A 288,358-nucleotide genomic window follows, 5' to 3' on the forward strand; every position below is an offset into this window, starting at 1 on the left:
CCGAGTTTGTCGCTGTAATACTTGCAGGTTTGGTGTTTTGACACGTTCGTTATTTTTAGTAATCCGTCTTTGCTGTTATAATGCTTACTCATTGGTCATTTTCGGCACTTTTGAAACACGAACATGTAACAGTTAATGATCTGAAGTCAACACATTCATTTAAAATAATGTATCATAAGACTAATACTAAAATAATAAATAATAAAATCACTTGCACCACTATCATTATCTTTGTGACGCAATTTAATGACATTTTGTATGTGGGAAAATAAGCAATAAACTGAATTATGCAAACAATGATAAATGATTTTTGACTCCCATGTGCGAAGCACAAAATGGGAGTCTTTGCAGTTAGTGTGTGTATGTGTGTATGTGTGTCCGACTGTTCCACTGATATCTCAAGAACAATACATCGGTTTTTGATGAAACTTGGTGCATAGATGCTCTGGGCCAATGCGCAGATTTGATTAGGTTTTGGTAAAAATCCATGCTCGTTAATTACCTAATTTGCATGATAATTAGCTAATTTTTAGCTGTTCTATGACTATTCCACTGATATCTAAAGAACCACTTATTGGATTTTGATGAAACTTGGTACATAGATGCTCTGAACATATGCGCAGATGTGTTTAGTTTTTGGTAAAAATCCGTGCATATTAATTACCTAATTTGCATGATAATTAGCTGATTTTTAGCTGTTCCATGATTGTTCCACTGATATCTAAACAACCACTCATTGGATTTTGATGAAACTTGGTACATAGATGCTCTGAACATATGCGCAGATTTGATTAGTTTTTGGTAAAAATCCGTGCATATTAATTACCTAATTTGCATGATAATTAGCTGATTTTTAGCTATTCCATGATTGTTCCACTGATATCTAAACAACCACTCATTGGATTTTGATGAAACTTTGTACATACATGCTCTGAACTAATGCTAGGTTTTGATTAGTTTTTGGTAATAATCCGTGGATACTAATTACCTAATTTGCATAATGATTAGTCAATTTTCGTTTTTTCCACTGATATCTCAAGTACTAATTATCACATTTCAATGAAACTTGGTACATAGATGTCATATGACACTGCACAGACCTGACAGTTTTTATGGTAATATCAGTTCATATTAATTACCTAATTTGCATAATTAATTTTCAGCATTTGATATAAGTACTTATCATCACATTTCAATGAAACTTGGTACATAGATGCCATATGACACTGCACAGACCTGTCAGTTTTTATGGTAATATCAGTTCATATTAATTACCTAATTTGCATAATTAATTAATTTTCAGCATTTGATACAAGTACTAATCATCACATTTCAATGAAACTTGGTACATAGATGTCATATGATACTGCACAGACCTGACAGTTTTTATGGTAATATCAGTTCATATTAATTACCTAATTTGCATAATTAATTTTCAGCATTTGATATAAGTACTAATCATCACATTTCAATGAAACTTGGTACATAGATGCCATATGACACTGCACAGACCTGTCAGTTTTTATGGTAATATCAGTTCATATTAATTACCTAATTTGCATAATTAATTAATTTTCAGCATTTGATACAAGTACTAATCATCACATTTCAATGAAACTTGGTACATAGATGTCATATGACACTGCACAGACCTGATAGTTTTTATGGTAATATCAGTACATATTAATTACCTAATTTGCATAATTAATTAATTTTCAGCATTTGATATAAGTACTGATCATGACATTTCAATGAAACTTGGTACATAGATGTCATATGACACTGCACAGACCTGATAGTTTTTATGGTAATATTAGTACATATTAATTACCTAATTTGCATAATTAATTTCAGCATTTGATATAAGTAGTTAGCATTACATTTCAATGAAACTTGGTACTTACATACTCAAGGACTATGCAGAGATTGATTGTTTTTGATAAATATTTGTGCATATTAATCACCTAATTTGCATAATTAGTTGATTTTCAGCTTTTCCACGGGTATCTCAAGTACTAATCATCGCATTTCAATGAAACTTGGTACATAGATCCTTTAGGACTATGCAGAGACCTGATTAGTTTTAGGGTAAATAATATTTGTGCATATTAATTACCTAATTTGCATAATTAATTTTCAGCTTTTCTACTGATATCTAAAGTACTAATCATCACATTTCAATGAATCTAGAATTATGCAGACCCAATTAGTTTCCGGTAAATATTTGTGCATATTAATCACCTAATTTGCATAATTAACCAACTTTCACACTGATATCTTTGGTACTATACATCACATATCAATGAATGTACATGGATGCTGTAGGACAATAGACAGACCTGAATAATTGTGGGTTAAAATCTGTACATATTAATTACCTAATTTGCATAATTAACCAATTTTAAGCTTTCACATTGATATCTAAAGTACCGTAAAAACTCCAAAATTTCGACCGGTTTTAAATAATTGGTGTTAGAAATGTGACGTGTTTTTAGAGTCGAAATTAAGGTGCATTTTCGGATGGTCGAATTTTTCAGAATAGAAATCAGCAAATGAAAAAATGGGGATGATAGACAGTGTGCTTCATTAGTTTTTAAAAAATGCAATGTCCGTCAATTGACGTAAACTTCCCCATGTTTCACGGTAAAAGCAAAGGTCGTGGCCGAGTTGTAACTCAAAATCTAAACAAAGTCATCAATCAGTGAGTATTATGACAAGCAAAACAAAACATCAAGACCTGGAGAAGAGGTCAGCACAAAACTAATAGGTCAAAAGACAAAGCTGTCTCGCACTACCTAGGAAAACTTGCGAATGTTCGAAGTACAGGTACCCATTGGACAAAAGATACATGGAAGTTTAGCAAACGATCTCCCCGACCCAGTGCAATGTATCCGGTTAGAATCAAAGCTCACGTGTCCCTTATTTGAGGAACCAGATTCTGCCGTAAATTCGCCCTTGGATTAAAAAATAAAATGGGATTTAAGAAAATAAAATGGGACTTTTAAGGTGTATTTTGGCGTCATTTTTCGGACATTTCAATCAATCCTGCCGGCTAAAATAGAGTCTAAGTTTTACCGTAGTCATTGACGTCTGTCTATTCAAGAGTACACGTGTATGATTTTTATCGTGACTAGCGTGAGCGGGTAAGCTTCCTTTCGAGAATGAGCTGTTATCACTGTGAACAATGTTAAATTATTCTTCAGATGACCAGTTTATTTTTTAAAAACAACTAATTTTTTTTATTTAAAAAAAATCATGCCGTTTTCGCATCAAAATCCAAGCCAAAATATCGTACTACAACATCAATCTCTTCCGCATTGCGTTCAATAACATTAACATATTTAAATAAGCTATGGTAATTTGAACACGTTGGCATCATCCAGCTTTTTGATTGGTTAATTAGCGATTTGACCTATTTGACCTAAGAGAACATGGCGGATATCCTACAGCATCAAACGTTTATACGAGACCGGAATCATTCGCTTACGATGAAACTAAGTTGACTTTTATTTGTATTTCATAACCATTCAACAAATTTATTTTGTTTACATTATTATAATCACTACTGAGTACGGTAATAATCAACAATTCAGAAACGCAGCATGCCGAGATTTTTGTGTTCGTTTTTATTTGAAACTTCGTTTATTTAGAATATATTTTCGTTACCAATAAAATAAAAATCTCTCAGTCAATCAGAAACCCGGATTCATGCCTTCGAGGAAGGTCCCGTTTGAACGCTCACATCGGTTTTTTTTTTTTCGTTTTAGGGAAAACTAAAACTGGTCACAATTTTCGAATAAGAATGAGTCGGCAATTTTTAGTGGAGTCGAAAATTTGGAGGAAAATAAAACACCAAAACCCGGCAAATAATTAGGTGGTCGAATTTTTAGAGGGGTCGAAATTTTGGATTTTTTCGGTACTAATTATTCCATTTCAATGAAACTTAGTACAAAGATGCTCTAGGACAATGTACAAACCTAATTAGTTTGGGGTAAAAATCTGTTCATATTAATTCCCTAATAAGCATAATAATTCATAATTTTTTGATTCTAATCACATTTCAATCACATTTCAATTAAACTTGGAGACATAGATTTTCTGTTACATTGCGCAGACTTCATTAGTTAAATCTGGTCATATTAATTTTCTGATTTGCATAATTAGTTTTCAGCTAAGTAATTTCGAATTATATTTAATGTGTCTCCAATACTCTCAGCACATGGGAGTTCTTTCTAAGCTTTCTTTGATTGTAAATAAGCTGACAAGCACATTGCAACTCGTGGTCCTACCGAATCCATCAGATACTCTCATTGCAGTAAATTTATAATTAACATACTAGTAATTTCGCGATGATTGGCTTTCGCGATGATTGGCAGAAACTTGTCTTTTCATCGGAGTTGAGAATCTAATGTTGTATGTGTCATTAACAACCAGTGATGATACAAAGTATATGAGATATGTAATTATATGCATAAATGATACACACTAATGAGAATTATAAATTGCGTGTAAATTCCCACCACCAGTACAAATTCACATAATTCTGTTTACTTTGCATGTGTACTACAATTGCATATTTTAAATATTTATCATATAACCTGGAGAAAAGAAAGCATTATTAGTCCCCGTTTGGACGAAGTCCAAAAACGGGGACTTATAATTCGGTCTCCGTCCGTCCGTGTGTCCGTGCGTCTGTGTGTCCGTGCGTCCGTCCGGAGTCATATCTCAGAATCGCTTGGATCGATTCTGTTCATTCTTTGCATGTCCCTAGTACTTTATGTGGGACATATGCACATGCAGTGGTTTAGCGATTCGATTCAAAATGGCCGACTGGCAGCCATCTTGTTTTTTGAAAATGTTGTATTTTGGACATGCTTTGTCAGTTTTCATTCAAACTTGGTACATAGATTATACATGTCCATGATGATTTATTTCACAATTGGATCAATGATGGCCGACTGGCAGCCATATTGTTTTTTGAAAATGTCGTATTTTGGACATGCTTTGTTAGTTTTCATTCAAATTTAGTACATAGATTATACATGTTAGGATACATGTCCATGATGATTTATTTCACAATTGGATCAAAGATGGCTGACTGGCAGCCATCTTGTTTTTTGAAAATGTCGTTTTTTGGACATGCTTTGTCAGTTTTCATTCAAATTTACTACATAGATCATACATGTTAGAATACATGTCCCCGACCGTCCATGAGTTCCTGGGTCTGTCCGCCGACCGTCCGTCCGTGTGTCTGTCTGTCCCTGCGTCAGTCTATCCAACGTCATATTTCAGAATCCTGTGGACCGATTCCGTTCATTCTTTGCATGTGCCTAGTACCTTATGTGGGACATATGCGCATGCAGTGGTTTAGCGATTCGATTCAAAATGGCCGACTGGCAGCCATCTTGTTTTTTAGAAATGTTGTATTTTGGACATGCTTTGTCAGTTGTCATTCAAACTTGGTACATAGATTATACATGTTAGGATACATGTCCATGATGGATCAAAGATGGTCGACTGGCAGGCATCTTGTTTTTGTTTTTTTTATGCGGTATCTTGGACGTGCTCTGTCAGTTTTCATTCAAATTTGGCACATACATGTACTTTATACATGTTAGGATGCATATCCATGACAATTTGTTTCAAAATCTGGTCAAGGAGGGCGATTGACAGCCATCTGACTTTTTGGCCTTACTACTATATTTCCACAATTTATGTACCATTTTCATTCGTATTTGGCACATGCATCATACATAATCAGTGTGTTTCATAATCAGATCAAAGATGGCTGAATAACGGCTGTTTTTATTTTGGCCATATTACTATGACACGAAACACGTGTTTTGATGTAAATAAACAATCTGTTGTATACGCCACTTGGAACTCAAGTTTCAAGGACACGCTCGCGACAACCCCTCCGCTTTAATATGACGAGCACAAAGAGAACTTAACGGGGACTGTGTCATTTTCAATGACTTGTTTTTCCATGCCATGGGACATCTGTGTAACTTCATATTTTTATGGTAGTTAAATGTATATACGTTAACTTGGATGTAATATGTCCTAGCTAGTTTCTAGTGCACCCTCTCATCTCTGTTATTCAATAAAGAAAACTTACTACAAACACATGTGCTATAAGATAAGATAATTCTTTATTACAACCTTATAGAATGAATTACATATCTATTTTGGTTTATGAAATGTAATAAAGGTGTTAAAATAAACATAAGTTAGATATCTAAAATCTACTACAATACAGTTACATGAAATAATGTAAAAAAAAAATATTAATGACCCATTAGGTGGTTTTCTCTAATGGTATTTGCTGTTTTTATAAATTTGATAAGCTCTGTTAGTAAATATTTGTTGTTTGTATTCAATATATGAATGAATTTTTCTTTGTTTGTACAGTGTTGAAAATTGTTAATTTTCTTTGAAAAATGTGAATATAACGACTCTCTTTCATCTGTGTAAAGTTCACATTTTGTGATGTAATGAATTTCATTCTCAAGTAGGTTGCATTTAGTACATTTTCTGTCTTCTGTTTTTATTTTTGGTCTTTTGTGCCTTCCCAACTCGATGTTTAGTTTATGGGCACTTAGTCTCAATTTTGCTAATAGACCAATGTTTTCTTTATTATCAAGGATTTTAATGTATGGTTCAGTATTTATATTTTTCGTCAGTAATGTATAAGTTCTTAGTTTTGAATCTGGTCTTTGATTATCTTGGTTCCATTTATAATTGTAATATTCATTCACTTTTTGTTTAAACTGGTCTTTTTTAATTGTTTCTAAATTCTTAATATCATACAGCTGTTTTATTTTATGCAGATTCATTAACCATGTGTCATTATATTTGTTTTGTTGTTGATCTTTTATTGCATCATATACTAGACTGATTGGGCCATTCTTAATAATATTTTGGTAGTATATGATTGCAATTCAGTTGTATTTTTGCTAGTAATGGTAGTCGTCCAATTTCTATTCTACTACCAATGTTACTTGTTCTGTTATTAACATTTAATAATCGTCTACAGAACATTAAATGGTGTTTTTCTGTACACGTTTTGTCCCAGTACTCTGGTCTGCTATTGATTCCCCAAATTTCTGCAGCATAAGTTAAAATTGGTGTCTGGATGCCCTCAAATAATTTCAATTGTAAAAGCATGTTTAACTTGTTTGATGTTAATACTGGTTTGATTGCTGCATCAGCTTTTTTTGCTTTATCTACCAATCTTTCCATGGTCATGTTCATTGCCCCATTTGTATTAAATGTTACCCCTAGATATGTAAATTGGTTTGTTTTGTCAATCGTGTTTAGCCCATATGAGAATTCTGTATTTTTTGATTTATGACCATTTTTTGTGAAAATCATAATTTTTGTTTTTCTCATATTCAACTGTAAACCCCATTGTTTTGTATATTCATAAAGTGTGTCTAATGAACTTTGTAAGTCTTATTTGTTAATAGCTGTTAGAACAATATCATCAGCGAATAGAAGTGAAGAGATGTTTTGACTATTTAGGTTTGGACTATTCATTGTACAGTTATCAATGTATATATGTGCTATTTATCAGTTTTCAAGGCATGACCCCCCCCCCTCACGAACTATGTAGCGTTTTTTGTTTGGACCCCGACACCCGCAATTTCGCGAGGAGTCATTGTATCACTAATGAGTTGCAATACAACAAAATAAAATTAACAAAATTGCAATATAAAATATTTCTTCAGCGACAATGATTGGTATATTTTGCAGTTAGTGTTTGTTATGAAAATATTTGTTCACGAGAATTGTTGGCGAGAATCGCGAAGCAAAAATTACAGGCGGAAATCTCTCAGCTAGAAATGGAATTCAAAAGTTGTTCCTTGAACGCACATCCACCAACCACAGGCCTGTCATCCACGCGCCAACAGGGCACATCGCCTTCTGATCACCAAATCTCTGACATTTCACTAGCGGAACCTTGCCAAGTGACGAATCTCCGATCGCAGGTTGATCACGATTTGTCACCATACTTCGACGCCATTGGAGCGAACAAAGGACCAGCCGGTGAGTAGATTATTCGCGACAGTCTCGTTAATTCCCCCGGGCGTCACACCGGGAAAAAGTTGCCTGGTTTGAAATCTCCAGAACAGTTTGTTCCATCATTCTTTTCTTCACATGAACTGAAATACGACGACTTATCACTCGAACAATTTCTACAGGGCTACACACTTTTACTGCAGGACCCATCCATGCCCAAAGCAGAACAAAAGGGCCAGTTACGTCTCCTGCACGATTTGTTTGTAAAACTACCATTGTACAAATGGCCCATCGTCCGGAGCTATCAAGCGGCAGTGGCTCGTTTAATCGATGATAACAGATGTACATGGGACAGCGATTACTCAGACGTGAAAGAACTGTTTTTGACTCCCATGTGCGAAGCACAAAATGGGAGTCTTTGCAGTTAGTGTGTCTGTATGTATGTATGTGTGTATGTGTGTCAGACTTTTCCACTGCTATCTCAAGAACCATACATCGGTTTTTTATGAAACTTGGTGCATAGATGCTCTGGGCCAATGCGAGATTTGATTAGGTTTTGGTAAAAATCCATGCTCGTTAATTACCTAATTTGCATGATAATTAGCTAATTTTTAGCTGTTCTATGACTGTTCCACTGATATCTAAAGAACCACTCATTGGATTTTGATGAAACTTGGTACATAGATGCTCTGAACTAATGCTAGATTTTGATTAGGTTTTGGTAAAAATCCATGCTCGTTAATTACCTAATTTGCATGATAATTAGCTAATTTTTAGCTGTTCTATGACTTTTCCACTGATATCTAAAGAACCACTCATTGGATTTTGATGAAACTTGGTACATAGATGCTCTGAACATATGTGCAGATTTGATTAGTTTTTGGTAAAAATCCGTGCATATTAATTACCTAATTTGCATGATAATTAGCTATTTTTTAGTGGTTCCATGACTGTTCCACTGATATCTAAACAACCACTCATTGGATTTTGATGAAACTTGGTACATAGATGCTCTGAACTAATGCTAGGTTTTGATTAGGTTTTGGTAATAATCCGTGGATACTAATTACCTAATTTGCATAATGATAAGTCAATTTTCGGTTTTTCCACTGATATCTCAAGTACTAATCACATTTCAATGAAACTTGGTACATAGATGTCATATGACACTGCACAGACCTGATAGTTTATATGTATAGTACACATAATTACCTAATTTGCATAATTAATTAATTTTCAGCTTTTGATATAAGTAGTGAGCAGTACATTTCAATGAAACTTGGTACTTACATACTCGAGGACTATGCAGAGATTGATTGTTTCGGACAAATATTTGTGCATATTAATCACCTAATTTGCATAATTAGTTAATTTTCAGCTTTTCCACGGGTATCTCAATTACTAATCATCGCATTTCAATGAAACTTGGTACATAGATCCTTTAGGACTATGCAGAGACCTGATTAGTTTCAGGGTAAATAATTGTGCATATTAATTACCTAATTTGCATAATTAATTTTCAGCTTTCCTACTGATATCTAAAGTACTAATCATCACATTTCAATGAATCTAGAATTATGCAGAGACCCAATTAGTTTTTGGTAAATATTTGTGCATATTAATCACCTAATTTGCATAATTAACCAATTTCCAACTTTCACACTGATATCTCAGGTACTAATCATCACATATCTATGAATGTTTATACATGGATGCTGTAGGACAATAGACAGACCTGGATAATTGTGGGTTAAAATCTGTACACATTAATTACCCGATTTGCATAATTAACCAATTTTAAGCTTTCACACTGATATCTAAAGTACTAATTTCCATTTTAATGAAACTTAGTACAAAGATGCTCTAGGACAATGTACAAACCTAATTAGTTTGGGGTAAAACTCTGTTCATATTATTTTCCTAATTAGCATAATAATTCATAATTTTTTGATTCTAATCACATTTCAATTAAACTTGGTACATAGAGTTTTTGTTACATTGCGCAGACCTCATTAGTTTTACAATCAAATCTGTTCATGTTAATTTTCTGATTTGCATAATTAGTTTTCAGCTAAGAAATTTCAAATTATATTTAATGTGTCTCCAATACTCTCAGCACATGGGAGTTCTTTCTAAACTTTCTTTGATTCGATTTCTCAGCCGACAAGTTGAAATCAGTCACCCAGAGACGACAAACAACGGCAACAGAAATACCTCCAACCCGGACGGTTCGCCTGTATTAGTGTGCACAACTTTCAATGAGAAAGGTTCTTGCTTATTTGATCCATGCAAATTTAAACACATTTGCAATCATTGCTATGTCACCCGCAATCGTTTTAATAATCACATCGAAAAGGACTGCAAACAGAAGTCAGACACGTCCGTGTCACTTCTGCACCGTGAAAAACCAATCTCCTCGTGACTCCATGCGCAGCTCTCAGACATCACGTCAACGACCTGTGACCTCCCCGTTAGATCAACGCCTATACACGTATCTCTGGACGATAGTGTTATCTCGCTTGATTCGGTTAGTAACAACATCACGGGGTCTGACCCAACACTTTCAGTCATCACAAGTGTGTCAGGGGGCTCCACACCTACGCCACCAGCAGCTACATCACCGTTGTCACTTACGCACACGGCATTCCCCAAGCTCAGCACCACAGTCTTCATCGATAATAACAAGTTCGAATCCCTCGCCGGTCAGTCAACAACCACACTGACATCAAGCATGATCAAAGTGCCAACATCGCAGGCGGTCCTCAGCGACATCAACTTCGACCCCACACTTCATCACAACACAAGCAGGTTGAGGGCTACACACTCATCATTGACATCATCATCATCAACTACAACAACAACTTCTCCATCATCGGCTGATCATTCGTCACCGTCGCCCAGAAACTCTGTGCCACCAGATCACATTATTTCTAACATTGACGGCAGTATTGCACAACATTACATTGATTTACATCGCAGAATCTCCGCTTCAGTCCTTTATAACTTTCAAGGTTGTCGCATCCCGGTTACTTCCGGTCTGAACATTCAGTCTTGGCGCCATCTTCTAAGCAATTACGACGACGACATCTGCGACTTCTTAGAATTTGGTTGGCCCATCAACTACTTGCGCGTCTTTCTTCCTACTTCGCACGCAACGAATCACACCTCGGCTTTACATTTTGCTGAGCACGTGAACAGTTTTCTGGAATCAGAGCTATCTCTCGGCGCATACGTTGGACCGTTCGACACTCCGCCATTGTCTCACCCGCTCATTACCTCACCATTAATGACCGTGGCTAAGAAGGGCTTATCTTCCCGTCGCATGGTCGTTTTCCAGAAGGCTACTCGGTCAAGGACGGCATCCCAGGGGACAATTACATCGGGGATGATTACAAGCTCAGATATCCTACAGTTGACTCCATGTTAGATTGCATCCGTACACTTGGTTCCGGTTGCCTCCTTTACAAACGGGACCTCAGCAGGGCATACCAACAACTTCCCGTGGATCCAAGAGACTACCACCTTCTCGGCTATTCTTGGAAAGGGAAATACTACTTTGACGTTTCACCACCTTTTGGGTTACGCACAACGGCCTTAATGTGTCAATGGTCAACCAATGTAGTGTGTCACATCCTACGCAACCAAGGGCACGAGGTGATCAATTATATCGACGATTTCGGCGGAGCCGAGTTACCAATCAACGCTACTGCGGCTTTTGAGAATCTAGGGAATCTGCTAAACGAGCTGGGCCTTTAAAAATCCGTGGCTAAAGCATGTGCTCCTGCTACTAGTATGACTTTTCTCGGTTCAGAATTTGACACAGTCAACATGACCACTGCCGTACCCACTGCGAAACTCACTCAAATTCATGAAGAGCTATCCAACTGGGACAATCGCTCCTCTTGTTCCCGCACAGAATTACAAAGTCTCATCGGTCTCTTGTCCCATGTCTCGAATTGCGTTCGCCCGGGTAGCTTATTTCCCGCATGCTGTCCACGCTTCGCACATTCACTGCTAAACATTCCCGCACCCGTATCGATGCAGAGTTTCGCAAAGACCTCCTATGGTGGAAGACGTTTTTACAGGACTATAACGGTGTTTCTATCATACACAGACGCATGCCTTTCAGGCTGCAGTGGCGTCTCAGTTACCCAGTTCTTCCGCTCTCCTTTCCCACAACACATCATCAACATGGGTTTGTCTATCAATGCATTGGAATTGCTTGCAGTCGTGGTCGCACTCAAGCTCTGGTCCCATACTTGGCGAGGGCCCCGTTTGCAAATAACCTCTGACAACACTACAAAGGTTACATTGATCAACTCTCATCGTACCCATTCAGATTTCGAACTCAGCTGTTTGCGGGAGATTGCATACTTCCAAGCATGTTTTGACGCACCAAGCCGTTCACATTTATCTGGCATTTACGAGTCTCGTGTGGAAGAGTTACAGTCAAACTTTGGCATCTCAGAAGTTGTTGTACCTCAGGAAACGTTCCAGTTTATTCATCCTTGGTAACTTGTAGCATTTTCTTTTTTGCTTCTGCAGGTAGTCAAGCTCCGCTCGCCGCTCTGGACCACCAGGCGTCCTCACTCCACTCAGCTTTTGCTTCTGGTTCATTGCGCAACATTACAACTCAATGGCGTGCATTCTTTCTCTTCTGCCGTTTCTTTTGCATCCAGCAAGTTCCGGCCACAACACAAACGATTATTCGCTACACACAGTTTCTCGCCCACTCGTTTTCAAGCACGGCATCTATCTGCAACTACCTCAACGGTGTCCAGCTGCTGCATCTTTTCGTCACCAAAACCCCACCTTCAATCGACTCATTTGAACTGCGTCTTGTCCTATGGGGAATACAGTGTATAACAGCGCACCAGCCTCACCGCAAGTTGCCTATCACACTGGATATCCTTCTTCGAATTCATCGTCTCTTGGACTTTACACGCCCGCTGCACGTTACGCTGTGGTCCGCTTTCCTCATCGCATTTTTTTCGTTCCTGCATAAGTCCAACCTGGGGCCCCCTTCAGATACAGCTTATGACGCCCGCATTCATCTCTCGCGGGGCAGCGTCGGATACAACACCACAGGTTTGATCATTCGTATCACATGGTTCAAACCCATACAGTTCGGCGAACGGGTACTGCACATTCCCATCCTGGCTATCCCTGGCTCCGCCCTCTGCTCAGTATCAGCCTACAAGCAGATGGTGGACATGTTGTCAACACCTTCAGAAGCTCCCCTGTTCCTTGCGCCGTCATCTACCGACAGACTGCATCCTTTGACCTACCAGTCTTTTGTTCGACATCTGCGATCATTGCTCAGCTCCACAGGGCTGGACCCAAACAGCTACTCCGGTCACAGCTTTCGTCGCGGAGGTGCCTCCTTCGCATTTCAGTCGGGTGCAGACCCTGAAGCAATTAAAGCGCAAGGCGACTGGCGCTCACAAGCTTACCTGCTCTACATGGAATCCTCATTCGGTCGTCGCCTCAGGGCGGCATCATGCATTCGCGCTGCTATCAAGTCTGGCCAAGTCGATCTGACACTTTGAACATTTGCTTTTGGTGGCTTTCATTTTTGGCCTTTTAATGCTGTATTTCGCTGTATGCCAGAAATGTAATTTTAGATTCAACGGAATAAAACTAACTTTTTATTTTCTTTTGCCGCCAATTCGCTTGAGTCGGGTTCGTTCTTTGCCATTGAATAATTATATATAATGTCACATTATGTTGGCACAATTTTAACTACCAGTAATCCAAAATCACTCTTGATAATTTTGTTTACACTTTCATTTGACGTTTTTATCATTTTAATGGTGTGCATATTTTACAGGTAATACATAAAGGTACACTTTTACAAAAATACCCATGATATATTAATTATAGAGTCCATTATACAACTTGGACAAAAATTCTTATTTTTTTCCTTGCTATAAAGATAACATGTTACTTTATGCGGAAATTCTAATGAGATTTAAAAAAAAGGTTGTCACTCAATGACACTTGCCTACACTTGACGCTACCTTCAGGTTCTACCTACCAAAGTCTCATGTTGACTATGCGCAGGACCGTTTACTTATCAGTGTAAAATTCGACCAAGAAAAAGTCAGAATAGTAAAAAATAGATAAAAGTCAGTTGCCCGTGTCAAGAAAGCTAACAACCAAAATAGTCTGTCAGCCGTTGATGTCCATACCAGCGATATTTTACACATAGAAATTGAGAATCACAATTGCATAGAAATGAACAATACAGCTATTCCGGCCATCAGGCCATCAATCTAATCATCAGTCTTCATGATTGATTGAACTGGTATTTCCATCCATTTGCTTAGTTGTCCGAGACTGAATGTTGTCAAGTGTTGTTTTTACATACGGCGACCTCAACATTATCGATTTTATCACGGTCCCATAGCACTGCATTGAGGAAGTCCATTTTGGACAAGAGCCATTGTCAAATATCGGAGAGTAGAGGACTTTTTATACTGGAGACATTTCAGTACAGAGTTGTTCGATTGGCATATCAAAATCCTTTATTTGAATAGGACATGTTCTATATATTCACCAAAATAACAATGTTGCAATGTTTCTAAGCATACAACGAACTTGAAATTGTTCCAAACGACCTACGTCCTTGAAATCAAGTCTATGCAATCTGCATAAGGAATTAAGAATAAGTTCCTTGTAGCATATTGTTTACACCGCACACAACTACAGGAATGTCTTCAGCCGAATCAATATTCAAAAGAAGTTAAGAACAAAGAATGTCTCCAGAAACAGGATGAACCAGGTTGAGAGAAGGTGACAAGAGATAGAGACTTTGATGTACATAGAAATGTCAGAGAAAGTAGCATCCGTACAGGAGACATAGTATTACTACACCAGAGGCAAAAGTAACAAAACAAATTATCTACAATGTAGGTGGATATATCATTCAAAGTGATAGACGAAGTCAAGTGACTATCAAATCCCTTCAGATGTTAAATACAACCATAACATGTTTGAAAAAGTATGTTGAGCCGACTGATGATAAAGTTGAAAAACAGAATGATATAATGAAAGTTGACCATCTCTATTGGCCATTTTTATCTAATATATGAAAAAACATGTAATATACTAACATAATATTAATTATGCAAGAATTTTATTTTTCTATTTCATTCTTAAAATAAAAAACAAGCAATCAAGTGATGGTTGCTGTTGCCAATTATCTTTCATAAGAAAGTGTATGTGGACATCCTGGAAATTTCAATACAACATTTCAATAAAACATAGAACCCTAAATACAGCCTACACTTGTCAAACAAGTGCTGAAATTAAAATGTTATTGGCCACAAATATTTTGAAAACATCATATAAAGACCAGAGCATGATACAGCAGTGAGCAAAAGATTGCATGTTGGTTATAAATTAAACGTAAATCAGCCAAATTACACGAAATCATTATATATTCTTTTGTAATGACCTTTTTAACTGAGGTTTGTCTGTTACAGCAACGATATAAAACGCATTAAACTTGCATTAATTGCATTAATACAGTAATGTCAGAGCTTTTAAAAGAACGGGACACATTGATTATATGCAGATTATTAGTAGTAATTAGTAGATTATAATCGTATTCTGTTTTGGACATTCATTGATTTTAAAAGGCATGGCCCGGTTAACAACATAATGCTCCTAAATATAGAGCTCCACAAATGTAGGAGAAAGTAATTTACTTTTCTTTAAATGTAACTTTTAACTAGTACTACTATTATGTAGTCTTGATTCTCTGGCGAAGGATTATGGGTAAATTATGACATCATAGACACTTTTGTGAAAAAACAGTCATTTTATCACCTGTATATTAGTGAGTTATTTGTTTCATGTGAAAATTACTAACAGCCAGTATTTCATATACATATTAGTAAGTCATTATTTGCATACGATTAGTAATGCTAGGTTAACCAATGATAAAGCACCAATTAAAACCATGTGTTTATAAGGTTGCTGCTTACACTACTGCAATCAAATTATATCTTGAATGCAACATTGTTAATCTGTACATGTACTGTACTGGATCCCTGCTGATGTATTACATCGGATAAATCTAGCAGTAACACCAGAAGACCGAATGACCACTCAGCATTCACCAATGGTTACAGTAAGTGTATTAATATTATGGACCCCCCCAATAAGCAGCCTCGCGACATACAAATGCTGAACATTAAGTGGGAGTATGATTAATTATACAATTATACAAATGGGCATTTTCGTTCCACTTCTTTCCTAAAACATAATCTAATCCTTCTCGCACATAAATCGTTTCCAGCCTTTCAGTATGTTTTATTCAGTTTTTCATTACTCTGTGCTACAATTATAAACATCACTAATATAGGTACAATCTTGGGAACAGCACTTACCCATCAGCTTTGTGACAGTTTACAAGACTCTACCCACAGAGAGGTTATTAATTGCAACCACATAATAAGACATACAATTACCTACTTAATATAAGTTGGACATCTGCTGACTTTAGTTATAGTTAATTCTGAGGATGTTAAGTAAATGTAATTGGTACAAAATATAAAAGTGTTTCTGTTGTGTTTTATATATCATGGTTCTTTTATTGTTACTGATTTTGTCGCACTACTCATACCAACCCACATTGAATCCCCCTCCAATGCCATAATTCAGAAATGAATTGTGAATGTGTTATGTCACCACAACTGATAGATAGGCAAGTAGATAAGTCTCATGCAAATGAGTACATCAATATACGGTAATAATTACATTTCATTGTAATTTATTCACAAATTCGTAAATGTAAATTTTTACAATAACACATATATTCTAGGATTGTTTTTGTTTAATGTACAAGATACAGACAGAATAATAAGTCGATGATCTACAGTAAGTCTACTAATAGGCACCAAATATTCAAGTTCAATTTACAATTATAATCAACATGTGTAATTAAAACCTAAATCACTGACACTATATGAACAAAAGCAAATGAATTAATATACATGTATACAGCATTCACAATTGTATGTTGAACCATAAACCTTACAGTAGAGGGTATATAGTTACATGCACCAAGGCATTGTTTATTACATATACAACATTTGGTTAATGAACACCCAGTAGCAAAATAGACCTGTGTTTATTTTAAGAATGTTTCCTTGATGAGAAGTATCTAAATATGAAACACTTGTATGTATTTGGTGTAACTTTCCAATCATTTAACGACCATGTGGAGCATCAAAGTCAAGATCAGGACCAATAGCAACTATACCACTAGGATTAATGCTCTTGTGGCTTTGCTGGAAGACAGGAAGAATTAGTTTTGTTTATAAGTTGCATGTATCATTATTGAAATAGTACATATTGAACACTGATTTATGCCATGGTCTGTCAACGTAGGGCTTACTGTCATATTTGACTTTGAATCTTCATCAATTATCAACTATTACAAATTTGACCAATCATGGCATATGCATTTACTAATGCACATTCAAATTTGACAAATCACAACTTGCATATCATCACATACAAATTTGATCAATTACAACATACATACAATCACACACTCACATTTGACCAATCACAACTTGCATACAATCACCTTAGCATTTGACCAATCACAACTTGCATACAATCACACAATAGTATTTGACCAATCACAACTTGCATACAATCACATGTTTACATTTGACCAATCACAACTTGCATAAAATCACACATTAGTATTTTGACGAATCACAACGTGCATACCATAAAACATTCACATTTGACCAATCACAACGTGAATACAATAACACAATAGTATTTTGACAAACCACAACATTACCAATACATATATTTTCATTTAACCAATCACAACATTCATGCTGACATTTTCTATGATCACATTATTACTTGATCAAAACTGAATAATCATAATACAATCATTCAATCATACCATACATCCCATCATACCATATGTTTACATTCCATCAATCACAACATGCATACCATCATATGTTTACATTTGACCAATCACAACAAAGATACCATACACTGCATACAATCTTAGTTTCCTACCTGATAGTGGTTTTGTATATGTTCTTTAAATAAAAACATACAACAGCAGAAGCAAAACTTCCTGGAGGAAGGATCGTCTTCATTACCCACCGCAATAAAAATATGGAACTTCCATAGGCAACCCCGTGGCAACTCAATCGCGCTGGATGTCACGTGATTAAACTGCGCTTTCAGTGAATAACACTCTCAACATTGAAAATTACTTTAAAATGGCAAAGGCGTGGAGATGTGGACATCGAGTTACGAACAACGATTTACAAAAACATAAAGTTACAAAAATGACCACGCTTATAATTTAGAAACCACGCCCTAATTATAAATTGATGTTTTATTAACATTTAACCAAACTTCGAGTTACGGGCTAAATAAACTTGTTATTTTGTTCAAAGTTTTATGTTTCCCATAATCTGCTGTTCATTAACAGTTAATTAAAATTTAAAATTATTAAATATGCACATTGAACAAAACTAAAAATATATATTGCCAGTAACTTAGAGTTCTGTTACAATTTAGGCGTGGTTTCGTAAAAGTGGGCGTGGTTTCTTAAATATGGTCATTTTTGGAACTCGATGTCCGTAACTCGAACAATTCAACATCTCAAACGCGTGTAGTTGTTTCATTGGAACTGCTTTGATTTTTTTTTTCGAGTCATTTCATTGTATTGAACCACAATCAGGATTAGTTTTAATACGTCGTATACCAGTGTTTAGTGTTCCTATATATTTCATTTTATTACTCGATGTATATCGTACATACACGCGGGGTTCATTAAATTGTTCATTTAACTGAAAATGTGTTGTATGTATAGGTCTGAGTGGCTCCAAGTGCAGTATACTGTTTTTTTGTGTGTGCGCGCGCCTCATTTGTAAAGATCACGATTTGAAATGTCTGACTGTCGCCCGTAACTAGTTGATACGTACATTAACCTTAAATATAACATTAATTCGGGAAGGGATAATGAAACATAAATACATAATACAAGCTATTGGAAATGTGATGAAACAGCAACTTGTGAATGAAGAACATTATGGATGTTGTCTTTGAAAACTTCGGGAGGAAGAGATCTTCACAAAATATATCGATAATGTTTTCTTCAGGTCGACACATTTGTATATCGACCTTGGCTTGGGTCAATATTTCTATATTTAATATACCATTAGGTTTTGACAATTCTCAAATACTATGCTGAAACTACAAGAAAAACGAAGTATCGAAGAAAAACAGAATTTAATGTTCAGATTGTTTCCACTTTATTATTATAGTCCAAACCTGTGTCACACTTACATTCATTAAAACACACAGTCAGCGAATACAATAAAAGGCAGAATACGAATCAATGTTTTGTGTTTCCAAATATGTTATAACTTGTTTTCTTCAACTAATTATTTTTTATAAAAGTATATCATACTATTTATTTATCGATATATCAAAAATCATGGGATATTATTTAAAATGCATAGCTGTGAGCGTTAAATTGTGCATACATATGCAAATTTATGAATCAAAATGGATGTTAGAATTCAAATTGACCAATCGAGAAACAGTATTGTGACATGAACGTTAGGTCTGAGTAATTACCAAAGAAATTATAGAAAACAAAAATTATAATCCCTAAATGTGAAAACACTTGGCGGGTGCATATATTTTTGGTGAGAACTTGGATATATATTAACTAAGCCTCTCATTCTTTAAGAAATTGGATCTCTGTAAATATTTTGATTTGTTAAAAAAATATGAATGAACACAATATTAAAACCAAACACGTCCATGCCGGATACACAATTTTTTTTACAAAATCACTTATTTCTATATAGCTCTTGAAATCTCATGATTCAAACAATATAACACCTTATTCACATATGTATTGTGAGTCAGAACAAAGAATTTCTGGGTCAAATCTCGCGTGACCGATACCCAAATGGTATCAACTAAATAAACACTGAATATGAATCGTTTATAATTATAACATATGAGAACAAATTACAAATTATTAAAAACATTTCTAAGACAAATGAAAAACTACAAAATCTATTAGTAATCACCAACCAATTATTTGTTGCATAAATCACATATAATAGTATTGAAACGGAACTTATGGCAATTATTTATTTGTATAGTACAGACCACAACATGATGACCAATCAGTGGTGGTGTTCTTCTATGGTAATATCAGATTGGGAAGAGGCCGGCAGTTATAATTTGATTGATTCAATCGGAATCAATTCTAAATAAAGGAGAGCGACCAGTTGTGTAGCCACACACTAACCGACAGGTAATATGTACCCAACGATAGGACTACGTGTACTAGACTTGATACCACAAGTGACCATGGAAGATCCTTGATCCCTGGACTGCACAGGTAACTTGTTGTACACGCAAAATGGTTGGGAAATTTTCACCTCCTAACCATTCTAATTCAATCTATTTTGATTTTACTTGTATGAAATAACATATTGTGGATAAGTTTGGCTGTTGTCAAATATGATATATATACTAGGATCTGATGTGGAATTTACACATGAATCATAAGAATCACCGAAGGGATTACTGGGATTTTTTGGTGGTGGTTTAACAAGAGCCCTATTTCCAGCAGTGTATGACCCCACCAACACCCGAGCCAAAAACATCTGATATATACCATTAGTGTCAGGGCGTGTATAATTGTGAGAATATGTGGCATCTCTGGCGAAGTAACTGCCCTTGCCATAGGCTGTTCCACTGCTTGTACCACTAACACGCCAATCAAAGTTTTGCTGACATATAGCGTCAACAAACTCATGTCTGGTGCCATGAAACAAGTGCCGTTCTTCTACTTTCCGATCCATGTTTTTCTTCATCATCCACCTTTCTTTTCTGTAAGGATACAATTCAATAAAATTACATAATGGTGTACCAACTCAGATGAGAATATGTCACATGAATTAGACCTGTCGGGCCGAATATGCGGCTCCTATAGGTAGGTATAGTGTATAGTGGTGGGTAGGTTGTAGGAACAGTGGCAAATACTTAGACGACACGAGGTTTACATATTGACTGCTCACTAAGAACTCCACTTTATTCACAATTAAAATTCGTTTATATAACTTATATTGGTACAATTACACAACAAAAAAGTACAGGGTAAATATTAATTAGTGAGTGGATAGCTGCAACGATTAAGGTGTCTGATTAATTTAAATTCTGACATAAACATCGATAGGTTTAGGGTAAGGATAAACTAAGCATGTTGCATAAACAATGTAACAATGAAAGAATGAAATCCTGACACCGAATTCGAATGTTGGTATCGACTGCACATATAGAACGTGGCAGATATGCGCAATTATTTTCATTTCATATGATGGAAAAACATTTAAAACATAGAATGTATTAATTCAACATTTGCAACAACGATATACACCATGTCAACAACAAAATATGTTAAGGTTTGATGAAAAACATTGCATAGAAACAGATGCAAAAACCTGACAGATCAGACCACTAATAAACAGACCCGTAACGCTATTGTCAATCGGCCTAATACCCGGCGATGTGGGTCTCTGCTACACTGGTGGTTCATGAATTGCCGAATTTTAACACATGCAACGTTTCATCCAGTAATAATTAGCATTCTTACCTTGTGTGATGGTCCCATAACTCTTCATTCTGAACTCTGACAATTCTAGTGATTCTAGTGGTTCGTGGAATCGTTTTATAAAACTTGGTCGTTACATCATTGTATTCTCTCGCAGTTTTACCAGTGGGGTGGATATCCACCAATCTGTAATCACCATAGTCATCTCCAGTGAGGTCCCAATGGTCAGGTACGTAATACGTTGAAGACCCTTTTGCCGCCGCAACCGCCACAGTGGTACTACCAGTACATGTTGGTCTACTTGGGCCCTGTCTAATGTCATCAAGTATAATCAACAAGGCAATAAAGTAGTATATTAGATAACATTGTATAGTGTAAGCAAATGTCACTTTTGATTGTTAGCAATATGCCATTATATTCAAAACAAAAAGGGGGCAGAAAGCGTGTCTAATGAAACATTGAATTTGACACTTGATAGTAAAAACAAAAATGAGTCATTTCCGATTAAACCTGATTAAAGCGCACGGTGACATACACGTTATTATTATTATGCAAAAGATTATTTATGCAAGATTCTGTTATATTGATTATGTAACAAAGTTTGTTCCCACAACAAGTCAATTGCTGTTGCTCTCTAGACGCTGACTAAATTATAAGTCAAGTTTAGAGCGAAAACTGCACACAATGTAGCTACCATGCGTGTGATGCAGTACAAGCATGTTTGTAAAACATATATATAAATTATCTTATAATAGGGTTTAGAAATGTTGTCAGCCACCCAATTGTATAATGTTGATTTTGTACCGCATTTGGAGAGTGGGTAATGAACAATGTTCATCCAAATATTTAAAAATCAAAACCCACGGATCTGACCACGAAGTGACCCTGAACGTCAACTAATTAAAACCAACTTATTTTTTACCTTATTATATCTTGCACATCATCGCGAGACATGAATTTTGGTCTTCTGCGGACGGCCCTTTTTGTCTTGTATTTCGTATTCTGTTGTTGCATTGTTTTAAACTGAAGAATGTATTCATGGTGTCCTGATGTAAAGGAGACTATACCTTCCGCCGTTTTATCCAGATAATTCTGATACTCTTTCTCCAGTTGATCGCTATCAATTGATGACGATCATGACTGTAATTGGATATCGACATTTGGTTACTTTCACAACTGTTGAATTGACTAGTAACGAGTTGTACAAAAACGCCTGTACCCAAATTTCTACTTTCCCAAAACCATTCTCTCCCTTGTTGTTGGAACCACTCAGGGATAATATTATTTCTTCTTTTCCGAATAGGTTAGCAAAAATCACAAAAGACTAATAATTCTCAAAAACTTCCATGAAAATAATTTTCATGGGATTGTCTCCTTCGTAATACATGATCAACGAATACCCTTTTTAATTGGTGATGGGATAATGGTGATTAGTGCGAATATGTAATGAATTAAGCATCACCTTTTCACCATACTTAATCCATTGGTTGTATTCATCTTGCCATGACCACGTCCAATGCGTTGCGAATAGGTGTCCAGTGGGCGCTCTTCCAGTGGACCACGTGGATAGACGTCTTAAACCCAGTGTTACAGAAGTGTCTATGTCATTTGTTGCAGCCATATTATCAAAGTTGATTACCCACTGGACGTCACCACTGTAAAACAGAATGAAAGGGAGGATTTCCAATGTTTGACCATGTACTATAGGACTTATAAAAAGAGTTGGGTGTATTTCTCGTCATCTCGCGAGTCAGTCAGCACAGATCGACCCATGCTCAAGAAGGAGGCTCCGTGCCGGGAACGTTTAAGGATCGGACGCATGGAATCGACAGCTGTGTCTGCGTCAAAAACACAATGTAACTGAAGTGATAGTCTACATAAATAGTTTGACCAAATGTGGTTTTTGTTCTTTTGTTCAGTACTAGACCACATACCGAACATAGTACTGGCAAGTAAGAATTATGGAAAAGCCACCAAAAATTGCATCCGTGATTCACAGTCACTACTAGACCACATACCGAACATAGTACTGGCAAATAAGAATTATGGAAAAGCCACCAAAAATTGCATCGGTGATTCACAATCACTCTACTAGGAGTGTGACTGTGGGTGATGCTTTGCAATCGGCAACACAGCGCTACATTATATGTTACGCCAACCTTGATTGGGCGCATGCTTTAGAGGCGCATCCAATCAGATCTATGGATTTTACCGGGGTAAAATACGCGACTTAGCAGTGGAATCCCGCAAAATTTTGTGAGAGAAACCTTTAATAAAAAATACGCACAAATACGCGTAGTTATAGTCTTGTTTAGTCACAAAATGGCGGTGGTGTGGTGTTCTCTGGGAAGGAGAATATATATACATGTGTCATCGATCTCCTTCCCTCAGATCTTTGCGCTTTATGCAATAATAAGTAACGTGTAATGATCGAGTTACGAGTTACGAGTTTGATTTGTTATATGACGCCTTACGAGCCGATTTTGCCTAAAATAGCGCTCGGCCACCTTTTCAAACTGTGTTTACAGACGGAACTTAATATACTTTTTACAACTTAAGTTTCTTTCTAACCACATATTTTAGTGAACAGCAAAAACTAACATGTAATGAAGCTAAATGCCCACCAGCTTTACGGTTGTGCTCATGCCACAGTCCTGGCGCGTTTCAACCCTTGGGATATTTTACTATAATAGGCTGTGTCTACATCGCGCATTAAAATTTGCATATAACATTAGCGCGTAACAAAGATTGTGATAAATGAAAGAGTTGTATAAACAAAGATCAGTGATTACTTGAAATCGATACCAGGAAGGAAAAGTTATATAACATTTATTATTTAATAATTTATTAAAATACATAAGTTTGTCCAACTCCCTGTGGTGTGTGCTGAGACAGCGCTTTCTGACGACACAACGGGCAGAGATACTTTCGGTGTTCTGACCGCAAGGATCTCTGGGAAAGAGAATACAGGCACACATCACGACAGAGCGGCATTACAATAAGGCTTTTATAAATCAGGGTGACAATGGTTTGTTCTTTCTTCTCAGACATAAGTCAGTGTTGTATTGTGACGGTACAACCTACCTGTCAAGTATGAACCAAATCGACCCAGCCACAAAAATTACAAAAGAGTTGAAAAGCCATTCCTGGTGAACAGTTTTGGGTCAATTTTCTCGGTAATGGAAAAGATATAACAAATTCTAATAGTAAGTTTGTGCCCAAACTCAAGCGGAGTAGAATGAGCTATGTCTGAGTTGTTTATCATAAATTCGTAGGAGGAGACAGATTTGGTGCGAAGCTATCAAAAAATCAGTTTTTTTGGCTGTTGTTATGGCAATGGTGGGCCAACTTTTTTTTATCAGATTTTACCTAATAACTAGGGTGAAGGTGTGGCCTGCCTCCCTGCTAAGTTTGGGCGAAATCAGCATGCCAAAAAAATCACAGAAGAATTAATACATGAGAACACTAGAAAATAAACTCACAAAAGGGCAATCCTAGTGGAGCAGATCGCCAATAATTATTGACAAGTTGACAATCCCTAATATTGCTAAACCGCCAGTTGGGAACTTTATTAGGATTCGTACATGGAGTTACACAGATAGAAAACAAGAAAAAATATTGATTTCTTTTGTCCAGGCTATATAATAAAATATGAATTAATTTTAATTAGTTGTATTGCAATGCATTAGTAATAATTTAAATATATATACAATTCTTTATTTCAGTGTATTTGTTTCCTACTATTATTTATTTATATTGGGGAAAATTGTTATGGGGATTATTAATTTTAATAAACAATATTCAACTATCCTTTGTAATTCCAATAAGATCATTAGTTACAGTATGTCAATAAAAAGTATAAAAATACATGATGAAAAGCATATTATAAATGGTCAAATGTTTAATGGTATTTGAAACTAGAGGCATTACCAGATCATGGGTCTTATTTTGGAACTTCTGTTAGAGCAACTGCACAAATCATAAAGGTAAACTATAGCTTCTAAGGATGGTATTTCCAGACTGGCGCCAGTTGTTTAGGAAACAGATAAAACTGTAATTCTCAACAAGGATGAAAGGACCAATTACTGAGACGCATACCTACTCCCCACAAAACCCACCCGATACAAAACCCACTTTACCACGAAAGCTACTAGTAATCGTGGCAAAAAACGACATTACTTACCCGTCAAAAACACTGACATTGGTATTGGCCGCTTCACAGAAGGCTTTTTCAATATTCTCGTTCAGTTCCGGTTCGAAGTTTACCCATTCAGTATCAATTGTACGTGATCGTTGCCATATATACGGCAAGTCACAATGATGGCGTTTGCATGCATTCCGGAAGTTGCACTTTCCACGCACAAAATAAGTACAGATATATGCATCTTTATCCAGAATGTGGTTGCTAGCTAACTGTGTTGTTGGAGACTTTGGAGAAGTGGGTGGAAGTTCTGCCTTTTCAATAGCCATCTCTCGAAGCATCTTTAAAACTTCTTTAGGGCTTTGGCATGTTTCAATTCCAAATTTATTTAGCAAGGCTTTCGGCTGTGAGTCGTAAAAATTATGAGAACGTTTGCAATCTCTTCTGTTGGCGTTGGTAAACGCACAATCACCGAGAATATAATGCTTACATACGTGGAGAAAAGCGCAATTGCTTCCTCTACCATAGCCAACTTCCACGTTGTAGAAGCTACATACTTTAGGTACAGATTTGTTCATGCAACTCTGTGTTATAACCATTTGAATCTGCTTTTCTGCTAGCTTATCGAGTAAGGCTGATTCCAGAATGCGATGATTGTGACTATCATGGTAGTTGTGAGAATATAGACACATTTTCGCTTTCGGGCCAGCCAGACTCCCAGCACCTACAAACCGACATTTACCCTCCGAGTAGAATTTGCAGACGTGTAGATTTTGACATTCATGTCCAAAATTACACCCTCCCTTTGTTCCGTACGTTGGACATATACGCACGTTAGTTGTCAAGGTTACATTCGTTGCATGTTGCTGCCCTTCTAACTTGAACAGTTGAGGGTACTTAGACAGTAGTATCTCCGGACTCGATCCGGCAAAGTATCGCTGACATCGTTGCGGTCCAAGAGCTGCCGTTATTGAATTCACTGTCATGCGTCCCCGGTACGTACACAATACACGGACTAATTCCCTAGCGATATCGTCTTCCGACTCATCGGTTGTCGGTGGAAACTTAATAGCAAGGTACGAGTTGTCCTTCTTTCTTGCCATTTTCCCTGCTTATGCGGTGATAGTATTGGGAATTTTTAAAATGCAGAGATGATGATCAAATTCGAAGAAAAAATGATGTCAGTGTATTACGCGGAATTTCCTGCACTATGACCTTCTGAGGTCGCTCGAGCTGAATGTCAGACGTAGATGGCGCCCTGTTTTTGGTAAATGAAATTGAATAAAGAGTATAATTGCATCTAAACAAAACACGTATAATAATAATAATACTACTACTACTACTAATAATAATAATAATAATAATAATAATAATATACTAAAATGATATTACCAACTATATGTATTAAAATGTTTAACGAACTTATATCGCCAAAGGTGATGTACAGTTCAGAAATACGGGCCTGTGATTTATTAAATGACAACAATATCTTGGAACAGGTCTGTAGCCTTTTTATCGTTTTATTTTTGGCGCAAATAAAATAACACCTACACTAGGTGTAAGGGGGTGAACTTAGCAGGTTCCCTGTCAAAATTAAAGCAGACAGTGCCACAAATAAATACTTGCAGATTGAAATCTCCACTAGAATGTCACATCCTTCAGGATGCATTAAAAGAATCAGAAAAAATAAATAAAACAAACTGGATTAAATATACATGTAAACTTGGCGAAGATGAAGAAACAATAGAAAAGAGAGGAATTACACTCACAGCTGGCAGATACATAAAAATACATAAAGAAAACAAAATAGACATAGCAGAGGCACAACTGGAACGATAACAAATTAAAACCTATAGTATTTTTTAAAAAAATGAAATGGAAAAAAATACTTGACAGTAACTACTAATTTTACTCGGAGGCGATGTCTGTCAAAATTTCGTTCACAATTGAGGAATTGATTTAGGCAGAAGAACAACATCAAAATACAAATGGAGAAGATAATATGTACAAGGGCTAATGAAAATGAGATAGATCACGAAAAACATCTTATTTTCAAATAAAGGAAGACAGGTACTATTCTAAAAGTGCAATGAAGATATTAAAAATACAAATAATAACACATACATCTTCTCTAGAATCAATACAATACCACTGTAAAATTTAAAAAAAAAATATTTAGGCAAAATAACAATTGTTATTCACGTCATGGGAGGGTGATTGGTTGGAGGGGGTACTAATTTAGATCGTTTTTTATTTTAATTGTATTCATCCTAGTATTTTTTTAACATTTCTTTTTTTAACCCAGCCTTTATTTTATCCTTATTTTTATTATAGTATTGTATTGTATTGTATTGTATTGTATTGTATTGTATTGTATTGTATTGTATTGTATTTAGAATCGTCTTAGTCTTGTAATATTTTTTTTTATTTACCATGATACTGAACCTGCTGATGGTTTGGTAGTGTAATAGTTATTATTAATATTATTATTATTATTATTATTATTATTATTATTATTATTATTATTATTATTATTATTATCATTATCATTATTATTATTATTATTAAAACTACCATTTGATTTAATTCCTGGATAATTATAACTATTTGATGTTTTGATTGTTTCTTCAATCTGTATTAATGGAAAATGACAAGCTGTGTTCACGGCATAGCTGTGTTATAGATTTAGATATTTTTTTTTTCTTGATATATTTCTGAATCATAGATATCAATACAAATATTTGATCTGTTGTTCTATGTTTCTGATCAATTTTGAGTATTAAATAATTTAAGTAGGGGATTAATTAAATAATTTGAACTATTTTTTTACAAGTCATAAACAAATAACTTCTACACCTGGTGCCTTTTTGAACTTTGATTGTCTTATTGCCTCCCTGACCCATGGTTATGATTTTATCTAAATGACTATTTTCACTATATTACTAACCGTGAATACCCAACTGTAAGAAATAGATACAATCTTTGCTTTATTTGATGATACTATCTGCATCCATGAATGATCTACTGACATTTCACTCTGCTTACTGTTGCCTCACTGGTGATTTGAAGGTTTTACCCCAATGAACAGTAATCTTTTTGTTAAATTATTTTTCAACACAAACAAAATATCCTGTTAAATTGTAAATATTTATAAACAGTTATTACATAGAAAAGGGCGTTCAGTATTGACCAAACACAAAGATTAATTGAGTATTAATTGCTTCGCTAGTGTGAGTAATAGTAGAGGGTGCACACGCGCATACATTCACTCCGCGTAAGTTAATAAATACGCAGCGTCTTTGCATACTACCAGAGTTTATTACATAAAAGAGGTAAAAATGATGAAATAGTTCATCATGGAGTTTATACATTTATAGCGTGCCGTGGTTAAGCATTTCTTTTATTAACGCTACGAAATACAATATGAATAAATAAAAAAATCTATTAAAGAACTGAATAACAGAGAAAAGTCAAGAATAATTATATTTGCATACAAATATTTTGTTATTTTTTTGTATATTTCTTTCTTTCTTTCTTCCTTCCAGTGAGTATAGTAGTCGGTACGTACACTTTTTTGTATTCTGTCACCCTTTGTTAGTCAGAATCAAAATTAGATCTGTCGTAAAAGAGAAAAATATAAAATTGATGGTTATATGAATAGAGTATAAGTTATATGTTAGAAATTTCGAAGTATAATCACAGAGCAAAACTGTGTGATATCTCCGGTGAACATAAACACAAGTCTAATTTGCTATTGGGTGTACATTAATTAATTGGTATAAATATATTGAAAGGCTGGAAACGATGTTTTGATTTTTGTACAAGTAGAAGTAGACTATGTTTTAGGAAAGAAATGTAACGAAAATGCCCATATGTATAATTCTATAATTAATCATACTCATACTTAATATGGGTAGCATCTTAGTGATTGTTGAGTGGTCATTCGGTCTTCTCAGGTGTTACTCCTAGTATATACACTTGCTTTATCCGATGTGATTCACCAGCAGGGATCTAGTATAGCACATTTACAGATTAACAATGTTGCATTCAAGATATAATTTGATTGCAGTAGTGTAAGCAGCAATCTGATAAATACATGGTTCTAATTGGTGTTTTATCATTGGTTAACCAAGCATTACTAATTGTATGTAAATAATGACTTACTAATATGTGTATGAAATACTGGCTGTTAGTAATTTCCATGAGGAAAAAAGACTTGCTAATAATAAATATGCATAGAAAAAAAGATGGCTGCTGCTAACATGGATATGAAAAAAAAAATGATTGGCATCAGTATTTCTCAAGTATATATGACAAACCTCAGTTGAAAAGGTCATAGCACATTACAAAAGAATATATAATGAGTTCGTGGAATTTGGCTGATTTACGTTTAATTTATAACTCAGTGCTACCACGCCATATTTTGCTCACTGCTTTATCGTGCCTGGTTTACCCACAGGGAGCCCAGGAACTATAATCAACTGTAATACGCAATCTCTATGAGCGGGGGGGGGGGTATCGGCTGGTATCTTGTGTAAGAAATTTCTTACACAAGATACCAGCCGATACCCCCCCCCCCCCCGCTCATAGAGATTGCGTATTACAGTTGATTATAGTTCCTGGGCTCCCTGTGGTTTACCACACACCTCCGCTGTACTTCAAAGCACCTTCAGTACATGTAAAACAGGATTTACGACGTGAGTTACCATTTTGATGTGTAATATGCATGACCCTTAAAGGTCACACTTCTGGTCTGGTATTTGTGGGAATGGGGTTGTCCTTGCCAACTGTATCTAATACAGTTAAATTCATAACTCGGCGCTACCACGCCATCTTTTGTTGTATCGTGCCTGGTTTATCACACACCCTCCGCCATACCTTGGTGCCTAAGCACCTTCAGTGCATGTAAAAGAGGATTTACGAGAAAGACGAGTTTTTGTTTTGATGTGTAATATGCATATGGAGAAATATTCACATCAATATCCTGCCTTTGTACCAATTTAAAACAAAATCAAATAAAGCCTATCTGCTAAACGAGTATGACGCAATATGCAGTATGACATTTTCAATCAATTTGCGAAAATAAAAAGACGTGCATCAGTGAACAAACCACGAGTAAAGTCCCAATAAAACCACACATGGCATACTTTTGCTTTGTTGCACACAAACAAAATAGTCTGTTAAATTGTAAATATTTATAAACAGTTAGTACATAGGAAAGGGCGTTCACTATCGACCAAGCACAGAGATTAATTGAGTTATCGCTTCGCCGTCTTTATAATGTTGATTTCAAAATATTTGTGGCCAATAAAATTTAAATTTCATCACTTTTTCGACAAGTGTAGGCTGTATTTAGGGTTCTATGTTTTATTGAAAATGTTGTATTGAAATTTCCATAATGTCCACATACACTTTCTTACGAACGATAATTTGCAACAGCAACCATCACTTGATTTCTTGCTTTGTTCTATTTTAGGAATAAATTCTTGCATAATTAAATATTATGTCAGTATATTACATGTTTTTTCTTTCATATATTAGTTAAAAATGGCCAATAGAGAGAGTCAACTTTCACCTTCCACTATCAATGCTGATGATATTGAGACACAAACAACGGCGGAAGTAAATAAAGAAAGTGAGGCAATTACAGTATTCAACGATTGCCAAGTACTTCAAGTTCAAATGAGTTCACTTTTCAACGACAAGGATTTAAGTGACGTGGTTATTAATGTCGGGGACAAGACGTATAATGTTGTGAAATCGATACTTGCTATGTCCAGTGAATATTTCCGTAAAATGTTCAGTTCTGAATGGAAAGAATCCAAAACCAATGAAATCAACCTTGTGGGAGATTCAAAAGAATGTGTAAAGTGCTTTGAAGCTTTTCTGCGGTATATCTACACATATACTGTTGACGTCACTCTCGGGAATGTCTTGTATTTCCTCATGCTGGCAGATAAGTATCTAGTCCCACAGTTGACCCAGTCTTGTCTGAAACACATGTGCAGTAATTACAACTGTAACGCTAATGATGCGGGACTGACTCGAGTCTATTCTTGGTTATGTTATTCGCAAAAAGCTGGACACAACAACTTAGAGCAGTTGTGTGTCAACCTTTTATCATGGAATTTGAAGCTGGTTGTAGAGTCCGCCATCTGGCTGAACATGGACTTGGCAATGATTAAGATGTTTCTGGGAAAAAGCGACTTGATTGTTCCAAACGAGTTGGCACTACATCAGTGGGTTGTCACGTGGATTGAGGACGATTCAAGAACGGACACGGTAAAGGAACATCTCCAGCAGTTGTTGCCGCTCATACGATTTCAAATGATGAGTCTTCTAGATTTAGATCGTTTGGCTGATACTGAGTTTGTAAGAAAGCACATTGATCAATACAACGACCAGTACATCATCCCAGCATTGCGATCACATGCACATACACGTATAACAACACAGGAACCTGATACAATGAAAGAGCCACGACTGTATCATGATTTATATTTCAGTCAGTTTGACAGTGGTTGTCATGACATATACTGATAAAGGTTAATGACAAGACCAGATGGCGAGCTGGTCGAAATCAACCAAAAACATCTTATGACTCTGCAGTTTTTAAGATACAAGACAGTAGCTGTAATTCTAAACCAATGTTGTTTGCGAGTTTAAAAAAGGTAGTATCTTGGTGGAATGTTAGTGCGAGATTATTACCCCATCAATATTAGTTAGTGTTGACAATGTATAGAAATGTTTTCTCTAGACAGCTTGACGAGTAATTAATTGATTATGATGTGTAAAACTTTCATGTGATTGGTTGTTTGTTGGAAGGAAAGGCCTTGGAGTCTCTTATACTGATTGTAATTGGTTAAGGGGTGACAAGAAATAAAGATGGATTTAATGCTGTCTCGGGTGAAAACCAGGGACTTGGCAGAGAATCGTTTTGGGAACATGAACGAAGCTTGTGTGTGTCTTTTGTTAGCCTAGCGTGGAAACGACCGAACCCCGGTTACCTAAGTGAAAGGTTTTTAACCATCAAAAATACCTATCACACGTGGTGGATAACCCTTGGGCATTGTGTTCAACACAAAAATCATCCTGTGAAGAAAAGTGAAATGACGAAGAGGTGTCTTTCTTGTGAACCGAACTAACAGCTCCATGGCAGAGACGACTCAGAAACCGCGCTCGACGACTAACACCGTTACCAGTATGGCACCGATGTACAACGCTGAAGAGATGAAGATTTCAGAACCCCTTCGGAAGGACCAGTACCGGATAGGACTGTATAATTAAGAATTGAGCGACATTAAAGACAAGAAGATGACAAAGAACGACCCCGGACTAACGCGACGAAAGAAGAAGACGCTATATAGACTTTGAATTAGAACTTTAGCTATCTGTGTATTGCTTAGAGAACTGCTCGCTGGACGCTGTAACTGACACTGTGTAACTCAATAAGGACGTTGAACTCTTTTCCAGAACCCTAACCCTATTGCTCAGTAATGTAATGTATTGCTTGCTTTTCTATCTTTTTTTTACCGTTTTTTTTGTGGTATTGAATTGTATGTATGCCCAGAGACACAGAGATGAATAGTAAGAATGGCGGATATTTTGGTATCGAAAAGATTATTAAGGGTAGGCTAAGGAACGGTAGAAAAGAGTATCTTATTAAATGGGTGGGGTACCCAAAAGATCAAAATTCTTGGGAATGTTATGAGAATTTAAACGAACAGGCGAGATTATTTTTAGAAGACCATCCGATACCCCTTATGGGATCGATAAGAGCGAATAAAAGAAGGCGGGAAAAGTTGATTAATGGTTTAGAAGTATATTAAAAAGAGATTAGTGTGTGACAAGACGAGTGTTATTTAGACCCTGGGACGCACATCATCCATTACTAACGATAATACTTAACGAATTCATTCATACGAGATCATTTCTCAAGGAGCGTGGAAAGAATCCATGATAAAGCCTAAGTTTAAAATTACATGGAGGTGTTATGTCCGCACTATAGCTACGTACGGGTTTGGTGTTGGGGGTCACACTTTCATGAAGACGCCGGGCGGTGACGCCATGGACAATTTGATGAGAACATAGGAAACGCTTTAGGTGGGTACTTAATTCTACCATTCGACCACGCAAATTGAGAATTGGCCACGAATTTTTCATTTATCATGTGTCATACCCCCTTCTTTTCATTTCATTACTAATTTATAGTGCGTCTCCCGAGAAATTGATGTCAAGATGAGAATAGCGTTGATATTTATTAGTGTATTACTGGTCGTACGATGGAAACCGTCTGTGCAGATGAGAGATTATGTTCTGCGCCCCAATTATGGAGTATTGTTTGAACGGGTAGCAAACATCGATAACAGCCTAACGTATTGGCATCATACGTTCGCAATACCTTATTTAGATATTCCTATGATGAGTGTGAATGAGTCATTATGTTCGAACGAAACAGTTCACCTCATTCCGAAGTTTTGTGAGGAATACGGGGAAACTTTGAAGTTAGTCGAACAACAGAATACGTTCTATATGTATCATATTTTGAGAGATGAACGAGCGATTCGTGTGTTATTTCCAAAGATAGAGAAAAAGAATTTGGGAAATGAACGGCAGAAAAGGGGATTATTAGACTTTGTAGGGAAGGTATCGAAATCTTTATTCGGAACGGCCACGTCGAACGACGTAAATATTTTGAGACGGCATGTAGCGGCATTGGAAAGTTCCACCGAGGTTATGACAGATCAAATTGTTGCGTACGAAGATGATTTAAACTCATATGTTTTCACAACGAATAAAAGAATAGGGAATGCTCTGAATGGGATTAAGGAAAATCATGAGGCCATTTATTCGATCGTATCTGATTTATCGCAATGGAGAAAGCGCTTGAACAGAATGGAACTAAATCAAGAGGCGTTAGAAAAAGAATTAAATTATGAACGGCGATCCACACATTTAATGTTTCGATATGCTATTCAACGCCTACAAGCGTTACAGTTACTTGAAAGGGAGACACAACGTAGGATGAGTTCGATTGACGTGTTATTACAAGAAAGGTTACCTTTGCAGTTGGTAGGACCGAGAGTGTTAGGGGATGCTTTAAGGGCAGTGCGAAAGAAACTACGAAAGAAATATCCTAATTTTGATATAGCATACACGAATTTGAATTATTATTACCATAATGCGAGAGTGACATTTCGGCGTACAGACAATAATGTGTACGTAAAGGTTGGAATCCCCATTACTATAAAAAACGACATATTCGAAGTGTATAAAGTGATAGTCATGCCTATGCCCCTCCCTTATGATTTAGGTGATAAACCTCAGCATTTCGACAATAATACAGCAAAGAACGGGCGCACGAAGGTAACGTCAGTTGCAGAGTATTTTGGGGTTAATGAAGATGAAACTTACTACATTGAAATGAGTGCAGACCAAATTTCGTCTTGTACTGGTCTGACAGTAAAAGATTGTCCCTCTGTGATTACCATGATAAATATGCGTAAGTCGTCGTGTACGAAGGCCTTGTTCTATGATAATAAAGAGGAAATTCATAACACATGTAAAATAGATTTAATACTCAACCCAGTATATAACCCTAAGATTCTCGAAATCGGACAGGGGAATATTTTGGTGAATAGCAATGATACTAAATGGTTAATAGCATGCGGGGATAAAAGCCCTGAGCCTATTGAAGGTTGTACAATGTGTATAATTAAATTGCCCTGTGGATGCGCTATAAATTCCGACAATCTCTATATATCGCCATTGTTAACCAGTTGCACAGAAGACGAGGCCCCCACGTTTCTGCATCCGGTAAATTTGCCATTCTTAATACCCTTTTATGACCCAGATGATTTGACAGAAATTACGGGGGAATCGATGTATGAAAACCCGTGGCGAGTACAACTCCCTAACATCACCATTAACAGAGGGAATTTCGAGGAAATTGTACGTTCTGATGCACGTTTGGTGGTAGATTTAAACAGAACGGCAGATTTATTAAGGAAAAATAAACCAATTTATTATTCTAAAGTAGACAAATTATTTAGCGACATTACGGATGAAACCCCTGCCTTACCGTTTTTGGAAGTCAAAACTATTACTATAATTGAAACCATTCTGGCTATTATAAGCACAGGGTCACTGATTTTGTCAGTATATACAGTTTGTAAGGTGAGAACTTTGAGCATATTGATTGCATCCCTTCCCAGGGTCCGGGCTAAAACATTATATTTGCCAGTAGACGAGTTAATTACGGATCATCCCTTGCGAGATTTGAAGAGTTCCATGATCCAACTTCGAAATGAAACGTTAATTCTGATTTTAATGTGTTCAGGATTCTTATTAATATTGGCGGTTATTCGATTGTGCAAGTGTTATCGTAATCGCTCTATAATGTATCGTGCACCTAAATTGCCCCGTACTAAGTTAATTTTAGAGATATCCAATGACAAGCTGTATGTCTTGGTAAATGTTATGACCCTGTACGTGTCTCCGAGCCATTTGGCCTTTGCAAAGCGACCCGTGATCGAGAATTTAACAGTTGAACGTGGTATAATTTCGTCCGTGTTGAATATCGAATGGGGTGATTTAAAATACAAATTTCATGGTGTAGAACGTGTAATTCCTTTGCCCAAAGCCGTTAAGATACCAAAGTGGAAAGATAGTAAGTGCATGGCTGTGGAAGAGGTAGGGAATCATTATAGATTATTGGTGGGTCTATCTGAAGTATATACCGAGATTCCCAGGGATATTATTAGTATGCAGTAGATAGGGAACCCAATACTGAATAATTGGGATAGCAAGTGAAGTGCTGGCACCTCTCCTTGATAGAGTAGGATATTCGAAAATATAACCAATGTATTGAACCTCATAATCTTTTTATTTAAATATATATAACTATTGTATTTTAGAATCATAACAGTATAGTGTTTAAATTTATAGCTTTTTATTTGAAATTATAATTACCATATGTAATCATTGTATTTACTCATTTGAAACTATGTATTTTGTTATATTAGAGTGTATTTTACTTGCTTAACAATTGTTGATGTATTTGACGTGTGAAATATAAAGGTGATGACATCCTTGGTATTGGAACGGTATGTTCGGAGAACATGCAGAATGTAAAACAGGGGGTTGTATCATGATTTATATTTCAGTCAGTTTGACAGTGGTTGTCATGACATATACTGATAAAGGTTAATGACAAGACCAGATGGCGAGCTGGTCGAAATCAACCAAAAACATCTTATGACTCTGCAGTTTTTAAGATACAAGACAGTAGCTGTAATTCTAAACCAATGTTGTTTGCGAGTTTAAAAAAGGTAGTATCTTGGTGGAATGTTAGTGCGAGATTATTACCCCATCAATATTAGTTAGTGTTGACAATGTATAGAAATGTTCTCTCTAGACAGCTTGACGAGTAATTAATTGATTATGATGTGTAAAACTTTCATGTGATTGGTTGTTTGTTGGAAGGAAAGGCCTTGGAGTCTCTTATACTGATTGTAATTGGTTAAGGGGTGACAAGAAATAAAGATGGATTTAATGCTGTCTCGGGTGAAAACCAGGGACTTGGCAGACAATCGTTTTGGGAACATGAACGAAGCTTGTGTGTGTCTTTTGTTAGCCTAGCGTGGAAACGACCGAACCCCGGTTACCTAAGTGAAAGGTTTTTAACCATCAAAAATACCTATCACAACTGTATAATGGGAATACAGTTGACTTTCCCTTGCATGCCACATCTGGTTTTTCACACAAACTTATCATCGATGATTATCATAGCATAGGTGGAGGACCATACCATTTCTCCTCGTTCTCAACACCTGCATCAATATCATGTGCTGACTTGAATGAACGGTTTATGTGGGACATAGAAATAATACCCAATTGCAAGACCGAACCAGCAACGTCACTGAAATCTGTCCTGCCTTGTGCCCAAATGAAAGGCTTCAGCTTCGGCCGCGCAGTACCTTTCTCTGCGGTGAGTGTTCCCTCATATACACACACTATTGGAACATCAGCACGTAAAGATACACTAACCTCTCACCATGCTTTAAAAGGACCGAACCAGTCAATAAATCAGTCTGCACAATTTGGTAACAGTGTTGGTCTTCAAGCTCTTGTGAACCATTTTCCAGCTTTCACCAGCGGTCACTGGTCGATGATGGTATTTCTACTTGTCCAGTGCCAACAGGATGAAGTACAATACATTAAACGTGTTGTCTCACAGCCTGTTGAATCAAACAACAATGAAGATATTTTGAAAATCACCGACATAATCAAATTCGCCGATTTGGAGTGTGAAGATACAGAATATCTGACTAATGGCAACTTAGAACTAACATTTATTTGCAAGTGTAGCTATGTCAAATCTTCTGTGTGATTTAGTGTTGTATCCAATTAGAGAACCCTTATTGTTTCGATTGTTATTGAAACTGAAATTTCAGGCGTATTATTAGGATACTCATTGGTACGGGAACTTTGGCTTGGTTATATAGGGGGAAAATGAGAAAACTTCGGATCGCAGATTGACGCTTTGAAATCGGGTGAACTAAATGCCGTTAACATGAACTAACGCAGTGTTAATACTTACGAATAGTAGAATTATTTAGACAAACTTAGAATTACAAAGATTTTTTTAATTAGAAAATTTTCATTTTCATGTGTCCGGCCATTCTGTATTTTTAAATGATTCACGGGAAGAATTTAAATCACATCTGAATGAAATGAAATGTCTAGATACCCCTTTTAGAATTTGTCAATTATCATCTCCTAAGAACTACATTGTATAAAACACCGCAATAAAGTCTTTCTGTTTTCGACATTGTGATTTTTTTTTTATTCAGAAAAATACAATATTTTTACCAAGTAAAATCATATTTATATTAAAGTTATTGTTCATACATGAGTTGTTTATTCAGCTTCTTGCAGTCATAATTCAAGACAAATAAAAGGCGAAAATATAGAGAATATTGCAAATTATCTTTTTCTCTCTAATATTCATGTGTAATCGGGCCATGGGTGCATAGGCAACACATTTCGTTATAAATTATTCTTCATATATTTCTGAATTATCTTGTCAAAATCAGTTTTTTCGGGGCTTTTTTTTCTTGATATTAATATTTTTTTCTTTATATTGCACAGTTCACTCCATGTATGCACTCACCTGCCTTCGGCGTGGGGGGGGGGGGGAGGTAATGCTTAATTAGAACCACCGATTACATAAAAGAATAAGACAGTGGCAAGTCAATCTGGCAAATCGATCTGGAATTCTGAATTGTGCTATATATATATATATATATATATATACTTTCAGGATTCAAAGTGATATTAGAAGTTGCTTAGATCTTTGTTAACTATACATACTAATCCATACTGAATAGTATTTATGGTTTCCGAATTGTATGTATTTTGTGTGAATGGCCATAATGATTCACTATGTTGTTGTTTTAATGTGCATGCATTAATTAACCATATTAATAATTATTGATATGATATACTTGTTTATACTTGTTTATGTGTTATGTTTGAGTTAATGAAATATACAGTGCTGCCACTCCCGTGTCAAATTCTCTGCATCAAGTACATCAAAGGTCGATCGATTCCTGCTGTTCGGCTAGCCATTTAAGTTTGGTGAACCTGTAATGCAGACTTTTGTAGCTAAATTTGGTATATGATAAGCATAAAAATCACCAATTCCAAAAAACTCATACGAGGTATACGAACATTTAAACACCTACTGTTTCTGCAGTACATTAGTCACATATGTGTGTCGATTTCTCTGCTGCCCTAATAATCACATTACAGAATTGATGAACATGTCATAAATAATTACATCACACACTGTGACACCAATGTTATTTGAAATATATTCTGCATGCACAGTAATCATGTAAATATGTCTATACACAGATATTACAATTTCTTTATCCACCATATCTCTACAAAATGTATTTTTATATGACATTTGTAACAGGTAGTATATCCCTAGCTCTAGCAAAATGGTCTTCTGTACCACAGTGATCATAATGGCACAACAGGCCGGTCTCATAATCTGAGAGTAACATTTACGACCAAAATTTAATTATCGTATGATCAGCAATATTGGTGCTAGCCTTCTTTGATATATGCAAATTATGGATCTTGCCAACACTTTAGCAAAATGTACTCCAACTCATTTTCTTCTCTACCCTCATATTAACTAAAACAAAATGGGCAAAATAAACGTGGCCAGAGAACTCACTACATGCATCCTACTAAGGGAGGTGATCGAAATCAAACCAGCGGTATCCAGCCCAGTATCCGCGGAGCTACTATATCCTCCGAGGAGCTCCGACGATTTCACCAATTAGCATTTAATTAGGTCACCGGAAACGGCATTTTTTCTGTCCGAATACGAGCAGGTTCAACTAGAAAATGCAACTGCCAGACGTCTGTGTTTGACAAATTAATAGAAATTGATTCAAAATTCAAGGAGGAGCCTGTCTGCTTAGAGAATTTCAATTTTTTTTCAGTTCCAGCCCGTCCAAGCAGTTAGACCTCGATGGTTTGACGGGTATCTCCAGAAAAATGAATCGTTGCGTAGTTACCATGTTATGAATTACGGCGTTATATAATCATTGTTACTATAATTATAGCTGTAAATATTTGTAGAATACGGACGTAACGGTATTTTACTTTGGAAACTACGTACCGCCGATCCAGCGTTTTATCTAAGTTACGTAGTTGCGATGTTATGAATAATAAATCTACATTTTATTATTCCGGTTAATGTTTGATAGTCTGCTGAAATATGTATGTAAAAAGTGAGTTTAATTTGAACGAAATCTTGAGAATTATTGATCTTGCTTTCAGTGAAACATTACTGATATCAATCGCTACATCGCATTCATTTTGGACACATAAACAGACTTATCTATACAAACAGTTTCTAGTTGTCTGCAAATATAGTTGTCTGTTCTTTCATATGTGTATGTGTAACGAACTTGTACATTCGGTAATATTTTGAAATCGACAAATGTGGCCATGGAAACAGTATTATTACGTGACTTAGAGAAAGTCGCTGACAGGTATTTGAACATCTGACCTAGATTTAGCAGGGGCGCATAGTTCTGTTTTGTCGTCAAAGTTTTATTGCAGTGCGATTCACTAAGGTTTGTTTGTTTTTTGGAAATAATTGATTTTATTCAGAGCAAGTTATTATAATAAAAGTCTTCCGATGTTTTACGTCAACAATGCAATGTGACACAGCAACTATTTACGGCCCGTAATTTCGAGAACTTGAAGTCTACGTAAACGCGTTCATGGAGACAGTATTATTACGTGAATTGATTAGAGAAAATCGCTGACACGTATTTTGACTTTTGACGCAGTTCATGACGCGTTCCGTTTTGTCGGCAAAGCACGCGTTTTTATTTGAGTGCGATCCACTATAATTCTTTTTATATTATTGTGAAATAATTGTTTACATTAGAACAGTGCTAGCTATAACGCAAGTCGTCCGGTGTTTACGGCGGCAAAGTAACGTGACACACCAAATATTTACGGCCAACAATTTTGTGAAATTGACACTTTGATAAATAAGCAAACACACTATTTACGCGACGCAGAAACCTTTATACTACGATGTCCTTATACTACGATGCACTGAATTGTCTGTCAGCTCATGAATATTCTTGCATAAATTTGCATATTTCACGGAGCTCCGCGGTTACCGGGCCGGAAACCTCCCTAATAACAATTATAGATTTTTATAAATGCAATCATTTGTATGAAGTTGGGTGGCCATAACAACTTATGCAAAAGAGTCAATCATCCACCATAACAGGAGCTGTGCAGAATTGTCCAGTGGTAGTAGGAATTGGTACAAAAAAACTGGAAGAAATATTCATATTTGCAGTAATTTAGATTTAGGCAAATTATGGATTTTCCGACACTTTTTTGAAATCTACGCTGGATTATTATATTCAATATTCTCCTACTAACTCAAACAATCATGACACTTCGGTCTACTCAGAAAAAAAAGTTTACGAGACCCATTACAATTATCCTAGCCTATTGCTTTGAGTATTTACAAGATCCTGACCACAACTGTGACGTTTATAATCATCACACATTTCATCAGCTCGAGCGACTACCTATATAAATCACGTGATTTAAGCCCCCATAGGCTTCCGAAAATTAACAATCAATGAATACTGATTGCAAGATAGCGTGGTGGTGACCAGTGATCTTGTTGGATTCATCGGTGAGTGTAACGTGTTTTATTAATCGACCTATTGAGATAACCAGATGTGTTGTCATACATTACGCGGCGTAGAAGGAACGGCGTATATATGTGTCGCTCGATCAAGGTCAAATACAAGTCACTCAAACTTAGGTACAGCATGGAGGTACATGGGTACACCGTCCCTCAACACCAGGGACGGTGATGGGTACAGTAAAGTGGGTCTTAATTCCATTGTAGTAGTTGTACTTCGTTTCATGTCATCGAATCTTGTCACGGCGTATCACACGCGAAACTATGAGGCTATCCTTGTTTTGCGTTAACGTTGAGAATTGTCTACACATTAAATGACAAAACATTACAGCGATAGAGTATGTATTTCACCTAAAGTTCAATTGTTCGTAAGACTGGAAATACGCATTGAACAACAACATTGCGAACAATAGAGCTGTGCAGTATAGTACACAATTGTCTACCTGTGTACCACGTCACTAAGCACCCCCTTTACAGTGTGATCACGTTTCAATAAAATATTGTTCACAGTGTTTACGGTGAATTTCACTGCAACCTCAGAATGTTAATTATTGGTAATCGGTATTTCTAGTTGTCTTGTTATTATATCTGAGCACTCTGTATTATCTCGAACTATTTGATATTCCTGGAGTAATACGACATTGCCTGTATATTATTCACCGTGACAGAGAATAAGCAGCATGAATACATTATATCACGAGTACTAGGTCATGGGGTCATGTATCACTAATATTTCATCTAATTGTCGCTGTTGCATTATACAACACAAAACCCTCTCGAACTACAAACACCTAAACACAGTAGAAAAATACAACGCCGCACATCTTGCATTAAAAGGCGGTTGTCGTCGCACTGCGCATGTGTGACATTTTTGTTGATAAATATTGATTTTCTCACAATCCAATGCGCTCTAATAGAAAGTATGAGGTTTGATCTGGGCGCGACTTACAATAATTACCGCCGGTGACTCCTTCCTTCTTCGATACCTTCCAATCACCTAAAAAATACCTAATTAAAGCTGGTAACGTCTTGGTTTGTACTCTGTGATCTGTGCAACAGTCAAAGTCGCCATCTTTGTTTATACGAGATCCATACATCTCGCACATGCGGCGACCACCGCCCTTTGAAGAAAATGGTAAGCAATTTGAAGAAAGCTGCCTCTATAAATTGAAAGATATTGAAGTCATATATGAACTTCTGATATACACTATAAATAGTCGAGTAGTCGAAAACATACTCACCGAATACATGGACACTGAACATGAAGGAAGAAGACTCCAAAGTGAGAGCATGTCAACACTCTGAAGGTGAAATAAATGTATTTAACTCTTTGAGCGCTAAGATTTTTTCCCGCTTAAATTTGGCTAATTTTGTTCAGTTTCTGAAGTTTTCACCGAATTAAATCTTAATTTTTAACAAAAAAGAAAAAAAAGGAATATTTTGTTCAAAAAATGTTCACATTTTATGTGGGACAGAGCAGACTATAAATAACATGCGTTTTAAGCAAAATTCAGAATAAATTGTCAAAAAATAAAAACAAGAAGACAACGAAGATCAAATTCTTCACGAAATTAAGAGAATGTCAGTTATACAATGAGAGTTCAGAATTACTATACAGAGCTACACTGGGAATCGTTCACGGTTCAAACGGGATAGATTCGTAAAGTTCGATGACGTCCCACAATTCATTGAAAACAAGTACAATAAATCTGCAAAGCTCCCCTGTGGATAAAGAGTATATGCAATCTTTGATGTTTTATAAAAAGAAATTCTTCTTCAGTGAAGGAGCAATGACATTAAGAAGATTTTGCGTACACAAGCTGAAATGAGATAATCCAAATTAGCTACTGAATATGCATGAACATGAATCTAAAAATAATAATTTTTGCACATTACCTATGTACTACATTTGATAAAAATTCAATTGGAAGTTTTTTTGGAGATTTTGCATATACACGATGAAATGAGATAATTAATATGCAAATTAACTACTTAATATTTACAGACATGGCTCCAAAACTAATCATGTCTACGCACTATCCCAAAGTATATATGTACTAAACCTTTCACTAACAGTGAACTCAACAAGGTCATGTACTTAATAAATTAAGCATATATGAAGGGAGGAGCCTATCAAATCCAATTGTAACGGTTGAATTTACAGAAGAGTTGGGGTTATGACTATTTATATTTATGGGTATAATCGCATGAGTTGAAGTGCATTTAATTTACAGTTGTAAATGCACGACAACGAGATGCGATTGAAGACTTGTACCACAAAGTAAATTGAAAAGATTCAGCAATCAGTTGCATTACCTTTACACAGCACTGAATGTATGCTAATTAACATAAATACAAATGATGTCTTGCATGCATGTCATTTGCTCACGACTGATTCAAAATATAACATTTGACATAGGCATGATCTTTGTAAACCTCAATTCGGGATCCAATAGCTCAGTCGTTAGAGGCTCTACCACCTGTGTTTGTCTTTTTGTTAACTCAATACGTTGTACTTCGACTAAAATTACGTAGCTATGTCAATACAAGTTTACAAAATATGCCATAGTTATCTGTAGCAATTACATTGAGCTTATTAATGCAACAGTGGAAATTACAGTCTACATATGAACGTAAGTGTGGCCAGTTTATATTAGCATAAGATACATATGTGGATTTACTCAGAATTATGAGGTATTGTGATTAGTTCTGGCATATTTTATGTGAAAAAAATGACATTTTACATGCACAGACATTGATTTCACACGAGTTATTTTTAGTTGACTCTGTTGTGATTTAAGATCCACGCACACAATCAGTAGTTTTTTTTAATATTAATATGTAATTTGGGCATCAACCAATATACTACGTATTGTATAGAACTAAATGAACGCAGTGATAAAAAAAGGGGTCTGATAAATAAGCTGATACTGTTGCAACCCTATATTATGAATATTATATCAATCACAAATAGAATGTGCCATGGTAACTACGATTAACTTCAAATTAAGATTTTATGTTACAGGTTTAGCTTCATCACAATGCCTAGACATAAAAGATGCCAGCAATCACATTTCGCCTCTGCGCCAATAACTCGTTATAACTTGCGAAACCGCAGTAAACAAGATAAGGCGAAAATAGTGAAGAAGAAATCAAACCGGGCGAAAATAGTGAAGAAGACATCAAACAATAGACAACAACACAAATCACATCACAACAAATCGAAGAGAACACGACAAGTGAAAAAAAGAAATCTTCAATCAAGTCACAGACAACAGACCAATGTCGACACCTCTTCGTCGAATGAGGCGTCTACTTTATTTATAAGAAAATTTGGTAGATTTGGTAAAGATGAGGGGGAATTCACACATCCAACCGGTATCACAAAAGATAACAATGATGATTACGTCATTGCTGATATAGGGAATTTCAGAGTACAGGTTATTGATAAATATGGATGTTGCAAGAAAATTATTAGTTGTGAACGTGGGCGTAAATTTTGGTTTTTACCAGAAGATGTGGCTGTATCAGATGATAATCATTATTTTATTGCTGACAAATGGAATCATGAAATCATAGTAACTGATGATGATGGTAAAGTAATTAGGTGTTTCGGTGAAAGAGATTTGGTGTCTCCAACGGGCATTGCCATCAATCCTATCAATTCCAATGTGTATGTTGTTGATACATATAACAATAATATTCAAGTTTATAACAAACATGATGGTAGAAATATAAAAACAATCGGATGTCGTGGCGATGGTGAAGGACAGCTTCACGATCCCCTTCAAATAGCTATTGACGAAGAGGGGAAATTGTTTGTTGCTGATTGCGGTAACCATCGTATCCAGGTTTTTGACTCGTTGTTAAATGATAAATATATATATTCAATTGGCCGTAATGGGGATGGTGATGGGGATGGCTTGATATACCGGCCATTGATGGTAGCTCTTGGTAATGATACAGATCTTTATGTCACGGATGTAAAGGATGAAGAGAAGCTGAATTTTCGATTGCTTAAATTTGATTCCAAAAGTGGAAGGTTTATTCGTCGTATAGATTGTGACGATGATAAACTTTTGTGGCCACGTGGAATAGCATTCACCAATTCAAAGCCGCGTACATTGATTGTAAGTGACTGGGGGCATCATTGTTTTAAAGAATATTTGATCTAATAGTTTAATGTAAATTGTAGATTTAAATAAGTTTTTTTTTTCATTTTCTTGTAAAAAAGAAAAGTAACATGGAAAACTTATGTTCTATAGCCGAATACTAAACATCGCCAGGGTTATAAAACGTTCGTTTACGATCTGCGGTGTTGCAGATCCGTGATACAATTGAAACCCCATGCAACATAATGCATACGTTGAAATGTCACTGGTCGAACGGTAAGCAGCCAATTAAAAGTGATTTTACGCGTTTATAGAGCCTGTTTTAAGTGTACATGCTGAATCATCTTGAGTAGTCTGTTTTGTGAATGACAATATTGAGTCAATCTGTGAATGCATTGTTATAATAATAGTTATATATTTTATATAAGATACCATTGTTGTCACTATGCATTATGTAATGCGATTAATTGTTCTTTGAAAAGTTCGATTTGTACAAACAAAAACGTGAAAACAACGCTTAAAAGTCACAGTCGTACTTATAACTGTTATAGGATTGTCAATAAACTTCTTTTTGATTCACGCCATATCCTCGAAAAGTCATCAACAAACCATATTTGAGGATTGAATATTGTCAGCGAATGTAGTCTTTATTTTATTTTTATTCCATGGTTACATCAGTTCTGTTTTAGTAAGATCTCTTGATACTGTGGGATAACAATGTGGATGCAAACCACACCAGGTGAATGGATAAAAGAGCTTAATGTTAGGTGATTTGGTGCCGTTGAGGAGCGTCGGTTCGACATATAATTTAACATTCCATGTTATATTTTCTAGCTTTACTTCTTGTGTTATTAGTTACTATGAGTTTACATATTAATCATGATTGTTATTAATGCTGTCTCATTATTATATGATAAGATAAGATAATTCTTTATTACAACCATATTGAAAGGAATTCAATTTAGGTGAATAAAAATGTAATAAAGGTATAACAAACTATTCTAAAAAAACTAAAACTATACTTATCATAAATATACAGTAAAGAAATATTACTGGTACTTGAAGATAAAAATTAAAATATTACAATTCTGTGACTTTGTTTAACATTGATAATATTGTTTTCTTGTCGTATATGATGTTTTTATGTATTTAATAATTCTTTTATCAATGGTCTGTTCTCAGCATTTAAAATGTAAACAAGTTTTTCTGGATTATTTGCTTGAACAAAATATTCAATGGATTCTGAAAATTTTGTGTATAATCTTACTCTGGCCTCAGTATAAAGACTACATGATGTGAAAAAGTGTAGCTCATTTTCAGTAATATTACATTTTGCACATTTTCTATCTTCAAAATTTATTTTCGGTTATTGGTGTCTTTCAGATTCAATGATTAGTTTATGTTCACTTAGTCTTAGTCTAGAAATAAGGCCAGTATCCTCTCTGTTTTGTACTGTTTCTAAGTATTTGGCAATTTCAATCTTTCATTTATATGTCCGTAGTTTCTTCAAAATTTATTTTTGGTTATTGGTGTCTTTCAGATTCAATGATTAGTTTATGTTCACTTAGTCTTAGTCTAGAAATAAGGCCAGTATCCTCTCTGTTTTGTACTGTTTCTAAGTATTTGGCAATTTCAATCTTTCATTTATATGTCCGTAGTTTTGAGTTTGTATCATTATTGCTCAAGTTCCATTTTGTTTCATAGTATTCTTCAGTTTTCTGTTTAAATTCATCTTTTTGATGTTTTATGTTGTAATTTCTGAAGATTTGTAAACCAAGAATCTTTGTATTGGTTCTGTTGCTGGTCTAACAATGCATCGTATGCCAAGCTTATTGGGCCATTCCTCAAAATATTGAGATAATATGTTATGGCTTGGTATTGCATTTTAGCAATTAAAGGGAGCCTTCTTCTTCTAGTGCCAATGTTACTGGTCTTGTTATGGACATTTAGTAGGTGTCTACATAACCTGAGGTAGTGTTTTTCTGTTGTTGTTTTGTCCCAGTGTTTCTGATGTATAATGATACGCCACATTTCCGATGCATATGTTAGGATAGACATTAGAATACCCTCAAATAATTGTAGTTGTAGATTAATGTTTGTTGATCCCGATAATAATGTTGTTGGCATTGCTTCTGATTTCCTAGCTTTATCATGTAGTCTGTCTGTCAATTGTACAGTTCAATGACCCATGTTTATTAAATGTAACATCTAAATGAGTAAATGTATCACTTATCTCAATTGAATTATTGCCAAATTTAAATTCTGTGTGTTTCCAGGTTTTTGCCCAATTCTGGTGAAAATCATTATTTTTGTCTTTTTGGTATTTAATTGCACACCCTATTTATTTGTATATTATTGCAATGTGACAAGTGCTTTTTGTAAAATCGTTTGATGGGGAGTAAATGTAGTGTGTAGCAGTTAACTCCCCGGGGTAGGATTCGGGAAGACTATACCGGAACAGAACCAGACAGATCAGTTGTATACAAAAAACACAGTGGTGGTTTATTGCCAGATAGACTGATATAGTAAGTAGTAACAACAGATGAACACTGGTGAAATCCACAAATTCTGAGTATATATACTCTCTGAACGAACGTGATAGAAAACACAACTCTATAAAGTAGTAATCGTAACGCAAATATAAATTGGCGGGAATGTGTACGATAGGTCAATAACATCTCGCCTGTGATAGGCTAAAATTAAAACAATCTGATTGGCTGAGAGATTTATCTCAGAATCCGAGACGTAACGTTACATGACTGCTTCTCTAAATCGTTTTCTGTTAATGCTGTCAATACAATGTCATCAGCAAATAACAGTGAGGTAATAGCCTGACCATTTAATTCAGGAGCACTGTTTGTGCATTTATTTATCTCCCCCACTAAGTCATTCATAAATAAATTAAATAGTGTTGGACTTGGAGGGCATCCCTGTTTCACACCATCTTGTATTGTGAAATTTGGTGTTACTTTGTTACCAAGCTTCACTTGAAAATCCATATTCCTATACATATGTCTTATGACATTATAAATGTTACCACATACATTGTTTTGTAACTTAAGGAGCAGTCCATGACTCCAAACTGTGTCAAAACATTTGCTTAACTCAATGAAGCAAGAGTATAGTTTTTTTGTTTTTTGACTGATATTTTTTTATCAATGTGTGAAGTGTTATTACATGGTCTGTTGATCTGTGCTTTTCTCTAAAGTTGTTATCTTTTAATAAATATAGCTAGATTTGATGGCCATTGACCACTGTCTGGCTACGTTGCGTCGCCAGGCGTGAACAAGTTTAACGCTCTTTTTACGGACAAAATCGATTATTAAGCATCGTTTTCAGGGATGCCCGGTGGCTGTGCTGAAGACGTGTTGTGACGTGAGGCTGGGCGATTTGGTGACGTGCGCACGTGTATGGCCGATTTAAGTATGTAGTACAAATGTACATGTTTACTTTACTTTACTTTGCTTCCTTTGTTGGCAGCCGCTACGAGTTTACAATTCCTAGTAATGTCCAGTACTGTTCCATTGCATAACAATGTTTAATGAATAAAAAGTGTCAAATTTGTCTTTTCCATACATTCAAATATATTACCCAATGTTCTATCCCTATCTAGCGCTACTTGACATATATATCAATTAGATAAATCATTTCTTTAATATAATATTCCGAAAACGGCACAACTCTTGTGCATTTGATATGATAGTGATTTTAAGCAATCCAATATCGGCTTGAATTCAGTGCATGGCAGTGTCTGTATAGGGCAAGAATTTACTTCTCCACTTACCACTTTTTGAAGATGGACTTACTCACTTCATATTTGGACTTATTACACATGTATATCTAAGTTAAATAAAAATCGAATAATGGCTGAACAGTTTTTCACTGTCAGTCTGACAACTAGCAACCAAGAAACAACAACACAAATCACGTCACAGCAAGTCGAAAAGATTTCAATAAAATTGGTAACTTAGCTGAAACTCTAGGGATTCAAATAGAATATTTTCTGCATCATGATTAGAGTAATAAATGACATTATTCAACCATGACCACATACATAAAGCTCACATGAGTTCATGATGAGGATTTGAGTGACGTGGGTTGTTGTGAACTCGATACTCGATCAGCCAAGTGAATATTTCCTGAAAACCAATGAAGTCAAACTTGTTGACGAACAAGAGGCACATATATGGATGAACTTTATAGCATGGAATTTGAGCTGGCTTGACAACGATCAAAATGTTCCTGTGAAAGGATTTGGTTGTCCGACATAATCACTTAATGAATGAGTAGTCATTTCAACGAATCAAGAGCGCACATGGATTTTAGTAAATATTATCTCTCATTCTCTTGATTCAGGTGGTTTATTGTAAGTACATTCCATGAGAATTTTGAAACAATGAATTCTCCCACTTATTCATTATTTATCGACATCAAATAAAGCAATATAAACTGTCCAGCAAAAAATACACCGATATAAATTATAGGATTAACAAACCTTCAAAAATTTCCTGTTTTTCTTCGTTTTTTGTCGTACCTGTAACCTTTCTAGACAGTTTAAATCAATCTAAGTTTTTCGTACAAATTACAGTAGAAACTTTCCCTTTCCTTTTCTCCTTTAGTCAGCTGTTTTATGCTTGACTTCTATTTTATTAAACTTTTCCATACCAAGGAAGTATCTATTGTTTTTTTTAATTGTTTATATGCTATTTTGCACGCGATTCGATGTGATGTGATGGAACCCTCTATAATTTCCTGTAATTCATCTACAAGTTCTTCTAAATCAGAGTAATTAGTTTCTTTCTTCCCACATATTTGTTGTGCTACTTACACTCGCCCCTCCAGGTGCTCAATATTGTTTTATTTTATATTTTCCTCTCTTTTTCTTTATCATACTTGATTGGCATACGAAGTCCCACAGAATTCCATTTGTTTTCCATACCCCCACCCCCCTCAATTCTGCAACCCATTTTTCCAGATTTTCCTTCAACAAATTATAATGTTCTGCGTCTTTTGCAAAAGTAGAGTTAAATATTCAGTATGATGGGTACCGTATCTTGTGGATGCCTTTGAATTTCAACACAACTGCTGAACTTAGGAATGCTTTCAATTATATTGGTATTACGTTTTAACTCATATGATAACATCAAATACTAGTAGTCTAACATACTTTGTTGGATAAAAAGAATGGCATCTACGCCAAGTGTGTCTAACACGCCAAATAGCTATCATGTTGAACTGTTCGTGATTATCTTACATTATGCACATCGAATATTGCATTTGCGCCATATGAAAATCAACATTTACCCCTAAATTGGAAAGACCAACATGGTTCATCCACCTATGTGTTATGACGCAAAATGACCCAAAAATCCCACATATAGAATGTGTTCTTCGTGCGTGGTAGGGTAAACGTGTGTAGGAAAAACACACGGTACATTTGTTTTGATATGCCACATTTATTGTAAATTATTTTCTTAACGTGGGACGTGACGTAATGAAACTAACGCTGGAACAGTTGACATTCTAAAGCGTTTGGACACTCGATACCATGTAAAGACAAAATATAACAAGATTTTAAACTAAGAGGGCGCTATTTGAGCGTGCGAGCGAAAAGGCTTATCAGCTCTTCCAACGAGCGGCCAGAATGCCGCCAACTGTTTAAAGCCTGAAATGAAAATGAAACAAATCCAAAATTGTGTAACTATTAACAACTTACTCAGCCCACGGTCGGGCAAAATCAAAATGCATTGTGTCATTGGACAATCATGTGACGTATTGAACTTCGACCTTATTTGCGAAATCACGTGACATAAATAAAAACAGAAACTCGTGATCTTGGCACCGGCGGCCGGCGAGCAGCTCAACAGCGAAGTAAATAGACGTACAGGTATATTCCAAACAGATCAACTATTGGTAAGTTGTGGGATTTTTATTTGTACAGATTCGCACACAGGGGCATGTCGATCTAAGCACGGTTACTTGTTTAGTAACCGTGATCCACAGTGATGGAGGGACTGTGCGTGATCTAAGCACAGGCAATCGATGATTGGCGTACCATCTAAATAATGTTCGTAAGTTCCAATGAAAGTTGAATCCACAGTCCCTCTATCACTGTGTTGAACCCAACAACTTGTGAAGCTATTTAATTTACAATTAATGATATTTTACAAAGGAGTTGTTTTGGTCAGTTTATGCGAGTGTTGTGACCGATTCAGTATATTCAGTATATGTGTTTGCATTGGGTGTACGATTATGCAGATTATGCAATCTCTCAACTTTCGTTTTGTAGCTGGTCAGAAAAGTTGTTTAACTACAAAAGAATGTCTGGGATTGTTGATAACATATTTTGTTAACTTGTAGCTTTACATAAAATAGGGTGTAGCCACATAATTACTACTCAAGTATTTAAAGGGGAACCGCTCAATCCCATGGATTGCACCAAAGAATCATGGGACACTAATGTTTATGTTGTTTACAATGTTAATCTATCTTTTGTTATCCATTGTTATTTTAATCCAGAAAGTAAATTTGTTGTGAAATTAATCTTAACTGGAAGGTGCCCCTTTGACATTTCTGGCATCAATAGCTACGTTTTCACTATCGAACTTGATTCAGACTTCAATCTTGTGACATAACGAAACCTTTTGTGGGAGCGGTCAGAGCTGAGTCGACACATACCCATTGTGTATGGGGGTAAGAGGGGGGAATCCACAAACACTGTATAAATAAGACTAGTTACTGCTTAACCAACATTGTAATTATATGGATAACCTTTCATAGGGTGGCAAATGCCTTCATTGTTCTGAGCATATATATATACTTTTTTTCATTTTATAGAGACACTCAATGGGTTGACAGCTATTTCATTATGGTTACATATGGTGATGTAACACCTGAACTTGACACTCCAGAGCCGAGTCCAATACATGAAAAAACTCCTCTTATTGTGCAAGGCCAGGATGCAGATGATGAAACCGAGAAGATTTTCTTCAAAAGCAAAGCCGCCAGATTTCGAGTTATTTTCTGTATACTAGTGATTGAACTTTGTGAAAGACTGACGTACTACAGTATCTCGGCTAACTTGGTGTTGTTTTGTACCAGCGAGTTGAATTTAACGAGTGCGCAAGCCGTGACTGTTAGTCTGGTTTTTACAGGCACATCGTATTTATTCCCAATCTTTGGCGGATTTGTCGCTGATTCAATTTCTGGGAAGTTCAATGCCATATATGGATCTGCTCTTGCATATTTTATAGGTGAGTTAATACAGCCTTACAGTAAACACAGACTTAATTGTCCTAAACCTGTGTACCATATTTGCTTTGTTAGAAGTGCATGTGCTTAGGTAAATGACAGAGAGAGAGAGAGAGAGGTGTGTCATATTTCAATGATCCTGGACCAGTATACTATCGGTATATGCAACTGTTTATAAGCACTTCTATTGGAGATGTACTTCTAATAGAACAATTATGGTATAGTGACCACCATAAATTCCTGAATTACTTCCCCTTAATATAGAGAGATAGTCCTCATATGGAGATTGATTAACTAATTCAAGAATAATTATGACACTAATTTTTCCAGTTCAATGGCAACAGATATTTAAAAAGGGAATTAAATAAAATTGTGTGTTTGTCATGACTAAATTAAAAATGACAGTAGTTCGGCCACTACATGTTGCGGCCAAAAACTTCATTGTCTGTGTACATTGTGTGCATTTCATAACGTAAAAATTTACGCAACTTTATACATTCGTTCTCTTTGTAAGAGATAGTGTACATTGTGTGCATTTCATAACGTAAAAATTTACGCAACTTTATACATTCGTTCTCTTTGTAAGAGATAGTATATTAAACTCACCCTGTCCTTATCAGTGCTATACATGAAAAGCAGAAATATTCCAATTATCACAGAAAAATTTAATAAGTTATTTCTTCTGACTGTTACAGGTGCTGCCTTATTACCAGTTGTCGCTATAGATTTCATGAACCTCACTGACAGTGCTTATGAACTCACTGTTGTCCAGAAAAGATTCTTTTACTTTATTGCACTGTTGCTGGTTTCCATAGGAACTGGTGGAATCAAATCAAATGTGGGTCCCTTTGGAGCCCAACAAGCTGAGGATTTGGGGCGTGATGCTGTACAAACATTTTTTAATTGGTAAGCATTTTTTTTAATTTGTAGAATTTGTGGGTCTGGCACTAAAAGATTTCTGTTTTAAATGTTTCTTCCAAATAGCCGAGCATTATCATCTATAAGCCGTCACGCTGACATCATTTTTTCCAATCTATATGGAAATGTCATATAACAAATTTTACTCACTAATTGCCTGCGATCTGCTGTGACGACATTGCTCAACGAGTTGTTTCATTAACAGGGGTACATACATTTATATTTTATACCAATAGCAGTGAACAGCATTGTTATTTTGTCTAGGGATGTGAACAACCAGTTACTGTGTATGTGCATAAAACAAGTGCGATGATCTATAGTCATCACTAATTTTACACTTAAAGCGAGGGAGTCATCATCTATGCATGCGTCAGCTGGCCATAGCGTGTCATTGTTTACGAAGAAGTGACTACCTATGAGCCTTTGCGTTCTTAGCTTGTGTTGTTATCATCGCTTGGGACTCAATTTCCACGCGAGCGCAGGTGATGACCCTCTCGCTTTAAATTTCTAAGCATAAAATTTGGTGGATAAATATTTTTGTTGATAATAGAGTGTCGTCTGCAAACTAACTTCAAACATTAAATAATCACGGTGAGTGCACTAATAGAGTAAATACAGTATGTGTTAATAAAACAACATAAATGTTAGCTATAATAGTGCTCATCGATGAAAGATTTTTTTTTTCAGATTTTTGCATATATAAACAAATAATGTCACAGTGTGGCAGTCTGTTAGTTGTACCTCTAGAGATGTGACTGTATAACAGGAAAAAGAAATTCTTTTTTTCAGATATTTACTATATTCTACATGAGAAATGACTACAAAACCAAACTTAGTCGTCAGTTTAAATGACACAGCTGTAACTTATCAATGTTACTGAATCTGCATTCGTATACCAGTCCCAAATGATAGAATTTATTTTTAAAACATGCAAAGTATATTGTATGTAAATTATTATTTAAATCCAATTAACTAATTAACCAATTAACTGTTAAAATATAAAATATGATTCAAGTACCTGTACATGCAGTTACTTTGTGTTAGATTGACTAGGAAAAATCTACCTCTAAAAATACCTGGATATTATGCATTTTTAACATAATAAAATAATTATTTGATTTCAAACAGATATGCCTTATGCTTTGGTTTGATGCTTAGCATATCTGAGACCATACTTTGTATATTTAAATTTAATTTTTGTTCACAAATATCCAGTTCAAGGCAGCAGGAACTAAAAAATATAATGTGTTAGTGGGCGTTTCACAGGCACTTCACTTAGAGTTAGACGTAGTACAAAGGTGTGTATATATAATTAGTATCAAACAATAAATTGACTACAATGCAATAATTTAACTCCATAATTGGCATATGTTGCTGCCTGAATTCCCACCTGGTAAAAGAAGCTGTATGCCATGTTACAATTGTTATTGTATTCCGTATCAACAAGGATATATCAGCAATACAATAAACATATTCAAATTTCTGATCAGCACTCACTTCAGTTAAAATTATGCGTCTTTTAGGTCTTTTGTCAGAATTTTAGCAAATAATGAAAACACAAATTTTTAGCTCTGCTGTCGACTTGCGAAGCTTTTTATATGATTGAGTGATATTCTATCATTTTTGTTGTTGACATCTGTGTCAACTTTTTACTTTTTCAACGTCTTCTTGAAAACTACAAGCCTGATTGCTTTGATACTTGGTGTATATGTATGGATAGACCTCTCTTAGATTTTTTTATTTTGTGATGATATCTTTAATTTTCTAATTTTGGTGAATATTTTTGGTAAAAAGTGATATTTTTGACTTGTTGAAAACAGATTGTTTTGATATTATACATGCAGGTATCCCAGAGAGATCTCTCTCCAATTTGTTCATTTTATGATGCTATCCTGAATTCTCTAATAAAAATGTGCATTGCTAACAGCAGAGCTATCCCAACTGAGAGCGTGCTTGTTGAAAATAAAAAAACAACTAAAAAAAAAAAAACTAGTACACACACATTTTCGAAAACATTTTAATCGTGAAATGATTTATTTTCTGATAACAATTTTGTCATTTGAACAATATTCATTAGAATAAACAAACAAGTTATTTTGAAGTGTTTTAATATTATCTTACGTACATTAATTAATATTTAATTACATACAATGTAGTTGAACAAGAAATGTAGAATAATTATTGAATACATACACCAAGTTTCTAAACGATCATGGTGATCACCCTATAAAGTAGTAAATCATACAGATGGCAGAGACAAGTCTAGAACAAAGCAAATGCTGAAGTACTAGTGTTTTGCAAAGTTACGACTCTCTTTGCAACTGACTGTCAAAATAGATCTCAGAATGCCTGTAATTGTTTTCACCACTTCACACAAGTGACAAAAAATTGATCACATTTGATTAGTAGAAATTTTTAATGTATTAATTACATGTCATAATTATATTAAAAACCTGAGATGTATTTTTAGTACCGGTAACTCAAAGCAAATCTTAAATGTATGCTGGGGCTTTGCCTGATGTATTCTCTAAGTTACTTATAGCATAGTAATTTTTGTTGTCTGTGAACGTATATATAGTTACTTATTTTAAGAGGAGTTGATCAGTATAGTCAGAGTTGTGAACATGAAAACACAGATCTCGACAAACCTCTATATAAATGCGATTTTCAATCAAAAATGGACAGGTTTGTGGATATTTTCGGTAGCCTGTCAAATGGAATGTAACCTGTTTAAAACTGTCTAAAATGACAGGTTGATGGGTGGGTAGCCTCATGTACAGACTAAAAATAAAAATGTTGTCAAACCAGTTTAGGGAATAGACAAATTAGAACTTGAATGTGAGAGGCAGTTGATTCCTCCTCCATGAACTATACTTTGATGAAAAGGGCGTGGCAAAATTTGGAAGGGGGGTTGAGTCACGCTGTCATCGCACCACAATTCATTTTTACTGTGTAAGCTTTTTATTTTGTGAATATGTTAGCTAATTTTCTTCACTGCCTTTACAGGTTTTATTGGTTTATCAATATTGGATCAGCTGTTTCCTTCTCAGTAGTGGCATATGTACAACAAGAAATCAGTTTTGTGTATGGCTACCTCATCCCCACGATATCAATATTGTTTGCTATTATCTTACTTCTAGCTGGAAGAAATAGTTATATAAATAGACCACCTCAAGGTTGGTTTTTTCTTGTGTTTTTTCTGATATTTGGTAAATATTTGACTACTGGTATTCAAAATTTGGCCTATATTTAACTAGTGAAGATTTAGTAAATAATTTGGATTAGTGACCATTCATTGAATATTTGATTAGTCATTTTCTGTTATGTATTTGACTAGTCTATATTTGGTAAATATTTCACCAGTCTATATTTGCTATGTATTTGACTAGTCTATATTTGGTAAATATTATTTTAGTGGAGAAAAAACTTACCATATGAATATATTAATAAACACCATATGCTCACTTCTAGGAAGTGCGTATTCCAGAGTATTCAAGATTGTGGGTCAAAGTACAAAGGGAATTACGGCCAAGTCAGAAACATGTGACGTTGTTAACAGCTGTTTAGACAGAGCAAAGACATCACATGGTGGGAGTTACACAGACGCGCATGTGGAAGAAGTCAAATTATTAGGCAGGATTATTCCTATATTCTTGACAATTATTCCTTACTGGACAATATATTTCCAGGTATTTATATCTATATGCAATGTGAACATTTCATCTTTCTAATTTCCAGGTATTTATAAATATATAGGCACCAGAGTGTCAACATATCGTCTGCCAATTCCTAGGTTCTTATAAAGATAGGCACCGAACTGTCAACTTTTAGTCTGCCAATTCCCAGGTATTTATAAAAATATAGGCACCAAATTGTCAACATTTTGTCTACCAATTTGCAGGCATTTGTAAAGATATAGGCACCAAAGTGTCAACTTTTAGTCTGCCAATTTCCAGGTATTTATAAAGATAAAAGCACCAAAGTGTCATTTCGTCTGACAATTTATCCCCTCACTTTCTCAATATTGGGTATGGTGTTTTATTAAAGTGATAATAGCTGTATTTTGTTGTTTAAATATAACCACCTAAATATGACCAATTCTTACAAAAATAGTATAGCCAAATTGACTTGATCTACACAATGACTATGTCACATAAAATGTCATGTGAAAACTATCAGTCTATTAGTCTCATACTATAGGAAAAGAAATGAAATGTAAAATTGACCGGTCTCTGGTAGCCTAGTGATTGTCGCATCAGACTCATGATCGGTAGCCCCAAGTTTCTAATCCTACCTTAGGCTGAACTTCAAAAGGGTCGCCCCTACCCTGGGTGAGTTTGCCACAGATTCAATGGGAAGGCCAATTCCTTGGCCGAGATTCATTCACTAACAAATGCGACTTTGGGGGAACCTTGGTTAAGGCCCGTAGGTGCTTGTGTTCGACTGAGCCTGGTTGACGCCAGGATAGTGAATTAAATTTGCCATTTGATAGAGAGATGGCCACACAGCCCTGTCATGTAGTCCAAAACATGAATATGACTCCTTTGGCAAAAATGCACTATGTGTCAGCACTAGCACTTGCAATTTGCACATCCAAAAAAATTAATTGTCATCTTTACCATATCCCTGAGGTTTGCTTAACAAAACTTGATTTCAATTGATGGTGCCCTCTGGTGCCCTGGATGCCACACTCTATCCTTTTTTTTCACTTGCAAGTGATTTAATATGCAACCTCCGTATATAGCATATATATTCTATGCTTTCAGTATCCACCTTTAGGCAATTACAAATTGATACTTATGACACAGGAAAAGTTTTAATAAAAATAAAAATCAGAAAAAAAAGATAGATAGTTATTGCTACTTTAAAATAAAATTAGTATTATGTAATACAATTCTGGCAAACCAGTAAGTAATGTCAAATTTAGAATAGTGAGAAATGTATTTATAGAATTTGCGACATAAAATCTGTTTTTTTCAGGTAGTAAACTTCTTTCACAACTACACTTTTGTAAAACATCTGGGATTGTTATATGCAGTGCATTGTCTTCATTCTGCTACGTATATTTTCAATAAATCGATGAATTATTAATAAACATACTTAATGATTATTTTATTTCAGATGCAATCAACTTATTTTCTTCAAGGTGAAGTATTAAGACTGAACGTTGAAGATTTTGTCATACCGATCTCAGCCTTGAATCTTTTCAATATTGTTATAATATTGGTGCTAATCCCAGTGATGGATCGATGTGTATATCCTCTCATTAAGAAATGTGGAGTCAACTTTACACCGCTTAGAAGAATAGGTATGTGTACTCTTACCCTAAGCAGGGTAACAGGGGCAATTTTAAATTGCCCCCTTGTGATACTAAAAATAAAATACTTTATTTTAGCTGGAATTAATTTTCGTGGAAAAGACTTTTTGGGTGTTTTGTATGGAATTTATTTTCACTGATTTTTGGCAAGTTGAATGTAAAATATTGGAAAAAAGGTATATTTTTACTTCCCCTTCAGCGAGGATTGCGAAAATAAAATACTTTTACAGTATAATAGTTTTGAATTTGGTACAACTAATTAATAAAAGTAATGCTGTAAGACTGCAATAAAATTAGGTAAGTAGCACCCTTCCTAATGGAGTTTGTAACTACAATACTACACATACATTCAATATCAAAACTATCTACTGTGTATCTTTTATTATTGCTCCCTTGCTGACAAAATCCTGGAGAGAACACTAATTGCTGAACTGTTTGGGAAATTTATGTTAGTCAAAATTAAAAAAAAAATGTAATTTTTTGCAAATAGAAGATGACTACATTATTGAACCTATAACATTTTTTTGCCATAATTTGGATGCAAGTAGACAAAATTATGCTGCGTTATTTCTGTAATGTTACAGAGGTTTCCTTTGTTGTTCAAAAAGTTCAAAACCTGACATTAACATCATGACTTAGACATATTCTGTGGTATACTTAATATAATGCGCAATGAAATCAACAATCCACTTCAATTGATTTATAATTTATAAATTCCTAATATTTCATTATTATATACTCTGTCTGGTTTGGTTCATTTCTAGGCTTTGGTATGATATTAGCAACAATTTCCATAACTATAGCTGGCATCACAGAGATATATCGTAAAAATGTCATGCAAGGCGGTGGATACTTCCAACAAGAGATTAATGATGTCAGCTATAACTCCTCCAATTTGACCATCTTTGTACAGATTCCGCAGTTTGCATTGGTTGGTGCTAGTGAAGTTTTTACCTCAATTACGGGTGAGTTTCCATGTTCCTCATTTTTCCCAACAACATTCTGTCTGTATCTATGTATTTATCTATATTTTTAGGGATAATTTTGGACTAAATCAGCATAATTTTCTAACGGCTGTAAGTCTTGATCAAAATTTTGGAATATTTAATAAAATATTATCTGGGTTTAAAATTTGTGATGGTGAAAAGGGTTTGGGGTACTCATAATTTGGTCATAATCACATAACAATATTCAGTTGTTTAATTATGTACAATCATGCAGATATATTTCCACGATGACATAAAACAGTATTGTGTTGTATGTTACATTTACTATATTTCTAGTACATATAACACAATTACTTTGAAAACCAACACTTCATCAAAAACTCAGGATAACAAAAAGTACCATGTCATCACTCACAATATAGCATTTTCTTCCTAACAATAATTCGGTGATAATACTTGTTATAACCTCATCTTACAATAAAAGTATTCTGATACCGACAAAATGGGCGCTATTTCCGTCGTCTTTGTCCATCGCTGTTTGTGTCAATGTTTTACTTTTTTGACGACTTCTTGAAAACTACAAGCCTGAATGCTTTGATACTTGGTGTATATGTACCTTGGGTAGGCCTCTCTTAGATTTGTTCATTTTGTGATGATATCTTCAATTCTCTAATTTTGGTGAATATTTTTGTCATTTTTGGTAAAAAGTGATATTTTTGACTTCTTGTTAAAAACCGCAAGTCCGATTGCTTTGATATTACATATATAAGTACTACATGTGGACCTCTCTCTGATTTGTTCATTTTGTGATGATATTTTTAATTCTCTAATTTTGGTGAATATTTTTGTCATTTTTGGTAAAAAATGATATTTGTGACTTTGTGTTAAAAACCACAAGTCCGAATTCTTTGACATTACTTATATAGGTACTACATGTTGAACTCTCTCAGATTTGTTCATTTTGTGATGATATCTTCAATTAATATTTTTGGTAAAAAGTTATATTTTCGACTTCTTGTTAAAAACCGCAAGTCTGATTGTTTTGATATTACATATATAAGTACTACATGTGGACCTCTCTTGGATTTGTTATTTTGTAATGATATCTTTAATTCTCTAATTTTGGTGAATATTTTTGTCATTTTTGGTAAAAAATGATATTTGTGACTTTGTGTTAAAAACCGCAAGTCTGATTGTTTTGATATTACATATATAAGTACTACATGTGGACCTCTCTCGGATTTGTTCATTTTGTGATGATATTTTTAATTCTCTAATTTTGGTGAATATTTTTGTCATTTTTGGTAAAAAATGATATTTGTGACTTTGTGTTAAAAACCACAAGTCCGATTGCTTTGATATTACTTATATAGGTACTACATGTTGAACTCTCTCAGATTTGTTCATTTTGTGATGATATCTTCAATTAATATTTTTGGTAAAAAGTGATATTTTCGACTTCTTGTTAAAAACCGCAAGTCTGATTGTTTTGATATTACATATATAAGTACTACATGTGGACCTTTCTCAGATTTGTTCATTTTCTAATTTTGGTGAGTATTTAGTCATTTTTGGTAAAAAGTGAGATTTTCGACTTCTTGTTAAAAACTGCAAGTCTGATTGCTTTGATATTACATATATAGGTACTACATGTGGACCTCTTTCAGATTTGTCCATTTTGTGATGATATCTTTAATTCTCTAATTTTGGTGATTATTGTTTGTAACTTTTGGTAAAAAGTGATATTTTCGACTTCTTGTTAAAAACCGCAAGTCCAATTGTTTTGATATTACATATATAAGTACTACATGTGGACCTCTCTTGGATTTGTTCATTTTGTGATGATATTTTTAATTCTCTAATTTTGGTGAATATTTTTGTCATTTTTGGTAAAAAATGATATTTGTGACTTTGTGTTAAAAACCACAAGTCCGATTGCTTTGATATTACTTATATAGGTACTACATGTTGAACTCTCTCAGATTTGTTCATTTTGTGATGATATCTTCAATTAATATTTTTGGTAAAAAGTTATAGTTTTTTGTATTCTTGTTGAGAACAGCAAGTCTGATTGCTTTGATACATTGTACTATACATATTGTTCATTTTCTAATGATATTTATTAACATTAAATCCCAGCGTGTGTGACCTAATTTATGCTCCAAGATTTAATTTACACTAACAAACATGATACATTTTAAATATTCAACTGATGTTGTGTGCATTGAAACAAATAAACATGACCATGCATCCAACATGCACCTCTATCTCTTCCACAACCACAGCAGCCTGTATTTTAAAAAAACAAATGTCTTGTTTTCTTTATGTTCATAGGTTTGGAATTCGCTTTCTCTCAATCTCCAGCCTCCATGCAGGGTGTCGTCATGGGGATGTTTTTGTTAACATCTGGTCTTGGTAGCTACCTTGGTTCCCTCTTAGTTGCCATAGTAAACAGTGCTTCAGAAGGTTAGTAAATGTGAAAACCTATTCAGGTATTATTTTTGTGATTTGATTGAAAAAGACTCTTCAAACATTAAAAAGGTGCTATATTAATGCCTTTCATTGTAAGGACTCCGTTATCTGTTAATTTGTCTTCATTATTTGAACCCGCAGACTGTTTTTTTTTAGTGAACAGAAAATGCCAATGGTTAAAATTATTTCCATTTATAGAATAAATGTCATCATAGTTGTGAACTGTTGTAACATTGCTGTCCTGATTAAATGTAATACTGCTGAAATATACTTATCTATTTATTGGTTTAAATTATTGTTAAGTTTTAATTTTAAGTTTTTGTTTTATTCAGATAATCCCTGGATACCAGATGATGTTAATTGTGGATATCTGGAGCGTTTTTTCTTTCTACTCGCTGCAATTCTCTCTGTGGATTTCATGATTTTTGTCATCTTAGCTGTAAAGTACAAATATGTTGATCCCGAAGAACAAATCAAGTTCACTGAAATTTCTGAAGATTGCCAACCAAAACAAGGTGTGGCTGCAAAGACAATAGAATCTACGGCACCGCCGGTTAGAGAACCAGGATTTACAACTGTCACCGATATGAAATCAGAAGACACATCAGTTTAAAATACCAAGAAGCTATTTGATGTCGGTTGTATACGTTGCATGGAACACGTATAAAACTCAACATGATGTGGCAATGAATATTTTAATGGTCCCATTTTATGCCATATTTTTATTTACATTCTTTTTAACCCATCTAACATACTGTGCTGGTACGGTTACTTAATTATTAATATTTAAAAAAGTATAATTATATACTGAATACAGTAAAGTCCATTAATTAACTTTGAGTTCTTTTGCATTAACTTCAGGCTGAGAGTTGAGCAGTTTTTGGAAAGTCTATCGACTATGCTTTGTAGCAACCCAGTATAACCCTGTCAACACAGTACATAGCAGTGCAATTGCAAATTCAGACAAATTCAGTGTTGTTTAGAGACTATGGATCAAATCAGAATTTCTGTGGATCATATTGATCCTAAAATCATGACTGTGCTTAATTGAGGGACTTTATGATAACACAACTTAGTCATAGTCAATCTCCCAGGCAGAGTTCTATTTCTACGAATATATCTCTGCCACAACACGATCTCATGCTTGGTCATTGATTGGTCGATGCGTCACAGTGGCACTACTTTCAAAGACGCCCAACAAAACATTGCCATGCAGATGTTCGATTTTCTAACCCCGATGAAAGTGTACGCATTGTTTGTGGATTCTGGCTGTTTTCAAAGTGAGAGACTCATTTTTTTAATTTCCGTAACACAAACGGTGTGACAGTAGAACGATTTAGCTTGCAATACCCCTAAGTGTATTCGTTTTATTATATTACTTCGCCTGGCAATCGTCAGAACGGTCAGTTTGATGAACCGAGTAACACCTTAGTAACCGTTATTCCGCGAGGAAATTATTTAAAAATTTGTTTAATTCCAGTACGAATAAATCAACACCAGATCCCTCTAATAGCAAAAATACGCAAATGATATGCGTAGTAAAAGTCTTGTGGTGTTTCACCACAAAATGGCATTGTGTGGTGGCAGAGATACTTTCAGTGACCTAGCCGCAAGGAACCCTGGGAAATTTTGCGAAAGTCATCGACCCAAACTTGTCTTCCACAAGATTAAAGCGGTTTACATTATAACGTTCAGTCTATTGCAATAGAAATACATATACCAGTACATCATCTTAAATGTATGTAGATTGCGTTTATTTATCGTCATCATTTTAATTCACTCATCCCACATTATTTAATCTCTTTTCATTTACAGTAGACTAATTAAGTCTGGAATAATTTCAAACCAGAATAACCCATCTACTCGAGACCGAAAAATATTAAGGATTTCCGTGGTCGCAATTATGTAGATTTTGTTGTGCAATACACCCTAATTATTAAAAAATAAATAATTAAAATTTTATTAAAATGCTATTAGATTTTAATGGCAGGTGCCATACTATACTGATCAAATATCACATGGTTATATTTACAAGTACTAATAATTATTTTTTCAAGAATTTTTATGTTTTTTTTATTCAATAGTAATTACAGTCAGTTTTAACACATACAACTTTACAATGTCAAGTTAAAGATTTTCATAGTTCTAGTAAAAATTTCACCCATTTTTAGAGTTAGCCTGTACAGTTAGCGAGCTTGTTTGCTGGCTTACTAAATATTTACTGTTACATATTGTCAGATGTTTGAAACATAATGGCAGCCAGTTTGCAAACCTCAGAATGGTGACAGTATACATATAATTAACTGACATAAAGCATACGTCACCTAACCATACATTTCCATAACATTTTATTTTATTGAGAAAACAACAACAAATAAACAAGGGACTGTATGCAAGTCTATGTTTTTGGTAACATTAAAAGGTCTTTGACAACTAAAGTCAAGCTTGCTTTGGGTTCCCTAGTTGCTAAGTTACTATAAAGTCCATGCTCACTATTAGAAGGGGGAGGGGTGATTTTAGTCATTTGTGAGCCTGTGATTTCTTCTTTCAACACTTAATAGACTTGCTTATAAGTTGTCCTCCAGAGATACTATACAAAAGTATGTACTAATAAATTTTATTTTATCCAATATTGTGAAGATATGTTTTTCATAATTTAAGAATATTTTTTGAACTTATAATGGTAGTTTGGATACCTATACTTGCTACAAAACTGAAGCTTGTACTGTAGCTGCTTAATACTGTAATATGCTTCCTGCCTGAAAGTTAATCAATGTTATCAATCCCTTTTGACTTTAGGTTTCTCTAACCTCACGATATCAACCACCAACATTTACATTTTTAAGGTACATACTGGAAGCCGATAATGTGAGCTTCTAGAAATGTCTACAGTTTTATAATATGAGATCGGTACAGCTGATTCTTTATCTTATTTAACTTTGGTGAAATTATCACTGCTAACATAAATATTATGCCCTCCAACACCTGAATCTCATAAAATTAAGGTGCTTTATTTTCTGACACGGTAATCTACTTTGAATGTTTCCTTGCAGTGCAATACAATTTAATCATTTTTGAACTTTTCATGGAAAACAGCTACTGTATTTTCTCTATTAGAAGCACTTCTCTAGAAGTATACAAAAACCAAACATTGCACTCATTGTATTCTAGACTAACCCCAAATACCGATGTTTTCTTATGCTTGTATCCTAGATTATTGAAAAATTACTTATTTTTACCATGGACTTGTGTCATGTGGTTGTATACAATTTTAACAGAGCAAACATATCTTTTTTATTCATGTATAACATATCACCCTTGCATGCAAAATATATTTCTAAATGTGGCTTTTAATACAGATTTTTAATACTGACGTTTTCATGAGTTTAAATTGGCATGTGCTTTCCTAGTCTCAAGAACCAACTTTCTATAACATTTTAATATTTGTCCTTTCTTTTCATTTGTACTTTTTTCCAGTAAGAGTGGTGCTATATCCTGTTATTGTGTTCAAGGACATTACTGTAGAGACCAGAGCCATGCACACATGTACCCCAGGCACTGGAGGTTGGGTAGGATAGGATAATGCTACACAAACAACCGGGCGGGTGGAACATTACAACCTCCAGCACCTGGGGTAGCACACATGCTAAATAAGTTTAATAATTACATATCAGTTTATGCCAATGGTTTAATATTCAACTATCTATCTGTGTTTTAAATAATTATAGCTGATATTTCAAACTAATATTTAATCAAAAAGTGCAATATATTGTAATTTTACAGATTTTTATATCTTAATGTACTAATAACTAGAATGTTTGCTTCAACTTTTTTCATTTATATGCAGTCAATGTATTATCATATGTAGTGATATTTTTTCTTCAGTTTTTTTTTACTGTTTACATAGATAAGGTTTACTATTACAGTTGTTCATCTTCCTTTGTTACACAGTTGTTGTACTTGCAAAGCAGAATTCAAACAGCAATGCATGACAAGATCCATTGTACTGAATTAACAATAATAACTTAGTCTATAAAAAATACAATACCCAGCTTGTAATACTCAAGAATGCAGTAAATGTTCACTGCTATTAAATGTCAAGATTTTCCTTGTGCGAGTCATAAAATTGGAGAGAATTACAGTTACAGTGAAAAAGACACAAGACAGGCAGACGTAAAGGGAAGTTAAATGTTAAGCTGTATGTCCAAAAACATGTTAGGCTCTTGAGGGGTTGCTCTAATCATTAGAAGTCTCTTTATTAAATCATAGGTTTTTGCGATTATAAAGTGTTTTCTATTTCAGGTTTACACAAATACCTTAATTCTAAAGAATACACAAAAACACACCGTATGATGTAGAGCATTAGTTCTGTTTATTAGACCACAACCACCACTCTACCCAGCGCCGAATATTTAGACTTGTAATTTAGTTTGGGTTACTGAACTGAAAGAATAAATCACAGTATCGTCCAACATTTCACTTTACAAAGGCGCCCTGTGGACAGTTGTGAATACAAACAATGAGGGCGATGTATTGCAATATCAGAGTACTGGTAGCTGTTCTTTTTTACTGATTTGCCATGAACTGCACCTGCGTCCCATAAATGCATTCTGTATTAACTACTGTAACACAATTTTGAAAAATAAAAATAACTCTTTGACCCTAAATTTAGCCTAATTAAGTGCCAACATTATAAGCATGGTGGCTAGAAGAGTTTTACATTATTCACACTCAAATGCAGTATTTGCTCCATTAGAAGCACATGTAAGATAAATTGTATAGTGGATCATCTTATTTTGATCATAGCCACCTCCGTTAGGATAGCATATACACTACTAAGAGTAAATATAATTGATCAGTTATACTGTCTTGTACACTTTCTATTTGAAGCTACATAAAAGTTGATATATATTGGTATATATTTATTCAGTTTTAATAAAATGTTGAAATTGTTTGCGTATATTCAATGTTTAGCCAAGATTGAGGAAAGCATGTTTGATAGCTAACCAACTCTGATTACCGAGGGGATTCTAAGCTTTGTCATGTCATGTGCCTGTCTAAATCTTTATTGAAATGCACACAGACTTCAAGTCTATTTTTTTGAAAACTGGAACTGTTCAATCAAAATCAAATCAAATTTTGTATTCTAAAATGTGGAATGCCTGTCTAATATGATAGGTAGATATGTGGCTGGCTAAAACCTAATTCTCAGTCAAACCCAGAGATGACTTTGGTCATCTGATTTAACCCACATGATACACTGGTGTTCTCACTGTATCTTACATCTAGGCATTTTTAACCGCCTGGCAACAATCACCGGTGAAAACAATGGCGAAAACTATTTTGGGTTGAACAGTGTAAATGTGTAGCATATATCAGTTTGGTTTCTCAGGATGGCCTCTATGTTGAGTTTGTGCTGTTTTCTAGACTTTGATCGGCGATCCACAGCAGCTCACACAGAAATACATGGTGCAGTGGTTAGCGTTTGAATATTCTGTGATTTAGCGCTATCCCCGAGAATACTCTTTTACATATTGTCCTCCATGATCATTGCACCCTTACTTTCACTATGGGAGAATTACCATACTTATCTGACTTGGTTTCCAGGGTACTCAGCTCAAACAATCATATGTTTTAGAGGGGTGGGCATTTAGTCGAGCACTCGACTCGAAAAATTTGCCAAAAGAACAATTTCATTCAACATGTGCCAGATTAGGGGAAATAGTACGTCTTTCGTGGAATTAAAATTGTAAAATGGCTTTCCAAAACACTGTTAAAATGACGAAACAGAAATGACCACAAAAAATATGTACATTTTATTACATTTTTATTACCAACAAAATTTAAGGTGTAAAATTATTAAGGTCTGTGGAAAAATATTTACGAGTCATTTCCCGCACTTAACACGCATAATTAAGCATAGGTGCTGAGTCGGACTGGTAGTGTGCTCATCATTGATAGACAATAGTTTTTTCAGAAAAGTTCTGTCAGGTTCGCCTGGTTATTCTGTGAGAAGCATCGCAGTAGAGGAGTGTGAAACTATGAGAATAAAGCAAAGTATGCATGAAGGCAGTACAGTGATCATATTGACCAATATGCAACAGAAGTCGTTGCTCATGACTGCCTGTGTACTACTTTGTAGTATTCCCATCATCTTATTATCATAAATGTTTATCACACCTCATCTGTGATTGGTTGAGACTCAGTCACATGACACTGAATGTAGAATCCGGGTTTGCTGCAACGCGTTCTGCACTGTGAGTTAGGACCTGACTACGCTGTGAAGGTTCTACATGTGCCACGCCGACACTCTAAGCTGAGTGATTTGTGAATGTCAGATAGAAGGTGTGGTATGTCATAAAAGTCACTTCCGCTCTGGCATCATAAATACTATGGTGTTGACCACCCACCATCCCTTGGGCAGGCAACAAATCGTGATATTGCCCTCACAAACATTGTTATTATTAAACATGTTATTATTTAAAGCCTGTGTCTGCGCATGTGTCAGATGGCCATAGCGTGTCATTGTTTAAAAACAAGCATCTACCCATGAGTCTTTGCGGTTTAGTGCGTGTTGTTATCATCTCTTGGGACTCAATTCCCACGAGTGCGCAGGTGAAGATCCTCTAGCTTTAAGATATTCATCACAACTGCAACTACAACTGTGAGTGGCTGCCTATGTTTCTGCTTCAATTTAATAATTTAACTTCAGTATAATTAACCAATAAACAATATATACAAGAACCAACTTAAACCATAAATGATACTTAGAATACTCAGCATTTGCTAACCTGACACTTTTGAAAACAACAACAGGTCTGAGTAATGTATTTACTTTATCAGCAGAAATATTATCCAACATTGCAGTTATTGTATGCTGTATTATTACCGGTAATAAGCAAATTCTTTTGACCAAAATTGTATGTATTATATGCTTTATCATTAATAAACAACTTCTTTTGACAAAAATTCTATTTATTATGTGCTGTTTTATTAATATACAACTTGTTATGACCAAAATTGCATTTTTAGTGTGCATTCAATCAATGAAAACTATTACTGTTAAGGTAAATCATACATAAGATTTTTTCTATGTATATACATGAATACAGAAATATCATACAAGTTAACTTTTCCATCATACATTGTCTTCATATATGGAATACTTTTGAAATTGTAAAAAAAAAAGTAAATAAACATCATAAGGTCATTCACAACTGATACAAGAAAATATAATTTCGAAGGATAGAAAATGCTTTTTAGAATACTTTAAGTAAACGTAATTTTAAAAGTAAACCAAGGCAGTGTAAGTACTTCATCAAGGCAGTGAACCAATCTCAGTAAACCATAATATTCAGCATATAATGAAACAAATAGAATCCTCCAAAAAAATGCAGCAATGATGTGTATAATACATATTTCAGGAATAAACAAAGCATGTCAGCGGCATTCTGCAAGCAGACCGGCAGTTTCATGACTATCACAAGTCTGGCAACTCAACTTTACTTAGTCTTACTATCATATCTAGCATATGCATCTGTAATCTCACTTCCTGTTGGTTGTTTGTTACATAGAACCCAGCAACTCCAGCTCTCTCCAGTGTCACTTGCTGTTCACTGACTCTCTGATCCAACTCTAAGATCAATCTTTGATCCATTCGTTTGGTCTCCTCTTCTATTCTTAGTTCTAAGTCCTGTTCAATATTGAATTTAATAAATAGAGGTGAAAACGTATCCAAAATAACTTTTTTCTAATTTAACATTCAATCTAAATTTATTCAAATTTCACATTGTCAAGAAATCATGCCCCAAATACAACATACCAGGGGGTAGCAAATAAATACACATAGCTACTCAATGCTACATTCCCTCTGAAAGATCGGCATTTCAGCTTTGAGCTATAAAATGGAACTCAATTTCTAAATCAAATCATTTGATTTTTGCAGCAAACATTTGTAATAAATAGATGATTTTTCCATTCACTGCTAGTGAATAGAAAATCACCTATTGTCATTCGATCTAAATTTGGGTGTTTAATAAGGTATTAACAGTCATCACAACACAGCATTTTCAACGCTGGTCCCATGTGACATAACTGTATCAGGGGTTTTTCCAGAAAAAAGCTTGCAAGAAGGAGCACTGCAATTCAGCGGCGCCACCAAGTGGAGGAGATAGGGTTCCCTACCAGGGTGTGGAGTTTTGATAATTCTAAATTAAAATGGAGCATTCTATGGCTTCCTTGGGGCCATAATTACTATCATACAGGTCACAGTTGAAGACTGTGACCACAAGTGATCCCTGGACAATCAGAATTTGATGGTTGCCAGAAGATCTGCCCCCCCCAGGGTAAGGGGACGCATGGCCATGGCATGAGGGAGCTGTGCCCCAGTTCCCTTGTTTAAAAAAATCCCGGTGTATGCAACGTGTAAAAAAAATACATTGTTTATTGATACAAAAAATCAATATGCTCCACCTGAAGCGTAATCCTTAAAACTCAATGCCTAGAAGTTACCCCAGACCATTCGTCCCGGTGTTATCGCTATCGCCACACGAGAGCGATAACACCGGGACGAATGGTCTGGGGTACCTAGAAGTGGGCAGCTACTGTAATAGCAATTAGTTTGTTTTCAGCGCTTACAGATTGGGAAACTAAGTTATCTTTCCATTGCAATCTGATTATAATATCTGATGTAGGTAGAAGCTCTGGTCACTTTCAATTCCAGTCACTGGTCAGAGATTTCACTAATTTCACTAATGAGACAAAGTCTTGGTTCTAACTGTGGCAGTGATGCAAAGAATGAATTTTCAATAGATCTACATATAATTCCAGGACTTGCTTTTCAAAAATGTTTGTGCAATCCGTGTTTGTGAACAATGCAAACTATATGTGACCAAATAACTAAGCAGATTGTATTCAGACAGCTCTCCTGTAGCGGGATGTATGTACCAACCAGTTAGAGATCACATCACTAGTGAGTGGTATATAACAACAAGTCCTGATTGGTTGTTTATCATACCAGCTGGAGGTCTCTCCTCATTAACTATTTCACAGTATACTCACAATTTTTTCTTTCTCACAGTTTGTTTTCACTAGCGGTAAATGATGTGCTCTGTTCTGACAAGCTTGTATCATCTCTTTATGTTTCTTTGCCATCTCCTGTCTTGCAACTGAACAAGAAGAAAAAAGGAGTAAATAAAATTCTAACTACCCGGTAGGTTTGCTCAGACACTAAATAATTACCAAGTAAACAATAATTTCTATGTAATGGTTAAAATAAACTATTACTGGTACTGGACTAATGAAGTTAGTAAAAGCAGGGGCACAATTCTAAAGTATTCCTTTTACCCCAAATCTGAAGAAATTCTTAACTACATCCCACCCCAAATACACACATAGACACAGATAAGTTGCTAAATAATTAGGTAATTCACAACACAGTTGTTTAAGAGGTTTTTAAGGAGAGTTTATTACTTTCATGGTATATCAAAGATAAAAGTTATATAGAATGTTGACCAGAGCATTTGTGAACAGTACAGTCTAAAAGAAGTGTGATTGGAGGTATAGCAGTTCTTAATTATATGTCAACAATGCAATGGTGTTATGCAAGTATGATTGCTTTCTAAAAGTATACCTAGTAGTGGAATAATAACTCTACCATGGTTTCAAAAGTATAGAGACTTTCCATTATATACACACATAAAATAAAACCACTGCAATGCAGCATTCTTCTAGTTAAAACTTACCTTTATGGGCAATCAATACTTTCATTCTTTTCTCATGCAGACTTTTTTCAGTCATTTGTTGGATTTCCTCCAAGTTTTTCACTATATCAAAGACAGTACCATCAAGCAGAGAAGATGCCAAAATAGATAACATGTCATAGGGAAGTCTCTGCTGAAAGTCACTGAAAGTGAAGAGACTGATTTTTACACAACCTCCATGCATAAATATAGTGGAGTATTTCACAGAACTAAAGATGGAAGTTATGGAGCAGTCAACTGGCAGGCAAAAAAAAAAAACAGTTACACAACCTTACAAGACAAGACAAAATAAGTAATTTAGGGGTATCGCAATCAATAAACATTAGGAGTACATGTTTTGGGGCTTTAAATTACGTATCCCCTTGTCACTTCCGCTGCTGAAATTCAAACCACTAGAACTATATAAATTTGATTGTTTTTAGTGGGAATTTGCCTAGTGTACTTGCCCCAGGGTGGTTGGGCATTTACCAAATCTAAGAACCCAGCCAAAAATCCAGTCTCAGCATCAATGATGATATTTTTCACACAATTAAAAATGTACAATGCAAATAAATTATAGTCGTCACCAGCAAGTGTTTGGATATCACGTAAACAAACAAGGTACCATACTGGATATGGCACAACGACTGTAGCACTTTAAATATCTTGGGGGGGGGGTGTTTTCTCAAGGTAATCTAAAATCAGTTTTAGTCTTGAACACAACAGTATTTGGGAGTTATAGTGTACAATAAACATCACACTCCTCGGCCAACTTGAATCTGTTTAAAATTAGGTTGCAGGTTTTGTGATTACCAAAATTGTATATTACACGTACTGAATATTAAATTATTTCCACAATTTTTTTTTTTAAATATAATTGATTTTGTGAATTATTGCAACATTTCACAGGTATCTTCAGAGGCCGGGTTCTGAATCTGAGGTAGGATTTTGAATTTGGGGCAAGCCTCACGCTTGTCCCATGTACAGTAGATGGACGGTGTCCCCACAGGCGGGTGTCCCAGGGTAGCATTGAATGGAGCATTTCGAAAAATGGAAACATACCCTTTCAAGTCTCTTGACATGTTTTGCAGTTCATTTAACATAAAATAGTGTCTACACTGAAGTTTTTCTTTTCGAGCTTTTTCTTCTTTTGCGGCATCCATGAAGTTTGAGTCCATGATTATTTCTGGTTTGGATACGCTGACGTACGGATCAAGATGCAACAAGAGTAAAGAGTAAATTACAGCAGACGACGATGCTATCGGTCACATTATAGCGACATAACCGTATGAACAGACTGGAAAATAGGTTGCAACAATCATTTTTCAATACACAGTGGATAATAGTTATTTGGTGCTCGTTTTCACATTCGATGGGTAATAGGAATTTTGATGAACTCGGGGAGAAAGAACAAAACACGACTATTCACATCGTTTTCTTTTATAAGGCTGCCATCTTTAATCTCGCAAAGTTTGCGAGAAAATACGAGAAACAAAGGTCATCTGTGATTTTCATGTGTTTTGTGGATACCCGTATGCCAACAAAAACTGGTTCATGAATAACCACACTTATTAGGATCCGTCAGAATTATATTAAATACTTCGATAAATATTTGTACAGCCTACAATCATAATTTGACAAATGATTGTTACAGTATGTGATCTAAATATCTGTTGAGTGACTGGGGGCCATGAAACAGTCGTCCTTCGCGGTTGCTATTTAGAAAAATAAGCCAATCAGAACGTAGTATTTGCGGGCTTTAAACTGCGCCAGATTCAAAATCTCAGTCGTAGTTTGGCTTTCACGTCGTTGCAGGTAGGCAAACGTTCTCGCAAATTTCCAGTTCTTGAATATTTGGCCTTGCTTTTTAACTTGATAAAAGTCTCCGTGTACAGATGTGGTTAAATACCGAGGTTGTTCTATGCGTCACATTTAAGTTGGCTAGCTAAAAACCAATGGGTTTTACAGTTGCGTTTTGTTTTTTATCAACGTGTTCCGACTCGGATTGATAGTTTTTGACGCTTGAAATTTTCACAATAACTGATCAATTTCATTTCTGACGTGGAATTTCCCTCTTTATATCTGTTTATACAACGTTAAACATATTTTAAAACTTTTTATTTGGTTAAGAACTCCGCAAACTAATACCGTAGCTGTTACAGTTGATGGCAGTTTGAACGCATGGAACATCACTATTTCTATTTTTGTGTTTAGAAAAACTATTATATAACGGCACGTATGAATAATTCACGTTTTTACTGTTGCTGTCAAGAGCCTAAAAATTGTATTGTCTGAATTAACTGTGAACGGTGAACAGTTACCATTACCGATTAGTTAATTAATTTCATTCATTCATTGTTGCTACTTTGTCTTACAGCTCAACTCCATTGTTCGTTCTACATCAAGTCAACTTAGATCAGTTTTGTAAACCGTATTTCTACAATTATATATTGCTCGAATTATACAAAGGCCAACTCTCAAAATGCCTTCATCTGCTCAAGAAAACCGTTTGAAATCATTCAAGAACAAAGGTCGTGATACCTCGGTGAGTACTCCTTTTTTCTTTTCTTTTTTCTCCCCTTCTGAAAGCAGTCCTCGTTTGGGCGTGATGATTTAGGGAGGAGTCACTTGATACCAGTTATTAACGTAAATACGTTTTTAGGATTTGAATTTCGGTTGACCATAAGAGTAATATTAGAAACTTTAGGGAGGGAAAATGGTAAAGACAACAGTAAATTGAGAGAAAATCTATGAATTGAATATTTGATTTCAAATCAAATTAGTGATATCGTCTTTTAAAAAAAAAATAAGTTTTTCTACCACCTCCATAGTTTCTAAAAATATAATTTGTTTCCTGTAACCTACTTGCCTACTTTTGAGAAATTAAAAACATTTTATGCAAATGTAGTCATCATTATTTATTTCTATGCAAATTAGCTATGATCGTTAGACAAGTTTTGTATTGTTTGATTTTATTTTCATTTATTTATTTCAATGTAGTAACTGGTGAGCACTTAGTTATGTTGAAGAAATATATTCAGAAAATTTAATGTCATTTCTGCAGTTAAACAAACTTTTCCCAGATTATATTTGGAGCACCCAGACTTGGGTTTTAACCAATGTGAAAAGTCAAAATATACACATCACTGGCGATATTACTATATTCGTTTGATCAGTAGTACAAAATGTACATGCACTTATGTAAATTGCATGTCTAAAGTCAAATAGTCACGAATACAATAAATGGAATTTTGGTGTGATGACTGGGTGCCTGCTTTTTACAGTAATGGGCACTATTAACAGAGCAAATAACGTATACTGTCCGGTGCATTTTGAATGCCTTTAATGTAATGTTTTGGCCTTCCTGTCTTGTTATTGATCTGCCGTCATTACCACTTTTTTCGAATAATTTTTAGGAAATGAGGAGACGGCGAACAGATGTATCGGTTGAATTGCGCAAAGCCAAAAAAGATGATCAGTTACTTAAGAGAAGAAATATTGACTGTGACGAACCTCCTAGCCCTCTACAAGAGCAGAAACAGCCAGCCATTCCTATGTCAATTGATGAAATTAAAAATGCTGTAATGAGCACTGATGTCCAAAAACAACTGCAGGCCACTCAAGCTGCTAGGTAAGAATGAACTAGTGGTAGATTTTAATATTTCGTTTCAAGAACAGCATTCCTTTGTTGTTGAAACGTGTACAAAATGAGTTTTGTTTTCTCATTCTAAAGTAGCTAAAGTGCTCATTTCACATTCACCCTTTCTTACTTTCTTGCATCTTACTAGATTTCAAGTTGTAATTTCAGTTACTGTATTTGCTCTTGGTGGTGCATGTGCTTAGGTGAAAGGTGTGTCGGAGTCAAAACTGGTATTTCAATCACTGTTGGTTTACATGTGCTTCTAATGAACAAATAAGGTATTAGTATTAGTGTACAGTCACCTTTGATCCTGAATATGATTAACAAGTTTCTTTATTTTCCCAGGAAAATGCTATCACGAGAGAAAAGCCCACCTCTCAATGCTATAATCAATTCCGGTTTAGTACCAAAGTTTGTGGAATTTCTTGGCCGCAATGACTGGTAAGTCATTACTTGTATAGTTCATAGTGTTGGTCTATAGAGTAATTCATCAAATATAATTATTGCATTTAAATTAAGTCAAGGTAAATTTTTCCTGGAGTGTTTGCATCAAGGCCCTTTATGCCTCTTAGGTGTTTAGTGCTGGGAGGGAAGAAAGAAAATTAAGTTTGATGCAATACTTATTCTTTTCAGCCCTGCTATGCAGTTTGAAGCTGCCTGGGCTCTAACAAACATTGCTTCTGGAACATCGGAACAAACCAAGACCGTGGTAGATCATAATGCTGTACCAGCCTTTGTCAAACTGCTTAGTAGTGAACATCCCAATGTGTGTGAGCAAGCTGTGTGGGCTCTAGGAAACATTGCAGGTTTGTATGACTATAGTAATGTATAGCACTTGAATATATAACAAAGTGAAAGTCTTATTTTATTGGTCCACATCACACAAGTGTGGGAGTTTGTTTTTGTGACTATAGGAATGCTTTGGGGATGTGCCACATGTGTTTCGCAACAGTTACTTTCTCTCCTGACTTTCCAATCACTTCATGAATGCTGGGGATACCTAAATGTTACATCAACTGTGGTTGATTCCATGCACAGTAACGCTGTAGTTTTGCCATAAAGATGAGGGTAGTAAATTACAAAAAGTATTGATAATGAGACAAATGCATGTTGTATTGCTCTTACAGGTGATGGTACAGACTACCGTGATTATGTCATCCGTACCGGCATTGTACAGCCTTTATTAGCAAATATTACACCAAATAAATCTGCTGCATTCCTGCGCAACGTTACCTGGACACTTTCCAACTTGTGTCGTAACAAAAGTCCCCCTCCACCAGAAGACACTGTGAAGCAAGTTTTGCCAGCACTGGCTCAATTGATATACCACAGTGACAAGGAGGTCCTTGCTGATGCCTGCTGGGCTCTGTCTTATTTAACAGATGGAACAAATGATAGAATACAGGTAAGTATTTATTACTTGTGCAAATTAGTCAATGTGTGAAGCTACTTGCAAGATTGTACCTGATTGGCTACCCAACACTTAATGGTTAGACCAATCAGACAGCAGCTTATTTAACAGGTTTTTTTAATGTACCAAATTCTGCCTTGTATAGATGCAAATCAAGACCTTCGATTGAAATTGATGGATTTGATTTACGAACAATTGTTAGTAGCTGCACCACAATTTCCTATTATATCGATTAGACTATTTAGAAATCAATGCAACACTCCAACCGTTCTAAACAAAACTTTTTACTTTAATATGACAAAACAAATCATAAGCAAACTGTCCAGAAAAGGCAGATGTGTTGACATAATCCTCTGCCTGCCTTATAAATTCATTTCCTCATCTTGGTAATAATGGCCCAAAATGCTAGTGTAAATTTTTTTCCACTGTGTCTAGAGTGCAAAGTGCAGGGGTCGAAATACTCTGGTGCACACTGCACTATGCACATAGATTATTAGCTAGTGCAAGTAAACTCAAAATATAATGTGCACGCTGTGCATGTAGAAATTAACACAACATTTTCTCATTATATTCACTAAGCCTAAATTAAGTTCAACCAACATTGTACAACTCAAAAAAAAGTAAATTCTTTCTTAGTTTTATTAAACTTTAAAAGTGGTGTATTTCACAAGTTAGTGCAGGTAAATTTCAAATTCAACATGCACACTGCGCATGCAGGGAAAAAGTTCTATTTCAATTCCTGAAGTGGCAAGGTAGATTGAGTTGCTGATATGATAGCATGGCCAAGACAATAAATCAGAATGAGTTTTCAGTAAGAATTAATGTTGGTAGGAATTGTTCCTTCTGTTTAGAAAGTACAAGAGAATTGCCCAACCATGTGGAACTAGAAACATATGAAGTATTTTGTTCCACTTAATGTACTCAAATGTTTGTTTTTTTCATTTTATTCTATATGAATTGTCACCTGTATTGTATTTTCTTACATTTTGGACAATTTGTCTAATGAGAATAAAAAACTTGGAACAAAAAATTAAACCACAAGGTAAATGTCTAGTGAGAACACTGGACCAAGACTGTATAGCAATCCAAAATTGGTACTACATGTTTTTTGAGTTGATCGAAATCTTAAACAACAATTTTGTACAATCTTTCTCAGCTTGTTGTGAACAGTATTAATTTAGCCAGACTTGGTGAACTATTGGGATGCTCTGAAGTGGCCATTATAACGCCATCACTACGAACAATTGGTAATATCGTCACTGGTACTGATGAACAGACACAAGTAAGAGCAAGTTTCTTGACTTTTTATGAGTTGTCCCAAATACTTTGTTAGGGTCCAACAGGATTCAAACAAAGGCTATTAATGCATTTTGGGGCATTTCCACACTTGTACACATTTGATTGTCAATTTTGATGAATTAATGGTATCTCAACACCACTAGCCTGGAATATTGTCATTCCAAGTATAGTCCTCAAGAATGGTTTGGTGAATAGCTATGCACAGAATTCTGTGTAATTACTGATTTCCAAAAAGGATTGACCCCCCACCCACCCACACCCCAGGGTTCTCCCTACCAGTGTGTGGAGTTTTTGATAATTATAAGTTAGACTGTGGCCACATGTGATCCCCTGGTCAATCAGAATGTTATGGTTACCAGAGTATCTGCATCTGCTCCCCAGGGTGAGGGGGATGCATGGCCATGGCATGAGGGCGCTGCGCCCCTGTTTTTAAAAAATCACTGGGAACACTAATAACCAAATAGTTATCTCATCGTACAGAACATATCAAACTTTGCTTTGAGGGAGACACTACAAAAAACAGCGGAGCTATTTCAACCATTAGGTTGCTTGTCTTTGCATACTAGTATGTATTGTACAGTAACATATAATTTGTTTATTTCCATAGGAAGTGATCAAGTCAGGAGCACTGCAACAGTTTAGTGCTTTACTGCAGCACCCAAAAAATACAATACAGAAAGAGGCTGCATGGGCTATTAGTAACATCACAGCTGGTAATGTTGGTCAGATTCAAGCAGTCATTGACAGTGGTGTTATGCCTCATCTCTTGGAAGTTCTTGCCAAGGTAACCATCTTATTACATTGACCTTCGTGTGGACATGAATGCCCGGTAAAATTTGTAAACAGGTTTTCTGCCTTATTTTTAAAGACCATGTAAAGAATAGTTTGCATTAAATAAAAAAATTTCTGGTTTTCAACATAATTGATTAGGTTTTTATATTTTTATATAAACCAATTTTGAATGAAATCTTGAGTTCCAGTCATTGGTATATAATATGCGCCTCAAACTAAATAATGTAAATTGCTTAAAGGCAAATATCCTATTAGGGCAATTTGTCAACCAATTACAATGCACCTACTAGAAAGTGGCAGAACTCTGAAAAAGATGTACATAGGTAGTTGATCAGGTGTAGTTTGAGACGACCAAAAAAGGTCATCAAACTTGAAAAAAAGTTGCCTTAAAGACAACTATAATTTTTTTTTTTCATATGTGCTGTGTTTTCACTGATGCATTTTTCAAAAAGCTAGATTGCATCAGCTTCTCTGAAGTTGCAGCTACTCTGATGCCAGCATTAACTTTGATGTCATGGGAACTAAAGCTAATGTACACATTTTTTTTTCAGGGCGATTTCAAGAGTCAAAAAGAAGCAGTGTGGGCAATAACAAACTACACATCCGGTGGTACAGTAGAACAGATTATAATGATAGTTCAGGCTGGTGTTCTGAAACCGCTATGTGATCTTATGGTTGTCAAAGAAGCAAAGGTTGTCTTGGTCATCTTGGATGCTATTGGCAATCTTCTTCTGGTATGTATACTGCAATTCTGAATTCTTGCTGCTTAGTGTACCAAGAGTTTCACAATCGGAATAAAAAAAAAACCTTTGCTGTTGTCGATGCATCTTGCAAAGTAAGTTTGAATTTCAAGATGGAACAATTTACATTTCGCCTCGCTGAACAGTACCAAAAAATTATTTCAATAACAAAAGAATGCCTGCAAAACAAAATGAAAGCTCCTAAAAGTAAAACAAATGTGTATTATCTGCACACTTCTGAAGATGACGCGGTCACAGCTGAGCTGGTGATTTCCCTTAGTTTTCTAAAAAATCTACATTTTGTTTGAATAAATGTTGTACTTTATTGGCAGGCTGGAGAGAAACTTAATCAAGTGGATGTTGTTAGCTTGATGATAGAAGAGTGTGGTGGGTTGGACAAACTGGAAGGCCTACAGCAACACGAAAATGAACAAGTTTACCAGGCAGCATTGAAGCTTATTGAAAAATTCTTCTCCGGAGAGGTCAGTTTTTAATTTCCTCCCTTACCACAAAGCATACACATTATTTATCATATAAGGCCCATACTGAACATAAACGATGCGACTAAGCCTTCAAAAAAATTGTCGAGGGTCGGCTGATCTTTTTAGTGTTAGTGGTTTTCCCCCCAAAGTGGATTATGCTCACAATTGTATTATATCTTGTAAAAAGCAACAAAAATTGACTCAAAGAAGACAAACATGAATACAGGTCATTGACCTTTATTCTTTCTTTCTACAGGAGGATGAAGATGATACAGTTGCTCCAGATTCTACAACTGGTGTCTATGAATTCTCGGCACAAGCTGCTGTACCACAAGGCGGATTCTCATTCTAAATCTATATTTATCTACACACACGCCTCCACAAACGTACATACACATGCAAGACTTTAACGGTAAAACCATCAAGTTAAATTGCAGTTCAATCTAAAGTTGCAATTTACGATGTGCAAGTCTTGGCTTTAGGTTTAAGGCAAGTGTAAGTTATATGTATATACAAATTAAAAGCCAAGGTGTGAATTTCTTCAAAACTAATGTTGCCATCGGCTTCACTATTATGGTTGGTTTCAATGCTATGGTTTTACACTTACAAATGCATCGCAATCATGACACTGCCAAAAATAAGCCAAATGTGCAATTTACTAAAATGCTGCCAACATCTTTATTGTCATGAAAAATAATGTATCTACTTTTGCTCTATCCTCTTTATTTCTCAAAATAGTATTGTATATTTTTGAAATTACCTCAAATCCTGAAATTAAACTATTTATATTTGTCCAATTGTGCACACAAAAGCTGTAGGAACAACCAGAGGCTGAGATTCTCCAGTCTGATAATGAAATGTATGATTGAGTAGAATAGGTTGTGGTATTGAAATTATATATTTTCCAATTGTGTACTACTATTCAACATTCCACAAATCAAGAATTAAATGTTTACTTTTTTTCCCAAAACTTGATATTGTTCTTTATTCTTGTGTAGATTGGTCCCAGGTTTTTTCTTTTAACTTTCCCCAAGGGGCACAAGTACCCAAATGGTGGGATATTTGGTGCCCCCTTTCAGTTAGACAAATGAATAGACAGATTCAAGTTGTCTAAACTGCTAGATAAACTAAGATAAATGTTTGCAAATGTTAACAAAATGGCTGCCAGTTCACCACCTTAAATTGAACAAACACGAAATTGGAAAACATGAATTTTGCCAAATCTGGCAGTATTAAATATTTGCACAACTTGTAACCTTTTCACCACAATACTCGTGCCCACATTTTTCTCCATCAATATTTCTAGAAATGAATCCATATTTTGGAGACTAGTTTTGCTCAAAACAATTTGGCTTATTTTGTTCCAGTCTCATGAAGGACAGACCATTTTGTGATGAAAAGGATAAATGTAGGTTATAAATATGACTGCCAGTTGGTGCATGTATCCCATCATTTAATGATTGTGAATGTTTTTTGGGGAGGTGTCTATAATTTTGAGGAAAAGGCAAGATGAAATAACATTGAACACAACAAAATCCATGTGACTTTGTCCCATTGGGGTTAAAATCAAAACTGCTGCTCCATGACTAGCTTAAGAAAAGTGTGTGCGCAATTGGGAGTAATTGTGCATAGATGCTGATGAAAGACCATATTCTTGTTTTCAGACTCATCGCAGAATTATTGGTTCTGATTATTGCCAAATTTCTATCTGGTATATAGATGATATTTCAATTTTCCTTTGTTTTTACATGCAGGGGAAGAGTATCTTGTCACTGTATGAATCCAAACTATTGCTTGAGATAGTTAGCTATTAAAACTTTGAATTTCTTTTATTTTCATCATATGGTTTTATTATATGCAGTTTTCTCATGAAATACAGGAAATATTTAGTCACCAAACTACTTTTCACACAAACTCGAACGGCTATGTAAAAGGATGATTTTTTTATTTTTGAGCAATTAGTGAAAGGTTGCATCTCAAAATTTGATTTGGGTACATGTATTGAAAAAATTTGTAGTTGTACAATGATGGGTCATTATGGTTGTCTCAAATTATTGGGAAATTCCGATAATAGTGTAAGAAGTCTGGTAGTGAAAAAGTCAACACAAATTCCTGTGGGAATAGTTCCAAAACAGCTAACTTGTGCAACACTTTTACAACAAATAAACATAATTTAATAAGTTGACTGTCCAAGAATGACCTTAAACGAATCTTGTAAAATATTTTTGAGGGCACCTTGAGCTGTCATCTTATTATACCTAATACAAGTAGGCAAAAAATGTAGAAAAATGAATAAAAAATAGTGTTTATCGATTAAAATCATCAGACAGATGGGTCGGTGTTGCCATAGTGAGGAAAATCTAATGAATAATGATAAATCGTATTTTAATTTTGGCTATATAAGCACCACAATGTATTACTATTTATAATGCAGTTGACAACAATACAGTCAGTCAATGTGAAATCAGAATAAATTGCATGCAAATTTTTGGCTGTATTTTCTGATAAATATTTAGCCATATGAATCATGTAATAATCAGTTTTTAGTTTTATAAAAGATGTATATAAAAAGTCGTTCATTTCTAAGTTCAAGTCTAGATACATGAATGAAATTATACACTGGCCAAGTGATTGACAGCATGAGTAGCCAATCAGCAATCACATTGCAGCTAATAATTTCTTGCTCTAATGAGAGAGAAGCCATGGCGTTACTGGCCAGAATTCCTCGCTGTAAACTTGAAAGTTTCAGTTTGTTCTTGAGAGGGTGGGGTTATTCTAGTCAGTGAAGGTGTGGTCATGGAAATTAGAGAACGATTGTTGATGGGGAAATTATGATGACCTTGCCTAGTATTTAATTAAATTAAATTAAAGCAGCCAGTGTATAAGTCGCTAACACCATGGCAGTTGTTCTTGTTTTGTTTCCTACACTTAACAGATGACTGGAACAGTATATATATAACGGTATTGGCAGGAAATGTGTCAGGGTGCAAACTATTTTCCCCCCACTGATTCAATAAACATTCGGTAGATGCTGTTATGCATATATCTGACACTATGTAAGAAACTCTTTGGCTCAGTTGTCTTCATTTAAACACATTGAAAATGGCATGAATGTATACAATTATAGATGGCTCTGACCTTTCCTTTTAAGGTGAGGGATTCACTTGGGCAATATTTCAGTAAGGAAAGTTAAAAACAAAACAAGACATGAATGTCACAGTCCCAGTTATTTAATTATAAAATACTCATGTTAAAATAATACATGGAACATCTGCAAACAATTGAATTAGTATGTACTCTATGTGGGTACAACTCATCATCAAGTGATTTCCCTTAATCTGGTAACTGAAAACTTTCATTGGCCCAGGTCCAAAATCGGAATGCAACCAAACTAGGTATGTCTCATACATTCATAAATCTGAGTAAACCTTGATGTACCTTTAATAACAACTTGACTTCTTTGTTAATTCGGGTCTTTGTATATTACCAGGACCTGTGTTTGTTTCAGTATCACCACTATAATTCCCTTCAAAATGTAGCCCTGACACCCCTCTACATTTTCTACTGAAATTGGTAATGGTACAACCCATCTGTCACCGATTCAGATCACTAAAAACCCAAGCATTACAATCTAAGCTAATTATTTATTCTGAACATGCTCAATTGTTCTCTCAGTGCAGTTGGGAGAGGTAGTTTTGGATGAAAATCATGAAAAAGACCAACTTAGGATGTTCAGATCTGGAAAAAAAAATTATGTGCATAATTGGTACTTGTTCATCAACCTGCCAAGTTTCATCGATATCTGCTGCAGAATTTCTGTGAAAATGTTAGAGACGTCACAGATGGAAAATTGAAATAAGAATTAATAGTCCGCCTTTCAGGCTGCATCTGAAACAGGGACTAAAAATTGCGTCAAAAAAAACAAAAAAAACATTGTTTCAAGCACAAATTATTCCAGGACCTAAATTCATTGAAATCCCTCCCATAACCTGTTATAAGTTAGAGCTATTTTTTTGCTCTCTAGCCATTTAGATAAAGGCAAGTACTGATGGCTATATTTGAGCCTTTACATGTTTTCACAGATGACTTGAGTTCAACCCAAAGTGAAAAGTGAATGGTCTTGCACATACTTTTTGATATTCTTCTACAATTCACTCTTAAATGTCACTACGATGTGCAATTATCAGCACTCTGGGATCAGACTTTTCATTTTAAACGGCACATATCAAAATAAATTTTGTTCGCAAACTTTTATTTTTTCAATGTTTTTCGTATAAGAGCCAGACGCTGCTTGTGTGCTTCGGTGGTTGTGGATTTCTTGTATGGCCGTACATCTTCCGATCCGAAACCTGGAATCCACATGTTCCAGTTTCGCTCTGGAATAAATTAGACATGGAAACTTTTTGAGAGTGTAAAATACAGTGAGAATGGGAGGATAAAAGCGAACATCTCCATCAAAAAATAACACCATTGTTTCAATATGAACTTGTACAACATAATAATGTAAACTGTTTAATTTTTATGGATAGAAATGTTCGCAATTCCAAGATTCCATGGCATTTGTGAAGACTGATACTCATAGGACTAGAGAAATTTCCACTGCTAAAAAATTTGTCTCACAAAATTATAAAGTGGTTTACGGTTTATGTTTAGTAACATTTTATTTAATATTATGAGGTTATCACGAGAAAACCACAATATGCATCAAAACAGGACAGCGGGAGTATCGGTCAACACATAGCAGAGGTCAATCCAATCATGTACTGTCTGAAGTCACCTCGTATTAACCTTATCATTATAAATTGGCGTAGGAATTCGAAACATGAACGAAATGGTGACAATTTTTGGAAAGTCCACCATCTTGGAAACACCGCTTAAGTGTTCTATATTTAGATTTTGCATTTCCTAAGGTTATGGATACCCTGTACAATACCGCAAAATTACATCAGATTGTTACTAGAGGTCAGTACCATGACTGAAGTATAGTAATATACATTGATTAACTATAGAAAGGTGACAGCATGTGACGTATAGTACATATTTGGTAATCGTTGTTCTAAGTAACTATTAAACATAGCTAGATGTTTCAAGCAATGGCTTGATATATAGGTAGAATATAAGAACGTAAGAACACGCACAATAACTATAAAATGAAATCACTGTCTGTAAACACAAAATCGACATCATTTCAAATTTTGTTTTTGATCATCTTTGTGACACTAAAGCTTGCCTCATGGTCACTTTATCACTAGCCATAATCATTATGGTTTTTTTTCACTAGAATTTCCAATCCTTTGAAAAGCATGTAACACTGGAAACATGTTTTCTAACTGTAGTTAATCTATGGAATGACTATATGAAATACGTGTAAGACATTTACCCAAATGAAGCTGCACATCTTTTACTTCTACTGTACTTGATTTGCGATGTTTTGCCAACTGACATGCAGACGTCACAACATTCTCGATGAAATCATCGGCTATCTGCAGTAATAGCTGAAAGATACAAAACAGGATAATGTCATCATCTTGTGTCAGCTGTGCCTATTGCATCGTTTTCTAGGCTTAGGTCCTATTACTTCAGTTTGTAGATTTTTTTCACTAATTTTGACTGATATGCTCCACCTCAGTGTGAATAATCACTAGCATAGAAAGTTGGGTCAGCACCTGAAATTACTTTTTTTGTTACCTAAAACTTTTGTAAACAACACTGCTTTTTCAAAGACATCTCTCGGCACAGAGCCATGCCCCAAGTCAATGAAATTCGTAAATTTAGCCACACATTGGCTCTCAAAAAGCATCAAGGTTAAAGGAGCTTTGAGGGAACCTTGGTTAAGCTCCACAAGTGCTTGTGATTAACCAGGCTTGGTTGACACACCATGATAGCGTATTAAATTGCCATTAGATCGAGAGATGGCCAAACAGCCACGCCATGTAATCCCAAACATGAATATAGTTTCTGTAACAAAATCAATATATATTTCCAGTGTAACAGATTGACATATTAATGTGAAATATACCTCTTCTACATCCTCGTCAAGTTGTTCATTCGGATCAACTTCTTTTACCAAGTCATGTAATCGTCTCTTTGTTAAAATCTACAAAACATAAAATACATATGAGGATATCAAATAGTGACCATGCCATAGATAGATTATGAGACTGATTTAATAAAAGATCAATTCATTGTAAGATTTTCTCTGAGCTGATACACCCAGCCATTAGCCAAACTCCTAGGACAGATGGCCAGATTAGAGCAGTAAATACCACATTTTCTTCATTAGAAACACATCTCCAATAGCAGTGCACGTACTAGTACAAAATAAAAAATTGCATTCGTTGTATACTATCATCAAAATGATCATACATACATGTGTGTAATTTATGTAAGTAATGCGCTACTAATAGAACAAATACAGTAATTTGAAATCACATAAATGTAGATATAATTGTATGTAACTTGTGAGTTTCCTACCTGATTGCCTTCTGGACTGATGCGACCAGGTGTCCCTGGTTGAGGCACTGTTGTTCCTCCTTGTACAGTGATGGGTCTGGGAATGGTCACTGGAGAAGCTGTTGCATTCACTAAGCCTGTATTAAGTTGTTGTGGAGCACTGGTACAGACAACAGGGAGGGTAGCTTGGGTAGTGACCATTGGCGGTTTGATGATATTCACCATCTGTACAGTACCGGTACTCTGTGTTGTCATTATGTGTGGTTGAGAATGCTGTACTACTGTCATCTGTGGCTGCATCTGCTGCATCTGCTGCATCTGTGGCTGAAGCTGCGGCTGGAGTTGTGTACGCTGGGGCTGCATTTGGGAAGTTTGTGGCTGCGGCTGGGTTAGAGTGACCGGCACAGACACAGGTACTGGCTGTGGTTGTGGCTGAGTCAATTGTGGTGGCCTGTTAGATTTCAGCTTTAAAGGTGAAAAGCAAACAAAAACAGCAGTTATAACACTACCGGGGTAATTGTGAAAGAATACAAAGCCTGCCTTATTTATCAGAACAATGTAGTGTTCTCACCATGCTCATCCTCATGCTTTATACTATACTTTCAAGTTTTTCACTCTCCTGACTCAAATTTGTAAATTCAAACTTGTCTACATATCAAATATTTGAGGACACAATCAAAATACCTGGTGAGAACAATGACAATGTCCTCTTTCAAATTTGACACTGAGTGACTTTGTTAATTTGCCTATTTTTATGTATTTTTTTGATAATTCCAAATGAACATAATTTTCTATTGGCTATATTATAAAATTATTATTTGGTTTAAAATTTGTGATGGCGATTGTCCTTGGTGCTCAAATGCTTCAATATAAATTTTGTTATTTGCCTGTATCATTGGATGAAAGAAATATGAAAGAAAAATTGTGGTTACAAAAAAAAATTTAACAATTTTTATCAAATTATCTCTTTTATCAATCACTATATGTTAACCGACCAATAATGGATGAAAGCACACTTCGTGCAACATGTATGTGCGAACAAATTTACGAATCACAGGACCATTTTCAAATAATATGATAGATTGCAAGAAAATTTGGCGGGGGAAAAAGACGCCGTTCAAATAGAAAATGATATTGGACAGAACATACACAGTACCTTTTCTTGCTCGGCTAATGCCCTTCCATGCAGCTCTTTGAGTTTGGACAAATCTTCTTGTTGTTTGACAGTGTGAGGCCCTGGACCAAGCAGCTGATAGAGAAACAATTAAGATACTAGTAGTATGATGAGGCTTTATTGAATTGACCACATTAGTATAACTATATGAACCACTGTCAATAACATGGAATTCTAATTCTATAGGAGCCCCTGTGACTGTAGTAATAAACTACCAGTATCATCATGCTATAACTGCAATTCTATGGGAGCCCCTGTGACTGTAGTAATAAACTACCAGTATCATGATGCTATAACTGCAATTCTATGGGAGCCCCTGTGACTGTAGTAATAAACTACCAGTATCATCATGCTATAACTGCAATTCTATGGGAGCACATGTGACTGTAGTAATAAACTACCAGTATCATCATGCTATAACTGCAATTCTATGGGAGCCCCTGTGACTGTAGTAATAAACTACCAGTATCATCATGCTATAACTGCAATTCTATGGGAGCCCCTGTGACTGTAGTAATAAACTACCAGTATCATGATGCTATAACTGCAATTCTATGGGAGCCCCTGTGACTGTAGTAATAAACTACCAGTATCATCATGCTATAACTGCAATTCTATGGGAGCCCCTGTGACTGTAGTAATAAACTACCAGTATCATCATGCTATAACTGCAATTATATGGGAGCCCCTGTGACTGTAGTAATAAACTACCAGTATCATCATGCTATAACTGCAATTCTATAGGAGCACATGTGACTGTAGTAATAAACTACCAGTATCATCATGCTATAACTGCAATTATATGGGAGCCCCTGTGACTGTAGTAATAAACTACCAGTATCATGATGCTATAACTGCAATTCTATGGGAGCCCCTGTGACTGTAGTAATAAACTACCAGTATCATCATGCTATAACTGCAATTCTATGGGAGCCCCTGTGACTGTAGTAATAAACTACCAGTATCATGATGCTATAACTGCAATTCTATGGGAGCCCCTGTGACTGTAGTAATAAACTACCAGTATCATCATGCTATAACTGCAATTCTATGGGAGCCCCTGTGACTGTAGTAATAAACTACCAGTATCATCATGCTATAACTGCAATTATATGGGAGCCCCTGTGACTGTAGTAATAAACTACCAGTATCATCATGCTATAACTGCAATTCTATAGGAGCACATGTGACTGTAGTAATAAACTACCAGTATCATCATGCTATAACTGCAATTATATGGGAGCCCCTGTGACTGTAGTAATAAACTACCAGTATCATCATGCTATAACTGCAATTCTATGGGAGCACCTGTGACTGTAGTAATAAACTACCAGTATCATCATGCTATAACTGCAATTCTATGGGAGCCCCTGTGACTGTAGTAATAAACTACCAGTATCATGATGCTATAACTGCAATTCTATAGGAGCACCTGTGACTGTAGTAATAAACTACCAGTATCATGATGCTATAACTGCAATTCTATGGGAGCAGCTGGTAATAACTTCGGTGACGTGTAATTGCAATTACAATATGTAAACAAGTAATCAGAGACTGCATTAACGCAAATTTGAAATTGGATTTATGCAAATGAACATTTCTTTATGTAAATAATCAAAATAACTGCATGCATAACAGGTTTTAAGATATATTCATACACATGAAATGGGTGTGATAAATTATAGTACTGTGTCAATGAACATAAGCAACAACATATTACATGCCCCTCCCCAAAATTTTATACTATTTTCAAATTGCACATGTGCTTGTTTCAATATTTGTATACTTGCACTACTACAGATCAGACATGTACATCACAGACCCTAGAGTCTATGCATACAACCAACCAAATTATGCAAGTTTTTAAATTTTATTTACACTTCTGGTGTTTCTTTAGAAAGTGATTACTCTATGATTAGTCCTTACAAATAGACATGAACAAAATGATATTAAATTGATATATACTGTAAAATACTTTATTTTCGCTTGGAATTAATTTTCGCTATTTTTGCTGAGAGAATGATTGAGTGAAAATAAAATCCAGCGAATATACCTTTTTTCCTATATTTTACATTCAACTTGTCAAAAATCAGTGAAAATAAATTTCATACAAAATGCAGAAAAAGTCTTTTTAGCAAAAATTAATTCCAGCTAAAATAATGTATTTTACAGTAAACTCTATGCATTTTCTATTCTTTATTTGTCTATAAAATATGAATGCATTTTGTTATCATCTTTACGTCCAGGGATAAATATGTAAATTTGCATCTCAATTAATCACATGTGTTTTAGGATATGTTGCCAACAAAGTTAGCATAACCTTTGACCTATTACAGTTTGATCTCAACTTACAGCTATCTGAGTTTCTATCTCTTTAATGGTATCTTGTAAAGTCTTTCTTCCAATGCCTTGACCTGCAGTAACTACAGAAGCACTTGTCTGCTGGGTCGCCATCATAGCAAACCTGAAATAACAACATGAAAGTACATTGTATACATCTGACATCAAAAACAATAGAATTCATTTAACACTGAAAGTGTTAGTGCCATGTTTGAAAGTCTTCCTTATTTGGAAAATTTGCATAACGTTTCTGTCACATTTGAGGATATTCTTTTGTTTACATAGGACACCCCTTGATAGAAGCCGCAACGCAGAACACCTTTTTGTTGCCATTTCAAGCTGTTATTAAATTACTACTACAAGCAGTAAATAATAATAAGGATATCATAAGCATACTGCAAAGTATGCAGTCAGGGAGACCTGCAGTGCATCAATCTCCACTCGGTAAATATGATCGCTGCACTGTTTTCATGCATGCATAAATTACGTGATAACCTCATAATATTACATAAAGTTATTATAAAATTACACTGATACAAACATTCACTACCAAACCATCAGCGGGTCCAGTACGGTAAATAAAAAGTATTACAAGACTAAATACAATACAATAAAAAAAATAAGAATAAAATAAAGACTGGGTTAAAAAAGAAAAAGTAAAAAATTACTGCAATGAATTATAGTTTATTTATCATGTAAAGTAATTATCACAACATTTCATAGGAGTGAACATTTCATTTCATCAATCGGGGAAATTTACGAGTATACCAACTTTCGTGGAAAAATGTGAGGAGATCCGAAAGTGTCAAATCAAAATGATTTATATTAAGCAGATCATAAGCATATCCCCCATGAGTTGGTGATATGAACATACATACAAACCTCTGAATGACTTGTTTTATTTTTTTTTTAGAAAAGTTTTTCTTTTTTGTTTTCTTTTTTAGATTGTAGTTTTTTTTTTAATTTCTTTCTGTAAGACCCTTTTTATCCTTTCCTAAGGATTTTATGCGTCTAATAAAAATATATATATGTGCCAAGATATACAATAGGATGGCCGTGGATCTGCGGTGTTTTGTCTCAAGGTAGTTTATTGAGGCCATGTATACCAAAAGGGAAATGTGCTACCCAAACTCAAAACCTAGGAGACGCCCCCCCCCCCAGAGTTATCCCTAATTACTTAAATTCGTAAATAAACTGTTACTACATTCACAGCAGACCTGTATACAAAGTTAACCTCGGAATTTACACCACCACAATGTGAACAATGAAGAAGCCGTCACCTAATCAACTTATTTAAATCCCGCGATATTACCGGTATATCACTTACAGATTATTCCATGTTTGAATTTACTCAATCCAGTAATGATCTGATCCGACACATAAATTTACTATTTACTGTACGACTAAGGTGATCGTAAATCGCATGTAATTGTACCGAGCACAGTTAGCATAAACCGTGATACAAGTAACAATTCCGGAGAGTGACAAAAACATTATGCGACTTAACATAAGTCGAAATATAGACTTCAGAGGTTTGTCAATCAATTCAAACACAGTACGAGTACTCACCCGGATACAATTAGATATACTACTCCTGATATGCGCGAACCACTGTTTTCATCACACTGGTACAGCAGTGGCCATGTTTGTTTTTATCTTTCGCTAGAGGGCGCATTTTTCATTATCTTCCGCTCATGTTGTTTGGTGGCGCTGTTCACCGGCGTAATTCAATAGTTTCCCAGTCAGTAAGAGTGCCAGCCGATTGAAGAGTATGTAACTTTGAAATACAAATACTCAGTACAGCATATTTAACAGAATTTAAACTTCGTTTAAGTAGTTGCGACAATTGGAAAGATGTTACGGTAAGCACATTCGATAAACACATTTTTGTCGTTTTTTTTACTCCGAAATAAAAAAAAATTGTTGAAATATAGTTCAATCCTAGATATAATAAAAACCGGCCGTGTTGAATTTTTTCCAAAAAAATCCGATTGATATTGGACACGACTGTGTCAATGTTCGGTACACCTCTATGTATGTTGTTAGTTACATAGGCGATGATTGAAAAATTTACAAAAATGTTACAAATGTGTTCCTTATGTAAATATTTACCATGATTTCAAACGTATGAACATGAATTAAAATATGACCCAAATTCGACGACTCTAATACAGTTTGTAGTATTTTAGCTAATTTTGTATTTCAGATTCTGAGATTATTTTACAACTCAATCCGAGGGATTACGCTATATTACTCATAGATTCGTTTTAAAAAAACATTTTCCTCAACAGCCATGGCGTGAATGAGCCGTACCGTGACTAATGAGATTAGCAATGTAATTTTGTCGAAACTATCCAATAAATTGCAGAAAAGGAAAACTAGGCAAAACAAACGCTTTCTGGTTAAGTGAGATCATAATAATCTGTTGTTGTGTTTGGCAGCGTTTCCATGGATATTAGCTGAATTTTGGATAAGTTTTTATATAAAATATATAAATAAAATAAAAAACAAAACTATATATCGTATTTGACGCCGACCGGAAAATTTCGAGCCTTCAATCACAAATTGTATTAGAGAATGTGGATAGAAAATTTTACCTATCAGTATATCCAGCAAACAAAACAGTTTATCATTCGATTACAACGCATTATCTCTCAGTCTATGCATGTTATTTTCAGTATGCATTGACCTTTATGGATCTTTTTCATCAACGTTCTCATGCACAGCATATTTCTATCACAGTGACGACGAATATACTTTCTGCTATATTCGCGGATGTACTGTTTTTGAACACATGGTTGAAGTGAAGATTAATGCCGTAAACAATACTATCAGTTAATTTTACGTTTCCAACAATCAGATTATCAGAAACACCCACCAGGGAAATAAGATTAATTATATAGTTTAGCCATTATGACAAGTAATACTGGAACATACATAATTCCCAACCTTTTTAGTCACTTTGAAAATATTGTTATCCGATTTTACCTAGTGTCCGACATGTTTAATTTACCTCTATGTATTTAATTGATTGTCATTTTGTGAGAATACTTCATAGTTTGGATTAGCTGTCATAAAGTACTTTTGAAAAATATTTTTTCCCAACAAAACAATTACAATTCATTGATGGAAAAATGAATGTAATTACTTGTAGCCAATTTCTACATTTTATTTACTTTATTTTGGTTTATTCATTTTGAGCGTTTTACTTGCTGTTATTCATTTTTCTTACCCAGAAAATAGTAGTAAATAAATATGGAAATACAAAATAAGTGCAGATGATTACCATATACATACCTTAATACAGTAAATTCATAAATTAATTTTGCTACCTTCGCTAATACTAGTAAGTAAAATTCGTGGATTTAAAACCCAGTAATTATGTTCAAAATATTACAATAGTGAAAATAAACGGCTTTGCAGTATTAGATCACTATCAAAGTCTTATATCCTTGCACGTAAATAATAATTAATAAATATTACTAATGAGCATATAATGAGTTTACTATATTGAGTTGAATTATGCTCAATCAGAGATTACAAAATCAATTAATAGGTGAGTGTAAATCAAATCATTTTTTGGACGTTCATTCGAAAACGGTCACGACCAATGATCCTGGATGCAATATTACATTGCTGAAATGTACGTTATCTTAAGTAACGTACATTTCAGCTCAATCAGGAAACTCGAAGTAAATTTGAAAACAATTTCTCTATGTTGTCCAAAGGTCGCTATCAGGGTAACGCATATTTCAATAACGTAATGATGCTCTTCATTCACATATATCGCGTCCAACATTTGTGTTTTATATAAGCCCAGTTTGTACCCTTAATGTAGAATGCGACATATATAGGAATTCCCTTCTCAAATATGAGCTTGTAAATGCTTGGGACATTATTTGAACCTTGTTGAGTTTGTGTGATTACCACCATCGGTTAGAAATCCTGACTGAAAGTACTGACATGCTCAACCATCTCTAAATGTGCGTCAGCTGATTAAGTGTCATAAGTGATATTTGAACGAGTCGGGTGACTGTCACATTTATTTACTTTTTCACAAAAGACCAGAAATGTAAAGAATTTGAAAAATCCAAATTTCGATAGTTTTGAAATAGTCGAGGAAAATTGGACAATTCTTTTTTTAATTCCGAGCGTAAATTGGAAGAGTTATATGCAATTAGAAAACGAGAACGTTTGAATAAGATACGGGCTGCTGCTTTCCCCTTTTGTAAACAAATTAAGTCGCTAGACTACCGGGAAGGAAACCTTTTGTGTTTTACGTCGGATTTTAGAAACTCTGCAGTGTAAACAACATCAGTATAAAACAATTCCAAATCGTCGTCGATGTTAGCAAATGAAAATAATACACTCAAGGGCAACGACGACAGTTAAAGGGCGGTAGTCGTCGCTCCACGCATGCGGGAGATATATGGGTCTCATATAAATAAAGATGGCGACTTCGACTGTTACGAAGATCAGCGAGTACAAACTGAGACGATTGTGGGAAAATCAATGTTTATCAACACAAATGTCGCACATGCGCAGCGCGACGACTACCGCACGAAATCAGCACGCTTGAAATTGAAATGGATTTCTGTTAAGCAGGTAAGATTGACCCCCAAAGCTTGATACTGTCGCCTGGTATTTAAATAAACGTTGACAGCCATTTTTGTTGAGGACAGTGGTTGGATTTGTAGTGTGTTTACTAGCCTTCACGATTATATGATATAAAAAGAAGGCATGGAAGTTACACGTGATTACTAAAACACATGAGAGAGAGACTCTATCCCAGCGTTAAAATGAAATTTTAAAGTTGTTTATCTTGTGGTAGCTTGTGGGTGGTGCGTTCTTTACTTAATCTAAAAGATTACCAGGGTTTCTGTTTTCTATATTGTCCATGTAGTCTGGCAGATGTCGGCTTCTTTATCGAGTACTTGAACTGAATTTTACCGAAAATATATTGGGCACTCACTACTGAGAGAGATACAAGATAAACGGTGCTTGCATTTGTGTAATTACTGAACGCCATTACACGTTAATATTCAACATTAAAGAGTAGTGAAAGTGGGCGAACTGAGATAACGCGTTAATTTGACGCTATGTTGATTGGATTTCACACTAGCTCGGTGAAGTCTGCGTTGTTTTACATTATTTAAAATCATTCAGCTGCAATCTTTCCCGACTTGCTCCGGTGTCAAGAATTAACAACGCCTCAGGGTAAGTCATCAATTAATACATCAATCTATCGGGATTAATTAATCAGGCCTTGTGTAAATATTGCAATCACGAATACATGTGCATGAGCTGCCAAGGAAAACGTGTTAACTTACTGAATGAACAGTGCGTTAAAAGTCAACCTTCCACCAGTATATCGATCGATGGTACAAACAGATTTTTTTTTTTAGTTGACACTGTTTTTGAGACTTTCACTCATCTGCTCGGTGGTGTAATATCCGCCAGGGCTGAATACGAAATGGATTCAAAAAAATGCATACGCCGCACAATTATTTGTCTTCAAATACAGTTTCACCACATTTACCAGGGATTCTGCTCGCGAATCGCTCTTACATAATATAGTGAGGGGTTGGTGATTTTTTACATATAATTTTGACGTTTTATAAAATTTGTAGTTCTAATTTGTAGATCTACCTGCTGCGATTTGGTGATGGGAAGCGTGCTCTGTATTGTGAATCGTTCCCAGGCATGTGGCGGGATTTGTCGTGTTGAATTATTGAAAAATAAACACATAAGTGATCACGCTGCTCAGCTAATGTATTAAGTATGTCATGTATCTTTCATCTCAATTGTTTGAATGTCTTACGTGGCCACACATTCCCATCGACTCACGAGTATGCGTTTCGCGTTGATGATTTGTCGTTTCTTAGTTGCTTCTGATGGATACTGTGCAGCAGACCAAACAATATAGGCATGAACAATGCAATGTAAACGGTTCAAACCACCACAATTCAAGACAAGTGAAAAAAACACTGATTTAGACACCTTTCAAGTTGTTGACTATATAGTAAATCAACAGTGAGATTACTAGATGGAGCAAAGTATGCGTCATTGTTGTCGAGAACACTGAGCTTTAGCACTTTCCACTAAGTCGTGTCATCTGGTGATGAAACGTGTCGATGCCGCCAGAATAGCGTTGATGTGTGTTTAGTAATGTTATTTTAAGTATACAATATTTTGTATGACAAACAAAGCCAAGTGACAACAACAGTGTTACATTAATGCTTGTCGTCACAAAAGGGCATTGCATATATTGTAATAATTTAAATATCCGATTATTGGAAATGATGGCGGCAATGATGGAAAAAACAAACAAATTCTTTTCATTCAGACCTTACGGTTCACTTTCCTTCTCAAACGAATCACCACTCAATGCATGCTCTAGTTTAAAAAATAGAAACGCATTTTTGTTCATTTAATTATGTTATTATACACTATTTACAGAATCCACAATGATATCAAACACAAAGAATGGTGCGTCTTCCAATCGATTCAGAGAACTTATCCCGCTATTTCTGCTACTCATTCCTGTAATATCTACACATGGACAAGACAAGGCTGGTGACGTCATACATTATTGTCATGGAGTTCCGGGTATCCCTGGCACACCAGGTAAAATCATATCGTATCTATAGCATAATTAATCGCATAATGTATTCATACAATTGTATACTGATTTTTATATTATATTATTGATTTTATTAAGGTATACCGGGGAATCCAGGGTTACAAGGCCCAAGAGGAGACCGAGGGGAGACTGGGCAAAAGGGCGACAACGGAAGCAACGGAACACCCGGTATCAATGGCCTAACTGGGGAATCAGGTGTGTCTGGAGAGAAAGGAAATTCTGGCGTACCGGGAATGCCGGGAAAGATTGGACCTATTGGTATACCTGGTGTGAAAGGAGACCAGGGCGATAAAGGCAATACCGGTGACCCAGGCCCAATGCAGACCACTTCCAGAGTTGCATTTTCAGTTGCACGTACGTTTGAACTGTTATCAGGTGATCAGCCGGTGACGTATGATAACATCTACACAAACATAGGGGGCCATTACAATGAAAGCACTGGTAACTTTACATGTCCCCTTAGTGGTGTATATTATTTTACTATGGCAGCAGTGAAACCGAGAGATGGCAATAATCTTGACATTTGTTTTATGAAAAACCAGATTCAGCTGACTTGTGCCTACTCTAATACTGCGGGTTATGGCACAGGAACAAATAGTATCATCTTAGAATTGCATGAAGGAGATGGGATATGGGTTAAACTGGGTTGGAGTTATGCTCTGTTTAGTTCTTCCAGTGGATACACTACATTCTCCGGGTATATGATTAATACTGATTACACTATAATAACATAATTGGGAATGGATAAACGTCATTTAGGTGCAATTAGTAGACTGAAGTGAAATATTCGGCGATTTAATGATATGATATTTGATGATATATACCTTTCATATAGACTCTTCAAATTGCATTATTTATGTGTGTTAATATCAAAGGCAATATAATTCTGCGTGATACAACGGTAAATGCGCGCTAACATACCTAAATAAATAAATAAATAAATAAATAAATAAATAAATAAATAAATAAATAAATAATAAATAAATAAATATGTGAGTAATTGTTTTACATTGTATAACACGGCATTTCATCAAATGATATGAAGATACGAGTACAATAAAGCTAGTAAATGCCGGTAAATCGTCTGTGTATATGTATGTTTTTGTTAAGGACTGTGACAGTCTTTTGCACTGGTTTATTGCACAATTTTTTGGGGAAATGTTCGGTTTACAAAATTGTTGTCAATATGAGAATAAATCGGTCAATGATGGAATGTGTCGGCTGTCAAAGTTTGGAAAAAATTACCCAGGGTAATCTGGCAAGGTTGACCAGGTTGCAAGGACAGTTTAGCTTTTTATGATATCATTGCATTTCTTTCAACTCTCTTTATTCAACAATACATGTACAGTAGATGAGGCAACTGCAATAATTAATTAATGAATTATTTTATATCGAATAAGCCATTACGTCATCACCATCTTTTCATTTTTAATTGCATTTATTATGAATGATATAAATTTACCAATGACAGTTAGGTTGAATGATGAAATCTGGGCTTAGTGGAAATCGTCTTCTTTTTGCAGACGTGGCAGAAACGGCCATCAAATTACATGGGTTAATTAATAATAAGTGTACACCTTCACGTACAGTGGCGTGAACATTGCTACAATCAAAGATGCGTACGCTGAACAGGAAGTCCATTCTGGGCGAGTACCATTGTCAAGTCCAGGAGCTTCGAGGATTATTTATACCGGAGACAATAAGGAATTAAAAATTTTCGATTAACATATCAAAATCCTTTATTAGAGCAGAGCATGTTCTTAACTCGCTAAAAACAACGCTGTTATGTTTTTTAGACACACAACAAAAGAAACTGCCCAATCCAAACAACCTGCGTTCTTGAAAATCTAGTCTTACCGTCAAGGCCAAAAACGACCGATTTCCATCCAATTTTCTATGATTTTTGATAAAATCATTAAATCAGTCCAGCGGTTAGATATGTTATTCGTTAAAGACGCCTGGGAAACTAAAATTTGGAATGTGAATCAAACAAACGACAAACAACTGGTGATAATAGCCAACCTATAAACAATCTGATAAAAACCCAATGTAGGTATTCTCGGGCTGACGTCCTGACATTTTCACCGCCTGGCAACCATCACAAAGGTCGAAAACGTCAAAAAAACTGTACTTTGGGATAGTTGGGATTGTATTCTGCAATGTTTTAATTCGTTGTATCAAAAACATAGTGTCATGCCAACGGAAACACAGCTTAACTGGTCTTTCAAAATTAAGTCGGAGGCGCTCAGTTGGTAAGACAGCAAGAACGTTACTTTCGGATAATTATTTAAACGCCTAAAAAAATATACGAAGTACATAAATAAATTGAATACATACAGTTTTACATTATACTTCATTACTTGCACATTTTGAAATCAATATTTTTATTAACATATTTAGAATTCGAAGATTAATTACAGAATACCGGTAGGTAAAAAATAGTTATTAATTTACAATCACGTCAAGGAGATTAAAGCGTAAAAGGGTCACATCGGGCATGGACTACGTGCTATCACGTCTATACATGGGCGAGTCGGCAAGCTAACGCCGTAATTTTACTTCTTAAAACACGATGAATCGCGCATGCGCTAAACGGACATTTGTTGTTAGGCGCTCCGTTATTGGTCGACAAAAATTGTCTAAAACTAGTTTCGTTGCACGAGATTCCCAACTGCATTGAGTCAGGTGTAGTTAAGGCGACCGAGATACGATATATAAAAAACTTAATAACCAAAAATAACAAAATAACAATAACAATTATATGAAAATTAAAAAATATAGAAATTAAAAAAGTGGATTTTAGTCAAATTAGCTATATAATTACAGAATAATTGTTTAAATGTAAATTTCTGATTAGTAACAATAAATGAGCGTCTTTTTGTGCGTTTCTCAGAATACTCACAAAAGTATGATTTATGCGAAATGTTAATATTTAAAATATGTCTATTAGGCAAGTTTTTTCAGAGAGCATGAAACCTGTCAACGCTGATCACGTCACACGCCGTGGCCATACTTTGAGGCAAAGGCCTTACAATCAGGTTGTACAGATGGTGAAATCCTGTGAAATTAACGATGCAGCAATAATAACAGTAAATAACAAATGAGAAATAGTCGTGAGATCTTATGTGGTAATCACAGCGGAACGTCGACGGTTGGTATTTAACATTTAATTAAATCTGAGTGTTCATCTCATCTCATCTCACCGCTCAGTTCAGTTCACAGTATAACTAGAACGAATATCGTCTCAACGGTAAGTAGTGACTCCGTAAACGATTTAACAGCTAGGTGTGAATTGTAGCGGTGAATATACCTGTCTTGTGTTTTAGAACTGTCCAGTTGATTCCTTTGTTTGCACTCCAACGGCTTATACTTTATTATTGAAAAGTTTTCAAAACACGAATAATATAATATAATGTACTATACAGTCACGACAACTATACCAACAACATTCCGAAAATTGTTTAGATATTACGTACATGCCAATCATAGTATAGTATATAGATTCATATTGGGGTGGGTAGTGCGCCTAGCTGACAGCCTTCCAAACTGCGGTCGTGAAAATTTGCAAGTATTCATCTTTCTCAATACCATTCCAACTTGGATTTACCACAGTTATTTATGAACATCCAGAGTTTTCATATATCAGTTGTTTACAATTTAGCTGATTTGATGTATTTTTCTTGTTTGGAAAAACACGTGATGTACTTTGACTTTCAAGTCTCCACTGCACTTGGTGGCTTCCTATTATTCTCAGGATACTATTCATATGCTAATCTTCAAGTTCATTACTGCGCATGCGCTGGCGAATGTCATTTGTTCTGTCAGGACTGCACTGTATTCGTAATAATAATAATCTTTATTGCGTTTGTATCCTTATTAGGATTTTGAATAAAATGCAAAACAGATGCGAAGAAAAGCTAACAAAGAAACAAACAAAATGATTGTATAATATTTAGTTTACTAATGCATGTACATGACCTTATTTTGAGGTAGCTGTTTTCAATTTTTCTTCTCTGGGTTTGAAACAGTTTACTGTGTATTTTGCTATTTGTATTATTGTTTTTCATTTTCATTATTTAACAAATATTTTAGTTTTTCTTTAAATGTTCGAGTGATAACCGCTGATAAAGAACATGTTATCAGAAAATTTGTTTCATTCTCTATGGCAGAAACATTTTCTGTCAGATATATCTGTGCTATTACATCACCTAGTTCCTATTTGCAGCATGTGAGCATTAATCCTTAATTTTGTAAAGGATGACCTGGGATGGGTGTTTTTGACAATGTGAATAGTTTCCAGTTTGTAAGTGCGCATCTATTTTTGTGATTTGTCTATTTGTTTTTTTCAAACATTGTTCGCGTTTTGCATCTTTCCTTCATGCCACAAATGTTCTATATCTAGATCTTAAAGTATAAGTTTTAAACCGGAGACCCAGTTGTAGATGCCAGAGTTGTTCAGTTCTAAGCCGTGACTGTATATGTTTCATATACTATAGCATTGCCAGGCATTTTGTTTATTCCAGACCAGTATTTGATCTTCTGTTTTATACCTGCTATAATTAATGATTACCTTCCTAATTCTGAAAAGCATGCCGCATTGGCCACTTTGCTGGTAACTTTATGTAGGTATCAAACATTTTATGGTATGTTTAAAGGTATATGTATCTGAGAATATTAAACTGTTTTATTCAGGATTGTGCTTATATGTTCTTTAATGTAATTGACATATATATTAAATTGCAGTGGGCCTTCCCTTACCCTGCAGTTGCTAGGATTGTTTTGTCGCCTTTTAGATGGGTTTATTGATACCTGAATTCCAGCTTGGATACTTGCCACCAGCTAAGAAAAAAATGAATAATTGCCCGTGTTTAGTATATTTAAGTATCTCAGTTTTGAATTCTCTCTTTCTTTTGTTGCTTCGGCGTTTATAGTCTCTTTTAAGTAGATAGTGCTTGTTGGTGTCTCACATCTGTAGTTTATTTTGTCATTTTTTACCTGAGATTACATTTGTATTAAGATTATAAGGTGATATTTAGGTAAATCAAGTGGGTGGACATAAAATAGATGTTTCCTACATAACATTGGTAAACTACTAACTTCTAATCCTAGTTTGGAATAACATCAGATCTTGTAGGATGCAATCCAGACTAACAACACACAGAAGCAAGCAAGCGGGAATCAAGAAAAGGAAAATCCACACATTTGTACCAGACTCTATCGCAACCCCCATGACCACCACACCTGTCAATGTGCATGCCCATCACTAAAAGATCTATTTGCAACAAAGTACCTCAATTAGACGATTATATCACAGAAAAGCACATTAACATACTTACACTGCCCGAAACATGTATGCATGGAAATACAGACGATCATGTCTTTCATCTGTGTATCCCAAGCAGATACTCCTTTCAACATACTTCAAGTTCAAAATCATTTGTTGGTGGTATTGGAAGCCTGTGGCACATGTCAAATCATTTGAAGCCACTGAGATGACATAATTCCTCTACGGAATCCCTCTAAAATGTATCATATGATTCTGTATCGCCCACCACCTAGCAACAAAAATAAACTCATTGTATCCCAGTTTCAACTCGAGTTAGGTACTTTGCTTCTGATATGTTTCATACAAATGACATCTGTTGATTGTAGGTGATTTTAACTTGCACGTCGACAATAAACTCAATTCCATTACCCAGAGATCTAACAACATTATTGGCTCATGCAACCTAAATCAGAGAATTAAGGAGTCAACCCATATTCAAGTTTATATTTGGGACTTAGTTATCACTAACTCTGATGTCATAGATTGAATATTTATTAATAGTCTGAACCTCGCCGATCATATGCCAGTTCTTGCACATGGACATCTTCAGAAGAATTCACTCTGTAGACGCCATGTTATATATCGGTGTTTATCTTCTATTACTACCACTGAATTCTCCAAGGACATTGACTCCAATCATTACCTGCATTAATCTGCTTCACATTTACACTCAGCCATTACAACATACTCAGGTCATCTTAATAAGCATGCACCCACCAAGAAACGCATTATCACAGTTCGACTGGATACCAAATAGTATAAAAACATCACAGGGCTGCAGAGAGAAAAATGGTCGTGAAACCAGACTTGAAATCCAACATCAAATTTACAAAGACGCCTGCTGCAACGTTAATACGTTAATTTATGAGGTCAAGTCAAGTTACTATACTATTACTATACTTGCTCACCAAGCTATTGTCTTTTCTAGCTAATTATTCAGGTTAAAAATTAGAATATAGATTCAGTCAATATTTTACAAAAAAGATAGAAGATATCCGATGCTTCCTGTTTACCAGAGAGACCACCAATAATTTCTATCATCTAATTCACATTTCCTTCATTTCACTCAATCAGTCTGTCAAACATTCGAAGGCTCATCATGAAATAACCAACAAATTAATGTCCTCTCAATATCACTATTCAATTCGATTCCGTGCTTCCAATTATATCAACTATTGTGGATCTTTTCCTTCAATCCGACATGGTGCCGTCACTATTCAAACCTGCTATTATCAAGCCTCTACTGAAGAAGCCCCAGTGTAGTGTGCAGTTTTTGTTTGTTTGTTTGTTTGTTTCCGCGACATTATATATAAACATCGCGGTTTCTGAAATGTCATCTGTAGCTAGTTTATACGCACAAATATCTTAAATGTGACAGTAATTTTGGAAAGGATTATGGAATATAAATCCATACGAACCATTGGATGTGTGATGAAACAGCTACTTGTGAATGAAGAACATTCTGTATGTTGTCATTAAAAACTCGGACAGGAGAGATCTTGCGATACAGCTTTTTACAAAATATTTGTTTTATTCGGTATAATAATACAAATATTCACCCTAAGCCTTCGGTTTCGCCTCGGTCAATAATGCTCTTTTTGGTCGTCAAATTTGCATACATCGAGCTCGGCCCGGGTCAATATTTCTCTATACATTGTAAAACAAAAACGGTGTGATTTTTCTTATAAATGATTATTAATGTTAGCTGTTCAACTATACTCTCTCCAAATGCCATATTTTCAAGTTTTGTTTTTTGACTTCCTAGATTTTTTTCACTGACACTTACTTAGGTACGCCATGAAATCAAACATAAAGAATCGTACGGCATCTGTGTCATCTACTCGAATTCTCATCCTATTAATTATGATACTTATTCCTGTAATATCCACACACAAAGATGATGGTGCGCAAGATCGGTCTGGTGACTCCAGAGATGATTGCCATGGAGTTCCTGGCATCCCAGGTAAATAAATTATTTTAGAGTTGTTGGTTTTACAGCACCAGACGTTTAAGTTCGTTGAATGCAGTACAAGTCTATGGATTATACGTACATTCTATGTATCACAACGAATACTTAAAAGTCTGAACATTGTATTAACATTCAGACTGTCATATCTATTTAATCTAATAAGGTATACCAGGGACTAATGGGTTACAAGGTCCAAGAGGAGATCGAGGAGAGACTGGACGAACAGGAGATAATGGAAGTGATGGAACTCCAGGTCAGACTGGAGAGAAAGGGGACGCAGGTGTGCCAGGAATGCCAGGAAAAATTGGACCTATTGGTATACCTGGTGTCAAAGGAGACCAGGGTGATAAAGGAAATACAGGTGATCCAGTTCCAATGCAGACCACTCCCAGAGTTGCATTCTCAGCTGAAACTACACGTTTGAGTCGATTTACCCGGGCAGTTATATATGAGAATGTTTACACAAATATAGGGGGTCATTATGATAAAAACACTGGTAATTTTACATGTCCCTATAATGGTGTGTATTATTTCACAGTGTCTGCAGGTAAACAGAATGACACACCCATTTTTGGTGTTTGTTTTATGAGGAATCAAAATAAACTGTCATGTACCTCATATGATACATCGGGTCGTGCGACCGGTAGTATCACCAATAGTATCATTTTAGAATTGCTCGAGGGAGATGAGATATGGGTTAGACAGGTGGCAATCCATAATCCACTCATTATATACCGGTACAATACATTCTCTGGTTATATGATTTTTACTGGCATGGCATAAAACTGCCAATGTTATGTCAGGAGTATGGATTGAGGTCATTTAAAGCGTGGTGGTCGTCGCGCAGTGAGTGTTCGAATTTCATGTAAATAAACAATGTATTTTACACGCGTTGTATACGTCGCTATGAGTCCCATATCGAACAGGACGCGGCGCGACGACTGCCGCCCTTTAAGCATGATAATTAAAAGTGCTATACATATTTGATGATGGACAACTATAATGAAGTGAGGGTATATAAACGCAATATTTCCTTCTCAAAGATTGACATTGAGAAAATCAAGTTTAAAATCAAATCATTCTATTTTTTGAGGCTGCATTTCGGTTCGCCCATTTAACGAAATTCGCGAGATTTTGCTGTGAACGGAAAATCACCTATTCAACAGAAACAAATTCTGGGATAAATTAATAGCATATTTAAAGATTAAAACAAATATATGTTCATTGAGATAAAAACCATGCACGCATTGACTGTCAAATACGATGTATTAGTATTTCCTTCATGTATTCTCTGTAATTCTATAATGAACAAGTTCACATTTCTAAAGAGGCCAGGTCAGCGAGGATAGTGTTATGATAGCGATTTCACGTTTGCACGTTCGGTTCTCATGCCGTTAGGCTATTGTTTAGAATCAACAACTTGCATGTTTAGGGTGGAGATTATAAACATATATTCCAGGAATTTTATAAATAGATTGTTCATTTATTGTATTTAGTAGTGGCAACTTTGCAAGGCTTTAACCATGGGACACATCCCTGGCAATCACGTGATCGTGCCAACGACTACAGCGATTGGCTGATCGCATGTTTACTCCGTCACGCCTTAGTGTTTTGATTATTACCAAACGCTTCAGCGTGGTATTAAGATTTTGTTTTCAGGCTTGGGTGGTACCAAGGTGGAAAATGGTTGCACATATGGGGGGTAATTCCTGGAATTGCAATAGAGAGGGTTCAGGCCGAAATACATATATATAGTGTTTTCATGTTTCGTCTGATATTTCTGTGGTATTCTGCTGCTGTAAATAATGCAAGATTTGTTCCGAAATTCAGTGTGTTGTGTGCACTCCAGGGTTATTCGTTTTTTGCTCAAAACACCCCTATTTTTTAATGGCAGAGTCGAGTAGTTTCACTCCCACTGGGAAATCTGCATTGTTACTTGAATGAGAGCTAACTAAACACATTTTCCAGACCGGCGAAAGTGTATGCAACAGCCAATTTTAACAGCCTGTCACGTGATTTTAGTCTGAATGTCAACATCAAAAGAGGCTAATCCATTTACGCAGGTATAACTGGGAATAGAATATGTGAGGGATTGTATCAACAGAGATGTGTATAATGAAAAGTAACATCTATCCTTGTTTTTCATCGCTGAGCATTTCTGTTTTAGTATACTGGTTTGAAAATGTTGAATTTGCAAGATTTGCAATGTGTTTTTTTACTGAAACTCCCCTATTGATCGAATCCCGGGTTTGAAAGAGAACGGCACACCACGTGATTCGTTTGAATACAATGGTGAAGGCACGCAAGCATGACTTACGTTGTCAGCAGTAGTCGCTGAGCTTCACGCTACAACTTCACTTGTGATGTTGCTTGTTAGCCGTGGATTGAATTAATCTTGATTACCGGTTAAAATGTTGCTTATTTGGCGTTGGTGATCTTTATTTGGAACTGGGTAACGTCGCCAGCAGAAACCTCCTGGGATTTTGATGTTGATGGTTGCGCCTCCATGGCAATCGCTAATTTTACTGCCGGTGGATCTTCCAAGAGCCCTTCGGGGTTTATAAAACTCATTCAACATACATAAAGTTCTCTCAATCGTAGTAGTCCATGTGATGTACACCTAATATGCCAAACATGTTGCTGAACGATTTTGCCAATGAAAACAAGCCGGTTGGCGATCCACTCCACTAAAAAAAAACTAGCAATATGTTTTCGGCTGTTGCCATGGTAGGACATGAACGTGAAGCTAACGTCGGTTTATAACTAAAACCGGGCACCGTATACAAAGTTCGCAAAAAAACATTCAGTCCTTAGAAGTCATTTTATTTTATTGCTAGGACGTATGCTGTTGTTAGGGATTGGTCAGTTACTTCGGCCTGGGGGTGGATCAGTAGGGGGGTTACCCTGTTTTGATTTTGCGAATGGGGGGGGGGGGGTCACCCTGTTTTCCACAATTCACACACGCGCTTATGCATATATTTTTTTAAATTTTATTTCAGAACAATAGATTAAAAAGTTAATCGTACAAATGTGTTCTTAATAATAACTATTACCCATATTGCCTATAAATTTGTTGATGCAAAAAATTTTATAGGCTAAATATTTTGGGGTTGAAGTTGACAAATAACTAACAGATTATGCAATGCGGCAGAGCCCCATGCAATTATACAGTTAAGTTTTGAACACATCCCAAGTCCATGTGATATCAGATTATTTTATTTAAAGTCTGAAGTCACCATTGTATAAGATATTTACTGGATTTATCCAATTGTAGCTGGAGACGGAAAATTAGCAATTAGTACAAAGAGCAGTGACAGTTTTTGTTCAGAAAATCAAAAAAGTTAAATGGATTCATGTATATAAATAAATAGTTTTTTTTGTTTTTTTAACTTTTAAATATGCATATTTTGCTCTGTAAAATACCAAAATTCAACACAAATTTATACAAAAATCAAAGTGTCCTTTGTTTTCATAAGCACAGACTGTGCTTCAGGTGTAAAGCTTTCCTGGTCTATAAGATATGAAAGATATATTAAATCCAAATTAGTTTTCGAACCGCCTAGATTCAAATCCTCTTTTCCTATCTTATAAGGGCGTTTATCAAGTGAGTACTCCACAGCTTTGTTTTTATTTACTATCTTTAGCAGCATAGATTTCCCTACTTCCTGCAGCCTTTTCTGTAGTCGTTTTTTGGCTTTATGCTTCCCCTCCCCTCCTAAAGTGACTGGTCTATTAAATGCAAACACTAAAAATTACGGCAAACCACGATATTTTCAATGCACATCATACATTTTGTAATCATGTCAGAGCCAAAACTGTTAATGTTTCTTTGTTTTTCGGGGGGGTCAGCATGTTTTAAAATATAATGTTAGGGGGTCGCCCACTTTTTTTGTTGATAGGGGTGGGTCAACTGAGATTTACAGCTGACAAAATGGAATCTGCCGACCCCCCCCCCCAGGCCAGAGTAACTGAACAATCCCTTAAATTTATTATTTCCAACCGATAGTATTTTCTAGATTGCAGGCAGCAGTTACAATTCATTCAAAGTTCAAAGTTGCGTCGGGATTACATACAGTGTAACAATGTCGGCGTCGGTGATCTCTTACCGGTGTGCAACGTAGCCAAAATAAAAGGCATGAATACAAGACTAGTGGGAGGTAATAAATTTGGGGTCGAAATTATTCAAAAAACAGTTTTTGGCTGTTGCCATGGTAAGTGTGGACCAGGATTGTTTTGCCAATTAGTGACGGTACGACCTGCCTGTCAATTATAAACAAAATTAGCCAAGCCAAAAAAAATCTCAGTAAATTGTTGCCCACACTCAAGCGGATTAGAATGAGCTACGTCCATGCTTTTTAATCATAGAAATGTAGGGTGTGATACATTTGGCGTGAAGGTATTAAAAAATTCAGTTGTTGGCTGTTTCCATGGAAACGGTGGTCAGAATTTGTTTTCAGATTTTACCAATAGTTACTTTGTGCCCACACTCAAGCTGAGCAAAATGAGCTATGTCTGAGGTGTTGTATCCAAAATTTGTAGGAGATACATTTCCTGATAACTAGGGTGAAGGTGTGACCTACCTGCTAAGTTTGAGCGAAATCGGCCAAGCCAAACAAATCACAGAAGAATTAATACGTGAAAACACTAGAAATCACACACACACACAGATACACAAAATTAAAGTGATTTTAAGGGCAATCCAAGTGGAGCGAATCGCCAATACCATGTTCATTTGCATATTGACCGTGAAAATACCAAAAACATCATTGCATGGGTGATATGCAAATTAGTTTTAGTCAAAATAAGTTACTGCTTAGAAGTACCATTACTGTTGTTCAAATTTCATTTCACTCGGCAAATATATTCATGTACCCAAACGTAAAGTATCGTACTTCTAAATATTGTTTCTTTCTGCTGTTTCGAAAAACGCTACTCTTGAACGGACTACTTTATTCGCTCTCAGACCTCATTTGCATATGGGGTGTGGAAGTGCCGATTTTGATTTCAGGGACGAATCAAAATAAACTGCAGTATATATGTAATAATCTGGAATACTTCCTTTCACTGTGAACATTTTTCCGCTAAAATAAATTCCAGTGAAAATGCCATTTCCCTCATACTCTATTGAGACTTGACACAGCACAGTGTAAATTTGATTCACACCGTATGCTTGAAAACTTTTCATCGAAAATAAATTAAGTGAAATTCTGTGTGATTTCATGAGAGTTGAAAATGAAAAAATTATATGACACCCAACCCTACCACTCCATACACAATGTAACCACACCTCAAAAACATCCTTTCACCAGTGTATTCTATTTGAATTCAGGAGAAATTTAAATAAACAAATTATATGACAACGAACTTAATTATAATTTCAACCTCTAGTTCAGCACTGATTAAATAAACTACCTCGTCTTTATGCCAACTTGAAGTTATTCAATGCCTACACCAGTGACTTCAAAATCTATGTTTCAATTCCAAGAATTTCACTTGGTATTAATTGTATGGGAGTGCCAGTCTTTTATTTTCTATTGTAATGTCAATTTCTTGTGATTACTCGAAAAATGAGGCTGTAACCACAGACCACAGTGCTGCAACTAAATCCTGGTATAAGCACCGGTTAGGCAGTCTTGAACTATGCATGTGAAGCCAGCTGAGAGGTATATCCAATCCTATAGATTTCTCATTGTTTGGTAACTATTTGCTGCAAATGCAACAAAAATCAATATAAAAATATTACCCACACAGCATTCTACAGGTTACTTGTTATTATAGAGAGTTTGTAACTTTTGTAAGCGGAGAAAAGGAGAGAATGGTGCAGCGAGTGGTTACCTAGGCTGACTGCTTGTGAATAAAGCTGGACTATCTGTAATGAATTTATGTGTATTCATTTGGGTCGAATCTGGTACCTCTACGTGTAGGTGACATCAGCCAAGCAATACGAAATTCCCTGATCCCCGAACATAACGCTAGTGTTCATAACAATAGGATACACTATGATGAACATTACACAAAGCGAGAACGTTGATTAGGGGACGTTGCTACCGGTGTTGGACCGGCAAATTCCGAGGGGTGGTCACCTGAATTTCAACTGAAGTAGTGTTGTTGTTTTTCACTTAGTCATTGAAGGGGAGGTCATATTATGTTATTTAATTGCTTTTCCCAAACATCATTGAACATTAAAATTACATTTTTTGACATTCAAATAACCAATCGAAAAAAAATCCATAAATTGTTGTTAAAAGTTATGGCGACCACACTTGATGGATGATTGTTCCTTTACTCAATTAGTGTATCTACATTTCCTGTGAAACTGAAGCTGTCACAGTTTAGCACGCAGTATACTATACAAAATATTTCCTTCACGAAAACCTGAAAAAGTGCGCCTGAGTTATTTATTTTTTACATATTTATTTCGGTACACTTGAAAAAAAAATTTATTTGTACCAGTCTGTCAAAATTCATTTTCCACTTAATATTTTCATATTCATTGTATTCTGTGTTTTACACAAACGAACCCAAAATTGTCATCAAACACAATTCTGCAACAGTTTCCACATCAGTAATACCAATATCTTGATTTCTTTCAATTCAACAATGAAAAACAATAGTAATAGCAATAGCAAGCAATAGTACGAGTTATTGCGCTATCCAAGTACTTCATAAATCAAATCAATTCAAACTTTATGAAATGTCACCGGCAGTGGTGCTGGTATTTGTAGCATAGAAAGATCGTCGGGAAAACTGTGCAGTTTACGAAGCTTGTGCAACATTTGTGTTGATAAACATTGATTTTCCCACAATCCAATGCGCTCTAAATCACAAGTATGAAGTTTGACCTGGGCGCGACTTGCACTGATTACCACCGGTGACTCCTTTGATACCTTCTAACCACCTAAAAAACACCTAATTAAAGCTTGATAATGTTCCACTTTTTACTCGTTGATCTGCGCAACATCCAAAGTCGTCATCTTTGTTTATATGAGATCCAAATATCTCGCGATGCGTGGCGCGACGACTACCGCCCTTGAATAACGGTTGTTACATACATTTGTTAATAATTTTAAGTATGTCGTCAATATAATTAAGTGTTAAGTATAGAACCTTACAATAATGTATAGAAAAGGACAATCACAGTAATCCAATAGTACAGGGGTTGCTAGAAGACGTATAAAGATAGGTCTGTCACGGTCATATCGCTCGTACGGACACCCGTCACGAACTTGGTCAGGATTCCCACGGGTGGCGCTTGTATTGAAACAATATCAAGCGTATCTTCACATTGCTATCTACAAGTGTGGTTTCTGAAACAATATCCGTGTCGCTTTTAGCAAGTATGTGCTATATGGGCAGCTGACAGTGTATGACACCACTTATAACAATATAATTCGTAAAACATTATCACCCGCGACAAATTCAACGCCCAGATACAACTTTTGTACGCTTCGTTATCTGATGTCACGACAACGAATAAAGATCTCCGGTTCACACCACCCCGTTTACAGTCCCAAATCATGGATTGACAGGCCACTCGAAACTGACAATCAGGATATCGTTGACTAATAAAATCAGTCTCCTGAAAATCTTGACTGTGCTGATATTATGTGCATCGCTTTGGGATTGATAGTTCACACAAAAACGTGAATCAGTATCGTTGAAAACGCTGATAACATTAGTCTCCAGGAAGGCCCAGGCTGTGCTGGAATTGTGACATTTTGTAGAATGTGTGAAACGCAGAATTACGTACGAGGTAGGTGCAACAGCTGATCTCACATTATAACAATTTGAGAAGAGAATCAAAGTGTGGGCTAGTCCGATAGAGAGGAGGCAGTGGGGGTATCTGTGGAATTTATTTTATTTTTTTTAATTAATTTAACTTTTATCCATCATTTTCAATATGCACAAATTCGCGTTACAGAAACATTACACAAATTTCACAACTTGTTTATAGATCCAAGCGCCGATTTAGTTACACTTTTGTCAAGAATGCCTTTCATCGAGTCAAAACAAAACTGATCACAAGGAGTTTTTTTTATATATAAAAAGGGTGTTCAACACATTAAGGTTTACCAGGGACTAAGTTATTCTGATAGCTCAATTAGTGATATGATTCTTTCCGCCAGCTTAAAATACAAAATATAAATTCTTGGCGTTTCGGAATTGTTTAGTATGTATATCCAACTTGTGTATAGTTCTCCTTGACAAATGTTAGAAGTTTTGGTATATTTGTAGAACAATATATACCACATCAACACTAATATAGATATTTTTCTCATAAGAGCACATTCTTTGAAATAAAAGAGACAGAATACTAGATTAAAACCCGTGTACGCACAACATTTTTCACAAAATAAAATGTCGTTAGTCAAGACAGAGCACCTAGAGAAATAAAGGTGTCTAAATAAAGACTGTAGTCTATTTCTTCTCGTGCAGATATGTAGTTTTCATCGTAAACACGAACTTAAAACGCAATCGAATAATGACGATATATGTTTTAACTCAACCAACCCTGTGTGGCCAATCTCACGATCAAGGTAATATTGTCATGTTTTTTTTCCAACTTATATGTGTCTGATACACTATTCTAAAGGCTAGAAGTAAACACTGTTAAAAATAGGAATGGACGATTGCTGTAGATTGATGCGTGTCAAAAACATCTCTAAGCACTGATATTTTTTATAACCAAGCCCTGTGTTTATTTCTAAACAGTATGTCTATATACTCAATGTTCATTAGTTGTCTGTGGTTTTGACTCGGAGAGGACGCCGACCCGCAAGCGTCAATGAACTTGACCTTTTGTGACCCAAAGGATTCAACCAATCGTTCGGGAGCAAATGATTTGCATTATATAGATCCATACTCAATTGATAACATAAGCTCGCCATAATTTGACAGTGACCCCTTGAATTTGGCACCTACGTTTCGACAATGACGACCGTTGCAATCGACCCCGAGTTTGGATATGTTATTTTCAGTGTTGTCACTGAAATCGGCTGAAAGATTGGCAATATTTCAAAACGCGAATCAGACAGGCCGGCTCCAGGCCCGTCAATTTAACTGACTACGGTCCAACACATGTCAAAAACATAGTATATATTTTACTAGTTGTTACCGCTATTGGATATTAAACTATAATATTACGAAATAACGGTCTGTAAACAATCTTGTTGAAACACAGGCCTCTTTGTGATCGTGTGACCCCAGTACAAAAACTGGGAAAACTGGTACGTTCATTTTATCAGTGGAAATTCCAAAAGCTAAGTTAGACATGGAGCTAATATTTAGATGTATCTATTTTCGACGCGCACGAATACCAACAAAAATAAATGTACTACAACTGCGGAGACCTTGTGATTTCTGTTCGATCATAGTGACTCAGCATTTTTTTTCAATAGTAATTCAAAGGTTTGTACAAATCTCAGGTTATTCTTTTGGTGCAAATGGCCACCACAAAACTATGATTTGCGATCCCCCCATAAGCAAAAACTACTATCACGCAACTGGACTTATTGAAAAAAATATTATTGAAGCCAATCTATAGAATTACATGTATTGGCATTAGGTTTAAGGTTTAGGTTGATATGCTTAGGTATACGTACATATACTTTTACCCTAAATTGAATTTGATTGAATTTAAGATATTGTAACTAGATACAGTTTAAAGCGCGGTGGACGTCGCGCTGCGCATGTGCGATATATATGGGTCTCATATAAACAACAAGATGGCAACTTTGACTGTTGCGCAGATCAACGAGTGAGAACTGAGACGTTTCCAAGCTTTAATTAAGTAATTTTCATGTTATTGGAAGGTATAGGAGTCACCGACGGTGATCAGTGTAAGTCGCGCCCAGGTCAAACTTCATACTTGTGATTTCTATTTGAAGAGCGCATTGGATTGTGGGAAAATCAATGTTTATCAACACAAATGTGGCACATGCGCAGGGAGACGACTACCGCGCTTTAATTAAATTGCATTCCTTATAATTTAATGAATATATAGAATTCCTATATAGATTTGCAATTTAATTTAAAATCACAAATTGTTGTGGTGTTCGATTTTGTGCGCGGGCACAATCAAATGATCGTCCACTTACACACTCAGTCAAACTACATAACATATCCAAGTATGCATTTACAATAATTATTTATTCCACACTCAATAAATACAGGTGGTGTTTTCATTAAGATGTTTTATAGAAGTGACGTGAATTTACTTAAAAGTGTTTTAGAACGTGCGAAAGTCAAGCTGGGGGTCCTCACCAACTTGAAACCGAAAGTTCACTGGAAGTCATCACTGTTACGCGTGAAAGTTCATGTAAACAACTCACTGAACCAATGTAAATATCCTACTGCTTTGATGTGCTCTGTCAGCATTGTATTGTGTTGCAAATTTAAAGTACCATACATGTCCTTCTATCTAAACTAATGGCTAAGCTCTCAATGTTTTTATTTCTGTAATGTCCGATGTCCATGTAACTGTTATGTCCAGTTAAATTCACTTCTTTGTGAACTACTGTAAAAAGGATAATTATTTACTGGGTTATAGTTTAGCTTATTTCGCTGACTGGAAAATGAGCCAAATTAAAACCCAGTGAATATGTAAAATTTAGCATAGAACACATTATCTAAATGATAAAACCGTGAATTTAAAACCTACTGAATATGCCTGAAATGCTAAGGGCGGACCATTTGATACCCTGGGGGCAGGAAGATTGAAATGAAGTCTACTTTTTTTTACCTTATCTGATATGGAATTAATTTTTTTTCAGCAGACCTTCCTCAGGCTCAAACAATCGAGGAAAAGAGTGCAAGACCCCGAAGGAGCAGGAAACGCACTTCTAGCCTTAAATAAACCAGTGCATCGGAACACAAACCAAACGATCCTTTTCAGGGCCGCCACATCCTCCCAAAAGAGAACTACCGTTATTACTATGAACTCTGTCCATACAATCAATAACACAACACGCAATAGACACTTCTCACGTAGAAAACACATTGCAAGATGCAAACGAATAATGAAATACAATGCAAAATTGGCTAAACATAAACGGTTGGCTGATCAAGCTCAGTTGGTCTCAAATTTTATTCGGAATTTTTCGAGTACAATTCTAACCCCAACAGAGGTCATTGACCTTGGCAACGATCTCAAATTTATACTAACCCCACCTAAGCCAACCTATCACACTTTGCTCAGAGACATGTCTATGCTATCTAGGAGAATGCCTATCAAATATTTAATGCGGAATAAACAATCTCAACAACATCCTTTCAAAATGAAATCAACATGGAACCTACCAGACTCACATAACAGTAGCTTCGAACATTACATTGAGGCATAGACCTTTTCTAAGGTCTATGATTGAGGCAACCAAAGTTGAGATATCTAAAATTACTACCAATAAACCCAAACAAAACATGAATCATGCCGAAAGAGCAGCAATGAATAGACTACATCATGATAACATAATTGTAATAAAACCATTAGATAAAGGTCGCGGCATTGCAATCATGAATATGAAAGCCTTCGTCAACTAAACAACGAGCAATACTATACTAAAATTAGTGGTAACGATACCATAGTAACAACTAATTTGGTCCATGAGCTCGTTACAGAAATGTACAATCTGGAATTAATCGATTACGACACGTACAGACCCATTTAACAACAAAGTTAGAACGCCCCGGTGAATAATCCAATTACGGATAAAGTTGAGTGCTGTATCGACATAGGCTTTCTTCGTATTCAGTTTCGTATTCCAATATTGTTTCCGTGTTTACTTCTATCGGGATCACACCTGAAATATTTTAACACGGAATAATACATCTGTTACATCGCTAATAAATGCATTGTTCGAGGCAGTTTATACAGAAATACAGCAGAAAGTCATTGTGAAAAAACTGTTAAAGAACATAGTGATGGAATTATGGAATCAATAAAAATCCTTTTTTAAAAATTTTATTTTTTGTCCTGTCTTGTCTTAATTTTGTGTTCAGGATGTCTGAAAGTTTCAGTTTTTTCTTTATATGCATATAGTGTAAGATTTTTTGTTCAAGCATTGTCATAGTATTTTTTTCACAAAATATTCCTGACCCCCAGGATATCAAATGGTCCGCCCTCAGCGAAAATTGAGTCCTAAGCGACGATAACATCGCACACTAAAAACGTAAAGGCTCATGTGTAGACGCTTGTTTGTAAACAACGACACGCTATGGCCGTCTGACACATGCGACGGTGACGACTCCCCCGCTTTGATGCGCGCAATACGTTCAACTCACAATGAAATATCCATTACATCATACAAAATGTAACAATGTTGGGGAACGCATTGCATGTTTCACATTCGGATATGTAACGTTTGACTGTATGCAAATGTTATGCAAATCAGGCTACTAAGGAAAAAAATGTTAACTGTGGAAAACATTAAGCCTAAACAATTAAAGAAATAACAATAATTTATTGCCCTTTTGGATAGCTTCAGCAGTCTGAATTAATACCGAATTAAAAAAAAAACTTGCCTGATTATTGTCTTCACTACAACCAGTACATCATTGGGTCGGTAACTAACCCATCAATATTACTTGTCACTGCTCATGACTTCCAGATACTGAAATAACCGATTACTTTTCTTTTAATTCTATCTTCTTTCTTTTCAGTACCCTGATATGTACAGTGACAAACATCCTGTATTCAACTGTGTTCAACGAGGACATCAAAATGCGTAAGTTATTTTGTTTCTGCATCAAATAAATTGTATATGAAATATATAATAGTGAATGTAAATGAATATGTAATAGTCACGATGATTGGCTCAAGAGCTCAACATTGTCAATGCTCATAATGCTTTTGATTGAGAACAATTCATATTTACTACATTTACCGTATATATCGTCCACAGGTTTCTGCCTCTCACTGTAATGCATGCTTCATTGTGAAGCATGTTCATTCCATGCCTCTTTATATGAAGAAAATTGTTTTGCGCTTAAAAGAACGTCCATGGTTAAGATCACAGAAACTTGTAATTTGGTCTCCGTCTGTCAGTACATTTGTCCGTCCAGAGTGATATTCCAGAACCCTCTGGGCCGAAACCGTTCATTCTTTGGATGTGCCTAGTACTTATGTGAAACGTATGCAGATTAGATCCAAGATGGCCGACTGGCTGCGAATTTGTTTTTTTTTTTTTTTCGAAAATAGGTATCTTAGACCTAGTTTGTCAGTTTTTGTTCTAATTTGGTACAATCATTATACATGTTAGGATAGATGCCAACGACGATTCGTTTCGATATCGGATCAAAGATGGTCGACTGGGAGCTATGTTGTTTTTTGAAAATGTAGTATCGTGAATATGCTTTGTTATAAATTTGGTATATAAATCATTCTGTTAAGATATATGTCCATGACAATTTATTTACAATCGGATCAAATCTTGTTTTTGGCTCTACTACAATATCCCAAATAATATTTGTTCATTTCATTCGAATCTGGTACATATAATATACATGTTGCATGTCCATGATTATTAGTTTCGCGATCTGATCCAAAATGGCCGACTGACAGCCATCTTGTTTTTTGAAAATGTACCATTGACATGCTTTTTTTCCTTTAAATTGAACATGTTAGCATACGTGTTCTTGACAGTTATTTTCACAATCGGATCAAAGGTGGTTGACTTGCAACCATTTAATTTTTTGCCATTCTACTTTCACCTATGTTTCGTTTACATTGATATTTAGCACATGTACCATTAATAGATATATGTTCATTTTGTGATTTGATTAAAGATGACCGCCTGACCTGTAGGGATACATGTACATTTGGAATCGTTTTAGGATTGTATCCAAGGTGATCTTGATGATAATCTTGCTTTTTGGCCATACTACTATATCTCAGATACCCATGTACAGTCTCATATTGTTGTCACATAGATCATAATACACGCCTATGTTTCTTCCAAAGGTTTTTCATAATCGAAAAATCAAAATAATAAAAAAAAAAAAAAAAAAAAACGTAGATCATTTAGGATAACTACCCTAACTGCTTCTTTATGTTTTCTCTGCTTCGCTACGGAAACATAGACTCAAGAACATTTTGCTATATTATTCATCTGAGTTCTGGAATTTGATGTGGCGCGTTGATTGGTCACATTTTTGATGAATAAATTATTTATTCCCGTCATTTATACACCCTTATTATCATGAGTGACCATGAGTAAACACAATCTCAATCATGCCATCGTCAATCTAGTCTAACGAATCTTGTCAGCAAACATTAATCTTTCGATTAATTTCCGTACTATAATCATTCGCTTGAATAAACCACAAATTGAGCATAAATTTTAACATTGGCAGGATGGAAAATTGTTTGACCGGTTAGGGGTGAGTGAAGGCTTAAGGAGCTATTTCTGTTATATTCTGTTTTGTTTGTTTCTAGATTGGAGATGCATCCGGCTTACCTTGTGTTTCAGATATTGGCTGGACTACAGTACCCTGTAAGTTGTGTTAGGCCAAGTGAAGAGTTTCTAGTCAATTTTGATTTCAAACATTGGCTTGCAAAGGTTTGCATCGTATGATCAGCAGCCAATCAGATCGCACAATTGATATTGGCATTCTTTTGGTGGGTTATTTTTATTCTTTAAAGTCGCAACGTCAGAACATTACTTTTCCTGCTTTGACTTGTGATGTTTCTTATTTTGCTCTTATTTATGCAGATGTGTGCAACATTTGCCGGGTTGGTTTGGATTGCCAGTAGAATCTCATTTGCCCATGGATATTACACAGGAGGTGAGTGATTAAGTCAACATAGCATAGAAATTCAAATAAAGGTTGGTTTGGATTGCCAGTAGAATCTCATTTGCCCATGGATATTACACAGGAGGTGAGTGATTAAGTCAACATAGCATAGAAATTCAAATAAAGGTTGGTTTGGATTGTCAGTAGAATCTCATTTGCCCACGGATATTACACAGGAGGTGAGTGACTAAGTCAACATAGCAGAGAAATTCAAATAAAGGTTGGTTTGGATTGTCAGTAGAATCTCATATGCCCATGGATATTACACAGGAGGTGAGTGATTAAGTCAACATGGCATGGAAATTCAAATAAAGGTTGGTTTGGATTGTCAGTAGAATCTCATATGCCCATAGATATTACACAGGAGGTGAGTGTTTAAGTCAACATAGCATGGAAATTCAAATGAAGGTTGGTTTGGATTGACAGTAGAATCTCATTTGCCCATGGATATTACACAGGAGGTGAGTGATTAAGTCAACATAGCATAGAAATTCAAATAATGGTTGGTTTGGATTGTCAGTAGAATCTCATATGCCCATGGATATTACACAGGAGGTGAGTGATTAAGTCAACATAGCATAGAAATTCAAATGAAGGTTGGTTTGGATTGACAGTAGAATCTCATTTGCCCATGGATATAACACAGGAGGTGAGTGATTAAGTCAACATAGCATGGAAATTCAAATGAAGGTTGGTTTGGATTGACAGTAGAATCTCATATGCCCATGGATATTACACAGGAGGTGAGTGATTAAGTCAACATAGCATAGAAATTCAAATAAAGGTTGGTTTGGATTGCCAGTAGAATCTCATATGCCCATGGATATTACACAGGTAGTCAAGATAGCATGATCATGCACATGTACTTGTTTAATATGTTTAGTTTAATTTGTCCAGTAAAAAAGTCCACCAAAAAGTCTTTTTTGCATGTTTTTTTTTGGGGGGGGGGATTCACTAAAATATGATATTTCTGTCCCTGTTTTGTTCTCCACATTAATTCTGTGGCACACTCACAGGAACTGAGTTGATCCTTGTTTTGTATGATCACCCCTTGATAAAATAGGATTTGAATTGATTCAGTTTTCTTGTTTGTTTCAGATCCTGAAAAGCGATTGCGAGGAGAGTATGGATATCTGGGTTTATTGTCGCTAGTGGGAATGTCCCTTATGTTTGCATGCAAACTACTCAACTGGTGTTAATGCTGGGTTGTAGCTTTTAAATCTTGATTCCAAAGAGATGTAAATATTTTTGAAATTATATCAATTATATATTGATTATTAATGATACAATTTATACATCATTAATTTCTACATTTGATTTGGTAATTAATTCAAAAATCTTTGAATCATTGTCTTTTCGTCATGACAAATGGACTCAAAATGACAATTATGGTGATTATCAAATTATTTCGATGAAAGGATTTTGAGAATGGTTATAGTTACATCTTAACATGTGATTGGTGTTTAATAAATTTTTATATACCACTGTATCTTGGTGTGATTAGCTTACAGAAACTGGAAAGTTGGCCTCTGTGCATCTCGACATTTCTCGATCAATCATGTTTAAATTTAACACATACATCAGACATACTGTCACAAGCATGTACATTTATTCAACAATTCAAGATTTTCAGGCTAAAAAATCATGAAAAGTAAGCATATACCGTTGATTTTAAACATCAGATGAACATTGTGGAGCTTTGAAGCATGTCACTTTATTTTGCTGATAAAATTCAAAATGGTTGACAAGTGGCCATTTTGTTATCTGTTTTTTACTGAACAATGATCAAATTTTAGTTACAGTTTTCTAGTCGTTTAATTAGAGAGGGGTTCAAACATTTTTTGGGAAGACTTACATTACATTATTATTGTTCCACTGATATCTAGAACCAATCACCAGATTTCAATGCTAAATTGATGCTCAAAAACAAGGCGCATACCTGATTATTTGTTGGAAATAATCTGTGTATATCAATTAGTTAATTTCTATAATAATTAGCCATTTTAGTTTTTCCATCGATATCTCAATCAATGCACATTGCACATATGTTATTAGTTTTTGTTTTAAATTGGTGCATATTAATTACATTTGCATAATTATTGGTCATTTTTATGGTTTATCGCCATTTTCTTAAAAGTTTATCTTTGCATTTCAATGAAACTTACACAATACACAGGCCTGACTAATTTTTTGAGGGAATTCATACCTAATTTGCATCACAATTAGTCTATTTCCAGCTTTTTTAATAATATCTTAAGACCACTCAACAGGATTTAGTACATAAGATGCCATGTGACAATACACAGGCAGTGTTTTGTTGAAACCTGTTGATAATAATTACCTGTTGATAATAATTACCTGTTGATAATAATTAATTAATTTGCAAAATAAGTACCCAATGTATAGCTTTTTCACTTATATCTCAAGTACCATTCTTCTGATTTCATATTTGTGCTTACTAACTACCACGTTTTCAGTACATTGTGAGCAACACTGATCATATTTCTAATACACAAACTCTACTGGCTCACTGTAGTGGTGATGGATTTAAATACTACGACTGCATTGTCATTGCTTGTTTTGTGTTTTGATTCAAATTTAATAATAATAATAATAACTTTATTTAATTAAGCGCAACAATTCCAACATATGAAGATCAAAGGCGCTGATACAATAAACAATCAGTCAAATATTAAAAGCACATTTAAATAAGTGCGTTTTCAGTCTGGATTTAAAAATGTCTACTGAAGGACTAGAACGAACAGACAGAGGTAATTCATTAAAAAGTTTAGGACCTAAATTTTCAAAAGCACGGTCTTTGTATAACACCTTGGACTTTTTACTACACACCTGACGAGTTTTAATAAGAAACTTTGATTCAGATCTTAAACTACGACTAGGTACATAAAATTCGATTAATTCACATAGATAATTTGGGGCAAAACCATACAAAGATTTATACACTAGTAAAAGTAATTTGAAATTGATTCTTTGTACAACTGGTAACCAATGAAGTTTAATAAAAATGTCTGTAATGTGGTCATATTTTCGAGCACGAGTGACAAGGCGGGCTGCTGCATTTTGTACACGAATAAGAGGTTTTATCTTAGTTACAGGGAGACCAGACAATAATGAATTACAGCTGTCTAAGCGAGAAGATATGAATGCATGTACCAACTTTTCAGTATCAGATTGGGATAATGATTTACGAATACGATTAATATTTCTTAGATGGGAATATCCAGATCTACAAATAGTAGAAATGTGTGTTTCCATAGATAGCTGCGAATCAAACAAGACACCTAAGTTTCTAGCACTTGACGAAGCACTAACCAATTCTTCACCAATTGCGATACTAGACAAAGGACACGAGTCTTGTGAGAATCTCCGAGACGACATGCACACAAATTCAGTTTTCGACACATTCAAAAGTAGGAAATTACAAGACATCCAATCGCTAACGTCTTGAATACATGTCTGAAGTATCACCCGGGCGCGAATTTGATCATCTTCAGAAACCGATAAATAAATCTGTGTGTCATCGGCGTAAAAATGATATTTTACGCCGTGACGTCGCAATAACTCGCCCAATGGACGCATGTACATTGAGAACAATAATGGCCCTAAGACGGAGCCCTGTGGAACACCGGTTTCTAATATAGACGTCATATCAGAAAATACATTTCCAATTTTCACTTTTTGAATGCGGTTACTCAAATACGACTCAAACCATTTGATGATGAGACCATTTAAACCAAAATTTGATCTCAACCTATCGATGAGAATCCTGTGATTCACAGTATCAAAAGCGGCTGAAAGATCCAAAAGTACGAGAGCAACTGAATTCTTAGAATTATCAATACTGCATAGTACATCGTTAGCGACCCGCAAAAGAGCCGTTTCAGTGCTATGTGCGGTCCGATACGCTGATTGAAACTCTTCATACAACGAATAATTCTCTAAATGTTGTTTCACTCTGGATGCAACGACACGTTCAAGGACTTTAGATATAAAAGACAAATTAGAAATCGGTCGATAATTTTTCAGCATGTTTGAATCCAACGATGCTTTCTTGAGCAGAGGTTTAATCAGCGCACATTTCAATTTCTCAGGAACACTTCCAGTGCGAAGTGATTCATTTATGATATCTGTTATAGGTGAAAGCAGGATAGAAAGGATCTTTTCATCTTTTAATATATTAGTGGGTAAACAGTCCAAATCGCACGAAACCGACGACGATTTTTTTATAATTTTAATTATTTCATCCTCCGTGGCTGGTTCAAAACATTTCAATTCATCACCAGAGAACTTGTGCAGTTCGTTAAAACGGTTTCCATTCAATAAATTTAGATTTAGTCCTTGATTGATTTTCTTAATCTTATCCACGAAAAACATGCTAAAACGATTCGCTAAATTTATTTTGTTATCGTGAATCGGCAACGCATTCAAATTATTTGTCGAGCCTAGAAGACCATTTACGATGGAAAACAGTTTTCTTTGGTCACCATTACAATCCGCGATCTTATCAGCGAAATAACTCCTACGTGATACATCAATAAGATCATTAACTTTATTTCGTTTAGATTTGTAGATTTGGCGATGGACAGTTAAACCAGTTCGCCGCCACGTCCGTTCAGCTTTACGGCGTTCAGTGCGGGCGTGGTAAATATCAACATTTATCCACGGCTCGGCCACACGAACGTGAACAGTCTTCTCAGTCATGGGGGCATGTTTGTCAAGCGTTTCCGATACAGCAGTGTTGAAAATACGTAACTTAGCTGTAGAATCTACCTGGTCAACTGTTCTAGTACACCCAGATTCGAGTAGATCAGATGCGAAATTATCCCTATCAAAGTTCTTGAAGCAGCGATAAGTAATTTTGGTACGATTTGATGTATTATCATGATGATTTGACAAACTAAAGAAAATGGGATAGTGATCAGAGATTGCTGCGGCCTGGTTCACTTCCAATGATAACACAATATTCTCACGGGTAATAATTAAATCCAAAATGTTACCAGAACGATGAGTAGGTTTGTCTACTAGCTGCACTAAATCATGCATTTTTAAAAGTTCCAGAAATCTGCAGGTGTCACGATTGTCTGGCTTATTAAAATGAATGTTAAAATCTCCAAGGTAGACGATTGGTGTAGTATCCAAAACGTAAATGTCTAGAAGATCCGAGAAATCCGATAAAAATCCATTAAATGTCAGTTTATTAGAAAAACTGGGAGGCGGGCGGTACATGAGAATGTACCTAATACGTCCATGTTTTGAATCAACAGTGATCTCTAACCACTCAAACGATGAAAATGTTTGCGAGCACGATGTATTTACTTTTGCGGTAGTTTTATGAACGATGGCGATACCACCTCCAGCACCTGTAAGACGAGGAAACTGTCTACACTTAAAGCCACTTGGAGTCAACTCAACGACGACAGGTCCGTCACTGACATCACCTTTCAGCCATGTTTCCGTGAGAAATAAATAATCCAAATCATGATATAAGATCATCTCATTTAATGCACACGATTTATTCCTAACTGAACGAGAATTTAATAATCCACATTTTAACTCTGACATAAACTTCGATCGGGATGTGTGCTGTAGGTCAATAGAGGTCAAATTGGTAGAGTCCACTCCGAAATTTCCAGATTTGCGACGATAACGATAATGTTCAGCAGAAAAAACGTTGTAAATAACAGGAATAATATTAGCATCATATGGCTCATGTACAGTGGTATTAAACCCAGATAGTTGAACTAATGCAGATAATCTAGGAACAACAATAACTCGGTTGTCCGAAATCGGACGTATAGTCAAGTGAACAGTAATTGGGTGTCTAATATGCGATCCCGCTCGTCGACAACGTTGTCTCCAGATGGAATTATCTTTAGTGGTTTGTATAACATGGTGTGTTAGATTTGCGAAATGTTGCTTGCGTAGTTTTAGTAACTGTAGTGTGTTATAAACGATTCGTGACGACATGTCCAGAGTTGCAATTTATCAAGCAGTGTCAGAAACAATTATCTGCAACAGGTGGTACGCGGAAAAACTTGCTTCTATTCATATGGTAATGAGTAATGGACAATGTGGCGATTTCAGCATGGGCGTCATGTGAAAAACGTTTTGGACAGAATTCACGGCAACACAAATATATAGACGAACATCAACAAACCAAGAAGTTGCACTAATACTTAACATAAACGAGGAATCCAATGAAGATAATCACACAAAACCATAAAATCCGTAAAACGTAGTAAAACTGGACTGTACTTATCCAAGTTGGCAGCAGCAAAACAGCGCCCTCACACATTTGTTGACTTGTGGCTACGTTGGTGTTATTGTCACGTGAGCCAATGGTATCCAAACGTGGAATTGACATCACTTATGGCGGATTACTGATCAACGCCATTTTGGTTCAATTCGGCCAATTTTTACTTAATGTGCCATACCCGTATTTTGACATACTTCAGCATAATGTGTTGCCTATGCATTCCAGGGTGTTTTTATTCAGTGACATTCGTTTCAATCCCCTCTTTCAATAGGTTAAACAGGGACAACGTCATTGAAAAAGATTTATTAATCTGTGGCAATTCCTCTTAATTTTGTATTCTAAAATCCTGATCGATTTTTAAACTTATTATTTAGTCAGAATTTGTTGCAAATATCTGGTCTAGTCAAATTACCAAGATACATCCCTTCCCAATACTCAATTAGCATTAGGGATATTGTTACCTTGTTACAATTAGATCGTTCACGCCAAACTTCACGCCAACCAAGATATGATTATTGTTCATATTATAAATCACTCAATGGTCGTTATGCATGCATTCGTATGTGTGTATGCATAGATCAGCGACTAATCGACCTACTTTTATTTACGTGAAAGCATTTGAGGAGAGGATACTTGATAAGATTAACCTTCGTTTCCGTTCTTCGGATTAATTAATACTTTTGAGAATAACAGGATATTAAGACATACCGATATCAATACATAATATTATCAGTCATAGTAGTCAGTTCAAGATATAATATCTGATGGAATGTGTTAGATTATATTCCTATATCGTGATGACATGTCTTTATGTGAATGAAACATGTCTTTATGTGAATGGTTTGCACAGAAAAATCTACGTTTGTTGAAATACAGTTGATAAAATCATATCATATTCACTTTCACGCTCGCTGTAATAATTTTGCGGCAGTTTCGAATATCGTATTTTACTTTGATCTTGTCAGATGTTGCGGATACACGCAGTGCTTAAAACTTGAAATTTGCCAAAACTGTTCTCTCTTTGCAACTCTTCGTGTATTTTTTCTGCAATTCTGAGCCATGAAACAGTTTCATGAAAATTAATTGTTGTTGTACGTCATCGGCTACTTAAGAATAAGAGTGGTGACGTGGTGAGCAAGAACATGTCACCGCCTAATCGCAATTAAAACTGTTTTGACTAAAGTTTTGGAACATAATCTTTTTGCTAAATGTGAATAGTACATTTACATATTTGACAATCAGTTCGGTTTCAGAAAAAAAAATTCTATTAGCATGCGTGTTTTCGTCATTACACCTCACACGATAGTCATGTTTCTGTTTGCTTTTTAGATGCCCTCAAAGCATTCGATGGGGTAAACAAGGCAAGGTGTTGGTCACGTCTGTTGGATATAATGGACGAGGTGTTGGTCACGTTTGTTAGATATAATGGATGAGATGTTTATCATGTTTGTTGGGAAAATGCTGTTCACTACAGTCTATACTGTATATTGTCTATCAGAATTCAAAATATCAGTTCAGCTGAAAAAAATGAACATCAAACTCTCGAATCGAGATTTCATTTCAATTGCGAAATAATGGCAAAATATAATACATCGGTTATATGATGTTGAAAATAAGTAATTCCTATTCCTATTCCGCAAATGGTCACAAGCCTTTTTAGTTATTGAATTAGTCAACATTAATTATAACATTGTATTGAATGCAATTTTGATTGACTTAATTATTTTATAATTTTATTTATTATTTTATATGGAATAGAAAAGAAGGTCAATTACATAAATAACGTAAACAATGTACAAAACCCTATATTATATATTATATATGTTATTGTTATTTATATACATACACAATAGCAATTCGCATATCAATAAGGTACATTTCAAGAAAGCAAAAGAAATGACAGGCAGTCCTGGCGAATCTACCTCATTCGCACTACTCCTCCTCATGCTAACCATCCACTGGTCTTGGAACTTATGTGTCAATTATATGCTACCGTAAATAATATCCACATAAAATGTTTGTAATCATATTCAATTTCCAAAGACTTCACATCGCCACAGTTGTCCGTTCCTGTGTTTTCCAGTGTATGTGATTAATTCTACAATTCTTTTTGAAGAAAAATAATTTGTGCGAATGAGTAACAAATTTATACTTGAATCATTATATATATGCAAACATTAAAAACGTCATGCATAAAACGAAACACTTAAAGTGGGAGGGTCGTCACCTGCGCATGCGTGGGAATCCCGAGCCCCGAGCGACGATAACAACACACGCTAAAAACTCAAAGGCTCATGGGTAGACGCTTGTTTGTAAACAATGACACGCTATGGCCATCTGACGCATGCGCACGTGACGACTCCCCCGCTTTAAATGCCGGAATATGACGTGTGTTCAAACTAAACAGCAGATTGTCCTGTAGGTAGTTATTCTGCATCAGTGTTTATAATGTAACCAGAGAATGTTGCATATCCGTTCCCCTCGTTACTGTATAAAGCATAGTCTTCGCGTAGTCTAACCCATATTTCATCTCCCAGATATAACTCTATGATGATACTATTTGTAGCTGCTCCTGTTCGGGAGAAGGCACATGTCAGCTGAATCTGGTTTCTCATAAAGCATACATGAAGATTGCTGTCCGATGTCTGTTTGAGAGCTGACATGGTAAAAAAATACACGCCATTAGAGGGACATGTAAAAACGCCGGTGCTGTCATTGTAATGACCCCCAATATTTGTGTAGATCTTATCATACGTTACTGCTTGGTAATTTGATAATGGACCCATTCTCGATGTACGTGCAACTGAAAATGCAACTCTTGAAGTGGTCTGTATAGGACGTTGATCACCTGCATTACCTTTATCACCCTTGTCTCCTTTCACACCAGGTTTGCCACTTGGCCCAATCTTTCCCGGGGTTCCGTGTGCGCCAGAATCTCCTTTCTTTCCCTGCTGAATTGGTTCAGGTATACCAGGTGTTCCGTTGCTGTCACTATCACCTTTCTGTCCTGTCTCTCCTCGATCTCCTCTCGGACCTTGTAACCCTGGATTCTCAGGTATACCTTGACAATAAAATACATATGAATGTAGTTGTGTAAATACAATGATATGATATGACACACTGAACGTAATATGATGTAAATTCCACTTGTACCTGGTGCACCTGGGATACCTGGAATTCCATAACAACGATATTTGACGTCCCAAGCGTGATCTTGTCCAGCGTTATTTTCTTCTTTGGTGAATATTTTAGGAATGAGCAACATGATTAATAGGATAATATTTTTACATTGAGTGGTCGACGTACCATTCTTCAAGTTTAATTTCATTGTCGATCCTATAAGTGGAACAGAGTTACAATAACACTGGTTATTGGACAGAACCTTACAAATCTGTCATGTATGGTATGGTATAGTCAAATGAATCCAAAATTCAAGGCTGAACTTAAATGGCGTTCAGCATACGTAGTAATCAACAATTTTCGATGTCAATATTCCCGATGATCATTTATTGCTCGTAGGTGCAACATCATAATATACAAGTTGTGAGTGATTCAATGTCAGAATACAATAATTTTAATTTCGTTAAATTAATAACCATAATATTATTTATGATGTGTTTAATATGCACACTTTCTTTCTACAAGTTTAGGTCAAAAATTACATAAACCTTGGCTTTTCGTTGTTTAATAATAGTTTAATACAAGAACTGAAATTCATTAGGTTAATAATGATTATTATACAGCCCGGAATAATCTTCACTATCAATGAGAATTTTAAAACAGTTAACGTAAAACAATTAAAGTATATTATTGACAATTATTGCTGTTAAATAAAAACTGTACCTCCATAACTTACCACGATGTGTGATTTTTAGTGGTCATACGAAAAGCCTGGGTTCATGACTCATTTTTATTTAAAACCTGATCTGGAATTATATAAAAGGAATAATGCCATCAAGTTTGAGTATGCATGTTTGAGTTATTATTTAACAGTTACAGGATCTATGATTATATTTTGTATCTCTTATTAGCTACATAATAATTACTGCTTAAACAGTAGATTATCTCTTTGTACTAATGATAAAATAGTTGTCCCATCTTGTAAGCAATGTTGTTATTGTTTTAAGCTGTGACAACCACCACCCCTAAATGATTATCATGACAGTCTGGGCTGGACAAACCCAACCCTCTAGTCTTGCTCGCACCAGACTGGGATACCTAATCGGCATACAACACTTCAAATGAAATTCTTATACCAAAACTAATAATAAATAAAGACTCTTCATGGTTTACAGATTATTTTGGAGACGTCTTAAAGCTAAGAAAAACATGGCTATCCTACGAGTTTTAATGACGAAAGGTTTATTCCGCAGAAAAACACAAATGTCTGTAAGAATGTTTCTTTCTGAAACCAAACTGATTGTCAGGTAAGTAAATATACTCTTCACATTTAGCAATTAGCAATATGTTCTAGAACAGTAATGGCAATTGAGCGATAATTTGTTTTGGCTTACGTCGTAAGTAGCAGATGAAGTAAAATGTCATTTTTTTGTTCCATGGACCAGAATTGCAGAAAACATAGACAAGTACAAAGAGAAACACAACTGGCAAGTGTTCAGTACTGCGTGTGATCGTGCCACTCGACTTCTCAAAATATATGTTACGTACGCAATTCGAAACGGCTGCAGAAATTTAGAAGAGGCGCAGTTGCTGAATTATTGCCCTGAACTTCATAATGATAAGCCCCCAAAATTAGCAACTTCCACAGTGGGTGAAAACAGTGTTACCCGTGATATTGTTGCATTTGTCCAAAAGTTACGGTCCGTAATGTTTTTGTTGTACAGATTTTACAAGAATATGAGCCTGGTACTTTCAATGTGTTAGAAGTGTTAGTTTAAGTCAGGCTCTGGAAGTAACAATGTCGTACCAGCCAGGTACGCCACGAACTCGAGTTATCATATCATTGTGTCCAGTATTGGCAGTTACAATTTAAATCACTAATTAGAATAAGAATGCGCTTCAAATGCTGATCAGTACGTTCATGGTTAAGGATTATAATATATGTCTATAAGTTGTATTGTTAATTATACAAATATTGAATTATATATAAAAAACGCTGTGTATATTTCACATCGTTGTCTTGCTTCAAGTACAGGGAGTCATTTAATCTTGTAATTTATGAATAAAATGTGAGCTTACGAATATTAAATAATGCAATCCAGGAAAAGAACGTGTAAATTAATCACGACAAGACACATGTAACAATTATGTCATACAATAATTCACTACTTACTATTGATCAAATATTCGTTCTTGTGACTGGTGAATGGACGACGAAAAAAAGAAGGCGACAACTGAATGATTTCCAAACATGTTTTAATGTTAAATACCAACAGTCAGGGTTTATCACGACATCATGTGGATTAATTTTCATCTCTTGTTTCGCGATAAGTTTAAGAATTTATGTGCGTGACAAAGTATCTCTTCGCTGGGTTTCATTTTTGCTTGTTTCAATGACCTATTGAATATTCAAATTTAGCATTAGAATATAATGTTTTATTTACAGATCAGTGAATTTAAAACCTAGTGAATACATCTGAAACTTCAACTGTCGACATTCCCCAATATTTTCTTCTTTAGGGGGGACGCTGTATATATATTATAACTTCAGTACGTGCCAGAATCTTAGCCAAGCACTACATTAACAACCACAAATTTGATTTTTATATTTACTCTAAGTGTTTTGACAAATCGTCAGCAGAAATGGTGAAAGGTTTTTTTTGGAGGTCCCATAAAATGAAGTGCGGACGTGTTTTAATTGATATATATTTCATTCGTATGTCATCGCCATTATTTATGTGGCTGTTTATCATCGCGATATAGAAATATGATCTGACACATTTTTTATCCATAAGATACTAGGTCCAGATGACTGATAATATTATGTATTAATATCGGTATGTCTTTAAATCCTGTTTTTCTCAAAAGTATTAATTTATCTGAAGAACGGAAACGAAGGTTAATCTCATCAAGTGTCTCCAATGCTTTCACGTAAATGCAAGTAGGTCGATTAGTCGCTAATCTATGTATATATACGAATGCATGCATAAAGACCAACTTGATTGATTTATATTATGGACAATAATCACATTGATCATGATGTGCTTCTCTCTAAAAGTCGTAAAGTTTGGCATGATTGTATCAAAAGAACAATGTCCCTAGGAGATAATGGAACATTGGAAAAGGCTATATATAGATAATTTTAGTAGACTAGATATTTGCCGTAAACATGCTGACCAGATTCAAATAATTAGTTTTAAAAAAGGTGAAATATTAGCTGAATTTGTACTCGAGAAAAAAAACATGGCATGCAAATGAAATATATTACATATTTCTATAAAATTTACACAAAAAGTGTGTCAAGAGAAATAAATAAAAGTGAAAGTGCATGTAAAAAAAGGGATGGCACAAAAAATAAAAATTGGCCGAGTACCGGTAACAAAATCTTGAAAAAAGATGTGCATCAGTAAGATGCCATGTGTGATGACAATGCCAAGTTTGAATCCAATTGACTCAGGCACATCGAAGATTGTTGATCAGGATACAGAGCGTTTTTATTTGGTTCATACAAATCATCCAAAAATGTTAAGATTTGTTTAATTTTGGTCGTTTTTCTTTTTTACATGTAAACGAACCAAGCAAAACAATTCTGGATCTGCCCAGTAATGACAAGTTTGGGGGGATGACAGTCAGTTGGTAAACATAATCAATGTGCATATGTATGTCATTATTTGCAAGTCTTTGTATCAACAACTTCAGTAAATGAATGTCAATGAATCGGTAAAGAACATCTGAAAATAAAACATAGCCATGGGTCAGCCATTTTCAATCCATATATAAAACAAGCAATAAGAATGCAGTCCCAGTTCTGTATTTAAGTCCATCACCAGCACAGTGATCCAGGAGAGTTTGTGTATTGGTGATACAATAGGGATTTCCCACGATGTACTGAAGGGGCCAAGCACATATGGTTGAATCGCGAGAATAGTATATGTAAATACTGAGTTTAAAAAAAATTCGAAATGACAAGTATGAACCTTTTTCAAAACATGCATGGTTAAACTAAACAAAGAGAAAAAAGTGATGTGATGACCAGAACGTTGAAGATGTAACTGAAATTTAATCACCGTTTAGTGAAGAACAGACAACAAAATGGCCACTTGTCAACCATTTTGAATGTATGTGCAAAATATGGTGCATCAGAGTTCCATAATACCGGTATTCAAAATACATGATCAATATATACCAAGTTTAATGAATGACTGCAATTCGGTTCCGGAATGGCAGATGTACTTAATTTTGATGAAATTTAGCACTAAAATGGCAACTATTCAACCATCTTGAATTGTTGAATAAATGTACATGCTTGTGACACCGTGTGTGATGTATGTGTAAAATTTTAACATGACTGATCCATAAATGTTGAGATATACATTCATCAATGCACAGAAGTAAACTTTCCAGTTTCTGCAAGCTAAAAACCAATGGATGTATATATGGGTGATAAATAACACTAATACGAAGATACAGTGGTATATAAAAATTTATTAAACACCAATCACATATTAAGATGTAACTATAACCATTCTCAAAATCCTTTCATCGAAATAATTTATATTCACCATAATTGTCATTTTGAGTCCATTTGTCATGATAAAGAAACAATGATTCAAAGATTTTAAAATAATCTGTGATTGGTCTGTTTTTTTATGACACAACGAGTACATGTGTATGTTGAAACCAAAGATAATTTATGTTCATATATATAATTGGTAAAAAATCATAAGGTATATTTAATACACAAGCTGTGAATATTGATTTCATTGACATAATTTCCAAAACATTTACTAGTATTTCATTTTGAACAATTTTTCAGAATCAAGATTTTAAAGATTTTGTGAGCCACCGTACAACCGGCTTTAACACCAGTTGAGTAGTTTGCATGCAAACATAATGGACATTCCCACTAGGGAGAATAAACCCAGATATCCATACGCTCCTCTCATACGCTTCTCAGGATCTGAAACAAAGAAGGAAACTGAATCAATTCAAATCCTATTCTATCAACTCAGTTCCTGTGAGTGTGCCACAGAATTAATGGGGTGGATCAATATTATGTTCAATTCACCAATGAATGTACTTTTGGGGTTTCCTTGGTTACGGATTCATAGTTGACGCAGGAATAGCACATCAACTCACCATAATGCCATTACAATAGGAAGAATTTGGTTTCTGTGGCAACATGCACTACTGTATGCACTATTTGCAAATAAAAACATTACCTGACAAAGTTGAAATTGTGTAATATCCAAGGGTATACAAGATTTTACTGACAATCTTAACCTTTATTTGAATTTCTATGCTATGTTGACTTAATCACTCACCTCCTGTGTAATATCCATGGGCATATGAGATTCTACTGACAATCCAAACCAACCTTTATTTGAATTTCTATGCTATGTTGACTCAATCACTCACCTCCTGTGTAATATCCACGGGCATATGAGATTCTACTGACAATCCAAACCAACCTTTATTTGAATTTCTATGCTATGTTGACTTAATCCCTCACCTCCTGTGTAATATCCATGGGCATATGAGATTCTACTGACAATCCAAACCAACCTTTATTTGAATTTCTATGCTATGTTGACTTAATCACTCACCTCCTGTGTAATATCCATGGGCATATGAGATTCTACTGACAATCCAAACCAACCTTCATTTGAATTTCTATGCTATGTTAACTTAATCACTCACCTCCTGTGTAATATCCATGGGCATATGAGATTCTACTGACAATCCAAACCAACCTTTATTTGAATTTCTATGCTATGTTGACTTAATCACTCACCTCCTGTGTAATATCCATGGGCATATGAGATTCTACTGACAATCCAAACCAAGCCAGCAACTGTTGCACACAGCTATGTGATTAGAAGAAATAGGTAAAACATTATAAATTAAGGCAGGAGAAACAGTGTTGTGACATAACCAGATTTCTGGCAGCCAGTGACAAATACATGTTCACATGAACCATAATTATAGAAACTATGGCGTTTTCAACATAAGTCAATATAATACCTTTGCTATTTATTTCGGGGTGTGTGACAAACAAAATACCAGTGGCTCATTTAACAGAAGAAAGTATAATACCAACCCACTGATTTTTCACTTGAATCCTGATACAACAATAATCATAATCACTGTCCCGCTCAGAAAAGACAGTTTCATGTTTCTAGTCATCACACTAATCAATTCGAAATGTTAGAACATGAGAAAAATACAATTTTCAGGAAAAATTAAATCTAGCAAATAAATTTATTACAAATTTAAAATAAAAAGGAAAAAAGATGCCAATATCAATTTTGAAAAACTAATTGACCTATTTTCAGGGCCTTCATTACTAGCGAACTGAACCCTATCAAGCAATTTATTTTAAAGCCATATCATTTAAATGAGAGGCATGTACATGTAGCTCTGTTTTCTTCTTTCCTCTGATGAGATTTGTCAACTAAAGGTAATTAGTATGCATCTTACTAGAAAGTAGTCTGCTGAAACATGCAATTTGATTGGCTGTTGATCATACATGACATAAACATGATTTGCTTCAATAATTGATAAGATGTAGTTTGGTATAATAGCTAGTAAATCAGTAAAATGTGTGCCTCTCACTTTTAGTTCTGCATTTTTGTTTGTAATACTTAATAATAATACTGTAAAACATGTCTTTTTAGCTAGCATGTTATTTTAGCTAATTAAGCTAATCTGTAATTTTGCTAATTCAAGATGTCGCTAATTTAGAATAAAGTATATTCTCACAATGAGATTGTTGGCACTTTCGTTAATTCATGCATGGAGTCAAATTCGCTAAAATGCATGTAGCTATTTAAAGAATGTTTTACAGAATTTAGTTTCATGTAAACACACAAATGTAATGACAATTTTTGAATAAAAATACAAAGACACATGTGCCAGTCAATTTAAAAAAAAAAGAAGTTCACTAGAAACTCATTACTTGGCCTTACATAACTTGTAAAACTTACAGGATACTGTAGTCCAGCAAATATCTGAAACACAAGGTAAACCGGGTACACCTCCAATCTAGAACAAAAATAAAATATGACATTTTCAAATTATTTTAATTGTGCATTTATTTTTTAAGAGACGTTTTATTGGGTACTTAGTATTGTGAATTACATCTGTATATTTCTGTATCTGTATCTCAGATATAGCAGTATAGGGCTCCACTTCTTAAGGTGCAATATCATCTTACTTGTCCTCCCTTCTGTTGCAATGTAATGTCCACACTCATAAATTCGTTTACAATAACATACAAATGCCTCAACATTTCACAGAAATGTATGTGTTTTCTTACATAAATAAAATTTACCAGTAATGTTTCATTTGCATCAGGAATTATCAGACACAATCTACTTGTTGGTGACTGCTTTTTGATTGAATCATCCTACCAGAAAAGAATATTTCTTCAGAGACTCAGCGTAATGACAGTCATGACATAAATGTTCATAACTTTGCACATGACATTGTGTACATAATGAAGTTGCGTATTTATGTGGATTAATTTTTGATTTGTGTATAAAATATTGTGCAAGATCTTAAACTGAAATTCTTTAACTTTACTGTCTGTTGTAATTTTCATCATAAGTTTGTAACTTTCACCCCATTCAATAGTCCCTTAGTTTAATTCCACTTAAAGATGTGACAAAAAACCTGTCACAAAGCTATTTTTTATGCTTTTTTTTAATTACAAATTCTAAGTCTAATTCCAGAGGTATTCCCATGACTTTAAATACATTGTATATCCAATGAAGATCCTCATTTTTGTTTTTCAACTGTTCTAGGATAGTCGATACAAGACCCAACCATTTCAATTTGTGTATCCATTCGCCCCATGCTATATCCTTCCAGGAAATAACTCCCATTAACATCTTATGTTCATTGGTAGCATGAATAGAAACCACCGACCTGCCAGGCAACTGAAAACAAAGTTTTTTTAGTGCTGTAGTGTTGAACTTATTACAGCGCCCCCTGGTGTCAGAAAGCTTATAATCTGCAGTTGACATAAGCATTTTCTTCATACAAGAAGGCAGAGAATAAACCTGCTTTATAAAGAAGCATGCATTACAGTGAGAGGCAGAAACCTGTGAACGTTTCAGTACACATTTTATGAATATAAATTGTTAACAAATCTAAAATTGACCTATCTCGAATTATATTGTAACATCATAAAGAGTACTAATTAATATTAATGAGTTAGTTTGACATCATCCAATCAGCAAGCACCTCATTTTGAATAAACAGACAGTATAGGCTAAGCTCCTGAGCCAAATACTATTAAAAATTCAAATTTTTTATTACACATATGTTAATTTAATGCAGAAATAAAATAACTTACGTATTTTGATGTCCTCGTTGAAAACAGTTGAATATAGGATGTTTATCACTGTACATATTAGGGTACTAAAAAAAGAGAATAGAATAAAAACATAGAATTAAAAGAAAAGCAATCATTTATTTCAAACATCTGGAAAAAACTTAGCAAGGGGTCATGAGCAGTGTCAACTACTATTGATTGGTTGAGGACCCAATGAAAAGCTGGGGGTAGTGAAGACAAGACAAAAAGACAAGACCAGAATTGGGCAAGTTTTTTTTTTAGTTTGGGATTCAGACTAAAAATAGCAAAAAATGAGAGTTATTTTTTTTTTAAATGTTTACCATAATTCAAAATTTTTCCTGGGTCAGTCGGTCGCCTAATTTGCTTACATTATACATAAAATTTGCATATTTGGGAAATGTTCTAGTGGGTGGAGGGAAACAATTTTTTTTAAGAGATTTAATAATTGGGAAATATATAAAATAAACAATGTATTTTAATTTCATTAAAGCCTGAATGTTTTTTATATAATGTTATATAAATTTCAATTGACATTTAGACCAATCACAACACCTCAGCAGACGCACACTGCTAGGATAGACCAATCACAACATCTTAGCAGACGCACACTGCTAGGATAGACCAATCACAACACCTCAGCAGACGCACACTGCTAGGATAGACCAATCACAACACCTTAGCAGACGCACACTGCTAGGATAGACCAATCACAACACCTTAGCAGACGCACACTGCTAGGATAGACCAATCACAACACCTTAGCAGACGCACACTGCTAGGATAGACCAATCACAACACCTTAGCAGACGCACACTGCTAGGATAGACCAATCACAACACCTTAGCAGACGCACACTGCTAGGATAGACTAATCACAACACCTTAGCAGACGCACACTGCTAGGTTAGACCAATCACAACACCTTAGCAGACGCACACTGCTGGGATAGACCAATTACAACACCTTAGCAGACGCACACTGCTAGGATAGACCAATCACAACACCTTAGCAGACGCACACTGCTAGGATAGACCAATCACAACACCTTAGCAGACGCACACTGCTAGGATAGACCAATTACAACACCTTAGCAGGCCACACTGCTAGGTTAGACCAATCACAACACCTTAGCAGACGCACACTGCTGGGATAGACCAATCACAACACCTTAGCAGACGCACACTGCTAGGATAGACTAATCACAGCACCTTAGCAGACGCACACTGCTGGGATAGACCAATCACAACACCTTAGCAGACGCACACTGCTAGGATAGACCAATCACAACACCTTAGCAGACGCACACTGTTAGGATAGACCAATCACAACATCTTAGCAGACGCACACTGCTAGGATAGACTAATCACAACACCTTAGCAGACGCACACTGCTGGGATAGACCAATCACAACACCTTAGCAGACGCACACTGCTAGGATAGACTAATCACAGCACCTTAGCAGACGCACACTGCTGGGATAGACCAATCACAACACCTTAGCAGACGCACACTGCTAGGATAGACCAATCACAACACCTTAGCAGTGTCAAAATTTGCACTAAACCCTAGCTAGCTGATTTGTGATTTAAATTAAATTGCAATCCTAAATTATTAAATAGGAATGCAATTCAATTATAGTTTAACCGGTCCTACTACTAGACGCGCAGACACGCGTGGGGCTGTCCGGGCGGGGGTGGGGGCAGGGGCATGTCCGCGCATCTAGTAGTAGGACCCTAGTTTAACTGCATTTAGGCCACAAAAAAAATTGTTTTGTTGCCCTCAGTGACTGACCGAAAAATATGAAATATTGGATCACGGTTTCTTCTTGTTTTTAAAATAGGGTCAAATATTAAAAATTTACCATTTTAAGCAGTGAAAAAGTGTTTCCTCTAAAAAACTAACTATCCAGGACCGTTGTTTGATCCCCAAGGTCCCCGGGGGAATAAGTGGAGACTTTGAACCTTGGGTTGATTTGTATTTCTCTGACATGTTCTGAATACTATGAAGTCCATATATCTTGGCTCTTTACCTTTAGTTTTCATGAGTTTAAAAAAAAAAAAAAAAAAAAAAAAAAAAATCCGACCGACCGACCCAATTTTTCCCGACTTGAGGGCAACAAGTTTTTTTTTTTTTTTTTTTTTGGCCTTATATGAAATTCAATAAAATTCAACTTCAATTTGAGTATAAATAAAATAGACTGGACATGGACAGTATATCAACCTAAACCCTAAACTTTAATTTGGTTATTACACAATTCTGGTTTCAAGTTTTATTAACAAACAATTTAGTGGTGGTAATTTGCAGCAAATGATTGATTAACCAGATATTTTCACCCTTTGATTAAATTTTTAAAAATGCTGAATCACAATGATCAAACAGAAAACATGAGGTATCCGCAATGTTACAAATTATAGTACATTTATTTTTCGATATATGTGCGTGTAGGAAATATGTACGTCTAAATATTAGCTTAATTTCTGCATGATCTAACCACGGTTACTCTTTTTTAGTAACCGTGATTCACTGAGGGGTCAGTTTTTTGTTTTTGCACTGGGGTCACTTGGTCACAAAGAAGTTTTTTCCGAACCAAGTTTTCTACAGACTGTAATTTTATCACATTATAGTTTAATAACAAACACCTGTAACAACTCGTAAAATATATTTTTTATCTTCGCGTAGAGGTTGTCAGTGATATCATAACCTTCCTTGGTTATATGGGCGTTTTGAAATATTGCCCACAAGGGTCAACAAATTCTGCCTGTTGATACTCAGCGTGACCTACCTTGACATTGTACTGCTTTCTCGCTTTTCCAACACGAATTCCGAGGTACATTATCATTACCCAGCTTAAGAAAAGTGTGAAAATCACATAGCCAAACTCGGGCTGGATTGCAACAGTCGTCATTTTGCGAACGAAGGTACCAAATTCAAGGGATCACAAACTGTAGCGAGGTTATGTTTACCACGGTGTTGGATCTGGATAGCGCCCTCATCGACTGATGAATCATGGTGATCAAACTCGTAAGCGTGTTGCATCACGGTTACTAAAAAAGTATGTGACTACAAGCGATATCGATATGAACGCCGCCAAATTCCGGTGATCATAGATCACTAGAAAATGTGTATTTTGAATCATCAAGAAAGGACGAGAAATACTGTAGGTTTGCTGACAACTCAGACTGAGAATGAATAATAAAATTTGGTAGACGGTTAAAGGGCCTCTCATAAACCAAACAGACTTCTGTCGATATAGTATATGCTTTTTCTTATTTACTGCTGATAGGTGCTGAAAAATGCACTACCCATCATTGTACGATAGGATAGTCTCAAGACAAAAAATGCAGAGGGTGATCTTTTCAAGGTATTGAATGATTTTAGTATTAAGGACATGGAGAATGTGGAGTGAAAAATATTAATTCACAGTATAACTAAGGACAATTACAAACATTATAGTTCTACACGTAAGTTGGAAGAAACTGACAAATGCATTATCCCAATCTCAAATTGTGTTTCATCCACAGTCTGGAAAAGCGCTACTTCAAAACAATGCGCCACAAATATTAATAAATCTCATTATCCACTTCTAGGTTTTGCGCTGCATGCGGTTTGCACAGATACGTACAACCATGGAAGGTACTAACGGACAACCAATACAGCACGTTTTCTTGTAGCCACCACAGGATAATAAACACCACACTTTAGTGCAGACTAAACATTTATTTAGGTAAAACCAGAGGTACATTACTTGGGGTTTGCAACTACGGTGACATGATACCAAGATCCCGTTACAATCTCGCTCTCGCATAAGCGTTCCAACTCTGAAAAATGCGAATGCGCATGCCCGAGGTAACTAGGATACTGGGATGTCCAGGTGGATCAAAATAGCTGCCCACGATATGACGGATTACGAGAACTATATTTTCTGTACATTTTCGATGTATTACATTTTTCACTACGATAGTGGCAAGAAAAGTTTTATTTTTTCATTACAAACCTTGAACATTGATATATATCATGTTAGAAGGTCGTAGCCTCAGTCTCGCTATCCACGAGATGAGACTTGAATGGGATCTTGACATGATGTCACCATACAGTACTATGCGAGTTGCAAACCCCAAGTAATGTACCTCTGGTAAAACGCATTTATTAAAAGCATTTTATGTCACGAACGACCTCTATCCTGAAAATATTGTGATCATGAGGTATTCCTCGCAAGTTTGACTATAACACAATTCCACATTATTTTTATTTTCACTAATGGCCTCCCACAAGTACACAACTCTCAATAGTGGCTCCAAAAAGTTGGTAATCCACACCAGCGGCCACACGATATTACATCTCATTGGCTGGCGAGGAAGACTAAGTAAAGGGTATCATCAGGTTCAAGGGTTATTATGTAGGGGAAAGCATTCCTCAAGTGCATGAATAATAATGGTGAATGCCTTAGTCGAAAGGTGCGAGGTGCGAAAGCAAGATGGGTAGAACATCCAGAACACACTCTTGATGGAAAACGAACTTGTGGCCAGCCATCGTTGAATGAATTGCATCAACATAAATGAACACGGAAAATGATGGAGAAGTTAAGACGTTGTGAAATTAAGTTTAAGTCGAAAGAAATGCACATTAAAGTGAAAGAGTTATCCAACAGCGAAGGTCATAAAAAGAAAAAGCCAAAAAAATGGAAAACTTTATTTGATTGGAGGAAGCTAGATGAGCATGAGGATATAACAGAATGTAATGATGATTATAAGGCAGCGCGCAATTCCCCCAATTTGGAACCATAATTTGAGAGAATGTGTTAGAAGAAGACACGCAAAAAGAAGAGACGAAAAACAACAGGGTTAGATAAATTTCTAGCTACAACACTTAAAGTCATGGATGACCACATCATTGACCTATGCCAGCAAACATTGACAGTATCCTCGGGGGCGGAGCTACGTCACAAGACGTTCCACGTTGCTACGACGCGCACCACTGTACATGCATTGCTATGGGCTCTGTGCGCGCTGCTGTGAAACGCCGGTCGAGCCGGTGAAAATTCGAGAAAACAACACAAACTCAACTTTGAAGTAATCCCGAACAGCCAAATTTATATATGTTACACACGTAGGGCTAATCTTGTTACACTGTTCAGAGGAGTCTCAACAATAATCCCAAAGTATCGTTTTCAGCGAGTTTTTGGCCTTTGTTTTCACCGCCGCGGGTTGCCAGGCGGTGAAAATGCCCGGATGTCCGCCCCCGAGGATTCAATTGATCAACATCAGCATAGATGAAACACCAATTCAGCAAGATCTAAATATCGTTTATCTAGTGCACAGAGTAACTTGAGATGTGGGTCAGCAATTGAAAATATGTCTGAATATGTCTCAAGTGCTAACATGCATAAGTATAAATATAGAGATAATGAAAAAAATAGTTATAAGTGTTATAATTGGTCAACATTATTGTATGGTTCGGAGACATGGGCAGTAAAGAAATTCACTAAGCAATAAAATTGATATCATCGTCAAGTAACATTAAATATGAGTAACACGTATGTATGTATTCCCTTAAAAAAACTTAAAACTCCCAGGGTGTTCCCTTGACTTGCAATTTCTCCAGATGACATCATTTTAGCTATCCCCTTTAGCAACAAAAAAATATCCCCTTCCTATAATCAGAATCCATGTGTTCTTCACTGGGTTTAAGATATGGAAGAATCACTTGTCTGCAAAAGACCCACACGATCCTGCTGAATTTGCTTACTCGGTGAAAAAAAATGAACATTCATTTTATTTTCCTACATATTGTTGTTCCTGTCAAAAATTGTTCACAGTTAGCTGACTGATTACAGACAAAACACCCAGTACATATACCCATTGTGATTACAAAGAATACTGGGAAAACACAATGGATTGGTGCACAACTTTACAGACAAAACACCCAGTACATATACCCATTGTGATTACAAAGAATATAGGGAAAACACAATGGATTGGTGCACAACTTTACAGACAAAACACCCAGTACATATACCCATTGTAATTACAAAGAATACTGGGAAAACACAATGGATTGGTGCACAACTTTACAGACAAAACACCCAGTACATATACCCATTGTGATTACAAGGAATACAGGGAAAACACAATGGATTGGTGCACAACTTTACAGACAAAAAACCCAATACATATACCCATTGTAATTACAAAGAATACAGGGAAAACACAATTGATTGGTACACAACTTTACAGACAAAACACCCAGTACATATACCCATTGTGATTACAAGGAATACAGGGAAAACACAATGGATTGGTGCACAACTTTACAGACAAAACACCCAGTACATATACCCATTGTGATTACAAGGAATACAGGGAAAACACAATGGATTGGTGCACAACTTTACAGACAAAACACCCAGTACATATACCCATTGTGATTACAAAGAATATAGGGAAAACACAATGGATTGGTGCACAACTTTACAGACAAAACACCCAGTACATATACCCATTGTAATTACAAAGAATACTGGGAAAACACAATGGATTGGTGCACAACTTTACAGACAAAACACCCAGTACATATACCCATTGTGATTACAAAGAATATAGGGAAAACACAATGGATTGGTGCACAACTTTACAGACAAAACACCCAGTACATATACCATTGTAATTACAAAGAATACTGGGAAAACACAATGGATTGGTGCACAACTTTACAGACAAAACACCCAGTACATATACCCATTGTGATTACAAAGAATATAGGGAAAACACAATGGATTGGTGCACAACTTTACATACAAAACACCCAGTACATATACTCAATGTGATCACAAGGAATACTGGGAAAACACAATGGATTGGTGCACAACTTTACAGACAAAACACCCAGTACATATACCCATTGTAATTACAAAGAATACTGGGAAAACACAATGGATTGGTGCACAACTTTACAGACAAAACACCCAGTAGATATACCCATTGTCATTACAAGGAATACAGGGAAAACACAATGGATTGGTGCACAACTGTACAGACAAAACACCCAGTACATATACCCATTGTAATTACAAAGAATACTGGGAAAACACAATGGATTGGTGCACAACTTTACAGACAAAACACCCAGTACATATACCCATTGTAATTACAAAGAATACTGGGAAAACACAATGGATTGGTGCACAACTTTACAGACAAAACACCCAGTACATATACCCATTGTGATTACAAAGAATATAGGGAAAACACAATGGATTGGTGCACAACTTTACAGACAAAACACCCAGTACATATACCCATTGTAATTACAAAGAATACTGGGAAAACACAATGGATTGGTGCACAACTTTACAGACAAAACACCCAGTACATATACCCATTGTGATTACAAGGAATACAGGGAAAACACAATGGATTGGTGCACAACTTTACAGACAAAAAACCCAGTACATATACCCATTGTAATTACAAAGAATACAGGGAAAACACAATGGATTGGTACACAACTTTACAGACAAAACACCCAGTACATATACCCATTGTGATTACAAGGAATACAGGGAAAACACAATGGATTGGTGCACAACTTTACAGACAAAACACCCAGTACATATACCCATTGTGATTACAAGGAATACAGGGAAAACACAATGGATTGGTGCACAACTTTACAGACAAAACACCCAGTACATATACCCATTGTGATTACAAAGAATACAGGGAAAACGCAATGGATTGGTGCACAACTTTAAAGACAAAACACCCAGTACATATACCCATTGTGATTACAAGGAATACAGGGAAAACGCAATGGATTGGTGCACAACTTTACAGACAAAACACCCAGAACATATACCCATTGTGATTACAAGGAATACAGGGAAAACGCAATGGATTGGTGCACAACTTTACAGACAAAACACCCAGTACATATACCCATTGTGAATGCAAGGAATACATGGAAAAATTAATGGATGGGTGCACAACCTTACAGACAAAACACCCAGTAGATATACCCATTGTGATTACAAGGAATACAGGGAAAACGCAATGGATTGGTGCACAACTTTACAGACAAAACACCCAGAACATATACCCATTGTGGTTACAAGGAATACAGGGAAAACGCAATGGATTGGTGCACAACTTTACAGACAAAACACCCAGAGCATATACCCATTGTGATTACAAGGAATACAGGGAAAACGCAATGGATTGGTGCACAACTTTACAGACAAAACACCCAGTACATATACTCATTGTGATTACAAGGAATACAAGGAAAACGCAATGGATTGGTACACAACTTTACAGACAAAACACCCAGTACATATACCCATTGTGATTACAAGGAATACAAGGAAAACGCAATGGATTGGTGCACAATTTTACAGACAAAACATCAAGTACATATACCCATTGTGATTACAAGGAATACAAGGAAAACGCAATGGATTGGTGCACAATTTTACAGACAAAACACCCAGTACACATACCCATTGTGATTACAAGGAATACAGGGAAAACGCAATGGATTGGTGCACAATTTTACAGACAAAACACCCAGTACATATACCCATTGTGATTACAAGGAATACAGGGAAAACGCAATGGATTGGTACACAACTTTACAGACAAAACACCCAGTACACATACCCATTGTGATTACAAGGAATACAGGGAAAACGCAATGGATTGGTGCACAATTTTACAGACAAAACACCCAGTACATATACCCATTGTGATTACGCCTTACAAAGAACACATTGTACAGCAGAATAACATTTTATTATAAATTCAATTTGTAATTTAATAAAAAATACATTTCAGACAGTGACGGCTTTCCTGAACAGACGTACCTTGAGATTCAATTTAAAATTATTGATATAACTTTCTTTATAATATAATATGCACATAAAACTAAAAACAAATTAACATTGTCCATATTTTTCTCATTCTTACATTAATATAATTACTGGCCATATTTGCCATTTTTAATCTCCTAGCAAAAATAGTGGTTTCGTTAAATATTTTTATTTTTATTTTGAAATGACAGAAAAGAAGACATGCACTGATTTATCTGTTTTTTGTCCTTTGTTTTATGATTCACTTAATCAAACATATGGTTTGACGTAAGAATTACAATGCTGTAAAAAATACAAATAGTTTTTTTTCTACTACCTATTAATTAGTGTGTATATGCACACAATGGACATACTGATTGATGAATCACCTGAGAGGATCTGCAAAGAAGAAAGAAACTTAGTAAAAAAAAAGTAATTCTACTTGAAAAAACAAAACAAGGTGGCATATGTATTTACCACGTCAACAACAGGAATGTTCCATTCACTAACATATGTGACTTTTGGTTACCACGTCAACAACAGGAATGTTCCATTCACTAACATATGTGACTCTTGGTTACCACGTTAACAACAGGAATGTTCCATTCACTAACATATGTGACTCTTGGTTACCACGTCAACAACAGGAATGTTCCATTCACTAACATATGGGACTCATGGGAACCTTGCGTAACATTGTGTAATTTGAGTTGTTGAAGAAAACAAAGTAAATCATATTTGGTCTGGTAGAAGGCGCTAACCTAAACAACATTTCAATTAATAGTTGAAGTTCTTATATTTAACTGGGCCTGCATATAGTGTTCAATGGATATAACTCAAATATACATAGTTCATGAGAATACTAACAAATTTCGAAATGTTCATAACTTGCAGGACAGATTTATATACTTCATTCAAACACATGATTACAATTACTACATCTATGAGTTACTTTCACATTTCGTTAGCTTCAACCTCCAGGTTATAGTTAACACCAATTAAGGAGCGTGCAAGCAAACACAATGGACATTCCAATCAGTGATATTAGAAACAGATTAGAACCGATTGCTCCAGTCAACCGCTTTTTGGGATCTGAAAGAAACAAGAGTGGAGGTTATGAAATTACAAACCTTTTATACATGGTTTGAAAATCAGATGTGTGAAGCATTACAATCTATTTTACTAGGAATTCTACATTATTTGGTGGGTCTGAATTACTGTTATTTTAATCATTACATGGGTTTGAACAGTTAAAAACAGTGTAAAAAATAGTGAATGTGCAGAAGAATCAGAGAAATTTCTATGCTATTCTGAATTTAATAATCACTCACCTCCTGTGTAATATCCATGGGCATATGAGATTCTACTGACAATCCAAACCAATCTTTATTTGAATTTCCATGCTATGTTGACTTAATCACTCACCTCCTGTGTAATATCCATGGGCATATGAGATTCTACTGGCAATCCAAACCAATCTTTATTTGAATTTCCATGCTATGTTGACTTAATCACTCACGTCCTGTGTAATATCCATGGGCATATGAGATTCTACTGACAATTCAAACCAACCTTTATTTGAATATCCATGCTATGTTGACTTAATCACTCACCTCCTGTGTAATATCCATGGGCATATGAGATTCTACTGACAATCCAAGCCAAACCGACAATAGCTGCGTACATCTATATCAATATAGGAAACAGAACAAACACATCACATTACATTACATTATTTTTTACACAATAGTCCTCTAAGTTGCCTTTATGCTGGTTGCCATAGTGACCACATAATTTCACCGACAACTAAGTTTTAAATTGTGCTGTTAACAGAATTAAGTCCAACCAATACTTTAATTTCTATGTCCTTTGGGTAAAACACAATAATTTTTTTTTTTATCAATTAATTCACTTTAAAGATTAAAGCATGAGAACTAAATAAATATGATCACTCTCATGCCCTGAAAAGCATATTTCATGATTATGGTTAGTGCATACATTAACAGTTTGCCTGCTGAAAGTGTTCACAGACAGTTGAAATGAATTGTATGGAACAGCATCAGCAGCCCACGTGTTAAATATAACAACAGAGAATTCTCGAAAAAATATAGAATAAAAATCAAAATAAATAAAATAAATTTAAGAAAATATATGATTTTATTTCTGAACCTTTGAAACTTACAGGATACTGTATTCCAGCAAATATCTGAAACACAACGTAAGATGAATATGACTCCAATCTAGAAACAAAACAAAAAGTATGTTCATTTATGTACTGTAAAATTTCTCTAACATGAAAACCTTAGGAGACTTCATCATGAAAACCCAAGAGACCACAACACAAACACCTCAGGAGTTAACATTTGGCACTCCAACATGAACACCTATAGAACTCATGATGGTTGTTTGGTTTACAGGTGTGTTAATTAAATACAAGAGAAAAAAGGGTGCTTGGTTTAGAAAGTTTGTTTTGATTTACACACAATTCATATCATGTCATGTCATGTTCTGTCATGTCATGCCATGTCATAGCGCCCCCTGGTGGCAGAAAACTAATAATCTAATGTTGATGCACAAACCAACTCTAGACATATAACAAGTAACCTGTAGAATACTGTGTGGGTAATATTTTTTATATTGATTTTTGTTGCATTTGCAGCAAATAGTTACCAAACAATGAGAAATCTATAGGATTGAATATACCCCACAGCTGGCTTCACATGCATTGTTCATAGTTCATATGGTGCTTACACCAGGATTTAATTACAGCACCTAGGCGGTATGTGGTTACAGCTTAATGTTCGAGTAATCGCAAGAAATTGACATGACAATAGAAATTCATTAAAGACTGCCACTCCCATGCAATTAACAGCGAGTGAAATTCCTGGGATTGAAACATATATTTTGAAGTCACTGATGTAGGCAACGAATAACTGCAAGTTGACATAAAGACGAGGTAGTTTATTTAATCAGTGGTAAACTAGAGGCTGAAATTATAATTAATTTGTTTATTTCAATTTCTCCTGACGTCAAATAGAATACACTGGTGAAACACGGTAGTAACTGTGGGTGAAAGGATGTTTTGGGGTGTAGTTTACATTGTATATGGAGTGGTAGGGTCGGGTGTAATGTGTTCATTTCCAACTATTATGAAGTCACGTAGAATTTCACTTAATTTATTTTTGCTGACATGTTTTCAAGCATTACATGTGAATCTAATTTTCACTGCGCTGTGTCTCTATATAGTATGAGGGAAATGGCATATTCACTGGAATTTATTTCAGGGGAAAAATGTTTTCAGTGATAATGAAGTATTATGACAGATACCCTCCCCGTGGCTTTCATTGCGTATGGAAGTTATTTTCACGAGTGATGCGGTGTATCCTGCTGCCGTACTTTCACGAGCGAAGCCACGGGGAGGGTGTGGGGTTCTGTTATTATACACATGTCCCATATTTGATTATTTCATATTAAAAAAAGAACGTGCAACAAACCGGGATAGAAATTTAGATCGGGGAACCCAATTGCCCATTAATATGCTCCAAGACAGTGCTGCGACCTAGCAACGCTTGTCAGTGTAGAACGCGTGTCGCTGTACGTGTGAAAATAAAATAATCAGACGTCTAATTTAAGTCATTGTCCGAATAAATAACTCGTGGATGTTTAAGCGCGGTGGTCGTAGCACAACGCGTGTTCGAATTTCATGTAAATAAACAATGCATTTTACACGCGTTGTATACGTCGCTGTGAGTCCCATATCGAACAGTACGCGACACGACGACTGTCGCCCTTTAGTTGGGACCACGACAGAACCAGAACTTAAACTGGGCGACTACGATACACGGTTGATGTTGAAGTTAAAAGTTCCTCCACAGATCTGTGCATTGGCAAACATGCCGTGCAACTGCGGTACTCCACTGACGGAATGACTTTCGTTGAAATCGGTCGTCGCTGACTCGTGAGCTGCACACTACAACCTCGTTTGTGATGTTGCTTGCTTGTCGTGGATAGACTGAGTCTTGGTTACCGGTTAAATTTTGCTAATTTGGCGTTGGTAATCTTTATTTGGAACTAAGTAACGCCGCAACGTCGCCAGCAGAAACCTCATGGTATATCGATGTTGATGGTTGCGGCTCCATATTAATCGGAGATTTTACTGCGGGTCCAGGCAGCGGGTGGATCTTCCGAGAGCCCTTCAAGATTTATAAAACTCAGATTCCAGGTGGTCAACAAACATTAAGTTCTCCCAATCCTAGTATTCTATGTGATGTACATCTAACATGCCAAAACATGCTGGTGAACGATTTGAACCTGACAAAAATACTTGAAATAGATACCAGGAAGGGGAGGGGGGTAAAAGAAAAGTTATATAACATTTTATTATTCAATAATTTATTAAAATACACAAGTTTGTCCAACTCCCTGTGATACAACACCTCAGACATAGCTCATTGTACTCGGCTGGAGTGTGGGCAAAAAGTTACTATTTGAATTTTTGATATCTTTTTTCATTAATGAGAAAGTTGACCCCGAAGTTAGAGTAACTGTTCAGCAGGAATGGCTTTTTAACTCTTCTGTGATTTTTTTTTGGCTTGGCTGATTTTGTCACGGTTCATACTTGACAGGCAGGTCGTACCATCACTAATTGGAAAAACAATCCTGACCCACCGCTACCATGGCAACAGCCAAAGTCTTGTAATAGCAGTGCCCAAATGATCATGCCTTTTATTTTGGCTACGTTGCGCACTGCACTTTACGTTGATAGTTTGGCTAATATGCAGCACCTCACTTTACAGACTGTACAGGACATGATCATGAAATTACAGTGTGACCTAGAAGAAAAGATCTCATCGGTTACAACCAATTACGAAACAGCCATTGAAAATTTAAAAACTGAACACAAGATGGAACTACAACAAGTACGCGACGAATTACAAGAAGTAACAGTCAAATACAAGGCTTGTTTGAAAAACGTAGATGATTGCTCAAACCAGGATACTGCCGTTACATCAATGTCTAATCCTGAACATCATTCTCACCCTCAACTGAAAACCACCCTGGATGTTGAAGCCGACTGTTTTGAACCACGTGGTTCTGAACCTCTTCAAACGAAAGCTGAAACAAATGACGAAAGTCCCCAACCAGAAAAATGTCTTGATGGAACTAACTGTAAATCCCAGCAGGGGAGTGACATTCATCATGAAACTATAAACGCAAACAAACTAATTGTAGGCGATTCTATTACACGTCATGTCAAAGCTAGTAAAATGTTCCCGCGTACCTCTGTTGACCATCGTAAAATATATACCATTGCACAGGCCATTGACGCAGCTAAAGTTTTCATATCATCGTCAGTGGACACTGTTGTATATCACATAGGAACCAATGATTTAATGAGTGGGAAATCGCCCGCTGAATGCATTGACCAAATGGTTGAACTAGTAGACACTACGACTAACAATATGCCAAATGCAAATATAGTAATCTCTGATGTATTGAAGCGTCATAATAACAAGAACGTGAATGATAATGTGCAAGAATTTAACCTACTTTTATTCAACAAGATGAAATTACGCAAGAAAGTGACAATCGTAAAACATAATAATAATAATAATAATCAAATTTTATTGCATCCTTAGAAATTACAATATTTCTTTTGGTAAAAAGCAATAAATATATACGTACACAACACAATTACAATACAATATAAATAGATACGTTAAAGTTTTCTGTATTCCATGGCTTTAAGTAGATAGGTCCCCATACATTTAATTGCCTTGGAGTCCTTGTTGCTCATCAAAAATATAAAATTACTCAATTTATCTCCTGCATTAGTTAATGTAATTTCTGTGAGCAATTCATGTCTAATATATTTGTACCGATCACATTCTAAAAGGAAGTGAACTTCATCTTCTATTTTATTTTGGGAACATAAATTACAAATTCTTTTTTCAATGGGAGTTTTTGGCTGTGTGTGCCTTCCTTTTTCAATAGCCAAACAATGGTTACTTGTTCGGAAGCGTGACATGCAGACTTGATGTTTTTTCGGAAGACAATTTAAGTATGACTCAAAATTATAAGTGTTTTTGAATTTTGCATATGTTCTTAGTTTTGTGTTTTCTTGATTGACATTCTGTTTCCAAAATGTAATATAGTTTTCTTTTAAAGTCTTATCAATGTTCTTTATATTCAAATCTGTTTTACTAGTTTGAATTCTTGAGTCAATAACTAAATTCTGAACCGATGAACACCATGGTAAATTGAATTTCATTTGTTCATAATATGCTTGTTTTGTAAGACATTTATCTGGAAGCCCTTGTATGCGTAACCAATACTTGATAAGGTTTTTCTTGGTGTCTATTAGTAATGGGAAACAGCCCAACTCTGCCCTACAAGCTAAATTTGCACCAAATTTATTTAGGCCTAGAATATTTCTACAGAATTTCAAATGTAGTTTTTCACTTGTAGTTTTGTCCCATTTGTTTTCATCCAAAACTTCAATTCCCCAAATTTCTGAACCATAAATGAGTACCGGAAGAATACATGTTCTGAACAGATAGATAAATGTTTTACAGTTGCATTCAGGTGGAATGTGTCTTAACATTGCATATAAGGCTCTGTTGGCTTTATCTGCCATGTTTTGTCTGGCTTCAGTAAATTTCCCATTGGACTGCATTGTAACACCTAAGTAATTATAGGAGTTAACACAGTTGATATGATTTCCAAGATATAGAAATTTATCATGTGTTTTTAAACCTCTTTTTCTGAAAATAACAATTTTTGTTTTTGTTAAATTGACACTAAGTTTCCAATTAGAACAGTAGTCTGATAAAATATCTAATGCTTTTTGACCATAAACTGTTGAATTCTATTATTCATAATAACACAAAATGTCTTACCCACACAACTGGAAACAGATATTCCCCTATAATTACCAGGCTCTGCTCTATCTCCCTTCTTAAAAATATGTGATATGATACTGATGTTCCAGATATCTGGGTAAATACCTGAATCCAAGATGAGGTTGTAAAGTTTTTGTAGTGGTTTAATCAGGAAGTCTGAACTTTGTTTCAATAATTCTGGACAGTATCCATCATACCCTGCTGCCTTTTTTGACTTAAGTTTTTTAATAGCTAATTTAATTTCTTCATCTGTAATTGTGCTATTCAATTTAGTTGCTAAAGGTTCCCTATTTTCAAGTGATGTAATTTCAGAAATTATGTTATTATGATAATTGTTATTGGTCTCACAGGCATTTAATTTACTGTAATACCTATTCCATTCTTCTGGTGAAATATGGCTTGCTTGTTCATGAGTTGATTCTCTTAATTGATTAATAACTTTCCAAAATTGATTAGGGTTAGTATTATTTAAGTTAATAAGTTTATTCACAATTAAGTTTTCTTCTTGTTTTTTCTTTAATTTAATTAGTTTTTTAAATTTCTTTTTTCTTCTATAAAATAAGTCTCTCAACCTAGTATCGAAAGGAAATTTATTAACTAATTGGGCTGTTTTAACAAGATCTTTTTTGAGTACCATGCAGTCTCTGTCAAACCATTTTTTCTTTTTAGGTTTCTGCTTCTTACTTTTATTAGATTTCTTGTTAAATGTTCTGTCTGCAGACTCAGTAATTAATGAATTAAAATTATTTACTGCATCATTTATTCCCTTACTATCTAATGTATATTTGTTAGTTAAGAAGGAATTTATTTTATGTTGACTATGTGTTGAAGCAAGGTTATCCTGGTAATTAAAAACTGAAAGTTTATCCCAGACCCAGCTTTTAGGTAAATTATGTAAATCATTATTATTGGTTTTATGTAATTTAATAATCTTATTTAATTTAAGTTGGCAAGAAATCTGGCAATGGTCTGAAAGATAAGTAAAGTCATGGATTTTAAAATAATCAAAATAATCAATAATATCACAAGACGACAGGGCGTAATCAACTGTGCTTACTCCATTGTAATGGTAACATGTTATGTTACCACTACAATCTCCTGGCATTCTGCCATTCAGTATCCTCATATCACAATTTTTGCAAAGGTCAATTAAAGCTTTACCGTATGCATTGACTGTAGTATCTCGATTGTTACGAACTGTTATTGTGTCATTATTATCTGGTGAAAATGGTAATGGTAAAAATCTATCATCAAAATCAGCATAATCCTTTAACATACCAGTTCTGCTGTTAAAGTCTCCTAGAATAACAATGTTACCAAACTGTGAGAATTTAGATATGTCCTTCTCCAAGTGTTCAAAAAAGTCAGGATTGCAGTGTTTTGAGTTCAGTGGGGGATTATAAACAAAACAGAGATAAGTATCCTTAAGTTGACCAAAAAATTTCTTCTTTAGTTTACACCAGAATTTTTCTTCAGAAGATGTATTTTCAATGATATTCACTCCTTGTTTGATATCCTGCTTGATTAAGATTGTTAGTCCTCCACCTGTGTGATTGTTCCTTGTTATTGAGTAATTGTAATATCCAGGTATATTGAATGAAGATGCAGAGTGTTTGTCAAGCCAAGTTTCACCAAGACCAACAATGTCGTGACAATTAATGTCTTTAATGAAGTCATTTTCCTGAGTTTTCCTGGCTAAACTTTGTATGTTCCAATAAGACAATGATAATGATCTCCGTTGTGAAATGTTAATATTCTTCCTAGTTTTCTGACAGCACATATTAATTCTAATTGGGGAAGTGTGGTCTATGACCGTACATTCCTGGCCAATGTGAAGGTGGTGAGTAGCCAAGGAACGATGTTAAAGGAAACTGCATATGAAATGGAACTGGATCTATTGGTCTGTAGTGTTGCTCATTGTCTCTTGGTCTGTACTGTTCCTCGTTGTTTCTTGGTCTGTATTGTTCCTTGTTGTTTCTTGGTATATGCACTTCCTTGGGTGTATCATAACTTCTGTTGTGACGATGTCTTGCATTGTTGTACCAGTGATTTGTTTTTTCTTGTCTGTTGACTCCAATCAGTGGCCCAATAGTGTCTTTGATGTTTTTCACCAGCTCAGCTGTTCCACGTTTGTTTAAATGTACTGCATCAATCAAGTGAGTTTCAGAAGTAATATTGTTGTTGTTGATGAAATGTACATTATTTCCATTAATCTTCTTCAATCTACTGTTGAAATTGTCTATTATTTTGTTAGTAGCTACATCATTTTTTCTGTGAATAACCGATGATATGCTAATCTTGACTGTGGGGTTCTTTTCTCTGATAGTATCAATCAAGGTGGTGTATTCTTCCATACACTCATCAACTTTGTGTTTATCGGCCAAGTTGTTGGTGCCAACATGAATCACAATATTTTCAACCTCTTTTACAATAGATGCTTTTTGGATGTGATCTGTTATGTCCTTTATCTTCCGTCCACGTAATGTCTTAACCTGTGTATTTCTATAAACTCCTCTAGCATTAATGTCCTTTAGCATTGAATCACCAATTATTAATGTTTGTACCTTTCTAGATGATCTGATCTTCTTAGTGACAGTTGTGAATTCACTGTTGGTAGAGGTGTTACCGGTAGTTTGACTATCATCACTGTTGTCTTCTGGTGCAAGTACACTGTATTGGTTTCTTGTGTAGTTGTCTTGTGTATCATGCCTCAGTTCTCTGATATCTTTCTGTAGTTTGTCATTCTCACTTTGCAATATGTCAATTTCTTCCCCCCTCTTTTCAAGCTGTTGTTGTAAGTAATTTCTGTCTTGTTGCAGCTTGGTTAGGATTTCTTTTTCCTTTTCAACACATGACTTGGTGGATTCTTGTAGAGCTGTTATTTTTGATATGGCTTTATCGTTGTTTATAAAACTTTTCTCAATACTTGTTATGCTTCTCTCTATTCTGTCAATTTTGCTCATCAGTGTGGCTATGGTTTCCCCATTCTGTATAGTTGTGCCAGTACCTGGTTTAGTTGCTTCATCCTTTCTCAATTTATTTTCCAGAAGTTTATTTATCTTCTGTATGTCTCTTGATTGTTTGGCTAGATTATCTTCCACTTTCATTAGTTTGTCCGTTAATTCCTGTGTGATTGAGCCCGATCTCATAATATTACAGTAATTTTTGTCAATTTGTTGAATGGACTTGAACATTTGTGACAAAGTTGCTGCTAGCTCTGTGTTGTCCAGGGATCCTCCATTATTTACAATAGGTGTTTTCGAGATGCGGCATGGGATTCTGGATGGAGTGTTAGCAATATTTGGCTTGGTAGATCTTGTTGGAGTTGTAGGTCTTTGCTTGGTTGATGTTGGTCCTTTACTTTGTGAATCGTTTTTTGTATTGCTTTCATCATAGTGTGTCTTTTGTGGTTTAATTGTGCTGGCTTCTAGTTCGTATTCCTCAACGTTGAATCTAATTGGTTTTTTAGGATCACGCCTTGCTCTTGTATTTTTTGATACAGTATCTTCAGTAACTTCTGCTGATTCAAAATTCACATTTAAACCCAACAGTTCTTGTATTTTGGAGAACATCTCTCTTCCCACTGTTTCCATCCACTGGTTGTAATTGTTTCCTTGTATTAGTAAAGTGCCATTATCATACATCTTAATAGTAACTGTGTTGTCACCATCAGCAATACGGAGTTGTTCACTTTTTTCTTCACCTTTCTTGATGTAAGTGTACTTGTCTTCAGTGAATACAGCCTTGATCGCTTTCATCCACACTTCTTTCATATTTGTGTTTGACCGTATGGTGACACTGTTGTGGTTGAATTTAATTTCAACTTTCTTTCCAAAGTATCTTTCAATAAACTTTCTCATCTCTCCTGGATTTTGAACATTTTCTTTACTCCTTAAACTTATGCTGTTCCTAGAATCACCCATTTTGAGATTGACCTTCCTTTGTAATGTGATTATCAGCTTGTTAGTGTAAACAATATCAGCCTCTTCATGTAAACAATGTTAACTCATGCACTGTAGCCTTGACTTGGATATTCAACACAAGAACCAGTGTCTAACTAAAACCAGAGGACTGTATAATCAAACTTTGTGACTTCTTTAGTGTCAATCAACTATGTTGGTTGAATAACATGGATTTCCAGGAGTCACCTCTGAGATGTTACACACTTTTTGACAGCACTGTTATTGTTTGGACTTGACCTACCAATATATGAAGTTCTTCAACACCAGATCTTTGCTTTTTGAAGTGATCACTAACATCAGATAACATATAAGGTGATGTAACATACATTCATAGACTTCTTCACAAGTTCTTGTAGTGGTAGATGTAACTATGGTAGGTTAAAAATTTGTGAAATTCTGGAGCTCAATAGCAGTGCTGTGACAGGAAGTCGGCCATATTGGTTTGCGTGAATTGTCGGCAAATTCCGAATTGTTTGATGATGATGGTACACACTTAAACATCAGAGGCACCGCTCAGCTGGTCTATGACATCAAAAATAAAATCAGACAAAGATTGATACCAAATGAAAACAGAAGTGCAGGCAAGTATCAGTTCAGAGAGCAGTACAGAAACGGCCGCAGTGTGAACCAAAATAATCATCGTCGAACAGGAGGATATTCGTCCAAAACTGTTTACCAAACAGAGTGCCCTCAACAGCTCAGGAAGACGCTTACTTTGAACGCCGAGAAATCGCATAACGATGAGAACGCTATGTTTTCCAAATTCATGAAATTCATAAACCTTATGAACTCATTTTAAATAACTGTTATCATGGAGCCCATGGCTGGGGCAGAAGTACGATGGACGTACATTCTTTTAGATAAATAAGGTATTTTCTTTTTTGTTGTTGTTGCTTTGCTCTCTTCTCCCAAGTTTAATACCAAACAAATACCAATTGTTTTAAATTTGATTGTTGTTGTTTTTTCTCCCTCTCCTTTACTTGGAGGTGCCAAACAAACTTGTTCCGTTGATTTTATTTCTCTAATCTGATTATTTTTAACCAAACGAATACTTATTGTTTCAAATTTAATTAACTGTTTTACTAGTACATTATATTTTCCAGCCCCGTTACCCCCTTGCTAACTTTTATTTCCTTCAGTATACTAAGTGTGTAGTATTTTTGTGTAGTTCTTTTTTTTTTTTATATATATATATATTTTTATTATTGTATATTTTCGCTTGCTGGAAAATGTCCAACTTCAAAATAGGTAGTTGGAATATCAATGGGTTGAATAGCAGTAAGCTGTCAAATGCTGATTTTATTAATTACACCTCTTCCCTAGACTTGGTTTGTTTCCAAGAAACGTGGCTTAGCAGTAACAGTAGTGTTAGATTAGAAAACAGCCTAGATTCATATGAGGTGATACGTCAAGACAGAAATCTTGGTCGCTCAAAAAAACAAAGAGGGGGTGTCGCTGTTCTATTTAAAAGTAAATACAAACAGTACATTACTCATATTTCTGGCAATACAGCACATTTTATTTGGTGTAAGATTGACAAAACAATCTGTGCTACTAATAATGATTTATACATTGGTTGTATTTACATCCCACCTGAGAACTCATTCCTTTATAAGAACAAGAATGTTGATCTGTTTAGTTATCTGGAAAAAGATATTTTACAATTTTCATCCAAAGGTGATGTTCTTCTCGTGGGGGATTTCAATGCTAGAATTGGTAGCCTTGATGATAGAATTGATGATAGCAGAAATATGCATCTACCCTTACCATCCTACTATATTAATGACAATTTTGGCAACAGAAATACTATGGATGTTAATTCATCATGCTGTATTAACAAATTTGGTAAAAAATTAATTCAGTTGTGTATTGATTGCAACCTCATCATTCTGAATGGTAGAACTATTGGTGACTCTGCAGGAAAATACACATGTCACACTCCCCGGGGTAGCAGTACAATCGATTACGGGATAACTTCAAAGAACTTATGCGACTCATTACAATATTTTAAAGTAGCCGATTTGTCTCATTTATCAGACCACTGTGCTTTAACTTTATCTATGAAGTTTAATGTTAACATGTGTCTAAATGAAAATAATAAAAGCAATGATAAATTAGATCCTTTACCATCAAAATATATGTGGAATGACCAGGCTAAGGACAATTATCAAACAAACCTTGAAAAGTTAAATAATAATGAAATTAAGAATTTTATGAGCAAACCTTATAGCATTTATGAGTCAGAAACTGCAGTCACAGATTTTGAAAATTTAATTACAAATATTGCAGACAAATGTCTAAAGAAAATTACTCCTAAACTTAAAAAAAATAAACGCAAAAGTAAACAAAAAAACTGGTTTGACCAGGATTGTTGGTCCCTTCGTAAGGAGTTAAGGAGCCTATCACGTTTATTACAAAAGTATCCTCAAGATCCATATATCCGAGGGAAATTCTTTCAAACCCGTAAACAGTATAAAAAACTAATCAAACATAAAAGTAATCAGAAAATGATTGCACAACTCAAAGAATTGGAAAATTCTAAATCAGACACATCTAAATTTTGGAAGATTCTTCGTGAAATGAATGGCGAGAACCCCAGTAATAATAACGGGAATGTTCAACCTGGTGATTGGTTGGTTTACTTTAAGACCCTACTTAATACTGATAGCAGTACATCAAACTCTGAGATTGCGAATGAACTGGAGAATAGTGAAAAGAGTGCAAGTAGCAACCCCTATTTAGACAGACCAATCTTAAAAAATGAAATAACTAAAGCCATTAGACTTCTTAAAAGTAACAAGGCTTCGGCAGAAGATAGAATTTGCAATGAATTGTTAAAATACGGTGAACATCACTTATTAGATGCAATACATAAACTCTTTAATATTGTTTATAGTTCAAATAACTATCCACATTCTTGGAGCACTGGCCTGTTGGTACCAATCCACAAATCTGGGTCGAAAAATAACCCGGCCAACTACAGGGGAATTGCCATCTCTAGCTGTCTTGGCAAGTTATTCAATAGTATTCTAAATATTAGGCTGACATCATTTTTAGACTCTAATAACATTCTTTCCAGTCGACAGTTCGGATTCAGGCATGATTGTCGAACTACAGACAATCTTTTCATACTAAAAACCCTGGTAAATAAATATCTCTACAGTGGTAAGTCAGAGTGCGCCAATAAACAAAATAACACAAATATTAAAAAATCAAAAAAATTATATGCCTGCTTTATTGACCTTAGAAAGGCCTTTGACAGTGTCTGGCATGATGGTCTATTCAAAAAATTAATCAAATATGGTATAACTGGAAAAATGTATAAAACTATCAAAAACATGTACAGTAAAGTAAAATATAAAGTTAAATGTAAAGAAGGCTTAACAAAACAATTTCAGTCCAATATTGGTGTTAAACAGGGATGTAATCTTAGTCCAACTCTCTTCAATCTTTTTTTAAATGACCTGCCCACTATTTTCAATCCTAATACCTGTGATCCTCCTTATTTAGAAAACTCGCATGTCAGCTGTCTACTCTATGCCGATGATATTGTGATACTTTCTAAAACTAAACAGGGATTACAGACATGTCTTGATGGTTTGGCATTGTATGCTAAAACGTGGAAGCTCTCTGTCAACACTGACAAAACCAAAATTTTAATTTTCAATAAATCAAACAGACGTTTGAATAATGATACATTTTTTCTTGGAGGTATCGAACTTGATACAGTTAAATCTTATAACTATCTGGGACTAGTCATTAGTGCCAATGGTAAATTTAAGGATGGCCTAAAAAACCTTAAACGTAAGGCTCAAAAAGCTCTGTTTTCAATGAAAGCAAAGCTTGGCTCAATACAAAACATAAGTATAAAAGTTTCAATTTCCCTTTTTGACAAACTCATCAGACCTATCCTCATTTATGGTTGTGATGTTTGGGGTGATGAGTTCTCCACTAAATCACCTATTGAAGACGTTCAATTAAGTTATTGTCGGTATCTACTGGGGGTGTCACAACACACACCAATTATGGCCATGTATAGCGAGTTAGGCAGATACCCCCTAGACGTATTTATAAAAAAACAAATAATTAAATATTACAGTCGGGCCATGAATTCTAATAATGCGTTACTCAAGGAAGCTTTTGTGGTTAACCAAAGCATTAAAAGTAAATGGTATCTAGAAGTGACATCATTATTAAACAATATCCAACTATATCATTCAGTTAACAACGGTGATAAACTAACCTCGGCACAAATGAAACAAATTGATTTAGGCATCAAGGATTTATTTCTAACAAGATGGAAAGGTGAGGTCTATAATGATAACCGCACCAAAGCAAATGAGAAAAACAAACTAAGAACATATCGGCTAATCAAATCAGATTTAAAACTTGAGCCATATTTAGTCAAGCTAAAAAACTTTGAACTGCGTAGTGTGCTTACCAAATTCCGTCTTAGTGACCATAGTCTCAAAATTGAAATGGGTCGTCATAAAAAAATCCCACTAAACAACAGGGTTTGTGACATGTGTAACAAAGGTCTAATTGAGGATGAAATGCATTTTCTGCTGGAATGCAACAAATATAATGAGTTGCGTGCCAAACTGTTCAATAAAGCTAAGGATATGATCCCAGCATTTGAAAATAAACCTGCAGAGAAAAAATTCATGGAATTGTTACAGAATGAAAACATTATTATACCAGTAGCACAGTTCATAAGTAAAAGCTTTGAAGTCAGGAAGCAGGGTCTTACTTGACATCTTAATGCCTGCTGTCAATTTTGTAATTTTATATTAGATTGTATTTTAGAGATTTTGTTTTATTTAGTAATTTAGTGATTGTATTTGTTATTTGTTTTTTAGTATATTGTGTGTTTTTTTTTTTTTTATATATATATATTTCTCCTTGAATACGTCCTAACAATAACATAAAGTGACTTCTAATGACTGCCATGTTATTTTGCAAACCTCGTATAAGGTGCCCGGTTTTAGTTATAAACAGACGTTAGCTTCACGTTCATGTCCCTTCCATGATAACAGCCGAAAACATATTGCTTGTTTTTTACCGGTTTTCATTGGCAACCGAAGTATTTTTATTTTGTAAACAAATTTTCGTCTGCTATTTTTATTCAGTTCAAATCGTTCAGCAACATTTTGGCATATTAGGTGTACATCACATGGAATACTACGATTGAGAGAACTTGATGTATGTTGACTGATTTTTATCATAGTACGAAGTACCAGGAAGTTACTCAGTTCCAAATAAAGATTACCAACGTCAAATGAGCAACATTTGACTGGTAATCAAGATTCATGTAATCCATGGCTAACAAGCAACATCACAAGCGAAGTTGTAGCATGCAGTAAGTCATCCCGTCAGTGGAGTACCGCAGTAACACGGCATGTTTGCCATCAGCATTGTATTCAAACGAATCACGTGGTGTGCCGTTCTCGTTCAAACCCGGGATTCGATCAATAGGGGAGTCCCATTAAAAAAACACATTGCAAATCATGCAAGTTCAACATTTTCAAACCAATATACTAAAACAGAAATGCTCAGAGATGTCAATGAAGGATAGATATTACTTTTCACTATACACATCTCTGTTGATACTATTCCTCACATATTCTACTCCCAATTACTCCTGCGTAAAATGGACTAGCCTCTTCATGTTGACATTCAGACTAAAATCACGTGACAGGCTGTTAAAATTGGCTGTTGCATACTCTTTCGCCGGTCTGGAAAATGTGTTTAATTAACTCACATTCAAGCAACAATGCAGATTTCCCAGTGGGAGTGAGACTATTCAAACTCTACCACTAAAAAATAGGGGTGTTTTCAGCAAAAAACGAATAACCCTGGAATACACACAATATACTGAATTTCGGAACAAATCGTGCATTACTTACAGCAGCAGAATACCACAGAAATATCAGACGAAACATGAAAACACTATATATTGTATTTCAGCCTGAACCCTCTATATTGCAATTCAAGGAATTAACCCCATATGTGCATCCATTTCCCACCTTGGTATCACCCACCCCTGAAAACAAACTCTTAATACCACGCTGAAGCGTTTGGTAATAACAGTATAAAAACAATTATCTTCATACAATGAGTCAAATAAAACAGCTTGATACATGCAGAATTTAATTTTACTTTATGTTAAGTAAAAACTTACGCATTTTGATGTCCTCGTTGAACACAGTTGAATACAGGATGTTTGTCACTGTACATATCAGGGTACTGAAAAAAAAGAATATAGAATTAAGAGAAAAGTAATCATTTATTTCAAACATCTGAATTTGCTACGAAGATCTCTTTGTTCTCGTTATTTATCTAAGACTACAATACATTAAGGATGAAATAGTTTATTGCCATTGTGACTAATATTAGTAATTCCCACCCTGCCTCTAACTATACCGCAATATGTTTTTCCAAAATGGCAAAAATGATGTAATCTGTTGTAGCAAAAAATTAACATAATTATGATGACTGGGAAATAACTAGTAAAAGCACATTTTTAGATTAGTTTATGACTATTATTAGTATTTTGGGAGTTTTACTTGTAATTAATTTTTTTTTATATACATTTATTACAGTCCCCTAATTTAGTGAGCAAATGATACATATCTGGTGAACAGAATTATGGGTAGTCACTTTAATTAATTCAATTACTACTAGTAAATATTTGTTAATAAATTCACAAATAAATAAATTTAAGGGTTTTATCTTCAATTTAAAATGCAATGTTGCATACTACTTTCATCAGCAAATAAATTCAATACATTTATTTGTATGAAACATGTCAAAAGTATGTTTTATATCATGGACAAGTTTTTTGCTGTAAGGTTATACCACAAAGACGAAAGCAAAAAGTTTGCAATGAACAAAAAGTTAAAACCCATTATAAGAGTACCCATTTGTTGTTGTTTTTTTTAGCCTCACCCCAAATCTAATGTCTTGAGTGGTCTCTGGATTTGTCATTTAAAATTATCATCCAAATCTGTTTGCCACGTCAATTTGTGTAATAGTTAACCAAGAAAAATATATTGTTGAATTTAACAAAATGCTGGTCTACAAGTTACAAGGTCCACAAATCTGTAAAATGTTAATTTTTTACAGGGGTAGCAAGGACAAACAAGGTGCCACATTTAATGCACAAGCATAAAAATCCTTAAAAAAAATAAAGGGTTGTAGCTTCAACTTTTTTTTCCCCCAAAAAAATTAACATGTACATATTGCAATTGTAAATGCATTCATGTATTTATTATTCTGTTCCTAACAATGAGAAAATTAAGGTCACATGATCATGATAAAGATTTTTAAACAAAGCCTTTTTAGTTTTATTATATAAATTTACGAATTAAGACAATATAATATAGTGAAATATATATATATATATTTCTTTGTTTGTCCCAGCCAGATTTGGGTTTTGAAATATCTATAATCATGCACTCTGCATTGTCCTCTGTAAGTGTGACCCCCGGTTTGACCTACCTTGATATCGTACTTCTTTCTCGCTTTTCCAACCCGTACTCCGAGATACATCAACATTACCCAGCTTAACATTAATGTGAAAATCACATAGCCAAACTCGGGGTCGATTGTAATGGTCGTCATTATGGAGATGTCTATTAAATTTAAATGCTCATAAACTCCAATGGTGTTGCGTTACTATGAGCTCGGAGTTAGATAGCGCCCTCATCGATTAATCGAATCCAGACAATCAAATATTGCGACCGGAAATTTGAAGCATTTGAAATTTTTTTCGTGAAAACCACAACAAGATTCTCAGATATAATTTAATACGCGAAACCGTGAGCATTTTGAATGTCTGGGGAACGCAATCAATCAATTTATCCCTTCGGCAAAGTTCGGCAAATATCGGAACGCGGGAAGTTCGGATTGGAGTCTTCTTTGTTTTGCTGTGGGATAATTGCTGTTGTAGTTGCGTCTTTCCGGTGATTGCTGTTCGCTGTCTCACCGGATTCTCGTATCATCGAAGAGTGACGTGAAGTGTAAAGCTAATGTTGTGATTGTTTACATTCAGCTATCTGAAAAAATAGGATTGTTTTCAGTTTTCGTCCGATTTCGAAACCATAACTGACTAGAATCAAAATGGCAGACTGCGTCAGTTGCTCACCGAAATGGAAGAGACCGTCGGAAATTATGAAGATGCGACGAAAGAAGAAATCAAGTAACATGGATGTCAGGAGTCTAAGTTCCACCTTTAGTGTACTGAAACAAAAAAACTGCGATGCGAGCAATGAGGGAGAAAGGAAACAAGCGAAGAGGAGAAATCCGTTCGGATATCCCAGCGGGAAATCGCATCACGAATCACCAAGGAAGAAACCAAACCTGCCAACATCCAGCAATACAAGTAGCGGGGAAGAAAGTGGGAATAGTGAACCAGACAGTACTAAAAGACTGTTCAAAAGTTTAGATTCGTCTTCACCGTTCAAAGTATGATATTTCTTCTTTGTTTTTATCATTTATCCCGGTTGACGAAACAATAGACTGTTTACCAAATTCCTTTAATTGACTTCTAATTCTATTACTGACTTCCGTTATACTAAACAAGATCATAGTTCTTCATGGACGGGGATAGATCTTAACGTCCATGTCAATACACTTGCTGCAACCGACCCTGTTTTGATGCAAAGCGTTTACTACAACTTGAACGCCTTATTTTGTCAGTAAATATTTTTATTTTCTTGTTATTTAGATAACACCCCAAAAGTCACTGGACATGAGGATTTTTAAAGAAAATCACGAACAAGCAGAAAGGAAATCTGAAGTATTAAATCACAACACAGTGAGTACATTTTTGTTTGTTTCCAATATTAACATACATGCCACCTTGAATGCAAGTTGTCAGTCCACCTTGGTACAGTGATAAACACCTTTCATAAAGCCTGGGCTGCAAACTTCACACCATTATGTAATCTGAAGCCATAATTGTGTTATCTTTTGTTATTGGTGAAATGTTAATTCAATAGTGCTCTGTTCAGTTGCTATAGACTATTTATAATCTATTTGAAAGTTTGACAGGTAAACAGATTGACACATTTACAACTTGCATGAAAGTGTCATCTTAATCAACACATTTCTGTCATGCTTGAGTAAATGGCTTTTGTGAACATGATAACATGAATGACTATCAGTCCTCAAACTGTAATCGTTTTTCTAGTGGCCATTGGCCAACCATGAAAAATTTAGTAGTCAAGTGAAAATGTGTTAGTAGCTAGCATTTTTTACAAAAACTTCACAGAAAATCAACTATGTTAAAATTCAGATCACCAGGGTTTGACCGGACATCACACAAAGATGTTCGCTGATTCTGTTCTAAACTTTTTGGACTTCTGCATTCCCATGATGTATCTTTGGAAGGAAAAGATGTATAATTGATAATGATAAGGTTATTACAAGGATACCTCGAAGTATACACTCAGGCAATACGTCGTCTGAGAAAGTGTTGTTGCCTGCCAGATTTTGTTTAGATTGCCAAACGCTATGGTGACCAAAATGTCACAATCAGAGGACTGATTATGGAAGCTATACTATTACAGCATATTTGTCTTAAAATTGGCTTCTAAGGATATTTTGTCATAATGGCAACTAGTGTCATGGGACATTTCTAATTATTTGCAATATTTTGGGTGTAAAAAGGTAAATTTTATGAAAAAGCACTTGAGCCCTTTGTCTGGAAAATGATGGAACAAAATTTTGACATTTTGAAAAAAGCAAATTGCTGATGTGCGTGGTGCATCTGAATCACTATATGTATTACAGTTTCTTCAAAATGAACTGAATTTGAATAGGGAAAGTAATGAATATGTCTTGGTTTGGAAATGTGCAAAAAAATGTGTAAATTGAGACATTTTCTGTTTTCTTAATAGAAACCAGAAAGCAAATCTGAAACACACACAGAACTGCCAGTTGATTGGAGTGTCAGATCAAGAGTGAGATTTCTCTCTCCGGAATTATTTAACTGGTGCAATAATCTGAAAAGTACTGAAGAATCTATTGGAACAAGTGAATTTGTAAGATGCCAGGATACTCAACTGCCAGAAAATATACAAGTGAGTAATGGAATCTTCTTTGTTACTAACCTCAGAGTTGATAGCCAGCAGGGCCTCCAAGTTTAATTTATTACTCACCATGGTGATATAGTGGTTATCAGCATATGTCCATATGTATTTCCATACAGAGGAGCAATATTGCAGATAGAGCCATTCTCACTGTGTTATATACTGTGAAGACATTGGCCTACTGTAAAGTTGTCAGTTTTAAACTCTAGTTGATTAGGATGATGTATTGTTAAAGCAGTGTTCTCCCCAGGAATTTAAACCACTGTGGCGGCCTAATTTGCATAACATTTGCATATCATTTACATAATAATGGGAATTGACCAAAGCACATTTACACCCACACAATAAACAACATATATTTTTAAAAACAAAGTGGCAGATATTTATTTGCTTCACACAGTGTTATAAACACTTTTATTTTGGGCACTTTTGTAATATTAATGAGCTCCGTCACAGGGAAAATATTTTTTTTTAGAGTCAAAATATTACGTTTCACAATTTAGAAGAGTTTGAATTTAAAAATGAAACATTCTCGAAATGCAAATGCTGCAGACTAAAAAGAAACAAATAAATTGTAAAAGGTTAAATGAAACTCATTTGAAACGTTTGAGCCAGGATTATGTTCACCACGTTCATGATCTTATTTACTACAAAATTCTCCTTCAAAAAATCGATCATGTAGTTATTTGGCGGATTGTTGGTTATTATTCCGACCATCAGCTCCTAACGTTTACAATTACAGTAAATGAACGAACAAATAACACTTCCAAACGATCAAAGTTACGACGTGACATAACTTACTTCGCGATGTTTTACACCGGTTAGACCAATAATTCCTCTTACTCGGTCATGATGCCATGCAAAAATTAAAGACTTCTTTTTTTATATGAAAAAACGTAAAATTTGAGCTAGTTTTATCGGGAGAAATTATTTTTGATCACTCGATCACTTCGGTGAAAACACAGACCCGCCATGATAGTTATGACGCATTAGTTGACCGGCATGTGTCCTTTGACCCGGTGGGTCAAAAACGCCATTTACCAATCAAAATGCCGCATGGTATTGCCGGTAGAACCCGAAGTTTTCCGAATGATCGTGATCATAAAAATTACATTGCGGAAGTAAAGCGATGTCGTAGCATGATGTGTTGGTATGAATTTCAGATGAAAACTGCATGATGGTTTTCGAAAGAGGTTTTTAGAAATTTTTAAAAGGTAAAAAAAGTATTGAAAGAAGAGTTTTTACATAATTCACGATGATAACAGTTCAAATGTATTTTACCCAATAATGCAATAAACACGTTGTTTTTTTCTTGAGTAGCGTAAAACTGATCGTGAACTCCGATTTGCCCATGTTATATCGGGTGGAATTGATTTTGAAAGAATTTTAGCTTTCAAACTAAAGACTGCGTCTATCGTCAGAAAGTATTTACTTACAAAGAAAGAGGTGCTAATTTTACAAAATTGACTTGTATTGTTCAAAGCCGCTACCACATCACGCGACTATGTCTAATCTTTACAAGTTATTATCCACGACTGGCAGGATGCGTGTCGGTCGGTACGTAAGTATAATAACAATATGACAATAGTCGGAAGCGTTTCCGCGGTGGTCGCTAATTATGAGTGCCAGTCAGGCCGACCAGCGTGACGAGATCCCCCAATGAAAAGAAGCACTGTGGCGGTCTTGCTAATCACCGTGGCGGTGTCAGACCGGTGTGGCAGCAAATCGAAGCACTGTGGCGGGACCGCCACGCTGTTTACCTCCTGGGGAGAACACTGTTAAAGGCAGAAGTTCATGATGTCACAACATGGGCACTTGTGATGACTTTCCACTGTATAAGATATTCACTACAGTTTCATAAAATAATTGAGAACTTTCTTAGTTTCTAATGAGACACAGGTTTATTGATTATATAACATGCATAGTTTGTTGATTTCAGTGTAGTATATAAGGGCTCTGTTTCCAAGTATTTAAATTTAAATCAGCTCGCCTGACATTGTGGCATGTTATATTTTTAAATTAATTACCTAAAATCTGTATTTTAGGCATCAGGGTAGAGTGAAAGACCTTAATTTGTTTCTAAAATAGGTGTCACGAAATGTTGAAAAAGTACAGTCAATCAAAAATGACAAAAGTACTCAGTATATTTAATGTAATATATATTGGTTTTAATTTTGTTGGTAACAAAAAGTATAGTCACTTGTTTTACAAGTGAATAAATTTGTTTCCGTAGACAAATTGAGCTGTAATGTTGAAGAGATTTACCAATGTTGTAGTACAATGTTTTGATATTGATTTTTGTGGGAAAACTGCATGATTTTTTTAAATCAAGAAATTGGTAGTTTACTGAGCATTGAAGAATTAAATACTTTTTACAGTGATAACAGCTCATTTTACGTTATCAACCACCAGAATCCAATTATTTAATTATTTTCCCATGACTTCAGAAAACCCACTTCCTGTCCAATTCAATGTAGCTCATAAGAATTTTTTTTTATTTTTTTTGAAGGATTTAAGTAGTTCTGTCGAAACTCGATCACAATTCCAGCGATGCTTGATGACTTGGATGCATCCTTCAATTCCTTGGCTTAAATTGTTCCCAAGACTCAATGGTGAAATCAAACAAAGCAGGTAAGTAAACTTCTCAAATCACGATCACACGCATATTAATTACTTAACATGAAATCAGAGCTATGCAGAGTCCATATAGCGTTGGGAAAATCCTTTGAAAGTCTTTGGATTTTTTTCAGGTCTGGAAAGTCTTTGAGTTGTCTTTAAATTACAGGAAAAATCTTTGAAAAGTCTTAGTATAGTATAAAGCAACCCTGGAATATGTATTTAATACAGTCAAACCTGTGTTAACGACCACCTGTGCAGAGCGGCCACCTGCTCATAGTGACCACCTTAGTACAGTCCCTTCGCAATTTACACGTTAAAGACACTGGATATAGCGGCTACCTGTCCAACGCGACCAGCGACCACCCTATTGTAGACCTATTCACACTTTAACCTTTGTATAACGACCACCAACATTTCCATCAGACTGTCTCAGCAAAAAGACAATAGCTACTTGCGAATCGCTAACAGGAAAGTGGCCATATGTTACGTTCAGATTACCGAGTACGCAATCTTTAGGGCTAATAGACAAGGGTGACCATCGCTACTTGGTTTGTGAAGTTGCGAAAAAGTAAAAAAAAAAAAGTTGAATATCATCTGAATGTAACATCTGGAGACTGGAAAGATTTTAATAACAAAAAAAAACAGTTTCATTCAAAGTTTGAAATGAAAAAATAGTTTGTTTGTCGGTACTACCCCCGGTATACTATCGATCCCCAGCCGGCCAGCGGCACTTCTGTGGACTGTCTCACACATGAAGAGCAAATTCCCCCTGTCTCGAAAACAAGAAAAATGAACCAGTTTTATTAAATGAGAGATGTTTTATTTACCTTGTCGACATGAAATATCCAAACAAAATAATTAAACATTCGTTTATTTCGTTTTCATCGCGGGATTGCAAAATCCAACCTATTTTGGCCGCCATGTTGTTTGTTGTTGATCGTTATAAATTATGCCAATGAAGCTAGCACATGGGCAAAACGTATTGTTACTGAGGGGTCATCTCGGGGTTATTCTCAACGAAAGATGTTTTCTATTTTGATCCTCTTTTTTTATAAACGGTAATATCAATAATTCGCAATCGAGAAAATTCGTTTGGGCAGTTTTGACACGTCGATGCTTGCAACAAATAACTGTAAAATTGCGTGTACGATCACCGTGTTTCATTTCCGGTTCATTTGACTTTCTGATTCAACACCGAGAGTTGGAGCAATCGTTATGAGTTTGGTCAATTTTGTTTATTACCAATGCTTCTTCATTTTTAATGCTTGTTTGTTTTTTCAATCACGGCAACTTTGCTTGTGCATTTTGTCACAGTGTACAATCGCCAATACTAACGATGGGAGTGATTACCGCCTGTGATGGAATATGTGTAAGAGACTGGGGAATAAGACTGCTTGGCGAGAGTGTGAAAGTCCGAGCTGAAACGAAACGCCAATGCGGCCGATCGTTGACAATCATTTTTATGCATTAAATACACCAATGAATCCATGGGCAGAATCACTTGGCTTCAGTGAATTTACATGATATAATTTGTAGTAAAAAAGTAAAGCTGTAATTATCCAGATGAAAATGAGTGACTTTTATTAAAAAAGACCTATTCATTGTAGGTTTGTTTTTATGTATTGCTTATGATCTCCCTTAAAATTCCGGCCCTAATTAATATTCATGATTAAATGAATAAATTAGGCCACCTCCATATAAAGACCACCTGTCTATAAAGGACAGTTTGACTGTATATACTCCAGTTCTTCATTCAAGTTGACTTGCTTCTAAATATTGACATGTCTATTTTACATTACAGTAAAACATCTTTTGCTGTTGACCCAGACATACAAGCGTCTCTCATGTCAGACTGGTAAGTCAGCTGTGACTCATTTTTACCTTTCTACTCTTGTAATTCTTCCTTATATTTTAAGGTGACTTGTAGAAAAAAAATTTTTTTTCAGAATTTGTTGAAAATTTCATATACCTATTTCATACATAAATCCTAAGATGCCCTTCCAAATTTCAATGATTCTAAAGCATTATTTTTTTCCTCTTCATTTAACCTTTTGCGTGTCATTTTAGATAGACACTCTACATTTTAGACAGATACAGAAGAATTTCATTGAAAATTACCTAAATTAAAAAGTCTATGGCTACAGGCTCGCAAATGCTATTTTTCATTTTGATAAATTTTCTAGTCCGATAATTTCCATTTTCTGGCTATAACCCTGCATGTCACCAATATCAATATTTTTATATTTGGCTACAACATTATGCCACTTTCATCACAAATTATTCTCATGAAATAATCATCATTTACGAAGGTTGTAGTAAAATTCAAGATTGTCATGCTCGTTATACTTTCATCATGAGGTCATGCATGTACCATCAGATGCCAGAAATTGGAGTCACCAGAACATTTTTTGAGATACAAGAGTTTAGAATGTTATGGGAATTCGTCAAAATTGGCATTTTTATACTAGTTTCTATAGTGGAATTACTTTTTCATATCTCAAATTTATTATTATTATGAATGATATGAATCATAATATTGTGAAAACATTACATTTGTGTTTACATATTTAGTGAGTTTCCAGGGTGATAATAGTTTTTCATTAGATACAATGGAATTGTTTCCCAAAATGCATTGCATACATGTGTAATAACATGCTCAGTAGTGTAAAATTTGAATTTTGGTCAAACTGCCTTAATAACATGTTATAATCCACAGAAAGGTAAACATCATGAAAATGTATTGCTTATAAAGTGTTTATGACAGGAATGTATTTCAATTTGCTATGTGACTTTAAGTGGCTGTAAACAAGTTGGTTTCTAAAACTATTATGTTTTGTGAATGCCTAGACTCTTTCATATCATAGATGGTTTCAGTGTACCAAGGTTCAAACCCTGTATTGCATCAGTAGAAATTGAAGAGATTAATATTTTTGTTTACAAACCAGCATTGCAGTCGCGCATGAAGTACACTATTCTTCCGAGTTAATCAAGTACAAACATCGAGACAGCAGTCATGACATCATTAAATTGGCTCCATTGGTTAACTGTTATTATTTTTTTTGTAGGTCTGAGAGTTTCCATTCGGTGTTCCATATGCTGAGATCCAAATGCTGCCCATATTTTTACATATGTGGATGTCAGTTTACTGTGTTATTCAGAGCTGCTGGTGTTGGTGGAAACCCCCAAATATCTGCCCTTATATCACCCACAACAAGAGGACTGCGAGAAGCTCTCAAAAGTGAAGGTATATAACTAGTTTTTAGCAAAGTGGTACCACATTTTTAGCAAAAGGGTACCAAGTTTTTCAGCAAAGGGGTACCAAGTTTTTAGCAAAGGGGTACCATATTTTTTAGCAAGGGGTACCAAGTTTACAAATAGTTTCTTGGTGATTTACCTAGTTACCGTAAAATCTGTATTAGAAGCCGCATCCCCAATAGAAGTCGCATCCATTCTATTTGAATAATTGAGAACCAAAAGTTCATCATTTCTCATATGTGTAGATGCTCTAATAGAAGCCGCATCCCCTCTGTTGCATTGTACCATTTTAATAGAAGCCGCGGCTTCTAATACAGATTTTACAGTAGTAGCGGAAATTCTAACTGTCCCAAGTTTTTTTCTGACAGGAATAGACTTCAAGATGCCTTTGTCAACAGGCAGTGGACAGAGTCCCATTCATAATGATGAGAATAGAGAGAACAGAAATTCAGTGTCAAATCAAGATATGAATGGATCTATCACGGTAAATCATCCAGATGAAGTTGACAGGTATGTACTAGTGTGTAGGCTTGACATTTTTTATGACAACATTTTCATAATTCCAGCCTTGTGCACTTTTAGAGTATTTCTGTTCTTATATTAGCTAATTAGAGTTTTGCAAACTTAGTATGTGGGTGTATTTTTGGGGATTAGGCTCTTGAGTCAAAATATTAATATAATTATTAATACGCTGTGGTTTTGATTTGTGTTGTTTTTCACAAAACTTGCATAAAAATGCTAAAAACCATGAAAATGGCAATGTTGTATCCTATGGGGTAGATATCTTGTCTGAAAATATCATTCGGTGACATATAATAAAAAAAATGTTATAAGATGCATAATCTCTTGTCATAAATTATTAGAAGATTGTGGGGAATATTTATTTGTCATGAAATAATGCTTTTACATGGATTCTTCCTATGGAATTTTTTTTTTAAAAATGCCCATTTTTGAAATTTTGTTACACAATTTTTTTAAAATTCAATACTTGTACCTGGTAAAAACACTCAAATCTATAATTAAGTAGCACTTTCAAAACCAAAAATTGTGACATTTTCACTCTATTTTAATAGGTTGAATTACCTTTGAAAGATTTTAAAAACCCAAATCAACTTTAGGCACTTTTCACAAAATAAGACTACATACTTTTTTAAAATGTTTATTCATCAATTTTGAAACGATGTTGTTTATATATGTAGGGTTAAGTTAAAAAAGTTTTCATGATATCTTTAATTTCTTTTATAGTGACAATGAAGAAGGTTGTACAAAGACGAAGGAACAGGATGAGGATGACATTCTTGAGGATGATAGCGGAGCATCGTCATGGTTACAGAGTATGGGGCTGGATAAGAAGAGTTTTCCATCACTGGATCCTCATAAAGTGAAATTGTATCCTTTTGTCCTTGATGTAAACCCACTAGAAGTACTGTCAAATATCTAATTAAAGTTTGGTTTGGATGAATTCATTAACCCTTTTGAACACACACATTTTTACCACCAAGATTATGTATACTTTCATTTGTTTTTTGATAATATCTTTGTTGAGTTCAAATTTTCCTTTGCATGAGTGTCTTGAAAAAATTATTTTGTGATAGGTTTCTTGTTGGCACATTGATAGTTATAACACCAAAATCCTCTGGAAACAAATATTTTGACACGCAAAGATGAAAAAAGCACACAATATGAGAGTGATAATGAAAGTGATGATAATCTTCAACAGGTTACAAATCCATTTTTATCAGCTAAATATATATTATATGTACAATATCAATTTGTATCAACCCGATGTGAGATGTATTTAGAAAAGAATTCCAGCTTTGTGTGGCCTGTCAAGCAAGAAATACTATGCAGAACCAGATTGATGCGACTCGTGTCTTTGAAAATATTGTCTGATTACTGCTGGTGTACATTTAGGTCAGCTTGTTGCTCTAGAAAGAAGCCCCCTAAAAGAAAAGAAGTTCTCAAAGTGACATACTCTTAATGATATTCTTATGATTCTTGGAGCTGAAAAAAGTCCTTTTTGTGTTTTACCTTTTTCATTATATACTTTCAGATATCAGATATATAATAATTTTCTTTCCTTAATCTAATAAAATCAGACAGCGTGATAAAACTGTCAAGGTTGATCATCGTCCAGAGTCTTTGGTTCTTGTTGAAAATTTCAATACACAGGCTCTGTTCAATTTTCTGTTGAATAGCAAGAGCATTATAGCCATTTCCGGTCCTCATGCAGGTATACCACCTACTATTCTCTCACCTGTGGCATTCCATGGAGCAACGCTAAAAACTATGAAGGTAAAGTACTAGATTTACACTAAGTTGAATTGCTGTAGCTTTGGCTGATAGTTTCTGAAGAAATGCCATATTTGGGCTGTTAGAAGCGCATCTCATTTTTAAATTGCATTCACCATGTTTTCTCTTTTCATAGCGCAGGTAGTTATACAAATGACAGGTGTCTCGTCAATTTTAATGATACGATACATTGAATAAAGTTTGTTTTGTTTATATGTGCTTCTATTAGATATGTGCTTTCAATAGAGCAAACAAGGTATTTTTTTATCTGAAACATTGAAATGACTTTACTTTGACTGTTTTAAGCATGTGGGCAACAGAACAAATGCAGTATGCTAAATTTTCTAATTTAGCAAATATTAATTCAAGCTACTGTTGAATATAAATGTATGTGTCACAGTTACATAAGCTCCGCACATTGCTGATGTTAGTAACATTTTATAGAAAATTGCTTGGCAACAGTGTAAAATCAAAGAAAGCTTAGAAAAAACTGCCATGTGCTTGAGAGTATTGGAGACACATTAAATATAATTCGAAATTACTTAGCTGAAAATTAATTATGCAAATCAGAAAATTAATATGACCAGATTTGAGTGTAAAACTAATGAGGTCTGCGCAATGTAACAGAAAATCTATGTCTCCAAGTTTAATTGAAATGTGATTAGAACCAAAAAATTATGAATTATTATGCTTATTAGGGAATTAATATGAACAGATTTTTACCCCAAACTAATTAGGTTTGTACATTGTCCTAGAGCATCTTTGTACTAAGTTTCATTGAAATGGAATAATTAGTACCGTGAAAACTCCAAAATTTCGACCCCTCTAAAAATTCGTCCGCCTGTTTATTTGCCGGGTTTCGGTGTTTTATTTACCTCCAAATTTTCGACTCCACTAAAAATTGCCGACTCAGTCTTATTCGAAAATTGCGACCAGTTTTAGTTTTCCCCCAAACGAAAAAAAAAACGATGTGAGCGTTCAAAGTGGACCTTCCTCAAAGGCATGAATCCGGGTTTCTGATTGACTGAGAGATTTTTATTTTATTGGTAACGAAAATATATTCTAAATAAACGAAGTTTCAAATAAAAACGAACACAAAAATCTCGGCATGCTGCGTTTCTGAATTGTTGATTATTACTGTACTCAGTAGTGATTATAATAATGTACACAAAATAAATTTGTTGAATGGTTATGAAATACAAATAAAAGTCAACTTAGTTTCATCGTAAGCGAATGATTCCGGTCTCGTATAAACGTTTGATGCTGTAGGATATCCGCCATGTTCTCTTAGGGAACTGATCATTACCACCAAGCCGGTTTCCTGTGAGTCTCCTGCGGCATGCGTTTCTTTACCGTACCGGCCGCTGCTTTACCGTACCGGCCGCTGCTTTACCGTACCGGCCGCTGCTTTACCGTACCGGCCGGTTCTTTACCGTACCCGAAGGTCATTAGCCGTACCGACAAGGCCGTTACCGTACTGGCAGGAGGCAATTCACACTTCTGACAAGTTAATCTATGCATTGATTTTCCGGTTTACCGGTAAAATGCCGACCTGTTTAAATTTCAGTTTTATGCACAGGATCGCCAGAGAAAGCAAAACTGTAGAATTAATTTGAGTAGAATTTGTTTAGTTTGTAGTTATAGTCTGTTTATAAATCATTTTGTTCATGTTTGCTATGCGGTAGCTTTCGAGGTCAAATACACCACCAGGGCAATTTGTTGCGTCTTTTTATTTGTCAGAGATTAAACTTTACCATTATTATTGCATAATATTTACATTCAAGTTGCGCGTGATAATGCTACACATGATTTTTGTGAGACCATCTGAGCCGACAAAGTGGATTACAAAAATAACAGTTCCATGAAAGTGGCTATATTTGTGTATGATGAATCCTGAGTCGGTAGTTTTGGCATGTAACCTAATGGTTTTGGTTATTGTTACAAATGCACAGTGCAGACGTAATTTTGTTTTCATTGTTTCACTTGCAGACGAGATTTCTCGTCGCAACGCGTTTTATTAGTTTATTTCCAACGCGAGTGGTCGGCGCCTTTGATTGCGTTTAGTTTGTTCTTTCATTCGCAAAATCTATCGCTGGCACCGTTTATTTTGTTATGTCTCACAACTGAATGTCCAAGCTGACTTTGTATTGGCTGTAATTATATTTTTTTTTTGTAAAACAAAAAAAGTCCCGACCTTTCCAGTCTAAAACGTATTCTGCCCCAAACCAAACAGCCCTTTTCAGGGCCAATCACATGTTCTAAAAAGAGATGTACCGGCACACTTGCACACTCTGTTTTGTTATAATAAAGTTACATTGGGGATTGTTGGAAGGGATGTGTAAATATGTTTGGTCAATTCCATAAGCAAAATCACAAAATGAGGTCGAAAAGCAATGGAAAAAATGTTGACCTAAAGCAAAGTCAAATTCCGTTTTACGCACTTGAATTTTATCTGGACTACGTGCACGCGTTGCGCGTGTTATTGTCAACAAAGTATCAAAACAGATTTTCGAACGCCCAAGCCCGAATTTAAATACATGTGAGCTCGGCCAAGCGAGTCACGCTGACAGATTATGCAAGTATCATCGAATTCATGCGACAGGTTGAGACGTTTTATTCAACGTTGTGGGTAAGCTACGATTTAGGACTGTCGTTTTATAGCGTTACAGGCGATCATGAATATGTGAACAACACACATATATTGAAAAAAACACATGCGAAGAATTTCAGAAAGACTTTTTTATTTAATTTATTTATTTATTTGTATTTCGACGGTTGTCCGACTTTCTTTCCACTGTGTGAGCTACTGACAAATATAAACAAATAATTAAACCATCGAGTCCTCTAGTCGACTGGGACGTAACACTCTGTTGTACAAGTCCTAAAAAAAAATTCTTATTGTTTGCAAAATGCCCAATTAATTCATGCATGACTCACGGTTACCGGCAGGGCGCCGATCAGTTACCGGGGCTTTGTTTACCATGCATTCATTAAACGAAGGTGATAAATAGTCGGTATTGGTCCTATCAGTACGGTAATTGTCCAGCCGGTACAGTAAAGCACCGGCCGGTACGGTAACGCAGCGGTCGGTACGGTAACGCAACGGTCGGTACGGTAACGCAACGGTCGGTACGGTAAAGCAATGACCGGTACGGGAAAGCAATGACCGGTACGGGAAAGCAACGACCGGTACGGTAAACCGAGTCAAACTCACAGGAAACCGGCTGGGTGGTAATGATCAGTTCCCTTAGGTCAAATAGGTCAAATCGCTAATTAACCAATCAAAAAGCTGGATGATGCCAACGTGTTCAAATTACCATAGCTTATTTAAATATGTTAATGTTATTGAACGCAATGCGGAAGAGATTGATGTTGTAGTACGATATTTTGGCTTGGATTTTGATGCGAAAACGGCATGATTTTTTTTAAATAAAAAAATTAGTTGTTTTTAAAAAATAAACTGGTCATCTGAAGAATAATTTAACATTGTTCACAGTGATAACAGCTCATTCTCGAAAGGAAGCTTACCCGCTCACACTAGTCACGATAAAAATCATACACGTGTACTCTTGAATAGACAGACGTCAATGACTACTGTATTTTAGCAGGCAGGATTGATTGAAATGTCCGAAAAATGACGCCAAAATACACCTTAAAAGTCCCATTTTATTTTCTTAAATCCCATTTTATTTTTTAATCCAAGGGCGAATTTACGGCAGAATTTGGTCCCTCAAATAAGGGACACGTGAGCTTTGATTCTAACCGGATACATTGCACTGGGTCGGGGAGATCGTTTGCTAAACTTCCATGTATCTTTTGTCCAATGGGTACCTGTACTTCGAACATTCGCAAGTTTTCCTAGGTAGTGCGAGACAGCTTTGTCTTTTGACCTCTTAGTTTTGTGTTGACCTCTTCTCCGCGTCTTGATGTTTTGTTTTGCTTGTCATAATACTCACTGATTGATGACTTTGGTTAGATTTCGAGTTACAACTCGGCCACGACCTTTGCTTTTACCGTGAAACATGAGGAAGTTTACGTCAATTGACGGACATTGCATTTTTTAAAAACTAATGAAGCACACTGTCTATTATTCCCATTTTTTTTTGCTGATTTCTATTCTAAAAAATTCGACCGTCTGAAAATGCACCTTAATTTTGACTCTAAAAACACGTCACATTTCTAACACCAATTATTTAAAACCGGTCGAAATTTTGGAGTTTTTACGGTACTTTAGATATCAGTGTGAAAGCTTAAAATTGGTTAATTATGCAAATTAGGTAATTAATATGTACAGATTTTAACCCACAATTATTCGGGTCTGTCTATTGTCCTACAGCATCCATGTACATTCATTGATATGTGATGTATAGTACCTGAGATATCAGTGTGAAAGTTGGTTAATTATGCAAATTAGGTGATTAATATGCACAAATATTTACTGGAAACTAATTGGGTCTGCATAATTCTAGATTCATTGAAATGTGATGATTAGTACTTTAGATATCAGTAGAAAAGCTGAAAATTAATTATGCAAATTAGGTAATTAATATGCACAATTACAGTACTCATTCCGCCCAACCTCCCGCTTTTATCGCTTTTTTTCCGACCGCTTATCGCTTAATTTCCGACCGCTCGCTGCTTTCCGACCGGAAACCGACCGCTTTTTTTCCGCTCGCTCGCGTTCGCTTTTGTTCGCTCGCTCGCTCGCTTTTGTTCGCTCGCTCGCTCCTGCTATGACTGGCTTCAGAAACACCGTCCGCTTGCCAACCGACCGCTGGAGTAACAATGATCGTACATTGTATGTATAAACTTAAGTTTTTATTCGTAATAAATTTAGGTTTTAATGACGATTCAAAATACAACGCCTATTGCTTCTCTGTTTTGGAAAAAAGACGCCTTCAAATCACTTGACACATTGTAACGTTTGCTACGCAAGTCGAACTGTGACCTGTATTTACATATTTACGTCCTGGTGTGTGTAGTTCAAGCAGCTATATAACTGGTCAATCGCGATATTATTGAGTACTAGTATTTGTGTGTTGTGTGTGTGTGATTTTGACTAAATTTATTCCGAACGGCGCTCAAAATAATTTGACACTTTGTTATTTGCGAACGCAACTCACACTATGACTCTTACTCAATTTGCACAAGTAATACGAATGCTGTAGTTCAGAAAATCTATTGGTTAACTTTTGATCGTGTCTGGGTGCGCAAAACAAAACTGCACATATAATTATCGCATAGCTGAATTTCTACAAATCAATTGGACTTAAACTACTAGTATAATGACTGTGACGATTAATCGCTTGTCTGATTACATGTGACGACGAATTATTGGATTGGCAGCAGCCGGACGAAAAATGAAAGAGATCTCGGAACGGTTAATTTGTTGAGGAAAACAAAACAAACGCAGCCAGTGATACATTTTGAAAACAAAAATACAAAATAAACGCAATCAGAGGCGCCGACCACGCGCGTTGAAAATAAATAAAACATCTGTTTTAGTATGTTGTGACAGTCTCACCAAACTCTTTTACTCGCGCAATATAATTATGTTATTTCCCAAAGCACTTATATTTAATACATTGACGAAAAACACCGCAAGAAAAATGTAAATCAGACTTATAATTACTAGTAACTCTACTCGAACGCAATGTTGATCACTGTAAAAGTGGATAAATTCGAACCGTCATCAAATTCAAAATTCAAGCGATCTCGTTGAATGTCAAAAATAAACTCGATGTTTAGAAAGACAAAAACAACAACATATTAGAGTGCATAAAAGCTAGCAGCAAAGAACGAGAAGTGCATGTGGGAAAGCGATGAGTGAATTCGAGAAAAATTATGCTGATGTGAGAACAAGCCATATACCCGCGGAGTACTCGCTAAAACATCGAGAAAATGTGCCATTTCAAAGAGCACCCTTACAAATAATGTCTGCGATTGTGTGAACATGATAACGTGCAAACAAGGAACAGAGCTCAGGGTCCACCAAGGAAACTTAGCGATGACGCAGTTTTAGATGTATACGGCTGTTGAAAACAGAGACTCCTTCGATCTCATATAAGCAGGTTCACGTGGATGTATCATTTTCAACTTTTACCAACAACGCTATGATAATAAAGACATTGTGAAATTATTTTGTTTTTATGTAGAAAAATACAGTAATTTTACCAAGTAAAATCATATTTATTAAAATTGCAAGCTCCTACTAGTACAGCCGTACTACCACTTTCTAACGATGACCAAGCTCCGCCATTGCCACTGGAACCACCTCCAGAGAAACCACCACCACCATCACCACCGGTACCGCCACTATAAACAACACCTTATACTTGAGTCCAGTTCTTAGTTACCTATTCTCGTGTTACATGTAATATAACATTTAAATTATTTTCTGGAGTTTTAAATTGTGTTCATCGTTATAATTCGTATCAGGTGTTACTAGTAACATTATTTGAACTGATTCGAAATAATGAACAGATATAGTTAAACATTGTGTCTCCGTTGAGTAGACAATAATATTCAAGTTCTTGTTTAAAATTTTGTGCTTTACAAATATTTCATGTACTTTCTAAAATATTAAAAGATGAGTATGGCAAAATATACATGTTTCACATTGTATCAGTGTTAGCAGTCACGTACCCAGTGAGTTGATGTGTCTTGTTTTGACTCGCCGGCGCGCGGCTTTTTTTGTTGCCCTGATTATTGATACTTTTGGCGTCTTGTTTATACACAGCTGGGTTCTGCGCGTTGTTTATCACCAAGTGGGTACTTGTAGTAAACAGGACACTCAAACCGGAATAGTAGTAGTTTGTAATTTCATCCAGCTCCTTTCAGTCACGATTCAAGACAAATAAAAGGCACAAATATGGATAATATAGCAAATTATTTTTTTCTGTAATATTCGTGTGTAATCAGTAATTATGAAAAAAAATTATGGGTACATATGGAATACATTTCGTTATGAATTATTCTTAATATCAATTTCTAAATTATCTTGTCAAAATCAGGGTTTTTTTCAGGGTTTTTCCCCCAAAACGAAAGAATTTCATAATGTCGGGAACGAGAAGTTTTTTTGTTTGTTATTATTATTATTTATTGGGAACGGAAAGTCTTTATCGTAGTGCTTCGCCTCGGTTGACAATGAGCTTTTCGGGTCGCTAAAACTGTATGTGCACCTCTGTTGGGGTGAACATTTGTATTATTATACTGAATAAATCTTAGAACAGAAATGGTGGCACTCAATCATGGCAATCTTCCAGGTCATCGTTAGAAAGAATTTCGGAGGCAAATTTAATCTTGAAGGATTGCAGGAAATTGACCCTTAACGATTCATATTTATGAATTAATCGGGATTCAGGTACCATAGTGTTTGTAACAGAAAAAAAAGGTTTTCGCGGGGGATTTTTCATGCAAACATTGTGAATGGTTCCCCGACACTGATTCCTTTTTAACTTTCAATTTTTCTAAGACGCGGCAAACCCTGCTCATGACCGGAGACGTCGTCGAGATGCAGGTGCGATTCCTCTTAGCAACGCGTTCTATTTATTTCCAAAGCGTGTGGTCGGCGCCTTTGATTGCCTTTGATTGTTTTTTTTATTCACGTAATCTATCACTGGCAGCGTTTGTTTTGTCGCGTCTCACAACTTAATGTCCAAGCTGACTTTGTTTTGGCTGTAAGTGAACTACGTACAGCTCATGAAAGTATTTCGCCCAGAGTTCGCAAAAAACGGAATACCCTGCAAACTTTGAATCCTTTATTTTATAACGAGACATTGGGCGCAAAAATAAAAACCATAATTGTAATTCAACAAGTTTATGTAACGTGTTAGTCCGCTTGCCAGCCGCCTAGTTAAAAAACGCGATCTCAATTGATGTCGGCTTCGACAACTTCGGACAAGTAAGATGGGCGCTGGCCGACATTACATTTGCAAGTATTGTATTTGTTTGACGAATTTTACACTGCTGTCATTCTATAACAATCGATTGGTCGTTTTTTTTCAGTCTTACTATTCCTGCAGATATTCTTCAATTGTTATAGGTGCCATAGATTTACATATCTACAACTTGACCTGTGTTAAACCCAAACCATGCGTGCATGACAACCGTCACCCTATACACGGTTACTCAATGAATACCATACTCTACAGTAGACATTTTTAGCTCTCCACCAAAAATTGAATGGTTTATGGTGGACATTATTGCTACGCGTATGTATTATTACCAATTCTATATGGCCGTGTGATCCACCGTATTTTTTCAACGGTCGTTCTATAAATTTTTGATTGTATTTATTCTTATTTTAACATCATAAAAACAAAAATGACACACTTGTACATGAAACAGTAGGTAATGAACTGTAAATGCGGGCGGTTGCTCTGTCAGGCGAGCGAGTGAGCGAGCGATTGCGCGAGCGGATACTTCCGGATTTGCGCGGTCGAAAAAAAAGCGGAAATTGCGCGGTCGAATTGAACAAAGCGAGCGAAAAAAAAGCGATCGAAATCCGGAAGCGGGCGGGAGGCTGGGCGAAATGAGTACTGTATTTACCCTAAAACTAATCAGGTCTCTGCATAGTCCTAAAGGATCTATGTACCAAGTTTCATTGAAATGCGATGATTAGTACTTGAGATACCCGTGGAAAAGCTGAAAATTAACTAATTATGCAAATTAGGTGATTAATATGCACAAATATTTATCGAAAACAATCAATCTCTGCATAGTCCTTGAGTATGTAAGTACCAAGTTTCATTGAAATGTAATGCTAACTACTTATATCAAATGCTGAAAATTAATTAATTATGCGAATTAGGTAATTAATATGTACTGATATTACCATAAAAACTATCAGGTCTGTGCAGTGTCGTATGACATCTATGTACCAAGTTTCATTGAAATGTGATGATTAGTACTTGAGATATCAGTGGAAAAACCGAAAATTGACTAATCATTATGCAAATTAGGTAATTAGTATCCACGGATTATTACCAAAAACTAATCAAAACCTAGCATTAGTTCAGAGCATCTATGTACCAAGTTTCATCAAAATCCAATGAGTGGTTGTTTAGATATCAGTGGAACAGTCATGGAACCACTAAAAAATAGCTAATTATCATGCAAATTAGGTAATTAATATGCACGGATTTTTACCAAAAATTAATCAAATCTGCGCATATGTTCAGAGCATCTATGTACCAAGTTTCATCAAAATCCAATGAGTGGTTCTTCAGATATCAGTGGAACAGTCATAGAACAGCTAAAAATTAGCTAATTATCATGCAAATTAGGTAATTAACGAGCATGGATTTTTACCAAAACCTAATCAAATCTGCGCATTGGCCCAGAGCATCTATGCACCAAGTTTCATCAAAAACCGATGTATGGTTCTTGAGATAGCAGTGGAACAGTCGGACACACATACACACACACACACACACACACATACACACACACACACATACACACATACACACACACATACACACATACAGACACACATACACACATACAGACACACTAACTGCAAAGACTCCCATTTTGTGCTTCGCACATGGGAGTCAACAAATGTCAGCGTGCTGGACTGTAAACGCAGTGGACTGCTTCCTTTTTTTGTGTATAAAATGCAGAAAGACACTCTAGAGGGAGTGTGACTTGAGTTATACATAGATGATCCTTGTGCTTAAATGAGCAAGATTAAAATGGACTTAAGTCTCAAGTTCATAACATAATTATTATACCTTTTAGGTGAGGCATGGAATTATCAGGCAGCATCACAATGGGCAGATGAAGAACTTTGGAAACTTGGATATTACTGGACCGATTCTACCTCATAATGTTTCTGCGCTGTGTCGGCTGTTTGAGCAAACACAACACGAAGGGTTCACCGCCACTTGTAATGTTCATGAATCAAGCATGCCATTCAATGCCAATGTTACTGATAAATCAACAGTCAGTCAGGATAAATACTCACAAATTTTGCAAGATCTTGGAAGTTGTGGATTGTCATCAAAATGCCTGGAGAACTTCACACAGAGTAACGACTTTGGAAAAACAGCAATGAGAGAAATTGTGTGTAAAAATGGCTTATATTCGTGGAGTTTGTGAATGAATAAAAATTTTTAAATACTCTATAAAAGAGAGGGATAAGCAACCAAAGTGTTTCTTTAAGAAATCAACATGCCTTCAAATCTAAGATCTATTGTACAGTGTATATGCCTATATAACGTGAAATGGTTAAAAGTTAATGTTTCACAATACAGTACTGTCATGCATAAAACTTTTATTTTATTTTTTTGCAAATTGTCAATGCCGTGGATTTTAATATTTGTTATGACACAGAATCATGGTGTGATGCATAAACTGATGCAGTTATGTTTCTTTTTTTTTCAACCCTTCACTGGGAGCAAGACAATTATTATGTTCATAACTCTAACAATTCAGCATCTTCATTTGTTGTCAGCAAAAGTTGCAGCTTGTTGATCGTGCCATCAAGTTTCTAAAAGTCCCATTTTTGATTTTCAAATGTGTATTTTCCACCAGAAGTTCAGTCATCTGCCAATAATAGACTGTTATAAGTTTTTCATAATTTTTAATACCAGTTCAAAAACAGGGACTTCCATGTGCATCCATGCATAATAATATTATACATACATACATGCATGCATGCATGCATGCATGCACGCACGCACATCAATTTGTTTCACAATCAGATTCAATATGGCCAACTGGTGGCCATTTTGTTTTAATGAATGTGGTTCTAGTTCCAAATCTCTAACTTGCTTTGACTGATTATGTTGAAATTTTATATATTTCATTGGACATCATGTCATAGATATAGAGATTCAAAATTGCTAAATGATGGTCATTTTTGTGATAAAATATCGTCAAAACTGTACATTTTAAATTTAATAACTAGGAGTCTCTGACTGTGCCATGCATGGCTTAATTTACACTTGTAGCATTAGTGATTTCAATCATGTGTAATATAACAATAATTATTTAAAACAAAAGCTCACCTACCAGTATTGTATATTAGTTTTCTGGATTTGTAAATTTTGATTTTTATAAAAAAAAATGTGTAATGATTTTTATTCGCTTAGTAATATTTACAACTAGGAAGAAAAATTATTCTGGGATGCGGTTTACTGCATTCAACTTGTTCATACTTAAAGCTATCTTGTCTCTTGCATGTTATTGGAAGCATCATATACTTGTATGATTTTTAGCTCCCTATGTGTAACATACCAAATGCAGTATTTTCAGATTTAGTTTTTGGCTACTTTACTGTGAATTTGACCCAACTTCTGCCGAATAGCTTGATGTTAAAATGCTGATCTTTCAGAAAGGAATATGAAGTTGAGATATCCTTGCATATTGAGTTAATCTTAGTATGCAGGATTTTTCCATTTAATGATTTAGTATAAAGTGCAAGTGAACAATTCTGTACTGCTATTGCAAATTAAATATGCTAAAACATTCAGTACAACAATGCCTGGGCTATTTAACCTCATAATCAGACACTTGGTGCATGGTTATTTTTAGGTCAGATTATCCATTAAATGATCTAGTAGGTTTTTTTTCAAAATGTTTTTGTGCCAGACGACAGTTCTGGACTTTGAATGTCACTGTTGTCTCTCCTGACTTTTTTTGTATGTGCAAATTGCAAGTGCTGACACTGAAGTCATTTCCCGTTTGGGACTACATGACAGGGCTGTGCGGCCATTTCCCTATCAAATGGCAATTTAATAGTGGACCTTAACCAAGATTCCCCCAAAGTCGCATTCTTTAGTGAATAAATCTTGGCCAGTGGATTGGCCTTCCCATCGAGTCTGTGGCACACTCACCCAGGGTAGGGGTCGACCCTTTTGATGTTCAGCCTAAGGTAGGATTTGAACTTGGGTCTACCAATCACGAGTCTGATGCGACAACCACTATGCTACCAGTGGTCAACAAGCAAATAATGAAACGAAAAATTATTTATTGTATTTTATTGAAATAGATAACATTTAGACTGTAAATGAAGATAAGCAGTAGTCTATTTGCATACATGTATGACAGCATGTGTTGTAAAACAGGATAAAATTTATCCCCTAATCATCTAAACTCATATTGCCTGTTGCCAAATATATTCATAATGAATATGGAGAGCTCTGGATCACACCTGTTCTAGCAGCAATCCAACAACAAAAATTAACTGTGCTCGTCTTCAGACATTGCGCAGTGGCTGCCTTGTAGCCTTTTTTCCCATGCAATTTTGTTTATAGGTATATGCCATATACAATAATAAAATCATACTTATGTACAGGAATATGATACATGAATATTGATGAACAATCTTCAACTTCTTGAATGCCATGACTTGTTAATGGCGACAGGTCAAATTATCCAAATTTTAATTTGCGATGGTGACAAGTTGTCATTGGCACTCAAAAGGGTAAAACAAAACTAAGAATTTTTTTAGGATGAGAGTAAAAATTTTTGTTTTTTGCCCAAGGTTCTACCAGATTCAAGAACTGGGTGATATTAAGAAGACTTGCAAATAGATGTACTTTTATTGTATGGTGACAGTTGAGTCAAAGGATACATAACATGGCAGAATGTGATACATCGAAAAAACCTGTCAACAAGCTGCTCTGATTGGTTCTGACTGTTAGGGTTTGAAGTAGGTGAGAGAAGCTATTTAATTTACCAGCAGAATCTGTTCAGCAATGACATCTGCCAGATTCAAGCTTTTCTAAAGATCAAAACAAACATGAATCTCGGCACAGAAATGGCCTTCCTAATGGCTATGTAAAAATCACCATATTGTAACAAAGTGAAACAATGTCTCATGATGTTGAACATCTTCAGTAATGTTGTCTCTCGGAGCTATTTTGCAATAAAAATATGTTCCATATTTTACAAACATTTCACAAACTTTCAATGAATGAATGCCTAAAATACTGAGTCATCAAGCTTAGTACAAAAACTGAAGCTGGTATGAGTAAAATATCTGCCTAATTCCACCTATTCCTGCTGCCTGGAAGTGAATCCACTCTGATATCACGCTGCAGGTAGCACATTTTCACGAAATGAAAACTCCTTTTTTGCTTTCACTCTATTTGGACATGACCTGTGACAAGCAAAAATGCATTTACTGGTTTAGAAATACAGGTGCACAAAAATGTTTTCAATGTATGCCCCACAAGTCCATAGTCTACACTGTGCATTGTTTAATACATAAAGTCATGTTCAAATCTTCTATGATCATGGACCATCAGCTGGGATCAATCCCATCTTTTGGAGGGCAACTGTAGCTGCTTGTGCCTTGGCATGCTTCTTATTAGGACTAGCCACTGTCGGTTGATAGAGGTCAGCACCAACCTTTACCTGGTAAATAAAGTAATGATTAAAATTAAATTCACTTGGCTGGCCTCTTGAGATTGTTATGTGTATTATTTGATGCTCTGAATTCATGCAAATACATATTCAAATATTGGCCATTGTTTCAGCTTCCTATTTTATGTATGAAATATGAATCTGAGTGCAACCACAAAAATACAAGCTAACAAGACAAGAGGTTTCAGCCCTACATGTGCCATTGTCTAATCAGGTAGATACGACAGTGAATTTTGATTCAGGGTTTGACCAATGGTATGTCCGAAAAATAGTAACCGGTAAGACCTGGTTTAGAGCTTCAGTAAAGGCTGATGAAATGTGTACGAACAGTAGTCTAGCTAAACGGCCACTGAGTTGAACCATGGCAACAAAACATCAGCTGTATTCATGGTCCATTTTGAAAGATTTAATAATCATAACTTTTCAATTTGGTACATGTTATTTCTGACACGACAATCAAATCGAGAAACATTTTAAATAAAAAATAAATGGACAATGAGACTCTATATTACTTCCTGTTATTCTGCAATTTTCCATTTGCATTATCGTTTGATAATCATGATACTAAAAGTTTACCACCCTGGTTACTGTACTAATAATCAAAGTTAAAAAGTGAGATGCAGTGAGATTTGCTGAAACAGAGCTTCATGTCCTTACCTTGAAAACAAAATTTTTCTTATGGTCTGGGCCACTGTCATGGACTAAATTGAATTCTGGCGGCGGCCATTTTCTCTTGTTACATATTTCCATCAGGGCAGAGACTGGATGTTTGCCAGACAGATCTTTCATTATTGGAGCTGGCATACTGATTGCTGCTTTCTTCTTCTGAGTTTCTCCGCAAGCTACCAGACCTGGTGATCAAGACAGACAACAAATTAAACATCTGCTTTGTTTGAAAATTTCACAGAGTTTAAAGTATTAGTTTTGAATGAAAGATAAAGCTGATCGCAGTTTATTCAATATCTTTCATGAAAACATGTAGGTAGAGTAAATATTTTATTGAAAATAACTGAAGATTTTTCAACTGTACTGACTGACCATCTTGAAGATATGAAATTAATTCATTTATTAATAGATAACATTTTGAACTTCTCCTCCCTCTCCCCCCTGAAATTACACAGTATTCTCTTACCTTTCCTGTCAGTTTTAACGTCTAGACACAAAGGAAGCAGGGATCCTTCTTTATGCTTTCCAAGCCCCTCACCATATTTCCATCCCATTTTCTGTAGCAAATACATACCCATGCCACCCTTCACTGGTAGCGTATTATGGAACATGTCCTGCAGAGTAAACCAATTAGTCACATTGTCAGTTTTAAGTAGAAACCCACTCATAATTTTCGAAAAAGTTAGTCATGAATAACATGACAATTTTCATTGGTTATTTTACGTAAAATAATGAAGCTACTGTCCCATGGCACCATGAAATAGCCTTCTGTTGTGTGTTACATGTTGAGAAACTTGGCCTAATATTATCAAAAATTTACCACAATTCCATAGAACACAATGAAAAATTTATTATTTTAACTTTTTAAAACCCAAATTTTTGAAATAATCCAAAACAAAAATTTGAGTTTTTCAGCCTCTATATCACCAGCCTACAATTTACTTGAGATGCAGCATGATATCTCTGCCATAAGAATCTATGGTAAAAGCGTTACTCCAACAAAAGCACATTGTCTTGACCTTGTCCTCACAAGAAAATTTGAATTAACATTTATCTAATTATCTGAGACACACACATAAAGATCACAGTGCTCATAAATTGATTTTATTATCACCAATCAAATTTATGGCAAACAGATAACCATGCTACATAACTCATAGCATCATACTTGTACCTAGGCACTGGTGGTGTGAACAACACATTGCATAGATGAAGACCCCACCCAATGATTAACTTATTGATCACAGAGAGACAGTAGTACACATGATTAAATGTGAAGTACATGTAAAACCAACCCATTTTTTGCAAAGAGTATTTTTGTATTTATACAAGCCCCTCCAAATTTGTTTTCCTTCTTGTTTACTTTACTCTTTACGAAAAAACAGACAGTCAGACAGTGTAACAACTTTTTAAATGTGACCCTGAAAATAATGAAGATCAACAAGATTTTTTTTCCACCAGTAAATTTGAGCATTAGATTTTATGGAACATTAGATATCATTTCTGTTAATGTGCTGAATTCAATGTAAGTTCCTCAATTAAGTACTTCATAAAATATGGAATGTAATTTTATTTGAAGGGCCAGCAGCAGTAATAATGGAACTGATTCTAATATCATAAAACACAGGAAGGCATCTGCATACCTGGGACATCATCAAATTTAACACTTGGTGTTAACAAGTCATAGTTGTTTGTGCTTTGTGCGTGCAAAAAAGGTTGTCCACATTACATGTAAAGATAAAATAATGGTGATGTTTGTTCCTATTACTCTATATGCATGTATAATGTCCTGGGCAATGTTGTCACAGCAGATTGTGAACTAGTGTGTTAGTGCTGAATTTTTTATCAGAAATTTGCATCCTGGTTGGCAGAAATGGAAACAAATGATGTCATATAGACCTACTGTATTTGCTCTATTAGTAGGTCATGCATTTAAAAAAGGGACATGCAGAAGTCTATGGTTAAAATAAAGTGTTTTTAATGTTTACAATGCATGGACTTGTAGTTTTATATATGCTTCTTTTGCAGATGTGCTTCTAATACAGCAAATATGATGCAAGAAATGTCTTTTTGATGAATTACTGCTTTACAAAATAAGCATTTATAAAAAAAAAATATTGTTGATATTGTGAGAGTTTGAGGATGAAGATGCATTAAAAACATGTAATGTTTGGTACATGTGTAAACTCCCATTTCTTCCCTCTTGATTGTGTTTTTATGCATTTTCAGTGGAGACAAACATAACAAATCGGGGCTTAATCACATGCTGTTCAAATATCAAGGCCACTGTCAACAATTATTGTACATCAGGATGGAATATCACATACAGCATTGAGAGCATCTTTTAAGAAGCTGTCAGCAGTCACCAAAGTACTCTTATAAAAGCATGACTGCTCACAGCTTCAACAATTTAGCTAAAAACTTCAAATGATTGCTTTTCACTTTCTATTAATATTTGTTACTGTATTAACCACTTTAATAACTGTACTTGTGTTTTATCATTTTGATTGTTTACCTACCTACATGAGCGTTGTTTACTTCATCACAATCGTCATCAGCCACTTGGTGACTGCACGTCTTGCTTCAAGTCTTAACAACATAGCCTGCAACAAGTTTCCAGTTATCATCATGGGCTAACACATCCAATTTATTACCCTCCCCCTCCCGGCTGACCAAAAGGATTAAAATTTACTACATATTTTGCATACATGTCCTGCGACCAGTTCTAATTAAGAATTCACAGACACTGTAAAAAGCTAATAAAACAACCTTAAAGCATAAGTGTCTTCACCTGTGCATGCACAGTAATTACGCTAATATTACGTACAAAAAACGCCAAGCTCATAGGTGAATGCAACAACACACTATGGCAATCTGTTGCATGCACAGGTAAAGACATTGACTCTTTAATATTGATAGATTCAAATGAAGAAGCCAAAATGACAATCATCTTAACTTAAGCATTAGTGAATATATAATTAAAAGAAGACAAAGAAATTATACATGGATTTCAAACTGTTGTTAATTTATGACAGGATGGTATTACTCCCATGGTGCATTTCACTTATTTACCTTCACAAATAGACCATTTTCCGTTCACTGCGAGAATCACATGTTATGCGTGAAATCGAACGTAAAAACAGGACAAACAAAGGTCATAGCGTCGTAGTGGCGTCAAACATAGCGTGGGATTCGACAAACGCTAAAGTATTTCGGGGACATTTCCATGCTTAATGATGTGCTGTCCACATTTGATGATAGGCAATTTCGATTAAGTAAGGGTATTCGGAAGCAATATTCCTATGTCGAATATCGGCCGGTCAATGTAAGCTACGAAATAAAGAAATTCTAGTTCAAAATCAAATTGTTCGACGCGCGTCTTTCATGCATTTCGCGAGATCTCGCAATTGTACCGAAAATCACCTATTCCTCTTAACATCTATTACAGGATCAGTATGTATACAAGCACTGCTTGACCTGTGAGCATATAGCTTATCCTTTGTGTCCAATGATTAATTTTTGTTTTAGATTTGTCTATAACAAATTATGTCATTATCTGTACATTTGTAGTTTCTTATACATGTACTGTAGTCAGATTGAAATCTTTCAGCAATCCTGTACGTCGTGCAGTCTAGTGACAAAGCGCACAAAGCCAAACGTTTATAAAATGACGTCGGTGTGTGAAAGCACTGTAAGTTGTTCCTCTGCAGTCGCTCCCCGATATGGAAAACTTCTAAAAACATTTACTGACTACAGATCAAAACAACACTGTCTATGGCCTTTATTTTAACTATCTAGTTTATACATGTACATGTAGAAGCGCTATGTTACTAGACATGCAAGAAAAGGAGTATGGCCATATTTAGTGGAGTAATGTATTTTTTATATGAACACTTATGTCAATCCTAAAGTTGAGACAACAGATGACAGGAAAATGCTTTTAAAGTTGCACTCTGAATTTTACTGGGTCTTGGGACTACCTGTATTATGTGAAATATTTGATGTTCTAAATTCACACAGATTCTGTCTTGTTTCAAACTACTGCGGCTGGTCATTGAAAATTACTAAAATTGAACATCACACACATATTTTATGCAAATTTAGACCATTAAGTATTTCATACCAGTCACAGGAACACAATAAAGCTCTATGAACAATCCCAGGGTGCAACTTTAAGTGCACTTTGTTGGGAAATGCACTTCTATACACTGAGGATTATACCATATTTGTCCAATAACAAGCCCCTTTAAAACCCTGCCCATGGTTGGCATCACCCAGCAATCTGATTGGTTAATACCCAGATTGATCCATCAGTTTAAGAAACACAGTTTCAGGTCAACCAACTTATGCATGGAAAAACATGGCAGATATTTTTTGCATGAAGTGTTTCAAACCAAAGAATTGATTTTTCGTATTACATTACAATCACAACTAAAAATATTTATATCAACTCAAAACCAAGTTTAGTTTGTGTTCTTATAAAATAGCATGACTGATCTAACAAAATCAAAACCAATAAATACGACAATAAAATCACATTATAACAATATTTATTTTGGAACCAAATGAAGGCCTTTTACTCACGTCTGATGCCTGAATTAGTGACACCAGCAATATTCTTGATATCTTGTTATCACATGATTGCAATTTGTGAACAAAAACCCTATCTTCTGTCATGACTATTGTATTTAGGCTACAATGGATTGAAATAATGATGCCCCAAAGCATCAATATAGAAAGATTTGGAGGCAACATTTGCCTAGGGCATGGTATCAGACAAATACGGTATATACAACATTTTTTTAACATTGAAAGAGTTACTAACACTAGTTCCAGATGTTGAAAGGCTTCTATCACATCATTAGTCACTCTCAAAATAAACTAATAAGAACACAATTTAATAAAAAGATGAAATTCAAAAGCAATCGATATCTAACCCAAAACTGGTCAGGAACAGATTACAAAACCCCCAAAGCTGACTGGATGTGAAAGCCTACATGATAATAATGGTTTGAACAAGGGAGCGTTAGCAATGGGTCTCTCATGTCCAAACCACAACAGGAAACAAGTTGCTAGGCTCAAGTGCATGATGGGAAACCTTATCAATACATATATACATGTTTACTGTTTTAAAAAGTTTTTTATTTTAACAATTTGTTTTCCATGAAATGTTTAAAATTTAGCACATGTAAAGATAAGAATCCCAGCATTCACAGTTTTAATCATGAATCTACATCTAGCTAAGGAGCCTCTATTTATAAAGACACCCTAGTTAGATGTAGAATTTTAAACAGTCGTTCAGTGTGTGTAAATCCATAACAGGTTTTCCAGTTAGTAAATATTTGTTATTATGGGCTGTTTAAAACATGTACTTGTTTTGCTTTTCAACATAATTCTGCGAGTGGTCGCAGTTTTCAGTTTACGTGTATTAAAGCCGTTAAGTTTTATACTCCTCAATTATCAGAGGATACTTTTTGATAGCCAGAATAATGATCACAAAGTGGATAGGAGTCAGAGAACCACAGCCAAGGATTATATTGTACACCAAAAACACCTGAAAGTGAGCAAATATCAAACCTTGTGTTGACCAATGAAATACAATACCTTTTTAGCCCAGGCCTGTCCTTTGGGATTAGAGTTGGCAAGTTCAGTGGGTTTGAGAATCTGAGCATCAGTGGAACCAGTGTACTGTCCAGGTTTGTGACTGGCCTGGGCCCAGGACTGGATCTAGAAGAGGAGACAAGTTAGTATACTGAAGTACAGAAAAAAGTTTACAATGACATTAAGACTGACATTTCTTTTTTCTTTTACAAGCAAAGTAATAATGAAGTGGAAGACATTGCTGATTCCTTACCTGTTGATTTGCCTTGTACATGACCCCCATGGCTTCAACATCATGTGGATTTTCTTGGAGTTTACGCATGGCTTGTAGTCGTTCAGTAACCATGGTAGTGATATCAACATTCTGTATCAAGGGTAAAGAAGTCAACTTGAAATAATTCCATCAGTAGACCTTCCGAAAACTGGGTTTTATAAGCATTATATAGTACTCTCACCACAGAAAATGTGTGGCAGAATTGTTCTCTCAGTTCAGAAAATATGGACCATCTATGTGGGTCTTGAGATGGAAGCATGAAGTAATTTGTTTCCCTTATAATGGACAGTCCTCTAATGCATATTCATGAATTGTTAAAGGGTTGTTTCATCAAATTTTTATTCTTGTGTTTTCTTACATATTTGGACATTTTCTCTCACGAGAGTACAAATTTGAGACAAATATATAAACCAGGAGGCAAATGTCTCAGTCAGATAGGATAAAATATAGGACCTCTTCATGTTACATATTCTGACACTTTCTGGGTTTCTATGTTATACACCTCAATTGTTACTCAAGTTTAATGTAAATGATAACTGCTTGTGTCTTTAAAGACAAAAATACTTAGAAATTTCCAGTTATGTTGAGTTTGTCCACCCAGAAAGTACCAGGATGAATGACTTTTAAAGATCATCCATTTGGCATTTAATAACCATGATATAACACATGACTGTGAGAGTCACCAAAAGTAACACATATTTGGAAGAGAATGACTGAGCTAAATGTAGCTATTATTTCTTTACCCGTTTCGTGAAAAACTAGAGAACTAACATGTTACCGCATAGGTATGCAATTCTACTGATTTAAGGTACAGTTATTTTCAATGTGGATTTCTTTTTTATTTTGAATGAAGACCAAGGGGAACAAAATTAAAAAGGTTGACAATGCACAATATAAATAAGAGTACATACATTGATGTTTGAAATCATTTTAATTTTTTTTTTGCTAATTGCATAAAACAGTAAATAGCAGCTGCATACTCATCATGCAAATAATTTACAACACTTTTAGCAACAGAATCAACATAAATATACTTTTTAGTCATCCCCCGACAGTAACTCATTCTGTCACTTGTTGCAAAACCTATGTAAAAAAGCTGCAACCATCTAAACATCATGAGATACTGTGAAATACTTTATTTTAGCTGCTGGGCTCTCTCTGGAATTTGCTAGGTAATAGTAAATTTACTAATCAAGAAAAAAAAGTATTAGTAAACTTTGTCTGGAAACTGCGGAGCATTTTCCCGCGACCGAGCACAACGGGGAAGAGAGAAGGAGAGGGAGGTGTCCCCTCTGTCGTCGGCCGAAAACAAGAACAGCATGCTGAAAATGGTGCTTGCTGGTGCAACCTGAGCTCTAATTTTGTGTGTAATTTCATGACATCAAATTAGGCAGTCTGCTCCACAAAATGTACCATTTATGATGGTACAACAAAACATCACAACAAAATATAAAATGTAGACACCAGAACCTTTATTTGAATAACTCAGTATTAATTAAACATATTCATGATAAGCTCACATTGTTAACAGTGGGGAAAACGAGTCATCATTCAAAAGTTCACTAAGTTCACTGCCAAGAACATAAGTCTGTGAATAAATTTTCACGGGAAATTTCTCAGAAAAAAACTCTATGCCAATCAATATTATTATGAAGTAATCTCCCGTGCTCATCGTGCAAACCCGCATGTTGACGTTTATGACGACACAAAATGACTATTTATTTTCATCGAAATTTCTGAATTAAAGTGAAAAAGTAACTAAAGTAACTTTCGGTCTTGTAACTCGATCTCAATGCTAAGAATGCCCGGTAAGAATGTTACACAAATTATAATATTTTTCGATCGATTCGCTAACATTGTCTCACCTTCCATTAGCTGTGGAATCATAGCCCTATGTTGCCGACCGCATTATTTACGTGACAGAGACTGGCCGGCCCATGTTCGACATACAACAACAAAAATAAAAACAAGACGTCCGAATGAAATTGGTAGGGCAAAATTAGATTGTATGTCGCACCAAAGAGCTACGGAACCGCAGCTAACCTTCCATTATTTCTGAAATCGTGATGCAGTACGATCAACTTTCAGTTTCTTGGTGCTGTCAGGGTTAGGACACCCATTTGTTTCTGGTTCTGAACACGATTTAGCGGTTTCTCCATCTCGTCGTGAAAAATAGTCGTCGAGCAGTTGTCTGCTCCTTTTTGACGTAGTCTCCATTTTCAATAAATAAATAAATCACGTGTTTGATAAGGACGGCATGAAACCGTTCCATACTCAGAGTAATGTCGCGGGGTATCTTGAAACACATGTCGACTAAACTACGCATGTGCGATGACACCAAAATAACTTTAGAGTGGAAAAATACATTCAGTGGCAGTTCCGTGTTGATCGTGATCACCATGTAACAATTGTTGCAATCTTAGAAGTAACGGGACGTTGTTTAACTTTAAAATGGCAATCACTCAAACCGTAACACGCGTGATGATCACAGTCGAGTCTTGACAATTAAATGAGCGCGATTTGCGAGGGTATTTTGTACAAAATGTGTTCGTAAATCCTACTAATAGATATTTATTTTGTTCGTAAATTTTGTCAAAATTTCGTAATTTACGACATTTGCGAGCGACAGCGAGAGCACAGAGCTGGAATTAATTTTCGCTGAAAAGTGTTTTTGGGTGTTTTGTATGGAATTTGTTTTCACTGATTTCTGATGAGTTGAATGTGAAATATAGGAAAAAGGTATATTCGCTGGATTTTATTTTCACTGAATCACTCCTTCAGCGAAAATAGCTAAAATTAATTTCAAGCGAAAATAAAGTATTTCACAGTAGACAAAATACATGTTGACTTACCAGCTGACTGGGTTGTTTTGGGAAGACACTGTCATTACTGGCACCGGCTATGGCAAGGGGGGCAACCACTGCTGGAGTGACGGCAGCGGTTGCAGCTACTGCTGGTGCTGCAGCAAGTGCAACAGCTACATCTGCTGCAGTGGATGTAGTCACTACAGCTGCTGCAGTTGTAATTGCTGTGGCGGTGATGGCAGCAGGGACAATAGTGGTGGAATTGACTGGTGTTGTTTCTGTAAATGTTTTTGCAGAGCTGGCAGTAGTTGGTTTGTGTTCAAAATCTTTTTTCACTAACACCCAATCACCATACGGATTCGGTTCAGCTTCTTTCTTGCGATGCTGAGTGCCACTTGAGACAGGAAACTGCTTTAGCAATGTGTCCTTGTCTTGTACTGGCTTTTGAATAGCATTCTGTAAATATGAAATATAAATTCAACAATCAATAATAAACAAGTTTTGCCTCCTTTGGTTGCTACATTGCTAGACGTTAGCCCACAACAGAAAGAGGAGGGGGCAATTTGATACCGGTCATTCATGATCCAGTTTGCCTCAGTGTATGCACAGATACCAACAAGTTAAATAACCAGACTGTATATTAAAATATATATTCTCAAATTCCAAATAAACGTACCCCCGACAAAACTTCAAAATCTAATAAACACCCCCCAGAATAAACAATGCCCCCCGGATTGTTCCCATGCTTCTAAAATATGCTTTTACTGGTGTATATATTCAAACTTTTCCTGTCCCTTGTAATTAGGAATATAAATGTGAACAGTTTTTGGGGTTGACTGTAATTTTTGTGACGCTTATTTCAGAACCAAATTAAGGTAGCGGGACTATTATTTGCATACTTGTTTTCATCCTCTAATTGTGAGTAAATGACTACAAATAGACCCAGGAAAGTATATATTTTTAGAATCGCCAGACTTCAAGCTTTTCACAAGTGTATTTTGCATGCCCGTATCTGCATTCTACGACGCGTTACTCAACCAAAGGTGAAAAATTACTTTTTCTGTAAAAAAAATAATTACGCATTTATGCTGGCGATAAGAAGTATTGTTTTCACTTTTCCTAGTTGTTCAATAGTCTGGTAAATTGAATGTGTCTGGTCAGTTTTTTTCAAGCAACGCGTTTTAATTAAAAAATAGTGTGCTGAATTTCAATTACTGTTTTAGTCGCATTGCCCCCAACTCAAACCACAACTCGTTGGTAAATAAACGATGAAATAGTTTGTCTGGACACATTCAAGTTCCTCTCACTGTCACCTTAAAGCTGTGAAAATTTGGTGTTAATCCGACGACAATAAGTATACGTTATTTTTTGTTAAAGACTTTGTATTTTGAAAAACATAAACTTCTAGAAAACGTCCACGAAGGAACAGCAAAGATTTTCAAGCTTGTTTATCGACACAATCAATTTGTTTTCCCATCAAGGTCTGTTTTAACATGTGTAGGGACATCCAAATGTGTAAGGCTATTGGAAACCAAAAAAATAAAGGAATGAAATAGGTATAATTGGATAAATTCGACATATGAAAACACCAAAATCAATGATTTTTTTCAGTGGCTGTGTGACCTTGTGTCTGACACATTCATATGCAAATGACTAATCTGTGAAACAAATAGGGGCGGAGACAAACCACTAAAATGTTTGGAAACACTAATTGTGTGTCAGATAGCTACTGATAACACATCCTAACATTGCTTTGTCTCGAGTTTCTTTGAAACTTATAGGCACACAGATTAAACCTGTGTTGTTGATTTTGGAAAACACTACTGAGGCTGCCTTGCTTCCCTTCAGAAAATCTACATTTTAACCAACTTACATGACATTCTATGTTATGTTGACTTTATCACATGAAAGTTTATAGTGCATTTCATCAATTAATAAATAAATATGAAAATCATAATTTTCAGCACAAATAATAGTCTCGCTACCTTAAGCCGCGGCCTCAATTACAATTTTTACGGTACATTGTATAGGAAATCCTGAACAAAGCAAGTGGTGTCACAGCATACCTTGATGTTCATAACTATGGTCGGCAATGGATGACTTTTAACCTGGAAGGGATGATGAACAAATGGACCCTGTTCTTCATCATCACTGTTAATTGGTTTGTTAATAGGTTCCTCATCGGATGAATCTATTTCAAGCTGTTTTTCTGCTATCTTTTGACAGACCCGAGTCAATTCATCAATTGTCTTCCCACCTACATGTAATATAGAAGATGCATGTACGATTATAATGATTGGTAATCATTGTGATACGATTTTAATGATTGGTAATCATTGTGATATGATTATAACGATTGGTAATCATTGTGATACGATTATAATGATTGGTAATCATTGTGATACGATTATGATTGGTTGATCATTGTGATACGATTATAATGATTGGTTGATCATTGTGATACGATTATAATGATTGGTTGATCATTGTGATATGATTATAATGATTGGTTGATCATCATGATACGACTATAATGATTGGTTGATCTTTGTGATACGATTATAATGATTGGTTGATCATTGTGATACGATTATAATGATTGGTTGATCATCATGATACGACTATAATGATTGGTTGATCATCTGGATACGATTATAATGATTGGTTGATCATCATGATACGACTATAATGATTCGTTGATCATTATGATACGATTATAATGATTGGTTGATCATGATATGATTATAATGATTGGCTGATCATTATGATACGATTATAATGATTGGTTATTCATTATGATACGAATATAATGATTGGTTGATCATCATGATACGAATATAATGATTGGTTATTCATTACGATAGTATTATAATGATTGGCTGATCATTATGATACGATCATAAGGATTGGTTGATCATTATGATACGATTATAAGGATTGGCTGATCATTATGATACAATTATAATGATTGGTTATTCATTATGATACGATTATAATGATTGGTTGATCATGATACGATTATAATGATTGGTTGATCATTGTGATACGATTATAATGATTGGTTATTCATTATGATACGATTATAATGATTGGCTGATCATCATGATACGATTATAATGATTGGCTGATCATTATGATACGATTATAATGATTGGCTGATCATTATGATACGATTATAAGGATTGGTTGATCATCATGATATGACTATAATGATTGGTTGATCATTGTGATACGATTATAATGCTTGGTTGATCATTGTGATACGATTATAATGATTGGTTATTCATTATGATACGATTATAATGATTGGCTGATCATCATGATACGATTATAATGATTGGTTGATCATCATGATATGACTATAATGCTTGGTTGATCATTGTGATACGATTATAATGATTGGTTGATCATTGTGATACGATTATAATGATTGATTGATCATCATGATGCGACTATAATGATTTGTTGATCATTGTTACGATTATAATGATTGGTTGATCATCATGATATGACTATAATGATTGGTTGATCATTGTGATACAATTATAATGATTGGTTGATCATCATGATACGATTATAATGATTGGTTGATCATCTGGATACGATTATAATGATTGGTTGATCATCATGATATGATTATAATGATTGGTTGATCATCGGGATATGATTATAATGATTGGTTGATCATCATGATACGATTATAATGATTGGTTGATCATCTGGATACGATTATAATGATTGGTTGATCATGATACTATTATGATTGGTTGATCATCGTGATATGATTAAAATGATTCGTTGATCATCATGATACGATTATAATGATTGGTTGATCATCATGATACGATAATAATGATTGGTTAATCATCATGAAACGATAATAATGATTGGTTGATCATTGTGATATGCTTATAATGATTGGTTGATCATCATGATATGATTATAATGATTGGTTGATCATTGTGATACGATTATAATGATTGGTTATTCATTATGATACAATTATAATGATTGGCTGATCATTATTATACGATTATATTGATTGGCTAATCATCATGATATGATTATAATGATTGGTTGATCATTATGATATGCTTATAATGATTGGTTGATCATTATGATACGATTATAATGATTGGTTGATCATTGTGATACGATTATAATGATTGGTTGATCATTGTGATATGCTTATAATGATTCGTTGATCATTATGATACGATTATAATGATTGGTTGATCATGATATGATTATAATGATTGGCTGATCATTATGATACGATTATAATGATTGGTTATTCATTATGATACGAATATAATGATTGGTTGATCATCATGATACGAATATAATGATTGGTTATTCATTACGATAGGATTATAATGATTGGCTGATCATTATGATACGATTATAAGGATTGGCTGATCATTATGATACGATTATAATGATTGGTTATTCATTATAATACGATTATAATGATTGGTTGATCATGATACGATTATAATGATTGGTTGATCATTGTGATACGATTATAATGACTGGTTATTCATTATGATACGATTATAATGATTGGCTGATCATCATGATACGATTATAATGATTGGCTGATCATTATGATACGATTATAAGGATTGGCTGATCATTATGATACGATTATAAGGATTGGCTGATCATTATGATACGATTATAATGATTGGTTATTCATTATGATACGATTATAATGATTGGTTGATCATGATACGATTATAATGATTGGTTGATCATTATGATACGATTATAATGATTGGCTGATCATCATGATACGATTATAATGATTGGTTGATCATCATGATATGACTATAATGATTGGTTGATCATTGTGATACGATTATAATGATTGGTTGATCATTGTGATACGATTATAATGATTGGTTGATCATTGTGATACGATTATAATGATTGGTTATTCATTATGATACGATTATAATGATTGGTTGATCATGATACGATTATAATGATTGGTTGATCATCATGAAACGATAATAATGATTGGTTGATCATTGTGATACGATTATAATGATTGGTTATTCATTATGATACGATTATAATGATTGGTTGATCATGATACGATTATAATGATTGGTTGATCATCATGATACGATTATAATGATTGGCTGATCATCATGATACGATTATAATGATTGGTTGATCATCATGATACGACTATAATGATTGGTTGATCATTGTGATACGATTATAATGATTGGTTGATCATTGTGATACGATTATAATGATTGGTTGATCATTGTGATACGATTATAATGATTGGTTGATCATCATGATACGATTATAATGATTGGTTGATCATCTGGATACGATTATAATGATTGGTTGATCATCATGATATGATTATAATGATTGGTTGATCATCGGGATACGATTATGATTGGTTGATCATCATGAAACGATTATAATGATTGGTTGATCATCTGGATACGATTATAATGATTGGTTGATCATTATGATACGATTATAATGATTGGTTGATCATGATACTATTATGATTGATTGATCATCGTGATACGATTATAATGATTCGTTGATCATAATGATACGATTATAATGATTGGTTGATCATCATGATACGATAATAATGATTGGTTAATCACCATGAAACGATAATAATGATTGGTTGATCATTGTGATACGATTATAATGATTGGCTGATCATCATGATACGATTATAATGATTGGTTGATCATCATGATACGACTATAATGATTGGTTGATCATTGTGATACGATTATAATGATTGGTTGATCATTGTGATACGATTATAATGATTGGTTGATCATTGTGATACGATTATAATGATTGGTTGATCATCATGATACGATTATAATGATTGGTTGATCATTGTGATACGATTATAATGATTGGTTATTCATTATGATACAATTATAATGATTGGCTGATCATTATTATACGATTATAATGATTGGCTGATCATCATGATTGGTTGATCATTATGATATGCTTATAATGATTGGTTGATCATTATGATACGATTATAATGATTGGTTGATCATTGTGATATGCTTATAATGATTCGTTGATCATTATGATACGATTATAATGATTGGTTGATCATGATACGATTATAATGATTGGCTGATCATTATGATACGAATATAATGATTGGTTATTCATTACGATAGTATTATAATGATTGGCTGATCATTATGATACGATTATAAGGATTGGCTGATCATTATGATACGATTATAATGATTGGTTATTCATTATGATACGATTATAATGATTGGTTATTCATTACGATAGTATTATAATGATTGGCTGATCATTATGATACGAATATAATGATTGGTTATTCATTACGATAGTATTATAATGATTGGCTGATCATTATGATACGATTATAAGGATTGGCTGATCATTATGATACGATTATAATGATTGGTTATTCATTATGATACGATTATAATGATTGGTTGATCATTGTGATACGATTATAATGATTGGTTGATCATCATGATACGATTATAATGATTGGTTGATCATCATGATACGATTATAATGATTGGTTGATCATCGTGATACGATTATAATGATTGGTTGATCATCATGATACGATTATAATGATTGGTTATTCATTATGATACATTGACGGAGGTGTGATCTATTGAGTAACTAAACCTGCATCTATACAAGTAGTTATAAGCATAACTGGTATAACATGACCACTTGGCAGTTTTTCAATGTATAATATTTCAGCAAAACTAGAATATCTATTATGAAGCCTATCAAAGTGTTTGGTTTCCATGTTTCTTGCAGTTTCAAAACAAATTTAGAATTCAGGATTATAATAATGCTGCAGTGTTCCCTCTAGAAATAATATGTCTGGTTTACTGTAACCATTATGTTACATGAAGTTGTCTTGTAAACTGACAATGTAGACGAACATGGAGTGTTATAAAACACCTGTGATGTCACACTATTGGTATACATCATCATAAATACTTGATGTTATAATTTACAATTAAGAGAAAGTGCTTAAAATTGGCCAAACACCCGAAAAACTATTCAAATCTAGCCGACACACACAATACTGTGAAATCTGATTTGACTCTACCTGATTTTTGAACTAGAATTTCTTCTTTGGTGGGTGGCGGAAGCTGATACTCCAGTGGAATAAGGCCAGCCTTCTGCTGAGCATACACATTAGCCTTAGCAATCTCTAACAACTTAGCTTTATCAAATTCAGCCACTGGTGTCCTTTCCTTCCTAGGAGAACGTGATCTATGAGATCTGACGTCTCTTGAGCTATGAGGCCCATCATATGGCCGCTGTCTATCTTTGTAGTGTTCACGGGATTCCAATTTGTATCTCAAATCATTGAAAGCTCTTCTATATCTGTTAGGAGATCGCGACCTCGAACGTGATCGTCTGTACTTTTTATTCCTCGACCTTGATCTTGACCTAGATCGTGATCTATGAGAATGTTTTCTCTTTTCTCTTCTACTTTCGTCAATTCTATCTTTTTCTTTACTACTCCTGTCTTTGTGTTCCTCTTTAATCTCTTTATCTTTCTTAGCTCTCTTTTTATCCCGGTCCTTGTCATGTTTATGTTTTTTCTTTTTGCTCTTCTTCTTGTGTTTTTTGTGCTTCTTCTTCCCACTTTTCCCATCTTTTCCTTTATCAGTAGAATTTTCCTGTGCTTTCTCCTTTGCAGCTGATGAGTCTTTCCCATCACTGTCTACAATTTCTCCTTCTTCTGGTACATTCCTCCATGGTTTCCCATTATCAGCACTCCCATTATCACTGTCTTCTACATCATCACCATCACCTGAAGACTCGCTCTCGCTGTTTCCTTCATCTTCCGTGGTAGAGGGAAGTTTCAATTCCTTGGTGGCAATATTAATTTTGATTTTCCCATCAGATGCAACAGCTTGTCCACTTTTCTTACCATCCCCAATATTATGTGTTTCATCCTGCTTATGCTCAACTTTCTCTATATTTTTAAGACTACTTTGCGAGTAAGATTCAACTTCTGGTTTAGTCTCTATTTTCACTTCCTTCACTTGCTTTTTGTCAGCTGATTTCTTTTTGTGTGGGTTTTCAGTACCAAATGTATTATTGTTCTCCTTCCTGTCTTTCAAAGCGCTGTCTTTACTTTTTGCTTTGTTTTCTTTTGTTTTCACGCTTTCATTGTTTTTTGGCGATCTGAAAAAGAAGTATCATTTTCGAGTTGTTATGATTGAATGAAATTGATGTGTTATTAAAAAATTGGAAATGGAAATTGCATTTTAGAATGATTTGGAATGACCCAATATTGCTGCAGTTACATGCCTGAAAATAATTTCAACAGACACAACTGCATACATTGGTTCTAACTAATTGCAAGTCCAGATTAGATGCTATTTAGATCATCTAGATAACAAACCTGGAAATATATTTGACTAGTTTTTGTTCTAAATAGATTACAAGTATTGCTTAAAGATGCTACTTAGATCGTCTAGAAAGCGCACAATATGGCAGCAATTGGGTGACTGGAAATGTATTTGACAGATGGTTTGATTGTTTAGAAATATTAGTTATCATCTCACATTTAGAACCAGATACACAAGTGACATCTCAAATTTTGTCTAAAGTGGCAGCTACACATTCTACACTTTGAAGAACACATTCCCGTAGGATAAAATGGCGTAATGCGCGCAATTTGTGGGTTTAACTTCTACCGTGTTTGACGTACGTGAATAACATACGTGAACGAAAATCACGAGAGCAAATCTTTAGGTTTATACAGTTGAGATATTTTATGGATCGTGTATGTCTAGGTTTGTCGTTTCGGCATGGTTTGGGTTTTGTTAAATAGCAATTAGTTACTAGCCTAATAGTGAAGATGGCGACGTACACCAACCTCTGCACCTCTTATCTACGTGAAAGCCGGATTTGGGAGCAATTACAAGTCAAAATATTCACCTATGTTCTCGTTCTTTTTCTAGTTCTTGCATCTTTTTCAAAGCAAAGTCCCGAAGCATCTCACTTACGTCTGCCGCCATTTTGTATATTTTGAAAGTCACGCAGTACCGAATCTCGTAGTCGACGTGATCTTCTGACAGTTCACAGAAAGGTCAGTAGAGGGCCATTCAAAGCTGTCATTGGCGTACACACCTGGACACGAAAGACAGGCTTACTTTACAGCTCCTAAGCACGTAGGTACTTGAAGAACTGTGCAATGAAACCGTGTTATAGACCTACAGTCTAATCACTAGGTTCTTAAAATAATATTTAACATGGGATACAGTGGTGAATCGGCTTATTTATGTTTATCTCCATCGGCGAAGTTTCAAGTCCGGACCACAGTGCCTGTAGAACTGTGGGCGGGCCTTGGAATGCTTTTCAATTCAAATTTGGGGTCGTGGTTATATCCCGGGTTATATGCGGTCCTCAGTTTCGTCGTCAGAGTTGAGACTCTAAATGTGTAAAAATTGATATAATTTCAATATCTCTTTTCACAATATAGAAGATAAAGGGCTCTTAACGTTTCCTAAAATAATTATGTATAGTACACTGCACTGTAGTCTCCACTGAGTTCATGATGCAAGAAATACGACTATTGCTCGTCCCGTACTTACTAGCTAGTAGACTACTTCTTTCGTTAAGCAGTTAAGTTGTATTGCACTACACACGATCGTCCATTGGTGTTGTTTAAACACTTGGGCAATCTTTTGGTGCAGCAAAAACATAAAATAATTGATTTTTCAAGATCGTAAATTAATAGGATACATACAGTATAAAAACATTTTTCTTTTGTACATGAATTATTAGAATAATTTTTGATTAATTTAAATAAAATAGTGATTCGTTGTTTGTTTTTCGGAGTGTAATAATAAATAATAATAATCTTTATTGCATTGCTATCCCTATTTAGATTCTTTTCGAATGAAAATAGATATAGACAACATTTCCCATGATATGGTCTAATATTGTCAGGTTTATCGAGAAGTTCACGCACACAATGTTGTTCCGATGGAGCTTATAGAAAGTATGCAAATCTGCCAAGAATAACACCAACATCCAAGTTATGCCCAAGATGGACATTTAAAAATATACATCCCCCCCCCCAAATATATAATGCAGGTTCATTGTAAGATTACATGAGACGCAATCAAAAATTCAAAATTATGCAACTTGGAGCATGTAAATAGCCAAATTGGTTGTCAAAAATAGCCAGTGACTGTCCAAACTGGAAACTTAAAAATTGATGTCTTTATGAATGTACTGTGTAGCAAAACTTGTGTTTTACACAAAGTACAATTAATAATGCATACATAGAATTGTAACATTCTGTACTACTGGTATATTACAATACACTAGTTAGAGGCAATAATAATAATAATGAATTTATTGCATCGTTAGAAATAATTTCCATTGGTTGACAGCAATAAAATGTTAGTACAATACATGTAAAGTAAAAGTAAAATATTTAAGAAAAGTTTCTTGTGTGTGTGCAAAAGATGCAAATATAGATGCCACCCTTACATCAAATGGTTAGTTCCACCCAGCAGTAAATACTGTAAAATACTTTATTTTAGCTGGACAATATTTTTACTGAAAAGACTTTTTGGGTGTTTTGCATGGAATAAGTTTTGATAAGTTTAATGTAAAATATAGGAAAAAAGATGTATAAGCAAAAATAAAGTATTTAACAGTAGTGGATATATAAATGTTCACAATTACTATAAAGTCACAACCTCAAAACAAATTTTTGACTATTTTTGTATTAAAAAATGACAGGCAAAATTCCAGGGCATCATTTCAGTGATTATGTAAATGAATCAGATTTTATTCATTACATGCATGATGCTGGTAAACATTTGAGACAAAAGATGTGCTAATCTAGAATAAGGAGTGGCTAACTCGTTACCTTTAAACAAATACAGGAAGTCATGCAAAAATGATTTTCTTTTAGAATTTTTAATTTTTTTTCTAGAATCAACAAATGCACGCCAATTATTAGTTTGCAAAGACTAACCGTGGTGTTACTGAATGGATTTGGACTGGGTTCCTTTCTAGATTTACTTTTGTCAATGAGGGCACCATTACTTTAATGCGTTCTAAACCAAATTTGGTATTGCTGAAGACTAAATTTCTCAACAATCACTGTAACAAGTCGCAAAATTAAAGTAGCTAACAATAAATCGATGGTTATGAAGTATCGGGTATGTTCACTGACATCAGCGACCGTATTTGAGAAAAAAAAGAACTTTCGCAGCACAGTGCATGTACAGGAATTATTGTTAAAAGAGAGCATTTTGATGCTGTAGGGTGTTATGTGAACACATGCTTTATGAAAACAAACTTCATGTGTTATTTCTGTCTATCCATAGAACTCCAAACTGATTTCACCATGCCTGTAATGTCAAAACTACCCGATGAATTTGGTTATGTGGTCTTAACCGGTGTTGCTAGTTGGTTCCTAGTAGGGTTCATGGCACACAAAGTAAGCAAAGCTCGTAAAGAATATGGTGTTGAAGTAAGTATATATAACTGAAAGTCGTATCTACACAATTTTGTTATTGTTAAATATTAAAAAAAAGAGGAGGTATATAGAAGCTACCTCACTATGAACTTCAAATAATAGCAAATTTACTCATCCAAACTTGTATTGAACTGTGATGCTTTTTTATCTTGTTCATATTTGATAATGAAAGGGCACATTGTGTTGCGGTTAAACTGTTATTATCATTGTTAACAATTATTTTGTTATATTTCTGTAGTACCCCACTATGTATAGTGATGAAGAACCAATGTTTAACTGCATTCAGAGAGCTCATCAAAATACGTAAGTAATCATTGTGTATTTGCTCTATTCATAATGCATACTCTTGACAGCGCTAAATTCTGTCATCAAAACAAGTCGCATTTTAATGATCCAGTATACAATAAAAGCGATTTATGTGCACTTATATTGGAGATGCACCAGTTAAATACGGTGTTTGTTGTCACAGAATATACAGTACTAGTAGTGTACAGATTCTGTGTGTATTGTGCAAATTAATCAATCTAGCAATTCCAGTTTCAGCTTTTCCAATATAATGTGTAAGGAACATAAGAATGTAGAAATTGAGCTTGTTTATTTCGACAAATAGATACAGTATTTTACCAGCATAGTGTATTGGTGTCGACGTCCTTATGTAATTGTATGTGTATGTAATTCCGGCGCCATCGATTGAATTGCAGGATAATTTGGAATGAATAAATCTTGAATATTTAAAATATGTAGTTAACATACCTTTATATTGTCTTGTGCAGGTTGGAGGTGTATCCGTCTTATTTATTCTTCCTTACATTTGCTGGATTGCAGTATCCTGTAAGTAGTAGGTTTACCACAAAGTAGCAGATATACTGTAAATTGCTTTAATTTCTCTGAAGATGAATTGCCAAATTTTGTAGAAGTGAAAATTTCTGTGAAGTGAAATTTATTTTCACAAATGCCATAATATATTAAAATTTTGGAAATTCCCAGCAGTGAAAAATAAGCGATTTACAGTATTTAATTTTCAGCTCAGGCTGCATCTCAATAATGTGATAGAAAGTGGAAAATGTCTACATTTCAAATTTTAATTCTTTTACGTTCACCGCCATACTGTTACGTACACCAAAACAGCTACAGCATCCTCCTAACCAAATTTGGCTCATTGTGATTTAATCTCAAAAAACACCTGGAACTAGATTTCTGCTTTGTTTTAAAGAGTGCTTCTCAGAATGCCTAATTTTAGTTAAATGTGAGCAGTGCATTATGGACTCATTTTTAGAGTTTCTGTAGTTTTGATAACAATAACTTCATTCACGATGATCACTTAACATTTTTTATAAAATTTGGTGTCATATCTTGCTACATTATAAAGGTCTTGAACATGAGAGGGCAGCTATTTTCAGCTAGCACCGTATTTTACAACCCTGTTCGTGCTATATTTATGTGACGTTATGTCTTTTGTGTTATTACCAAGTCTTCACGTTCAGTAAAAAATGTTCTATTTTGATCTATATATTAATAGCGAACAGCGACTGGCTTTGGTTTGTTATGGATAGCAAGTCGATGCAGCTTTGCAAGTGGATACTACACAGGAGGTAACTGCATGTTGTTGGGGGGACAGTGAGATTTGGGTTGGTGTGGCAAAGGTATCGTGAGGTACATGAAAAATGAGAGTACTGGTAGTAAACTAATACATTATGGATATATTTGGTGAGGATGTACAAGATAAGGTTATAAAACTGATGGGCAATAAGGATTCGTATTTGTGTGAACTGCAAGATTACCACAGAATCGCATGACAAACCGTCATTTTTAGAATAGTTATGCAATGACTGAGTCTGTGAAAGAAAGTCTGTGTTTTTTTTTGACTGTAATTTTCTGAAGTTCTTGTGTATATGGCTGTTCTGCATATGGTGATCCACAATTGCAGTGTGGGTACGGGGGGGGGGGGGGGGGGTCATGTGTGCACCCATTGGCGTGCATACATACCCTTTTAGTCAGTTTGAGAACTCTCAGTTTGAATTATTTTAGCACCACCGTCATCTTACAATGTGAGCTTTGATTGTTGTGTAATTAATATTAATGAGTGGGTTCAATATCATCCAATCGGAACTGATTCTGAATAAATGAACAGTTGTTATGACACATGAAGGGATGTGCACGCTTTATGAAAGTATTATATAAAACATTTAATTAACCAAATGAGCTTATCACTATTGAATATTTGAATGAAAGCTGCTGATTACAAATTATGATAAACCTGTTTATATACTAAGGTACGGTCTTCTGTTCTTCACTGTATAAAATGTTTGTGCATTTATTAACATATCCTGCCATAAAGATTTAATAAATAATAATTAAAACATTAATTTGCATATTAATGAATTCTCAAAGACTGACCAGAAAAAGAAGTCAGTAGAAGACAAACGATTTTTTCGTTAGCATTGGGGGAAAGTTAGTGTTGGGAAAACAGAGGTGTTAATTCGAAAATTCATTTGTTTGTGATTGGTCCTGGCAACATTTGGGGGATCAAGATGTTGCCCAGTCTATGGGAATTGAATATACGGATAAATCATATCTGTAGTAGATGTATAACTCTAACATTTAGGACACAGGATCAAGACTAATCAGTGACTACATCTCTCTGTTTTCAGATCCAAAGAAGCGCCATCGTGGAATCTATGGTGTGCCAGTATTCCTGGGTCTTATGGGTATGACCATTTCATTTGCGGCTCATCAGTTGGATTGGGTGTAAATTATTCCTATCATTTTTAATAATATACATGCTTATTACAAGATATATACTTGTGTTCAGGTGAAAATACACAATTCAGGAAATCCTGTTTTCATACATTAATAAAGTGAATGAAATGATAAACAATTTGTACTAATGTACTGTATTTTTTCTGTCGCCAAGCAAAATGCATAAGGACCAATAAATGCTTGTTTTTTTCGCTACTGTGACATAGCCTGACTCATAATTTGGACGATTTGACAGTGTTGCATTTAGCTTGACTTGGTCAGCAATAGTTATTGCACCCTAGTTTATGTCAAAGTTAACCTGCCAGAGAGAGCGCAATAGCTGTTGCTGACCAAAATTAATGAATGAAAACAACAATAAATATAGAAATTGTACAAGTAAAGAATATATATATACCGGTATATATAAGTAAGTAATGAATGCTTTTAAAGCTGCGGCTTCTATTAAAATGGTACAACGCAACAGAGGGGATGCGACTTCTATAAAAGCATCTACACATTCTAGAAATTGTTGGGTCTCAATTATTCAAAAGGGTGCGGCTTCTATTACAGATTTTATGGTACTTAGAGTATTTTATTTTTTTTAGTGGGGATCACAGATATAGTTCGTATAGAATTTCATAGTCAAATATGAGCTAGAGATAGTTTTTAATTTTGCTTTAAAGCGGGGGAGTCGCCACCTGCACGTGCGTCAGATGGCCATAGCATGTCATTGTTTACAAACAAGCCTCTACCCACGAGCCTTTGCGTTTTTAGCATGCGTTATCGTTGCTTGGGACTCAATTTCCCATGTATGCGCAGGTGACTACTCTCCCACTTTAAATTTGTGTTTGTTAGTGATGTCAGGCAACATGTGCAATGTTTATTGCATTGGAATGCTTCACGTATATTGTGATGTAGGTGAACACATTAAAGAGGGGGAGTCGTCACCTGCGCATGCATCAGATGGCCATAGCCTGTCATAGTTTACAAATGAGCATCTACCCACGAGCCTTTGCATTTTTAGCGTGTCTTGTTATCGTCGCTTGGGACTTGATTTCCGCGCTTGCGCAGGTGACACCCCCCCCCCCCGCTTTAACATGGTAGAATGTACAGTTCTGATGACATTGTCGCTTTAAGAGTTTACCAACTTCTCAGTTAAGATAATAAAAAAAGAAATGCACAGCAAATGCCTGTTGGTGTCTGAATTCTTTGTATTACTTTGTTATTGTTATAAAGTGAATACAATCATTTTGTTGTCATAGTGACATGTCTGCAAATGATGTAAAGTACCTGCAGTTGTATAATGAATCTCTCCATCTTGAATATGATTATTTGCAACTTGTTTTTATTCTAGTTTCATCATGGGGAAAAAGTTATACTCCATCAAATATGAAAATGTATATTTTGCCAAGTGAAAGGTTTCATCAAATAAACTTGTTTCCATGGGAACAATGATGATTCTATTAGCTTAAACCCTTCCTTAGTGGGCATATCAACTAACTGTGTATCATTTAAAAGCTTTCAAGTGGCGAGATGACTATGAATCCAGCTTAACTTGATATATGTTTACATGGATGTTGTAGTAAATACCTTTTGTACGATGGGCTGAGACCCTGTACTGAAAGGTAATAAACATACTGGATTTGAAAATGTGCAAAATACATTGAGGATTATTCTTGAATAAGAAATGCTAGAAAGTAAGAAATATCAATATTCGTTGATGTTCACTGAACAATAAAAAATTTCAATGTGTATGAATTAAAAGTAATGATACAGGTTTCTTTTCATTTGACCAAAGTTAACTTAATATATCATGTATTCTACATAAACAGGAAGTGTTTGCAAAGTTTTAATGTGATTTGCCAAATATTATGCAAATTACCTACTTAAAATGCACACCTTAACTTTCATCCGAGAAATCTGTTAGTATAGCAACAAAACAATGCTGAAAAGATTTCATTAGTATGCAAATTAATTAATTGACATGTGAATCCATAAATTTAAAGAAGTTCTTCATAGTCCGAAGCAGAGAGTATGCGTGTACGGTACCAAGTTTCAGTTGAGTTGAAGCATATAATTTTTCGGATTCCCTTTTTTAGCTCCGCTGTCGACTTTGTCGAGCGGAGCTTATCATATGAGTGATTGTCCGTTGTCGTCCAGCGTCCGTCGTCCGTGTCAATGTTTTACTTTTTCGACTTCTTCTTGAAAACTACAAGCCTGAATGCTTTGATACTTGGTGTATATGTACCTTGGGTAGACCTTTCTCAGATTTGTTCATTTCATGATCATATCTTCAATTCTCTAATTTTGGTGAGTATTTTTGTCATTTTTGGTAAAAAGTGATATTTTCGACTTCTTGTTAAAAACCGCAAGTCCAATTGCTTTGATATTACATATATAGGTACTACATGTGGACCTCTCTCAGATTTGTTCATTTTGTAATGATATCTTCAATTCTCTAATTTGGGTGAATATTTTTGTCATTTTTGGTAAAAAGTGATATTTTCAACTTCTTTTTAAAAACCGCAAGTCCAATTGCTTTGATATTACATATATAGGTACTACATGTAGACCTCTCTCAGATTTGTTCATTTTGTAATGATATCTTTAATTCTCTAATTTTTGTGAATATTTTTGTCATTTTATGGTAAAAAGTGATATTTTCGACTTCTTGTTAAAAACCGCAAGTTCAATTGCTTTGATATTACATATATAGGTACTACATGTGGATCTCTCTCAGATTTGTTCATTTTGTAATGATATCTTCAGTTCTCTAATTTTGGTGAATATTTTTGTCATTTTTGGTAAAAAGTGATATTTTCAACTTCTTGTTAAAAACCGCAAGTCCAATTGCTTTGATATTAGATATATAGGTACTACATGTGGACCTCTCTCAGATTTGTTCATTTTGTAATGATATCTTTAATTCTCTAATTTTTGTGAATATTTTTGTCATTTTTGGTAAAAAGTGATATTTTCAACTTCTTGTTAAAAACCGCAACTCCAATTGCTTTGATATTACATATATAGGTACTACATGTGGATCTCTCTCAGATTTGTTCATTTTGTAATGATATCTTTAATTCTCTAATTTTTGTGAATATTTTTGTCATTTTATGGTAAAAAGTGATATTTTCGACTTCTTGTTAAAAACCGCAAGTCCAATTGCTTTGATATTACATATATAGGTACTACATGTGGATCTCTCTCAGATTTGTTCATTTTGTAATGATATCTTCAGTTCTCTAATTTTGGTGAATATTTTTGTCATTTTTGGTAAAAAGTGATATTTTCAACTTCTTGTTAAAAACCGCACGTCCAATTGCTTTGATATTACATATATAGGTAATACATGTGGACCTCTCTCAGATTTGTTCATTTTGTAATGATATCTTTAATTTTCTAATTTTGATGAATATTTTTGTCATTTTTGGTAAAAAGTGATATTTTCGACTTCTTGTTAAAAACCACAAGTCCAATTGCTCTGATATTACATATATAGGTACTACATGTGGACCACTCTCAAATTTGTTCATTTTGTAATGATATCGTCAATTCTCTAATTTTTGTGAATATTTTTGTCATTTTATGGTAAAAAGTGATATTTTCGACTTCTTGTTAAAAACCGCAAGTCCAATTGCTTTGATATTACATATATAGGCATTACATGTGGACCTCTCTCAGATTTGTTCATTTTGTAATGATATCTTTAATTTTCTAATTTTGGCGAATATTTTTGTCATTTTTGGTAAAAAGTGATATTTTTGACTTCTTGTTAAAAACGACAAGTCCAATTGTATTGATATTATTACATATATAGGTACTACATGTTGACCTCTCTCAGATTTGTTCATTTTGTAATGATATCTTTAATTATCTACAGTAATTTTGGTGAATATTTTTGTCATTTTTGTTAAAAAGTGATATTTTCTTCTTGTTAAAAACCACAATCATTTATGGTGAAAAATGACATTTTTGAATTTTGGTTGAAAACAGCAAGTCCCATTGCAATGATACTATGCATATTGTTCATTTTCTAATGATATCTTCTGTTCTATAATTAAAATGTGCATTGCAAACAGCGGAGCTATCTCAGCCGAGAGGCTGCTTGTTTTACTTTTGTGAAGCCTTGATTAAATTGGCATTACTGGAGTAATCTCCGATTTGTGGGTTATAGCGCCACCAAGTGTTGAATGTAATAAATCATATACCTAAGAAACACAAACTTTTTCATACACAAAAAGGCCAATATGTGTTGTACTGCTAATTGTTACTGCTAACAGATAAAAAATTTGTTGCTTTTACAAGCCAAATTTATTTGGGATTACAATAGTGCAGAAAATTATATAAAAGAATTAAGTTCTACTGCAGTGCTGTAACAAAAAAATCACAATCTTTAATTCATCGAGATAGTTGCAATAAAATTGTTATTGATTGCCAAAAATTTCACTCAAATTTATTCAGTGGAGAATTGAAAAAAAAAGAGGGAATGGTTTTATAATGATGTTATTGAGTTGTGTGGAAGGTGAAAGATTTAAAAAATATCATGCTAGACACCGAGAAAAACATGTTGGCAATATCAAAAAAATACAAACATACAGACACCATGAAAATTATGCTCTTGTCACACTCTTACAGCCATTCCATAATTTCAAATGTGGATCCCTTATCCAATGTCTTCAAGTCGGAATTTGATCTCGCGATTGAATCGTAGGGGGCGCTCTACCACACTCTTCCTTTTTGTCGCCTCTTTCGTGATGGAGGAGAAAGGATTACTTGCGTGAATGAATATGGATAGTTGTTTATCGTTTAACAATAGCCTGACCTCAACTCATCAAACGTCACGTCGTTTCCCAGGGTACCGCGAGGGCGTTCAGTGCCGCATCGATGCGGTGCCGAGATGAGACCAATTATTTCGACACCCAACGATGGATGACAAGCAACTCGTGATGGCGGAGAAAGCAAAAGCGGGAAGTCTCGATGTTCCTTATCACTGCTACCTGATAGGTAAGTGTGACAATTCTTATCCAGTGTGTTTAAACAAATTACCATATGATTCAAACCAATGTGAAGATGTGATTTTTACTATTTTTTCATCTCAACCAAAAACTCTGTTCAATCGGTTTAATAAATGATTGAACATTTGCGGCGGGAGTGTTGCAGAAGTGGTAAAAAAAAAGATTTGCACAGGAAAAGAAAATTCTGCAGAAATTAATAGCTAAAATAATCTGCAAATCTTGGAGAAGAATTATAAAAAACGAAAAATTAGCTGAAAAATAAGTGAAAAAAAAAATGCACAGTTTTTCTAACAATCACCCTTTCTAGAGTTTCCAATGGATTTATAGACATTGTTCATTGCCAAATGTTCAACATAACGAACATAACAGTTTTTTTTCCAATATTATATCTCAAAAGGAATCCATCACAAATCTAAATTTATTTTAATGAAAAGTAGTGAAAAAAAAATACAATTGGGAGAATTCAACATTTTCTTGGTTTGTAATATTGACTTTTTGTCTTTAAATAGTTTATTTATGCACATATTGAATGATAGAAAAATCATTTTCTAACATTGCAATGAAAATTATATTTTGTAAATCCAGCTGGAGTAGGCAGATTTTAATTTTTGCTTGCTTTGTCTGGGTGTGCTGACATTTTAATCCCAGTGCTCCCTGGGATTGTTATCTCAGATGGAAAAGTTGTGTAATACAAAAATTTATTTTTAGAGTGTGGGTTTCCATATTCTCATTTATAAAATGAAACAGTTGGTAAATTCATATCATTTTCAAAAAGTTTTCTGCACCCCTTAGTTATAATACCAAGGTGCAATTTCAAAAAAGTAGATAGAGGTAAACAGGAACTTTATGAACACCAAAATGGGTTGACCATTACCTGTTATTTTAGGGTGTGAGCAGAATTTATTGGGGGGGAGGTGAGAAATTATTTTGTTTTACTTTTTTTCACCACCCCCCCCAACTTGCTGCATAAAAAATTGGCAGTCCACCCAACCACCACCTATTATTCTCATGACCACCCTCAAATACCCAGTTTTTCGATATGTTTACATTCCATAAAGAATACATGCATCATATCTGTGGCCATATTAAATACTTAAATATGCTGAGATACACATGTATCCCTCATGGGGTTTCCGTCCATGATGTTGGGAAAGCACAGAGAGTCTGTCAAAATGTAAGCACATTCTCCCAATTAACACAACCTTGCAAGTGAAGTTAAAGAACAGAAAGACCTAATTATATGACGACAACCACAATCCCAAACTGTGGACCAACAATGAAATTTGTTATATTGAGAAGAGATTAGATACCCTTGAGAAATGGTTGGAAACAATGTCAAGTCGAGAAAATGATATAACCCACACTCCAACAATTGATGTCTCGCTTCCATAACACTTGTGTTGCATCAACAGAAAAACAAGTTTGAACAAAACGTATAGAAAGAAAAAAGACAAAAGGAGGAATATCAGAAGAAAGAAAAAAAGAGCCATCAAATAGGCGATAATGTTTATTATTATACATCTGTCACTGTAACGCCATAAGTTACAGCGTGCCGCAATTTTGCGATATTTTACGGGGTATTTTCATACTACCATATTTGGAAATGCGAATTCCAAATATAGAATGATTACGTGCGTAAGCGTCCTCTAATAATAAAAACAAACATGGCTGCCACCATGATTTGACCCGACTCCATACAAAGAAGTTCGCTGATTCTGTTCTAAACTTTTTGGATTTCGGCATTTCCATGATGTATCCTTGAAAGGAAAAGATGTATAATAATAAGGTTATTATGAAGATACCTCAAAGTATGCACTCAGACAGTACGCTGTCGCATCAACCTCTGCTGCGCGTCGGTCGATACTGCCGCTGTACTGTCTTCGTGCATACTTTGAGATATCTTCGTAATAACATTATAATATATTGGTTGATGCATACAGCTCTGATATGGGAGAAAAAGTTGTTAAATCTAAATATGGACATAAACCAGATACTGTTATTAGTACTAATAAAATTGCCAAACAGAAGCTGTTGCCCAGGAAACACCTCAATGGTCTAATTTACTTGTGAAACATCAATGCATTTGAGAACCCTGTTAATGATGACAACGTGATTGCAATTTTACAAGCCCGTCAGAAAAAGAAACATGCATTGACTTCAGATTCAGAGTCTGAATGATATTGGTACAAACAATTTCTCCTGTAATAACATGAGAGTTTAATAGAGTGGGTGTTGCATTATGGGAAATTGTGTGCAGACAAGAAAAACATTGTTATAGCAAAGTATATTGAATACAATAAGTGGTACCAGAAAGACATGCATAGTTTGTTAAATCAGGGTGCTAGTTACTATTATTCATTATTTTATATGTCCACATTTCCTCTGTTGCTATCTTTAATACATATTGACAAACAAAGGTTTTATATACATTTAAAATCCACCATAAAAATTTACAATCAAATCACACCCTTTTTTTTGGCCAAAGAACATGTACATGTATACTTATACTGTTGTTTTATGTTTTATTTATTATACTAGTACATTTACAAGTATGTTTTGTTTTTTTAAGTAAAAAAGTGAATCAAACATGACAAATATTGTTATACGTTGTCGTGTTTTAAAATTTCATGACCACCCCAACAGCTGTCATAAAATTTCAAATTTCCCATGACCCCCCCCCCCCCGCCATAAATTTAGCTCACTTTTGATGAATATTTTTGTCATTTTTGCTGGGAAAGGATTGACCAGCTTTGTTATTATTGTTAAAAAGTGATATTTTCGACTTCTTGTTAAAAACCACAAGTCTGATTGCTTTGATATCACATATCTAGGTACTGCATGTGGACCTTTCTCAGATTTGTTCATTTTGTGATGATATCTTTAATTTGCTAATTTTGATGAATATTTTTGTAATTTTTGGTAAAAAGTGATAATTTTGGACTTGTTAAAAACTGCAAGCCTGATTTCTTTGATATTACTTTCATGATCTCAGTTACACGCATACTGCTAACCTGTGCTTTGATTGAATGTTTTGTGTATAAAATATATTTTTCTTGATTCCCCAGATGCGTCATGGGCTGATGTAGTCTTTGCTTTTAAAGAATCAACGTATCCTTCACTGGGAAGAGAGAAGATACTCCAAATGATTCACAAGCAGTGGACACGACCTGAAAATCCCAATTATGTTCTCCCATGTCTGTGTGTGAGGTCTGGTTTTGATTTATACCTGCGCGTTATGAAATATCCCCCAGGGTCTGAAATCATAATGTCTGCTATAAGTATACCTGATATGGCTGTTATTATAAAGCATCACGGTTTGCGACCTGTTCCTATAGATGTCTGTGCCGAGACACTTGGCCCAAAGGTGGATGTCTTAGAAAGTTTGATCACAGAAAAAACTGTGGCTGTTCTGGTAGCTCACATCTACGGGAAGTGGTTCAAAATGGAGGATATTATTCGCATCTCTCATTTGCATAAATTACATGTGCTTGAAGATTGCGCAGAAGGTTTTCACGGGCTTCAAAATGTTGGACATCCGGAGTCCGACCTCGCATTTTTCAGCTTTGGTGTCATCAAGGTGTCTAGTGCATTCGGTGGTGGGATCGTTAAGATTCGCGATGCGAAACTATACAACTCCATGCGAGAATTCCATGCATTATATCCGATGCAGTCTGATAGTGAATACTTGAAGAAAGTTGCTAAATATGCTCTGGTGTTGACAGTCAGTAATGATATGTCAGAACAGATGACAAAATACACCAAACAAACACTTCAAGCCTTGGATATAGACTATAAGCAGGTGTTTCAACAGATGCTAAAAGGTTTCCCAAATGAAATGATTAATAAAATACGTCACCAGCCATCAACTGTATTACTGTATATGGTACATCGAAGGTAATATTCTAATTATACTCAAATTTATACTTTTTGTGATCATTTTATGACAATTTGAGGCAAATTCAAATTTTGTACAGAGCATGTTCCTGCACATATATGCAATGCATTATGGGAGTGAACTTTCCGTTGTATATAATGAGAAACTATTATCACCATGGAAACTGAATTCAAATTTTGTACTACAGAGCATGTTCCTGCACATATATGCAATGCATTATGGGAGTGAACTTTCCATTGTATATAATGAGAAACTATTGTCACCATGGAAACTGAATTCAAATTTTGTACTACAGAGCGTGTTCCTGCACATATATGCAATGCATTATGGGAGTGAACTTTCCATTGTATATAATGAGAAACTATTATCACCATGGAAACTGAATTCAAATTTTGTACTGCAGAGCGTGTTCCTGCACATATATGCAATGCATTATGGGAGTGAACTTTCCATTGTTTGTAATGAGAAACTATTATCACCATGGAAACTGAATTCAAATTTTGTACTACAGAGCATGTTCCTGCACATATATGCAATGCATTATGGGAGTGAACTTTCCATTGTATATAATGAGAAACTATTATCACCATGGAAACTGAATTCAAATTTTGTACTACAGAGCGTGTTCCTGCACATGTATGCAATGCATTATGGGAGTGAACTTTCCATTGTATATAATGAGAAACTATTATCACCATGGAAACTGAATTCAAATTTTGTACTGCAGAGCGTGTTCCTGCACATATATGCAATGCATTATGGGAGTGAACTTTCCATTGTTTGTAATGAGAAACTATTATCACCATGGAAACTGAATTCAAATTTTGTACTACAGAGCATGTTCCTGCACATATATGCAATGCATTATGGGAGTGAACTTTCCATTGTATATAATGAGAAACTATTATCACCATGGAAACTGAATTCAAATTTTGTACTGCAGAGCGTGTTTCTGCACATATATGCAATGCATTATGGGAGTGAACTTTCCATTGTTTGTAATGAGAAATTATTATCACCATGGAAACTGAATTCAAATTTTGTACTACAGAGCATGTTCCTGCACATATATGCAATGCATTATGGGAGTGAACTTTCCGTTGTATATAATGAGAAACTATTATCACCATGGAAACTGAATTCAAATTTTGTACTACAGAGCGTGTTCCTGCACATATATGCAATGCATTATGGGAGTGAACTTTCCGTTGTATATAATGAGAAACTATTGTCACCATAGAAACTGAATTTAAATTTTGTACTACAGAGCGTGTTCCTGCACATATATGCAATGCATTATGGGAGTGAACTTTCCATTGTATATAATGAGAAACTATTATCACCATGGAAACTGAATTCAAATTTTGTACTGCAGAGCGTGTTCCTGCACATATATGCAATGCATTATGGGAGTGAACTTTCCATTGTTTGTAATGAGAAACTATTATCACCATGGAAACTGAATTCAAATTTTGTACTACAGAGCATGTTCCTGCACATATATGCAATGCATTATGGGAGTGAACTTTCCATTGTATATAATGAGAAACTATTATCACCATGGAAACTGAATTCAAATTTTGTACTGCAGAGCGTGTTCCTGCACATATATGCAATGCATTATGGGAGTGACCTTTCCATTGTTTGTAATGAGAAATTATTATCACCATGGAAACTGAATTCAAATTTTGTACTACAGAGCATGTTCCTGCACATATATGCAATGCATTATGGGAGTGAACTTTCCGTTGTATATAATGAGAAACTATTATCATCATGGAAACTAAATTCAAATTTTGTACTACAGAGCGTGTTCCTGCACATATATGCAATACATTATGGGAGTGAACTTTCCGTTGTATATAATGAGAAACTATTATCACCATGGAAACTGAATTCAAATTTTGTACTACAGAGCATGTTCCTGCACATATATGCAATGCATTATGGGAGTGAACTTTCCGTTGTATATAATGAGAAACTATTATCACCATGGAAACTGAATTCAAATTTTGTACTACAGTGTGTTCCTGCCCATATATGCAATGCATTATGGGAGTGAACTTTCCGTTGTATATAATGAGAAACTATTATCACCATGGAAACTGAATTCAAATTTTGTACTACGGAGCGTGTTCCTGCACATATATGCAATGCATTATGGGAGTGAACTTTCCGTTGTATATAATGAGAAACTATTATCACCATGGAAACTGAATTCAAATTTTGTACTACAGAGTGTGTTCCTGCACATACATGCAATGCATTATGGGAGTGAACTTTCCGTTGTATATGAGAAACTATTATCAACATGGAAACTGAATTCAAATTTTGTACTACAGAGCGTGTTCCTGCACATATATGCAATGCATTATGGGAGTGAACTTTCCGTTGTATATAATGAGAAACTATTGTCACCATGGAAACTGAATTCAAATTTTGTACTACAGAGCGTGTTCCTGCACATATATGCAATGCATTATGGGAGTGAACTTTCCGTTGTATATAATGAGAAACTATTATCACCATAGAAACTGAATTCAAATTTTGTACTACAGAGCATGTTCCTGCACATATATGCAATGCATTATGGGACTGAACTTTCCGTTGTATATAATGAGAAACTATTATCACCATGAAAACTGAATTCAAATTTTGTACTACAGAGTGTGTTCCTGCACATATATATAAAGGCTTGATGGAAGAAAACTTTCCATTGTTATAATGGAAAAATATTGTCTCCATGGAAACTGACTAAATTTTCTATATATGGTCTATAATTTACATCATAGAAACCAGTATAAAAATGCAAATTTTAACCATTTTTCACGACATTTCAGACTCTTGTATCTTGGAAAATTGCCAAATATATAATTTCAAAACTTATTGTAGTTGAATCATTTTGAAAACAACATCAAATAAATGTATAACAAATATTTAAATTCAGTACTATCACAAGTATCACTTTGAAATAAAGTAAATGCATGAACAACCCAGAGATGTAATGATATTGATTTTGAAGTGGTATTTCCAGACAAAATCCCACACCAAGAAGAGAGGACTTGAGCTAATAAGCAATTAATTTGCTAAAAATTATAACAATTCACTGAAAATTACATTTCTTGCAAACTACGCGAGAGTCTGGGCATGATGAACCCTGTCATATGGAGAATTTAAAACAACTTCATTGTCTTGATATTTCAGAGTTGCCAACTTTGACATAAGGACTTGTGAGATGACTAACAAGAAAAGTACATATGTGAAAGATAGACTACCTAGTTGTGTGGGACTTATTGGTACTAAGGCAGAAATACAAAATCACTGGTTGTTTCCAATTCTGGTGGTAAGTGGCGAGAATTCGTATGTAAGCTTTTTTAGCTCCACTGTCGACTTTGTCAAGTGGAGCTTATCATATGAGTGATTGTCCGTTGTGGTCGTCTATGTCAGTGTTTCACTTTTTCGTCTTCTTCTTGAAAACTACAAGCCTGAATGCTTTGATACTTAGTGTATATGTACCTTGGATAGACCTCTCTTAGATTTGTTCATTTCATGATGATATCTCCAATTCTCTAATTTTGATGAATATTTTTGATAAAAAGTGATATTTTCGACTTCTTGTAGAAAACCACAAGTCCGATTGCTTTTATATTACATATATAGGTACTACATGTGGACCTATTTTAGATTTGGTAATTTTGTGGTGATATCTTCAATTATCTAATTTTGATGATTATTTTTATCATTTTTGGTGAAAAGTGATTTTTTTTGAATTCTTGTTGAAAACAGTAAGTTCCATTGCTTTGATATTATACATATTGTTCATTTTATAATGATATCTGCTGTTCTTTAATTGAAATGTGCATTGCTAACACCGGAGCTATCTCAGCCGACAGACTGCTTGTTTGTATTTACATTTCTCATATAGTGTATAAATAAACAGATATGTCCAATTAAATAATATTGAAACTCAAAATCCAAATTTTGTAGTAGTGAAAATTTGTCTGGGGTCTCATGACGTGGAATGGCAGCAACATTTGGATAATTTTCAAGTTGTGCGCTCGTCCCTTAATAAACATGAGTTTTGGAGCTAAGCACCCAGGACACTAAAGAGAACGAGTATGATATACCGGGGGTTAAGATTTAATGCTACAAAGATTTAATAGGTAGGGAGCCTGCTTGCAGTGGCAAGGCGCTTGCCATGATTGAAAGTTTTAATGATGTCCATGTACGTCTTAGTTTGCCGGTAATTTATAAAATTTATTATCCTATTATTGTTGTTTCTTCACCAGCACAATCCTAAAGAAGTGTGTACAGAATTGAACAAACTTGGTGTAGACGCATTTCAGGGATCCACCTCGCTGTCTGTTATAGAACCATCAAATGGTAACAATATTATCAATTACCTTAGCGATCTGATTACACACTACCCGAAAGAAGCCAAGTTTATTCTGGATCATGTGCTATACCTACCGGTACACCGCCAGGTGCCTTACCACCATCTGGACAGGATCATACTCGCTATGGAGTTGGTGATGAATAAGCTCGCGTATGAGAAATTTTGCATCCCGCAGTTTGACTCTGAACAGATGTTTGTCAAAGACTCACCATCAAAGAAAGTTCCACATAAGATGTCAAAATTGTGAACTTTGGGTTTATTTATTTATTTATTTATATTATTTATTTATTTATTGATTTATCTATTTATTGATTGATTGATTTATTTATTTATTTATTTATTTATTTATTTATTTGAGCTACCAACAGGTTTCCCCAATTACAGGCACTCATAAAATACAACTACAAAAATAATATAAAATAAAAAGAAAGACCCAAATCTCAACTTATAGCATTTAAAACAGATGTCTTCAAAGAAGATAGACTCGTAAAAATGTTTACTGAATCAGCAATATAAATACAATTTAAAAAGTCAAGACATCAAGGGATAAAGTATATTTCCTGGGATTATTGTGACAAAAAAGTTCCAGGTGTTTGTAAGATTTCATATTAAGTGATCATAGTTTGGTGTAGGATTGATCATATTTTCATTAATTAATATACATACATTTTTCATGCATAGTAGTAATACCCATAGTTTTGTTGTTGGGTGTGTTAAAATATATGCTAAGTTTGCGAAATCCTGTATTCTTTACCAAAAATATTTATAGTACATGTTATGATTATTATTACAGCAGTTTGAGGTTGTTAGAATAGTTTAGGTGAACATACATGCATATAAATGAGCTTAATTTACATAATTAATGTTTTAAATAACTGTTATAGCTTTTCAGATACTATATGTAAGGGACAAGTGCAAGATCAATTACTTTTTAGCTCCGCTGTCGATTTTGTCGAGCGGAGCTTAACATATGAGTGATTGTCCTCCGTCGTCGTCGTCCGTGTCAATGTTTTACTTTTTCGACTTCTTCTTGAAAACTACAAGCCTGAATGCTTTGATACTTGGTGTATATGTACCTTGGGTAGACCTCTCTTAGGTTTGTTCATTTCATGTTGATATCTTCAATTCTCTAATTTTGGTGAATATTTTTGTCATTTTTGGTAAAAAGTGATATTTTTGACTTCTTGTTAAAAACCGCAAGTCCAATTGCTTTGATACAACATATATAGGTACTACATGTGGACCTCTCTCAGATTTGTTCATTTTGTGATGATATCTTCAATTCTCTAATTTTGGTGGATATTTTTGTAATTTTTGGTAAAAAGTGATATTTTCGACTTCTTGTTAAAAACCAAAAGTTCAATTGCTTTGATATTACATATATAGATACTACATACCTTTCTCAGATTTGTTCATTTCGTGATGATATCTTCAATTCTCTAATTTTAGTGAATATTTTTGTCATTTTTGGTAGAAAGTGATATTTTCGACTTCTTGTTAAAAACTGTAAGTTCGATTGCTTTGATACTATACATATTGTTCATTTTCTAATGGTGTCTTCAGTTCTTTAATTGAAATGTGCATTGCTAACAGCGGAGCTATCTCAGCCGATAGGCTGCTTGTTAATAGTAGTTATCAAGTGCATATTAACAACCTAATTTGCATATTAATTATTTTCTCTGAATCTGCAATATGGATTCTTTTTAGTGCAAATATTTCATAAAATTCATAATTTGATTAGTCTAAAAAACATATTTAAGTTTTATAATAGTACGCTGTCGCATCAACCTCCGCTGCGCGTCGGTCGATACTGCCGCTGTACTGTCTTCGTGCATACTTTGAGGTATCTTCGTAATAACCTTATTATTATACCTCTTTTCCTTCCAATGATACATCATGGGAATGCCGAAATCCAAAAAGTTTAGAACAGAATCAGCAAACTTGATGGTGTGGAGTCCGGTCAAATCCTGGTGGCAGCCATGTTTGTTTTTATTATTAGAGGATGCTTACGCGCGTAATCATTCCATATTTGGAATTCACATTTCCAAATATGGTAGTATGAAAATACCCCGTAAAATACCGCAAAATTACGGCACGCTGTAACTTATGGCGTTACGGTGACAGATGTATAATAATATTTATTACAGTATTTATAACAGCTTGGTCCTCAGAATTTGTTTACATTGAAATTCATTTAGACCGAAGACATAAGGAATAAAGATTTGGAACAGTGTGTCCTCTAACAAAACTCATTTCATGAATCAAAATAAAACCCCCGAAATAAAGTTTATTCAGCTTGTTGACTTCTTTGTGGAAGTTAATTGGTCTTGAAAAAAAAATACAATTATATTTGACCGTATAGGTACTATTGAGGCACAAACAAAATTGTTGTGATCCTATTTTCTTGATTTTTTAACTTCTTTTGTTTATAAAACGCGAGTTTCATATTACCAAATTCCATAACTATAAGATGTTTTTTAATATCACTATATCAATGTATGATTTTATGTTTTGATGACCTGATAGTGAATTAGAATCACAGCAAATCTCTGTATGTCCATGTATGTCATCGGATTAGAGAGCACACTGATTTGAAAGTGAATGGCATAGATTGTTTTAAATTTAAGATTTATTTTCGCTGGAATTAATTTTCACTGAAAAGGCTTTTTGGGCGTTTTGCTTGAAATTTATTTTCACTGATTTTTGATGAGTTTAATGTAAAATATAGGAAAAAAAGTATATTTGCTGGATTTTATTTTCACGGAATCATGCCTTCAGCGAAAATAGCGAAAATAAATTCCAAGCGAAAATAAAGTATTCTACAGTAGCTAATCTACATACAGTACAATGACAAAAATACATATCAGTACATATACCGGTATTGACTGGCTAACTGCAATGACAAAAGGTCAAATAACACTATTAAAATTCACTCTGCATACTGCCATTGATGGCTTTATATGAATGTAAAGATGAGATGGACAAATACAAATATTCAAAAATATAATACGAGACATACTAGCAAATTAAATGAGTTGTTTAGATAAAAGAAAAACAAATTTGTTTTTAAAAGGTGTTTGTTTCACAATGCATATGCACATAAACTGGGTCCCATTTTAACTAAGATGCCAAATTTGATAGTTGCGTCATATCAATGGCCAAAAAAGAAAAGGCACTAGGTTTCCAAGATAATTTCTGAGGACTGAGATCAATCCAGTAATTAGTGCATATCAAACTCCACTAGGAGAGAACATTGGGTTTTGATAAAATCATAATTCTCAAACATACCTGATGTGACTAACTGTTCGTTAATTATTTTTATTAGGAGATTGGAGCTAGATTTGACGCATCTTTAACATAATACATAGCAAATCAAGTGCCAGCTGTGTCTTTAATACAGGGGTAAATATTACAGTAAAATGACTAATTTTCACTGGGTTTAAATTTTGCTGATTTACAATTTCAGGCATAATCACGGTTTTATCATTTAGATAATGTGTTCAATACTCAATTTAACATATTCACTGGGTTTTAATTTTGGGAATTTTTCTGTCAGCAAAATTAAAACCCAGTGAATAATTAACCCTTTTACAGTAAGTCGTATTGGATGTGTCCTTCAATTAAAATGCCTATTCCAATCATGTTAAAATTGAAAATGTTCAATTCAAAAATACCACTTTTGTCATGAAGTGGCAAAACAAGAGAAAGGTTGATATAAAAGCTGCCTGGCTTACCTGGAATGGAATATTAAAGAACATTTAAGCAGATTAGTTGGGTATTGTTAAAAATAACACCTGCAAAAAGTCAGTACCCTTTTATGACAAGCCATGATGCATTTTAGCAAAAAAACACCAATCAGAAAATAACACTCTAATAACGCTCTATAATACATATGCCTTCAATATAATTTATTTGTAAAAATTACAGAAGTATATATTACAAATGTATGTAGTACCTGATACTGTAGAAATAACACAAGAACTTTGGTGAAAAAAATAAAAATGTGATACAACATATATGGCTTTGTAATGTCTCAAGATAAAATGTACAATACGTACAATTTCCGTTCAACTGCAAGATCTCGTGAGTTGCCGATCTTTGACAGGGGAATATTGAGTTTGAATACCATTTGACATATCTCCCTTTGTCATAATTTCGTGAAACATGCTTGGAACATTGCCAACATTTTACAAGATTTGCTATTATTCAAGTAACAATATTTTGTTTCATCAGTTATGCTACATTGTTGTCCAATGTAAACTTGACAACTGCTTTAAATATGACGAAGATATTCATAACAGTTTCGGACACGTCCATTTTAACAAACATCTAAATTCTATCGCTTTCCCTGTCAGATTTAATTTTTTCACCACCAGTTTCCTCTTTTCATCACAAATTCACAAAATGCTCCCGTTTATTAGTCTGCCCTTATCTTCAGAAGACTGGAACAAAACTGGCCACATTTTTGTAAATTTAAAAACTGAAAATTAACTCAAATTTTGTCTGGCTTTAAACTTAGGGTTCATTTCCAGAAATATTGAAGAATATGAGGAAAAATTGCAGAAAAATTTGAGTGAGAAAGTCTAGTGATAAAAAAGTTAATATTTTTGTTGGCTTATGATGTACTTTAAATACTGTGGAATACTTTATTTTCGCTGAAAAAGCTTTTTGGGCATTTTGTATGGAGTTTATTTTCACTGATTTTTGATGAGTTTAATGTGAAATGTAGGAAAAATTGTATATTCGCTGGATTTTATTTTCACTGAATCATTCCTTCAGCGAAAATAGCGAAAACTAGTTCAAGGCGAAAATAAAGTATTTTACAGTAGTGAAAACACAGTATTGACTGATTATGTTTGTTAAAATACAACCTTTGATACTAAATCCATCTTTGCAATTTATACATCATGATAAAAGCTTGGAAGCTTGTTTATATGACAGGTAAACAAACATTTCAAATGGAAGATAATTGAATATCACTGTAACCACGGTGACCATGTGCGTTGGGATCCAAAGATGAGAAAATTAAAAGCAGATAGTGTAAATAAATAGTATAAAAACATGTATCAAAATAAATTCACCCCTGGCATACATTCCAGCAACAAACAAAACTAAACATACTAAAAAAATCAATATATAATACACACAAGTTATACCTGGTATTTGCAGTACTGCAAGAATTAAAAAAACTTTAAAATATTTTAAAAAGAATACTTTTAAGGCATTCTTCAGAGCAGACAATCCAATAAACTGCCACTGATGTGCAAACCTTATAAATACAGAAAGAGAAAACAAAACAATAGATATTTTTAGGGCAGGGGATAAAAATGAACGAGTCAACAATTTGCACTAGATGCAGATCAGTATGGAAATAGCGCCCTCTATGATGAATGTTGTGTAGGAGGGAGATACAGATTTCAACCAAACCTCTAATCAAGCCCTACAAACGTACAGTAAAATAAACACATTTCAAATACTTGTACATAATCTACCCAATATATTATTGATAAAATATTATGATTTTACATTTGTTGAAATATATAATATTACCTTGTATGTTTCTTACTGTGTGTGTATATATATATATATATATAAATATCCTTCACTTTTAAATTCAAGTTTATTTCAACATAAAATATAATTATCATTTAAATCTCGGCTGGCAATGATCGATACAGTTGCCATAACAATCTGTGACAGTTAGTACCGAAAGCAGAACAAAATATGTGATTAAGATCAGGGCTGATATTGGAAAAATGGAAAAGACGAATCCGAATCCAGGACATGGCTGATTCAAAATATTGGAAGCACAATTGTTGAATGTATGATGGGGTGGGGGTAGGGGTATCGTTTCAATTTGGTGAGCATCAATTTCCAACATCAACACAGTGCACTGCAAATAATGCCAAAATACAGCTGTCAATTTTATTAATGTGTGATATTTAAAAATATACAATTTCACACTATTGGTGCCAGTGTTTGTTTGCAGAGTTTATGTTCATGACATTCCCCTGAAAGCATGCAACTTCCATAGTTGTAACAGTCACACTGATTTTTCAATGTGATATTCAGTTGCCTTGTGTAATTTAAAAAAAAAAATCATTAAAAAAAAAAAGTTGAAAGCCACATCATAAGGCGACTTGAACACAGTGTCATTGTAAATTCTGTTACATTGCACCATAATATTTTCCATTATTTGTCCCTTCAAAATTTTCCTGGACTTTTTCCACATTATTTCTTTATTAATGTTTGACCAAATGGAGGTACCAGTAATTTTTTACACAGTTGACATGTCTTGATCAATTTTCTTGAAAAAATATGAAAAAATGGGGGTTTATTTTTGTGAAAGATAACAAAAATGGACTCATGCACGTTCAACAATCAGCATTCAGTCTGGTCCTCCTCAAGTATTAAATCCACAAAGGAATTTTCAGTCCTGTAATTGTATCTTGGTGGTTCACAACGAATCGGTGTCTGTGTAGTCTTTTTAACTGCTGCATGATCTTGCCTGAAAATTTGCTCATCTTCCACAATGATCATATCACTGTAAATGGGGTCATTACTGTTTATAAAATCCATTCTTTGGTTGACTGACTGAACAGTGATGTTGTCGTACTGTTCATCATGACTTCCTGGCAGAGTAACACTTGGTTTGCTTGAATTAGGTTTCTGGCCAATGTTGCGCGTTGGCAGGAAAGAAGACAGTGTGACATTTGTAGTCCGTGGATTTGACGATGAATCAGAGAGTATTAATCTACTACTACTTTCACTTGTCCATTCATTTGCATATGGGACGTGATTGGACACAGATTTAGTTGTGGGGCCTGCCCATGAATTCCTGATAATTGGAGGACTGTTCTGTGCAATGTATTCAGAATTGCTTGATACAACTTGTTCAAAATTATCCTGCGGTGAATTTTCAGAAGAGTTCACAAAAAATATTTCATGACTGGTTTGCACATCAGGTTCAGATTGCTTTTGTTCGTCAGGGTCAATGCTGCCGTGTGTGGCATTTTCAACAATTTGTGGTACACAATTTTCAACATGGTCATGTAGGTTGTTTTCAATAATTTCCCGTGTAGAGCGTTCAATGCTGTGCTGAACAGTCTTTCCAACATAGCTATGTGAATTATTTGCAATACTGTCTGGAGCAGTATTTTCAACGCTGTGAGACACAAGATTGTCAACATCATCATTTCCCGGTACATTATTTAAAACACTGTCCTGTGGAGTGTTTTCAACATGGTTATGACTATGACTTTCAATGATTTCCTGTGTAGTTTTCTCAATGTTTTCCTGCGCAGTTCTTTCACAATTATTTTCTGCAGAAGGTTCAGTTTTTATACTCGATTCATTTTCCACTGCTTTTTCCTTATCTTCAGATTTCTTGTGCGTTTGCGGAGTAGAAAATGGCCGCCGTCTTCCCAGTCGTCTTCCTTTATTAAGACCTTCAAATCTTTTCCCACCATATGGGGTGTATGTTTTCGGTTTCCCAATCGGCTGTTTGACATTAGTTGTTGGCGTACTGTTTTTATAACGGTTATAATCTCGTAAAATCTGACGAATAGACTTTAGGAATGAATTTTTGTCTTCTGTTGTACTGAGAAAATTAAAACAAAACATTATAAATAAAAAAAAATTAGTTGCTATGGTTAATATGAAAACATCTTTCATAAAATATCAGAAAACATGAAGAAATTTGTTGCCGTTATAATTTTATTGATGTGAGAAAAAATGACTATCCTGTCCCAATTTCCCTTTCCCAATTTTGGTTCAACAATTTTTATGTATTTTTTATTATTTTTCTCAAATAAATATAATTTTCCATTGCCAACAAGTGAAAGGTGACAAAAGTTGACCTTTGTGTTTTGAGGGATTGAATCGTGTAAGTTTATAACAGTGACAATTTATCTGTAGTACTTGACACATGAACACATTAATTATAAAATGAAAGTAAAATACCACAGGTGTTGCAACCCTTGTTGTTCAATATTGTAAACACTGTCTATTTTTCCAAAAAAAAATTCAGACAACACATTGACACTTTAACCCACACCAAGACAGCATGTGTGATTAAACAATACGTGATTTTTTCTTCACTACAATATCTTGCTTATTGCGTGTAAGACGTGGACTGAACGTTTGCCACAAAAATCGAACGAATTGATTTACTTCTTCTTCTTATTTTTTTTTTTTTTCAAAGTTTAATATGATTGTCCAAATTCTGATTTTTCAGAGGGAAATATGGCACTTTTACTATATCAAAACTGAACAACATCTAAAATGACTGGCACATAATTAAGCGAGGAAATACATAAAAATTACTTGTGTTTGTCAAATCCCACACAATGTTTTGACGTCACTATGGTGATCACCTTTGTTTGTTTTGTATTTGTTTTCTCACATAACGCTGAATCTCACAGAGAACGGGAAATGAACTATTATGATTTACGTAAACCAGGATCGGGTGTTACGTAACCAAAGTATATCTGACGACCTATAGTGAATTGTCATGCATTAATTATACAATATCGCACATGGATCTGTGCAGTGTGTTTCCTACTCTGTGAATCATCAAACACAAAGTATGTGGTTCCAGTTTAAACATTGAATTAAGGTCTCATGGGTGCCAAATTTAATCAAGAGATAATTCTTGATGCACAACTGGAAAGTAAAGATAAGCCTTACATTCAAGTATATAAAATGTGTCTGAAAAAGGTGCCTGAACAGCGCCCACCCTCCCCTCCCAATCTATCTTAGACTTACTTGCATGAAAGCACAAACACCTTTTCTGGCCTCCCTTCAGTCGTTGATTTGGTTTGAAGTAATTCCCACATGCATCTATAATCAGTATCTGTGGATGATAAAAGTTATAGTGTTTAGAGAAGACGAAAAACATAATTTATTTCAATTAACAGCAATCAGTAGATGGTGTTGCTTTCTAGAGTCTTTGCATTGAGAATTGCATAGAAATATCACCAGCAAAGCCACCAGACATTATGCAAATTATCTAATTAATATGCAAGCTTCATGAAAACCAGTTGCTTTTCTCTGAGGATAATAACAAATGTACCTGTAATCAAATGATACACATTATGCAGGAAGAGGGCAATGACTTCTGACAGCAAACAAGCAAAAGTGTAACATTTTCAAATTTTTTTAAAAATAATTTCTTTGTTGATTTTGAACTACCAGTAATAGAGACAATTTCTAATTGGCTATAAGCCATGATCAAAATTTTCAACAAAAAAAATATTTTGTGAAAGATGACAAAGAATACTAGTATGTAATTCACAACGATTAGATCGATTGGATGTATAAGTCAATGAACATATGGGCTTTGACCAATCAGAATTGAGGTTATATATCAATTGAGAGGGAAACCGATTTAAAGATGACCTACCATTGGTTGTACTATTCCTCACTTGTAATGAAGCTACTGGTATAAGTCTTTTAAACCTAATAATGACATCCCCAACAAAATTACTGGTTGTTGACCCCCGTAAACTCGGACTGTACAGAGATGAAGATAACTTGCTCTTCTTTCTTACCCTCTCTTTGCATATCAAAACCACAGCTAGACGGAACACTGTAAGAAACAAACAGAAATATACATTCAAAGTTAACCTTTTCATTGTCAATTTTTTTTTAATAATAATAACCTAATTGCATCCTTAGAAATACAATGTTTCAATCAGTTAATAGCAATAAAAATTAGTTGTGATAACTACTACTACAAAAAGAAAGTTAGTTGTTAATAGGATAACGCAATTTTGATCAAATCACAAATTTTTATTGAAAACTCACTTCATCTAAAATACTTTATTACCATAGCTGTACACAGAAGAGGGCTTCGTATTGCGATTATTTTCATTATAATTTAATAACAATAAAATACTTGCCAAAAACAATGACTTCTGGTTCCATTCCTTTTTTAACCTTTCCCAGATCTTCTTGGCAGTTGAACCATGTAGCGGCCCCGTACATTACCAAATCATCCATTGCTAAGTCAGGAACCTAGCAAAAATAACAGGTTGTATATTAATTATCACATCATTCAGCAATGGGTGTATCTAGGGTTAAAAGGTCAGAGATTTGCATGCTTGCAATGTGGTTATATATGGTAATCCTCAATGAGGTCAAAGTTGAAAAGTTTACATGGGTGGGATAGGTCAAAGTTGAAAGGTCAGCATGCTTTGGGTATTGTTTTAACAACCTTTAGTGAAGTCAAAGAGGAAATTAAGTTACTGGGTATTTTTTAACATTGCTCAGAGATCAAAGTTGAGAGGTCATCTTGCTTGGGGTAGCAGGGGGTCAAAGTTAGCATAATCATGATATTTTTTAATTGAGAAGATGGATAATAATGGTAATAAGCTTTCATTAAGGAATGCATCTATAATGGCCTGGTTGTGTGAGGGTGGGGGCTGTAGGTGGGGGTGTTGTATGTTAATTGCATAATTTATGTGAAACCATAGAAACAAGTTATCATAGCTTGGCATGAGGATTGCTATCCAGAGAGAGAAAGAAAGTTCAAGGCTGGATGTGAGAAGACTTATCACTAAGACATGCAAATGTTATAAAGTAATTCCATGCACGCAGATGACTAAACTTGCCTTGACACCTCCATACTGTGGACACATACACACAGTGGATGGGAAAAATGAAATAATAAAAAAAAGTAAGCAACATATTTGAAATAAAATTAAAAAAAGCAGAGATGCAATGCACAAAGCAGAAAGTACCATTTACTAAACCCTGACATGGTATGCCAAGATCACTGAATGGAAAAGGAAACTAGCTGTCAGAGTATGTGTGTATTTTAATTAATATTTTAATGAATGTTGGATGTGCTATATGCATTTCGTTCAAACACAATTAATCAGTCACCCTCATAAATTTGGCCCCAAATCAATAAAACACAAGGAAAGCCAAGAAATGTCAAAAATTAACCTAAAATGAAAGATTATTGAGGTGAATAAAAACAATGTTGAAAACATTTTAGTAACCATGGAAACAGGAAAAATTTGAGTCTTTGATAAAATTCAAAAGGATTGCAACTTGAGAAAAGTAAGAAAATGTTCTATAACCATGTCTATTTATTTTCGATGACAGAATATAGTGATTCACAATGAAAGTTCATAAATCAAAATAAAAGGTTAAAGGTTAAAATGGAAGGTCAGTCAGATATAAAAAAACAGGAATGATGGGGTAACAATGACAACAATAAGAAGCCATTTTGTTTTGAATGGATTTATCACATTAATCAATATGTAATATCAAAAACACAAATAATAATAACTTTTAAAACTTGTGACATTTAATATCAGTTTAATCTAAAATTTACTATTCTTAATAAAAAATCTGGACACTGAGAGAGTTGAAATCAAAACATAAAAGAGGGGAAAAAAAAATAAAACTATAAAACCTAACCACCCTACACAACAAACTAGTTTGTAATGTGTTGTGATCCTAGGAACTGACCTCTCTTTTAAGATGATATTGGTCTTGTATTAAGTTTTCAAATATATCTCCGTACTCTTCATGCACTTTCATCATATCATTGATGTGTTCAGCTACTTTCTCCATTCCCTTTAAAGCTTCTGACAGGTGATAATGTTCATCGTTTTCAGGATCTGTGTGTGATTTCAGCTCTCTCAGCAGCAGTGGGTATTTCAGTACTCTCTGATAGGTTAATTATAAAATATTGTTCAGTAATTATGATAAAAAACAAGAAAGCCACATGATATGATTTTCTATAAATTCTTTATTAATTTTGGACCAAATGGATGCAATTTATTACTAACTACATGTCTTGATCAAAGTTATTAAATAAGCAGCCTCTTGGCTGAGATAGCTCTGCTGTTAGCAATGGACATTTAAATTAAAGAATTAAAGATATCATCATGAAATGAACAAATCTGAGAGAGGTCCACCTGTAGTAACTATATGTATCTAATATCAAAGCAATCAGACATGCAGTTTTCAATAAGAAGTCGAAAATATCACTTTTTACCAAAAATTACAAAAATATTCATCAAAATTAGAGATTTAAAGATATCATCATAAAATGACCAAATCTAAGAGAGATGCACACCAGATATCAAAGAAAAAGTTGCCACAAACGACGATAGACAGTCAGTAATATGATTAGCTGCACTTGGCAAAGTCAACAGCGGAGCTAAAAAATTGTGACAAAAGTGACATAAATTTGACATTGGTGTCCAAGTACTTGAAGTACTTGACTGAAGCATGCATTCAACCATCACACTGCAACTCATAACTAAGACAGTATTTGAAAGTTTTACCAGCATATACAGACACTGTTGCTTATAAATCATCACAAAAAAATCACAGCTTTTGATCAATAACAAATTAAAATGCCTGACAAAAATACTGTAATATTGAAAACTTTTTTTCTTGTATTTTAATAAAAAAATAATTATGAAAAAAAACTTACTTGTATGGGTTTGATAAGATAGGAACTCAATGAAGATGAATGTTGATGTTTTGGATTCCTGGCTTCCAAAAATTCACGCAAACATTTGTTACCCCGAGCTGGATCCAGTATTTTTTGTGCTTTGGAATGACTGGCACAGAATGTACTATAGAGCTTGAAGTGATCCACATAGAATAGAAATGAGCCTCCTATAGAAAACAATATCCTCTGAAAAAATAAGAATAATTTAAAAAATTAAATGGCTGCTGTAAGCATGATTTTTTGTTTTGGTAAAAATAATATAGATTTGGTTAGTTAGTATATATTTGGTGATGAATGTACTGTGAACCGCTTTCATTTCACGAGCACAAATTTTTCGCCAATTTCATGAGCCAGTGTGAAATTTTGTAGCATTGAAAAATTCTGAGGTGAAGTGACTTTTCAGAAAATTTTGTCTTTGCAAATGCCGTAAAATCATTGAATTGCGAAAATCTCAAGCAATGAAAATAAAGCGGTCTACTAATGTAGAAAAAAAAACATCAACTAGAGAAAAGAAGTATCATTCAGTGGTACGATATATATCTAGTGCGAGTATTCTCAAACTAGTGTAGTGGCTAATTTGCATAACAATCACCACAATTATATTCATTGTTATGGTAATTGTGGTCTATTGTAGCTCTAATTCTCTAGACAAAACACTTAACTTTTCAGTAAACATTTTCCCACGAATTTTGGTCAATAATTAATTGTATGAATAATAATTATTAAAATCTATGTATTTTAGTAAAAAATTTGTTAAAATACATATTGACTCACTCTAAACTGTATGGGTGTCTCTATATCATAGAAATTAGGTTCAAGTTGAATAGCTTCTTCTAAACTGTGCAAAAAAGTCTCTTGGAATGATACAATGTCTTTGATATTACCAAATAAGGCATCAAGCTGAGGAGAAAAAAGAAATTGATGATAATTATCAGTGCTTCTTGCGACAGTTCACGCACTATAGTATATGACTGGATGGCAGGGTTTCAGTATTACTGAAATGAAGATGTCATATTTCTCTCTATATATATACCGGTACATAAGAAGAATACATGAGACGACAGATGAACTGTGATGAAACAGTATTTGGAATAGAACAACATACACTAGGATGAATAATTTACTTTATAGAATGGTGTCTGTCAGAAGAATTTAATGAAATCATAGATTTTAATTGGTGTTTTTTTTCATTGTTTATTTTACAAAGAAATAAAAAATAACATAAAACTGATTTGATTCTGTGAATCTATTACAATTTAGAATTCATGTAATCTCTAAGCTCCTCACCACTTCCCTTCTTTCTCTTATGTTTCAGAATTATGTGTTGATGAAGAGGTTGATAACAAAAAAATGACAATACTTGTAATACTATAAATAAAGTTATAATCATTGCCCAAATAGAGGTTCTATAAAATAACAACTAATCTTATATAGCGCCCTCTTGAGGTTTACAGAGGTTACAGATCACTTACAATAGTGTGATTAGTATCAGTCAAGGACAGCGCCCTCTATATTTGCGCAAAAGACTTACCTCCTCAACTGTGAGAAAAGCTTCATTTTGTAACGGCTCTAAGTATCGCAACATCAGGCAGTTCAAATCTTTCACGTATGACCTCTCCGTGTCAAGCAACTCCAGAATCACCTTACGTATCTTCTGAGCTGTTGACATGTGCTTCACAGTCGTTTCATGCTGGTCGTCGAAATCTTTGAAGCTATTCGTCTCCTTGCAATCAAAGTCTCTGATATTCAACTGTCGACAGAATGCCGTTACTTGCTCCGCATTTTGCAGAAGCGAATCAATTTGTTCGTTACTAAGTTCGGGGAATTCCTTGTCCGGGGTTAGCGTGGGTAGCGGTATACCACTTGAAGATCTTTTCGGTGACATTGTTCGACTGTCATCATACTCTGCATAATCAGAATAAAACGTTAATGAATAAATCAAGTTTTTCTATAAATATTTTTGTTTTATTTTATTCCTGAAGTATGAACTTAAATCCTTCAGTAATCAGATCTGTATTCAAGTTTAAACTTAAGATACTGTTAAGTACATTTTATTATTATCTATTTTTATTAATTATTTTCACTTGCATTTTATTATTTTTGATGAAGGAATGAATCAGTAAAAATAAAATCCAGTGAAAATACTTTTTCTCTACATTTTACATAAATCAGTGAAAATAAACTTCATACAAAATGGTCAAAATATCTTTTCTGTGAAAACTAATTCTAGCTAAAATAATAAAAGTATTTTACAGAAAGCAAAAATAAATTGGGGACACAAATTCAAGTTTCAGAAACATCAGATTTTAATCTATTTTTATTCACCGGTAAAATAGCTGCCATCCCAAGCCTAAACTAGTGTGATACTACAGAAATGTGATTGCCACGGAAACAAGTTCAATGACCCATTATTGTTTTGGTAATTTTTTAAATCTAGTTCCCAATGAATAAGTGAAAATGTTATTGATGAAATTTAAAGGAATTTTCCAAAATATATGATAAATTTTTTTAGAACAACACTAGTTCAAACATAGGGACCTACTGTCTTTAAATAAGTCAATTCCTGAAATGAATAACATTAATGCGTAACTTTGATAACAATTGTTTGTTTTGAATTTCAACCAATCCTACTCCACACTGATGAGTAGTTTCAGTAACCATGGGCGACAGACTGTACCTTAGTTATTTCAGTACTCCTTAGGTTTTCCACTAGACTAACATGGTTACACAATGATTTTCATAGCAGTTACTATGGCAACAAAGAAAAGCATGTCTGGCATTAGAAATGAATTAAAAATGAAATTCTCGTGAACTCACCACTAGGTGCGGGCACTATGAGATCGTCAATCAAATCATCACTGATTCTGAACTGTGTTGGCGGTGGTGGACACGTCAACTGATCAATGTACTGATCCGTTTCTTTGGCGATTTCTGACTGAATGTAGACCTTTCGGCAGGATCGAACTGTTAAAGTCAGAGCCGTTTCTTGTTGTATGACTTGTTCTATGTATAACATGTCCAAGTCGCATACAACTTTACCGTTGATTACCAACAGTTCGTCTCCAATTTGTAAGTCTGTAACGAGAGTGACAGTGATGATTAATCAATCAGCGTTTCATTTATAACAAACAATAAAGGAATATCAAAATTTTTAGTTGCTAAGCTACCTCCTCTCTGGTTGCTAAGCTACTTAGCAGCCACCGGTGTTTATTCTGTGATGGGAAATGGTTGAATACAGAATTGACAAAACCATGCACAGGCTTGGCAGGTTAAGTAACAACAATAAAACCCAAAACACAGAATAATTTGCACATATTCATACTATGATAGTCACATATGTCACGTGATAGTCACATGATAGTCATACAACAAATATCATTTTAGGGTGCAATGTTTTTTTCTCTAAATATTATAATTTCCTTATATTGAATTCAGTGCTAAAGTGCATGTGGACATTCAGCTCTGGGAATCAAACCCACGGCCTACCTGAAAAGAAATGAACACACTATATATATAAACCACTACACCATTACTCTAAGTATAACTTAAATAACAAGAATTATGTAAGAAAATCACATCAATTTGATGTATATTTCGTCAAAGTTTTGTGAACATAAATGCAGATAGAAATCATATTTAAATTCTCACCTTGATGATATGCTAAACTACCAGAATGAATCTCACTAATAAATACACACAGCTGATCTTCCTGTTCTGAGTCTTCACCAAGTTCAGCCTCGATCTGAAATCCTGCAATATTAATAATTTTGGTAACTTGAAGATTAAGGACTTGTGGAAAAACAAATTCCATTTTTTCAAATATTGTTTGTGTCTGCCGATAGATATTGAAGTCGCTGCCAATTGCAATTGTTTGGGAAGCAGACTGTACACTGATTTATACTGTTGAGTAAACAGTTTGCTCTAGGAATTAAACTCAGAACCTCCCTGATTCATGGTGAACATGCAGCCACTGATCAGGTTCTTAACAACCACATATGCCAAGGGCAAATAAATATAAGGGTGCATAACTTGTATTACTATGCATGATAATATAGAAAGTTCACTGAATGCATGTGAAACGAATTTAGGTATTAGAAGATAAGGGGCAGTAAGGGAACCTCTGATTGGCCAGTTAGCTCCATCATTTGATAAATTAGCCAATCCAATGGACTCACCAAATGTCATTGTTGGATCATCATTGTATTTATATAGCTCCACTTGGTGTATACTCTTTGGCAGTACTTCCACCTCATCATATTCCTAATAAAATATAATATATAATGTAGAAATAAAAGTTATAGTTCCAATTTAAGCAGATTGAATATTTCCCTGTAATGCTATCATCTGACTGCTATAAACCACAAAACAATTAGATCCCAAGTCAGTTGCTTGGTATGAAAGAAATCTGGTTCATAGAAAGAAATTAATTATTCAAAAATGAAAAAAATCAATGTCCATCTGTTTCCGACCAAGCTTGATAAAATTGAGAAGAGAAAATCAATAACAATCACGCCACTCTGTCAACATTTCCATTTTATAAAAACAAATTTAAGTAAGGATTCAGAATGTGTTGCTATAGCAACAATTTCACTCATTGTTCTCTATGGAACTAGCTCATACACGTGTACCTGTAACTGGCGTACGTAATGCTATAAATTCAGAAAAATACCAAGACACAATGTCTCAAATTGGTTTCTACGGAGACATTTCTACTATTTAATTACATTCCCCCTACTTGATGCAGCCTCAGCAATTCAATGTTCTGTTACATTCCCCCTACTTGATGCAGCCTCAGCAATTCAATGTTCTGTTACATTCCCCTACTTGATGCAGCCTCAGCAATTCAATGTTCTGTTACATTCCCCCTACTTGATGCAGCCTCAGCAATTCAATGTTCTGTTACATTCCCCCTACTTGATGCAGCCTCAGCAATTCAATGTTCTGTTACATTCCCCTACTTGATGCAGCCTCAGCAATTCAATGTTCTGTTACATTCCCCCTACTTGATGCAGCCTCAGCAATTCAATGTTCTGTTACATTGCCCCTACTTGATGCAGCCTCAGCAATTCAATGTTCTGTTACATTCCCCTACTTGATGCAGCCTCAGCAATTCAATGTTCTGTTACATTCCCCCTACTTGATGCAGCCTCAGCAATTCAATGTTCTGTTACATTCCCCTACTTGATGCAGCCTCAGCAATTCAATGTTCTGTTACATTCCCCCTACTTGATGCAGCCTCAGCAATTCAATGTTCTGTTACATTCCCCTACTTGATGCAGCCTCAGCAATTCAATGTTCTGTTACATTCCCCCTACTTGATGCAGCCTCAGCAATTCAATGTTCTGTTACATTCCCCCTACTTGATGCAGCCTCAGCAATTCAATGTTCTGTTACATTCCCCCTACTTGATGCAGCCTCAGCAATTCAATGTTCTGTTACATTCCCCCTACTTGATGCAGCCTCAGCAATTCAATGTTCTGTTACATTCCCCCTACTTGATGCAGCCTCAGCAATTCAATGTTCTGTTACATTCCCCCTACTTGATGCAGCCTCAGCAATTCAATGTTCTGTTACATTCCCCCTACTTGATGCAGCCTCAGCAATTCAATGTTCTGGAAAATGTTGAGATTCTGAATTAGGAGATGCTCAAGTTCACTTCCAATTACTCACAAATGTCTACTTTTCTGAATGAACCGATTTGAAAGTAAGGAATATCTGATGTTGTTTTAACAACCATTAGAACATCAATAGGATCTGAAATTAAACACTTTTTTCAAGAAACACATTTCCCATGAACATTTCCCAAAAATGCCTTTCACTCACTGAACTTGTCAAGTAAACATTTTATGACATGACCCCAGTGGCTTGGATTTCCATTCTCTGTCCAAATCAACCCCGGCCAGCAAACCAATAAACAATAGCAGACAGTTTTAATACCTAACTTTCCACATTGTGTAGCCCGACAAGATGTGAGGGTCTGCAAGATATTTTATGTTACAAAATACTTTTCACCCTAGCTTTATTTTTTGTGGCTTGCTAAATGATTCTAAGAAGTATATGTCATCTGACTGGTTCAGACCAAGGCACACAAACTATTAAATCTATTGAGATGAGCTGCTGCTTTGCTATTGGTCAGAAAGCAGTCTCAATGATGCAGATACAACTATGCAAAATAGTAACAAAATATAGAATACCGAACAAAACATAAATGAAAATGATGGTTTGAGAATGTCACATGATAGTTTTACCATCTACATCAAATGGAACCAGGAATAGGAAATAAGTATGGGGGGAAGGGGGACTTAGAGAGGGTGTGTACTCGGCACAAACCCTACTGAAAATTCATTACTTATACAAATATCCCATAATGCATTGCAGTAATGACATCATTGGAAATCTGAACATCTCCAACAAGAAATTTTTCAGTCATCCTTGACAAATTAGATAATGCTCAGGGTTACATCATTTGAAGTTTATCACTTTAGACATATAAGTACACATGGTATATTGGTGTCTTAGCAACATAGAACGCTCTGTGACGTAGCTCCATCCCTGAGAATCAACCGTAATACATGGCCTCCTCACATACATGTACAAAGGACTCACCTGTTTATCCATAAACACATATCTGTCTGGTACGTACTGCTTCGTACCATCACCGCTAGATTTTCTCAGCGATATGTAATAATACAGGTAATCCATTTGACGTTTCTACAAATAAGAAATATAAATCATCAATTTGATTGTTTTTACAAAATATTATTACCATATATTATACTCATGCCCGGTCAAGCACGCCCGATTTTTATTAATCAAAACAAAACATGTCATTCTAAATGACGTCATATGTTAAAGCTCATGCCGTGGTAATTACACCTATAAAGCATATGATAAACATTTATTATTCACTCCATAAAGATTATTTGCTATATAAACATAATTTCTCTTTGCCTTGACGATTTTTTTGTTGAAAAAAATATGGAAACAATGATGTGGGTTTATTTTGCGAACGGAGGCAAGATTTGACCTTGGTTCTCAAAGGGTTAAAGTTCAAAGTTTAACTCATTCATAATACTTGCTACTCACAATACAACATGTGTATAAGACATCTTGTACCAACATGCCAGGTCTTATTTTCACTACCGTACTCTGGTTGTCTGGTAATGTCACTTTGGTCAACATTCCCTCACCAAGATTCTCCCATACTGCTGTCCCTTCCGCCACTACCATTGGTTCTTCATCGTCAAAACTCTAAATCATACAGCAAATTGACCAATGAGAGGAAAAAGAGAGAGAATCAACATGAGCTAATTATAATTTGTTGTCGATGAAATAATCATGAGGTTATCATGAGGATACCACAAAGTATAAACTTAGGCAGCACAGGATTGCATTGGTCAAAATAATCACCGTTCTGATGCATAGCAGCAAGAGGTCGATGCGATCTAGTACTTTCTGAGCACATAAATATTATTGATATACACATCTCCTGCTTGTAGTAATATTTGCCTGAAGTAGCAAAGAAAAAACATTTTGTGATGTACAAACATTTGTGTACAGACGAGATTCTATTTTCATTACACGATGTAGCACCTCTGCATCCAATGTAAACAAAAAGAAAGCATTTGAATGTAAGAATAAATAATCTTGAATGGATGTATAAAACAGGATACAAGGTGATTGTCGTGCTCGAACATTAAAATCCACACGCGCAACATCAGTCACACATTTCAAATACATACAGTGAAATGTCCATCAGGCCAAAAAAAAAAACAAGCAGCCTATCGGCTGAGATAGCTCCGCTGTTAGCAATGCACATTTCAATTAAAGAACTGAAGACATCATTAGAAAATGAACAATATGTATACCGGTAGTATCAAAGCAATCGAACTTACAGTTTTTAACAAGAAGTCAAAAATATCACTTTCTACCAAAAATGACAAAAATATTCACCATAATTAGAGAATCGAAGATATCATCACGAAATGAACAAATCTGAGAAAGGTCTACATGTAGTATCTATATATGTAATATCAAAGCAATTGAACTATTGGTTTTTAACAAGAAGTCGAAAATATCACTTTTTACCAAAAATTACAAAAATATTCACCAAAATTAGAGATTTGAAGATATCATCACAAAATGAACAAATCTGAGAGTGGTCCACATGTAGTACCTATATATGTAATATCAAAGCAATCGGACTTGCGTTTTTTAACAAGAAGTCGAAAATATCACTTTTTACCAAAAATGACAAAAATATTCACCAAAATTAGAGAATTGAAGATATCATCACGATATTGAACAAATCTGAGAGAGGTCCACATGTAGTACCTATATATGTAGTATCAAAGCAATTGGACTTGCGGTTTTTAACAAGAAGTCGAAAATATCACTTTTTACCAAAAATGACAAAAATATTCACCAAAATTAGAGAATTGAAGATATCAACATGAAATGAACAAACCTAAAAGAGGTCTACCCAAGGTACATATACACCAAGTATCAAAGCATTCAGGCTTGTAGTTTTCAAGAAGAAGTAAAACATTGACATGGACGACGACGGACAATCACTCATATGATAAGCTCCGCTCGACAAAGTCGACAGCGGAGCTAACAAAAAACTGATGTTGCCCTCAAATCGAAAAATTGGGTCGGTCGGATTTTTTTTTTTTTTTTTTTAAATTCATGAAAACTAAGAGTATCGTAAATAGCTAAGGTATATGGACTTCATAGTATTCGGAAGTATTCGGAACATGTCAGAGAAATACAGATCAACCCAAGGTTCAAAGACTTTGGGGATTAAACAACGGTCCAGGATCCTTAATTTTTAGAGGAAACACTTTTTTACTGCTTAAAATGGTGAGTTGTTAATCTTTAGGCCTATTAAAAAAAAAAAAACGCGACCTGAGATTTCATATTTTTCGGTCGGTCGCTGAGAGCAACAAAACAATTTTTTTTTTTTTTTGGCCTCATCGTTCAACAGTGAGAAAAAAATATTATGGAAATTAACTACATAATCATTAACGTAACATAACGTACCCCCCCCTAATCTACTGGTTTATGTCCTCCTAATCTACTGGTTTATACAAATCACTTTATGTCCCCCTTACCTACTGATTTATACAAATCACTTTATGCCTCCCTAACCTACTGATTTATACAAATCACTTTATGCCTCCCTTTCTCACTGAATATGAATATCAAATTACTTTTCTTTTTATAAACCAACATTAAATCTGTGTCCTAGTAACCCACTGGTAGTGCTCCACATGTATAGTTTTACTGTTTAGATAAACACACCTTTATACTACGCAGTAAGCAACATTAATGATCCTGTAAAAATTCTTTTTGTCAACATTGTACAGCTAAGCTCTGCATTTTGTGTTTTGTTGGCACGTTCACTATCAATTTAATGAACTTGTAATGTTATAGTTGAGAACAGTCACCATAGCAACAGTGGTTTTGTGTAGCACCAGTTTCTAGGTATTGCTATGTTACAAATTATGGTAAATCTACTACTTGTCAATGTTCAGTTTTTTGTACAATGTTGTTGAGTGCATCGAGGTGACCCTTATTTTTTAATTCAAATTGCACGATATGGTGACTTGTAAATGAGAAAGTAACTTGACTTTATCAAGATTTTATTGATTTTTTTTTATTTTCAACAAGATTAACTTTCACCAGGAAATCAGGAATTTTATAAGATGAACTTGTGACAAAAATACTCATTAAAAATTCAAATTTGCATATTTTGACACAAATTTAACAAATCTGACAGAGGACCACTCCAAGTACGATTGCTGCAAATATCGAAGAATTTGGGCTTATGGTTTCAAACTAGTTGTCGAAAATAACATTTTTTACCAAAAATGACAAAAATATTAAAATCCAAATTTGCATATTTTGAAACAAATTTAACAAATCTGACAAAGAACCACCCCATGTATCATTGCTGAAAATATGAAAGCATTTGGACTTACGGTTTCAGACTACTGGTAATTGTCGAAAATAAAATTTTTTTATCAAAAATGACAAAACTATTCACTAAAAATCCAAATTTGCATATATTAACACAAATTTAACAAATCTAACAGAGGGGCACCCCACCGTCCCCACGTATCATTGCTGGAAATATGAAAGCATTTGGACTTACGGTTTCGGACTAGTTGTCGACAATAACATTTTTTACCAAAAATGACAAAAATATTCACTAAAAATCCAAAATTTGCTTATTTTGACAAAAATTTACCAACTCTGACAGAGGACCACCCAAAGTACCTTTGGTACAAATATAAATGTAATTGGTCAAGTACTTTTAAAGAAGAAGTCATTTAAAGGAAAACTTCACGCTGGACGCGGGACACCGGAGAGACCCCCATAACAATAGCTCTGCTGGGTCATCTGCAATGACAGCGGAGCTAAAAAAACTGTCGGCCATCTTTAATGAAACAAATTGACATGAACATGTATTCCTATATGTATGATGTATGTGCCAAATATGAATGGCCCATAAGCATTGGAGATATAGTAGTATAATTAAAAAGCAAGATGGCCGCCAGTCAGCAGTCTTTGATCTAATTGTAAAACAAATTATCATGGACATGTAATCTAAAATGTACAATGTATGTACCAAATTAGAACAAAAACTGACAAAGCATAAGATACCACATTTAAAAAAAAAAATGGCTACCAGTCAGCCATCTTGGATTGAATCAGTGGGCATATGCATATGCCCCAAATGAAGTACTCAGACACATGCAAAGTATGAACAGATTTGGTCCACAGGGTTCTGAAATATGACCCTGGACGGACAGAGATCAAATTATAAGTCTCTGTTTCAAACTAATAACATGCTAGCTAGAAATTACAGTATTTCAAAATTCACATATTGTTGTTGATTAAATCTAATTTTTTATTTTCCACTGAGGCATATTTTCCTATCATATTCAATGGGACTTGCTATCCCATAATGCATATGCTCAGTAACATGCTCAGATGATAAAAAGTGATTTCACATGACATGTAAGCTTACCAGATCTGATGCTCCAGTGGTGTTCAGACTGCAATTATTTTTTTGAACTTCAACTTCGTCCCAGTCAGGAATTCTAGCAATGAAAGACAGAGCACATAAGAATAGTTTTTTATGCTTTCAAGTCATTTGTAATACCATATTTTTTTCTCCTCCAAATTATGGTACAACATTTTGCACTTTTTCATAGTTTTCTATAATTCTTAGACTAAATGAACAAAACATCCTAGTATCTGGTGGTCGTAATCAATTAGTGTGTATGATAAGAAAATTAAATAATACTCTTCTTCTTTTTTGGAAATTTTAATTCTATTACGAATGCCAAAGACAGTTTTCAGCTTCTTTCACAAAATATCCATATTTTCACACAAAAAATAATCAAGAACTGTATGTAATTATGTTTATCCAGTCTATAATTAACATGAAATACATCCAAATTTGCAAAATAACGGTATTGCCAGCATTTTTACAGGAAAAATTACAGGGCTAAAAAAATTGTTGTCTAGGTTAACAGGGAATCTAGAAAAATTATTAATTTTATTAAACAAGTAATTCTCAAATATTATTGCGAAAACTAGAATTTAAATTGTTTTCTGATATTTAATTTTGTAACATTTATTTATTTGTAATTTTTTATTACTTACAATTATTTCAATCATTAAAATCAAATCAAGTCACAAAATGTCGAAATCATAATCAGTAAAACGTTCTTACAGTTAAAAGAAATTCTATTGTATGACCTCAAATAGTGATATTAGGGCACAAAGCTGAACACAATACAGTGCATTGATATGCCAGGCCAACCAGTTAACATGCCTGAATCTCACATCAAAGGTTTCTAGTGATTATGAAAAAACCATTAAAACAGTTTTCGCATGGGGGACACTTTGAAGGTATTCAAGGGGTCATGACCTTATTGGGTGTGATTTTATAAATATTACTAAGACGGGCATGGTTGGTCAAGTGCAACCATTCTAATGTGCATAGTTCATTTCAATGAATACAGTCAGTGGTCAACCACTGAATGGTGTCAGACGTCTTTTACCTATGGATATCTCATTGGTTTAGTTACTAATATTATTAGAACAGAACATATGCCTGACACCAAAGGCACTGAGAAAACTGTTAATATTTATTAATATTTTTATATGTTTTTTTCATTTATTGATTGTTTATTTATTCAGATTAATTGTACATAAGAAAAACAAAGCATAGAGTAACCAGAACATACAGGAGCAATGGGCTTATGCAAATCCAGTCCCCTCGGTGATTGGTAACAGTTATAAAAATAAAAGAGAATTTTTATATGGAGATTGTTCAAGAAAAAACAAATTTACATATTGGTTCGAACTGTTTATACAGGTTTGCTCTGTGAGAAGCACAAAGGAGCCAAACAATTGTCTTTTGATGTGATTTTTAGGTGCAGTAACATTTTTAACAAATCAGTTTTGTCAGCGCATGTCTTTCTAATGAAAATAATACAAATAATATACCAGTATTATTTATAATTGATACAACTCATTAAGATACCTGTTCTTTTTTATTTTAATTTTATTATGCTTTCCTATTGTCTTGCCATTTTGAATGTATCTGAAACTTTATTGTATTTTAAAAATTTAGATCCTTAACAGGGTATGATTTCAATAAAGTCATTATATCAAGAAGAAATTCAAAATTTAATGTTTTCAGTCAGTGTTGATTGCTATGTTGTTGTAATACTACAGGTAGCAGAGGTGGAAGGGAAATCATTTTGTGGTGAAACATGGAAACTTAATATATAAGAATGGAAGGTGGAGTTGTGAATTTTGAGAGTGAACTTTGCACAATGCGTTCACGAGGACAATATACCGGTGTGTATGTATACATCTTTAATCCAAACACATAAATTTGTTAGAGATGACAAACTTAGGCTGTCATAGAATCTATTAGTCGACCTCAAGGAAGGTGAATGGGAATCGTATACAATATCTGAATGCCCTAAAGGCAGATAAAGTGAGCGTGTGGACAATTTCCACAGATTACATGAAACATAACAATAAGCTAAGCAATGTATGGTCTTGTGTCCAGGTTAATAAGTTTTCCATTCTTGGAGATAAAAAAAAATCAATGTAATTGTGCCATATCAAAATTGGTTGTTCATACAGCAAACTTTTCCGAGAAAACATTGTAATTAACGATACCCTAGTTTGATTTCAACTACTGACAACATAATGTCCTCAAACCATATGTCATTCAACGAGTCAAGTTCACATACAGCTTGAAGGAACATAGTCGGTATAAACATTCTGAAAAAAACAACCTAAACCTTTTGTAAGTTTAACTTAGAATTTCTTTCATTTTTACCGAAATGCACAAATCATTCCCCATAGCCTGAATTGAGCTCTAAATTTTTGAAAAAAATCTAAACAATATTGAGAGTTGTTATTTTGTGAGACTTTCAATGTGATTTTTAATTTTTTTGACAAAAATTTATATTCAAGTATAATTAAACTGCAGAGCAGTGCAGTGAGAACAATTCACTCTGTTATTCATGTACGATATCATCACCATCATGATTCAGTCAATATTCAATCCACTATGTTCTCATTCAATGTGTAAATACAAATGTCTATAGTCTCAATCTGCCATTGTTCGCATGTACCGGTATTTTGGGAGGGGCACTGTACTTCTTGTCTATTCTTATAATGCAATACCGGTACAAGCAATACACTAAGTTTAGAAATGAGTTATCTGCCTGTGGTACAATTTTTCTAGACTTTACTAGATGCTGTGAGATATACATTGCACTATGAAATACTATGCTGTGTTCTTTTAAAGAAAATATTTGTTAATATTGTGAAATTTGAATGGATGACATTTTCACAAAATCATTATGCAGTGTATGCCCCAATTCTGTATAAAAAAAAAACAGCATATTTTTGTCATTTGTTTACTTTTCAGTTTTTTGTGGAGACAAATTTCATGGAAACTTAACAGGAAATTGTTTAAGCCACAAACATTTTATTTGAGATCTTTAATACTTAATGCATCACAATGACTATACAGTGTACCACATTGACTATACAGTGCATCACAGTAACTACAGTGCATCAGTACATTGACTATACAGTGCATCACATTGACTATACAGTGCACCACATTGACTATGCAGTGCACCACACTGACTATACAGTGCATCACAGTAACTACAGTGCATCACATTGACTATACAGTGCATCACATTGACTATACAGTACAACACAGCAACTATACAGTGCTTCACAGTAACTATACAATGCATCACAGAGACTATACAGTGCATCACAGTAACTACAGTGCATCACAGTAACTGTACAGTGCATCACAGAGACTATTTAGTGCATCACAGTGACTAAACAGTGCATCACAGCAACTATACAGTGCATCACAGCAACTATAATGTGCATCACAGTGACTATTGCTATGTTTGCTTTCAAATTTACTGTAACACATGCACTCAGTATAAACCTCGTTAAGTACGGTATACAAGTGTGAAGCATGTACAACATGTTATGAGGAACCTGATTAACATTTACTAGGATAAAAATTAATTTACCTTTACAGAACACAGAGAACTTTGTATAAAAACAATCCCTGACACTTTTATTAATAGGTACAGCTTAAGTTAACAAACACATTGTTACGAGTCTCCTTGGGTACAATTAGAGGTCATAAAAGACCCAATGGTAACAACCAGTTTGGTGTCACTGACAACTTGAAAGAATAGAAGTGACAGAATACACACAATGACACTTTGGAGGACCTAGTTGGATTGATAGCAGGCGTGCAAACCACCGGATAATTGCAGTTGAATTTTGAGAGACAGGGAAAATTGCAACATTACATAGTATTGAAAACATGGTTAGAGGCAGTTATTTATTATGTTTTCATGCACGACTTCAAAATACAAAAATGACAACAATCTTGATTAAAGTTACAGTATAATTGTAAGGTGATACTAAATCAGCAACTGGAGATAAAACACTTATTATTATGTTATTTACTGTTAATTTCTACATATATTATCTACATTAACCATTAACTTTTACCACTTTTCTCAATTTTTTTCATATTTTTCAACTTTTTGAATCAAAGACCTATTATCAATATATCTCTATTTGGTCTAAAAAAGAAGAAATTACAGAAATAACCACACAAAAATGGAACTAAAATTTTGGTTGAAAAAAGTTCGAGTTTTAAAAGGTTAATACTACTCTAAACAATAAACTATATTATATTTCATTAACTACTTTCTTTTCGTAGGGCGAAACTTTTAAAGTATGGATGGTATTTCTGGGGACAGAAGGCACTTGCCTCGGGCAACCTTTTTTTATTGCAGAACATACACAAGTTAGACTACACAGACAATCTACACAGCTGAAAGACCAGGATCCTAATCGAATTGTAGTTCAAGAAATTCTATTCAAGATTGCGAAAATCAACAGGTGTTAAACTTTCGAAGGGTTGTAGAAGTATTGTTATCGGAATTTCCTGCGACAGTTCAATAAACTAATAAAATTATAGACTGGTGGGTAACATGGAGTGACAGGAAGCCCTACCTTAATTTACTACGCACATATATACACCTTGTAATTTATGATCAAGTCAAGTATTGTTTTCAGTTGTCAAGTATCATTCAAAACACCGATTAAAGGCAAATTATCATTAATCATTAATCTTTGCAATTTCACATTGTTCAAGACTGTGAAGTTTAGCAGCTTTCAGAAACTTAAAGGAAGGTCCAACAAAAGGAATTCCGATTCGACAATATTCAAATCATTGCAACCTATATGCCAGCTACCAGTGTACGACTTACTCAGGTCTACTTACACAGTGTGCGTGGTGTGATCTGTAGATAGCGTGTACTTGGCCTTATAAAAATGTCTGCGAATCACTTGTCCCATTGTACAAGGTATTCAGCGTATGAATTATTTCCAAGTTGTTTAATCCAAGCGTAGCGGTAAACCACACTCCGAACAGACTTTGAGTGAGTTGGAGATTTTCAAAAAAGAGAACCGCCCATGTTGTGAAGTACCGGTAAAACGACAGCAAAATCACGTTCAGATATCCAAACCGAGGTTAAGTAATTTCAGAACGCGTTCCAATAGCAATCATGGCTGGATGTCTGGGTACACAGCAATCAACTCCTCCATACTGATATACAAGTTTTTTCACTGTTATGCTGTCCTAGTTATACACACTAGTATACAAGAGCCGGTACTCACTAAAGTAAACAAAGGCTTTTATCCTATATCTTTCAATTGTGTGTATGTCAAAGTAGTCTCATTGTACTCGGGGCTTTCACATGCAAATCACACTACCATGCATTGTTATGCAAATCACCTATTGTTATTTAAAAGAGAAAGTTGCAAGCGCGGATAAATAGTAAAATCACAGTGGCCTGTTACAGAACAAATTAATTTGCTTTTTCAAAATCTTTTAAAACAGAATCATTACTAGTCATTCGTTTATCGTTTACACTCAGGAAATAAAACATTTCTAGTACAATGAAATGCTCAGCAATTCTCTGAACTAATAATTAATATTTTTGTATGATACTGTGTATCTTTAATACTGTATTTGCTTTATTAGAGAATGTCCCAAATAGAAGTGCACATTAGCCATTTATTCATAATTTTTGTTTGAATAGCAATTCCTTATTAACTGCTTTTAAAGTCACTTATTAATTGTTTTTTTTAAATTGTGATTGAGACCTGAACTCACTTGTCCATTTGGTCAAAAATTAACAATAAAATAACAGAAAAATAATAATGTGCAAAATGTGTCACTAACATTTTGGCGGGAAATATTGTGTTCAAAGATTTAACGACCATCAGAAGCATCCATCCTGACTAGCCTAAGTAATATTTTTTTGAACCCTTTAATGATTCATCTCAGATTACCTTACATACATTCTCATTTTATTCAAGTTGATAGGTTTTACTGATTTCAATATTTTGAATACACGGTCTTTAGGATTGCAAGTAACCTAACTTGATGACTCAACAAATGTATTGATCATTTAATTATCCACCCATCAACTTGTTTCTTTATTATTCATTTGGAAAAAAATCATTATTTTTTGTTTTAATTGTTACACAAAATAAATATTGTGATCTGGCAAAAACCTAAAACCTTGTTTATTACATCAAAGACAATGCTTCTGACTTTCCACAAGTTGCCTGGAAAGGGATGGATATCTGGACAATGAGGGTGTCTTCATATTAGGACTGATTGTATATTCTCGGGAGTGGACATCTGGGCATTTTCACTGTATGTCAACCATCATGATGAAAACAAAGGCCGAAAACTCTCAGAAAATGGTACTTTGGGATGATTGTTGAGACTCCCCTGAACAGTGTAACAAGATTACCCCTGCGTGTGTAACACATATAAATTTGATTGTTCAGGATTATTTCAAAGTTGAGTTCCTGTTGTTTTCTTGATTTTTCACAAGCTCTTCGCTCGGTGTTTCGCGTTCCACACCACCTCACGTAGAGCCCATAGAAATACGTGGTACAGTGGTGCGCGTCTTAGCAACGTGGAACATCTTGTAATGTAGCTCTGCCCCCGGGGATTCACATGTTGAAAATAAATTTGTGAAGATACGATATGAAATAAATAAGAAGTTTTTCTGACCTGATCGGTGGACGGACATTGCTTCTCACGTTTCCTTTGAGTGTACTGACGCCACATTCAAACTTATCCATCTAGAATTACGTAAAAAAAAAAAAATAAATAAATATTTGAAATATAAATGATAAATATTTTTGATAAACTTTCTGAATCTCCAAAAACTCAATTACAACCATCATTCTTTGTAAAGGCAGAGGAGCCCTCATACAACTTTACCAACATTTTATTTGTTCATTATGCAATTTGAAGTGCTACATACATATCTAGATTTTTTGCTGATAAACAATAATTTATGCGCACTGCATTGCATGTGTTCTTTAACAACCCAAATATAGAGTAGCTATAGCGACACAAGACAGCGATGAGAGTGAAAGTGATTTGCGCTATGAAATGACGTCCAACAAAGTGAATTATGTCCATCTCAAGTTCCATGAAGGTGTGCTTCACATTTTTGGAAATTACGTCAGCATTCTTCTTGCAACCGGACCCACTACCAAACATATGCAGTGCGACAACTGTGGCGTTTTAAAGTTTAAAGGTCACCGCCATAGTACTGCATGCAAAAACAATATGTATTAGGCGCATGTAATCCATATCGAACATGACACCGATGACTGACGCATTAATCAAAGTCTGAATTCTAGTGTTCTGTAATTGATGACTTATTTATTTGCAAAGCATTTCAGTTCTAGATACTGCAAGTTAATCATTCAAATCAATAGAAAATGGATTTACATAGCTATAGCACATTTTCTCTATTAGAAGCCTGTCTACAATAGAAGCGCATGTGAACCAGAAACTGTGTTTGTTGTTTGCTGGATTATAAGACTTATTTCGACCAATGAAAAAGCTCTGTGATTTACATAATCACATTCGCTACTGATACAGTATATACTGTACACAGATTATTAAGAAATAGACGATAAAGATTTGTGGTTTTTAGGTATAATAATTCCCAGCTAAATACATCTACATTAATTAAAGGGCAATGGCTGTCACATAGTGTGCCTTTAAATTTTGTGTAGACAATGTACTGTAAAGGGGGTAATTATTCACTGGGTTTTAATTTAGCTTATTTGGCTGACTGGAAAAATGCGCTAAATTAAAACACAGTGAATATGTAAAATTTAGCATAGAACACATTATCTAAATGATGAAACCGTGAATTTAAAACCCACTGAATATGCCTGAAATGATAAATCAGTGAAATTTAAACCCAGTGAATATTAGTCATTTTACAGTATTATAAGATCATACGGAACCATCCTTTGAATTATTTTTCCCACCAAAACATGTATTTTTATTTTTATTGGATCCCTTAGCTACAGGTACTAGATAAAAATTTGTGATAAAATACAGAAATCATCTTCTATTACTGCTACAGGCCAAATAAAAATAACGCAGATTTATTTTGAAAATAGGAAAAGATGACTTTAGGCGTTTAAAATGCTATAAACCTGAGCACTAAAGTCAACTTTTGTCATTATTCACAAAATAGTTCTATATACCGTTTTGTGCATATTAATTAGGTAATTTGCATATCATTAACTATTTGAGTGACAAAGTCAACTTTTGTCACCTTTCACAAAATAGTTCTATATACCGTTTTGTGCATATTAATTAGGTAATTTGCATATCATTAACCCTTTGAGCACCAAAGTCAACTTTTGTCACCATTCACAAAATAGTTCTATATACCCTTGGTGCATATTAATTAGGTAATTTGCATATCATTAACCCTTTGAGCACCAAAGTCAACTTTTGTCACCAATCACAAAATAGTTCTATATACCCTTGGTGCATATTAATTAGGTAATTTGCATATCATTAACTCTTTGAGTGACAAAGTCAACTTTCATCACCATTCAAAAAATAGTTCTATACGGTCTGTGCATATTAATTAGGTAATTTGCATATCATTAACTCTTTGAGTGACAAAGTCAACTTTTGTCACCATTCACAATAAAAAAAACAATATTTTTACCCAAATTTTGATCAAGATCTGTAGCAAACAAGAAATTATTATATCTATTTGGTTCAAAATTATAAAAAATCATTTAAAAAATACATAAAAATAGATAAAATGTTGCATCAAAATTTGGATGGTGGCACTCAATTTTATTTTCAATCATCATTGAAAATCAAAATTTAGACTTACCGTCTTCTTTTTCTTAGGTTTCCCATAGAGCCCCGTAAGTGATGGTGTGGTACTTCGGGAACAAACCATTGCATGAAAAGAAGACGCTGAGAAATAACCTAACCTGCCGAGAGCATTCTTGGTTGGTTTAGACACGTTGGATAATAGCGTCTTTGGGTTCGGTAGTTCGGTTCCTTGTAGAGATGCCATGTAACAACGTAACCTGTACAGCTCCATGAAGAGTTGTTCTAGATTCTGCTCCCATTGTGCAATCTGTGAGGAAAGGTCAAAGATCAATTAATGATATATAAAGCAGTTTACAGAGGGTCTATATAATTGTAAACACGAATAATTTAGAAATGAAATGTAGTCCTAGAAATGATAGAGCCACAGTGGAAAGACTAGCCTGACATGTAAGCGTGAGTGGCGCCCTCGTCGGCCGAACGGCATCAGACCTCATTAACGCCTAACAGAATAGTGTATTTTTTTGTCGGCAAGATGAATACTGCGAATTCGTAAAGTTCATGCCTTCTTGCAATGAGTTTCAATGAATATTTATTTTGGTTGTCATGATAACACAAAGCACGTTTGCATTGTCAGCAAAAATCACAGACTGTTTTCAACAAGATGATAAACATTGGGCGGAATTAAACTCTGCCGTGAATGGTTACTCTTTGATGGCTGTCACTATCTGACGTTCCTGCAATTTCATTAGTACCGACAAAAAAACATCGGGGGAAATGAAGAACTACATCATTCTGTCAGGCATGTGTTGGGTTTGGAACACCGCAGAGGGCACAACTCACACAACCTTGTGAGGCTATGGAAAGACTTAAAATTATAAAAGCATTATGTTTAATTTAGGCTGCGTGTCTTAATCTGAAATGTAAAAGTCTGTCTTTTCAGATTAAAACCCTCATGGGTAAAAATAAGTCTATGTGTAAGAATAAATCACTATAACGATCTAGCGTACATTGATAACAATTACTGGTTTATGCATTTGCTCTTCTAATAGAACGAGTATGGTGTATAACGAAAATACAACTGTACCTGTTTCACGATTGCATGTTTACTTCTTGGATCAGACACAACTGTCAATTGTAATTCCGCCATCTTCTTCATTTTACCATCCTATAATTAAACAGAAAGTGTAGAACTGTCAGGGTTAACACTGCATGGTATGTTAAAATTTCAAGAAGATTATTTTTTTTTTGTTTAAACTTCGGTGATGTATCATAATTATTTTTACTTGTCTAAGGTAATTAGAAATTATGTTCGTTTGGTTCAAAATTAACAAACAAATATTGGAAAAATATACAAAAATGTTCATAATGTTACTCCAACATTTCTGGGTTATTTAATTTTCAACAATTTTTGGCATGGTTTACAAGTCTTTATCAAAATGAATTGAAAGAACATCACATACATAAAAGTAAGCTTAAAGAGTCACTTTCAGTTAAGCCTAATCTCACAACAAATTTATTTTCTGGATTAAAATAACAATGGATAACAAAAGATAGATTAACTTTGTAAACAACATAAACAATAGTGTCCCATGATTCTTCAGTGCAATCCCTGGGCTTGGAAGGTTCCCCTTTAACAACATGGTACTGGAAATTACAAATAAAGAAAAAAAAAAACCTACCACATCAATTTGCTGTTCCAGTTTCTGGGCTTCTGATTTTAGTAATTTAAGTGTGTCTTCTTTTCCATGCTGTCTTGCCAAAGCTGAAGAACAAGCTGCACAAACACACACGGTAAGAAAATTATCAGTATCCACACTTTGATCGTTTTTTCTATCCATATTGTGGACGAATAAATCAAAGACTGCAATGTTCTCAATCTAGCGGATATGGCAACTAATCTTGCTATCAGTTGTCATTATGGTATCAAATTACCAAAATAGAGAGTTTTGTATTGGATTACTTATTAACTATTAATGTTTATTTCAACACAGGAAGGAACCCCTGGATTGACAAGTCCTGTCCAGGGCAGCTTCAGAAGGATCACAACACATATCAAATATGACTGTCATTCATATTTTCAGTTTTAATAAAAAAATAATTAATAATTCATGCGATGATCATAAAACATATACTGTGAATTCATTAATTATTCATAGAATTTAAATTTTATTAATTTCAATGATACAGGACAATTTATTAAACATTGCCCTCAAAATGAGACAGCGACATCTCATAGTAGAAGTATAGTCTGATTGTCAGTGAATATAAGTAATATGCAACTTTGTAACAGGAATTAAATCCTAAGAGACGATAACAACGCATGCTAAAAACTTCAAAGGCACATAGGTAGGTGCATGTTTGTAAACAACAATACGTTATGGCTGTTTGCTGCATGTCCAGGTGACGACTCCCTCACTTTAATGCTAGTATACATTTTTTGTCATTCATTGTTATTGAAATTCTTTTTTTCTTTAGTGTGTTTTCTAGTTTTTTAGTTAATACCTGACTGTTGTACTTTTGAAAGTTTAGTGTCAGTAAATAAATAGATGGGTGAAATCTGCTAAATTAAATTGTTATAAAAATGTAAAATTCAAAAAAGAACACATTGTTTTCCTGACAAATGTTTGAATTTAAACCCTCATGAATATTCTCAAAATAATAAAAATTAAGTACTAGTAAAAATGAAAGGGTAAGCCATTTTAATAAAATAAAATATTTTGGCACCACGGTAATGATACTTTTTATTATTGTTTGCAAACATGTCTAGGCTCCTGATGATTGTGCAGCGGCTTTTCTCTCATGTTTGTAGAATATGTTATATGAACATGTAAAGTTTTAATATACACTGGCAGGTTACTCAACAATAGAACATTTACGTGAAGATATTCCTTCGAGGGTTGAGTGAATCTAGTGTAATGTTTTTTATTTTGGATAGTGATACTGAAATTTTCAGTGCTAGAGATTTTCAATTTGATTCCTTTCTCGGTAGTCACTAGGGTAAGAATTTTGAAGTCATTCATACAAACAAAACAATATTTAAAACATAAAATACAAGACACATAGAAAGAAATATAAATTGTTTTCATCTAAATGTTTAATAGGTCTTGTATGAAAAAAATAAACTTGAAATAAAAACAAAGTAACCAATATCCTATTTTTAAAACTTACCTGAATGTATAGCACCCATCCAGTTTTCCATCTCAATCTGACTCTGTGCCTATAAACAGGTAATATTAAATTATACATCAATGGTATTATATAACCAGAGTCATTGTATGGGCAGCATCACATTTCACGTATATCATGTGGGATTCACTGATTATTAACACCCTCTATGATATCATATGCAAATTTTAGCCTTGTTCCAGGTATTTTTTTTCTCCACACTTGAGATGTATTGTGTCACCATTTTTTCTTCTGGGCAAGTTCAACTATTCAATTTACTAGCATATTCCTTTGCAGTCCATGTTTATTTTAGACACACCCTAAAGAGGTTAAGTTAATTTGGTCTCCTATACATGTACTCCAAGTATGATACAATTTACGATTTCAGTCGCTTCTCCTCACCTGAAATAAGTAGGCATCACCAAATGACGTACTAAGGCAAAATATATGGTCTCGTTTTGGATGTTCAGGCACAGCTTGCGATATGGCACCATCAGCAACTGTAGACAAGAAAGCATTTTTTATATAATTGTTTTATCATAAATGTGACTATTTATCAATGGTTACTGTTACATTGAATAAGAATCCATATTTAATTCAGAACTACTGTTAAATACTTTATTTTAGCTGAAAATAATTTTGTATGGAATTAATTTTCACTGATTTTTGACGAGTTAAATGTAAAATATAGGAGAAAAGGTATATTCGCTGGATTATTTTTTTTCTCTGAATCATTCCTGCAGCAAAAATAGTAAAAAATTTATTCCAAGTGAAAAATAAAGTATTTTACAGTATCATAATAACTCACATATGTGCTAACTCCCATCCACTAACTCCCAACTCTGCTAGCTCACAACCTCTTCAGTGTGATTTCTACCGAGCAAACCTAATAAATTTGACATACCTAATACATGTCTTGGTGTACTGCTTTCATCCACACTAGTCTTCTCATCACAGACAAAAAACAACAATGTGGTTCCTTTCAAACAAACTGCAAATATAAAACAAAACAAGAAAAATGTTATATACTTTTAGCAGCTACCAATAAGACAATACTAATTCAAGATTTTTCTTCTTCTCAAATCTGGTTGTTAAAATGAATAATGTCTGCTACAATTCCATTATATGTGCAATCCATTTTCCATCACATATTATTTCTCATTAGAAAGAAAATATTTGAAGAAGATTAAAACAAAAGTTGGTCATGAAATGGCACTAGAGGGCGCTGTAGTCTAGTTCCACCCAAGGCACTACACCATAAAACAACATTCTATCATGCAGAATTGAATATTCACATCTAATTCTTACCCCAATATTTTTTCCATCTTCTTTTGGCTGCTCTTTCTACTTTCTTCTTCCGCGTTACCAACATATTTTTTACATGCAACCACCTATGTTAAGAGAACAAATCAATGATTTCATTTAGTCATCTTTTTTTACTAACATTTCACTGACTGTTACTTTCCACAAGGTGACATGTTTTTATAGTCTGCAGGTGTCTAACAAAAATTGCTAAGAAATCTTTCAAAACTTTTGTTCAATACCTGTGGACATTGTGAAATGCTTCCTGGTTGTTAAAAAAATAAAATCAACAAAAATTGAACACAATTACGAAATCGTACTAAAAATAGAACTGACATTATTATAGAATATGGTACAGGGCATGAAATAGCTCAACTGCTGAAATGTGCACAAGACAATAAAGTTTCCTAACTTTATGAAGTTTAATAGCTGAAAAAGGTCCTTGAGAAAAGTATTTTAACATCATGTGATCGCTGTCTATAAACGCAGTGTGTACCGGTACAACTTACCCAGCTTTCCGGATAGCACCACGTCTATTGTACGACATATCACTTTTATGCGAACTCAGCGAGTCATTTGACGCATCAGACATGACATCATCCTGTAATCAACATGTATACAAAGTTACAAATGAGAATCACAATGCTACAAATATTGAAATATTTTCAGTGTTGAAATGTTCGTACACCACCTGTTAGCCTGCCATACTCAAATTGTTGTAGAGGATACATTGTTTTGCGAAAAATTAATTTTCATATTGGCATTCATTTTGTCATATAAGTTATGGTATTATTTTATATATTTCATGTTACTCGGACAAAAAACACTTATTGAAGACTGAGGAATATTTCGTCCAAATTACAAGTTTGATATTGAAGTTGCACTATGGACATAATGGTGCATTGTTTTAAGGTCCAGGAAACAAAGCGAGAAGTCTTTAAAGACTGTTATTTACAAGCAAGGTGGTAAATACCCCCCAAAAAAATGAACAATGTGCATTGAGATTGGACATAGTTCAATGTTTTTTTATGATACAGTCACGACTGTGTGTGATGTTAAAACGAGAGGGTCATCACCTGCGCACATGCAGGAATTGAGTCCCAAGCGATAATAACAACACACACTAAAAACACAAAGGCTCATGGGTAGACACTTGTTTGTAAACAATGACATGCTATGGCCATCTGACGCATGTGCAGGTGACGACTCCCCCGCTTTAATTAAATTCAGAGCCAATTTACATTTGAACGAACTGCACATAGTGCGCAGTGTGCATGATGAACCAGAGAATAAATGAATAATAAAGGAACAGTTAAATTTGTATTTCTGATTACAAATCAATGAGATTTATAGTTGGTATACATGCATCTAAACTTGGATGCAGTTATCGTTTCTGATTACAAATCAATGAGATTTATAGTTGGTATACATGCATCTAAACTTGGATGCAGTTATCGAAAATTCTCACATGCATGTCAAACTCACCTCTTCTTTGAACATAAACGGTTTCAATTCAGAAGTGTCTACAGAATCGGCTTCAGCGGTTGATGAGGAACGTCTGTTTGTTCCATTGCTATGCCGACCAACACTGCTACCACTGTCACTTCCACCTCCCATAATGCGTACAATTCCAGATGTTGGCTTTGATTTACCACGCCCGCTTGACTCAGAATTTTTAGAACTCTTGGTGGATGACGTTGCAGTTTCTGTCTCTGGGCACATACCATTACCGAATCCGCTATCTGAATAATCAAGATTCATCTTCTGAAGGTGAAGCTCGTACTCTTTCAGGGCAGGTTGTGGCGTTGACATTTCAATCGGTTCACCAACAAAACTGTTATCGTAATAACTCATAGACTTGGCTTGCCTTGGCAGTGATGATCTCCTTGGAGGCAAACTATCCGGCAGTTCTTTAGGAATTAGCGGCAACGCTATTCCAGAGTTGCTCCTATGTAAATGACTATCTGTGTTGCTCCGGGATCGTACAGAACCTGGAGAGTTGTTAATAAGACTTCCTAATTTTGTATTCCTCCCCAAACTTCCATTTTTCACGCGGCCAGTTTCCATAACACAGGGAGGGGGAGGAGGTAAATTATCCAAAGGTTCATACAAATTATGTTTATCCCCCACATCTATGAAAGCCGCTCCAGGTACATCTACACTTTCATTTTCAAGACTTTCTTTTATGATTTTACTCCCAGCAAAACTTTTCTTCCTCCGAGGAGGTGCTTTGGGAAGTTCACTCTCCTCTACATTTTCATACACGGAGAACACAGAATGGGAACTACCGGGGGTATGGGCATCTCCCAGCTCTCTCACATGTTCTTTACAATTTGCCTGCAAGAGGGAATCCTTTTCCAAAGCTTCATTTTCGAATGATAAACTCTGGCCGTGCGAAGAATTCTCCTTAGGTGTGCTTGTGAATACATCATTATCTTCTGCAATTAACTGATCAATGTCGGTTATATATCCACCACTGTCTTCTGGAGACGGCGGCAGTTGTACTCCTGGTGGTGGCTCCAAAGGAAGCGACACTGAGGAATTTGTATGATGTAGTGGTGGCCTGTTTGATGGCTGTAAACAAAAATAAACATCATAATGAATAAAACAATCAACATAAGTTCTTTATTTTGTCCCGTTCTAAATTGCAATTCATTTAAACTTGAAATAATTACTGCAGAAAACAATGTTCACAGAGTGAACACATACAAGTACAACAAACACAACGACAACAAAATTGTGATAAATATTGAATAACTAGTTGGCATTTCATAATGCTGTTACTAATGGTTTAAAAGTATACCCGTACAATTTAGAGAAGAGAGAAAACAAAGGTACTCACTGTGCATGCTTTAACAAAACAGTAGGCATCTGCTTCAGATACAAAATTCAGACCCCATACTCCACCCTGTACTGTGTCTCTCCACTGAACAAAGCAATCACCAGACTTTAACAGTTTAGTACCTGAATAACAACAGAGAAAAGTGATATAATGTGGTGTGATGCAATGTGTATTATATGCAATACAGTATTTATAATGCAATGCAATGTGTATGATGTGATATTATATGCAATGTAATGTGTATGTGATATGATGCAATGCAATATGTATGTGATATGGTGCAATGCAATATGTATGTGATATGATGCAATGCAATATGTATGTGATATGATGCAATGCAATATGTATGTGATATGATGCAATGCAATATGTATGTGATATGATGCAATGCAATATGTATGTGATATGATGCAATGCAATATTGTGCAATGCAATATGTATGTGATATGATGCAATGCAATATGTATGTGATATGATGCAATGCAATATGTATGTGATATGATGCAATGCAATATGTATGTGATATGATGCAATGCAATATGTATGTGATATGATGCAATGCAATATGTATGTGATATGATATGATGCAATGCAATATGTATGTGATTTGATGCAATATGTATGTGATATGATGCAATGCAATATGATGCAATGAGAATGTGATATGATGCAATGAGAATGTGATATGGTGCAATGCAATATGTATGTGATATGATGCAATGCAATATGTATGTGATATGATGCAATGCAATATGTATGTGATATGATGCAATATGTATGTGATATGATGCAATGAGTATGTGATATGATGCAATGCAATATGTATGTGATATGATGCAATGCAATATGTATGTGATATGATGCAATATGTATGTGATATGATGCAATGAGTATGTGATACGATGCAATGCAATATGTATGTGATATGTTGCTTTAAGATGCAGCAATGCAACACAATTCAATGCTATGTGTATGATGCAGTATTAGAGGTATGTGTGTGATATAATACAATGCAAAGTGATGTGATAAATGACAATCCAAAATAACATTTGGAAAGGGAGACACTAAATTGCTTGCAACAAATAGAGCAGTATATGACTGTAAATATAGAATACAAATAAAGCATACCTGGTACTGATATCTGGAGATCCAGGACCCTGCCCATAGGGTAACTGGTACCAACGATATGAAAGATGTGCTTGGGAGATTCTTGAACACAGTTGACGACAACCGGTATTAGTCCTTCCGTCAATCTCTCCCATCTTTGACTATCATCATCAACGGCTAGATTATAGACCTCAGCAAGCAGCCTTGGGGAAATAAACATAACATATTGTTTAAAGTAGGGAAAACAAGAATGCAGTTTTGGAAACCATGGCAACCACTGGTAGGTAGGTTTCAGCCACAACAAGTGTAACTATCCAAAACTTTGTACAAGTGCAAAGATTGGTGGTGATATAGCGCCCTCTACAGCGAGTGAGAATGAATTTTGTCAGTTATCTGCTCTACCAAAACAGGTTTTGAAAAAAATATCTAGCTTTGTTGTCAGATGACAGCAAAAACAATTCTACACAAACAAAAGTTTTCTCAGTGGAACTGCCAGAGGGTGCTGCACTATATAATCAGTCTTTCCAGCCACATGAAGAAAGCAGCATTGAGTCAGGCATAAGGAATTAACACAGACATGCCTCACAGCCACCCAAAAAACAACACAATTCACAAAAACACTGATATTACAAATATTAAGATGAAAATGATAAATGTAGACATAGATAGATCTATATTAAAAAAAAAATTAAATATGTGGAAAAGTCATTTGCATGAACAAAAACCTGAAAATGAAAAAACATCGGTGAATAATTACTATGAAAAAATACATCAGTGTGAACAGTGATAATGAACTGAATAGAGAAAAGATGTCAATAGAGGACGCTGTCCCAAGAAGAAATTATGGTAAATTTAATTAAATGCACGTTGCCTTAAAATGTGCTATTGTACATGATATATAAACATTTTCATAATTGTGCATTTAAAAGATATTAACATTCCTAGAGTAATATATGATCATTTTTTTGTAAAGTGCTGATTTAGATATATATATATATATCTATCTATCTAATAGATATATGGAACGTTGTCACTGAACTGAACCTTAAGCGTGAACATCACAGTTTAATTAACACTTTGGGGACAACACAAAAATTGTACCCTATATTTTATGGGCAGATAGGTCTCAATGCATTAATTAAGACAAGTATTTTGCAACTTAATTCTCAATTCTGGAGAATGAAGTTTTGAGGTCGGGGGGGGGGGGGTCATGACCTGATCATGTGACTAATACAACGTGACATTTGTAGTTCCTCAAGTTCTGAGAATAAGCAGGAGAGCGTGAACTAAAGATTCACCGTGACGATGCTATTTACATATTGAAACAAAAATCAAGTACTAAGAATTTATAAATAAAGAATAAAAGTTTTACAAATTATGGATGGAAAAAAATAAAAAAAAAAACAGAAAAAAAAAATTTACATACACACAATTGCACATGCCAGTCAAGCACAGTGACGTATAATAAATATCAATAAGTAGGTGTTAAATTAAAATGGGATTATTTTTGTTAGACAATAATCTACAAAACCGTTGCAGCTGAAAAAGCCGGATTATTATTAAGCACCCAGACGAATCACTGCAGATGACGTTTCCAAATCATTGCTTGTTTTTCGGATCCACATCAAATTTGAAACTTACATAATATGTAAATTTAATTTCAAGTTAACTTCAGTTTTACTTATATAGAATCCCCCCATTTTAATGCAACACGCTGTAAATTGTTTTCGATAATGTCTTTCTTAATTTTGATCCAAGTGGACATCATCTTTCATTGGTTCAAGGTTTTTTTATCAACATTTTTGAAAAATTTTAAATGAATAATGTAGGTTTCTTTTGTGAGAAGTGAACAAAGTTTTACTAGGGCTTTGAAAGGGTTACCGTTTTATTCCTAAAAATGTATTTTATTTATTAGGAGCACAGCCTAATATACTGGTCATTTGTAAACATTTTTAACTGTCACTATGGAAGAATTCCTCATCATTTTCTAAACAACATCTCAAAACTTTCAATGATGTTAGTACCTCAGCACTGAGCCATAGAATGAAAATGTCTGTTACACACAACCTAAAATATTTTTTAGAATTGTAAGCCTCTTAAATCAGCACTATTTCATCTAGGATGTGCTTCTAACAGAGAAAATACAGTGTTTTTATTTTGTTGATATTACCTCATTTCAAAACACCAGACGTTTCAGCTACAACAATATTAATAGTGTAGGATATATACTACAAGAAAATATACTATATTAGTACACTGCAATATATTACAACACAGTCAGCCATGGGTTAGTACACTTAACATCACATTACCACCCCTAACATTAATGGAATAGTCTGAACCCTGTTAACAGAAGGAGAAAACCATTCCATTCATGTAGGGGTTGCAGGCTGATCGCACATGCACAAACGTCTTCAACTCACTGCCATTCATCTGTGCATGCCCCTGAGTTTACTGGACTTTGTGCGCTGTTCAGTCGGCCTTGTCTCGCGAGTGATCGTACTGGCGTTCTCTTGATACTGATGCGCCGAACCACTCCATTTTTGGATGTCTTCACCATATCTTTCAGCTTGTGCCACATGATTGTTTACAGGTAGACTGAAATGCTAGCTTCTAAAAATGCTTAACTACTAAAGTTGTAGGTGTCAAACATTCAGTTGACGGGGTTAATAAGTGCATAGAGAGGTGTCGTTAATCCTATGAGGGAGAGAAAATCAGGTTTATAAACACATGTATACCATATTATGTAAGGTACATTAATTATGTTAGGTAGGTTATTGCAATGTAAACATACAATATTTTAATATTAATAATATTAGAAAAAGTTAACGATGACAACGCCGACAACGACATATGTGAACACAATCTTCTAACAACCATACACTTAGGGGTTACAGGACAGCAAAAGAAAATTGACCACCTAGCTTTATATAAAATTTAAACACTAGTACAGTACATTTTTTTTCTCAAAACTTTTAGTATCAAGATTTTATGCATCATGTAATACACACACATAAAAATCATCTGCTTTCAACTTTTATGCAGATTCAGATGATCACTGAAGAAATACTTTAAGAGAAAAAGGTTAAATAATCTGATCTTTAAACAAGAAGCATGTTTAATAGCTAATACAGATGTGGTCATCAGATGTCCAATGTGAGAAAGCAATCTGATCTGCAGTATTGAAATGTACAACAGTAAAAAATACACTTGATTGTACATCTGTCGTCTGCAGTTTATGCCTGATTTATGCAAATTAGGTAATTAATAAGCTGGGATTTTTTCAACCCTAAAGTAATTAAGTGTGTGCATTATCACCACAACACACATATGCACCAAGTTCTATTAATATCATTGGAACCGTTAAATTTGGCTAATTATTATACAAAATATGTAATTAATATGCATGGATTTCAATCAAAACCTAATTAGGTTTGCACATTACCCCGGAGCATCTACATATATGAGTTTCAAGCTGAGGAATGATCCGCCATGCAAGCATGGGAATTTAGTTCTAAACAATGATAACTTACTAAAAATGCAAAGGCATATGGGTAGACACGTATTTGTAAACAACAACAACATGCTAGGGCTGTTGTCGCATTTGCAGTTGACGACTCCCCCTGCTTTAGTCAGAATACAATGACAGGTTGTTGAGATATGAGTAGAACACACACACACACACACACACACACACACACACACACACACACACACACACACACACACACACACACACACACACACACACACACACACACACACACACACACACACACACACACACACACACACACACACACACACACACACACACACACACACACACACACACACACACACACACACACACACACACACACACACACACACACACACACACACACACACACACACACACACACACACACACACACACACACACACACACACACACACACACACACACACACACACACACACACACACACACACACACACACACACACACACACACACACACACACACACACACACACACACACACACACACACACACACACACACACACACACACACACACACACACACACACACACACACACACACACACACACACACACACACACACACACACACACACACACACACACACACACACACACACACACACACACACACACACACACACACACACACACACACACACACACACACACACACACACACACACACACACACACACACACACACACACACACACACACACACACACACACACACACACACACACACACACACACACACACACACACACACACACACACACACACACACACACACACACACACACACACACACACACACACACACACACACACACACACACACACACACACACACACACACACACACACACACACACACACACACACACACACACACACACACACACACACACACACACACACACACACACACACACACACACACACACACACACACACACACACACACACACACACACACACACACACACACACACACACACACACACACACACACACACACACACACACACACACACACACACACACACACACACACACACACACACACACACACACACACACACACACACACACACACACACACACACACACACACACACACACACACACACACACACACACACACACACACACACACACACACACACACACACACACACACACACACACACACACACACACACACACACACACACACACACACACACACACACACACACACACACACACACACACACACACACACACACACACACACACACACACACACACACACACACACACACACACACACACACACACACACACACACACACACACACACACACACACACACACACACACACACACACACACACACACACACACACACACACACACACACACACACACACACACACACACACACACACACACACACACACACACACACACACACACACACACACACACACACACACACACACACACACACACACACACACACACACACACACACACACACACACACACACACACACACACACACACACACACACACACACACACACAGACAGACCGACAGACAGACCGACAGACAGACAGACAGACAGACAGACAGACAGACAGACATACATACATACATACATACATACATACATACATACATACATACATACATACATACATACATACAGACAATCTAACCCAAGTAAGTCATTTTTAGAAAGCTTGATGTTACATGTACGTAAATCAGGTTACACACACTTTGCATATCAGATTATTTTGATTTATTAATTAAGATCAATTAACCTAACAAATTCTCCTGCAATTTTGAAACAAGTTTACCCGAGTGTAATTGATCTTGGAAAAATGGACATGCATGTTACATGCTGCAAAGAAGGTTACAAAGATTTCACTTAAACAATAGAAAAAGTGTACAGTAGTATAATTGAAAAATAGTAATTACAGTGAATGGCATAAACCTAGGGATGTTAAAATCATTTTATAAATATAAATTTTTATAAATTAAAATGGCTGTTAAAATTGAAATTGACTAATTCAAAATTGGTATTGTGACATCATTGTAAGTTCTAAATGTTATTAAGTTAGTTCAACATTATCCACTCAACAAGCATTTCATCTTGAGTAAGTATCACTTAAAGGTTAGCGTGCATATTATAGGCATAGACAAATGTAACCAGCCATGATTAAATATTTGAAAGCTGGAGATCGCAATTTACAAATTTGTATGTTTATAAATAAAGTACAGCATTCTGCCATTCACTGTATATACAAAAGATTTCATAAATTCCATTTTGCTTGGGTGGGTAAAGTGTGGCTACCGTAATCATTATGAGCACAATTAAATTTTATTAATATACTGTATTGTTTTCTTCAGAAATTTAAAAAAAAATTTCTTACTTTTATTACCTAGGTAAAATATACTCCCTCTTTTGAACAGAGGTTGATGACATTGCTTTTTTTGTTTTTCCTTACTTGTTTAATTGAAATATTTACGTTGTGACAAAAATATTAGAAAGTTGTCAACTCTTTCATGAAATTGATATTGATCGAGATGTTAACAAGTTTCTAATAGTTTCTTTTTATTCACTCATCCTATAGAACACATGGATATCCTAACTTTTTAAAAAAAAAGAAGCTATTTTTGGGTGTGATGGTTAGAATTTTGAGTGGGAAACACATCTATTGCAGATCTACAGATAGGCAAATGCCACTAAACTAGACAACAGCAGCTTTGGAGGTCATGTTCAAATATTACTGTATGAAAAAACAAACAAGTATACAGCAAACACTGGATATTATTGATCAAACTGTAACTATATACCGTGTGTGTATGTTTCACATAGCTATTTTGAAAATCGTTTGTTATGGTGGAATCAGTGTGTTCAAATTTAACATGTTACTGGATTGCACCATAGCCTGAACTACATATACTGTAAAATACTTCATTTTACCTGGAATAAATTTTCGCTGGAAAGACTTTTTGGGTGTTTTGTATGGAAATTATTTTCACTGATTTCTGATGAGTTAAATGTAAAATATAGGAAAAAAGGTATATTTTGCTGGATTTCATTTTCACTGAATTCGTTCAGCAAAAATAGCAATAATAAATTCAAAGCGAAAATAAAGTATTTTACAGTTGTTGGTTCTGATTTACAAAAAATAATATTCTAATAAATTTTGTATCTGCGTATCAATGATTGCATTCTGTGTATCAGAAAATTAAACCGCGGACATTTTTATTTTTTCTAGCATCTTTCCTCCTGTTTATTGTTGGCAATTACTATTGAGCGGTATTGACAACTTTTGCACCATCTACAAAATGAAATGTTGATAAAAATTGTCAACAAATTTAAAAAAAGAATTACCCAATAAAAGCATTATCACAAAAAGTCTGAATGGCCAAAAATAAGGATGAAATTTAATGAAAATTTTACAAAATGTGAAAATATTTGCATTAAATTTTGGGCGGGAAAAATATCTGGCACTCAAAGGGTTGAAAACTTGGTGTTTACCAGATCTCAGTCATATAGTTTGGTTGTCTGTTTTGATGGGAACACTCATCGAAAAACAATTTGACAAACCTGGCTGTCCATTGAACAATACAAAACAAAATATCTATTTAGTGAACAATATAATCGCCAATACTAACCTGATAAAATGCTTAGATCTTCTGAGACTATCTCGGACAATAGATAAGGACTCCTTGGAGAGTGCTTTCCGACCCTTAGCCCTCTTCCCCTTACGGGGTGAGCACGCACAACTAGTTTTGTTTCCAATCTTGGATGATGTATCACAAACCTTGCATGAAGATAATACAAATTCCCAACAGCGACAGCACACAAGTTAGAAGCTGAAGCATACAGTTCTAACTGCTCTTGTATGTATTCGAAAAAATTCTCAGGAACGGTGACTGATATGACAAGGATCCGTAATCTTCCCGTCAACGACACCTACTTAATCTCAAAGTCTCACCAAAATTAATCAGATCATGGCATGATATTCCAATTCATGGAAACGAAAAGTAAAAAAAAACATCTGTTGTACAAATTTTCAATTATTATAACATCATTAATATCCCTGTTGAGTGCTGCAATAGTATATCTACGATTCCTACTCTGTCGAGGTCAACTGAGTTCAATTCTCTTGAGGGTAAACTCCCATGCGAGTACTTGACTTGCCCAGAATGTCTTCGATATTTGAGGAGTATGTAATCTCAGTGGGTATATCCTGTAATACATAAACAGATGGGAATTAAATATACATGTAGAAACAACTCACTGCTGTAATACAATCTAATGTCTATTACAAATCACTGATTTAATAATCGTATACAGAACATTTTACGCAACTCTGAGAAACAGATTTTTTTATCTGTCATATCATATTTGCACTATTCGTAGTTCACACGCTTATGTACATTACAGCGTGTTTACTCGTATATTTTAACCAATCAAGCATTTTTTTTATTCCCAAATGTCTTGTTTCAAAAAAAAATAGAGAAACATAAAGCTGTATTTTGATAAACAATAAATAGACGAGACCTCGTCGAGAGGGAGAACCAGGCAAATTGTTTTGATTCATTAAATAGACTTCTCTCCCGTTGACTGCATCCACTGTTTTATTGATTTAAGTTTATACCATATTATTTAGAATTGTAAATGCAATGATGGGAGTGAATCAAACACTTTTCAATGAGCTAAAACGAGTTGCGTGGTTATTAAAATTTGCGAGTTTTTGACAAGGCAAGGTAAGTACCGTAAACTGTTTTTGTAATCATAGATACGAAACTGAAAAATTATTGCATTACAGTACTCTTAGACAGGTGCAAGCAAATTAATAAGGTTAGTTTTTTATTCAACAATATTAACCCTATAACATCCTCATTTTGTGCAGTGTATAATCAGATAAAAGCAGAATAGTAGTACAAAGTATGCATAAAATACATGTATATGACCTCAGATGTATGCAGTGAATTTGTAACACCCAGGGTGTGATATGGGTGGTGGTTTATGGAAATATTACTTTCTAATTTGACTCATTGAAAAGCATGTTAAATATTCCAGCACATCGGGGTATCAATAGGAATGTATAAATTACTCATGGTGATATTGTTTATTTGTAACAGAATCAGTTGGGTGATTCAAAGATAACAATATCAGAAAATAGTTTTTATCAATTTTTTTGCAAAATGTGTTAGGACTAGCACTAGCAATTTGCATATACAAAAAAATGGCAGGAGAGACAACAGTGACATTCAATGTCCAGAAACATTATTTTAAAAAAAACAAAAAAAAAAAAAAAAAAAAACACAGTTTTTATCAATTTTTCTATGTATTACCATGTTTTAAAAGGATGTGGTCATGTGGCCTGTTCAATAATGGGTCAAAAAAAGAAATCATAGAAGTTAATTCAAAAGGAAAATGGCACACAGATTGATTTCAGTCTAAGTTTGTATCACCCATCTATCTAGGAACAAATTATTGTATGATGTGGATGAAATGTTAAAATAAAGTTTTCTAAATGGATGGAATAAAGACAAAAAAACAAACCTGTCCAGTACATATAGTCTCAAATCTGTTTTAATATTATTTATCAGTAAAAATGAAATTGATTTGTGTTTCAGAAAATTATTGATTATTATTGTGTATTATTGGTTAATATTTAGTTCATTTTAAATAATTGAAATATAAATCTAGGTCAGAGAGAAAGAATTCCATTCATTCCAGGATTACAATCATTGCATAGTTTGGATATTATTCCTCGTTGAGCACAGCACCCATCTGTTCCGTTCAGAACTGTGTCAGCTCTCACATGCAAAGGTATTATAGTGTAAGAAATATTACAAAATAAATGACAGAACAGTAGGAATTTAATCAGATTTCAAACATTGGGGTTTGTGGATAACTCTGGGCAAGGAGGGGGATTTGACGTCAGATTGTGTATGGGGGTAAATGTCACTTAGATTATCTTATTAATGTGGCTGGATATATTTTTATACTTGGAAATTTCAAATCATTCAAATCCTGAGATTTTAAAGGATTTATCATCTGCTATTGCTTTGTGATATAATACTATTTTTTTTTCGCCATTTTTCTCTCGACATACCATCATATGGAATCCCACAGAATTGTAGTTTCTGTGAAATTCATGATATCATCCCTTATGAAAACAGTGCGGTTAACTTTTCTCACCACCAGTTCCCTCTTATCATCACAAATTCACAAAATAGTCCTGTATAGTCTGCATTTTCCTTCAGAAGATTAAGACAAAAATAGTTGAATGATTTTGAGTAAAAACTGAATATTGACCTTTTGGCCCCAAAATTGGGGTTCATTTCTAGAAATATTGAAGAATATTAGAAACAAGCAGCCTATCGGCTGAGATAGCTCCGCTGTTAGCAATGCACATTTTAATTAAAGAACTGAAGACATCATTAGAAAATGAACAATATGAATAGTATCAAAGCAATCAGACTTACAGTTTTTAACAAGAAGTCGAAAATATCACTTTTTACCAAAAATTACAAAAATATTCACCAAAATAAATTAATTAGAGAATTGAAGACATCATCACAAAACGAACAAATCTGAGAGAGGTCCACATGTAGTACCTATATATGTAATATCAAAGCAATCGGACTTACAGTTTTCAACAAGAAGTCGAAAATATCACTTTTTACCAAAAATGACAAAAATATTCACCAAAATTAGAGAATTGAAGATATCATCACAAAATGAACAAATCTGAGAGAGGTCCACATGTAGTACCTATATATGTAATATCAAAGCAATCGGACTTGCGGTTTTTAACAAGAAGTCAAAAATATCACTTTTTACCAAAAATGACAAAAATATTCACCAAAATTAGAGAATTGAAGATATCATCACGAAATAAACAAATCTGAGAGAGGTCCACATGTAGTACCTATATATGTAGTATCAAAGCAATTGGACTTGCGGTTTTTAACAAGAAGTCGAAAATATCACTTTTCACCAAAAAATGACAAAAATATTCACCAAAAATAGAGAATTAAAGATATCATTACAAAATGAACAAATCTGAGAGAGGTCCACATGTAGTACCTATATATGTAATATCAAAGCATTTGCACTTGCGGTTTTTTACAAGAAGTCGAAAATATCAGTTTTTACCAAAAATGACAAAAATATTCACCAAAATTAGAGAATTAAAGATATCATTACAAAATGAACAAATCTGAGAGAGGTCCACATGTAGTACCTATATATGTAATATCAAAGCAATTGCACTTGTGGTTTTTAACAAGAAGTCGAAAATATCAGTTTTTACCAAAAATGACAAAAATATTCACCAAAATTAGAGAATTAAAGATATCATTACAAAATGAACAAATCTGAGAGAGGTCCACATGTAGTACCTATATATGTAATATCAAAGCAATTGCACTTGCGGTTTTTAACAAGAAGTCGAAAATATCAGTTTTTACCAAAAATGACAAAAATATTCACCAAAATTAGAGAATTGAAGATATCATCACGAAATGAACAAATCTGAGAGAGGTCCACATGTAGTACCTATATATGTAATATCAAAACAATTGCACTTGCGGTTTTTAACAAGAAGTCGAAAATATCAGTTTTTACCAAAAATGACAAAAATATTCACCAAAATTAGAGAATTAAAGATATCAACATGAAATGAACAAACCTAAGAGAGGTCTACCCAAGGTACATATACACCAAGTATCAAAGCATTTAGGCTTGTAGTTTTCAAGAAGAAGTCGAAAAAGTAAAACATTGACACGGACGACGGACGACGGACGGACGACGACGACGGACGACGACGGACAATCACTCATATGATAAGCTCCGCTCGACAAAGTCGACAGCGGAGCTAAAAAGAGCAGATAAATTTTGGCGAAAGGTCAAGTGGTGAAAAAGGCAACAATACAGCCCTCTATTGATCCAGTTTAAAATTTTTTTTCCAAGCAATTCTGCGTAATTCTTAAATTTCCTTCAAGACTTTATAATTTCAGATTTCAGATGATGTTTTATTATAAATTCAACATATTTGCATTCAAGTGACGTGCATGTTGATTTAATGTAAATCTACCACACCCAATAAATCTATCAATGACCGGTTAGTCATGTACACAATGTGTTACAATTTTAAATCTTTCTATAATACCATTTACTAACAGAAGAGTAATTAATTTTAACAAATTGATGGACATACATACAACAGCAAACACACTTTCAGTGTCATATTTTCTCCATTTCGACTATTTTTGTGTATTTTTCTTTAATTTGCTGGATAGTTTTGAATCAAGTGGACATGATTTCCTATTGGTTTTGAATCAACAACAAAACCTTTGCAAAATATGAAAAAAAAGTTTGTAATTTGTGAAATATTGTGAAAATTGACTTTATCGCCCAAATGGGTCACATATCCATTTGTGTAAATGGAGGATTTGTAACAAGGTACCTTACTCATCAATTAGATTAAGATATTTTCAAAACATAAAATATTCATATTATATCTCAAATGTATCCTTTACAAAATGAAATTATGTAAATTTGATCAAATTCGAGAAAAATACATAAAAATTTACAAAATCATGTCCTAAAATTATGGAAAATTTACTAAGAGGCTAAGTTGTCAATGAGTGAAAAAAACTGTAAATTCAGAAAAAATGTGAATTTTTGTTGTCCAAAAAGTCATACAAAAACACTTGAAATTAAAAATCAAATTGAAATAAGGATACTTGGAAAGGAGTAACACTGAAAAAACAAAAGCAAAATTTAATGAAAACACCAGCAGTGTTTGTAGCAATTGCATCGTTGTCATGGTAATATCAAAACAGAGAGGAAATATAATACTGCAAACACATGGCCCAGAGCTGTGCATAATGTGGTGTATCCTAATTAAAAGACTGCAGTGTAACAGGTGGAGCTGACAGAATATGATATCTGGGGGGAAATACAGGGTGTGTGCAAATGGGGATTGTAAACATCAGTGATGAACAATATGCTGAATCAGTAAAAAAAGTGTTTTTAGGCAATGGAAAAATTATATATAAAAAATATATACAATTTGAAAAAAAATGTGGGAACCATCCTTTTTTTTTACCTCTTGATTGATACGAAAACCACATCATGCAAATATAACAGCCAATAAAATGGTAAATAAACCGAGTCAGCTGCTAAAATGCTACATGAAGGTAAGTGTATATTACAGACAAGCAAAGTGCAAAAATTAAACCAAATTATACTATATTATGTCTGGGGGTCAAAGGTGAATGTTTGTTGCAGGCACTATCATGTGCAAAGCTGTTGTTGTGTTGGGAACTAGGGCATGCAATGAAGATATACAAACCAACTAGAGAAAGCAACAACAAACAACCGAACAGAAGAAGACGAACACTTAAATGGCTCTTAACTTGTTTCGCCCACCAAACCATCAATATCTTCAGCCCATTGGCTGGCAACACAACTGTGTTGCAAGCAATATCGCCTTCAAATGTGATAACAATCTATACTACATGCCTGAAGCAACATTACTTGCAACACAACTGTATTGTCAGCCAATTAACTGACCATACTGCTGGTTAGATGTATGAAACAAAACTCACAATCATGGTAACACATCATCTGCTAATTCTTGTTTTTTTTCATTCTTTGGCTATACATGGAAGCTTTCAGAAGATGATTGTATAGATGGTTTTTAAAGCGGAGGAGTCGTCACCTGCGCATGCGTCAGATGGCCATAGCGTGTCATTGTTTACAAACAAGCGTCTACCCATGAGCCTTTGCATTTTTAGCGTGTGTTATTGTTGCTTGGGACTGAGTTCCCGTGTGTGCGCAGGTGGCGACCCTCCCGCTTTAAAACATGATTAAAACAGTGTTCAAAAGTAACAAATAATTTAGGTACACAAAAATTGGCACAATGTTAGAATAAAAGTTTACAGCATTCAAATGGTTAATCAATGTCAGAATTCAAATGTAGCATATCATTTGAAGTGACAAGATGACATGTTACTAAAGTACTGTAAAATACTTTATTTTAGCTGCAATTCATTTTTGCTGAAAAGATTTTTTGGGTGTTTTGCATGGATTTTATTTTCACTGATTCTTAATGATTTAAATGTAAACTATAGAAAGAACTGTATATTCACATGATTTTATTTTCACTGAATTATCCCTTCAAAAGAAAAAATAGCGAAAATAAATTCCAAGTGAAAATAAAGTATTTTACAGTAGTCTGGAGATTTCAGTTGAGTAAAATACAGTCAGTATCAACTAGAGGAAACAAGAATTTTAAAAATCAGGTCTACTGTAGATGCATTAATTATTCACAGGATTTCGCTATTTTTGCTATTTTTGCTAATCACGGTGATTCATACGTGAATGTGTTAATATTAAATCTCAATTATATTTACAGGAATCAATGATATAGAATTATAAAACCAAGTAAACATGCCAAGTAGTTGTAAATCATGATACTCAAGCATAACTACTTTACCCTATATACAATGGGATGTGAATTAAAGTCTTCAGGGATTTTCATAATCCATCCTTTGGGATAATCAGAAACTGTAAAGTTTTAACCAAACACTGGTATATTTGCTTTAAGACTGAATAATCTGTTTATTCAATCTAATCTGGTAGGATTTTTTTTAATGATGTGTCAAGTAGTGTGTTTCTGTTTAGATAAATATTTAGATAGTCCGTAGGAAGAAGTGTGTCACCGTAGATTTGGAAAAATAAACATTCTCCACCCATGTAATGGATAGAATCAATTTATCAAAACAGTCAACTTACTGGTGGTATTAGAATAGAATAGAATAGAATATAATAGAATAGAATAGAATAGAATAGAATAGAATAGAATAGAATAGAATAGAATAGAATAGAATAGAATTAGAATAGAATAGAATAGAATAGAATAGAATAGAATAGAATAGAATAGAACACCTATAAATCAAACTTGTTGGGACCACTGTATGCAAGCAATTTTTCAAGATGTCATATTAGTGGTTCATTGCCAAGTTCAGCTATTAATTAACCTAAACTTGGAAATATTTGAGGATCCAATGGTTGGTCAATACGAGATGATGGTTGCAGTATGTGTCATTGCAATGAACAATTTATTAACAAGAGAATCCCCACATGTGTTCTTCCCCCATTTCAGTGAATGTAGAATACTGTAAAGACATCATTCACTGAGTTTTTAATTTTTCTATTCTCACTAACAAGTGAAATCCTAGACTGGCCCAGCTGAGGTGATTTTTTTTTTCAGTTAAATTATAATAATAAAAAACTTTGAAAAAAATAGTTTGGCGAAATTTGGAGTGAACGTGAAACGCTGTAATTTTGTGGTCACAGGGGATTTCACGTTAACACCTCCATTTTGCGATATGGAGATGAATAACAAGTGCACAACACTGAAGGACACTATACAAGCATACTGACACATGCTTGCAGACATCACAGATAATGAATAAGTCATCAGCAGCTGCAAGAACTAACAATCAGTGAATTGCAATCATTAATCGTTAATAGATCTATTATTACATTCTAATATACCACCTACAAAGACTGATACACATCCGTTTATTCTAGCATATTTTTCTTGAAACCATAATAAGACCAAACGAAATAAAATTCTGTGTTTCCGGTAAAATTTCCTATCCATTGCTTTTTGATTAATCAAAGAGTTTATTTTAAGCAAATGAGTTCAAAAATATTTATTTCTATGCAAATTAGCTATAGCAATTCTACCAATGTATTTTTTGATTTCCTGTACATATTCTATGTAGTGAAAGACAAGCACTTCGTTGTACAAAGAAAACAATTTCTGAAAAAACAAGACATGAAATGTCACAGTCCCCGTTATTTGATTATAAAGTAGTACAAGGAACATCTGCAAACAAACAGGACCTGGGTTTGTTTCAACATCACCACTGGGCATCAGAATCATTCTCATGTTGTCAAATACAATTTTTTATTAATACAGTAAGGTTTATTATTTAAAATGTATTCATTGTACATAGAACAACATCTGTTAATTTAAACAATTGTAAAAGCTATGTTTTCAGAGCAAGTACATGTAATAATTAAGGAAGCCAGTAAATGTTGGTCTGCTCATAACCTTCAATGGAGAAGTAACAATAATTGTTTGAAGTCTTTTTAGTGCAGTGATATTATTGCATTTCATCATTATTAATGGGTATAAAATACTGTAAACCAATTAATTTTCACTTCTAGATATATTCAGGATTCTATGAAATTTCAATAAAGTCCCTGACACTCCATGTTGTAGGAACCCAGAAAAAATTGCCTTGCAAAATTGAAGCAGTTCACAGCACCACTGTAAAAAAAAAAGTTTAAAATGAGTATTGTTAAAGATATACACATGTGGGTTCATAAGACATACCGGTATGTACCAATCTGAGCGGTTCTATAGATTAGTATCACAAGATTTTACTCTCCGTGATTCAATATCAGCCCTATGTATAACGCTGTGTTGATTAGGCGAACTAATTGACAATGGCCCTACAGGTATCGCTATGCAATCACAGTAGTTTTGTATTCTTCTTGCATTTCGACCATGGAAAAATATTTGTTTTTGAGAGTGGCCGAATTATTAAAAGAAAAACAGAAACTATTTTTTTTTAGTATAAATTCTAGTAACTGAAATGCAGGATTGGTAAAGAACAAGACAATAAGCAAGATTGATAAACCTTCAGCGAGCACTCCTGAAATTTCAGATCATTGGTTCCATGTTTTTGGATACATTCAATAAAATTGGGTTATTTATTTGATGTAACGAAACATGCATTCACAGCAGACGGAAATTCGTTTGAGATGTTACTGGATTTTTGTATTCAGTTTTCCATTTCAACCACCATCATCACTTAGTAAGCTGAGATCATGCATAAATGCACAGTGTAGTGCCACCAGAAAACCAATTGCTTGAGAATATTTTGCACCATTACACCATTTCAAATATTATATTAATTCACAGACAACAAAATAAAGATTTTCAATAACATACAAGTTTTCCCACAGTTTATGATTGTATGGCAATTACATGGCTTCACCAGTTTTACTCTGGAAGAAGTTGGAAACAGATAACAGGAAGGGGCTACATGGCTACATCTTTTTTTTTTGAATTTGAATCAAGCATGATTTTTAAATTTTTTTTTTTACAAATGTCTATTTCAGGGCAACAGAAACAAAAACAATAAATGTGTAGGTAGGCATTTTAACAATTGCACTATTAATATTGGATGAAAACGTCATTACCGATATAAATCATAATTCTGTTCAAATTAAAAATAAGATCACATTTAATTTAGTCAGTTTTCATAATTAAATACATAATAACATGTACTTATAAATTTGAATAAGGTTCAACGGCTTTTTCATTTAGTGCCAGTTTATACACCATAAAACTTCTGGTTTAGGTGTCACACTCAAAGAGTGAAAGGCCTTTGGTTTGGCATCGCGAAATGTTGGAATTGAATCCCCCCAAAAATTCAGTAAAGTTTACGAAAAGTAAAGTATTTTCTAAAAGAAGTTTCGAATAAATACAAACACGAATACATTGCTTAGTTGTTAGTACCGGTAGCAAATGATCACGGTAGCACAATCTGGTCATTCTGTGTTTTGCAAGTGAATAACTTACTTGTTTTCGAAGTATTGCAATTGTTTATTATTATTCAGTAATGATTATAATACGCACAAAAAAATAATTCGTTGAATTTTTATGAATTGGAAGTAATATTCAACTTAGTTTCATCGTAAACGAATGATTTCGGTCGAATGTAAATGCGATGCGATGCGATATCCGCCATGTTATTTCAGTACACGTGGTCATATAAATATGTTAATGACGGCTCAGTGACCTTGTGGTGAACGCAACAGGGGATTCACCGATGTTTAGCAAGATCTTTATGCTTTGATTTTGACGGGGAAAACGGCATGATTTTTTTTAAATCGAAAAATTAGTTGTTTTCAAAAAAATAAACTGAGCATTCAAAGAATAATTTAACATTGTTCACAGAAATAACAGCCCATTGTCGAAACGAAGCTTACCCATTCACGCTATTCACAATAAACATGATACTCTTGAATAGGTGTCAATGACTACGGTAAAATATAAATTAGACTCTTTTAGGCATCAGGAGTGAATGAAATATCCAAAACATTAAAAAAAAAAACTGCCGAAAAAACGGGCGATTTCACGGTCCGTTCACAGACTGTGGTCCGTTGCAGACTGCTCGACCGACCGTCCATACACGTGTTGTCACTGTACATCCGCCATGTTGAATCGCACAAGATCGCCAAAATCTTCATTGCAACTAACAGTTCAATGCTCACAACATAAAAAATACGAATATAATCATAGGCAACCTGCTATTATATAATGAATAAATTGATCGACACAGGGAAATTCTCCCCCCCCCCCCCGAGTTGTGAATATTTCGGAAATCGCTACACAAGCAAAAGACCGGAAAACGATTTACCGGTACTTGAAAACTATGTCCTCGTGAATTAATCGTTCGTGTACAATAATTTGACAGGGTATACAATTCACAAACTAGTTTCGTAGATTAGAGACAATTGTTTGCTTTTTTTTGTTTTTCACAAGAATATAAAGCTGGCAATCATCATAATATTCACGTCCGTACGTCACGAAATGTACACCAATCGTACCCCAATAAACTGGAAAACTTACCTTTGCAAACACGTCTTGCAAGCCGCCTTCTTGAAGTTCTTGAAATCAAATAAAGTTACTAGTTCTTCTAGTAACGAGTGAATGAGACCACTGAGCCGAACAGAATACATGTATAAACAGTACTATAATAAATTGCACGCAATGGAGAAATCACGTGCCGTAATAACAGCAGCCTTACTCACAGATCTAATCTACTGTAAAATATTTTATTTCAGCTGGAATTATCATTCGCTGAAAAGACTTTTTTTGGGTGTTTTGTATTGAATTTATTTTCATTGATTTTTGACAAGTTGACTGTAAAATATAAGAAAAGGGTATATTCGCTGGATTTTATTTTAACTGAAACATTCCTTCAGCGAAAATAGCAAAAAAATGTTGCAAGCAAAAATAAAGTATTTTACAGTAATTAATTTATTCTGAGCATGCGCAGACGTTTTGTCAATGTTGCCGGGAGAGGCAATTTTTGATAAAATCGTGAAAAAGACCCACTTGGGATTTTCAGATCTGGAAAAAAATTACGTGCATACTCGGAGGGGACATGTTCATCAACCTGCCAAGTTTCACTGATATCTGCTGTAGAATTTCTGAGAAAATGTTGGAGACGGAATTATGGACATAACCTGAATTAGTAGTCCCCTTTTCAGGCTGTGCCTGAACGGGGACTAATTATTTTTTCACATCAATAGTTAAATCATGATTATGTTTTCACATAAACCGAATACATTTCATTTTGCAAAAATAAAATAAAAAAAAAAAAAACCTTCCTAACTACCTACCCAGTATTTTTTTTCAGACCATTACCAGAAACACTCAATTTATTTTAAATGGCCTAGCCACTGGGCGAGTTTGAATGTGGTCCCACCCACTTGGCGTGACATCCAGATCACAATAAATATGATCCAAATATTCTGCTGGCCAACATTTAATACCTGGGTGTGGTACAGTATGTAATGAGTGTGCTCATCTCATGTCAGGGAGGTTATCCTGAGTTAATTACCTTCAGCTACAATGTAACAACATACGAAACTAAGCAGTACAAAGAGTCAAATCAGCCCAGCCAATCAAATATGGTTTTACATGCAGGTTTGGGAGATTGTCAAATCAAATTTTACCAGCCAATTGTCAAGTCTGTGTCTCCCTTTAAAATCAACTTTGCTTACTTTTAAGAAAATTAAATACATTCATTATTTTTATATTTTTTCAAACATTATGATCAAGATACATAGCTGTGGTTACAAAGTGCTGTAGTCAATGAGAAATTACGCCAATTAAGTCCAAAATCAACAAATAAATTATAGAATAATTTTAAAATGATAGAGGGGAAAATTATGGCATTCAAGAAAAATGGAATTTGCATTCATAAGTGTCTATAAAGTGATCAAATTGTAATGGTGGTGTGAAACCTATAAAGCCATATATTTAAGTGCTGACTCGACAGTGTCTGTAACCTGGATGTTTGTCATTATTGATATACTGCATACATGTCTGTGATTGCATGTTACCTCTTTTAGTTTTAGGTCTCAAGGATGTAATTGTTTCTTTTTGCAACACAGAGCAATGAATCATACATAATTTAATTGATATATATTATCTGCCTTATTACAAGCACACATGAATCTCAAATTGCATTTATTGTATGGGTGGATCATTAAAATACAGTATTTATTCTATTAGAAACGCATCTATATAAACCTCAAACTGCATTTATTGCATGGGTGGAACTTTAAAATACAGTATTTGTTTTATTGGAAACGCATCTATATAAACGTCCAATTGCATTTATTGTATGGTGGAATTTTAAAATACAGTATTTGTTTTATTGGAAACGCATCTATATAAACGTCAAATTGCATTTATTGTATGGTGGAATTTTAAAATACAGTATTTGTTTTATTGGAAACGCATCTATATAAACGTCAAATTGCATTTATTGTATGGTGGAATTTTAAAATACAGTATTTGTTTTATTGGAAACACATCTATATAAACGTCAAATTGCATTTATTGTATGGGTGGATCATTAAAATACAGTATTTATTCTATTAGAAACGCATCTATATAAACCTTAAACTGCATTTATTGCATGGGTGGATCATTAAAATACAGTATTTATTCTATTAGAAACGCATCTATATAAACCTCAAACTGCATTTATTGCATGGGTGGAACTTTAAAATACAGTATTTGTTTTATTGGAAACGCATCTATATAAACCTCAAACTGCATTTATTGCATGGGTGGATCATTAAAATACAGTATTTATTCTATTAGAAACACATCTATATAAACGTCAAATTGCATTTATTGTATGGTGGAATTTTAAAATGCAGTATTTATTCTATTAGAAACACATCTATATAAACCTCAAACTGCATTTATTGCATGGTGGAACTTTAAAATACAGTATTTGTTTTATTGGAAACGCATCTATATAAACCTCAAACTGCATTTATTGCATGGGTGGGACTTTAAAATACAGTATTTGTTTTATTGGAAACGCATCTATATAAACGTCAAATTGCATTTATTGTATGGTGGAATTTTAAAATACAGTATTTGTTTTATCAGAAACACATCTATATAAACCTCAAATTGCATTTATTGTATAGTGGAATTTTAAAATACAGTATTTGTTCTATTAGAAACACATCTCGGTGAAGAACGCTATATATTACAACCCTGTCAACTCATTTCAAGAAAATTAACTGCTGTTAGCAAGTTAATTATCGTTAAAAAAATTTCAATTTTTCATGAAAATTGCGACGTACTTCCTTGAAAAAACAAACAAACATGCACCAGACACTGATTTCGTCACAGACAAGCCTAATTCAAGTCTGCAATGAACTACAGTAACCCTACTTCAATGCCAGTTCGTACAAACCACAGGCTTCTGACACAAAATTGGCAAGATGTCAACGGATAAATATAAATTGGCATTTCATGAGACACTACAACTCTATGAAACCGATGACGGAAACACTTGGTATGGCGGTGTATCAAGAAACGTAAACGGATCATCAGTATAACTAAAGCAACTGACGCAATTCTTGACTTAACACACCGATTGAAGTACAGTTTAAAACATTTGTGATATCAATCATATCTGTTCATAGACATAGACAAACCAGCATACTAATCTCTTATTTCTCCAGCACGATATACATCAATCAGTGTGAAAACTGTTTACAACGCAATACTTTGACCAATTAAATATTTTATTTCTACTGTCAATTACACTGAAAGACAACTATGTCAATTACAAATATAATGCAAGACTAATTTCACCAATCACCCACAGTCTTTCACTGGCGGGTAGGTTTATCAAATCCATTACATTAATTCCTAGCTATTTCCTATGATAGTTTTTCAAGCCATAATAATGTACAGTTGTATTACAAATTGTGTTATTGTAATTTTAGCAAATATCTACTAATTCCACTCAATCTTTCATCCAAAACAATTCCCATAATTGCGATGATTTGAGGTAG

General features: G+C 34.8%; 17 protein-coding genes and 3 long non-coding RNA genes across 23 annotated transcripts; 9 read left to right on the forward strand and 11 right to left on the reverse strand.

The window, feature by feature from the left end:
* Positions 1–19,307: 19,307 nt before the first annotated feature.
* LOC146736545 (protein mono-ADP-ribosyltransferase PARP12-like) lies at positions 19,308–26,196 on the reverse strand. Its single transcript, XM_085505045.1, has 5 exons — positions 25,839–26,196; positions 23,118–23,310; positions 22,578–22,795; positions 21,698–21,967; positions 19,308–20,934 (listed from the first exon to the last, which is right to left on the reverse strand). Exons 3-5 carry the CDS (start codon positions 22,667–22,669, stop codon positions 20,514–20,516), a joined length of 783 nt encoding a protein of 260 aa, XP_085361171.1. The 5' UTR covers positions 22,670–22,795; positions 23,118–23,310; positions 25,839–26,196; the 3' UTR covers positions 19,308–20,513.
* Positions 25,835–26,899, reverse strand: LOC146736546 (protein mono-ADP-ribosyltransferase PARP12-like). The gene has a single exon (XM_085505284.1). It carries the CDS (start codon positions 26,897–26,899, stop codon positions 25,835–25,837), a length of 1,065 nt encoding a protein of 354 aa, XP_085361410.1.
* A 2,195-nt stretch (positions 26,900–29,094) lies between these two features.
* LOC146736547 (uncharacterized) lies at positions 29,095–30,053 on the reverse strand. Its single transcript, XR_014930947.1, has 3 exons — positions 29,961–30,053; positions 29,701–29,807; positions 29,095–29,412 (listed from the first exon to the last, which is right to left on the reverse strand). It is a non-coding gene; the product is annotated as an uncharacterized LOC146736547 (long non-coding RNA).
* Positions 30,054–30,374: 321 nt separating this feature from the next.
* LOC146736548 (BTB/POZ domain-containing protein 17-like) lies at positions 30,375–33,489 on the forward strand. Its single transcript, XM_085505497.1, has 2 exons — positions 30,375–30,493; positions 31,338–33,489. The coding sequence occupies exon 2, from the start codon at positions 31,344–31,346 to the stop codon at positions 32,334–32,336; it is 993 nt and encodes a 330-aa protein (XP_085361623.1). The 5' UTR covers positions 30,375–30,493; positions 31,338–31,343; the 3' UTR covers positions 32,337–33,489.
* Positions 33,490–33,785: 296 nt separating this feature from the next.
* Positions 33,786–34,174, forward strand: LOC146736549 (uncharacterized). The gene is made up of 2 exons (XR_014930948.1): positions 33,786–33,899; positions 34,008–34,174. It is a non-coding gene; the product is annotated as an uncharacterized LOC146736549 (long non-coding RNA).
* Positions 34,175–41,967: 7,793 nt separating this feature from the next.
* On the forward strand, positions 41,968–47,424 carry LOC144360545 (E3 ubiquitin-protein ligase TRIM32-like). The gene is made up of 2 exons (XM_085505498.1): positions 41,968–42,051; positions 45,089–47,424. Exon 2 carries the CDS (start codon positions 45,105–45,107, stop codon positions 46,236–46,238), a length of 1,134 nt encoding a protein of 377 aa, XP_085361624.1. The 5' UTR covers positions 41,968–42,051; positions 45,089–45,104; the 3' UTR covers positions 46,239–47,424.
* A 4,587-nt stretch (positions 47,425–52,011) lies between these two features.
* Positions 52,012–63,693, forward strand: LOC100374039 (solute carrier family 15 member 4-like). Its single transcript, XM_085505285.1, has 9 exons — positions 52,012–52,088; positions 53,013–53,428; positions 54,122–54,332; positions 57,351–57,520; positions 57,816–58,033; positions 59,466–59,652; positions 60,426–60,626; positions 62,943–63,074; positions 63,413–63,693. Exons 2-9 carry the CDS (start codon positions 53,044–53,046, stop codon positions 63,691–63,693), a joined length of 1,785 nt encoding a protein of 594 aa, XP_085361411.1. The 5' UTR covers positions 52,012–52,088; positions 53,013–53,043.
* A 6,341-nt stretch (positions 63,694–70,034) lies between these two features.
* Positions 70,035–74,293, reverse strand: LOC102800940 (protein DGCR6-like). The gene is made up of 4 exons (XM_085505499.1): positions 73,883–74,293; positions 72,824–72,984; positions 72,141–72,247; positions 70,035–70,773 (listed from the first exon to the last, which is right to left on the reverse strand). Exons 1-4 carry the CDS (start codon positions 73,996–73,998, stop codon positions 70,561–70,563), a joined length of 597 nt encoding a protein of 198 aa, XP_085361625.1. The 5' UTR covers positions 73,999–74,293; the 3' UTR covers positions 70,035–70,560.
* A 273-nt stretch (positions 74,294–74,566) lies between these two features.
* LOC100373884 (importin subunit alpha-1-like) lies at positions 74,567–82,154 on the forward strand. Its single transcript, XM_085505046.1, has 11 exons — positions 74,567–74,635; positions 75,198–75,365; positions 76,237–76,451; positions 76,806–76,901; positions 77,094–77,266; positions 77,588–77,865; positions 79,028–79,153; positions 79,778–79,954; positions 80,514–80,696; positions 81,035–81,184; positions 81,441–82,154. Exons 2-11 carry the CDS (start codon positions 75,303–75,305, stop codon positions 81,534–81,536), a joined length of 1,557 nt encoding a protein of 518 aa, XP_085361172.1. The 5' UTR covers positions 74,567–74,635; positions 75,198–75,302; the 3' UTR covers positions 81,537–82,154.
* Positions 82,155–85,419: 3,265 nt separating this feature from the next.
* On the reverse strand, positions 85,420–92,800 carry LOC100373438 (uncharacterized). Its single transcript, XM_085505047.1, has 7 exons — positions 92,721–92,800; positions 91,164–91,275; positions 88,794–88,886; positions 87,659–88,102; positions 87,204–87,281; positions 86,565–86,679; positions 85,420–85,560 (listed from the first exon to the last, which is right to left on the reverse strand). The coding sequence occupies exons 2-7, from the start codon at positions 91,266–91,268 to the stop codon at positions 85,436–85,438; spliced, it is 960 nt and encodes a 319-aa protein (XP_085361173.1). The 5' UTR covers positions 91,269–91,275; positions 92,721–92,800; the 3' UTR covers positions 85,420–85,435.
* Positions 92,801–106,078: 13,278 nt separating this feature from the next.
* On the forward strand, positions 106,079–121,078 carry LOC144360540 (glutathione S-transferase 3, mitochondrial-like). The gene is made up of 5 exons (XM_085505286.1): positions 106,079–106,102; positions 117,747–117,811; positions 119,521–119,578; positions 119,798–119,870; positions 120,978–121,078. The coding sequence occupies exons 1-5, from the start codon at positions 106,079–106,081 to the stop codon at positions 121,076–121,078; spliced, it is 321 nt and encodes a 106-aa protein (XP_085361412.1).
* Positions 121,079–128,582: 7,504 nt separating this feature from the next.
* LOC144342478 (caprin-2-like) lies at positions 128,583–129,339 on the reverse strand. The gene is made up of 2 exons (XM_085505287.1): positions 129,258–129,339; positions 128,583–129,217 (listed from the first exon to the last, which is right to left on the reverse strand). The coding sequence occupies exons 1-2, from the start codon at positions 129,337–129,339 to the stop codon at positions 128,583–128,585; spliced, it is 717 nt and encodes a 238-aa protein (XP_085361413.1).
* Positions 129,340–129,402: 63 nt separating this feature from the next.
* On the reverse strand, positions 129,403–131,526 carry LOC144342477 (uncharacterized). Its single transcript, XR_013418763.2, has 2 exons — positions 131,450–131,526; positions 129,403–129,492 (listed from the first exon to the last, which is right to left on the reverse strand). It is a non-coding gene; the product is annotated as an uncharacterized LOC144342477 (long non-coding RNA).
* Positions 131,527–133,741: 2,215 nt separating this feature from the next.
* Positions 133,742–140,617, reverse strand: LOC100374398 (glutathione S-transferase 3, mitochondrial-like). The gene is made up of 5 exons (XM_085505500.1): positions 140,417–140,617; positions 137,636–137,700; positions 136,263–136,320; positions 135,071–135,143; positions 133,742–134,236 (listed from the first exon to the last, which is right to left on the reverse strand). Exons 1-5 carry the CDS (start codon positions 140,537–140,539, stop codon positions 134,136–134,138), a joined length of 420 nt encoding a protein of 139 aa, XP_085361626.1. The 5' UTR covers positions 140,540–140,617; the 3' UTR covers positions 133,742–134,135.
* Positions 140,618–146,398: 5,781 nt separating this feature from the next.
* On the reverse strand, positions 146,399–165,040 carry LOC144357974 (glutathione S-transferase 3, mitochondrial-like). 2 transcript variants are annotated; one of them, XR_014930949.1, is made up of 6 exons: positions 164,841–165,040; positions 163,522–163,586; positions 148,659–148,716; positions 148,090–148,162; positions 147,344–147,568; positions 146,399–146,875 (listed from the first exon to the last, which is right to left on the reverse strand). XR_014930949.1 is itself a non-coding variant. In XM_085505501.1 (6 exons), the coding sequence occupies exons 1-5, from the start codon at positions 164,961–164,963 to the stop codon at positions 147,465–147,467; spliced, it is 423 nt and encodes a 140-aa protein (XP_085361627.1). In that variant the 5' UTR covers positions 164,964–165,040; the 3' UTR covers positions 146,399–146,875; positions 147,429–147,464. The 2 variants fall into 2 exon arrangements, 1 of the variants encoding a protein (XP_085361627.1); XM_085505501.1 differs by having other exon boundaries at positions 147,429–147,568.
* A 180-nt stretch (positions 165,041–165,220) lies between these two features.
* On the forward strand, positions 165,221–186,690 carry LOC100366894 (protein downstream neighbor of Son-like). The gene is made up of 10 exons (XM_085505051.1): positions 165,221–165,806; positions 166,069–166,158; positions 167,243–167,425; positions 169,944–170,065; positions 171,855–171,908; positions 173,119–173,297; positions 173,677–173,818; positions 174,554–174,697; positions 175,408–175,603; positions 185,345–186,690. Exons 1-10 carry the CDS (start codon positions 165,462–165,464, stop codon positions 185,702–185,704), a joined length of 1,815 nt encoding a protein of 604 aa, XP_085361177.1. The 5' UTR covers positions 165,221–165,461; the 3' UTR covers positions 185,705–186,690.
* Positions 186,691–187,572: 882 nt separating this feature from the next.
* On the reverse strand, positions 187,573–207,432 carry LOC102807074 (protein Son-like). 2 transcript variants are annotated; one of them, XM_085505048.1, is made up of 9 exons: positions 207,299–207,432; positions 205,449–206,539; positions 200,389–200,579; positions 198,371–198,778; positions 195,498–195,608; positions 195,248–195,370; positions 190,110–190,257; positions 189,635–189,828; positions 187,573–188,968 (listed from the first exon to the last, which is right to left on the reverse strand). In XM_085505048.1, the coding sequence occupies exons 1-9, from the start codon at positions 207,376–207,378 to the stop codon at positions 188,846–188,848; spliced, it is 2,469 nt and encodes an 822-aa protein (XP_085361174.1). In that variant the 5' UTR covers positions 207,379–207,432; the 3' UTR covers positions 187,573–188,845. The 2 variants fall into 2 exon arrangements, with proteins under 2 accessions (XP_085361174.1, XP_085361175.1); XM_085505049.1 differs by lacking the exons at positions 187,573–188,968; positions 189,635–189,828 and adding an exon at positions 192,163–192,246 and having other exon boundaries at positions 190,197–190,257; positions 207,299–207,430.
* On the forward strand, positions 207,413–213,787 carry LOC100366983 (glutathione S-transferase 3, mitochondrial-like). 2 transcript variants are annotated; one of them, XM_078013018.2, is made up of 6 exons: positions 207,413–207,531; positions 209,710–209,855; positions 210,100–210,164; positions 210,635–210,692; positions 211,381–211,453; positions 212,513–213,787. In XM_078013018.2, the coding sequence occupies exons 2-6, from the start codon at positions 209,730–209,732 to the stop codon at positions 212,611–212,613; spliced, it is 423 nt and encodes a 140-aa protein (XP_077869144.2). In that variant the 5' UTR covers positions 207,413–207,531; positions 209,710–209,729; the 3' UTR covers positions 212,614–213,787. The 2 variants fall into 2 exon arrangements, with proteins under 2 accessions (XP_077869144.2, XP_002739172.2); XM_002739126.4 differs by having other exon boundaries at positions 207,426–207,535.
* Positions 213,788–217,343: 3,556 nt separating this feature from the next.
* Positions 217,344–229,925, forward strand: LOC100367139 (uncharacterized). Its single transcript, XM_002739127.3, has 4 exons — positions 217,344–217,607; positions 220,684–221,512; positions 224,718–224,856; positions 225,803–229,925. Exons 1-4 carry the CDS (start codon positions 217,529–217,531, stop codon positions 226,154–226,156), a joined length of 1,401 nt encoding a protein of 466 aa, XP_002739173.1. The 5' UTR covers positions 217,344–217,528; the 3' UTR covers positions 226,157–229,925.
* On the reverse strand, positions 229,803–273,986 carry LOC100367282 (rho guanine nucleotide exchange factor TIAM1-like; the record flags this gene model as incomplete). The annotated part of the gene is made up of 27 exons (XM_085505288.1): positions 229,803–233,509; positions 234,676–234,763; positions 235,313–235,498; positions 235,812–235,926; positions 237,391–237,591; positions 238,367–238,573; positions 239,162–239,287; positions 239,919–240,292; positions 241,205–241,462; positions 242,036–242,137; positions 242,563–242,647; positions 244,994–245,098; positions 245,474–245,638; positions 249,423–249,495; positions 256,077–256,147; positions 258,232–258,483; positions 259,261–259,341; positions 259,856–259,950; positions 261,345–261,393; positions 261,744–261,841; positions 262,246–262,332; positions 262,650–262,732; positions 263,153–263,244; positions 264,129–265,217; positions 265,486–265,607; positions 266,614–266,795; positions 273,799–273,986. Coding segments are annotated over 27 exons (5,793 nt in total), but the record flags the coding sequence as incomplete, so codon positions are not given.
* Positions 273,987–288,358: the final 14,372 nt, after the last annotated feature.

The sequence above is a fragment of the Saccoglossus kowalevskii genome, chromosome 11, assembly GCF_978046115.1.
Source record: "Saccoglossus kowalevskii chromosome 11, keSacKowa6.1, whole genome shotgun sequence".
Classification (NCBI taxonomy): Eukaryota; Metazoa; Hemichordata; class Enteropneusta; family Harrimaniidae; genus Saccoglossus; species Saccoglossus kowalevskii.

Excerpts from the sequence above, each read along its gene's own strand:
- LOC100373438 (XM_085505047.1), bottom strand. The coding sequence starts at position 91,268 with ATGATGGCGACCCAGCAGACAAGTGCTTCTGTAGTTACTGCAGGTCAA. Across the intron at positions 88,103-88,793 it reads CATTAGCCGAGCAAGAAAAG|CTGAAATCTAACAGGCCACC; the intron begins GTACTGTGTATG and ends TCACCTTTAAAG. Across the intron at positions 86,680-87,203 it reads TTGACGAGGATGTAGAAGAG|CTATTACTGCAGATAGCCGA; the intron begins GTATATTTCACA and ends TGTATCTTTCAG.
- LOC144360540 (XM_085505286.1), top strand. The coding sequence starts at position 106,079 with ATGGACAACTATAATGAAGTGAGG. Across the intron at positions 106,103-117,746 it reads ACAACTATAATGAAGTGAGG|TACCCTGATATGTACAGTGA; the intron begins GTATATAAACGC and ends CTTTCTTTTCAG. Across the intron at positions 119,579-119,797 it reads TGGCTGGACTACAGTACCCT|ATGTGTGCAACATTTGCCGG; the intron begins GTAAGTTGTGTT and ends TTATTTATGCAG.
- LOC146736546 (XM_085505284.1), bottom strand. The coding sequence starts at position 26,899 with ATGGCAAGAAAGAAGGACAACTCGTACCTTGCTATTAAGTTTCCACCG.
- LOC100366894 (XM_085505051.1), top strand. The coding sequence starts at position 165,462 with ATGGCAGACTGCGTCAGTTGCTCACCGAAATGGAAGAGACCGTCGGAA. Across the intron at positions 166,159-167,242 it reads AAGTATTAAATCACAACACA|AAACCAGAAAGCAAATCTGA; the intron begins GTGAGTACATTT and ends TTTTCTTAATAG. Across the intron at positions 173,298-173,676 it reads AGAAGCTCTCAAAAGTGAAG|GAATAGACTTCAAGATGCCT; the intron begins GTATATAACTAG and ends TTTTTCTGACAG.
- LOC100366983 (XM_078013018.2), top strand. The coding sequence starts at position 209,730 with ATGCCTGTAATGTCAAAACTACCCGATGAATTTGGTTATGTGGTCTTA. Across the intron at positions 210,165-210,634 it reads CAGAGAGCTCATCAAAATAC|GTTGGAGGTGTATCCGTCTT; the intron begins GTAAGTAATCAT and ends TGTCTTGTGCAG. Across the intron at positions 211,454-212,512 it reads AAGTGGATACTACACAGGAG|ATCCAAAGAAGCGCCATCGT; the intron begins GTAACTGCATGT and ends CTCTGTTTTCAG.
- LOC144360545 (XM_085505498.1), top strand. The coding sequence starts at position 45,105 with ATGCCTAGACATAAAAGATGCCAGCAATCACATTTCGCCTCTGCGCCA.
- LOC144357974 (XM_085505501.1), bottom strand. The coding sequence starts at position 164,963 with ATGACGACCATTACAATCGACCCCGAGTTTGGCTATGTGATTTTCACA. Across the intron at positions 163,587-164,840 it reads GAAAGAAGTACGATATCAAG|TACCCTGATATGTACAGTGA; the intron begins GTAGGTCAAACC and ends CTTTTTTTTCAG. Across the intron at positions 148,717-163,521 it reads CAACGAGGACATCAAAATGC|ATTGGAGTCATATTCATCTT; the intron begins GTAAGTTTTTAC and ends TTTTGTTTCTAG.
- LOC102807074 (XM_085505048.1), bottom strand. The coding sequence starts at position 207,378 with ATGGCGGCAGACGTAAGTGAGATGCTTCGGGACTTTGCTTTGAAAAAG. Across the intron at positions 200,580-205,448 it reads AATTCTAGTTCAAAAATCAG|GTGGGAAGACAATTGATGAA; the intron begins GTAGAGTCAAAT and ends TATTACATGTAG. Across the intron at positions 189,829-190,109 it reads CGTTAAAACTGACAGGAAAG|GTCTGGTAGCTTGCGGAGAA; the intron begins GTAAGAGAATAC and ends CTTGATCACCAG.
- LOC100373884 (XM_085505046.1), top strand. The coding sequence starts at position 75,303 with ATGCCTTCATCTGCTCAAGAAAACCGTTTGAAATCATTCAAGAACAAA. Across the intron at positions 77,866-79,027 it reads GAACAAATGATAGAATACAG|CTTGTTGTGAACAGTATTAA; the intron begins GTAAGTATTTAT and ends AATCTTTCTCAG. Across the intron at positions 79,955-80,513 it reads TCTTGGAAGTTCTTGCCAAG|GGCGATTTCAAGAGTCAAAA; the intron begins GTAACCATCTTA and ends TTTTTTTTTCAG.
- LOC144342478 (XM_085505287.1), bottom strand. The coding sequence starts at position 129,339 with ATGGAATTCCAGGTATCCCAGGTGCACCAGGTACAAGTGGAATTTACA. Across the intron at positions 129,218-129,257 it reads GTGTGTCATATCATATCATT|GTATACCTGAGAATCCAGGG; the intron begins GTATTTACACAA and ends TTTATTGTCAAG.
- LOC100374398 (XM_085505500.1), bottom strand. The coding sequence starts at position 140,539 with ATGACGACTGTTGCAATCCAGCCCGAGTTTGGCTATGTGATTTTCACA. Across the intron at positions 136,321-137,635 it reads CAACGAGGACATCAAAATAC|ATTGGAGGTGTACCCGGTTT; the intron begins GTAAGTTATTTT and ends TTTTTGTTCTAG. Across the intron at positions 135,144-136,262 it reads TTGCTGGACTACAGTATCCT|CTGTGTGCAACAGTTGCTGG; the intron begins GTAAGTTTTACA and ends CTAATCACATAG.
- LOC100367139 (XM_002739127.3), top strand. The coding sequence starts at position 217,529 with ATGGATGACAAGCAACTCGTGATGGCGGAGAAAGCAAAAGCGGGAAGT. Across the intron at positions 217,608-220,683 it reads TTATCACTGCTACCTGATAG|ATGCGTCATGGGCTGATGTA; the intron begins GTAAGTGTGACA and ends TTGATTCCCCAG. Across the intron at positions 221,513-224,717 it reads CTGTATATGGTACATCGAAG|AGTTGCCAACTTTGACATAA; the intron begins GTAATATTCTAA and ends TTGATATTTCAG.
- LOC146736545 (XM_085505045.1), bottom strand. The coding sequence starts at position 22,669 with ATGCAACAACAGAATACGAAATACAAGACAAAAAGGGCCGTCCGCAGA. Across the intron at positions 21,968-22,577 it reads GATGTGCAAGATATAATAAG|ACAGGGCCCAAGTAGACCAA; the intron begins GTAAAAAATAAG and ends TGATGACATTAG. Across the intron at positions 20,935-21,697 it reads TTATGGGACCATCACACAAG|AAAAGAAAGGTGGATGATGA; the intron begins GTAAGAATGCTA and ends GTATCCTTACAG.
- LOC102800940 (XM_085505499.1), bottom strand. The coding sequence starts at position 73,998 with ATGGACTCAAACTTCATGGATGCCGCAAAAGAAGAAAAAGCTCGAAAA. Across the intron at positions 72,985-73,882 it reads ATGTCAAGAGACTTGAAAGG|TGACTTTCAGCAGAGACTTC; the intron begins GTATGTTTCCAT and ends CTTCACTTTCAG. Across the intron at positions 72,248-72,823 it reads AGTATTGATTGCCCATAAAG|TTGCAAGACAGGAGATGGCA; the intron begins GTAAGTTTTAAC and ends CTTCTTGTTCAG.
- LOC146736548 (XM_085505497.1), top strand. The coding sequence starts at position 31,344 with ATGGCCAATAGAGAGAGTCAACTTTCACCTTCCACTATCAATGCTGAT.
- LOC100374039 (XM_085505285.1), top strand. The coding sequence starts at position 53,044 with ATGGTTACATATGGTGATGTAACACCTGAACTTGACACTCCAGAGCCG. Across the intron at positions 57,521-57,815 it reads TATAAATAGACCACCTCAAG|GAAGTGCGTATTCCAGAGTA; the intron begins GTTGGTTTTTTC and ends GCTCACTTCTAG. Across the intron at positions 58,034-59,465 it reads ACTGGACAATATATTTCCAG|ATGCAATCAACTTATTTTCT; the intron begins GTATTTATATCT and ends ATTTTATTTCAG.